General features: G+C 39.0%; 1 protein-coding gene and 1 long non-coding RNA gene across 3 annotated transcripts; one reads left to right on the forward strand and one right to left on the reverse strand.

Moving 5' to 3' along the window:
- Positions 1-15,076: 15,076 nt before the first annotated feature.
- On the reverse strand, positions 15,077-159,984 carry rspo4 (R-spondin 4). The gene is made up of 5 exons (XM_039735840.1): positions 159,768-159,984; positions 87,990-88,178; positions 74,615-74,752; positions 73,894-74,079; positions 15,077-16,857 (listed from the first exon to the last, which is right to left on the reverse strand). The coding sequence occupies exons 1-5, from the start codon at positions 159,886-159,888 to the stop codon at positions 16,757-16,759; spliced, it is 735 nt and encodes a 244-aa protein (XP_039591774.1). The 5' UTR covers positions 159,889-159,984; the 3' UTR covers positions 15,077-16,756.
- LOC120515110 lies at positions 159,981-230,604 on the forward strand. 2 transcript variants are annotated; one of them, XR_005630589.1, is made up of 3 exons: positions 159,981-160,059; positions 162,090-162,186; positions 230,458-230,604. It is a non-coding gene; the product is annotated as an uncharacterized LOC120515110 (long non-coding RNA). The 2 variants fall into 2 exon arrangements; XR_005630590.1 differs by lacking the exon at positions 230,458-230,604 and adding an exon at positions 223,679-223,745.
- Positions 230,605-288,358: the final 57,754 nt, after the last annotated feature.

The following is a 288,358-nucleotide window of genomic DNA, read 5'->3' on the forward strand; positions in this document are numbered from 1 at the left end:
AGAAAGCTCTGCAGTGAGTTGTATCGAGAGTGCAGAGGATTGTTGGGGTGCTGTTTCCTTTAGGGGGCGATATAGCTCCCTAATTGGAATAAGTTCTTTTATAACTGCAGTGTTTTAAGTAACCGAAAAATATATAGATATGATATTAAAAGGCGATATCCCTCCCATAGTGATACGGCGGTAAAAATTACATAAGGCAAAATAACTTAGCTTTCTTTACTGACGATTCACGTGGCATTACAGATGGGAAGCCATAATAACAAGACAATACCAAGGTGGGATCTTGGTCTATACAGTCTGTCATTTTTTCGTCGCTGCCCTGGAAGGTTTTTCGGGATGAATGACGATATCACCCAACTGTCCGTCCACTGGCTTTGAAGTGTTTGGCTGCTGTCCAAGTATTAATACTGTCTTCTCCACGTGTAGGCCCTTCTTTGGTTTCCAAACAAGGAAAGGAAAGGATTCAATTTCATTTCTAACATACAGGAATAGTACAATGCCTATTTTCGCAGTTGTCCCCTTTACTCTCCAAATGCTAGCCGTTTCTAAATGCTGACAGCCCCTGTGTGCTAACTTTGGCCTGCACATGTGAGTGAATTTATAAAATAATTTCTTGTACGTCCTGCGGTGGGTTAGCACCCTGCCCAGGATTGGTTCCTGCCTTGTGCTCTGTGTTGGCTGGGATTGGCTCCAGCAGACCCCCGTGACCCTGTGTTCGGATTCAGCGGGTTGGAAAATAGATAGATGGATTTCTTGTACAGAGCACAGTGACATTAAACTTACATTCTTGTTACAGGTGCATCCTGTAGGATATTTATAGCACTCACTGCCTCAAGAAAGCCACCAGCATCTGCATGGATTCCACTCACCCATGCTACAGTCTATTTGAACTTCTCCCATGTGGCAAACACTTCAGAGCCTTTCATGCAAGGACCTCAAGGTTTAGAGACAGTTTCAACCCAAGAGCTATAAACACACTCCCAGTAGAGCACTTTGCATAATATGTATATGTGCATTGTAACCTGTGTTTTTCATATTGTTTATTTGCATTATTTTATTCTACTATTTTTACTTTCTCGTATGCATAGTATAGAGAAAGTATAGGAATCGTGAAAAAACTCAGCCTCAAGATTTTGATGAACTGCGGTGGGCTGGCGCCTTGTCTGGGGTTTGTTTTCTACCTTGTGCCCTGTGTTGGCTGGGATTGGCTCCAGCAGACCCCGTGACCATGTAGTTAGGATATAGTGGGTTGGATAATGGATGGATTTTGATGAATTTTGATGTTTTAGACCTTCCCGGGTCCGAAAATACCAATTTTGAAATGATGTGTGTCTGTGTGTCAACACGATAACTCAAACACGCTTTGACCTCGGTCAATGAGATTTTCTACACCTGCTTTATATCAAAAATAAGGAATCCTATCAACTTTTGGGCCACTTCCAGAAACCAGAAGTGGTACTTTAACTGTATACTTTCACAAATTTTCAAGTAAACTGTGGTTATAATTACAGAAAGATGGTTCCAATTTTATATAGATATTCATAATGATAAAAAGCAAACCAATATGAAATTTGGGAAAAATTACTTAACCGGAAGTAGTATTTTATTTAAATAACCATCCAGTTGCATAAATTAGGAAAATCTTAAAATGCTTTAACTTCTACTGCTAAGAGCAGGACCACATTTGTGGCACTCTAACATTTTTGAAGAGGACCATTTTCCTACTCTGAGACGCTTGATATATTCGGGCACTGAGCTTGCTTTCAGGATTCTTTGTTTGCCTTTTATACAAATGCATATAGAAAGTCTTACTCGATCTGTTCAGTCAAGTCCATGCTGTACATAGTACAAGTCACCCATATGCAATACATGACACCCAACTGCAAGGCAATACAAATACAGTTCAGAACACTCACATGGTATGCTGATGGCTGAATGTGTGCTGTAGTGTCTAGCTGCTGATTCTCACTGTGGCACATGTTATTGAGAAGGAGTGCTGAAGGGTAAAAACTGTTCTTGAACCAAGACGTGCCAGATAGAGGACAGACTGATGGCCATTGTGCCACCAGTAGCACTCATATTTCATGAATTACATCATTTATACAATTTTAGAGCAGTAAATCAGATGCTCTGAAGCTAAGGAGAAAGTGGTCCTTAAAAAGAGAGAAGACCCCACTTTGTTAGTGGGTGGGGAGTGTAGGACTGGAATTAATCGAGGGTCAGTGCGAGTATATGTAAAGACCCTGGAAGAGCAGCGAGGCTGGAGGATATTTTGCAATGTTCATACAGGACACTAGGTGGCAGGTGACATGAACGGTGTCTGCCTTTGGGTATGGATGGTTGGCAATTGGGCTGGAACACCTTATGGCCAATGGGCACAGCACACAGTGACAGGTCGAGAGACATCAAACCAGTCTGGTGCCATCAGGGTCTGTTAGCACCCCCTCCTAGACCACTGCACTCTCAGACTACAGGTATTCTGTCATTCTAATCAACTGTATGTGGCCACGTTTATTTTGTACCACCATAACCTCTTTGCATTTTGAATGAACTGTGTGGACTAACATCAGTGTGAAAGAGTGCCATGTCACCACAAGTTTGTTTTATGAGAGTAGCAGCGATTTGCTCAGGGCGGCTCAGACATTTTTGATGTTAGCCTGCTATTGGCCTGACTGCATATTGGAAAGCAGGTTGTGCCCATGATGGATAGGTTTGGTGTATCTAGACCTGCTGTGTGAAGAACAGAGCCCATGATTCTCTGGGCCTCCTTCACCACCTTTTGTGGAGATCTCTTCTGCTGGGTGGTGGTGCGATCGGTGCAATCTTAGACGTGCTGAGGTAGAAGCTCCCCATATACCACACACCACCACAAGCATTGTGGTTGTTTAAATGACGGAGCTGCTGTTTTGTGACCAGTTTAGGTTTCTCTGCGATGTGAAGACTGAGACATCTGGAGCTGCCTGATCAATGCAGACTGGTGAGCGGTTCATCTGTCCCCTCCTGAAGTCCAGAATCATTTCTTCAATTGTGTTTATGTTCAAGCTGAGGGTGCTGACATGACACCCATCAGCCATACTTTATACTTTTAAAAGCTCATTTTTCCATTTTCCACATAACTGATGTTTGTGGTATGCCATCCCACGTAAGCTGTTACTAAAAACAATGAGAGCCTTTTAAGAATAAAGCAAAGCAAGAAGATGGTGAGAAGCTGCTAGATGAAGCTGAGAGACAAGGAAAGGTTTTCAGAGAAACAATGGCGCCATCATGTGGCTGTGTTTGGGAAAAAGCATTAGAGCTGGCTTAAGGGACAACTGAAATCTTGCGCTAATAAAGAAGGTCCTACGTCATTACTGTTGGCATTACAATAAAATAAAAGATGGAATCCAAAATGTTTTTTTTAATGGCAGCATTTTAGATTGTGAATTGATTGTGCAGAAAGAACAAAGAAATGAAAATCGCATTATGTATGTGTTGACTAATGTTTTAGCCGTTTAGCCTGCTTCTTTCACTTGCTGGGATGCATGTTTCATCAGGTGCATGAATCCTAGACAGGACGTTTCATCTTATTTGCCATGGCATGACATTCCATTCCAGAGCTCTGAGCATATCCTGGCAGCGCTGGGCACAAATGCCAATCCATTGCAGGGTCCACAAAGCAGCCTCGCTGGCTAACCTGCAAGTGGTAGCAATACTGAAGAAAACCCACAAAGGCACGTGGAGAATGAGAAGATACCACTAGTGCCAGACAGAGTACAGGCTGATGGCCATTGTGCCACCAGTAGCATGCATATTTCTGGAATAACATCCATCCATCCATTATCCAACCCGCTATATTCTAACTACAGGGTCTTGGGGGTCTGCTGGAGCCAATCCCAACCAACACAGGGTGCAAGGCAGGAAACAAACCCCGGGCAGGGCGCCAGCCCACCGCAGGGCACACACACACACATTCACACCCACACAACAAGCACACACTAGGGACAATTTAGAATCGCCAGTGCACCTAACCTGCATGTCTTTGGACTGTGGGAGGAAATCGGAGCACCCAGAGGAATGCCACGCAGACACTGGGAGAACATTCAAACTCCACGCAGGGAGGACCTGGGAAGCGAACTGGAATAACATCATTTATAAAACTTTAGAGCACTAAAGCAGATGCTCTGAAGGTAAAATAGTTCTAGTGGGTGGAAAGTATAGGACTGGAATTATCGAGGGTCAGTTCATGTATATGTAAAGACCCTGGAAGAGCAGTGAGGCTGGACGATATCCTGCAATGTTCATACAGGACACTAGGAGGCAGGTGAGCTGAACAGTGTCTGTGCTTGGGCATGAATGGCTGGCAATTGGACTGGAACACCTCATGTCCAACGGGCACAGCACACGGTGGCAGGTCGGGAGACATCAGACCAGTCTGGTGCCGTCAGGGTCTGTTAGCGCCCCCTCCTAGGCCACTGCATGCTCTGACTGCAGGCATTCTGTCATTCCAATCAGCTGTAAGTGGCCATGTTTATTTTGTACCACCGTAACCTCTTTGCATTTTGAATGAACTGTGTGGACGTCACCCCAAGTTTGTGAGATGAGAGTAGCAGTGATTTGGTGAAGGCAGCTCAAACATTTTTGCTTACATAGTTGGCTCCCCAAGCTGACCACCTGACACCATTCAGATGAAACTCAAATTTCACACAATTTTTTTGACTTGTGTCATATAATATAAGATTATAGGCAGGCAATGGCACAGTGGTTAAGGCTTTGGAATTCAGACCCCTGAGGTTGTGGGTATGAATCCCACCACTGACACAGTGTGACCCTGAGCAAGTCACTTCATCTGTCTGGGCTCCAAGTGGGAAAAACAAAATTACACGCAAACACCATGCAATCACCTGGACTGGTCCCACCTGACCTATTGGTACGAGAAAATCCGCGCATATTGTTCAGCGTGTCATGATGTCTAGTCGTGCAGTATGTTTTGGGGCTCTCTCTTATTTTTGACCCTTTAGACCCCAAAAAGCCCTCATTTATAGGCCATTTTTCATACATATTATGTGCAGGAAATGACACTGTTACAAGAAAAAGTAAACTAACAGTGAACAAGCAGAAGGAGCAGAAGTTGTGCAGGCCACATCAACTGAACCCAGGGGTCCACCCCTAATGGGAGTCCATGGGTCAAAGTTACTCCTTTGCACAAAACTCCGAACAAATGGGGATCAGTAATACAACCGTGTGGAGTGCCATTTAATGCTATTGTAAGGTTGCTGGTCACAAATATGATGATATTGTTTGATATTTAATTCTTTACTGGTGGTCTTAGCCCACTAACAGCCTCTGCCAGAAAGTTAAAAGGACAGATTTCCAACACAAGCATGAGGAATATCATTTTAGAGTATTTCAAGGTCAGTGGTTATGAAAATGATATTAATATTATTTTTGATTTGTGATCCTTCATGGACCTCTATAAGATTGGGGAAAAAAGACAGATTTCTATTATAGTCAAGAATATTTATTTAATATTTAAATCTACTCTATCTATCTATCTATCTATCTATCTATCTATCTATCTATCTATCTATCTATCTATCTATCTATCTATCTATCTATCTATCTCTCATATAGTGACTTTCATATCTATCTATCTATCTATCTATCTATCTATCTATCTATCTATCTACCTATCTATCTATCTATCTATCTATCAGTCTTTCGTCTCTCATTGATCGATATCAGTATTTCAGTGCCTGGCTAATGGAAGGGCCGTGTCCAGGGAAACTGCAGTGTAATTCCAGTGACATGGAGCAGGATGAAAACAAGCCGTGGATGGGATGCCAGTCCATCACTGGGCCCATCTACAATTTAAAGTCACCAGTTCACCAAATTCGCTTTATGTTTTTGAAGAATGTACGATAACTGGAGGATCTGAAAAAGAAAACACAGAAGCACAATGAGCAGATGCCAGCCTCCCACAGACAGTGACTGAGCAATACCTGAACTCAGCTCCCAGAATTTATGGAGCAGCAGAATGACGACCACCTGGTGTAGCACAGAAATTTTAAATTACTTTCAGTTACAAACGAACACAACCTTATTTCTTTACCATACTAAAATATTTTTGGTTGTCAGCTCCTGTAATTTTTGACCTTAAGTATCAAATGAATAATGTGAACATCTAAGTAAGGGCTGCAGAGTGCTTACAGTTCTTTCTAGAGCTGTGCTGTAGTTTTAGCCTTGTGTGCTGATTTAAGCAGGACTCATGTTCAGGGAGTTCTTCTAATTTGTGTCTCTGGCCAGTAGAGGGCACTCACTCCCTTTCAGTGGGTTGGCTAGCTGTAAATTCAGCTTTCTCTAAGCCAGGTGGGTGACAAGCTCAATCTGCTGGTTCCTAAACAGCCTTCTATTCAGAGTGCAAAGGGAAGTCAGTGTTCAAGGGGCACTAAAGCGAAACTGGGCATGAGAGTAGAGAGGAATACCCACCGAGGAGTTGTGAATGCTAAAAAGTCAGTGTGGATAAACCAAGGTCAGCAGGTGGAAGGCATCTTGACTGAGAATTCTGGGGGAGATTGTCAAGAACCATATTGTGTCAAAGTAATGGGTATCTGCTTATCACAAAAGGGGGCAAATAGAGGATACAGATAAATAACCATCATCATCATCATTCAGTTAAATGGCCTCCAACAGCCTACCAGCCGCAACACGCGTTCTGTGTCCTGTTGTAACAGATTATATTGGCTTTTTTCACAAAATTCAGAAGTAGACCACCTTCTAGTTAACAGGAAGAGATGGCGTTGATTCCACCGCTCTCCTGATTTTAGCAACATTACTGGAATGCACTCCACAATGAAAGCATCTTAAGTGGACATCGGCTCCACAGCTTACAATGAGGAATTCCTTCATACTTTCCAGATAGTTTGTCAAATTTCGTTTCGGTTTCAGTCAGTACGTTTTTAATATCTCACATCACCCCACTCAGTTTTGACACCCGTCAGTATATTGTAATATTGAATACATAAGGTAAGTTAGCAGTTGCTTTACGAAGTAACTGTAGTTAATCTTCATGTATTCCATTTAGGAGTCTGGACCTCATTGCATCTTTGTCTGCTTTCTAAAAGGCATTGGAGGCTCCTTTGGAGATTCCAGTTTTTTGTTTTTTTTTTACAATTTGAGATTTATGGAAAATAACAGCAAGGTAGCGAGATCAATGTAAAGTCTGTGCTTGAAGCTTGCACTTGTTCTGCTTTGTCTTTTAAGAAACAACAACAAAAAACAACATAATATCAATACTCTTACAATTGATAATAATGATACTCCAACCAATAAAGTGCAAGAGACAAAAATGCAGCATAAATAAAATGACACGACAACAGCGACGGTGACAGCGCGCGCTGAACGCATGGCTAAAAACTGAAATAAATTAAAGTTATAATATAAAGGTCTCCCAAACGACTTACGTTGAAACTTGTCCAATATATCCTCCATTGTTCACCACCCTCTATGAACTGATTGATGAGCCTTCCTACATTTCATCCTGGCTCTCTCTATTCGTCTTCTCGATTGACAAACTCGCTGACATTGTGCGCTGAGCGGACGGTGATATTGTGATCTTTGCATGTGTTAGCGACAGCAGAGCAAACAGGCTCTCGTGTTTAATCAGTGGTTATACTCATTAGGCTGGACACTTTAAGTTCAAGTTTTAACTTTGTGGGGCTACTGTGGTATAATGATGATTGTTGCTGTCACCATTGACTACTGTCAGTCAGGGTGACGAGTCGACCACTGATCCGCCTTTATAAGTAGCCTGTTGCAGATGGCAGCTTTGGATGAATGTCAGCTGACGATAGGTGGAGCAGGTAGACGGAGTTTGAGATTTACATTTTGCTGTCCCAATCGCCATTTGTCTCCCTGATGAGTCAACTGCCGCTTTGTCTTTATAAGTTGGCAGTGGTAGTTTGTAGAATTTTCTCTAGCATCACCACGAGAGTGGTGGGGCGGTTGACTCAATACAGTAAAATATAATAATGGACAATGGACTACCCGTCGGGCAGACCGCAATGTGTGAGATTTCAGGACTCTTTCTGACACGGATGTGAGTAACAATGAATCATTCAAACTCAATCATACAAGGTACAGGCCTGACTCCTTTCCTCTTCACTCTGTACACCTCTGATTAGAGATATAACACCTGCAGAAATTCTCAGATGATTCTGCACTTATGGGGTGTGTTGGTAAAGGGGATGAGACAGAGGAGAGGACTCAGGGGAGAACTTTGTTTCTTGGTGCAAAGAGAATTATCTGCAACTTAACTTCAGTAAAACCAAGGAACTGGTTACTGGATTACGCTGCACGAAAGACCCTCCATATCCTATCACTACATGCTATGGATGTAGAGGGAGTCCACATCAATGACAGGTTGGACTGGTCTAATAACACAGATGAACTATATAAGATAGGGAAGAGCAGTCTCTTTATCCTTATGAGACTATTCTCCTTTAATATGTTTCTTCTATTACTCTGTGATGGTCAGTGCAATTGTTTATACTGTGGTGGCCTGGAATGGTAACATCATTTCAAGAGAGGTTCAACAGACTAATTTAAAGGGCAATTTCAGTTATGGGACACACGCTTGACACCCTGGAGGTCGTAGCAAAGAGAGAGAATTAAAACAAAACTGAGTGCCATTATGAACAATGCTCTCTCTGACACAACAACACTGAATCATTCAGCAGAAGTGCGTCAAGAAACACCACGGGAGCTCCTTTACACCAACAGCAATACGTCTGCATAGTGCCTCAGTGTGATCATGACAGCCAAGTCAGAACTTTACTTTCTTGTGAATATTCCTTCTGGTGTGTGATTATCTATCTATCTATCTATCTATCTATCTATCTATCTATCTATCTATCTATCTATCTATCTATCTATCTATCTATCTATCTATCTATCTATCTATCTATCCTAACAAGATGGCTGGCATGTCAAGCGTAGTGGGAGGCACAGGTGAGCCTTGGGGTGCTGGTGTTTTCTCCCACTTGAGGTTCCCCAGTAATCAGGCAGTTTGGGTGAAGTTGTGGTGGCATGAGATCCACTTGTAGGCTGCCTCATTGGATTCTTTCAGTCAGTGGCCTCTTTTCCTTTGTCCCTCTCTGCTGTTGTTATACTTAGAAATCATAACGCCCACTTTTAATCTCCTTCAGACCACCAGAGAGTGGACACTCCACATAAGCAAACTGGCTTTTATGTTTTTCAGTTACGTTTGTGGTTCACAGTGGGACATAAATGCAGAAGATTAAATACTTAATACTTAATTAAATACTTATGGGCCTAATATTGACCTAGCAGAGGTTTGCACGTCCATTTTCTGACCCCCACTTAATGAACGTTTTAAGGTTGTAGTGGGGTGGAGTGCAAACCAGGGTTCCAGCCCACCACACAAGTAAACTCATTCAAGCTCAATATTCTGGAGTCATCACAGGGATCTTGTCCATGGCTGGCCAGAGAAGTGCATCCAGGTTGCTGGAGGTTAACCACTGTGCCACCCATCAGCTGAACAGGGCTGTCTCAATTTCGACACTAACAGAGACCAGTATGAGCCGCAGCACTGTTTTTAGTTTATCAAACTTTGCCAGCCACCCCATGTCCACTCCTGCCTTTCCCTTCATCTCTTCTTCATCTTTATCTTCTGACTTTCCTTTCTCCCACCAGGTAACCATCAAACTCCCAAACCACTGACTCTGCAGACGGAATTTCAGGGTTAGGATATATCTGAAAATTGTATACTTGGTTGTTATCCCTCGTTCTGGACTCAGCTCAGCTGGCATTGCACCTAAAGCCCTTATCAATTTAAAAGGTCAGGATAGTCCTGGCATTGTCTCACTGCCCACTCAGTAAGATGACAGCAATTAACTCCTGGGAAGATAAGAAGGCCCTGTAAGACATGATGACAGTGCTGTCATTCCTGGGTCAACTGTTTAACTTTAAGGAACTGAAATGAAGAGGTTTGGGACAAACAACATTGAGCCACCTTGGATAAGACTGCTGTCACACACCTTCAAGAGTCCAGCTATCAATGACCAGCCTGGTTGCTGTTTATATGGAGGTTGCATAGTCTCTGAGTGTGGGCTTTCTACATGGACTCAAGCTTTCTTCTAAATCCTGGGTTGACTGGTGTCTATAAATCAAGGTGTGATAGAAAAAGTCCTGCAGTGAACTGATTATCCTTACAGAGTTCATTGTTGCCATTTGCTGCCCACTTAGGCACAGACTCCTTGCAGTGGAATATGGACACTCCCAAAATGACTGGCCTTGCTAGAAGACCATGATTAATTTGTGGCAGTGTGTGCTGAGTGGTGAACTGGAATCCCACTGTGAATTGTTTCCCTATTACTAATACTGTTGCCTAGGCTTTCTAAGGTGAATAGCCTCCTAAGTGTGGAGCCAACCTAAAACTGTCCACTTGTACTCCAGTGACAAGCCTGCCTGCTTCATACTCAGGGCCTGATAGCGAGTCAGAGGCGAGGACTGAACAAGCATCACTTGCAATTGACATCCTTAACCACTAAGCCACATGAATTATACAAGTTTTTAACATAAAGCTGTTGCTTCCCACTCCTCAGGTCTCATGCTGCATATATTCTTTCCAAGCCTGAGGTGCAAGATGCTTTGAGGAGGACCTGCTGTCCTGTGGTTTTCCAAGTTCCAGATCAGACACACTGGTTTCCCTTCTCTGGCTTGAAAGATCATGTTTCCCTAACCCTAACCTGCGCCACCTAGTGGCAGTGATCCAGTCACCAATATGTGTCTTGGTATATTTTTCTGTGTTCTCCAAGTTACTATGAGAAAGGTTAGAAGCACATGCTGATACAGCGCATTACCGCACTAACCACATAATGAACCAACTCAGGATCCCAGATTGGGACCTGAGTGTGACCATGCAACAGATGACACCTCAGTACCACACAAGTTCAGATGGAATGGAACCAATGTGAGAATTGTTTTATGGTGGCCGAAGTGCCAATTCTGCTACCAACCCCCAGGTTTTTCCCTGCAGGTTGGAGGGCCTACATGCAGGGGTGGATGCAGATTAATGTCATACCCAGGACAGAGGTTAGGTTAGGTTAAGGGCCTTGCTCAAGGGCCCAACAAAGTAGAGTCACTTTTGGCGTTTACGGGATTTGAACCGGCAACCTTCCGATTACCAGTGCAAATCCCTAGCCTCAGAACCACTACACTGGAAGTTACTATGTATCCACTGTAAATGTCTGTCAAATTTTTAATTACCTCTTATCTATAACAAGCAACACTTCATATTGCTTATCCATTTTAAAACAGGCATTCACATTTATTACCAGATCAAGTTATTGCAATTTATGGTTGCAGCTGCTAGTCCACAGGGATACATTTAGGCAGATGTTGAGACTGGCTCAGTTTCTAGTCCTCAGTTAACCTAACCTAAGTGTCTGGAGAAAGCTGTACATAAGCACAGGAGAAGCCAGGACATGGTGCTCAAAGGCCGTGCAGCACTCTATTAATTAGCTCGTCATCTAATGAATTGCACTCTGAACAGAATAGAGATTTTGCAAATGTATATTAAATATAACTTTATTGGTATTAAATATAATATAGATATATGTTCAATAATGAAGGCACAGGTTACAAAATAATTTTAAATTCATACATTAAATGCAAAAAGCTATTTTTCACAATGAAATATATTCATAACAGTACAATAAGTTAGAGTAAAATGAATGTTAATTGTTTTGCAGTCATGAGTCAGAACGTGATCATCGACCGACATAATTCTGATCCTTATGTATTTCTTCATGCGTCACTCAGAAGGTACTGACAGACCAAACCCAGAACTGGCAACCTCCGTGTTTCAGTGGCTGTGTGGTACAGCAGGCTACTTTATTTGAGGGATGATCACCAGACCAAGACAATGGGATCAGCTAACCATATCTCACTACTCACCATGTAGATATCAAAAAAATGCTTCAGTCTACTTGACAATAAAGATAAGGGTGCCCACACCGTGGTAAGGACCATTCAGAGGTTGTCATAAGTGTGACAGTAAATGCGAGAGGAAAAGCCTTCAGATCGGTGCGCTTTTCATCTGCTGCCCTTATGTGATGGAGATTTGAGGATGGGTAGACTTCCATTTTAAACTGCTACAGTATTGCAAACACAGACACTTTGGGGGGGCCCTGATTAAAGGCACTTAATTGAAGAACATGTAGTCAGTCAGTAAGACGTGCACTTGTTATCAGTATAATCCCAAGATCACAGTCACAGATTCACATGCAATGCTGTACTTTAACAACCCCCCGCCCCCAAAACACACACCCGACCCTCATTCAAAAGACCTCACCATATGATTTAACATGATAAAACACACCATTTTGTGCACCTCATTTTAGTCCCAGTTGATGCTAAATATCAAGGAATGGTACCTTTGGTCTTCACATACTCTATGCAACAGAAAACAATATTAATTCTGAAAGAGTAAAACAAAAAAAAAAATTAAAAATTCAATGGCTTGTTCCATTAATACTTTATCAGTGCAAATCGGAAAATGGTGTATTTTAAGAGGACAAGACTTCTACTTTGTGTCTACTTATGTACACCATCAGAGAGCTGGGGTTATTCCTACTAACAGTGAAATATATTGTCCTATACAGAGCAAATGTACATGTTCATAAATAAATTTCAAATGGACCACCATCCTTAGGCAAGTCAGAGACAGCATACAAATATTAAAAAATAACAATAATAATAATAGTAATACAAAGTTTTGTATTCATTGTGCAGTATCTTATCCACTATGCATCAACAGAACAATTCTGTCACTTGACTCTTATAATGTATACATAAAGCTTCATTCAAATGTGCAAAAAAAAAAAAAAATATCCAATTTGAAGAGAGAGGGGCTCAGTTTTCCACGAAGTCAACCCAGTTTCGAGATATCAACTATGATATCTACTACATTTTGCAGGCTATTGTCTCATTTGAAATCACAAATCAACTCAAACAACACTATATGCTGGAGACTTTTGTGTTTAATGATCCTCTGCTTGCGGTGTTGTTTTTGTGATAATTTTAACAAGTAAATATGCATTTAAATAGACTGAAACATTCAGGCTTTAGCTTCACTCAATCAGTTTAGGAATGTTGACAGCCTAAAATCAGACACTGAAGGGCTTGTAGGGTCCATCGTTCTACATGAACAATGTCAGTCAGTCAGTCATTTTCTTAACACACTCCTGGGTTGGTTTTATAGATCACTTGACCCATGGAAGAAAGACACTGAATGGAACCCTCACTGTGACATCAAACAATAAGAAGCATTTTTTAAGCACACCTTGACCATCAAACCAAGTAACAGAAAACAAAACTACCATTAACAAGCAAAAGTAACAAAAGCAGCATGCCTACTGTTGAGTGTATATACTGTATGTCATGGCCATGAAAGAATGGAATTATTTCAGAACATTACAGCTCAGTACAAGGGTGCGGGAAGCTGTTTTAAAGTGTGTGTGTTTGTGGGGTCCAACACAAAAAAGTAAATGAACGATGTCATTAGGAGATTAAACCAATATCGCATATGTTTGTAAGAAATATACTAAGTCATCTTTGTAGCATATCGTGACCATTAGAAATACAGTAGAAATGAAAATCGCAGAACCTCAACTCAGTAAACTTGAAGATTAGTTTACTGCTTCAAATTTACCTTGACAGTGGTCACTTCAGCTTGAATGTTTTCCTCTTTACTAGTCTGACAACTAGTCCTCGAGGTAAATTAGTCCAATGTGAGGAGAGGCCCATGCATGCACTTCTCTAGAAATGCCTTTAAGAAGAAAGAAATTACGGCAAGCATCGCTCTAGAAGAATAAAGTGAATAATACATACTCAATATTTACATCACACTAAAAATGACCTCATGACTGCCTTATCTGCGCATTATAATGATTCGATATTTTTCTACCACTACAATTTTCAACAAAGCTCCAGACCTGCTCTCCCTCAAGGTTCAGAGAAGCTAACAATTTTACTTTGATACTTCAACAAAGTTTAACTTTCCATCTGTTATTTATTTCCAAAATTGTTATGTTTAAGATATTTAAAGTACAATTACTCACAGGCCCTCCACAACCAACCAACAATAGGACTTTAATTAATGCCATTTTGACATCACTTGAATTGGAATCTGCTGTGTATGAAAGCTATTCAGCCACCGCAAAACTATTTGGGCTATGTTTTTAACTACATGACATTGCAAAGGGCTGTTAAAAAGAATTATTCAGTGTAGTCTACTAACATATGTAATAGCATTAAACTGTACACTGCTACTGTGAGTGCTGTGCAGAGTGGAGGAAGGACCTCTGTGTTTTTCCCAGTTGATTCTGGGGTTCGTCAGAGGTGTGTTCTGCTCCTACTCTGTTCAATGCTTGTATGGACTGGATGTTGGGTAAGGTTGTGGGGTCCAGCGGCTGTGGGGCATCTGCTGGTGAAGAAAGATTCACGGATGCTGTGATCTTCACGGAGTCAATGGAGGCTCTGATCAAGGCCCTTGAGAGACTGTGTCTGGGCTTGCGAGTGTCCTGCATAAAAACCAAGATCCAGGCCTTTAATGACCTCTTGGGCATGGCCATCAGCAGTGTATCTGTTTGCGGAGAGAGTGTCGATCTTTTTGAGAGGCTTACTTACCTTAGCAGTGACATTCATGTCTCTGGTGACTCTTCCTATAAAGTCAGTAGACAGACTGAGCAAGCATGGGGGGTCATGAGGTCAATAGAAAGGGATGTGTTGCACACCCGATATCTATGCAAAAGGACAAAGGTCCAAGTCTTTAGAGTCCTGGTGCTTCCTGTCTAGCTATATGGTTGTGAGACATGGATGCTATCCAGTGATCTGAGACGAAGACTGGACTCCTTTGATACTGTATCTCTTCCGGAAAATCCCTGGGTACCGTTGGTTTGACTTTGTGTCCCGAATGAGGCACATTACCTGCACTGTGAGGGAGCGTCAGTTACGGCACTACGGCTATAAGGCATGATTCCCAGCTCGTAAGATCCTCATTGTTGAGGACCCGAGTAGCTGGACCAGGCCAAGGGGTTGTCCATGTAACACCTGGCTGCAGCAGATAGAGGGTCATTTCCGGAGGGTGGGACGGGGCCGCGTGTGTGTCTGGGGATTTGCCAACCAGGATCCTAAGTTGTTTCGTCATGTAGCGGGTGCGGAAATTCACTGTACCAGTGCATGCTCCCCAACTTGACTTGACTTCACTGTTGTTTTTGCATATGATTCAACGCTATAAAAATATTTAATAAATAACGCTACAAACAAAATGGATTTTTTGATGAAGTAACTAAAAAAGATTTAAATAGTCCAACTTGCAAATCAGTTAATTAAGTCCTGAATGTTATTTCAGTCGTATATTTCTAAGTTGTTGCTGTGCTCTGTAGTCGCCTCTTCCTACATTTAGCTCCTCGCACACCTACTAAATAAAACACTGTCATTTTTCATCCAGAAATGAAAATCTTTTATTTGTACTCAAGAACTGTAGACAGAATTGGCAGCTTTGTTACAATATGCTGCATATTTTTGGCACGCATCCCAGGAATATCTAGCGTTATTAAATTTCATAATGTGGAGATATGTGAAAAATGTCAGTGCTTGAAAAATATGTATCCTAAACCACCTATGTCATTGCACTAGAGATCGTAATGTCAAATATGACTAGCATGACATGGAAAAAAACAAAATTTCAATTTAATGCCTGCCAAACTACAAATCATAGCATGCAAAATCAAGAAAACATGCCATTTGTTCCCATTAGTCTCATTTAATTTCTTTTTGTCTTTACCAAGCTGTTAAATGGTTCTATTCTTTTATAGACATTTTAAAAATATGGCCACAACCTGCATGGCTATTAAGTGCTATCAGAGAAGCCTAGCGAGTGCCAGAGTAGAGAGGATATTGTGGGTTACACTCTCATTGCATCCAATAGTCTCAGATTAGAGAAGGAGGCCTGACAGAAGAAGTGATGGGAATAGAGAGAGGAAGGTTAACTAAGAGCCAAACCACCTTAATGGGGATGAGAATCCAAGAACCTACCACTGGAAAGAGCAGCATTAAAATATGTTAGGTAACTCAATGCAGTATAAGGCAAGAGGCTGTTATCCAGATGACCGATAAGTCTGGTGATATGAGCTGAAGAGAACATAATCAGGCCAAAAAAGTAAATGGCTGGGAAGTGCTGAGAGAGTTTTTGATTGAGAGTGAAGCCACTCAGATCTGATAAAATGGAGAGGATACACCAACAGAAGAGTAGCCTAGCTTATTCAGCTTGGCGGTGGGTGCTACTTAAGCAGCCTATTTGAAATGCATCACATCTTCTGGGGTCCACAGGTGACGGCAGTCCACTATTATTTACAGTAGTATACGTTACTTACAGTATACAGGATCTTCCTTTGTTCTAACTGGTTTGTCCCTAGCAGTATTGTATTGTGAAGCTACATTTAGATAAATAACTTGTCTAATATAAAGTTAGCCAAGCACAAATTGCAAGTCTAAAGTTAGTTTGAAATGAATTAAATTTTGAGTTCATGGAATACTGAGTCTCTTGCATCACAATGTCTTTAAAAACAAACAAAAAAAAGATCATTTTAACCAAGGAGTAAAACAAAAACATAAGAAAAACACATTTCAAGTACATTTCTCTGTCTGCAGCCCAGCGGTGCATCTCTGTGTCCATCCGCCATAGCAGAGAGCTTTAAGATCCTCCGGGTGGTTCGGTGGCCGTTGAGTTCCTTGGCAACTTCTTTGGTTGCTTTCCTTTCTTGCCTTTATTTTTATTCTCTGTCTTAACTTTATCTAAAAAGTGATAACAAACATACATTTATTTCACTAATAAGCAGTATGATATATTCAAACAAATGTGCTTAACTAAAATGACTTTTAGAAACTGTTATAAAGTACAATACGTGACAAAAGTATTTCCGTGTTTTTTTATGAATGGCTGTTATACTCTAAAATTCTTGCTAAAAAGCCTATAATTTTTTTGATTATTAAAAGACCCCTAAGTTGAGGTACCAGCAGGATGTAATTTTAATGAAGGCCATGAGTCATCTTAAAACAACTTTTTTTTTTTTCCATCTCCATGATTTTTATTTATGCAAACAGGAGCAGTAAAAATGTGCTTGAGATAGTTAGACTGTAGCTGGGTGATTAACAGGGCCCCAGATGATCATTAAATATAAGTTATACAATTCAAATACCGTTTATTAAAAGTTGTGAGTCAAACTTTGAAGGCATTCTTCTTTGGTGTTCACCATCCCTGGGGACCATAATGAGGTTATCATAAAACAAACTCATTAGACTCACAGGAGAAGTTTAGGGGCACATCTGAATGTAGTTTGTCCCATGGGGGCTTTGAGGCTCTCCTCTCTTTTGTGTGGCTCCAAAAGGGTCTCCTGCTTAATCCCAGAAATGGACCTCAGAACACTCTGTCTTGTTTCAAGATGATTTGTTTAACAGATATGCTGCCACAGTTCTTTAGTGATCTTTGCAGCACAGTCCACATGCTTGTAAATGAACCTCTCATGAGGAAAAGATGCCTTCATGCTTTTACAAAACAAACCCTTTTGCTTTGCTTTAGTTGGATGGAATATTCTAAAGTACAGTGCAGGAACCTACTGAAGTCTGCCATTCATGCCATGCTTTATTATTATTTATTTATTGATTTTATTAGAGGGGCAAGCCCCCCTGGCGTGTTCAGTGCCCAACCTCCCCTGGCACCTTCGGTGCTCCACCCCAGTTGCGCCCAGAATATTAGTAAAATCTGTAAATGTACAAAAGAAAAATTATTATTTATCGTAGTCAAAATCACGAAATTCTATAAATATGTGAAAGAAAAATTAGTTATTATTTAACGGAATAAAAATCACGAAATGAGAATAAAATATTTACTCTCTTTACCGATTGGAGTATTCCTGTTAAACTGATGTCCACTATGCTCGATGAGTATTTTTAAGAGACTAAATAAATGATCCATTAATTTTAACTGACAAAAAACACTTTCTTGATATTTTAGTTTAGAATTTAAAAACGTAATAAGAATCTGAAAATCTAACAACATCACATTAAAGTTCGATAAATTCTGAAAAGAATGATACCAAACATATACTTTATATAAGTTGCTGCAGATGTTCTATCAGACGGTTGTGGTAAGCGCTCTCTTCTACACTGTGGTGTGCTGGGGAGGAAGCAAAAAGAAGATTGACGACTTGCGCCTGGACAAACTGGTGAGGAAGGCAGGCTCATTTGTAGGCACGGAGCTGGACAGTCTGACATCTGTAGCAGAGAGATGGGCGCTGAGCAGACTCCTGTCAATCATGGAGAATCCACTGCATCCACTGAACAGGATCATCTCCAGACAGAGGAGCAGCTTCAGCGACAGACTGCTGTCACCGTCCTGCTCCACTGACAGACTGAGGAGACCCCACACTATGCGACTCTTCAATTCCACCCGGGGGGTAAACGTTAACATTATACAAAGTTATTGTCTATTTGTTATACCTTCATTGATATCACTCTTTAATTTAATATTGTTCTTTATCAGTATGATGCTGCTGGAGTATGTGAATTTCCCCTTGGGATTAATAAAGTATCTATCTATCTATCTATCTATCTATCTATCTATCTATCTATCTATCTATCTATCTATCTATCTATCTATCTATCTATCTATCTATCTATCTATCTATCTATCTATCTAAGGTTGCTGGTCACAAATATGATGATATTGTTTGATATTTAATTCTTTACTGGTGGTCTTAGCCCACTAAAAGCCTCTGCCAGAAAGTTAAAAGGACAGATTTCCAACACAAGCATGAGGAATATCATTTTAGAGTATTTCAAGGTCAGTGGTTATGAAAATGATATTAATATTATTTTTGATTTGTGATCCTTCATGGACCTCTATAAGATTGGGGAAAAATGACAGATTTCTATTATAGTCAAGAATATTTATTTAATATTTAAATCTACTCTATCTATCTATCTATCTATCTATCTATCTATCTATCTATCTATCTATCTATCTATCTATCTATCTATCTATCTATCTATCATATAGTGTCTTTCATATCTATATGTGACAAAAAACGTTACACAAAATCGTTTCACTTTTGGGCTTAGGATTTTATATATGTATATAGAGAGAGTAAATTAAAATCAAATAACATTCCATACACATAACTCAAGTTTTACAAAAAAAAAAAACAAAGAAAAAGGTTCAAAACAAATCAACCCCCACCCCTGAGAAAGACAGCTAGGCCAGCAGGTAAAACTTTATGCTAGTAAAGATAAGTAAATAGATAATATTAGATAATTAATAAAAATAAATGGAATAAAAGAGGGGTGAGAACCTGCTTCCTCAATTTAAATGCTTATTCTAAAATGTTATTTATCAGATCCTGCCAGATTTTGAAAAAGATTTGTGCAGATTCTCTAAGTACGAATTTGATTTTTTCCAGTTGTACAGCAGTATATAACATCAGTTACCCACTGACTTAGAATAGGAGAGTTAGGATTTTTCCAATTGAGCAGATAAGTCTTGTTTTATGCTTTATTTTTGCTTATTCATGCTTTATTTTTCATGACCAGCCGATAAACTCCATGCACTCCATGAACTACTGCCCTCCTAGAAGGGGAGAGACCTGCACCACCGTCACAAACTAAAACATGACTTACACATGCTTTTTAATGTCACAGTTTTGCACATTTGTGTAAGCGTTGTCAGAAGGGTCAACATCTAGCCGTTTTTACAAGCGATGGATTCAAGGAGTGCATTGGCGATCCTAAATTGTCCCTAGTGTGTGTGCTTGGTGTGTGCGTGTATGTGCGCCCTGCGGTGAGCTGGTGCCCTGTCCAGGGATTTGTTCCTGCCTTGTGCCCTGTGTTGGCTGGGATTGGCCCCAGCAGACCCCCGTTACCCTATAGATAGGATATAGCGGGTTGGATAATGGATGGATGATTCAAGGAGACACAACAACTGGCATAATCAGACAGCCAAAAAGTGAAAAGGTTTCTGTCTATTTTATTCATAATGCTGAACTAGCCTGGTGCCTGGGTGGTCTAGTGGCTTGTCTGAAAAAACTGGCAGAAAATAATATTAGACTACCATCTGAGAGAGAAAGAGCGAGAGAGGCAAACTGAAATTAGTCTGGCTTCCGACATGTCAAAAAACAACCAGGCATCTAATACACCAAATCTTTTTGCTTTGTCTATTAGAGGTTCTCACAGAATATAAAATATCTCTGCAGATGTCAGCTAAACTTCTTTGTGATAGCTATGAGAAACGTAGAATTTATACAATCTTTATATATAATGCGCTACCATGGCTGGCCGTTTGCCTGTCCAGGATTTTAAATCACCTTTTTGACATATTGACCTGACATTTGGTACACATATACTACGTGACGTCTACTATCTGCTTTCAGCGTGATGATTGACCTCCAAGGTTTTTTATATTATTTTATTTTATTGTAGAATCAACTCTCAGTAGCGGCCAGCAGGGCAGTCGTGCGGTGCATGCGTATGGCCGCCGTTCTCATCCCTGCCACCTTCGCCGTTACTTCCCATACCTCTTCATATCTTAAATCATTCTTGAGACAGATTTCAGATTTAAGTGAAAAATTAAGGAAAATGTACTAAGTAATTGTAACACAAACACTGACTTAATCAGTTTTAACACGGAAAGATGCCAACAAAAAAAAGAACAAGCGGGCCGCTAGGGTGGAGAAATAAAGAGCTGCTCAGGAAGCAGCAAGCGGATCAACCTCTGAGCAAACGAATGCTAAACGTACAGAGAAAGAGGATGAAAACTAGGAATGCTCAAGTCAAGTATAACGTGCAGTGTGCTGTTACTGGTTTTAAATAATGCTCATACAGTATGTACATTTCTTTATCTGCTTTTTCCTTAGTGGGTCATGTGAAGTCCTGAGAAGGGTAAAACTGAAAACGTTCAAAGCTGCAGTCCTACACTCGGTAGTTTAGGCTAAATTAATAGTTCAACTGAAATGGTGAAAGATGAAGAGATTGCTGTTTGATGTTGAGGATTTCAAAAACTGAAAGAAATGTGGGAAATGTTCAAAACAAACAAACAATCAGCAACCAAAGAAAAAAAACCAACAGGAGGTGTGAAAATACAGGCATAAAGTCAAAGTAGAGACTGGTTAAGAGAAATATCAAAAGGGGCTTAATATGTAAAGCTAAAGCTCCAACAACAAAGATCATAAACACAAGAGACATAAATAAAAGACGTTTCAGGACATTGCAAAAATAATCATAAGTGGTGAACAAGAGGAGAACAGACATGCTCAAGGGTGTGGTCCAGCAGTTTTTACAAATATCTGATATCTGAATAGGAAGCATGATGATTAGTGGTCAGCTCCGCAAGTGCAGATTTTAATCTTAGCAAGATCAGCATATGTGTGAGGGTAAGACATTCTCTCTGTAGCCACATCAATTTGTTCCAGGTATTCATATTATGTTCACTCCCATATCTCATAGACTGAAGGGAAGAAACAAGTTGATTGTTACAGTTCTTCTTCCGCATCAGCATTATAAATAAAACTGACAAACCCATTAGCTTTTTGGCTTGAGGTTCAGCTCATTTCTTTGCCCCCCTGTAATTTCCTCCTGAGTAAATGTAGTCCAAAGATGCACTTCCAACAACTCTTACCTATATTGTCAGCTCCTTTGATATATAAAGAAGTCCTGCAATGAACTTCCATATCATTAAAGTATGGATTCTTCCTTGCACCCAGTTCCATTAGAATATGCTCAGTCTTCTTGTTCCAACATTAACAATAAGTGGGTTTGGATTATTCTTTTACTGATTAATTACAGTGCTAAATATTTAGATTTCGGTACATGCTTTGCATCATATTTGCTTTGCCAATCAATCGCAATGCCCCTATACACAGTGTCAAGATAAGTCATTTTCAAACACTTTCTTATATTACAGTTATGTTTACTTATTGTAAATTGGGAATGCGCCCTAAAAAATTAAGGAATGGGAACAGATATATGGATGACCTGTAAGTGAAGCACTTGATAATTTAATTAGTAAAGTTTTCGTTAAATAATTCTTTCTGTGTTATGTTCAACTGTATTGAAATCATATATGATAGAACCCAAAGAACATGACACACGCTAGTTAGTCAGTATGTTAAAATACATTTAGAATAAATTAATTGAAAACGTTTACCGTGACTGTATTTCAGGTCCAATATATTTTGTGTGATTCTGTTGTTAAAGTCAATGTAGACTGGGGATCTAACTTAAATCCAATTACTTGGCCTATTGCTCTATTCTAAACCTAAACAACCTGTGAATTACAAAAATTGCTGACAAACCATAGAACCTGAATTTGCAGCAAACCATTCACTGTAACTAATCTGTCTTTTGCCATCTATTTGCAAGTTTTTGCCAAGTCAGAATGTAAAAGTGCACATCAAATTCAACAGTTGTCCCATTGCCAGCTACGATGGGTGGCAATAACCCTTTCTGGCACAAATATAAGTTGATACAAGGCATTAGAGTTTAAATGTTTATCCCGATTAAGTATCGATCACAGTTTGAAATATATCTCAAAGCTTCAGGGTTCAAGTAATTCTGACAGGTTCACACTGACGTACAATACTAATGGAATAAATCTGAAATCAAAAACTCTTTTATTCATTAGTGGCCTGCAATGGGGGTCCAGAGATATTACATCAAATTAGAAACACTTAATCCCCCTGCAGAGGACCTTGCTAAATCTGTCTTTTTAAATATTTATGACAATTAGGATTTGGGCGCCTTTTAGAGAAATGGAGTTGGAATCAAAAGCAAAATTACAATGTATACCATTTCAGATTCTTCCTAGAAATGTGCCAACACATGGATTACATAATAAGAAATAAAACATAATGCTGAAATGTGTGATGTAGAAAGAAAAATGTGGGGCTTTTGGTGCATTTCCATGTACTGACACACAACCAGGATAAGCACCCATTCCCACATCCATGAACTTGATAATAGAGTTCGAAAACGAATGGATGTTACTTCTGATGATTACATAAACACTGGTAAATGAGAGAAGTGAATTATGAATCATACAATATCCATGGCTATGACTTTTTTTAAACTGGGTAATAATATACTCAGTAGTAGTGTTTTATTGACCTGTGCACTCAAAGAATTCTATTCTCCAATGACCTTCATTGAGACATTCTTTTAATATCTCTCTATTATAATAAAAAAATCTTGGGACGAGACGTGACTTTTGGAAGAGACTTTTTGGAAGGAAGTTAAGCGAGATGGAGACTTTTAACATGAGATTCTTTTAAGTCACGCCCTACTTACAACTATTTTCAAACATGACCACAGTCATCAGGTGCATTCCGCCACTTAACCTGGACAGGCACCAATACATTAAAGGGCTTACTTATGAACACACACACTTACGAAGATCCAGTTTAGAATCACCCATTCATCTAAATATGGCGGCGAGAAACGATTAAGTCAAACGAATTAATGAGAAAATTCTTGATCGGTTTACACAGCAAATTGATTAAATGCGTATCAATAGACTATGCTGAAGCAGTTGGTGGTGATTGTGTGGAAGATGAAAACATCAGCTTACAATATCCCAAAGAATAACTACAACCGGTAACACCATCTGGTCTTCCACCGCCGAATTACTTTTGAAAGTAGGTATAATATATTTCGTAATGTTATCGCGTAATTTATGTATGAGTGATGGACTATGCAATGGAACAAGATTAGCTGTATTAAAAATTAGTCGAAGAATTCTAACATGTAAAATTTTAACAGGTGACAAGAAAGGTAATGTAGTACATCTTCCACAAATAACATTAGACACCAAAGGAGGTCTTAATATGCCATTTGTATTAAAACATTTACAGTTTCTCGTGAGAATAGCTTTTGCTATGACAATTAACAAATCACAGGTACAAACATTCGAAAATAGTCGGTTTATTTATTAGAGAGGAAGAAACGATATTCACGCACAGGCAGTTATACGCTGTGTTGTCATAATGTAAATCCAAATACAGAATCAAAATTCAATGCGATTTTGAAGAAAAGTTAATTGCAAATATTGTTTTAACTGATGTTTTAAAGTAAAAGTGAAAATAATGCATATGTAACAATTCCCATGAAAATAACAATCTCTTTAAATTGAAAATTGCGAGTGAAGCGAGCAGGGGGAAGAGCCCCCTAGTACAGTATATAGTACTTTTGAAAAAATGAACGATGAGTATGCGCTATGAACGACTGGCACTCCATTCTGGTTTGGTTTGTGTTGTGCAAAGAGGCTTTAGAGCTACGCTCAAAGAAAAAGAATCAATTAATAGATGGATGGACACCTTTACTTTTTTGTATTTTTTAATACTTTAGCAACAGGAATACCATTTTGCTCTGTGATTAGCACTATAGCCTCACAGACCCACCATCCTGAGTCAGTGGGTCTGTCCCAACAGTTTGCTGTCTGTGTGGAGACTACATATTTGCCATGAGTGAGCTTATTGTAATATGTGCTGTTTTGTGTGAGACTGCATGTGTTTTTTGTAGATAAGTGTGTTGGTTTCTTGCAGGGATAGACTCTGTCCTCTCATGACCCTAAATTCGACTAAACGGGTATGATAATGTAACGTTATGCTTTCGTAAACGTGGCATAGTCTTGTACTACCAACACTTCTTGATCTTCTTCTTCTTCTTCTTTTGGCTGCTCCCGTCATAAATCTGGAAATTATTTTTATCACTCTCATTATGTATGAATGCTGCAGCAGTGTCTGAAGCCTTCCCGAGATCTGTCCCTCAACACTATCCTGTCTCTAAGCTCTTCTGGCAATTCCTTTAACCTCATGGTTTGGTATTTGCTTTGATACGCATTGTCAGCTGCCTTTCTTAATCAGGCCCAGTCAATTGAATTGACCTCTCCAAACAAGTAGAAGACACATGTCATGTGTGATGATCATAAATAAAATGATATATGCCTGTGCCAAATTTCAAGTATCATAGCAAAGGGTCTGAATGTTTGTGTCAATGTGATATTTCAGGTTTTTTTTTTTTTCTTCATTTTTTTAATAAATTTGCAGAAATTCCTAACATTTGGTATATTGTTAATTTGCAGAAATTCTTCATCAATTGAAAAAATATCACTGCTGTACAGCTGTACAAAAAAGAGTATTGAAATGCAAAGACAATGCATAATAATCTGGATGCTTTTCAACCCATAATATTCTTTAGAACATAATTACAGTTGGACAGCAGATGCGTTAGCATTTGTATTACTTTAAGGTTTGGGATGAGTTTTTAAGTAGACAGGAATTTAGGAATGGTCCAAACCTCATCTACAAAGTAAAACCAATCTTCAAAAAATGAAAAAGATTACTGTAAAATTAGCTGTCAAATTTTCTGTGAAATTTTAAACAAATGGCCTATCCAAGAAGAATTCCTACACTTCTATATTTATTGCTCTGTGATATTTTATTTCTTTGATTTCTCACCAGCTCTGAACAGAAACAGACAGCATTCCTTTACCTATCCTGCAAGACATGTTAGAAGATTTTAAGTTATCAACAAATTACAACATTTGTGGCTCATCATAAGAAAATGGATGGTTGATGAAAATGTACTGTATCCACCTTTTAAGATAGCATGAAAAAAATATCTTTTGGAAAAGTTCTTATAAATAGATTTTCATGAGCTATACTCCTATCATTCTGATGGCAGAGTCTCCGGCTGCTTACCTCCAATGTTTGTTCTCTAAATCCACCTTGACCTATCTGTGCTCTCAGCCTCTGGCCTTTTTCTTCTAGACTCTATGTTTTATCTCAATAAATGTAAAATATTACACGTAAGAAGTAAAAATGTTAGGTTTGAATACACAATGGTAGGTCTGAAAATCAAAAGTACACGTTATGAGAAGGATTTAGGTGTCGTAGTGAACTTGGCACTATCAACTTCCAGACAGTGTTCAGAAGCCATTAAGAAGGCTAACAGAATGTTAGGTTATATAGCGTCTTGATGTGTGGAGTACAAGTCCAAGGAGGTTCTGCTCAACCTTTATAATGTGCTGGTGAGGCCTCATCTTGAGTATTGTGTGCAGTTTTGGTCTCCAGGACATAGAAGCGCTAGAAAAGGTCCAGAGAAGAGCGACTAGGCTGATTCCAGGGCTACAGGGGGTGAGTTAGGGAGAAAGATTAAAAGAGCTGAGCCTTTACAGTTTAAGCAAAAGAAGATTAAGAGGTGAAATGATTGAAGTGTTTAAAATTATGAAGGGAATTAGTACAGTGGATTGAGACTTGTATTTTAAAATGAGCTCATCAAGAACACGGGGACACAGTTGGAAACTTGTTAAGGGGAAATTTCACACAAACATTAGGAAGTTTTTCTTTACACAAAGAATGATAGACACTTGGAATAAGCTTACCAAGTAGTGTGGTAGACAGTAAGACGTTAGGGACTTTCAAAACTCAACTTATTATTTTAGAAGAATTAAATGGATAGGTCGGGCGAGCTTTGTTGGCCTGAATGGCTTGTTCTCGTCTTATTCTGTTCTAATGTTGTAATTATACTTTGTGTCTGTCTACGAGTGGACAGTCAAATTTCATTTTCAACAAAACACACTTTGAGAAAATCTAAAAAGAATTAGTATTTTGATTAATTTATTAAAATGTCTCATAAAATTAGCTGTGAAATAGCTGTGTTAAATAAACTGCCAGAACAAACAGAAAATAAAAGCACAAGCATTTTTTAAATCTGATTGTCATTAAGGAAAATGTAATTACATTCCTATATTGCAGCTTTGTGAAGACCAAATACATAGTGCATATGCACATGTGTCCCTTGAGTAGTATGGCAAATAATTCAGCATAGACTTCTATAAAAACCACATCATTAAGATTCATTTTTTAAAACCAGTATCAGAAAGTTCAGGATAAAAAGATGATAAGCACTCTTATGGGTACTTAATATTTTTCACAATTCCTCAAAAGTCATTAAAAGCAACTTTTCTTGGAAATCTGCAACATTAAACGTGTCCAGGCTATCTCTGTACAGATGACTGCTTATGCAAGAAACAGCCCTTGTGAATTCAATTTGTATTGTCATTAGGTATACCAAGATAATTAATTAAGAAGTAGCTTTATATGTCTTACTTTGTTAAAAGAATCAATTCAACAATAATACAAAAAACACACTGTGGTTTGTAAAAGTTTGAAATTTTCTGAAAAGAAACTGTAATAAGGATATTCATACCAAGAGCAGAACAATGAGTTGGTTTTCTTGCACTCAGCAGTATCTTTTGTGGAACACCTGGGAATTCCGATTACAAGACTATTCATGTAAATACCTTATTTTTAAAATCATATTAAGAAGCATGTGAATCTAATAAACTGAAAATAGGATACTTATACAGTAAATACCTTAATCAGTTTCAATAAATGCAGTGCATCTCCACGGTGCTACCAATAATAAAAATGGTGTACTTATTTTTTAAACATATAAGGAAGAAATTAAGAATGAAAAAAAAAAAACACAAAGTACTAAGGAAAAAAAATATCTAAGCACAAAACCCTTCTGTAACTCTGACAGTTGCCCTGCCCTTGAGGTGAGATGGCCTGCCTACTTTATCATCAGGCACTCATGTTTCACATACCATCTCTCTCTCACACAACCTTAGGCTTCCAGTGAACCCCAAACTCTTGCCGAATGAATGGGTGCTCTGACCTGTGCCTGTGGTGAATAATGCATACATTTGCATAAGGAGTTGGCAGGAGGAGGAGTACAGGAAGCTAATCAAAGACTTTGTTAAATGGTGCGACTCAAACAACCTACAAGTGAACACCAGCAAAACCAAGGAGCTGGTGATGAATTTTAGGAGGCCCAGGACCCTCATGGACCCCGTGATCATCAGAGGTGACTGTGTGCAGAGGGTACAGACCTATAAATACCTGGGAGTGCAGCTGGATGATAAATTGGACTGGACTGCCAATACTGATGCTCTGTGTAAGAAAGGACAGAGGCGACTATACTTCCTTAGAAGGCTGGCGTCTTTCAACATCTGCAATAAGATGCTGCAGATGTTCTATCAGACGGTTGTGGTGAGCGCCCTCTTCTATGCGATGGTGTGCTGGGGAGGCAGCATAAAGAAGAGGGACGCCTCACGCCTGGACAAACTGGTGAGGAAGGCAGGCTCTATTGTAGGCATGGAGCTGGACAGTCTGACATCTGTGGCAGAGAGACGGGCACTGAGCAGGTTCCTGCCAATCATGAAGAATCCACTGCATCCACTGAACAGGATCATCTCCAAACAGAGGAGCAGCTTCGTAAACATTAATATTATACAAAATTATTGTCTGTCTGTTATACCTTCATTGTTATCACTCTTTAATTTAATATTGTTCTTCATTAGTATGTTGCTGCTGGAGTATGTGAATTTCCCCTTGGGATTAAAAAAGTATCTATCTATCTATCTATCTATCTATCTATCTATCTATCTATCTATCTATCTATCTATCTATCTATCTATCTATCTATCTATCTATCTGTCTAATCTCCTGGGGTTTGGAGTGGCCTTTTTTGGGCCAATTCCATCCTTATCTGCTTAATATTATGCCCTCTATTGTCAGAGATGAATTTTAGAAGGTAAAGTTATTGTGCTGGTCTGATTTTTATTTCTGCCAAAGCCTGTTACTTCACCTACTCACACACCGCTGTATTATTATCAGCATTTAAACTGATTTCATCTCTCATATTGGTGCATCCCAACATTTTTTTATCTTTGTGCTCCTGATTTCAAGCATATACCTCACATCATGTTTCACCCACTAGTATTGTGACTTTGATCTGTATTGATTACAGTTTTACCTTCTCCTGATCTGTACCTCTTCTGCCAAATGGATCTAGTTTAAATAACAACAAAACTAAACTATTAAATAGCATCTTCCCTGCCATACAGTTTAAGTCTGTATATGAGCAAAAGAAACCAGAGGGCCATCTGAAAGTGATAATATATCTACTCTATATATATAAAATCCTAAGCCTAAAAGTGCAATGATTTTCTGCAACAATTTTATGTCATGTTTTTATGTCACTTTTTTGTCATGCTTTAATTTGGGCTTATTTTAAAACCTACATATGGTATCATTCTTTTCAGAACTTATTGAACTTTAATATGATGTTGTTAGATTTTCAGATTCTTATTCCATTTTTAAATTATAAACTAAAAAATATTAAGAACTCATGTCTCGCGAGACAAGATTTTGTGCCAAAAGATTTAACCAGGCCCAGGGCCGGAAATAAAACAAACAAAGAGTAGGACAGCTGCTGTGCAGGCTTTTAAATGTTCGAAGTGCCATGCAAGAGGCAGATCACCCGGCACGGCGGCAGCAGCAAGCCAGGAGGTGATCGAGCAAAGAGAAGGTTAAAAAAACCTGTATTTGTTTCCCATTGTATCACCGTTTAAAAGAGGTTTTCAGAGGCGCGACCGCATCTCTGTAGCATGTATTCAGCCCCCATCTTCACAACATGAGCGGCAGAGACAAGAAGTGGTTGGCGCATAACGCAGACTGGGGGGGTTGGCAAGCGAAGCGAGCAGGGGGTAATCCCTTTGTATATATATATATATATATATATATATATATATATATATATATATATATATATATATATATATATATATATATATATATATATATATATATATTTTAGTCAAGATTACAAATAATTTTCAAAGGCCAAAGTTAGGTCTGCAGCAACATGATTAACACCTCAAAATCAGGATCCAATGGAATAAATACTGTGATGGAAAACTTGCTTTTAACCTTCATACTCTCTAACCTTTTTCATTCAGAAATTACCCATTAGCTTAAATTACTTCTTCATGTTGTGCTTTAGCAGTTGTAAAGCTGCAGGAGTATAATGGGCAGGTGGGCTGCTTAAACTCAAACAATGTCGACAACTTGAGAATTTTGTCAGGAAAGAAAAAATAATCATTTCAACTTGTATAGGCGTGTGTGTGTGTATGTACAGGGGTGTGCAAATCTAGGATTCCAGTTTTTCATATGGATAAAGACATACAGGTTATGATTATTACAATAGCTTTATTAACTCTACATGTATATGTACAGTATATATCTGTGAAGAAAAATATAGAGCGAGAACCCTGTGAAGACATAACAGAGCAGCATTGAGACAAAATTACATAGGAAAAAGCTTAAATATATGGGAAGAATGATTTTTAATTGTATTTATTTATTTTAATTTGTGTTGCTGTTGTGTTTAAATTGATATTATTTCATTCTACCCAGGATTCTACCCAGTGCTTGTGGGATTTTCAGTTTCTTTTGTTCTTGTTGAAACAGCTTGTAATATTTGTACACACATCCGTTCCCTATTTGCATCCATTTTCTTAAGAAACAAGATAAAACAACAACAGAAAATAATGTGTGACATGTTTTAAGTCAAGATGCAAACTGCTTCTCTGACCTTCTGCTTTTTTTATTAATTTAATTAATCTGGGTTTATTGTATCTGATGCTGCCTTCATAGACTCATTCCATGTAAACCCTAAAGTCTGCTTGGACTAAGCATGTCAGAAAATGGAGGGATGATGAGTTTGATCTTTATTCCCAATTGCTTTAAGGAGTGCTGTAGGTCACACTATAACATTTTTATAGGGCGAGAGATACCTATCTCATGTTTCCATTAATATGCTGCTTTAATACATTAATAGATAAAGATATCCCAATGCCTTGTTTTCACTTTTTAAAAGCTTAAATGATCTTAGACTTGGTCAGTCATTTCTTAAAAGTGCAGGTACGTTGTCTGTGGGCCCTTGTTTTTCTGTCTCATATCTCTTGGACATTGACAATTAGGCGGGGAGCTTAGACACCAGTTGATGTCCAGTTTGCATGTACAGTAACTTTGTGAACGGAAGCATAAAGGGCTGACTGTGAACTGGCATAAAACTGGTTTGCATATCCTTATTGTCACCATGCTCAGTTTGCTGGGATTACTTGTACTGCAGTCTGCATACTAAGCACAGTGCTTGTTTTAATGGCGGCTCTTTGGTCATTCCAGCAATAAGAGTGTATGCTATTGCTCTGTTTCCCCTTTAAATGTATGAGATGTAGAGTGATTGGAAATTGAAATGTTCTCTGTAACTAAATGAAGTGGCCCTAATAATTGTGTAGCCATTACTTAGGATACAGTATGGGTCATTAAAGTGATGTTAGTTGACTTGACTGTCAGTATTGTTAGCTGATTTACTTCATACTCATAAAGTCGTGTTCAATGTGTGCAGAAGTGTGAAGACTGCCCTTCCTCATTTCTGTCTGCAACTAGGCATCATGTTTCTTAGGTAGTGGTGCAGGAGCCAGTTCTCTTTTCTCTGTATAGGCTGCCATTAGAAGATGTAATTTAGAAACACTTTATTGGTATGCTGATGATCAGCCTCACTTCTGCATTAAGGGTTGGTGGGCATGGTCACCTGATGCTGCTGTTGTGCAAAATAAATAAAAAGCTTCATTCAGTAACTCATTATTAAAGGGAAAACTTCATTGTTTTTACACTTTTCCATCATATGTAACTTCCTATCTAAAAAAATATTGCTTTCTGCAGTAAGTGAAATTGTCTTTACATCTGGTGCTACAAGCCTGTTTCTGGCTACCGGGGACAATGTATACCTGCTGTAAGGCGAGTTCACGAACAGGTAAAACGCGCGGCAAACAAAATCTCTCGGTCCAACAGCTTGTTTGAAAATATTTAATGAAAATTCAAACCAAATAATCCACACAAGAATAAAGAACAAAGTTGTTATGTAGAACAAAATGCAAAAAGAAGAAAAAATGTATTTTCTCCAAACTTATCTTTTCTTGTAAAACTTTAGTTGTTTCTATACTTAAAGATTCTTAACTTCTTCCTTACGCTTTAAACATACGGTGCAGCACTTTTATATTAAGTGCTTTGTCTTACATGTTTCTTAGCACACAAAACACGCACACGAGGTTAAAAACCACGTGCCCTCTACACCTTACACATGGCAAGGCTGATCACAAACTGAGAATGTTTAGTCAGAGCAGTTAGAAATACAGTGGTGTGAAAAACTATTTGCCCCCTTCCTGATTTCTTATTCTTTTGCATGTTTGTCACACAAAATGTTTCTGATCATCAAACACATTTAACCATTAGTCAAATATAACACAAATAAACACAAATTGCAGTTTTTAAATGATGGTTTTTATTATTTAGGGAAAAAAAATCCAAACCTACATGGCCCTGTGTGAAAAAGTAATTGCCCCCTTGTTAAAAATAACCTAACTGTGGTGTATCACACCTGAGTTCAATTTCCGTAGCCACCCCCAGGCCTGATTACTGCCACACCTGTTTCAATCAAGAAATCACTTAAATAGGAGCTGCCTGACACAGAGAAGTAGACCAAAAGCACCTCAAAAGCTAGACATCATGCCAAGATCCAAAGAAATTCAGGAACAAATGAGAACAGAAGTAATTGAGATCTATCAGTCTGGTAAAAGTTATAAAGCCATTTCTAAAGCTTTGGGACTCCAGCGAACCACAGTGAGAGCCATTATCCACAAATGGCAAAAACATGGAACAGTGGTGAACCTTCCCAGGAGTGGCCGGCCGACCAAAATTACCCCAAGAGCGCAGAGACGACTCATCTGAGAGGTCACAAAAGACCCCAGGACAATGTCTAAAGAACTGCAGGCCTCACTTGCCTCAATTAAGGTCAGTGTTCACGACTCCACCATAAGAAAGAGACTGAGCAAAAACGGCCTGCATGGCAGATTTCCAAGACGCAAACCACTGTTAAGCAAAAGAACATTAGGGCTTGTCTCAATTTTGCTAAGAAACATCTCAATGATTGCCAAGACTTTTGGGAAAATACCTTGTGGACTGATGAGACAAAAGTTGAACTTTTGGAAGGCAAATGTCCCGTTACATCTGGCGTAAAAGGAACACAGCATTTCAGAAAAAGAACATCATACCAACAGTAAAATATGGTGGTGGTAGTGTGATGGTCTGGGGTTGTTTTGCTGCTTCAGGACCTCGAAGGCTTTCTGTGATAGATGGAACCATAAATTCTAATGTCTACCAAAAAATCCTGAAGGAGAATGTCCGGCCATCTGTTCGTCAACTCAAGCTGAAGCGATCTTGGGTGCTGCAACAGGACAATGACCCAAAACACACCAGCAAATCCACCTCTGAATGGCTGAAGAAAAACAAAATGAAGACTTTGGAGTGGCCTAGTCAAAGTCCTAACCTGAATCCAATTGAGATGCTATGGCATGACCTTAAAAAGGCGGTTCATGCTAGAAAACCCTCAAATAAAGCTGAATTACAACAATTCTGCAAAGATGATTGGGTCAAAATTCCTCCAGAGCGCTGTAAAAGACTCATTGCAAGTTATCGCAAACGCTTGATTGCAGTTATTGCTGCTAAGGGTGGCCCAACCAGTTATTAGGTTCAGGGGGCAATTACTTTTTCACACAGGGCCATGTAGGTTTGGATTTTTTCTCCCTAAATAATAAAACCATCATTTAAAAACTGCATTTTGTGTTTACTTGTGTTATATTTGACTAATGGTTAAATGTGTTTGATGATCAGAAACATTTTGTGTGACAAACATGCAAAAGAATAAGAAATCAGGAAGGGGGCAAATAGTTTTTCATACCACTGTAGCTAGAATATACCAATTCAATTCTACTTATGGGGGTTATAGGATCCTCCCATAAATTATGCACTATCATTTAGTGAAACATTTATGATTCTTATGCAACTACGAAATGGCTCTTACACCTGCAGTGTTCGAGTCTCACCCCTAGGTGTGTGTGTCCATGTGCCACCTGAGCTTTCAGTATGACAACCAAGTGAGTCTTTTTAATTTAAATCACTAGTTTGTACTTCCAGTTCCAGCTTTTCACAATTTATACTGCACAAGCCAGTAAAGAGCTATCCTTCAAATGCCCAGTACTATTTGTTCCAATAAAAGTATTAGCTAGTATTAACTTACAAAGAAAAGCAAATCAAAATCAGGAATCAGGGTTGCGGCACTAGAAAGGCTGAGAACCGCTGATCTAGTTGGTGATAATCTGTAAATAGGCAATGCTAAAACCTCAGACTTTAAGTTAGCTGAATCCATCTAAAATGTCTGTGTGTTCTTAGTAAGGATTTAACCTTCAGTCATCACAAAGTGTAACATTTGCTTTGAAAATCTGCAAAACTGTGGCAGCTTTTAAAACGTGTTCATTTATATACCTCAAGTGGACTGTTTACATCAATCAGGAATGCTACAAGGATAAGATATTACATGGATCAAGCATCGTTTGATTCTTATTCAACTCTGAGGTAGAGAAGAGTCAGCAATATATATGAATATAGTGTGAATATTGTGTGTGGCTCTACCAGAATTTGCATAACAAAAATGCCGCTGCTGATGACACCTGCATATTTAACAATTAAACCAAATACTGTACTGTTTTTTTATTTATATTAATGATTGCATTATTGATGTAAACAGTGGATGAATTCTTTGTATTTTCATAGTTGATCTGCAGCAGCGGTTCTCAACCTGTGGGTCGCGACCCCGTTGGGGGTCGAATGACGATTTGCCAGGGTTCACCTAAGACCATTGGAAATATGGGTTTTGTCTATTCTAATGTGTAAATTTTTTCCATTGGTAGTTATTAGTTTTTTACTATAATTGTCATTCAAGGATAGATGTTGCAGACAATTGAATCAGAATAATTTCAAACATTTTAATTGTCGTAACTTTATTATTTTTAACTGTTTACATTATTGTACATCGAACGGCGTGACGTTACGTAACGCCACACCATTGCGGGGATTTATGCACTTCTTCTTCCATTTCCAACAACATATCTTTGTGAAACAGGGTTTTCCAGCTTGTTGGTTATCAAGTCTAAATACAGAAATAGACTTGTTGCAGAAGATGATCTTCGTTGTGCTCTTGCAAAGACTGCCCTGAGAATTTCTGATCTGGTGAGAAAGAAGCAGCCTCAACCTTCTCACTGACGTTGGCTTTTTACACGTACTGTCACAACAATTTTGTAGCTTACTGTTGTTATATTGACTGTTACCCATGCTACGCCATGCTTTTCACATTTTCACATAAGTATACAACATGAATACGGTGAATACAGTCCAATACACAATGAAGAAAAACAAATAAATGTAAGTCATAAGGACAAAATTTCATTTATTTGTAATTAGAAATACATATTTCACAATATATAATTACATATTATTTTTGTTATTAATCACTACGCTTTAATTATGTTCAATTTGTAACAATGAAAATACATCCTGCATATCAGATATTTACATTACGATTCATAACAGTAGCAAAATTGCAGTTATGAAGTAGAAACAAAAATAACTTTACGGTTGGGGTCGCCACAGCATGGGAAATTGTATTTAAGGGTCGCGGCACTAGAAAGGTTGAGAACCGCTGATCTAGAAGGTGATAATCTGTAAATAGGCAATGCTAAAACCTCAGACTTTAAGTTAGCTGAATCCATCTAAAATGTCTGTGTTTTCTTAGTAAGGATTTAACCTTCAGTCATCACAAAGTGTAACATTTGCTTTGAAAATTTGCAAAACTGAGGCAGCTTTTAAAACGTGTTCATTTATATACCTCAAGTGGACTGTTTATATCAATCACATACTACTTATTGTATAGTTAATTCAAAATAAAGAAACAAGGATACTGCGGAGGGCTGGCGCCATGCCCGGGATTTGTTTCCTGCCTTGCGCCCTGTGTTGGCTGGGATTGGCTCAGGCAGACCCCCGTGACCCTGCGTTAGGATATTAGCGGGTTGGATAATGGATGGATGAAACAAAGATAATTATCCAACTAGGAGGGATGACCATGTAACTCCAGTCCTTGAATCACTTCAATGGGTTCCAGTTAGAGTCAAACCAATTTTAGAATCCTCCTTCTCACCTTTAAAGAAATGGTTCAGAAATGGCTTACTTCCCATTGTGCCAGTGCCTGTATTCCACTCTCAAGAAACAAGCCTGCCTAAAGTTTCAAGAATAAATAATAGAGTTGGAGGCTAAATCATTAGTTATAGGGAACCCAACTCAAGAATGATTTACTTTACCAATGTGTGTTAGAGGAACCCCATCAACCTCTGCTTTTACATAAGAAATGTTAGCAGAGCACATGACTGCTAGAGCTGTTGCTGAGGTTGCATCATATTGTACTACTCTATTGCATTTTCATGCATTGTATTAATAGTTTAGTTTTACTATTCCTAATTTTCTTGAATTGTCTTTCTCTTCCCAGTGTCTGTGGTGGCACTTGCATTGCCTCAGAGTGGAAGCATCATCACATATGAAGGGCCCATTTTCAGAGCTTTCCTATAAATGATGGTTAATATTGGAATATGGATATTAAACCAAGCTGTAGATACTGTATTGGTGTTTGTGTGTGTAATGCATAAAGTTTCTCTATTTACATTATGTTTTGCAATTTTGTTGAACTTATTTTTCCCCCACAGTGAATTGTATAGCACAGGACACTCTAGAGTGGAAGTCGCTCAGTCATTTCCCAACCCAATATATCCTAACTACAGGGTCACAAGGGTCTGCTGGAGCCAAAACAAATCTCGGGCAGGGCGCCAGCCCATTGCAGGGCATACACACACACAAACACCAAGCACACACTAGGGACAATTTAGGATCACCAATGCACCTAACCTGCATGTCTTTGGACTGCGGGAGGAAACCCACGCAGACACGGGGACAACATGCAAACTCCACACAGGGAGGACCCGGGAAGCAAACCCAGGTCTCCTTACTGCGAGGCAGCAGCACTACCACTGTGCCACCCTGCTGCTCAGAGTGGAAGTTTTCTCAATAAAAACAACAGAATTAAATTTGAAAGGTAGAGTACAGGCTCTCCTTTGACTGAGCAGATTTTTGTAACCTTTACTGCTACTTCTCCACCGTCTAGTTCGTATTACTAAAAAAAGTCATTAACAGTAATGTCCAATTGTACAATTTTAATTATAGTGGTATATTGGTAAATGACTATATAGTGACTTGAACAGATGTTCCTTAATTTACATGGCTTTTGTAGCATACTGTAACTTGAGTTCGATTTCTCCTTGATTTAATAAAAATCGAATGTCTTCCACATGGTGGTCTAAGAGCACATCTCTGCTATTTCATCTGGTCTATATTACAAATATTGCCCATGTCTAATTTGGTAGTTTTGATGTGCCGAGTGCAATTTGATTGCATGCCGTGTGCAGATGATTATGAAGTAATTCAGCCTAGCAGGGATGTGATGGCCCCTCTTTAGGCAGGCTGAGGAGGATGCAAGCCAGTTCTCATCAAGCTGACTTGGACCAGCTGCACATGTTATTCTGTCAGGAAGATACTGATGTTCAATTACCTGTGCCATGTTTTGCTTAGAGTAAGAGTGCCAATGTATGACAACAGGTGTTCAGAGTGCAGTCAGGATGGCTTCAGCTCCCCAAATCCAACTGTAAGCTTCTGATGGTCTAGCAAAATACAATTGTGAGTAAGTCAGAATTGTGATATTTTTTAAAACACCATCTTCCAGATGTGTGTCTTGTGGGCTCTGAAAATGTGTAAGTTATTCATATTTAGAGCTCCATCTTTCAAAGTACTGTGATTTGAAAAATGTGGATGGTGCTGTCTGTTTGCTATATGAAACCTTCGCAAAATGTGTTAGCTAAGCCTCGTTTGAGAAATAAAATGAATTAATAACAAAAAAAGCAAACCTAATTCCTTAATTTAGTTTCTCCCTTGTTTTGCAAAAAGGTTTATTACCATTTAATTGTATTCTGAAGCTTTGAGAAAGGAAAAAATATGTATATTGAACTACAGAAAAATGTTGAGTTACAATTTGTGGGATATCTAAGGTGCTGGAAAAAATTCATAAGCTATGATCTTTATCCAATTCATTATCCATTTTCTCAGTCTGCTTTTTCCATTTAGTGGTGATGTATTGCTGTCTTTTATTGACTGTAAAATCTTAAATTTCTTTTCTTTGTGTAGTTTGGAGGTTCGCCCTGTATTAATAACTTAATTTTTAATAGACTCAGCATTTCTTATGAAATTCAGCAATTCATTAGTGAAGCTACATACTGGCACTGGTGTCAGTTCACCAAGATATTATTGAACAACTTTAAGTTCATCACTTTTAAATATAAATACGAAATATTAAAAAGATCATTGGAAGCAAAGAAAACTTTCCAAAATCTTCAGTTATGCAACTACAATGTCTCAACTCTGAACTCAGACTTAACTTTGTTCATAGTTGTATACTTTAACAATACGTTTTCCACCTCAGAACCTTTGACTCTGCTCCTAGTTACATTCTTACATTCGTTATTCTTCCATTCGATGTACTTTGTATCACCTGAACCCTTGAAAATAAAGCAAGTCTGAAAATGAAAAACTTCCTGTGAAAAGAAGCAGCTCAATAAATGTCTCAGAAGAGCAAGTCTTACACTATGCTTATTTTCAATTCTTCTGTACTACTAATGGCAGAATTTGAAAGAAAATGGACAGAATAAAGCTTTAATGTTGCCAGTTTGTCTCTTCGGATTTATAATAAGCAAGAAAACATGAAAGTAAATCCTAAATATGTATCCATTTTCTGAACCTACCTGTTTCATTACATGGTGCAGGGAGCTGGACACCATCCTGGACAAAATTCAGTTCAGAAACCAGACCTGGAATGGATGTCTGTCCACTGCATTGCATATTCAAACACACACTCGAAATCAGTCACAAATATGAAAAATCAACACAGAGCGTGTTTACATGGCGTGTGGGAGGAAACCAAACTATCCAGAGAAAATCCAGTTAGAAATGACAAAAAAGTATCACGTCAGCTGAAAAAACGAAAAAAATATAATGAGCTTGAAAATGAAGACAAAATTAAAAATAAAATATGGGCCTAAAAATAAATGAAACCAAACAATACCCCGCTAACAGGAGAATATGTTCAGTCGCAAAGCCACTGGCTATAGAAACCTGAACATTTTTGAATTGGCCCCTAAACTGGCTAATTACCACTTTGCATATTAATGTCGAATAGTTTTACTATACTAGCCATCACCATTATAAAGAAGTTGCTTAAAATTCCGCTTATATAACCGATCATTTGGAAACTGAGGGTGACAGAACTGAAGACAATGCTCACTGGCTGGGAGTTCATATCATCAGATCATCAGAACCATGTGGCCAGAAAATAATATTGTGCAGGGCACACAGCCTGACTTTATGATGGTCAATTGGAGAGCAAGCCCACATGACAAAATGGAGAACATGTAGACCTGAAGATTTATAACAGCTTCCTGCTGTTTTAACTTAATTAATAACAACAAATAATAACAACAAAGCAAATCTAATTCCTTAATTTAGTTTTTCCCCTTGTTTTGCAAAAAGGTTTATTACCATTTAAGTGTATTCTGAAGCTTTGAGAAACGATTAATTAATTAATCATTTGCAACTAGTGCAGAATGCAGCTGCTACAATCCTAACTAGGAAAAGAAAATCTGAGGACATCTCTCCAGTTTTGATGTCACTACACTGGTTACCTGTGTCATTCAGAATTGACTTTAAAATACTGCTTATGGTTTACAAAGCCTTAAATAATCTTACTCCATCTTATACACTCACCTAAAGGATTATTAGGAACACCTGTTCAATTTCTCATTAATGCAATTATCTAATCAACCAATCACATGGCAGTTGCTTCAATGCATTTAGGGGTGTGGTCCTGGTCAAGACAATCTCCTGAACTCCAAACTGAATGTCAGAATGGGAAAGAAAGGTGATTTTAGCAATTTTGAGCATGGCATGGGTGTTGGTGCCAGACGGGCCGGTCTGAGTATTTCACAATCTGCTCAGTTACTGGGATTTTCACGCACAACCATTTCTAGGGTTTACAAAGAATGGTGTGAAAAGGGAAAAACATCCAGTATGCGGCAGTCCTGTGGGCGAAAATGCCTTGTTGATGCTAGAGGTCAGAGGAGAATGGGCCGACTGATTCAAGCTGATAGAAGAGCTACTTTGACTGAAATAACCACTCGTTACAACCAAGGTATGCAGCAAAGCATTTGTGAAGCCACAACACGCACAACCTTGAGGCGGATGGGCTACAACAGCAGAAGACCCCACCGGGTACCACTCATCTCCACTACAAATAGGAAAAAGAGGCTACAATTTGCACAAGCTCACCAAAATTGGACAGTTGAAGACTGGAAAAATGTTGCCTGGTCTGATGAGTCTCAATTTCTGTTGAGACATTCAAATGGTAGAGTCAGAATTTGGCGTAAACAGAATGAGAACATGGATCCATCATGCCTTGTTACCACTGTGCTGGCTGCTGGTGGTGGTGTAATGGTGTGGGGGATGTTTTCTTGGCACACTTTAGGCCCCTTAGTGCCAATTGGGCATCGTTTAAATGCCACGGGCTACCTGAGCATTGTTTCTGACCATGTCCATCCGTTCATGACCACCATGTACCCATCCTCTGATAGCTACTTCCAGTAGGATAATGCACCATGTCACAAAGCTCGAATCATTTCAAATTGGTTTCTTGAACATGACAATGAGTTCACTGTACTAAAATGGCCCCCACAGTCACCAGATCTCAACCCAATAGAGCATCTTTGGGATGAGGTGGAACGGGAGAGTCATGCATCCCACAAATCTCTATCAACTGCAAGATGCTATCCTATCAATATGGGCCAACATTTCTAAAGAATGCTTTCAGCACCTTGTTGAATCAATGCCACGTAGAATTAAGGCAGTTCTGAAGGCGAAAGGGGGTCAAACACCGTATTAGTATGGTGGTCCTAATAATCCTTTAGGTGAGTGTATATTGGAATGTCTGACATCTTGTATTCCAAATCATAACCTTAGATCTTCAAATGAGTGTCTGCTTAGAATTCAAAGAGTTAAATTTAGAAGAAGTGGTGAGGCGGCCTTCTGCTGTTATGCACCTAAAATCTGGAATAGCTGACCGATAGAAATTCGCCAGGCTAACACAGTGGATCACCTTAAAAAACTGCTAAAAACACATTGCTTTAACATGGCTTTCTCATAATTTCATTTCAGTTTAATTCTCATACTCTGTATATTCAATTAATTATCATTACTATTCATGGTGGCTCCAAAATTCGTACTAACTAACCCCTACTCTCTCTTCTGTTCTCTTCCCAGTTTTCTGTGGTGGCGATCTGCACCACCCCTGCCTGATCAAAGCACCATGATGTTCTTACATTGATGGATTAAAGGCCAGAAGTCCACATGACTGTCATCATCAAGTTCTTCCATGAGAACCCTAAATACAATGAGGACTGATCATTTATGTTGGGTAGAATGCCCAGGGAGGGCTGGGCGATCTCATGGTCTGGAACCCCTGCAGATTTTATTTTTTCTTCAGCCGTCTGTTTTTTTTCTTTTTTTTTGTTTTTTCTGTCCTCCCTGGCCATCGGACCTTACTTTTATTCTATGTTAATAAGTTTTGTCTTATATTTCTTATTTTTTTTGTCTTTTTTTTTCTCTTTCTTCATCATGTAAAGCACTTTGAGCTGCATTATTTGTATGAAAATGTGCTATATAAATAAATGTTGTTGTTGTTGCTGTAAGTACTCACATTTATCAAACTTGTTTTAAAATTGAACAAACAATACTGTTCCTTCATAAACCACACACACTGTACATGAAATGACACAAGTACACATACCAAAACACTCATCTCCAACAGAAAGTGGTAAGACAGAAATACTGTTGCTGAAAAGTAGACATTTTTTCCTGTGTGTGTGTGTGTTTGTCAAACCACGTTTTGATGCTACATAGATACCATACAAAAATTGATCCATAGGCCTTTTTCTTACCCTTAATGTATATGTTTGTGTAGTATTCGTATGATGTTCTAAACTTTTAGTAACATTTGACACATATCCATTAGAGATACTCATCCTGGAAATCAGTCTTTGAATGAAGAAGTTAACAACAAAAGAACATCTGCACAAACGCCACATTCATGTTAACCCAGCTAAAAATTGAACTGACATTTAAATACTCCAACTTACAAAATTCCACGGATACCACAATGCAATCTAATCCTAAGCCTAAAAGTGCAACCGTGACATTTTTATGTCACATTTTAAATCGGGCTTATTTTAAAACCTACATATATATGTTTGGTATCATTCTTTTCAGAATTTATCGAACTTTAATGTGATGTTGTTAGATTTTCAGATTCTTATTCCATTTTTAAATTATAAATCAAAAAATATCAAGAACTCACATCCCGTGAGACGAGACTTTGTGCCAAAAGATGTAACCACACCCAGGGCCGGAAATAAAACACAAAGAGTAGGACAGCTGCTGTACAGGCTTTAAAATGTTCGAACCGCAGTGAAAGATACAGATCACGCGGCACTGCAGCAGCAGCAAGCCAGCAGCTGATCAAGCAAAGAGGAGGTAAAAAAAACTGTATTTGTTTCCCATTGTATCACCGTTTAAGAGGGGGTTTCAGAGGAGCGACAGAATCTCCTTGGGGTGTGTTCAGCCCCCCTCTTCATATTGTAAACGTCAGAGACACAAAGTGGCTGGCGCGTAGTGCAGGCCATGGGTTTGGCGAGCAAAGTGAGCAGGGGGGAACCCCCTAATATTATAATAATACTTTAGTCATGACATGATAATATTTTCAACTTCTAATAAATTTTACAATACAGTACATTAAGTACTAAGATTTAGTTTTGCATTTTATTGTGTAATTTTGTATTTGACTAAAGTTACAGTTAACAACATGCAGTGGCGTAGCTAGGGGCGGGTGGAGGGGCACGGCCTGCTACCGGGCGGCACATTTTTGGGGGTTGCATTATTTGCCAAAAGGTTCAGTACAATTCATGTTTAAGCAACAGTTTAAGAAAATATCACTCATGAATGTAAAAAGTCACATTCTCTGCTTCAAAAATAATTTACAGGCTGTCCTTCTGTGACGGCATCAGACACAGCAGTTGAAATGTATTCATCCATCCATTATCCAACCCGATATATCCTAACCACAGGGTCACGGGGGTCTGCTGGAGCCAATCCCAGCCAACACAGGGCACAAGGCAGGAAACAAACCCCGGGCAGGGCGGCAGCAGCCCACCGTAGGTTGAAATTCTTGAGAGGCAATAACAAAAATAAACATAAACATTACACCGATTATAATTTCTAGGAAGATAAACAACTAATTTACAATTTATAATTTCATTTCAATCCCAATGCGTTGTTGCTCTGCGCAGAAAACATCTCCACCTATCACTTGAACGCTACACTGGTTCTGGTTTTTGCAGTAATTATATTAAACTAATAATTAGAACACAGCTTATTAGTGCGTCTATACTCTATTCTTGTCTAGTTGATGCTTATAAATAATTATATGTGAAAAATTATTTCTGTTTCTCTATATATAAATAAGTGTATGCAAAATTTATCTTAATTTTTATCTACACGTCATTTTAATTTTCTGTTTAAATAGGCTAACATATTCAGATACAGTATGTTGGAGGGCAGCAAATTGAAGCAGCGCACTGCCCCGAGCTGTACAAACTCGAGTTACGCCACTGACAACATGTAAGAAACAGGAAAAACACTTGAGCCGGATCGTTCTATATAAATCTCTCATTTTATGAGACTTCAAGTATCTCCACTCTCAACTGGGAATGCTCAGTTATGATATATTAAACACACATTTCCACAGCATCCATACCTCTCTTATGCCTTGTCAGACAAGCCCTCATAAATGCAGTAGGGCTGTCAACAAGTACTTTAGGTTAAAATGATTTACATTTAAATGATATCATTTGAAAATATATGAATGTTGTGTATAGAATTCTGGATATAACATGCATGTTTAACCACTCGTGTGGAACATGTCATTAGGCCTTTAAACTGTGTTTTTCATGATAAGCTATTCATTGAAGTTTCATACTCATGTCATGTAAGATATGTTAAATAATATTTAAACATATGGTAAAGCAACATGGGTATTTGACAAGGTTTTTTTCTTTTTGTCCATTGCTGGAGGGGTTTTATTGCATGTTAGGCCAAATGTACACCTCAGAGACATTAGCCAGTCAGGACAAATGCAAACAAAGATTCTGCAGGGCACAAATGAGAGTTTCTTCTGCACAAACTTCTCATTGTCTTCTTTGTATAACAGCAAGAAGGACACTTATTTTGCAAATAGCTTTCTTGTTCTTCTTTGCTTTCACATTATTTGCATCAGGTGTGTGCGTATTGAAGTTCTAAATTGAATGTAAATCAGCCTTCAAGCACTCCTGTCAACTGAAGGAGAGAGGCAGTTCTAGATTGTATGGCTGCCAATATTACTTCATTCCATTCAGCTATACTTCCAAAGTACATGCTTCCCTCTAATACTGTGAAAAGCAGATCAATTTAAATGTTCAAATTAAATGTGTTCAGAGCAATTATAACTGTACTGTCTGCAACCCTGCTTATGGTAGTGGTATACCTTGCAGTGAAGTGTGGAAGATGGCGCTAAAAACGAACAAACTAACTAAATAAATAAAATCCTGCACTTCTTTACTACATGACTGTATTGATCACATTCTTCTATAAGGCTCCCCAACATCCCCCCTGTCCCTCACCTCTGTGCCTCCAAACAACCCTTAGATGCAATACAAGTCCATTGCAGGGCATACGTTTGCACTCACCTACGCGGCCTCAAATTTTGCTAATCTGAAAAACGAAATGGTTAAAAAGAAAAAAAAAATCTAATCCTTGCATGCATTTTCATAATTACAACATTGCATTTGGCTTATTATTTTTATTAGACCTAAAAATGGTCACTGTGTATTTTATTTGGTTTCCACCACTCTGCTCCACACCTTCCTTCTGAAGGATTTAACTTGAGCAGCACATTGACCAGTAGGGAGTACTGCAGACTTAAAGCAGTCAGACCCTCATGCTGGCGAGCAATGGTCCAGGGCATTTAGATAGATAGATACTTTATTAATCCCAAGGGGAAATTCACATAATCCAGCAGCAGTATACTGATACAAAAGACAATATTAAATTAAATAGTAATAAAAATGAAAAGAATTAAAATAAAATTAATGTTCGCATTTACTCCCCCGGGTGGAATTGAAGAGTCGCATAGTGTGGGGGAGGAACGATCTCCTCAGTCTGTCAGTGGAGCAGGACAGTGACAAAAGTCTGTCAGTGAAGCTACTCCTCTGTCTGGAGATGATCCTGTTAAGTGGATGCAGTGGATTCTTCATGATTGACAGGAGTTTGCTTAGTGCCCGTCGCTCTGCCACAGATGTTAAACTGTCCAACTTTAATCCTACAATGGAGTCTGCCTTCTTAACAAGTTTGTCCAGGCGTGAGGCGTCTTTCATCTTTATGCTGCCACCCCAGCACACCACCGCGTAGAAGAGGGCACTCGCCACAACCGTCTGGTAGAACATCTGCAGCATCTTACTGCAGATGTTGAAGGATGCCAACCTTCTCAGAAAGCATATTCTGCTCTGAGCTTTCTTACATAGAGCATCAGTATTGGCAGTCCAGTCCAATTTGTCATCCAGCTGCACTCCCAGATATTTATAGGTCTGCACCCTCTGCACACAGTCACCTCTGATGATCACAGGGTCCATGAGGGGCCTGGGCCTCCTAAAATCCACCACCAGCTCCTTGGTCTTGCTGGTGTTAAGGTGTAAGTGGTTTGAGTCGCACCATTTAACAAAGTCTTTGATTAACTTTCTGTACTCCTCCTCCTGTCCACACCTGATGCAGCCCACAATAGCAGTGTCATCAGCGAACGTGGCAGGACTCCGAGTCCTATTGGAAGTCTGATGTATATAGACTGAACAGGACCGGAGAAAGTACAGTCCCCTGCGGCGCCCTTGTATTGCTGCACACGATGTCAGACCTGCAGTTCCCAAGACGCACATATTGAGGTCTGTCTGTAAGATAGTCCACAATCCATGCCACAGGGTGTGAATCTACTCCCATCTCAGTCAGCTTATCCCTAAGGAGCAGAGGTTGGATGGTGTTGAAGGCGCTAGAGAAGTCACATATATACTATATATATATATACTACAGTATATACAGCACTTTAGCATCTTCATGGGGTTAATGAAGCCATCACGACGCTGGCCTTAAGTAGGGGAATTAGGGAAGTTAGGGACTCTGGTGTTGGCCCTGTGATAGAGCGGTGTCAAATCCAGCACTGGTTCTTGCATCTATGTACTTGAGACTTTCAGTGGCAAAGAAAAAAACGAGTCTATTGGAAGCACATGGCTTACATTAAGCTGAAATGTTTTTGTTACCCTTACAGGTTTGTTTATTTAGTTTTACTGCTTTAATCTTATTATTACTAAAATATGGCTCACAACCCTCTGCTGAGCATATTTAAGAAGATTACTGTGAACCCAGTTTGTATGTGCATTAACCAGACGGTAATCCTGATTGTCAGATTTTGAAATCCCTGCTCATAACCCGTCAAAAGAAAAAAAAAATGTTATTTCCTGTATTAATTATGTATGTAATAAGCATGCTGTCTTGGGACACTGCCAACAAAATGCTAGCCCATGACACTGGTTAACCTGTGTTGTAGTTCGGCTTCAAAGGCTTTAGAAACAACCCACATTCTGTGCTAGCAATTTATAAGAGAGAATTCTAAATACCTAGTGGGTATGCAATTACCTGCACTGCGTCAATCAATCCTCACTGCCTGTCTTTGGACTTTTAAACACAGGCAGAACACATAAAGTGCATGCAGAGTGCAGCCCAGCCATGGATTATACTGGGACTAAGTGTTGCCAGGCCCTACAAGGAATTGTCAGAATTGGCAATGATGATTACATTGCTGTGAAAATATTTTGGAGCTTTATAAAAAGTGTTTTATCTTTTTTTGGAAACACTTGACCAGCTTTCATTAGTAAGTCAATAATATGCAATGCTTAAAAGGTGTATACATCATGTGCACTTAAACTGTTACAATTCATATAATTGTTCATGTGTTTTAACAATTAAAAACAAGTCAACAACTGGCTACTTATTTTTCCATTCAGTAACACATTATCCATGTTGTGAAATAGTTCATCAATTTCTAGCCGCTTAGTACACCTGTTTTATTTATCATTTACGTATCTTTCCCACAAAAATAAATTGGAAACCAAGAAGGCATCAGAGCTAATCAACAAAATTACTAGAATAGATCAAGAACATGCCAGGTGCCAAAGCGAGACGCTTCATAGGAAAAGACAGGCTCTGCATTCAGAGCTCAACCTCTTGACAACTAAAGGAAATGAACAACTTATACTTAAATCAAGAAATCATTATTATGAACATGGAGAGAAAGCTAATACGCTCTTAGCTCAACAAATCCACAAGCAAGAAGTTTGCAATGCAATCCCAGCAATCACCAGCACAGAGACAAAATCATTGACCTTAAAAATGCAATGCCCGCATTTAGAGACTGTGGGCAGCACGGTGGCGCAGTGATAGCACTGAAGCCTCGCAGTAAGGAGACCTGGGTTCGCTTACCGGGTCCTCCCTGTGTGGAGTTTGCATGTTCTCTCCGTGTTTGCGTGAGTTTCCTCCCACAGTCCAAAGACAGGCAGGTTAGGTGCATTGGCAATCCTAAATTGTCCTGTGGATGTGTGTGTGCGCCCGGCAGTGGGCTGGCGCCCTGCCCAGGGTTTGTTTCCTGCCTTGCTTGCTGGGATTGGCTCCAGCCGACCCCTGTGTTAGGATATAGCGGGTTGGAAGATGACTGACTGACATTTAGAGACTACTATAAATCCTTATACTCTACTGAGATTAAAGAAGACAAACACCCCGGAGATATTATTATCATTGGATGCAGAAAAACCATTTGACATGGTTGTATTTATCATTTACAAATTTGTTGTTTCTGCCATTGTACAGTTTGTATACCTGGCTCTTTCGTGCTTCTGTCTACTGTCTAACGCTGAAATTCTTTGACAGGGTCTTGCACTTTACATGTTTACAAATCATTTATTCATTAGATTTAGACCTTTTGCAGTACCTTGCCTGAAGTTGAAAATATTCATTCATTGCAAAGATTTGTCAATGTTAATTAATAACAATTACTATACAGTCTTACTGTTTTTTTATTTTTATTCTCACAAAGCATACATAATATGTCCATCCATCCATTTTCTAACCTGCTGAATCTGAATACAGGGTCACGGGGGTCTGCTGGAGCCAATCCCAGCCAACACAGGGCACAAGGCAGGAACCAATCCAGGGCAGGGTGCCAACCCACCGCAGGACACACACAAACACACCCACACACCAAGCACACACTAGGGCCAATTTAGAATCGCCAATCCACCTAACTTGCATGTCTTTGGATTGTGGGAGGAAACCCACGCAGACACGGGGAGAACATGCAAACTCCACGCAGGGAGGACCCGGGGAGCGAACCCGGGTCTCCTAACTGCGAGGCAGCAGCGCTACCACTGCGCCACCATGCCGCCCCTACATAATATGTATTTTGGCTAAAATATTGTTAAATAACCATTTCTGGAAAAGGAATAACTGGGGAGCATGCTCAAATGGGGTCATGCTTTCAAATAAAAAACCCACCTCTGCTCTGCACCGTTCACTCAGGCATGCATACATTCAAACTCACTTACAACAGGCCAGCTTTCTTTAAAGCCAGATATTTTCTTAAGAGGCACATTGTTGGCAGGTGAAAGAAACCTGGGGAAAATCTGGATGAGCAGCAGGAATATGTATTAAAGGCATGCAGACTTTGACTGAGCTCGGATACAAAGACAGGTCTCCAGACTGGTTAAAAGACAGTGCTCCATCCTCCTGGCCCACTACAAACCTTATAATGTTTTGATAATGACAGAGGCCTCCACGTAAAACGTAATCTTTTGATTATACGAGAACATTAGATTTGCTATTGTATTGAGTAACACTCTTCCAGCATGTAGGAATTGTGTCAAGTACCAATGCAAACAAACAATAGTACAGTTGACCCCCGCAAAGTTGGGGTTCAGAGTTTGCGGCCTCAGCTGTTCGCAGATTGTTCCTTAAAACCAAACTAATAATTGTTCGTGGAAACTTCAAATATCCTCCTCAATGTTTTTATGGCTTTTTTCATGTCAATACTGAACTGTAAAAGAGAACACAAAGCAACCGCTCAGGAAAACGCGGCTTGGGATGCTACTCAGAGGCGGGAGGTTTGAAAGTAGCCAATCCAAGAACGTTATTCATTTCTCCTTGCTGCTGATTGGCTGCTGCCCAGTGACACATCTCAGGGCACATGCAGTCCATCATTCCCGTATCATAACAGTTTACCCGCATGTAGCTATCTCGAGTGTTTCGCTGAGTATTCTTGTGTTTCTCGTTTTGTTCTTCTTAAAGCCCTAAGATGCCACCCAAGCAACTGAGAAAGAGGCGCCACCCGAGGAGCTGTAAATCCTCTGCTTTGCTATGCAGTCATTATCTTCATTACATACCTTCATCGTACTACACAGCTAATTCATCATCATCATCTTCAGTCAATATCATTCATTATTGGTGAGTACCCGTACATTTTACTGTATTTTTATTAAATTAAATTATTACTGTATTTACCTTACTTATACCAAAGAAGACATGCTTGGATGAATTACAGTACATAAAGTGGTAACATCGGTATTTTACATTCTAACACTGCGGGAGACATAGCTGTACAGTACTGTACAGTACACGGGTTTACCTTTACGTTCTTTTTTTTTAGGATAATGTATTAAGCTGAGCTTGAATTGAAATTAAAGTCCTTTGGGGGCATATTTAGGGTTTAAACTATAAAAATAGGCATTTTTTTTACAACATCCAAAATTTGTGGTTTTTCACGATTCACAGGTGCTCTAGTAACGTAATCCCCTGTGAATTTTGGGGGTGTACTGTAATAATTTTTGCATCCATCCAATTAAACTAATTGATGAAATAACTACTTCAATTGAATTAGATGAAGTTAAATATACATTTGAAAGAGAACATTATTGACCTCTTGGTCATGAACTAAAATTTATTTTTCACAAAGTTAGTTTACTGAAAAACATGCTAAAAACAGAATCAGGTCTTGAATTAGTCAAAAAGTATACTAAACAATATGTCAATGTAAACAAATTTGGAGTGGCACCAAGGAGCAAATCACAAAAACAAAAAAACTGTACATAAAGTAACCCGAAAAATGAAAAATCAGCATTTGAAATTGAAACTCAGTGTGTAAAATTTAAAAACAGTGCAAGAAAACAGCATGAAAAGATGAGTGACTGAGTTAAATATTAAAAAATGATTGTGGAAATAAACATCTACAATAAAAAGGTGAACTAAATATCGTAGAATGGGTACATAAATATCAAAACATGAAGGCACAAAAGTCAAGACAACTGGATCATGAAATACTCCCCCAAAAATAGAAAACAGGAACACTTCACAACGGAAACATCATCTTAAAAATAAAAATCAAGTTCATTTTACAAAAACCTAGCAGCTCTTTTCATATAGTTTTTTTAAAAAAATATTTTTGTTTTCACATTCATCATTCACCAAAAAGACTCTATGCCCTGTTACTGTTAAAGGAGTGGATGTAGAGGTGGTCCACTCCTACAAGTACTTGGGGGTCCACATTAATGACAGGCTGGACTATAGAGGAACTATATAAGAAAGGGGAGAGCAGGCTCTTCTTCCTTAGGAGACTGCATTCCTTTAATATGGGAAGTGACATTCTTCATATCTTCTATAACTCTCTGCTGGCCAGTGTCATTTTATAAGCTGTGGTGTGCTGGGCTGGTAGCATCACTTCAAGAGAGGCCCACCTTATGGAGTACACTCTGGGCCCCCTGGAGGTCATAGCAAAGGAGAGAATTAAAACAAAACTGAGTGCCATGAAAAATGCTGCACACCCTCTCTCTGACACACTAACACTTTTTCATTTTCATCTTTGTTCAGATCAAAGTGTGTCTGTATATTTATATATTTATGGAATGTCTGTAAAAAGCCAAATTTCTCCCAAGAGACAAATAAAGTTTCTTTCTTTCTTTCTTTCTTTCTTTCTTTCTTTCTTTCTTTCTTTCTTTCTTTCTTTCTTTCTTTCTTTCTATCTATTCTTTGAGGCCACCTTACAAAGTATATGAGTAACAAGTTAGTGTAATGTGAACTTCTGTTTAAATATAATATAATATAATAATATAATATAATATAATATAATATAATATAATATAATATAATATAATATAATATAATATAATATAATATAAAAGTCTACGCATGGAAGTGTGTGTGTCTGTCTGGAAGTGAGAGGTGGAGTCGGGGTAAAGGCTTCACCCCCGAGGATACACAAGCGAGGCCAGCACGTTGGCAAATTGATACCTCCGAAGAGTCACGCGCTTAGCAGCTAATACAGAAGCGAGGCGAGCACATCGGCAAAACAGTTTCCCTTTTACTTTTCCTCCCACCGCTAATGCACAAATGATCCGTGCACGTCGGCCAAATGAAACCTCCTAGGAGAGAAATGCTCACAGTAGTTCCTTCCAATTACCAGACATCTCTACATTTCCATTTTTATTCTGATTATTTCAATACTATCTAGGACTAGTGCTTTTTTTACAGCACGGGTTTACACAGCTAGTATTATATAATATAATAAAATATAATATAATAGTAGCTATGTTTGTTAAGGGTTTCCAAATAGCTAAAAACTTTCCAAATAAAGCTACCAGACTCACCGTACATAAAACACTCCATAGCCAAAGTGTTTGCTTTTTAAACATTTTAGGGAAATTCAAAGCAAACAGTTTACACAAAAAAATAAGGGAAAAACTGAAATGGGCGAAAAAGGGAGGCTTGTGATATTGTCCTTGAGGATTACGTATGTAGGTTACATTTCTTAAGGTTTCTATGTTATCTCATTCAATGAAGCAACGTACATAACATACATACAAACATAACAGAAAACACTGTGTCCATAATGCCTGTCTGTCTAACAATTCATGTTTCTTTCTAGCTGTCTTACTTCAATCCTGTTCTACAGTCACACAGAGTTAAGATTAGGAAGATTACATTTTCTTTAACTTATAGTGGGTTCATCTGAATTATATTACTTTACATTATATTATTATAATATGTTATCTTCAAGTTCAAAACTAAGCAAAGTTACCATTATCATTAACTTAAACTTCGGCTCTTACAATAATATCTCTATCTCTATATATAATCTTCATTTGGATCTTGATCTTTGTTTGTCTGTGAATGAATTAGAAGAAGAAGCACTAGATGGCAGTAGAGAGACAGCTAAAACATAGGCATTGCATTAAGAATCTCCTCCAGGCTTATACTACTGAAGACTGTAGTACTCCAGTCACACCTCAAAACACAGACATTCAAACTTAACAAACTGTTGTGCTTTAAATTAACTAAAGAGATCTTCATTTAGATCTTGATCTTTGTTTGTCCGCGAATTCCACGCATGCGTAGACCACCTTCCAGTTTAGTACGTTGTTGTTACTCACGGATGTCAACAATGTGCCGGAATAACGAAAGGGGTGGTGGACAGTGTTACGCTGGTTAGCTCCTGAGGCCTGGTTAGAGAATGAGATTGCCGAAGATAAAAGGTACGTGCCTACGTAACATATGAATGAAAGAAAGACAGTGGGTAAAATGAGTGACAACGTAACAGCACGTTCCGGAAATTATTATTGTTACGTTGTAGCCGGCGAGTGCTGCACGTCTCACAGTTGTACTGTGGCTTGCTCACATGTCAGTGAAGTGATCCCTATTTATGCTTTAAAGAGCCTGGATACCTATGTGTCCCCCTTTAATAACCATTGCTCCGTATATATTGCCTTACTCTTTGGATTGCCACAAAGCAACCTGCGAGATTGCAGAAAGGTTGAGAAGACATCGTGAGAGGAAACGACAGCGTCCTGAAAACGAGACAGACTGTGAACGGACAGAAACAGAAATGCTCCTACACTACCACATAATTATGATTCGGACAGTGATTCTGAGTAGGCCGTTCCTATCGAATCAATATCCAAGGGTTTTCTTTTGTAATTTTGTTTCCCTTATAAAAAATCATAATGCTGTGCGACGAAGGGCCCAGTTCACGACTGTCAGCCGCGTTTAAACAGGGAGCCCTTCACAGACAACTTTAACACGCAAGCGTAGTTGGCGCACATAATAGTAATATAATATAATATAATATAATATAATATAATATAATATAATATAATATAATATAATATAATGTAATATAATATAATATAATATAATATCCATCCATCCATTATCCAACCCACTATATTCTAACTACAGGGTCTCGGGGGTCTGTTGGAGCCAATTCCAGCCAACACAAGGTGCAAGGCAGGAAACAAACCCTGGGCAGGGTGCCGGCCCACTGCAGATAATATAATATAATATAATATAATATAATATAATATAATTTAATAGTGCCATCTTGAGTCTTGGCTCAAGATTTCCCTCAACCAAAAACGTGAGCTAAGCAAGTTCTGAAAATCTGTGGGTGAAGTAATAGTATGGGTGATGTGCACCTTATTCTGTCAGGCAGCCACATTATACAGCTCATCAGAGTCTGCTTTACTTAAATGGCGCTGCAGAAGGTTGAAGGAAGCACCATTGTGAATTAGGCTAGTCTCTGTGGGCGTAAAAATGAAACCAGACACATAAGGAAACATAAATGTAACAAACCATTATCACAAACATCAAGCCCTCTTCTAGATCAGAAAATAATGACAGCATACACCCGTCTGCTTTGTGGTATTTATTGTACCCCTTATCCAAAAGGAAGGTGAATTTACCACTACCTTCCATGCAGAAGCATGAGTCAGATATGAGATGAAGAAGATTCTACCACCCAAACCCGTCTTTACTAAAAATTCAACTACAAATCTGTAGATGCCATTATACCTTTCATCATTTCAGGTTCCAAACAGACCTAACCAAAAACTAGTAATATTGCAGTGTTGATTGTCATTAGGATATGATACAGTATCAGTACTAGGAGCACAGAAGAGTCTTTTAGATAATAACCACTTCATGGTTAAGAGGCCATTGTCAGATCTCAGGTGTACGGCAAGTTCATGTTGAGCAAGTGATGTCAACAAGTATTCTGTGATGCTCCAATTTATATCCTTATTAATGTCAGTAGCTAATTTTTAAGATAACCTATGGAGGAGCTGACAGGAACACGGGTTAATGAAGAGAGATAAGAAATAATGTGTAGACTTATTTAGTTTGCTCTAGGATTTGGGATATGCTATATATAATCTGTTAATGAAGATAAAAATACTGAAAAGCAGATTAGTAAACCACCAGTTATTGCTCAGCTATACATGCATGATCATATCCTTAAGAAAAATGTAGGTAATGTTGAGAAGGGTTCAGATATAAAGTTACAATATACATTTTTGATCAATCAGTCAGTCATTGTCCAACCCGCTATATCCTAACACAGGGTCATGGGGGCCTGCTGGAACCAATCCCAGCCAGCACAGGGCGTAACGCAGGAAACAAACCCCTGGGCAGGGCGTCAGCCCCCCGCAGAATATAAATTTTGCTTCTGTTTATTATTTTTATTATGGTTATATTGTTTGCTCTGCTTTACTATATATTCTTGTTTTTTGTTTCAGAAACTCTAAGGAAGTTTTTTGCCCCTGTGATTTATAGCATCAACGCATCTAGTTAAACTCTGATTGGTTTACTGTACCAAAACAGTCATATAAAAGTTACTAGAAATAAAACAGAAAAAAGGAATCCCACAACCACTAAACCCTAGACATGCAAGAGCACTTACACAAGACAACAACCGCCACACCAGGTGCAACTCACATGACAAATGGAGAAAGGGAGAGCAAAAGAAAGAGAGAGACAGAGAGAGCATCCTGACCCCTACTCCAACATTCACCATGCCGATATTCATTTGGGGTCTTCTGGCAGAGATATTTTTATAAAAGCTAAGTATTAAATTATTATTGTTTCATGACAGTTGTGAGCATAACAACCTTTTCCACAACGCATATTCCTACACTGAACCTGGTCCATCTGTGTAGCTAATGCTACCTGCTGGACACAATGTACTTTCACTTATAATGATCAACAATAATGCAAATGGGCCGTTCAAAACAGCAGACAGATGTGTTAAGAAATGTCAAAGACAGAAAAGACAGGATCTGTAAATAAATAAGTGGAAAATACATAAAGACCACATCAGAACCAAAGTAGCACAAGAGGTATGCTTCTAAAGCCAAAAAAACCCAAAATAATATTCAGAAACTTGATCTGTCCCATGGGGGACTGAAGCCTATGCTGGCAGAACTGGGTGCAAGGCAGGAACGAGCCATGGATAGTTTCCAGACACACTCACACACTCCCACACTCTGACTCAGCTAACTTAAAATCACCAAGTAAATAAGCCTGCAAAGAAAAAAAACCAAAAAGAATACATTTGATGGCTGAGAAGTCGCAAAAGGCCTCAGCAGTGAGCAGTGAAAGGATGAGGAAATCAGCAATAATTAATGCTCTAAATTACTATGGAGGTCAGTTGAATATGCCACATTATTATTTGTTGTACAGCATTCAAGCAAGTCATTAAGTGAAATCAAGCTTTTTAGCAACTCAACCTTGGTGTATAAAAGACAAACTGCTTATCAAGTAGACAAGTTAATGAAGGAACAATGAAGCAGTTTGGCAATCTATATAATCAGGTTGCTGCTCTTTTGTCAACTTTACATGGAGCAGTGCAGCCTTTTTATGAATTCTTAATAAACGTCAAGCAAAGCTCGCACTTCTAAAATAGTGAAGGCACTTAATGAAAACTTTGCATTGGTAGTCCCACTCATGTTTTACTCAGTCAGATTATGCTATAGTGAATTGAAAGATTTAGCGTCATTTCCAGTAACCTTGAACTTAGCCATACCTTTTCCAGTTCTTGAGAATAAGCAAATTGAGAATTGGCAAATGGATAAATATTGGCTAGCTGATGGTTCAATGAAAATGTAATCATTTCATAATTTCAAGTAACCTGAAACAATACTAAAATCTTATATTTTTGCCAAAATGAAGAAAGGGTTTGATACTGTTTAATATTAAGCACATATTTTGTAAGTGAACGCAACAAAGCCGGTCCTTGACTTGGAATGGTTTAATTATGCAGTAATGTGAAAGAAACCCCCACCATAAATTTACAGGAAGGTCAGAGCCAGGGGCTGTTCCCATAGTAGACGTGTTTATTTCCTTCGTCATAAAAGACAAGATTGTGAATTTTGCTTTTGGGTTCTTCAGTTAAACCCCTTCCATTTCCCATTGCTAAGAGTGTCCGTTTGATTTGCGCTTCTAAACTGGTCTGACATGGGTGTGGGCAAGAGCCTGTAATGAGTTGGTGCCTGTCCAGGATTGTTTCCTGCCCAGTGCACAGCATGAACTTTCACAGCCCATGACCATGAACTGGATAAACAAGTTGGAAAAATAATGAATCTACTCCATATATATAAAATCCTACTCCTAAAAGTGCATCGATTTTATGTGACTTTTTATGTCACGCTTTAAATCTGGCTTATTTTAAAACCTACATATATATATGTTTGGTATCATTCTTTTCAGGATTTATCGAACTTTAATGTGATGTTGTTAGATTTTCAGATTCTTATTCCGTTTTGAAATTATAAACTAAAAAATATCAAGACCTCAGGTCCCACGAGACGAGACTTTGTGCCAAGGGATTTAACCACGCTCGGGGCCGGAAATAAAAGACACAGAGTAGAACAGCTACTGTACAGGCTTTTAGACGTTCGAAGAGTCATGTGAGATGCAGATCACTTGGCATGGCAGCAGCAAGAAGCCAGCAGCTGATCGAGTAAAGAGGAGATAAAAAAAAAACAAAACTGTATTTGTTTCCCATTGTATCACCGTGTAAGAGGGGGTTTCGGAGGAGTGATTGCGTCTCCTTGGCATGCGTTTAGCCCCCTTCTTCACAATGCGAGTGTCAGAGAGGCAAAGTGGCTGGCACGTAGTGCAGAAAAGGGGGGTTGGCAAGCGAAGCAAGCAGGGGGCAAACACCCCAGTACATCAATAAAAACCTATCCCTCAGCCTATTTACTAGGTGATTTTTTGCTAAGCTCACCTATAAAATATAAATTTTTGAGTACTGCGGACAGGAAAATGATTTTAACCATAGAGGAGACAGTTATTATTACCAAATTTAGGTTATTCTTATTTTAGAATGGTCCTGTGTTATTGACTGTAAGACCCAATCTTAGAAAGTTAAAGTTTTGAGTTAAATTCTCATTAATGTTTGCTTAATTTGAATAGAATATCATTTTTTTTCATAGTCGTAGCTAACATTATAGTCTTTCCCCCCTATAAGTCAGTAAAAGATGTAACTTTCTTGCTAAAACTGACATACAGTGTTGTGTCTAGAACAGGTCCCAGTAAGCAGGGACTTGAAATACCCATTTTCAACTTAGAAATGGAAAAAGCATGCAGTTTTCTGACCGTTTTGAAATGGTTCAGAAATGTTAAGTAAATAGTAACGATTTGAGATGTAACAAGATTTAAACTTTGAACAGAACTTTTCTTAATAAGAATTTTTTCTTTTTTCTGCTCTTTTAATTTTCTTTTTTATGTGAACAGTTTTACTTTGAATTTTAAGTAAACTTTTAAAAACGAAGATATTTTGTCTGTGGAATCATTTCTGTGCGTCAGGCTTTTGTTGAATCCCATATTTGAGTTAGAGCTGCTTGACTAAGGTAATTTTCGAAAAAAGCAGCTACACTGACAGTGGTGTGGATGCAGAAGAAAGTATTTTTCTTGTGTGCCATATCACCTCTATAAGTCATCAATAAGCATTCATTGAGGAACTGAACAAACCGTCAGGGTTTTGTGCTACAAGTTAGTCAAGAGAATTTGCTCATAATGTAGGTGAAAGCTGCTTTGTGGCTCATCCAGCACCATTAAAAAAAAAAAGAAAACCTTTGCAGATTGGCCACTCTAATGTCCTCACAGGAAGCGTCATACGTGTGTTAAAAACCAGAGAGGCGTACCTGAATGACTTCTGCCAGGTTATTCATCTATCTTTGCAATGTTACATTTATAACGGATAGCAAAAGTTTGCCTTACTGTCATCATTCTAGGCTCAGAGGTTCTAGTTCAAGTTTATTGTCAAGTGTATCTAGTATATTTAAACCCATACTTGATTATCTCCTCAGAACAGTGTCAACATACTGTACATATACATAGCATGCAACATAGTATACATGTTTAGTGTTTTTATTAGTGTTATATTAAAATACTTAATGATATCATTGGCTGTTCAGTAATTTTATGATCTGTGAACAGAAGCCGTCCCTGCATCTACTGGTGCAAGTATCAATGCTCCTCTATTGTTTGCCAGAAGGAAGAAGTGAGAAAGGTGACTGTGTAGAATGGCTGAGGTCCTAATTAATACCGTTTGCTTTCAATTAGCAGTAAGTGTTGTATATGCCCTATGCCAAAAGTAGCTCAGTGCCAGTAATATTCTGTACTGCCTTCACCATCCTCTTCAGGACAGTATGATCTTGAGCTCAGAAAATGCCATATTAGGATGTTATGTAACCATTAAGGATGGACTCCACTAGATCTACTTCAGTTTACATATAGAATTAACAGGTGTGACAACGGCTTGTGCTGTGACCTAACCTGAAATCGACTCTCTATATATAAAATCCTAAGCCTAAAAGTGCAACGGTTTTCTGTGACGTTTTTATGTCAGGTTTTTTGTCACGCTTTAAATCAGGCTTATTTTACAACCTACATATATTCTTTTTCAGAATGTATTGAAATTTAATGCGATGTTGTTAGATTTTCAGATTCTAATTCCATTTTAAAATTATAAACTAATAAATATCAAGAACTCACGTCCCATGAAACGAGAGTTTGTGCCAAGAGATTTAGCCACGCCTGGGGCCAGAAATAAAAGACAAAGAGTAGGACAGCTGCTGTACAGGTTTTTAAATTTTCGAAGCGACGCGCGAGATGCAGATCACGTGGCACTACAACAGCAGCAATCCAGCAGCAGGAGGTAAAACAAAACTGTACTTGTTTCCTATTGTATCACCGTTTAAGAGGGGGTTTCGGAGGAGCGACCGTGTCTCCTTGGGGTGCGTTCAGCCCCCTTCTTCACAACGCGAGCTGCAGACTGGCCACAACTGGGGGTTGGGTGCTGAAGGCGCCAGGGGGTCTTGCCCCCCTAGTAGATAATAAAGAGATCCAAGTAATAAAATCATGGCACTCTATTTACGAAATTATGACACATGCAAGAGATAAACACAGAGACAATTTAAAGTACACAATAAAGGAACAGAAGACCAAATTATAGCTACTCCAGTTGGCTTATTTAACATAAGATTCAACCCCCTTCCTAATGCATTCACCCACCACTTTAGCAACACAGAACTCTGTCTTCTCTTAGCATTTACTTGACTGGCTCCTCTTCCTACTTCCATTCAAGCCTTGCAAATAACAATTTTTCCAAATTCACACCCTCCTCTACAGTGGTCAGAAGGTGCTTTAAACTAGAAACTACTTATGGCATGACACGAGTATAATTTCCAGGGTCAGGAATAGACTTGGGAACTTCTGGTGCCATCCTTCTAGAACTCATCCATGTGGCTCTAATTCCCCCTGCAATCCTGAAACCAACCAATGTATTAAAGGGTCAGGCTAATGCTAGCCCACCTATTTATTCCAGCAACAGGGAGATACCCACAGCGTACACAGCCAGCCTGTTATCTGTCATGGGACTAAGGAAACTAGCATTAACAGAAGAAATACATCGCAACTGGCATGGTCAGAGACAATGCCAATGCCAATCAGCGTTATCCAAGGGAATCTTATGGCAGGACATTGTAGCTTAATGAAATTAACCAGTTCGCAGTCCACCTCTCACAGGTCAGGGGATGATGTTGACCCTTGGGGCCAATATAATGACCTTACCTTACCTTACAAATACCTACTGATTATACTTCAGCCTTTATTATACTTAGTTCTTCTCTACCTGTCAATACTGATCATGGTCACCGTCTAAAAAAAGAGGCCTTGAAAACTACATTGATTTTCAATCCTTAGCAACTTCACCATTTTCTCCTGCTTTCTCTTTTCTGACTTTTCTCTGAAGGCAAAAGTACAAGAAAGTAATCCAATATTGGCTGACTGCTCAGAATTTAAGGAAAACCATACCATTACCTGAATTAAGACATAGCTTAGGAAAGGAACAAATCATTTAGAGTGAAGACAGGAATCAAAGATATTTTTTGGCCCGAAGCTTAACTCTGCTTCAAAGAACCTGAACTGGTAGTCAGAGTGCTACTTTTCTCCCTCTGGTAAGAAAAAGAGAAACAAGAAGTTTTGAAGAGCAGTTTTGAGAGATCAGCTATGGGTTTAATTCAAACCACACGGGCACACCGGTATCTTCAAAGCTGTATAAACTAGAACTCAGCCAATATCTTTAAAGAGTCTCATTCCATGTGTGTACCAACAGTAGTCTGTTTCTGATAAACACAAACATCACACACACATAGTCACGCGCGCTGTCGGCAGTATCTGTGTGGCATCATTTACAGCTGTTTACCAAGCCGTCCCCTTAATGAGAGTTTCTAATGAATGCTCACTCCAACCTGTGAATAAGGAGCATATAAATGGCCTGAAACAGACAGCAATGTAAGTACTGTGTCAAAATGAAGTTAATGCCTGATTAATCAATGTCTTTCAGGCTCTGGTTTTCTATCTAGCATACAACTTTGGATGTCTTTCTATAACGAAAGCATTCAGATTGTGATCCAAGTGCTCTGAGGTGAGCTCTGCATTTTGCATATAATGGGTTCAGACTCCTTTGGTCTGCTTTTCTTGAGATTTTTGATAGTATTATAGAAATTTACAATACATAATAATGTACCGACCTCTCCTTAATGTCATCCAAGTATTAGAAACACCCAGCCTTTATTTATTATGGTCTCGTTCTATAGTGAACACCACATCAAAGCATAGTAAAAAATACTTATTGCAACTACTTACATTTATTTTTGCACTTTTTTACTGTTTGCGGATTAAGTGATTTACTCAGGATTAATCAGGCAGTCATGTTAACGACCTTGTGGTTTAGAGTCCAGTACTCCATAATGTAGGCTACACAGACTGCAAGAAAGCTAGAAATTCATATTTATGTGTCATTTGAAATCAAATGTCAGGGGCTCGTTTGTATGTGTACTATAGATTATGGTATTGTCACAGGAAAAAAGGCACCTGCTGAACATCCAAAGGTGGTGGATGAAACATCTTTTCAAAACCTAACATTGGAGCCGGGGGAATTAGAGATTGTAAGGTTACATCAGAATAAGCCAAGGCATCAATATGGCCATACATCCTGGGTATGATGTTAAACTGCATCCAGCAATCATGGGGGTTGGTGTCAGGATTGGTACTCCGGCCACCATAAAAAAAAAACTCTTGCAGCTCTGAGACGACGGACAGGACTCCTTTCTGCTCTCCATGGGAGTAGTGGGCGGCTTGCTCTCATTATGAAGGGGATGGGGGGAAAGCCCCTGGAAGAGTGAAAACTGTTGGAGAGTCAATAGGGTCAGGCCTGTTGAATATCAAAACTGATGTGGTGCTGAGGCATCGCCTGCTGCATAGTAGCACTCGGATCGCAATTTGAGGTAACCCATCTGGATAGGTGTTTGGAACGTCTTTTCTCCTCTGCTGTCGGAAGAGCTTCATAAACTCAGCATTTCAGTGGTGGCACTCTTTGAGGTGTGCAGACCTGGGACTGGCCAGATCTCTGTATGTGGGTTCACCTTTTATTTGTCTGGTCACTCTGATGGCTCAAGGAGTAGCTGTTGCTGTGGCAGATCGGCTCCTTCCAATGATGTCTGATGTCACTCCTTGCAACAAATGTATCATGAAACTCAGATTGTGGCACTCCCTGGGTGCCTTGTCTATTGTCTCAGTGTATGCTTCGACCGCAGTCAGTGATGCCTCGGTGAGAGAAACATTTTTCTTGGTTGATGGGTGTCTGCAAAGTGACTCTCCTCTGGTAATGGGTGACGTCAATGCAACCACCGGCACTGACATTGTTGGCTATGAGGATTGTGTCGATCCCCATTGGTCTGGTGACCGTGGTGAAAGTGGCTCCATGTTCCTTGACTTTTCAAAAGGTCAGGGGCTGCGAATCGCTGGAACCTGGTACCAGCGGCTGAGCCGCATCATTGGACTTGGTCTTCCAATACTAATGGTGCGGTGAAGGAGATTGATCACATCCTTGTGGGCAGACACTGGAGGCTCTTACAAAACAGCAGGGTCTACAGAAGTGTCCAGTTTGTGAATTCTGACCACAGACTTGTTGTTGCTACTCTGAAGATCCAGCTTAGGTCTAGTAGGCTACCATCTACTAAGAAAATGAGGCTGGACCTGGCCTGTTTCCAAGATCAGGCTGTTTCTGATGACTTTGCATGCAATGTGCATGAGGAACTTACAGACTTGGGTGTGACTGCCAATCCTAATGTTATGTGGGAGACCTTCCGTGACAAGACCCTGAAGGTTGCTGTGGGTTTGTATTCGTGTTCTCAGTGTTCCCAGAAGGAGGTGTTTCATCGCAGAGGGCACTCTGGATATCATCAAGAGGAGTTGCAGCGCACAGCTTGATGGCAACTCTGGTCTGTACCAGGAACAAAGAAGGATGGCTGCAAGGGCTCTGAGGGCAGATAAGGAGGCGTTTGTTAGAAGAATCTGTGAGTAAGTGACATACCATCTATGGTCGAGTGACCCATTCCTGCTTACAGAGGAATAGAAGCATTACGAACATCCGAATCTGTTCCTCAGAGAGTCGCAGTCAGCGTGGCTGACGGAGCGTTCCTTATGGATGACACTGCAGTTGTGACCCACTTGGCTGGCGACTTTGAGCAACTATTTAAATCTGATCCTCCGGCTAGGACGTTGGATGTCTCTGGGTCCATGGTTCTTGAGGCTGGTCCTCCAATTAGCTGTGAACCACCCAATCTCACTAAGATTGCACAGGTGGTGAACCAGCTCAGGGCAGGGAAGGCTGAGGGGATCTGTGGTATCCTGGGTGAACTTCTCCATGCTGCTAGTAAGACTGTCCTGCTAGCACTGCAAAAGCAATCTTTGCTTCCATTTGTGACACGGGTGTCATCCCAACCGACTAGAAAACAGGACTTGTTGTCCCTAACTGGAAAGGGAAGGGTGATCGCCTGGATTGCGGCAACTACAGGGTGAAAACATTGCTCTCAGTGTCGGGTAAGGTCCTGTCTCAATAGGATCCATGATCATTTGCTCACCTACCAGTGACCAGAGCAGTCTGGTTTAATGCCTAAGAAGTCTACCATCAAGCGCATCCTAGCACTGAGGGTTCTCATAGAGAACAAACGCGAATATTTGTAGAGTTTCTTTGCAGCCTTTGTTGTTAGTTTCGTAAAGTGTTTGACTCAGTTGATTGAGCTGCCCTGTGGAATATCGTGAGACTTCGCAGGATCCCCTGTACACTGCTACTGTAAGTACTGTGCAGAGCTGAAGCAGAACCTCTGCGTTTTTCTCAGTTGATTCTGGGGTTCGTCAAGGGTGTGCTCTTGCTCCTACTCTGTTCAGTGCTTACACGGACTGGGTGTTGGTCATGGTTGTGGGGCATTTGTGGGTGAAGAAAGATTCACTGATCTTGACTTTGTTGATGATGCTGTGAGTTTTGGAGTCAATGGTGTCTCTGATTGGGGCTGTTGAGAGACTGAGTGAGGAGTCTGAGTGCCTGGATAAAAACCAAGATCCAGGCCTTTAGTGACCTCTTAGGCACAGCCATCAGTAGTGTGTCTGTCTGCAGAGAGGTTTACTTACCTCGGCAGTGACATTCATGTCTCTGGTGACTCTTCCTATGAAGTCAGTAGACGGATTGGGAGGGAATGGGCGGTCATGAGGTCTCTGAAAAGGGGTGTGTGACTCTTTAGAGTCCTGGTGCTTCCTGTCTTGCTATATGGTTGTGGGACATGGACGCTATTCAGTGACCTGAGACGAAGAATGTACTCTTTTGATACTGTGTCTCTCAGACAATCCTTTAGGTACCGCTGGTTTGACTTTGTGCCGAATGAGTGGATGCTTACAGAGTCCCAAATGAGGCACATTACCTGCATTGTGAGGAAGCGTCAGTTACGGCACTACAGCCATGTGGCGCAATTCCCCAAGGCTGATCCGGCTCACAGGATTCTCATTGTTGAGGACCCAAGAGGCTAGACCAGGCCAAGGGGAGGAACTACATAACACCTGGCTGTGGCAGATGAATGGTCATTTCTGGAGGGTGGGACTGGACCGCGTGTCTGCCTGGGGGGGTACCAACCAGGATCCTGAGCAGTTTCGTCATGTGGTGGGTGGGGCAATGCACTGTACCGATGCATGCTCCCCAATCTGAATGACCTGTAGTAAACATTATTCTCTTTGTAGAGAAATTCACTATGGGATATGAATAACAGTTAAATACCACAAAATATGCATTAATAATTTATGTTCCCATAAAGAAAAATTCCCACATGAACTTAAGGGTGATCAACAGATACAGTATGGATGATTCCAGCCAGCAAAACATTCAGCTTGTCCCTTCAAGTGTCTACAAGAAGTCAAAAAGTAAACATTTATACATATATTAGATGTTCTGCTGCGGTGCATCATTAGAAGTTCAGTTCACATATTTGCTTCATCATATGCCTGTACACCTTTGGTGTAATACTCTGACTTGAAGTTGATTGTTCCCTTGTTTGAACTGCTTTTGAGTTATTAAGTTCTTGCTTTTCAGATTGGTCTGTGGGCCAGTGTAATGTACATCCATCCATCCATCCACTATCCAACATTAACTACAGGGTCACGGGGGTCTGCTGGAGCCAATCCCAGCCAACACAGAGCAGGGCGCCAGCCCACCGCAGTGTAATGTACAATCTCACAAAAATTTCCTTTACAGGGAATGATAATTCACAATTTGGGTTCTGTGTGTTTCAAACAAGCTCACTTATACAGTTTCACTAAGTTGAAAAAATGAAAATTCCATGCCACGGCTACTGAAATGTGTTCTTCACCAAGAGCAGCACACTAACAGTATCCATCCCCAAGTGCAGCAAGATTTTCAAACATAACTACTGGGAAAGTTCACCATTAACCTCCAGCACTTACAATAAAAAATACATTCAGATCTTGAAAATGGGCAGGAGTGTTTCTTTCACAAACTGTGGTCCCAGTCCACAGTATATACAGTACCAATGGCTATAGACTTGTATTCTAACCAATTTATTAACTAGAAATTACTCATTGTGGTTAAGGAAAAGGCCTATTTAATGAGAGGTTCTCCTCATTTCTGCTGTAAGTATTTCCCAGCAGTTGTTGAACCTAGGGGGCTCCACTGAGCTCCAAATCCCTGACATAAAAACGGTCACGGGTTCAAATATTTTTATTATCCACAATACCTTCTTCCACAAAGCAATCTCAAATAACCAGGAGTTCTCTTCCTTCTCTGTTCTTCTTTAGACTCTTCTCCAGACTCCTCTTCCTTCTGACTCCAACTTAAACGAAGTGAGGCAGTGGACTCCTTTTATGTTGGACCTAGGAATGCTTCTTGTATCACGCTGTGTCCTTGCGGAAGCACTTCTATGTCATAGAAAAAGCAGAAAGCAGTGCCCTCTGTTGATCCCCAGGGACCCTGATGTGGCTACATGCCTGTACTCCAAGTCCCAAGCACCCCTGTGGGTATTCCAATTGGGTTACTGTATGAGGACCACTGCTACCTATTGTATAGGGGATGGAATCAACCCTGATTCTCGCTTCTCCTCTGTCCGTTGATAAAAAACATACTGGCTGGTTACAGATTTATTTTGATGCACTGTCCTCACATCTGAGTAATGGAACCTTCTCCGATCTGGCTGGGATACACGTTCTCCTCCTGCACAATGTATATTGAACTTTTCTGAGAGAAATCAACTTTTACTCATTGTCACACAGTGTCAGTAGTGGAATCTGAACCCCCAACCTCAGGGTTTAAAGTCCAAAGCCTTAAGCACTACACCGCACTGCCTGCCTAAAATCATGTAGACACCATGGCCATTCAGGATCAGGCTGGACATCCTATCCCAAACAGTGTCAGTACCTAACAAAACTCTTCTTTTAGCCACCTTTGATTCCTTTCTCATAATTTCAGGTACAAAGTTAGTAATATTTTACCATGACTGAAATCTCATAAGTCTAGTTGGTTTAATTACTGTAATTTTAAATATGGTTGTCTTTGAAAAGCAGATAACTAGCAACATTGGTTTTGTGAACAAAAACACGGGAATGGCAGTTGAATAAAAAGATGTACTATAGTGTGGGACATGTGAATTTAAGACACAACTTTCATGCTGCTTCTCCATCTTCTACGATTGTATCAATGAGTGTTCATTTTTCAAAATCCACCTTCTTTTCCAACAGGACTAATTTCTAATACAGTGGCAACATCTTACGGGCTGGCATGAACCAGTGAATCATGTCTGGGTGTGTTTCCATCAGGCAAGACAACAGATCTATATGGCTTAGGATTCAGCATGGTCATAGGCCCTAAACCTGAGCATATCAATAATATCAAACCCGTTGGGGTTTTCAGGTGTAATAAGAAGACAAAATAGTCATGAAGTGATGGGGAGCCATCCGGGAAAAACACATTTTGCAAAATTCTTTTTAAAGTAGGGTTATGTGGTCTCAGAATAAAAAAAAAAAAAGTGGTGGTGGTGTCAGATGGTATTCTATGCTACCCTTGACGAAAAAACAGTGACTTCTTGGTAATGTCTTCTATTATGTCATCTGGGACTTCTTCTGCTCTAAGAATGGTAATGGAAGGAACCATTATAGATGATGTAACCGCTGCTCCAGTCTACTTGGTGCACAATTAAAGCAGTCCTCACAAGGCACTCAAGAAGACTGAATTTTAGAAACATGGAAATAAATATCATGGGTTTATGGAGACCGCCACCATAAACACATTTACCCAGCAGTGGTCCTGAAGTCAGAAGAATGCAGTTGTTAACTTAACTAAAATAGGCTTATTAAATAACAGTAGAGTAATACATGTTTTGTAGCGAGTCATCTACCAACTGTGCCATCAAGAGTGTCGAATTAGAATTCACAAAAGATCAAACCTGACAGTCAAGAAGAGCTTTTCCTGGAATGACAAATGATCTGTTCCTCCAAATTCACACAAAAGGAGAAACTAAAAGCACAGAAAAGACCCCATAAATTCATGAATCCATCCTGTTGGATGTCAGCAAAACTGGTACATGAAAATTGTGTATTGATGCAGTGTGTTTTTGTTGATACGGTTTTGGTTTCTTCATATGACTATGACACAGTATGAATACGGAACAAAATCTGATAGCACTAATGGACACATAATATATGAGGGAGCTATCTCCATATCAAAATGGTAGGAAAGTCCCAGAATGGTTAAGAATTCATCTTAATTCACTGACATCTCTAATCATTTGTCTAACATCTGTGGGATGTGCCCTTTGGAATCAACAATGACCAACACATCTGTGCCGTACTTTTGACATCTTGTTTACCTAATAATGTGGCCATCTGATGTTTGTGGTAGGACTGTAGCAGCCTAACCATGTAAGCATTCATTTTAAACAACAGGAGTCCTTGGAATGACAAACTGACACAGTAAAATGAGCCCACACACTGGCATAATAGGCAACACCTTACAAGTGGGAGTGGTAAAAGGGCACAAGACTTTACCATCCTGGTGTCCAACTGCTGAGCACATCTCTATATGGACTCTGCTTTGCCTAAACATTATCTTCTTAGGATATTCAGTGGGTCAAGTGAGGCCATTGTGTATGTCGCGTTGCCTCCACTCCCTGGGGCCCAGGCTGAGTAAATTTGAGACTTTTCGTGCCATGCTCTTTTTATGAGTGACTGACGCAACAGTAAAAAGCAAAAAATATGTCCTGGAAACATGAGGAACAAAAAAAAAATGCTAATAAAAGTCTTGGCTAATAGGCTTGCGCTGGTTGAATTATCTCTGAAAGCCTCTTCTAGATCATGTTTCCGCTTTGAAACCTGCAGCAATGAGTTAGGACTGTCTGTTCACTTTGTTCATTTCGTCTCAGTTACAAACGCATGCAGTATCACAAATTAAAATAATGCAGTGGATGCCGACTAGGCAAACAAGTTAAATGTGCCCCAGGCATTGTGGAGTGGGCCCCTCTCCTGCTTAAGGGGCTCATTTTATCTGCCCCCCGCACATAACAGATTTGGAGTTAAGTTGGATCCTATTTTAAGAAGTTCACAGGGATCTGAAATCAGGGGTTGTGCTACATAGAAACAATCCTAATGGCTGGGGAGGTGGTCTGCACAAGGGAGAATGAGAGACAAGAAACCAGAGCAAGTGGGAGTGCAACCATTGATGGCTGGGGAGTGGAGAGATAAACTTGTCATCTCCCTTTAACTACCAAAAACGTTTGGAGTTTTACATAGTCTAATGACAATTTGACAATTTACAAATGCATTAAAATTGTCCAATATTTTAGTTTTCCTCTGCATGGCTGTTTAGTTTACAGTCCTCCTACTGTCATTTGCAGCACTAATAGACTAAAATCAATTTTTGCCCTCAAGTGAAAACAACACATTTTTTCCAAGTCTTCTTTTTCTTCTTCTTTCCTGTAAAACACTCCCCCTTTTTATTTAATATGATTATTCAAATTGGACCGCTAAAGATATGGCAAGTGAAAAAAGGAAAAAAAAAGAACAAAGGATCTCTCAGATTGTCTTTTCTAATCCCCCACAAGTTCAACTAATGGCAGATAAAATGTCACAGGGTGCTATTATCTGCCTTGTTCTTTTAATCATAAACGTGTATCGTTAAATCATCGTTCCAAAACAAAGCAAGATCTTGTTTCATCTTTTTCATAATAGCACAAAAATTCTGATCTGCCAATGATAATCTTAATGGTGATGAATAAAAATTTCCACTGTGAATGTGGCATTAAGACATTCAGGGCTTACAAACTGGACAGAGTCCTTTTATTTTAACCAAAGAGTCTCCTGCGATGAATGATCACCTAAGCTGTTCTTGAAGGCTTTCGTTTGAGTTAACTTGATTGAACTTTATGGAAGGCTGATATTAAATGTATGAAAAGGAGCAGAAAACACTGGGAGGGACACCAGTCCATTACAGGTTAGATTAGGAAATATAACGTATGTACTGTGATGGACAGCCAGCAGCTCAACCCGGCCGGGACACTCCTAGACTAGAAGGATGGGGGGAAGGCAGCCACTTGCCGACACTGCTTCCCCCAAAACACTAGATGATAGCTTCCCTGGAGTGCAGTGGTACTCCGGATTCCCGTAGGGCACTATGGGACATGGGGTTGGGACATACAGCCCTGTTGGGTGCTGTGGGTGCCGCCAGGAGGAGCCGTCAAAGGACATTTATTTTCATTGTGGCCCGGAAGTATGAGGTATTCACGAGGACGGAAGCCCCGAAGTACTTCTGGGCTGAAGAGAATCCCTGTTCTTTATTAGACCCGGATGTGCCAGCCAGTCATGTGGTCGGAACAACAGAAGCACTTCTGGGTCAAGGACTATATAAAGGACTGGTGGAGACCCAGCAAGGGAGCCAGAGTTGGGCGGTGGTATGACAAAGCTTGCTGGGAGGTGTAGAGGAGAAATAATTTATTAGTTGTGCTGACATATTGCTGTTTATTGTGGTTGTGGTGCTTTGGAGGAAATATAAAAGAAGTTAAAATAGTCTTAGTGCTTAAAACCTGTGTCCAGTATGTTTGTCTGTTGGGGGAAAAGGTGAGCAACAGTGCCACCAAGCGTCCACTTTGTGACAGTACATACTGAACAAATTGTTTTTCATGTTTACAAATCCGCATTTTTGCACCGGATATTGCACAAAATAAGTAAAATGTTTATAACAATCATCAATTTTGCCATCTTAACCTTTTTTTAAATTTTCCATCATATGTTTAATTCAGTTTCCTGTCTTAGAAAAATGCTGCCTTTTGTAGTAGCTACTTTCTGGCTAAAGGAGCTAGCTCTATAGACCCTAGGTTTAGCTTTCACTATGTGCACATGGGCAATAAAAACTTTCTGCATTAGTAACGACACATGAAGTCTAGAGGCCCTGATTTTCAATATTAAAACGAGGTCCATCTTTTTTTTTATTACACATATTTGCACTTCCAGTTCGGGTTTTTCACACTCAAGGCTAAGCAGAACAAGTCCGTGGCAATATATGAAAAATCCAGTGTCTTTTGCTCATTTAATTTGCTCAGAATGGAGCTAATCAACACCTTGATGTTTAACCATTGAAGAAGAGGTCTGATGGTGTCAAATTTGAAAAAGCCACTGTGCCAGCTTTACATGTGTAAAGAAGAAGCCAGAAGTATGATGACCCTGATGCAAAAAGAACAGATAAGGATTAAATGGTTTTTTTTTTCAGTTATTTTGCCGGTTGGGTCCTTTTCAACAAAAACCTGAATGCATGGTGGTTAGCACTGTGCTTAGTTTGATTGTTCTTTCTGTGTTATTGTGGTTTGTCCTTTTTCACCTAAAAGTGATTTGATTCTAAACTTGATGTGTTGCTCATTCAATTTAGGAAGTGCATAACCAATATATTATCCTGGGCAGCAGGTGGCTATATAACATTTATAATGTTCTTATAGTATTTTATCAGATCCTGATGATTTTATAAGGTGCGATAATAATCTGATGCCAACTGAGACAGAGTGGGCACAGTATTTCATTATTTGGTTTGAGGATTTGTGGTGCAGACAGAGCATAAACTTGCACCCGTGATAATCATTAGCAAGACACATATTACCAGTTAGGTAAGTTAACAATAGACAAGTCTGCAGACATAAAGGGAAATTGTGGTATAGCCCACCAAACATTTCATACCAAAAGAGCAAACTATTACAGACACACACACACACATACGACTGTTAAATTGGCAGCAGCCTATCCAACAAGAAAGGCAAAAATGCAAAAAATACGTTACACACACACACACTACCACACTTACTCACACTGGGCCTAGAATTGGCAATCCATCCATCCATCCATTTTCCAACCCGCTATATCCTAACTACAGGGTCACGGGGGTCTGCTGGAGCCAGTCCCAGCCAACACAGGGTGCAAGGCAGTAAAAACAAATCCTGGGCAGGGCGCCAGCCCACCACAGATTGGCAATCCACCTAAAAATATATTTCTTTCGGTATATCGAACAAACCCAGAGCTCCCAATTAAAAAAAGAAAAACTGATGCAGACATTTGTGAGACACAGACCTGGAATGAAATTCAAAACAAGGACGCTGACATCATGAGCCAAGAGTGCTAATCATTGAGCCACTTTTTTGCCCTGCAGAGATCCACAACAATTTTAATAAGTATATTTTATTTACAAATTAAAATAAATAAATTATCTGATTAGTATAAGTAAATGGAAAAGTGTTAAAGTGAAGGGCATCAAAGAACAGGGAAACAAAGCTTCAATGTATACTTGAGGCAATAAAACTCGAGCCATTAGGAACGGCAAGTCTGAGGTCAAAGGACCCCTTAAGACCTCTGTGTGCATTCTGCAACATACTGTGTGTCCTAGTATCCGTGATTTTGATGGAATATGACACAGGTCTGGCACTGCGTCTGTTATTAGTGATGGTGATTTTGAAATCCTATCGTATTCAAGGTCAAGAAGAGTAACTTGATTAAAATATTAGCAATGCTGAGAGCCTGAGAAGAGAAAGTCAAGCAATCATAATAATTGTTATGTACCCCATTGAAATGACCCAGAACATGAGTCATCATCCAGTTTTCCCTTGTGTTTCTAAAAGAGTATTGTTATCTGATCAATTAAACATTTCACAACAGATTTGGTGTTTAAATCTTTCCCAAGGTTTGGTTTAGAAAAAAAAATCCATGTTGCACTATTATCAAATCAGATTGCTGACCCCCACCCCACACCCCATCTTTCTGACCTTTTCGACTATTTGTAGGTTTTCCTATCTTGTACTGAGAAACAAAGGTTACACGATCAACAAGTTCCTTTTAGTGAGATCTGTGTTGCTAAATCAGTTGACACTACTGTGCAACACTCCATCTTTTTGTGGTACCAAGACCAACAGGACCCACACTCCATTGTACTCCTATGCCAGTAACTCCACAAGATAACTCTTACTTAACCCTACTCCAGAACTTTGCAAAAACAATTGCTTTTTTATATTACTGAAATAATATATTATTTATATATTATTAAATATATATATATATATATATTGTGATAAATGGCGGTCATTTATCCCGCCAATACCCCAAGCCGCCAGGTGGAGCCCTCCTTGCAGCGTGGAGGTCCCCCGAAGACCAGCAGGGCATCATGGACATTGGAGTTTTTATGCAAAGCCCTGCTGGATGCCGTGGGGGCCACAGGAGGGAGCTGCAGGGAGGACCGAGGGCTTCTTTGTGCCCTGTGACCCAGAGGTTCGTCACAGGAAGAGCGACGGACTTCCGTGTTGAAGAAAAGGACTATTTACCCTGACCAGGAAAGAATAAGGACTTGTGGACTATTGGGCAGAAACACTTCCCGGTCAGGAGGTATAAAAGGACTATGGGAACTCACAGACAATGAGCTGAGCTGGGTGGAAGGGTGGCAACGCGTCTGGAAGCTGGAGGATTGGTTATTTGTGTATTTGGTTTATAGTATTAGTGATTTATATGAGTATTGTGGAGGAGAGTGTGCTTTATACACTGTGGAAGAAAAATAAAGTCGATTTGAGGACTTTTACCTGGTGTCTGGAGTCGTGGACAGGGGTTCAAGGGAGCGAGGGCGCCCCCTATCGTTCACAATATATATATATATATATATATATATTATTCTGCTCAGTTTTAAGTATAATTCAACAGCTTATTAAAAAACAAAGAATAATCTTTCTTCAAAAAAGTTACATAAATATAAAGTATGTTTTAGGTCTATTATGCCTGCTTTCACTATATTTAATACTAGTCGTGCCCCGCAGCTCCGTCCGTATAGTAGTGAAACAGGACAGAGAGGAGGACCCTGCCCGGCTCCATACTCCTGACATCACGCTTCCCCCTCCGCTTGGCCCGCAGCCTCTGTCTCGGATTAGCGTGAATATATCGGTCCTGCAAGCGAACTATGATTCTTAGCGCAATGAGAGAAGTCGTAAAATCAACCAGAATGATCAAGCAAGTTATAGAAAAAAACCTGAACTAAATCTGTTAAGTAGTTCTCTCGTCTGCTAGTTAAGCGGAGGTAAGGAACGCCCCGAGGCTGGCGTGTGAGTAGGGAGGGCCCCGTCCCACTCCCCTTGGTTCGCTGCATGTCTCTCGAATTTGTGCAAATATATTGGTACCGCAAGCAAATTATGGTACATGGTGCAATGGGAGAAGTCGCAAAACTCCACTGGAATGTTCAAGCAAATTAAGGAAAAAAAACCCGTCAAGTAGTTCTCCTCGTGAAAACGGACAGACAGACAAACATTGAACTTTTTAAATAGAGAGATTACGTTGTTCGTATTTTGTTGTTAGATTGTTAAAAAAGCATAGGAAATGCAGATGACGACTTCCTGCTTCACTAGTTCATAACAAGGACAAATTCCTTAAATGTGCTGTACGTACATCTTACAAATGCTTGGGCTTATGGGTGAAAACTGCTTACCTCCAGGACAACGTTTCTTCATCCTGCAGCGCCTGCTCTCTGAGACATGGGTGCATATAGGTGATTCTTCTCCCAGCCCCTCTTGAGTGCTTTTAGTCCGCTCTTGCATTCCCCATCGGAAGCCACATGTCTGTCCATTTTTTGTGCAAGTACCCCATTCGCTCCACTTACCCACCTGGCAACCTTCTAGAGAAAGGATATCAATAAAAAGCAATTGTAAGTGATGGCCCACACAGCCTGAATTAACCTGCTTTCTTGTTCTGAAATTAAATAAATATGCCTTCATAGCATTGCATAAAAATGATATAGGTCGATAGGTCTCAATTAAAATACATGCTAAATTTACAATTCCAAGCTTTCTAAAGTGCCGTATCTCCATGAAAATCAATGTATTATACAGTATGACCATCAGTTATTCTTAACCTGTTAATTCTATTTAAAGATCATAGAGTGAAATGAGCATAATGAAGCAGCATCCAGAACAAGACAGGAACAGGGCAACCTCACTCATCCATTACCATTCATTTGTCCAGGAACAATTTAGAATCATTAAGCAAACTAAGATGCACACTCTTAGGGGGTCTGTACCAACCAAACACTGTGTTAACCGCATATATTGTGAGTTTGTGCTTTTATCATTCGATCTTACGTGCACTCCAGGAAACACTAAACACAACAGATATGGCAATATAACAAGCAGCAGGGTGATGATTCCACTTACCAACACATTCAGACAAATGTGGTGAAGTACCTTCTGGACACGTTACCAGACATTTCCCCTTAAACAGATGAAATCCCCCTTTACATTTCATGCAGAAATCTTTACTGAAGCAGCTCTCACAGTTGGAGGTCTTGCAGCCTAGAAGTAAATGAAAAAACAGTGATTTGATTAACAATATATCATTGTTTCTGTGTGATAGATTGAATAATAATAATGCATTTTATTTAGATAGCACCTTCATGTTGCTTAGCACCAGCAGCCCATGTTTTAAGAAGAACACACACTAACACAAGGAATACACATTTTTAAACAGTTCTCATATAGTGCCTTTTCAATGAAAACACCAGAAAAAAAGCAATGAAGCTCCGTATAGCATAGTTAATGTCAGAGTACACTTTTTAAGCTGTCTCTTTATGGAAAAGAAAGCAGTCTTTCATCACAGAGCACCTTCATCACTGGCCATCGACCACATGTGACACAAGATTTTATGAAACTGACTTCTTTTTGATAGCAAATGATTTGTTATCCTGACACTGGCATAAACAATTTTAATCTGTGACTTGATGGACTGACTTAGACTGGATTTCATTTAAAACTTGAAAAATATCACAAAGTAGGCTGAAGGAAATTTGTCTAAAATGTCTTGTTCTTCTGTCTGTACATCGTAAACAGGCAGGGAAAATGGCAAGTCAATAACCTCACAGTTTAATTTAGGGGCTTGCACAGTATGCTAGCACAGTAAACAATATGTAATGTAATGCAATGGCTATTCATTAAGTTAATAAGCAAATAATAAAAAGGTGGCAGGGTGACACAATGGTTAGTGCTGCTGTCTCACAAAATCAGAGTTATGAGTTAAAACTCACAGCACAGGCACTATCTGTGTGGTTTGTATGTTTTCCCAATGCACCTATGGGTTTTTCTCTTGGTCCCCCTATTTTTGCTGTTATATCCTAAAGATATAAATTTTAAGATAGCTCCCAAATATAAAATCTAAATTGGGCTACCTTTGATTCAAGTTTGAAGTCTTGGTACTATACATACGATTAAATAAGAAAATTATTAAAACTGCTAATATGACGTGTATCTTTATATTGTAAATACTTCTACAGCAGCTTATTTTGCTGAAACTTGGAAATCAATTAAAAAAGCGTATTCACAAAATCACTCTAATAGGAAAATGTAAATGTCAACCACTAAAACCCTGGGTATGTCAAAGTTTCATTGTATCATTTGAGCTCATAATCTGGGATAAAGGACTTCCAAGGAGGAGAATACACTTATTCCTTTGAATAAACTACCCTGCCGTCTTGTTTAAACTAAATGTAAGGCTGTAAACTGATGAAACGCCAAACTCCCCTGTGATGCTACAATCTATATAATGGCAAGTGTAGACTAGGTGACATATCTAAAACTCACTGTGCAGGATCACATTCAGGAATATAAATGAAATCAGTAAGATACAAGTTGCTATAATAAAAATAGCTTTCAGATTTGCTGGGATTTTATACAGGAAGAGTAAAGACCGCCAACCAGACGTCTCTTTTCCCCAGTGTGTCTATTCCACTCACCCTCCATGACAAACACCAGCAGGAGAATCAGTTATTAAATACTGCAATTGTTTTTGAAAGACTGCATCGTTTCTCTTTTTTCAGATGAAGGCATCATTTTTCCTTTGCTGTGTATGCATTAAGAATATGCAAACATCAAGTTATTTATTTAATTATTTTTCCAAAGTAAAAAAAACGGCACTTAATTCACGTTTCATTGCCTGAATGACTTCAATGTTTACTTTAATCGCTTTTCATTTGTTGTTATTTTTTCCTTAACTAAAACCTAAACCACAGCGCCATTAAAGGGAAATTTGTACTTGCTTTGGTCGGAAAAAATTCATCCTTTACTCATGAGCTGTTAAAAAAGACACCATTTCTCATGATGCTTACTATGCTGGACTTTGGTCATCCATCAGAATTTTTTCAACTGTAGTATACATCACACACTGAACGAAACCAGTGGGAATCATGGGTAAGTGTATTTAACATTCAGGCCAGGAAACATTGCTTCACATAAATGGTGATGTAGTCAGTGGCATAGCTAGGGGCGGAGGGGGCGATCATACAATTTGTGTGTAAGCAGCAGGGTTTGGAAAAATATCACTTATGAATGAAAAAAAGTCGGATTTTTATCCACAAATGCTTCAAAAATAATTTTCAGACTGTCCTTCTGTGACGGCATCAGACACAGCAATTGAAATTTATGAGGCAATAACACAAATAAACATAAACATTACACCGATGATAATTTCTAGGAAGATAAACAACTAATTTATAATTTTGTTTCATTATCAATTCCTAATGCGTTCTTGCTCTGCGCAGAAAACATCCCCACCTATCACTTGTACGCTACACTGGTTCTGGTTTTTGCAGTGTAATTATATTAAACTAATAATTAGAACACGGCTTATTAGGCCGGATTTATACTTCACGTGACGCATGCTGCAGCGGACGCTCCTGCTACGCAAGCGTTGTAGTGTTTATACTTGCGCGCGTACTTTATGTAAATCTGGAGGAATCCACCAGGTGGCAGTGCAAGATATTATCGCGGTGAGAACATGTTCGGCTTCTCTGTGTTGTGAATTGCCTAGAACACCTATTAAATTCCGATAACACCTTACCGCAATATCTCTGAAAAGGATGTTTATTGATTAAATCCATAAATCTAGGGATGTATGTGTCCATTCCAGGAAGCATTGGGCCCGAGTGAGAAACAGTCCCTTGACGAGGCCTCAGCTCATCGCAAGGTGAACACAAGCACACACAAGCACACACATACACTAGTGTCATTTTAGAGGCACCAAATCCCCAAATCTGCATATCTTTGGAAGGAAACCGGAGCACAGTGTGGAATACCAGCAACATAACTCCCTGCGAGACAGCAGTGCTATCGCTCCGCCACCGTGACACCCCCATGTGTGTAATTATTCCCCCATGTGTGTATTTATTAACAGTCTTCATTATTTAAACGAAATTATATGTAAAATGTAACATACACATTTTAATGCATTTCATCATGAAAGTGATATCAAGTATAAATCTAAAGATTCTAAATGTGCAGAGAGTTGGAATATCATACATTTAATTTGTTCAGTTTGGCGATCTATTGCTGCTTTCCGCTGCTGAAGCAAAATGCCGACATACAGATGCATTCATGGTTCTTTTATGGCGCTTTTCCACTGCATAGTACGGCACGACACGGTTCAGTTCAGCTCACTTTTGGGGCGTTTTCCACTGGGAACAGTACCTGGTACCTGGTCCTTTTTTTAGTACCACCTCAGCCGAGGTTTCAAGCGCGCCGAACCGTTACCAAAACGTGACGTGTAAACTCTGCTGGTCACTGATTGGACGGAGAAAATCGTCATTACTGCGTCACTGGTTATTCTTTTCTTTAAAGGTACACACACGCGGAAGTTTGTGACCCGTCTCTCCATTGCTGGACGCAGTTTGTTGCATAAGTGGATGAATGTTTCTTCAGACATTCGAAAGTTCTCCAGCCACTGAGTGTTTGTAAAACCGGGAACAATCACATCCCACCACTCTGACACACGGTTAAATGTCCAAACAGATGGTCTGTTGCGGTGACTTTTTTGCAAAATGTGGAAGATCTGTAATATACAGAATCAGCATTTTTAATGTTACACTGGCAGTTAAGTTCATTTTATGCTTTGCAACAGTGATAAAAGTTAGCTAGTGACGTGCTTTTTTTAGATGCTTACCCTTTCGCGTCGTCGAGCTAAAGTGTTGTCGTTGTCTGCGTGTTGTTGTAAAAGTTCCACGGTGTCACGGCAGTAGAGGTGGCGCAACTATAACGACACGTGAATAATCCCGCCCACTCTAAAGCGGTACTAAACTGCAGTCGAAACTCAAACCGAGCCGAACTGAGCCGAACCAAGGTGAGCTGTACTGAACCGTGCTGTGCCGTACTATGCAGTAGAAAAGTGCCTTTATATTCAAGCGTCGCATATTCCCGATCGTAATGACACGATACATTTTAAAAGTCTCACATACCATCTTTTGTGCCATCTATTTTTTATTGTTTTACTTTACCTGCTGTCAGGTCCAAGAAGCTCGTAGAGATTAAAAACTGAGATGACGTTTACGACGGTCTGCTTTAATAATAAAGTAAACTACGAGGTTAAAGTGGACATTTCGAGATTAAAGCCGAAATTTCCACTTTAATCACAAAATACACGTTTTCACCGTGTCCTTTATTTTTTTCTCAGTGGCTCAAATATAACGCTATACATTATGTTGCTGTTGTTAAGTTGCAAAATTTAAAAATAAAAAAGACATATATAAACGACACGATACATTTTAAAAGTCTCACATACCATCTTTTGTGCCGTCTATTTTTTTTTTGCAACTTCACATCGGCTACATAATGTATAGCGCTGTATTTGAACCATTCATCAAACAGCAAAGTGCGCACATCGATCCCCGAAGGATCTCCATAGAGGCTTGCTGTCACATGTAGATAGTAAACAGAGACTCTGACGTCACGTTCCGACTTTTAGCACAATGCGCCCCCCGACTTTTTGCTGGTACTGCAACTCGCGCACGCATCGCGTTAATTTCTGAGGACCTGCTCAGAGGACGCGTGAAATGAACGCTGGGAATGCGTGGCAGCCATGATGCGGGCGCATACGCGTTCTGAGCGTGAAGTATAAATGAGCCCTTAGTGTGCCTATACTATATTCTTCTCTAGTTGATGCTTATAAATAATTATATGTGAAAAACTATTGCTGTTTCTCTATATATGAATAAATCTATGCAAAATGTATCTTCATTTTTCTCTAAACATCATTTTAATTTTCTATTTAAATAGATTAACATATTTAGATATACTGGAGGGTGGTAAATTGAAGCACCATCCCACCCCAAGCGGCATGAACTCGAGCTACGTCACTGGATGTAGTTGAAGTGAAAACCGTGATAACTTGCAAAAAATATTTGAATGAAATTTAGTGGCAAATTTTCTATTAGCTACCTAAATTAGTTTTATGGACTTAGCTGTACCAAACAACTGAAACTTTCAATGAACACAATTCCCAGAAAAAAATATTCATTATATTTTCATCTAAAATGTTTACTTTGGCTCCAAGGAAATAAAAACAAAAACTAACTGTACAAGGGTGCCAGGGGATTTCTGGTATACCAGGTGATGTTACCACAAAAGCAATTCAAGGACAATCAGAAGTACTGTAACTACAGTACCTGTTAAAGACAACTGGGGCAAATGCCCAAAATAAATGACATTGTTCCTTAACCAATGGGTCAGACAGCGTCATCAGAAAACTGCAAGAGTGATTGTGGCTTTGCAATTTTACTTCTCAATGGGTGTTAAAATGATGGCATTGGAAGAATTCGATCAAGTGACAAATTTTGATTAATAAATTATAGTGAAAAGAAACCAGAATTTCTAGAAAGAGAAGTGGGGTTTGCGATGCCATAATAAATGTGCAATATGTTTAGATTGACCCGTGACAATTTCACACCTTGTTTATTACAGCTGGTCTCTTGTTACCTATGCACATTCCTTCTCTACAAGTGTTATATAGACCTTAAATTAGATATTTTATGTGTAAATTAATGGAATCAAGAGCTGCAGTTTAACAAGACATCTCAAACCAGTTACTGTTTCTTAAAAAAAATGACATAAACTTGAAATTAACTGGGCTGGAAGGCTAAAATGACTACCATATGGCAGCATGAAATTTCATTTTTTTGTACTATATTAATATAACCAACACAGTGTCACTTCACTAAAGTGTTTCCAGGATGCATGAAATAAAAGATACCAGTATATCACTGGGCAAACACACATATAAATCAGACTTTGCCCACCAACCAGATGTAATGGCTTGGGATTGCATAAATGGTCCTACATTAACTCTTTCAGGGCTGATGTTGACTTTTGTCAAAATTCAGGAGTGGAGGATGGTAATCAGCTGTAAACTGCAACGAAACTCACCCTTACATTTTAGTTTGACTCTCTTTGCTAGAAGGAAAATTACATAGCTTTGTTGATTGAACCTCGATTCCCTACACATGCCTGAGTAGTGAAGAGCAAACAACCTCTAAAATGGCGCTGACATCTGGTGAGAGACCAAAACGAATGTGCAAAGCAAAATACTCCATGGATGTTTTACGTAATTTCAGCGAACAGGACTTCGAGTTTGATGCAAGTGATCTGGAGATGGATATCAAAAACAATAGTGAGGTACCAGCATCATGTGATCCGTCCCCAGCTGATCGTGGTGCTGAACACTTTTGTGCAGCTGATGCGCCTACAACAGCGTTTGCCTGGGAGGACCACCACTTATGATGACAGGAGGTACAAACCATATTGCGCCACACTGAGACCACTACCACCACCCACCTGCTGTGTGAAGACAGCCAGGCAGCTGGCTCACCGTGCATTCCTGCTGACCATCGAGGTGCCCCCACGCAGCCACTGCCACCAGAAATGCCGAACATGCGCCCACAGCACATAGCAACAGACGGTTTATGTTTACTTATGTGTGAAACCATCGCTTTGTGTGCTTTTCAGTTTTTTGGAAAAAATATTTAGCCCCTTTAGAGTTAACACATGAGAATGGCATGAAGAACTAATCTAAGCCAGCATCAAAGAATCCTGAAAATGCTATGTTTCTTCATGCACTGAAATGCTGCCAGGATTAGAATACAATTTGAAATAATCAACTATATATTACAGTTACACTGACTACCAGTTCAGAGATCACAGAAAATGTATGCTGTAACCATGACAGATGCCATGGTTCTGATGGAAACAGAGGTAATGTTTAGGCTTCTTCCAGTCTGATTAGCTTTCAATGCCAAACAACTAATAACTAACTTTATCTGGGGTCTGAACTATTTTGTAACAAATTGTTCATTTTATTCTATTTACTTTTAGATCTGGTTTTAATATGACTGCATGTTTTAGAAATGCAGGTCCTTTTAACAATGGAGTAACGTGCAGTGAATCCACTTCACTTGAGCATTCCTAGTTTTCATCCTCTTTCTCTGTACGTTTAGCATTTGTTTGCTCAGCGATTAATGCGCTTGCTGCTTCCTGAGCAGCTCTTCTTTTCTCCACCCTAGCGGCCCGCTTCTTCTCTTCTTTCGTCGGCATCTTTTCACGATAAAACTGATTAAGTCAGTGTTTATGTTGCAATTACTTAGTATGTTTTCTTTAATTTTTCACTTAAACTGGCACTTAAGTCTTCCATCTACCTCAAGACATGATGTAAGATATGAAGAAGTAATTGAAGTGACGGCGAAGTGGTAGGGTTGAGAACGGCGCCCATAAACATGCACCGCTGTTGGCCGCTGCCGAGAGTTGATTCTACAATAAAATAAAATAAAAAGAGGAATAACCTTGGAGGTCAATCATCACCCCAAAAGTGGATGGTAGATGTCAATTGGTCAAACGTTTTGCGAGCTACAGGTGATTTAAAATCCTAGACAGAAAAACGGACAGCGATGGTACCGTATTATATATAAAGATTGTATAAATTCTGTTTCTCATAGCTATCACAAAGAGGTATAGTTGACATCTGCCAAGATATTTTATACTCTGTCAGAACCTCTAATAGACAAAGCAAAAAGATTTGGGGTATTAGTTAGATGCCTGTTTGTTTTTTTGACATGTCAGGAGCCAGACTGATTTCAGTTTGTCTCTCTCGTTCTTTCTCTTTCAGATGGTAGTCTATTCTTATTTTCTGCCAGTTTTTTCAGACAAGCCACTAGACCACCCAGGCACCAAACTGGTCCAGCATTATGAATAAAATAACCAGAAACCTTTTAACTTTTTGGCTGTCCGATTATGCCACTTGTTGTGTCTCCTTGAATCCATCGCCTGTAAACATGGCTAGATGTTGACCCTTCTGACAACGCTTACACAAATGTGCAAAACTGTGACATTAAAAAGCATGTGTAAGTCATATTTTAACAACAACAACAACATTTATTTATATAGCACATTTTCATACAAACAGTAGCTCAAAGTGCTTTACATAATAAAGAATAGAAAAATAAGAGACACAATAAGACACAATTTTAGTTTGTGACGGTGGTGCAGGTCTCTCTCCTTCTATTAGGGCTGTAGTTCATGGAGTGCATAGAGTCTGCTGGCTGGTCATGAAAAATAAAGCATGGCATGAATGGCAGACTGCAATAGGAATAACCTTGGAGGTCAATCGTCACTCCGAAAGCGGATAGTATATGTGTACCAAATTTCAGGTCAATAGTTCAAATGGTTTGCTACAGGTCATTTAAAACCATGGACCTACAAACGGGCACCACGGTAGCATATTATATAAGAAGATATTCCTTCAAGGTCTGGAGAGACCTTCTTTTACTCATTTCAGTCCTTCCAGATTTCTTCAGAATTTTGCCAGTCTATATTATTGTTGGAGTCTCCCCAGAGGAAAAGATGCTATAGCAGCAAAACATTGTTATATATAAAACCACACTACTGCTCACTTGCAGTAATGCAGAAAGATTCAAAGCAGAGATTTGCACGTCCTCTGCGACTTGGCCATTCTAAAATGAACCCAAGCTTAAAAAAAAAAGTGGTAGGATTTTTACAAATTAACTCATACTGATGGGACAAAACCTGTTAATTATTTAACATCAAAGAGTGCTAATTGAAAAGAATATTAAATGCGTATTGCGCATACCTTACTAGATCTTAAAATGAAGTTGTAATAGGAAATCTTAATTTATTTATTTATTTATATGTTTATTATGTATATGCTTAAAACAATTAATATCTCTATTTTCTGGCAATTTCTAGTAGGGAGGGGTGTCAATGACTTATTGGCAGGGTTTATGTGAGAATGATCATGTGGGACCCTGAAAGCCAATGAGCAGCGAGCAACCTTTAAGTTCATATCTAAGCCCAGGGAAGACCTAGGATTTGCTATACATAAGTTCAGCAAAATGAATTTAAACAGGACTGATATTAGCAAAGGTTACTTGTTCATTTTTGTCCTCTTTGAGACATGCTCTTAATATATGGAAATTAACTTTTGGGGTATATGCATGATAGACAAGAAAATTTACACAACATTCAGAAACTGCATCAGCATGCCGATACCAAAGCACAAGATGCCTGGGTTTCTCATTCCCTTGAACTCTTATCACCTCTGACAATGAACTGAACCATTCGGATACAATATTATAGTGAATATACAGTACATGTGCTTCATATAAATGAATCCATGGGAAAAATGCAAGAGTCGATACATAACCTGAAAAGTTACGTTGCTATAAAGACAGCTCTTCTACAAGACAATCTGAACGAAGAAAAAAAAAAGATTGTTTACTAGAGGTGTATCTATATGTGTATCTAATTCCTATCAAGTAGATGGTTCAATGCTTTCTAGCTTAAGATCAGTGTGACTGCAACCAGATGCAATTGTTGTTGGGGAATATCCAGTGAAAAACATATAAGCTAATGCGATTCTTTATAATTCTGATCCTTGCATATATCTCTTCAGGTTCTTACTCATGTAATCCAGTTTAGTTCATTGCACCAGCAAAGGATGCAAATCTGGCAACCAGTCCTAGATGGGCCACTACTACAGTCATATGAAAACATTTTCAGCCTGCATAGTAATTTACTCTACTTTGAACAAAAAAATAACAGTGGTATGTCTTCATTTCCTAGGAATTTCTGAGTACTGGGGTGTTTTCCGAACAAAGATTTTTAGTCAAGCAATATTTAGTTGTATGAAATTAAATCAAATGTGAAAAACTGGCTGTGCAAAAATTTGGGTCCCCTTGTCATTTAGCTGATTTGAATAGATGTAACTGCTCAAAACTGATTACTTGCAACACCAAATTGGTTGGATGAGCTTGTTAAGCCTTGAACTTCATAGACAAGTGTGTCCAATCATAAGAAAAGGTATTTAAGGTGGTCAATTGCAAGTTGTGCTTCCCTTTGACTCTCCTTTGAAGAGTGACAGACAGCATGGGATCCTCAAAGCAACTTAGAGATCTGAAAACAAAGATTGTTCAGTATCATGGTTTAGGGGAAGGCTAAAAAAAAACTATCTCAGAGGTTTAAACTGTCAGTTTCAACTGTAAGGAATGTAATCAGGAAATGGAAGGCCACAGGCACAATTGCTGTTAAACCCAGGTCGGGCAGGCCAAGAAAAATACAGGAGCGGCATATGTGCAGGATTGTGAGAATGCTTACAGACAACCCACAGATCACCTCCAAAGACCTCAAGAACATCTTTCTGCAGATGGTGTATCTGTACATCGTTCTACAATTCAGCGCAATTTGCACAAAGAACATCTGTATGGAAGGGTGATGAGAAAGAAGCCCCTTTCTGCACTCGCGCCACAAACAGAGTCGCTCATTGTATGCAAATGCTCATTTAGACAGATTCATTTTGGAACAAAGTGCTTTGGACTAATGAGACAAAAACTGAGTTATTTGGTCGTAACAAAAAACGCTTTGCATAGAGGAAGAAGAACACCACATTCCAAGAAAAACACCTGCTACCTACTGTCAAATTTGGTGGAGGTCCCATCATGCTGTGGGGCTGTGTGGCTAGTTCAGAGACTGAGGTCCTTGTTAAAGTCCAGGGTCGGATGAATTCAACTCAATATCAACAAATTCATCAGGATAATGTTCAAGCATCAGTCACAAAGTTGAAGTTACACAGGGGTTGAATATTCCAACAAAACAATGACCCAAAACACAGTTTGGGTTTCATGCAGAGGGAGAAGTACAATGTTCTGGAATGGCCATCACTGTCCCCTGACTTGAATATCATCGAAAATCTATGGGATGATTTGCAGCAGGCTGTCCATGCTCTGCAGCCATCAAATTTAACTGGACAGATTTTGTATGGAAGTAAAAAATTCCTCCATCCGGAATCCAGACACTCATCAAAGGTTATAGGTGGCGTCTAGAGGCTCAGCTAAGTATTGATGTCATATCTCTGTTGGGGTGCCTACATTTATGCACCTGTCTAATTTTGTTATGATGCATATTGCATATTTTCTGTTAATCCAATAAATTTAATGTCACTGCTGAAATACTACTGTTTCCATAAGGTATGTCCTATATTAAAAGGAAGTTGCTACTTTGAAAGCTCAGCCAATGATAAAAAAAAATCCAAAGAATTAAGAGGGGTTCCCAAACTTTTTCATATGACTGTACATAGTAATGAAAAATGGTAACAGAATCAAAAACAAAGTCATAACCCAGATAAATGAAAATTGGAACACAATAGAATACTAAAATAACGAAACAGTTGTAATAAAAACACAGTAGATTATACCAAACATGCCCATACACATGATCTCCAACCCTCAGATCCTCCAAGAATGGTTAATTTGTGCACAAAACTTCATGTTGCACCCCAGAACTTTGATTAGTGCATGCACCCATGTCTAAGCAAACAGAAGGAAAGTCTACTTAACTCTTTCAGAGGGGATGCTGACTTTTGTCAGCAAAAGGGGTTTGAGAGCAGCAAACAATGGCAAAAATGGCACTGACATCTGCTGAGAGATTGAAGCGAATGCATAAAACAAAGTACTCTGTGGATGGTGTTTTATATATTATCGCTGAATCAGATGCTGACCTGTCGGACACCGATTCTGATGCGAGAATCGTGCCAAACACGAGGTACAAAACAGATCGTGCTGTGCTACGCATTTCTACCAGCCGTCATGCTGCCCGTGAGCGTCTTGAGCCACAAGAGACTGTAAACTGGTGGGCCACAGCACACAGCAACTGATATTTTAGGTTGATTTATGTGTGAGACCCTTGCTTTGGGTGCTTTTCAGAAAACTGCATGTTGTGGAAAAAATATTCAGCCCTGAAAGAGTTTTAAGAGGTCCTTTCAGATTCACAGCCATCCAGTTGTGTTGTATGCAGTGGGGAATAAAATAAAAGCTGGGTTTTCGGGTCATCCTTCTCTACATTGATAGCATAGTACAATTCTGTCAGTTTCGTGGTAATTTACTAAAGGTTTATGTGATAAAAGTCAGCCATGAGTTATGGAAATATAGAAAAATCTACCTATTTATGTAGATAAATCAGAATGTCTGAACAATTATAAAACTCTTAAAAAGCAACTGGACAAAATATTGACTATTAGAAAACTTTCTATTAGATGACTCAACAAATTATGAATTTAATGGCCATCTTTTATTTCTCGAACATCGATAATAGGTCGCTAAAATCTCAATCGACATCTCTCTCTAATGCGCTCTTTCTTTGCTGCTTCTGTGCTTACCTCATTACTGCCTGGATATAAATATTTAGTACTTCAGAAGACGAGATTTTCATGTTTCTCTCATTTACAGCCCAGACATCCACATGGCAGGCAAACCTTTTGGTAGATCCACTCACGCGCCTTTATAATTTGCAGCTTCTTAGGTTTTGCTTGGTTCAACTCTTGCATTTTGTGGTTAGATGGATTGTACACAAAAGCTAATTTGCTTATTTTCAGTCACATATTTTGCAATCAGATCTCTCATCTCTAACCGCTGTTCCTGTGTCGTGCCAAACCCTGCAACTGTTTTTTGTATTTTTTTTTTACAACAGGCACCGTTACCACCATGCTGCTTGGGCCCAGTTTTGGGGGACGCAGCAGGCTGGACTGGGAAGTGATGTGCTGTCTGCTGTCTACAGATCAGTGTTTCAGTTTCTTCTTACTTCAATTTCCATAATGCCAGTGGCCTCAATACTGCTTTGCAAGTCAAAAGTCTGGCCAGACGGTATTTAATGCTTGCAAATTTATTGCAAGAGGAATACCAAAAATAAAACCTGTTCACAAATATGCAGGCGCTGTGCTCATAATTAGTCGATGAAACGCAATGGTTTGCATGCCATTTTGTGTGTGTAATCCAGTTAAAAGTAAACGCAATGCTATACCTATTGGCATGTGTTGAAAACGCAAACAAGAAAAAACGGTCCTAGGAAAAGCCATGAAATCAGCTACTTCTGGCCTCATTGTACAAAAAAAAAAAGTTTCCTCTTTGATGGGGCTGAAAAGAGGAGGAGGAGGCAAACCCAGGTTTGCTATATAGGCATGTTAAGATCAAACAGCACATCTGACTGATTTATGGTCCAGATGCAGCTGCAGACCCTGGAAAATACACTTCATTCTGTTCAGAACTCTGTCATGAAAGTAACAAGATGCTTGTAGGCTAAAAACCAAAGCCTCATTAAAGAGGGTGCAAGAGCAGCTTTCAAGCAGAGCAGCATTGTTAGTAAGGAAGCATGCAGGGGACCAGAGAAAGGAGTGAAGATGCACTGAGTGGGAGGGCTCTGCAGTTCAGTCACTTACGTATGCATCTATTCACATCTTGACCTCTGACCCCAAAGTGGCCTGGTGGACAGGCGTGCACGCAGGATCCATGCTGACGCATCCCCTCTCTTTGAATGTATAAGAAGAGCTTCTCTGGGCATTTCAGGCAGCCATTATCTCCAGAACACTCGAGACAGCCCTTACAGTCGTCTGGTAAATCGGAACTGGCTGAAACAAATAAGAGCATCATGAAACATTTCGGCACTAGGCGAACCCCACCTCCTGATTGTAAGCAAAGGTATATGGGATGATGAATGACTGTCAATGAACTACACATTGTGTCCTACCACTGGTTTTCTGTCTGAGTTGCTAAAAAATACACCCAACGGTATCCTAAATGACTAAATTGCTAGTGCAGACAGTAAATTTATCCTAATGTATCGCTAACCTGGAAATCTGTATCCTATGATCAAAGGAGATTTATGTTTATGTTAATAGTCTCCTATGTAAATTTGCTTTACACATTACTTTTCCCTTTAATTACTATTATGTAGTATTACAATACTGTACTTTGGTAATTTGCATTTAAAGTTGGAAAATCAACACAGAAACCCAATGCCTGTGTCTTAAATTAGGCAGGTTTCATCGGATGATAATAATGGCTCATACTCGTCTTTTGTGTAAAGTTACCATTAGCCAGTGCTGTCCCCTGGATGGAATTATTGGCCGGTGTTAACTCCACATTGTAGAACATCACCATTACAAATTTAATCTTGCTTCGATTCCCTGACATATCTGGGTCAAGCCAATTCAAAACTAAACTTACACTGACTGTCTATTGTCTAAATTTACCACTAGATAAACAGTTAAAAAAAAATAAAAAGTCTACATTTTAGCACTAAACACCTACTGTTTAAATTTAGTACTACATGCTGAATACCCCGTCCAAGCACTGATCCCACATTCTGAGAATAATTAAAGGAACGACTCTGCCTGTGTTAACAATCTGACACATAACTAAGAGACCCTACGAGACAAAACTGCATAAATGCAGACAAGGCAACAATACAGAACTGTGAAAATAGCTTAGAAAAGTAAGTTTTCTAAAAAGGTAAGTTTTCTATAGTGTGTGTGATGGATTGCGAATACAGTACTATTTTAGTTGCTGTACAAGTTTAAAAAATATGTTTCAAATTACTCTGGTGTAGTGTTTATACCCTTTCTTCTTGTCTGTATGGCTTCACTTCAAGTGTTTTATGTATCCCCAAAATGTATCTGTTAGGATGAGTGTCAGCTCTAAACTGGCTAAGTGTGAATGACTGTGGGTGTGAGAGAGTCTTCTGAAGTTAATGAGTATTTCATCTAGGGTTGATTCCTGCCTTGTGCATGATGCATTTGGGACAGGCTGTGATTCCAAATGGCCTTGTACTGGAAAATGTTCAAAAAATTAACAGATGGGTAAAGAAGTGAGTTATATAATGTAAACGTTGTCACTATTTGCTTCACATTCCCTCCTCTCATTCTGTAGAGAGCAGCAGGTTGAGCAGTGAAAAGTAGATGTCTATTTCTTTATTAAGCCTTTCCTGAACTTCTTGGGAAATTCAGATGTGCTTCCATGTCACGTAAGGATATTGACAATCCTTCCAACCAGCATGTCATGGGCCTCATTCTAGTATAGCAAAAATTTCACAGGAAATATTCTCATTACTTTCCCACAAAAGCTCATCTGGCATTTTTGATTTGGTACAGAAAATGCTTCTGAGGATCTCTAAAATGCTGAGATTTTCATCCTAACAGGAACAACTGCACAAGAACATGATTTCAGGCAAGCAATATTTTCAGTCTTATTCATCTATTATGATCCAAGTCTATAGTATAATTGAGAATAGAGACATTTATTGACTTGTAAACTAAGTGTTCCATCAGAGAACTTAACCTTCCATCAATGTGTGGTCCTATCTAACTGGCAGTGCTGACCTCATCCATGGGCAATCTCACTAAGCTCTCTAAGCCTCCATATACTTTAAGTCAGTGACTTACTAGGGGGCTCTGCCCCTGCTCGCTTTGCTCGCCAACCCCCGAGTGGGCGCTATGCACTAGCCACTTCGCGGCTCTGCCGCTTGCGTATCAGGAAGCGAATCTACAATTAAAACCGATTGTTATTTTCATGGGAATAGTTACATATGCATAATAGAACTAACTTTTTTACATTACAGCGAGTAATTAACCATAGTAAAAAATAGTAAAATGTAATAAATTGAAAGAAAATTATGTCTCATGTTGCGTTAGAAATATTAGTTGCATTATACATTTTCATTCTGTTTAGCTTTGAAATTTACACACAAATACTTTTTAAATTTACACTTTTACTGTAAAACTTCAGTAAAAACAATATTTGGAATTAACTTTTTGTCAATATCGCATTGAATTTTGATTCCGTGTTTGGACATACATTGTGACAATGCAACATATAACTGCCCGTGAATGAATATCGTTTCTTTCTTTAATAACATAAATCGACTTATTTGAATGTTTGTCCCTGTGATTTGATAATTGTCAATAGCTACTCTAATGGGAAACTGTAAACATTGTAATACGAATGGCATATCAAGATCTTCTTTGGGGTCTAATGTTATCCGAGAGAAGATGTACTACATTACCTTTCTTGTCACCTGTTAAAATTTTACATGTTAGTATTGTTCAACCAATCTTAAATACAACTACTCTTGTCCTATTACATAGCCCATCACTCATACATAAATTACGCAATAACATTACGATACATCCTTCTTTCAACAGCAATTCAGCTGGTGGAAGACCGGACGATGGCAATGGTTATATATATTTTATGGGACATTGTAATTGATGTTTTCATCTTCCGCATCATCACCACCAACTGTTTCAGCATAGTCTATTGATACGCATTTAACCAATTTGTTAGTTGGTTTGACTTCATTGTTTCTCGGTGCTAGGGTTGCCCATGTACTCATTTCTTCTGTTGATAACCATTCAGGATGAAATTCTTCAATAAGATTTGGACAATAAAAGTCTGCTTTTATTGGGAAATTAAAATAAGGAAAAGGTAAAAATTTATAAGAGCTGAGAGTGCAGGACCTGTATCTGACAAAAGCATTGACACGAATGAGAGGTGAGAGGACCATGGGCGTGGGCCGTTAACCGGAAATGGTTGAGAGGAAGGTGAGACCCCTTAACAAACTTTCTGCCCAATTTATTGTATTGTATTGTATTGTATTAAGTGTTGTACAATTAATTTTAAACAGATAAACTTGCAATTTTTAACATCAATGACCCATAATGATAAAGAACATATTTTCAGAAAAGTTTTCAAATTTACTAAAAATCAAAACCTGAACTCTCTGGATAGGTATTGAGACCCTGAATAAGTATTAACACTCTTAATTCGGTACATTGTTGAATCCTCTTTGGCACTAATTAGAGCTGCCATCACTGTGCTTCACCATAGAGATGATATTAGGCATATGATAAGCAAGGCCTTGTCTTTGCCAGGCATATGGCTTGAAGTACTGTCCAGAAATGTTTCATTTTTGCTTCATCAGACCAGAAAATCCTTTTCCTCATGCTCTCAGTGTCCTTTAAATGCCTTTTGAGAAGCCCCAGTGAGCTACTGTACAAAAAACAATAGGTTAGGGGAATGCTGCTAAGATTGTTCACCTTCCAACAGGTTCTCCTATCTCAGGCAAGAACTTCTGAAGCTCTGTTAGAGAGAATATTGAGTTCTTAGTCACCTCCCTGATCAAGGCCCTTCTTACCCAGTTTTGTTTTGGTTACAAGTTTTGTTGGTTACAAACGTCTTCTATTTTACAGGTATTGAGGCCACTGTTCTCCTGGAAACACAAAGCTTTAGAAATGGTTTCACACTCTTGTCCTGTCCTATGCCCCCCCTAGTTTGATAGCAGATGTCTACAGAAAGTTCTTTGCACTTCATGTCTTGGTTGTTGTCCTGAAGTGCAGGGTGAACTGTGAAGCATTATACCATATGTGTGTGCCCTTCTAAACAATGTCCAATCAATTCAGTTTGTTACAAATGGACTCCAATCAAGTTCTAGACACATCTCAAGGATAACTAAAGTGCACAGGATGCACCTAACCACAATGCAGAATACCACCATAAAGGGTCTGAACACTTCTATAAATGAGAGATTTCAGTTTTTGATCTTTAACAAATGTTTAATCCATTCTGAAAACATGTTTTCACTTTGTCATTATGGGATGTTGAGTGTTGATTGATGGGCAAACATAGCAAATTTATCAATTTAAAATTAAACCTACATCACAATAAAGTGTACAGAAAGCTAAGGGGTCAGAAGACTTTCTGAATCCATTGTATGATTAAAAACTTTTTGAATACTAATCATGAGATGGAACCCCAAATTAATGAAGAGGAGGTATGAGGAAAACTCAACTATTAACAAAATGAGTTTAATGGACTAGACGGTCTTCTCTTTTTCTTAAGTCTAATTACAATGGTAGAATCATAGAATTATATCTAGTTAGTACAGATTTAACATCAAGAGGACTAAGTGGCACAAAGCAGTGGTATGGAAATTAATGTTCTTACATAGTCACCTTTGAATCAAAGCTGCTAATGACATATTAAACACAGTATGAACTCATTTCTCAAAAATTCACTGAGACTCTGAACAAACACAAGAATTGCTTTAAACACAGTGTTCCCATAAAACCATCAAAGCTTATCCTGGTTCTATGTGGCCTATCCTGGTGATGCTTCAGCTGACAGAGCTAGTCGATCACTTATCTTTAAACAAAGGTACATAAAATATTTCTTTATATCAAATTAGATGACATGACTACAAAGTCTGAATAAATGCTCTGGAAGCAGCCTTATTATGTTTAAATATGATGTTTGCCACAGACAGTCAATGATGAGAAAAGAACATTCACTAGCTTGATTCTGATCAGACAATCCATTCTTTCCATTCACTCTGTTCTAAGTGTTTACATCATTTCCTACATGAAATTTGAAGTCTAAATATTTTTTAGATTCATAAGCATATTGAATGTCTTCAAAGAGTTCATAAGGACTTGGGAGTGTAAATTAGGCGGCCCCTACATGCTAGTCGTCCAACTGGCATGACACTCAACTCCCATTCTGTGCTTTGTGGGCGGTGAGCCAACATGGTTTGCTTCACATGAATGCTCCAAAGTGAGCTTGACCAAGGGAAGGGAAACTCCTACATACTTTTCACTTGCCAGAGAAAACTGTCCTTTGACCTGTGTTCTAGAATTGATCTCTTTAGTCTCCTTTAAACCAGTAGGGAAAGAGTCTATTTTTTTTAGATTCCCCATTTAGGCCTACCAAGAGTTTTAGGTTACCAACAGCATTGATTCTAAGAATTTATGAAATACAAACTCCTCAACCAATTCAAGTCTCAGTCCTATCGGGAACATGGTTACATTTTTTTAGTCCACAACTTGTATGCCCATGAACAAGTCACTTAACTGATTTATGCTCCACATGTGAGACAGACACTGCAGGGTATTGGTTAAGGTATTGAATTTTAAACAATGTTTTACAGCTCATTTCCCACCACAAACTCTCTATGTGGCCCTGAGGAAGTCATTTATCCCCAGTGTGCTTCAACTTCCAAATATATATATATATATATATCTCTGTATGTCTGTCCGCTTTTCATGAGAGAACTACTTAGCAGACAGGGCTCTAGACTAACTTTTTGTACTGGTTGCACAGGTGCGCCTAACTTTTTTTTCTTAGGTGCACTAGCACAAAAGTTAGGTGCACCCAAATTTTCAACCGCATCACATTTAACACCACAGTTTTACACGTTCACTTTATTTATTTATTTTTTTTTTTTTGAAACGCTGTCCATATAGGCAATATTGACTTGTAAATGATTAACTAACAATCTGGTCAATATAAAGTTCTTTATTTGAAGGCAAGCACAAGTTTACAAGAAAGGTAACTTACTGAAAAAGTGTTGGTGCTTAAAGTGCTTTACTGAGCTGAAATTTAAACTTAAAAAATCTCAAGATAAATTAACTAAAAAGAAAATCTAAATTAAGTGTTTTAAGGGCTTCAAACTGAACATCTCATGGCTCAATGTCTTATGGACTATCCTCCATTGCAATCACATTCCCCTCGGATGGCCAACTTCTGTAGTTTGGCCTTCTTGATCTTTGGTCTTGACTAAACCAGCTGGCCACACTCTCTCTAGCATCAAAATCTTCCAGACTTGGGCATGAGCATGCTTGACCTCAATGTGTCCAATAAGTATATTCACCGGTCTTCCTCTCCACAAGATACGACCGTACACAATGACGCATTCCTTTGTGGCGATATCTGTGTCTCCGTCGATCAGGAATGCCATGTACGCACTGTTCGCAATTTGCACAGATGTCTTTTTTTTCAATGTATCTGCGATGACTCCTATAAATTGGCGCGCGACATCATTGCTGTACGTCGGGTTTACGTTCAAGCCATTTTTCTTCATAAGAATTATTTCGGACTTGAATTTAGTGAAGGGAAGTTCTTCTTTTGCAATATTGTAGGCAACGTTAAACTTAATTATCATCTCGGCCTCGTCTGATGATCTGTTTGCTGCTGCCTGCCGCTGAAAGGCAGCGGGGAGAGGGGACACTTGAGCAGTGCATTTATCGCGCCATGTAATGTGTTTTATAGATGCATTGTGCTTTTTCAGCGTTTCAATTCTAAATGTATTAGAACCAGTCACAAATGCACTACTGCCGGCCATGGTCTTCCCACACTCTTTACAGTAAATACAGTGCATTATATTATCGGCTTTACTGTATCTTAGCCAGGAAACTGGTCAAGCCACTCTTTTCGAAATGTATACACTTTACCCCTTTTAATTTCAGTGGGCTCGGACTCGATCGTATGTGGCTCATTATCTAATGCCGTCTCTGGACCAGGGCTTGCTATAACTTGGGAGGTTGATGGCTCCATGTCAGAGCATTGGTTATGATTTTCGGACGGATCAGGCCCTAACTTAACATTCTTAACGAAAAAGCTGTCACTCGTTCTTTTCATCTTCTCTCATAATCCGCGGCTACATCCACTGTTTACCTGATGGGCTACTCACCTCTCTCTGTCTGACTGCATCACATGCATTTTCAAACGTACACACACATACAGGAATATCTGGACCACGGCCAATCAGGGGGGGGGCGGGATCCGCCCTTCACTATATCTGATTGGTTTAGACCACGATATGGGCCTAATGTGTGTCTGTTGTTGAACAACAGGGAGACTTTAAGAGTCATGGGGTTTCGTTTTTTTTCCCCCTCGAACGGCTGGTCGCACCGGTGCAACCTTTGATTTTTTTTAGTCGCACCATTGAGAAATTAGGTCGCACTCTAGAGCCCTGGCAGATTTAGATCGGGTTTTTTCTATAATTTGCTTGAACATTTTGATTTTGCAACTTCTCACATTGTGCTATGGATCATAGTTTGCTTGCGGTACCGATTTATTTGCACGAATCAGAGAGACACGCAGCGGGTCATGGGGAGAGGGACGGGTTAAGTACGTACCTTACCTCCGCTTAGTTAGCGCACGAGAGAATCTATTTAACAGATTTAGATTGGGTTTTTTTCTATAATTTGCTTAAACATTAAGAAAACAGTAAACTGTTAACCTAAGGGATTGTTCAATATGTTATTTAAATTTCACCAAGTTGTTTTGTATGGTACGTATCTCTCTATTATATAAAAAAAATCATGGGATGAGGACAGACTTTTTAGCCTGGGATGGGATATGACTTTTTCAGGGAGATACTTTCAAGTCCCGTAATATTTAATCACACCCAAGGCTGGAATTAAAAGACAAAGAGTAGATGACAAAGTAGAACATCGTAAAGAGGTTCAAAAATGTTGGTGCGATAAACATCCAAAGCAGGGTAGAGATAATGAAAGTATAGTGGAACCTCTAGATATGATCACCTCTGTATACGAGAAATTCAAGATAAAAGGAAAGTATGAGCGAAAAACTCGGATCTAAATACGAGCATTGGCTCGTAACAAGCCACGAGCCAGGCTGTGGTTATGTGTGACGCGTTTCCCAATCCATCTCGACTCGGGGATTCACCCAAGCTGATGCTACCAGCCCCTCAGCTCACTCAGTGTTCCTTGTTCTCCCGTAGCGTGAGGATCTACGTGTTTGTGCGCTTGTGATTTCATTGTTTCACTGTAGCAATTCGCCATATAAGCGTATCCAAAAATATTGCGGACATGCAGACGGAGAATAGGAGACGATTGCCCTCAAGAGGAGTACTAGGGTGTTGTACCGTGTTAGCCATTATGAATGTAGAAAAAAGCCAAGCAAAATGACACCTTTTATTGGCTAACTAAAAAGATTACAATATGTAAGCTTTGATTACATCTTGCCTGAAGAAGGGGCCTGAGTTGCCTCAAAAGCTTGCATATTGTAATCTTTTTAGTTAGCCAATAAAAGGTGTCATTTTGCTTGGCTTTTCTCTACCCTCAAGAGGAGAGAGAGAGAGGCGCGCGAGTGAGCGAGAGAGCAAGAGAGATAAGAAGAGGGAGACGCGCACGAGAGAGATGAATCATCAGCTCAGTTATGATCACATGACGCTCAGCAGACAAAGTGTATCCACACTTATTTATCAGTGTTATTTGCTAGGAAAATTGATTTTTATGTTGATATTTTTGGGGGTGAGGAACGGATTAACTCGATTTCCATTATTTTCAATGGGGAAGTTTTGTTCTAGATACAAGAAATTTGCTATACAAGCTCAGTGCTGGAACGAATTAAACTCGTATCTAGGGGTTCCACTGTACTAAAATTTGAAAGTCTCAAAAAAATCATAGGAAAGATTGCATTAGTGCAAACAAACGGAAATTTTTACTTGGTGAAATAATGGAACAGCGAAAAGAGATTAAATAAATTGTTCAGTTTTCAACTTTAAGTTGTAGACTTGTAGATCGTCTAATTCGTGTTGCTATCAGGGAAAAGTAGTGTTTCTTTCCAATGAAGAGGCATATTCGCGAGAATTAAAAGTTTTGTTGTTTGGTGAAAGTGAAATCCACATACGCAAGCGGCAGAGATGAGAAGTGGCTGATGCAGAGCGCCGGGGTTTTGGCAAGCACAATGAGCAGGAGGCAAAGCCCCCTAGTTTTACAAAAATTACAAAACAGAAGATGCTAAAAATTAGTGGAAGGATTATTTTGTGTTTTTGAAACTGAGCTTTTCTTTAGCCTCTTGATATAGTTTAATTAAGATATTTAAACATTCAACCTATATCTGACAGTGGCACTTCTTGAATTCAGACATACTCATAAAAAAAACCTTGCTAAAAATAACAAATACAAGGGTACCCTTACTTAATATAAATAATGAGAGACACAGATGCTTGGTGATTAGTCAAGTCAACGTAAGCTAAGTATGTAGGACAGAAAAGGTATGTAGACCCTGTCACACACGTGCACATGGAAGGCAGCTAAAGGGTCTCAATGAGAGTAATTCCACGCCAGACCAGGGGGTGGCGGAGTGCACTGACCTTTTTTCTCACTTTCCTGCAAACCGTTCATGGGAAATTCCACCTGCCCTGATGACGTCACTTTTCATTCCCGACCTTGATGTGATCACTTCTGGTTCCGGGCCCTCGGATGACGTCACTTCCGGTGAAGAAACCATGACCAAAGAGACTTCTGGTTTCTGGCCCTTTTGATGATGCCACGTCTGGGTCTGAGCCTATGGAAGAGGTCCCTTCCGCTTCTGCCCTCGATGTCTTCACTTTCTTTTCTGGCCTTTAAAGCCGCCATATTTGACTAACATAATCAGTTCTGTTTTGGACTCCGTTCTGAGCACACTAGTGCTCTAATCAGTTTTTTGTTTCCAGTCTAGAAAATACTGCAGTGGTTAGCTGAATGATATATAAGAATGTGATAAGAAGAAGTGTACACTTACTGTGATCAGTTACAATGGGCAGTCATTAAAGTTCACATTGGGTTCTTTTTAAGTGCCAACCCAAATTTTGTATTGTAGCAGTTAGTATTCAGAAGGATCTTCAAGTTTCCAAATGATTGATCTAATTAGAAATATCCAGCCATCAAATCTGCATAGTTCATTTTACAACTCTATGGGAAGTGACAGCCTATTCAGGCTGGGACAATGCAGGACCAGACTCTTCCCACCCTGTCATGTTATGCCAATCTGGAGTTATTAACTAACTAAACATGAGTGTCAGAGGCAACCAGAAAACTGGAAGGACTTTGGCACACACAGACAGTGTGTGCTAGTAACTGAACCCAGGTCCCTGGAGCTGTGAGGCAGCAACACTAATAAATGTGCTTCCCTAATCATAGTTGTAAAATCCATTTACGTAAATTGGTATGGCAAAAGCTCAAAATAATATGAAACATTTCAGTGAATGAAAAAAAGTCCAGAAATTCTGAAAAACATTAACAATACATACATATGATACTTCCTCAAACATACTGCTTTGATTCAAGGCAAGAGTGGCATCGATCTTACAGCACACATATGAGCTCTGGCAGGATCATATGGGGGCCTTATTAGCCAAAGTCATTATAGGATAAAACAGGTCCTGTTACTTCTTAAAGTATTCCTGTCAGGCTTTAATGTTATTTTAACAGTTCTTGCATGCTGAAATACCTTGCCATTTTAAGATGCCTAGAGCTGGGTGTTGCACAATCAGAAACATGTTGTGCTGAATCCTGCTTGATCTGTACAAAACTATGATGAAGAATGTTGGTGTGCAGTTTATTTCACATTTTCCGTTAACAGATTTATAAATATTCATTTTCAGTTATATTTTTTCAAACATGAAATGCAACATATGTTCTATATGAACCTGTCAGTATTAGTAGATTTGTTTTAGCCTAGTAGTTGAAATCAAACTTGGGTTTAGACCCCTTGTTATTCTGTACAGCAGCAAGCACTGAAGCTCAACACAGATTCCAGACATGCAGATTTAATTTCTAACATACAATTCTGATATCCATTTACATGGACTGATATGACAATTCTCCATAACAATTGAAACGTCAAACTGATTTGCAGATGCTATTCACCAAGTGTGTTGATTAAATGAATAAGGCTGTCTCATGCTATTCATGTAAAGTACTGTGCAGACTATAAAAGGCACAAAATAAAATTGATACAATATATGGGTGTCACAACGGTACAGTGGGTTTTGCTGATGCCTGATGCCTCCAGGGTTCTTAGTTCAGATCTTGGCCAGGATACTGGCTTTCTGTACTTTTTACGTTTTAGTTGTATTAATGTGAATTTTTCTCCTGGTGGTCCAGTTTACTCCCAAATACCTGAATGCTAGGTTAACTGGCCACATGGTAGTAAGTAAGGGTGTGTGTAAATGTGCCCCTAAACTGGATTAAGTGACTTGGATGCTGAATGGATCATTATACAATACATATATTATATACCAATAATGGCGCACTGCCCGATAATGTGCAGTGAATACACTTGACTTGAGCATTCATAGCTTTCATACTGTTTATCTGTACTTTTACGATTCATTTTCTCAGAGGTTGATGCGCTTGCTACATTTCTTTTCTCCACCCTAGCGGCCTGCTTCTTCTCTTCTTTCGTTGGCATTTTTTTGCGTTAGAACTGATTAAGTCAGTGTTTGTATTGTAATTACTTGTTACGTTTTCTTTAATTTTCCACTTAAGCTGGCACTTAAGTCTTCAATCTGCCTCAAGAATGATTTAAGTTATGAAGATTTAGGGGAAGTAATGGCGAAGGTGGTAGGGAATGGGAACGTCACCTGTATGCATACACCGCAAGTCCGTCCTGCTGGCCGCTGCCGAGAGTTGATTCTACAATAAAATAAAATTAAAATAAAAACAGAAATAACCTTGGAGGTCAATCGTCACCCCGAAAGTGGATAGTAGACGTCATGTAGTATATGTGCACCAAATTTGAGATCAATAGTTCAAATGCTTTGCAAGCTACAGGTGATTTAAAATCCTGGACAGACAAACGAACAGCCACGGTAGCATATTATATATAAAGAAGATACACTGGTGGAAGCTTCATGTAGAATAGTGACTTACAAAACACAAATCCATGAAACAAGCACAAGGGAACTACATCCAGTGAAAAGATTGGAATCCAAATGACGACTACCTAAACAAAAATGATGTTGATTGGATTTTAATAATGATGGGAGCTTTGACTGACTTAAAATGAACTGACATGCACATTATTATTATTTACGCCCACTTATTATGTAATGACTCCATTAGATAAAGTGCTTCAATAGAGTGCCAACACAACTTTATGATTTTTTCTTACTTTTGTCACAATCTTTTTAAGTAAAAAACAGAAAATGCCTTTAGGTGTCAGCAACAAGTACATATTAGCATTATGTGTATTGAAGCTGCTAATTTGATCATGGCTGCTATAACAATACACACATTAACAGCACAGGTTGGTCATTTTATCTATAATATTTTCTTTATATCTAAAAATGACGCCTTCATTTGGAAAATTTTTGCCAACAAAATATACAAGGAGCTTACCACTAATTAGATTTATCTTGACTATAAGACATTTGCAAATCTACAAAGCAACCACATAGCACCACACAGTGAACATTCACCCATTCTGTACACACATGGATTGAGACAGTATGAGCTCTCACACATGGTTCTGTAGAATACATCCATAACACACAAGCAACAGTACGTGCTTGTGCATAATAGTTTATTAAGAGACTTAACCCAGAAATGTATTCAACAAAAACAAAAATACTTTTCCTTCTACTGGCAGCTATTGAAAACTTCAAAAATATGCAGTCTGTTTCAATTATGTCTACTTTGAAACAATAACTAGGGAATGCTACATTAATTAGAACTTCAAGTATTAAAACATGACCCGCAAGCTGTAAATTGCATATTACATATCTTGTGTAAAAACAAATCAAATGTGGGCGTTTGCATATATGGGCATATGGTACAGGCTATTTAATTAAAAATAACACACACATAGAAGTCAATTTTAATTAGAATCACCTGTGCCGTTTGCCCATGTAGATACGTAGGCATACAATTTATATTTCTACACAAGATATGTGATATGCAGTTTACAGCTTGTGGGTCACATCTGTGGTGCAGGGGGTAGCACTGTCACTTATGGATGCAAACACCGGGGTTTCAATCCCACACCTAATCAGCATGCATATGGAGTCTGCACATTCACTTTCTGAGTGCACGGGTATTTTGGTTTTCGCTACCAAATTAATAAGTATATGCTGGTTGGGTTAACTGGTGACTCTAAAATGTTATAAGGGTGGGTGTGTGGACTGATCCTATTTTCTGTCTTGCAGCCAGTCCTGCACGGATAATCTCTAACCTTTGGCAACTGTAAATTGTATCAAGCAGGTTTGAAAATTTGATGTCATGTTATGCACACATTGCGGCGCGATTCCCCAAGGGTGATCCAGCTCGTAAGATCCTCATTGTTGGGGACCCAAGTGGCTGGACCAGGCCAAGGGGTCGCCCACATAACACCTGGCAGTGGAAGATAGAGGGTCATTTCCGGAGGGTGGGACTGGACTGCATGTCTACCTGGGGGGTTGCCAACCAGGATCCGAGTTATTTCATCGTGTGGTGGGTGCAGCAACTCAGGATCATTTAAGAAATTCCAAATGACTGTCTTACTGCATCCCACCTCAGCAGCAATGGCACGCTGTGAGAGACCCTGCTTATGCAGTTCAACAACCCGACCACGTTCAAAAAGGGACAGTTTTTTTGCCTTTGCCATCAGAACGTGTGACTACCTGACAGAAAATGACAATGAATCCACATCTTTGCACAGATTTGGCCTTTTAAAGGCATGTGGTCCTAAAATCTTGATCAGCTGTAAAACAGCCTGTTTCAATTTAATCGTTATTTTCAATTAATTGAATGCTCAAAAAATGTTTTGTCTCACTCCCATTTCTTCTTGTTGCATGTTGAAGCTCTACTTGGAACCTTGTTAAGATCCAACCATGCAAAATATGATTTTTTGCCATTTTTCAAGTGGTCTTAAACTTTTGATCAGGACTGTATGTCACTGAGGACCATAAAAATCAAAGAAGCCTAAGTGGAAATGCACAACAAATGGAAGTAGCGTCTGGAATGCCTTAGTGAATTTATATCGTGCTTCAACTTTCGCTTTCGCTTTGCTTTAGTTTTCATTTTATTTAATACCTGATTATTTACACTACACATTTTCAACAGATTAGGGTTAGGGTTAAAGGATAAATTTGGCATTTTTCAAGTTGAAGTAATTTCTTCGCAATCATGTTCAATAAACATTTGTCACATGAAATTTGTATATTAAAGTGAAGGATATTGTATAAATTTAGAAAATAAAATAACTATACCTAGGCTTATTTCATTATTTTGCAAAGATATTCCCTGCTGCTGCTGGATTGATAATGCATGAGTGTGCTTCAGTGAGAAGGAATATTGTAATGACCTGAGGGTTGCAAGAGATGGAGGAATGGAATTAGCCACTTTACGCTGACTGAAACAGAAATGGTGGTGACACATGCTCTCAGAATCTACATTCTTTTGCTCACTTATGTGCGCCACCTGGCTCCACCAGGGACAGGGGTAAGCCATATACCACTCTTTCCCCCAACTCCACACCAGTGGCTACGCATCAGCGCTGATGGATTCTGGCAAATGGGGAGACTCCTCTAAAATATTCTATAAGTGCTATGATGCCTGTGCACACCCCAGTTCTTTTATGCTGTCTTCTCCAGGTAATGCAGAGTTGTCATTACTCTCTCACAGCATCAGGATCTGCATACATTTTACATGTTCTCCCTGTGTATTTATTGGTTTGAGTGAGTGTCACTGAATCTACTCGCTCAAAAATTCTCAGTATGAGTGATTAAAAAGTCAATAAGTGGTTTGTGTCACTTCAATCTGCTCTATCATATATTCTGCCTTTTTTTATTTATTTTTTTTATCATACACACGGTGAACACACCATAGAAATCCCATCTACAGGTTGGTTGGCCCTTTCTAAGGCTTTTATTATAAATACAATGCAGCATAATCAGTTCACTTCAGATTTTTTGTTTTCTGTACAAAGTTCAGTACAGCTGATATCTGTTCTTTTTACTACGCTTTTCTCAGCTTGAATCTTGCTCTGTAAACTATGTAAAATAACAGCACAGAATGTAATGGGCAAAAAATACAAGCCTTTTAGGAAGAAATAATCATTTGGTTTGAGCACACATCTGTCTGTTATTTCAAAACATGGCAGAACATAAATGTTGAAAAAACAGAATTGCAGAAGGAAAAGTAGGATCATTAGCAGAAAATAGCTTGGGAGCTTTTTTGGGTTGTCAGAAATCCACCCATGATGGTGCCTGTGAGCTTACAAGGAAATGTATTCTCTCCTCAAGAAAAACAGTTAAAGAATCTTTGATAAAATAATTATTTTGAGTTTCCTTTCCATTTCACAAAGAAGCCTCATAAACGCTGAAGTGGTGTTTTTTTAAACTAAACACTTGTGTTTCAAAGTGGACACATTTATAGCGTTTTAAAGCTTTTTCATTTACCTATGGAGGAGTTTACCCTTCTTCCTCATTGTAAGGTGGAAAAACAGACAAGACACTTTTAAAATGTATTTAAAAATGCTTTACTTTAAACACCCAATTTTATACGACAAATTAGTATATACAATGACTAGGTGGTTCACCCCCTGCTCACTTTGCTTGCCAACCCCCCCCCTGGCCTGCGCTACGTGCCAGCCACTTCACATCTCTGCTGCTTGTGTTGGGAAGGGGGGGCTGAATGCACCCCAAGGAGACGTGGTCGCTCCTCTGAAACCCCCTCTTAAATGGTGATACAATGGGAAACAAGTACAGTTCCCTCCTCTTTGCTCGATCAGCTGCTGCGTGATCTGCATCTTGCACGGTGCTTCGAACATTTAAAAGCCTGTACAGCAGCTGTCTTTGTCATCTACTCTTTGTCTTTAATTTCCGGTGGTTAAATCACTTGGCACAAAGTCTCGTCTCGTGGGACATGAGTTCTTGATATTTTAGTTTATAATTTAAAAACGGAATAGGAATCTGAAAATATAACAACATCACATTAAAGTTTGATAAATTCTGAAAAGAATGATACCAAACATATATACTGTATGTAGATTTTAAAATAAGCCAGATTTAAAGCGTGACAAAAAATATGCACAAAATCTTTGCACTTTTAGGGTAAGAATTTCATAAATTGAGAGTAGATTATGAAGAAATAGTTTTGACTTGAAAAATACCGAACATGTTGTTTTAACTGACATAATTTCTGAGGATACCCAGAACATAACCATTCTTATAAAATCTGTATATGAAATCCAGTTGTTCTTGTGTAATGAATAAAGGAGTGGTAAGAAGATACCACCCAACAGAGCACCCATACTTAGTAGAGGAGACTTAGAGATCCTGTACTTCTACTCGCATACCTGATTTCCTTCAGAAAAAATAAATAAATTCTGTAGTTTATAGCAAAAACCCTGGAAAGCATTGATTAATATCAATTTCTACTACGTTGTTAAAAAGTTTAAAAGAGATTTTTGGTATAAAAAGCAGAGCTGTAGTCAAAACAAGAAGATATGGACTTATTGTATGTGTTTAGTGATTCTAGATACTTAAGAATGTCATGAAGTTCCAGGCAAACAATAAAACGGCTATGAATCACTCATATAATTGGATTGTGGCAGATATGTGTCACGTGTTAGTCACTGATGCAGTGTAATGATTCCAGGAATGAATTTAGTGTTAAAAGTATTTTGGTTAATTTCACCATTTTATCATTGACATCACGATTGCAGCAATTTTCTGCAGTAGTTGCTATGATACTACATACTACTCGAAACGCAAGCTGCACACCATGTTATTTTTGATGCCACGGTGGCCGACTATTTGAGATTCAGCCATGTGTTAAAGGGTGTGCAAACTCTTTATAATAAACAAAAGACTTCAATTAAGAAATCAGTGCTGAAAGCAAAAAACATCATAAGAAATTATATCAGCTCTTGACCTAGGTACCATCTTTAACTTGATAGAACAACAACCTTAGAACAAGGTTGTCAATCTCAGATATATTCAGTGTTTCAATCGGTGCTTCAGTGTGAACACTTTTTTGCTGTTTGATCTTAAACATGTGCCGCTAAGATTTTAATTCCATATTGACTATTCATCTTTAGATTAAATGGGCATGACCAGCAGCACACAGATGACGTTGTTGAAAGAGTGTTTTTATTTTCTCCTCCTCCATTGCCAGCTGGTCTCAGTTCACAATTATAATGTTAATGAACTTTTTATTGTTAAGATTTTTTACGTTGATCACTGAAATGGTGTCTTTATGTATGTAAATACTACATGACTTACTGTTAATTCATTATAGCTGTAAATATGTGAAAAAGCTATGAGCCTGTACTCGGTGAAGGATACTATACAGAAATAAATGTAACAAAATAACCCATGTATTATTACCTTCCAAATAAAACTTTATTAAATACCCACTGTGACATCTGCATCCTTGAATCAAGAAAGCTTACAATCATAAACTACCCCAACCACAAATCCAGCTTTATGAGTAGTAAAACTCTGTAATAAACTTAGTGGGCAGACTATTACATTCATGTTTTCTATCAAAGAGCTTCAGAGGAAATCCAGGTGAGTGAGAAGTAAAACAGGAGAATAAAGAGTGCAAAACCAACACTGTTACTGTTTAACAAGAGGAGATTTAAGTCCACCACGGGCTAAAAAGTGAACTTGAATGTATATTAGAAACCCACCTCTGTCTAATATGTGGGAACAACTTCTATGTGCACACTGATGTACACAATAACAGTTCATCTGTCAATATTGCCTCTGATACACAGGGCTGTATGCTGATGTTACAGAAAATGGTATGAGTAACAAATACAGAATAAAGGCCAAGCTAGAGGCTGAAAATCAGTAGGACCTTATGATGTTACAGTATTCTTAAAACCTGCATAGTTTTTCAGACTGTCAGGGCCACTCTGGGTTGTGCCAGTGAGCTGTAAGTGAGGTAGAATAATATTACTTTGTCTTAATGATTATTGTGGGTGCAGGAAATATAACAATAATTACATTCTAATAAAGTATAGTAACCTCTGAACTTAGTGCGATGCCTGTGCACATACAATTTGACAACTTTAAGCATGTTTAAAATTTAACTGATGTTCAATTCAGGGTAAAATTACTGGATATCTCAGTTCAACATTCAACAAATTATCGCTACATTTTGGAAAATAGCTGCAAAAAACAACTCTTGATAGTATATCTCCCCTTTCACAGAGTAAAAGATTAAGCATTATTGAATTCCAGCAAATTGACATATATGAACACTAATATGTTGATCGGCAAAATTCACCAAAGACTTTTTTGCAGAGAACATGCTATGTTCACCAGTGACCTTGTTCGTTGAATATTTTCCTGGAAATGCACCATGTGGGTGACTTGTGTAAGCATTTCTTGATGCTTTGCAAGGCCAATCTGACATCACAGAGCTATAAGCAGCCATGCTGAGAACTTTCAACCATGCATACAGTAAGATCATTGCTGACTTGGTCATCTCTGTGTGACAAGCATACAAGGTACAAAAAATCCTGTTGCAGCTACTGAGATGTGCTGAAACCACCTCCATGCACCCTGTCCACCAAACACTGCTATGCATTATTTTTCCCAGCCTCTACCTGCACTTGCTCCTTTAAATGGTGGTCATTTCATCTCCCAAAGCACCAGTGACATGCGATGAGGTTCATGGCTGGTGAGGCACTGACTCCTTCAGAGTCCGAGTTACAAATATATGAACCCAAAAGAGTGGCTTATTCACTGTTCAACTGGCAGCATGCACATTGACTACTGGTTATGTTTCATATCCCATTCGCCATTCTTTACATACACATAGGTGAGGTGCATATTGGGATAAGAAAGAACAATAAATTTATAGTGGCGAGAGAGAGCGGAGAGAGCGCATTTGCTCTGCACTCTCCATATGTTCTAAATTTGCTGTTGCAATTCCAAAATTCATACTCAATAACTACAAATGAAAGCATTGAGTAGTGTACAAAAAAAACCCAGATTTTTAAATTTGACCTTAATTGAAATATTTATTTATTTATTTAGTTTTGAAGTTTTTTATTCTGCTGCTTTAAGCAATTGTAATAGAGACTGTTCAACAAAAAGATAACAAGAAAACAAAAGAATATTTCATTTAAGGACATAATTTAGTTTTTAAATATTGGATTTTTTTCTTAGTATGATCCCATTTTTGTTATAAAATTGAAAACTGTTTATGGTCTTACCCATTATTTGTAAATGAAGTCCATGCGCCTATCCTTCTCCACAAAAATCTCTGTCAGTTTCTTCTAAAAGTCCCTCCTTATTTTCCTTTAGTTTTCAAAATTTCATTCATCCATTTTGGCAGTCAGTCAGATCAAAAAATAAAAATAAATGGACTGTTGCAGTGCACTTAACGTTTTGATATCACTAACATTTTGGCGCTTCTGCGTAGAAGAACAGCAGCAACGAGCACCTGTTAGGCTCACATGTGCTTTCTTCAGCGCGGCACGGCATTGTCTGCCTCACCTTGTGCCTTTTCACTGCGTTCAGCAAGACTAAATATGTCACATTCATTAAAGATATCAGCCAGACTGTGGAAAGTCAGGGTGTATAATAAACGTGTCTGCAAACATTATATTGGTGACATACAGAGAGACAGCAAAGGCACGCGCCAGCTGCAGGCATCAATGCTGTGTGTGAGGGAGAGTGCAGTCCGAGGTGAGGTGAGGCTCATCGCTGGAGCACCTCACGTTTCTCTCCTCTATTTGAACCGGAAATGCGCAAATTCAGAGATTTTCACTATAAGAATGATCACAATTATTGGAATCATACAGTAAACAAATTTATAGCACAGACCAGTGGACAAATTTATTTTATGTTATCATTATTAGTTTTTTTACTTTTCATGATGACCCTGCCTACCCTGACCGCACGTCCCTGCAAGGCACATCAATTTCCAAATGTGGGTCATCAGTGAGCTTAAAAAGGTAAAATTGTTTCCCGAAACCACAAAATTTTGAGAAACACTGCTAGATTTCCATTCTATATGCATTTAAAAAAAAAAATAGCTGCATCACTAGTACTGTCAATAGATATACAGTATAACACTAATAACTGTGGGCTGGCAACACAGCACTGTATGGGTAATTGTTAATGCAAATTAGCTATGTGGTCAACAACATTTCTTCTATTCTTGATGGAATAAGAAATTGCAAAGCATCAGATACTTCGGAAACAAAAAAGTTGTTTCTGCTGTGCCTGGAGCCATGACTTCATTTAATGGAAAGAGCCACTCCCACACCGCTGTTTGGTACATGGCTGATGTGTGCCCTAAGATTGGCAAAGTCTCAGTGCAATGATCTATATTTTACTTCTTTCTAATTTGTGGCTGCTCTTTGTGTTTCATTTGTGGTTTTTCTTCCATTTACATTTTACACAGTTGCCAAGGTTTATGAATATTTCCAGTATTTTGCTGAACTCGAGATAAACTGGTGCAAAAAAATGGTGCGACTCAAACCACTTACATCTCTACACCAGCAAAACCAATGAGCTGGTGGTGGATTTTAGGAGGCCCAGGCCCCTCACAGACCCCATGATCATCAGAGGTGACTGTGTGTAGAGGGTGCAGACCTATAACTACCTGGGAGTGAAGCTGGATGATAAATTGGACTGGACTGCCAATACCGATACTCTGTGCAAGAGAGGATAGAGCCGACCATACTTCCTTAGAAGGCTGGCATCCTTCAACATCTGCAATAAGATGCTGCAGAGGTTCTATCAGACGGTTGTGGTGAGTGCCCTCTTCCACGCGGTGGTGTGCTGGGGAGGCAGCATAAAGAAGAGGGACGCCTCACGCCTGGACAAACTGGTGGGGAAGGCAGGCACTATTGTAGGTATGGAACTGGACAGTTTGACATCTGTGGCAGAGCGACGGGCGCTGAGCAGGCTCCTGTCAATCATGGAGAATCCATTTCATCCACTGTACAGGATCATCTCCAGACAGAGGAGCAGCTTCAGCAACAGACTGCTGTCACCATCTGGCTCCACTGACAGACTGAGGAGACCCCACACTATGCGACTCTTCAATTCCACCCAGGGGGGCAAACGTTAACATTATACAAAGTTACTGTCTGTTATACCTGCATTTTTATCACTCTTTAATTTAATATTGTTTATTTTTATCAGTATGCTGCTGGAGTACGAGAGTTTCCCCTTGGGATTAATAAAGTATCTATCTATCTATCTATCTATCTATCTATCTATCTATCTATCTATCTATCTATCTATCTATCTATCTATCTATCCAAACCAAATTCACTCAATCATAACAAACACACGTAAAAGTACACTCACCGATACCTACACTTATGCAGGGTCACTTTATAGTTGGCAATTAATTTAACAAACTACTTGAGGATACGGGGTAGTGGAGCAAGAAAAAAGACCCATGAGCATAAAGAAAACGTGTAAACTCCACACAGCATGGATTTAAGCTCATGTCCCTGAAAGTGCGAGACTGCTGTGCTAAACAAAATACCATTGTTATATTGTTACATTACATGACAAGTGGACTAGCCTTTACGTATTTAAAATGTCATTATATCTACTCAAACACATCTCACACGTATAAGGATCTTCATCAAAACGTAAGAAAGTTTTATCCTGCATTGGCAGTCTCATTCCTGTTAACCACAATTGCATCAAGAAAGATTCAAAGGAAGCTTGGTAGAAGATTTGGACCCCACCATCCTCAACTCTCAGCCATGTGAAGAGGACCTTACAACTCTGAAGTTGCAACACACAGACTTCCTTGAAAATGTCTTTCTTGACAAACTGAGAAATGTGAATCGGCCTCACAATGTATACCACAGTTAAACTAATACTGTACATGTCCAATTCTATTTTTTTTCCTCTTAAACCATGTTTAAAAATCACTAACGCAAATCTGTATAATTTGCTCTTGGTTGAATACCATTAAATGTTAATGAATACAACACTCTATATTAAATACTTCAGCAGATGGTATACAAGAAAGATACATCAGGTACACTCATACAGTTAAAAGTACAATTTCATTACTGTAATACATGATTTCAGTACACTGATTTATCTCCAAAGATTTTTCCTAAATAGCTTGTTTCATCTTTAGCATATTGTCATCACCTCAGGCAACAAAATGCCGCTGAAAAATGATAGGGTGCTATGTTAGAAATCTTTTACATGCTGGCAGTTTAACCTCATGTTGCTCAGGCATTAGGATATTTGACAGTTTAAAGTTCACATCTGGACCAGTGTTAGCTTCAGAAGTTGTTGCCGGAGTACTTAGCATAGGAAATAAAGTGACCAATGAGAAAGAGATTTTTTGTACTATTTAAAAAAAAAAAAAACAGATCTGCAAAAACATCTGTTACAAAGACCCAACCTTTTTGCCCGTAAGCACAAAGGAGTAGAATTGATCCACGGGAGATACTGTACTTCACAAGTAGAATCTTTTTTTTTTTTTTTAATAAATAACGAAAATTTACTTTAAGATAAAATAGCATAAAAATAAATAAGAGATAACAAAAAATGAGGACATGCTGAGAGTACATAAAATCAATTCGGAAAACAGATGAATTTAAGCAACTCAGTATATTAATACTTAATGGACAATGACCTGCAGATGCCAAAATGCCCAGAGAAATGATGCTAAACGATTGGGCAAAGAGCTTGCTGAAACTGAAAAAGCCACCCTGTTTCACTTTACTTTGTTTTTGGGTTGAAATGTACATTTTTTACATTGAAAGTTAAAGTTATTCATTATACAGTACATATATATATATATATATATATATATATATATATATATATATTTAAATGCCCCAGAGGACCGATGGGCGTCCCACCCAGGATGGAAGTGGATGCCTTACCTGGCCAGGATACCATAGCAGAAGGATGGACTAAATGGGGGCTATACCCGGCCAAGATGCCTTATGATTCCCGTCCTGATTGGGATGCACAAACACTACGGGAGATAGCAAGTGAGGAGAGCAGGGAACAGTTCACCCCGACTATATTAGGTGGCAGTGTCTCTCATATAGATTCTCATTCTGGACACTTGCAGGGCTGAATGGGACATGGAGTCCAGAAGTGCAGCCCTGAAGGAATCACTGGGGTACGACAGAGGGTGTTGCAGGGATGGGACCTCCCTAGTTTTCTTATACCCCAGAAGTATTTTCAATTGGTCACATCAGCTCACTCGACGTGCTACTGTACCCACCTTAAAAGGAGCCAAAGTCAGAGTCGGGAGGCAGCAGGCGACACTCAGTTGGAGGAGAGAAAGAGACAAGAGAAGGCATTGTTTTTGTGATTAATTGGGCTGTGATCTTTGTATTAACTGAGCTGTGTGGATTAAAAATTCATTTTATTGAACCTGGAGTTGAACTGAATCGTCTGTGCCTGGGGGTTTGAAAGAAATTAGAATGAGATGTGCAGAAATGGACACATTGATATCTCAAGTTATATCAATTTACCATGAAAAATGATAACAATCAGCTATCAATCATATATGACATACAGTTAAAATTGTATTTTCACTATAGGAATACAGTATATACACATATATGTATGCATTTGTATTGTGGATGTCAGGGGTCACCAAAGCTCCACAAACACCAACACACAGGCAAGGACACAAGTGTATAAAATAAACAGAAGGATTTATTGTGTTAAACCCTTCTCCAGGAAGTATTTCCCACAGTAATCTTTGCCATTATCTTTCTCTCTCTCTCTCTCTGCCTTCCCTGCTCCTCCTGGCAAGCTTTGTCTTCCTTCCTTCCACCTCTGGCTTGGCCATGTGCGGAAGGCAGCTCCTTTCATCCAATCCCTGGATTGCTTCCAGGTATATGAAGCAGCAGCTTTGAAGCACTTCTGGGTGATGTTGGAGCCCTATGGAGTAGGGAGACTCAAATCCCGCAGCTCCCCCTGGTGGACTCCACGGGACATAACAGGGCTGTCCCCCCAGGACTGCAATACCTGGCATGCCTTGTGGGCAACCATGCAGCAATCTGAACTTGGGTTTGCTGTCATCTAGCATCCTGGATGAGACAAGCCCTGTGTAAACTATCTTCCACCTCAGGGGCATCCTGGCTGGGTAAGGATGCTGGGCCTCTCACACAATATATATACTGTATATAATCAGAACTAAGCAGTGACTGATTTTCAGACATATCTAGCAGCAAGTCAACACTTTTTTTCACAAAACTCCAACTAGAAATTCATATCTGTAGGACAATGTTGGCAGGTGTGATGTTGACAAATGACCCCATATCAAGAGAACACAAGAGAAGTTCAGTTTGGATGAACTATGTATCTATCTCTGGGCTTGTTCTTTTCATAACACAAATCTCACTCTGAATCAAGCTGTATCTTCACCTCGTTTTGGGTATTTTTCAGTTAGTAATAAAGAGTTAACTGAGCATAGAAAAAAAGTCGATGGACATTAACTAGCAAAATGTGGTAGCAGCATTGTGCAAATACAATACAAGCAGGGTGACTAGGAGACACAGTTGACTACTAAAGTGTCAGTATACAGTACGTAAAGGGCAAAAAGCAACCATGAGGAAGAGAGAAGCCTGTAGTTAGGCCATAGAAAGACTTCAAATCTCATGGAAAACAAAAAAGTAACAAAAGGGCAAGACAAACATTATGGTCAAACATAAAACAAATATCAAGAAAGCATGATTACAGACTCATGAAATTAAAGAGAAATGACTTAACAAATGAGAAGTTACCAGGTGTAAGGAGTCGGTTGGAAATAAAATTTTAAAATAGGCAAAACAAGACAATTATCGAGACCACGGAAAACCACGTGGGGTACAAAACACAAAACCAGCAAACTGCACAAAATATGAAACAGAATTGCAAATGAATATGCATACTCATCATACACCACTGGAGCACTTTGTAACTTCTTGTAACATCCATGTCCTGTGGTCATTTTTAGGTTGAAAGGTTGAGCTATTTAGCATTATCTAGGTGAACTACACAAAATAGTGGCTTGTATATGAATATCATCCCTAATTATAGAGGTTAATCAAAGCATCAGATTCTGCATCTTTAATTACTATCTAGTAATAGTGATGACAATATGCTAAAGATGAAACAAGCTATTTAGAAAAAATCTTAGGAGATAAATCAGTGTACTGAAATCATGTATTACAGTAATGAAATTGCACTTTTAACTGTATGAGTGTACCTGATGTATCTTTCTTGTATACCATCTGCTGAAGTATTTAATATAGAGTGTTGTATTCATTGACATTTAATGGTATTCAACCAAGAGCAAATTATACAGATTTGCGTTAGTGATTTTTAAACATGGTTTAAGAGGAAAAAAAATAGAACTGGACATGTACAGTATTAGTTTAACTGTGGTATACATTGTGAGGCCGATTCACATTTCTCAGTTTGTCAAGAAAGACATTTTCAAGGAAGTCTGTGTGTTGCATCATTTCAAATGCTAATATTGGATATTACATTCAGCAAGATTTGCTTTGTTTCTACTTTCTACTTTGGGAATGAGTTCAATTGTGGATGTACCGTATAACTAAACAATCTGTGATGCAAATTCTTCAAATGAATGCAAGTATGTCTGATCTTTTGTTATGCTGCTAGCTATTTTAATCTCACGGTATGATCGATGTATTTATTATTTATTCAGAGCAGTCTATAAGTCACAGGTACAGTACAAAATAGGATTACTTCCATACTTCAACGGGGTCACACTATTAGTTAGTGTGTAAGTTTGCGTACTTACAATTTACACAATGGAAGTTCCTTTTTGTTCTGCTAATGTGCAGATGGAGGTTAACTGAATTCTTCAAAATCTAATCTGACATTAACAAATGTACGTACAGTATACTTCTGTGTCCTATAAAAGAATCTGTGAGTTATTTCATGGCTGTCACTAGCTGCCCTTTAAATATCACACCAGTAATAAAAATAAAGAACAAGTGGTGGGTTTATTTTCTATTAACTGAGTAGAAACATAAAAATACAAAATAACTAAATAAAATCCACATTTTCTCACCTTCATTAACCCAGCTGGATATGTTAGTTTGAAGGTACTGCCAACTGCAGTCATTATTATAGAGTTTCAGGCTGACATTACTAAAGAATGTTTCTTATGGAAAAATGTGAAATCCTTCATTTTTGAATACATGCCACCCAGACAGCCCTGCATACACAAAGCACGAGTCCACCCTAAGTGCTTACTGGAAGTCATAGTTTTATTTTATTCCAAATTTTGTTTTCGGAGGCATGTGCTTAACGTTTTTTTTTTTTTTTTTTAGATTCACAGATTTCTAAATGACAGAAATGAAGCTGTTTTGCCTTGTTTTGAATGCCTACTGTGTGGATTTTGCATGTTCTGTGTTTTTTGTGAAGTCTTTCTACCACAGTGCAAACATATGCAGTCAGGTTAACTGATCACGCTAATGTGACCCAGAACAGCTGAGAGAGAGTATGTACAGTATGATTACAGCTGATTGTGTACAGTAATGGACTCACATCACAATAAAGGCTGGCCCCTAATATGTACTAATTGTTTCAAGTAACATTGAGATAGTCAAGCAGATGAAAGGCATAGAATGAATGGAAGATCACATAATGCAATGGTCTAAGCTACAGTGCAACACAGGTACTATGTAATACCGTTCTAGGAATACGGAACTACAGTTTATTTGTGTTTCATATACAAATACAGCATGCAGTTCTATCTTCTGAAGAGGTTTACATTAACATTTTAAATTTTTGTTTGCATGGTACACAGGTGTAACAAACCTGGGTTTACTGCGGGACTGAGCACAGCTACCCCAGCATGGATTGTTTCTTCCGATATATTTCGCTTTTTGCAGAAGTTTCTGTCAAACTTGCCTTTTCATGGAGAGGACCTGTGTGTTGCATTGCTCTTTCTGCATACACTAAGAAAAAAAAAAAACTTGATTTCCCAGTTGCAATAAGCATATACAGTATATGTGTGTATGTTCAATTTCCTCATAATAACTATTCATGGTGGCTCTAAAATCGGTACTGACCCCTACTCTCTTTTCTGTTTCTTTTTCCGGTTTCTTTGTGGTGGTGGCCTGCGCCACCACCACCTACTCAAAGCTTCATGATGCTCCAACAATGATGGACGGATTAAAAGGCAGAAGTCTACGTGACCATCATCATCATCAAGCCCTTCCGTGAGAACCCTAAATCCAAAGAGGACTGTTTCATTTATGTTAGGTAGAATGCCCAGAGGGGACTGGGCGGTCTCATGGTCTGGAATCCCTACAGATTTTATTTTTTCTCCAGCTGTCTGGAGTTTTTTTGTTTTTTCTGCCCCCCCTGGCCATTGAACCTTACTCTTATTCGATGTCAATTAATGTTGATTTATTTTGTTTTATAATTGTGTCTTTCATTTTTCTATTCTTTAATATGTAAAGCACTTTGAGCTACTGTTTGTATGAAAATGTGCTATATAAATAAATGTTGTTGTTGTTGTTGTTGTTGTCACATACGTGAGACGAGGAGTGAACTGAGTGGACCAAGTGGAGGTAATTCCACGCCAGGCCAGGGGGTAGCAGGGTGCTCTAAACCTACTTCTGTTATCTCTGCAGACCAAATACGGGAAAACCTGCCTGATTTAAAGTCACCTCTGGCGCCCAGACTGACGTCACTTTCTGTTCCGGTCAGATGACATCACTTCCACTTCACGGCATATAAAACCTCCATCCTCCCAAACCAGATCAGTTCAAACCTGGAACTCAAGCTGACAACAGTTTGTTTTCTTTAAACCTTTTGCAGCCAGGGACAATATACGGGTGGCTGCTCCAAAGCTTTCCAGTGTGTTGAGACTCATTCTTTTACAGTGTGTATTGGTATAGTATATAAAAAAATGAAATTGAAGGAAAACATATTTTCAGAGCAATGAAGAATGCCTCTGCCATCTATGCTGTTTTTTGGAGTATAAATCATATATATTATGATATGTTTCTATAAAATAGTACAAGTAATCAGTAAACTATGAGTAGCAAAACTCAGAGCCTGAGATTAAAATGGTATCTTTCATGTGCTTCCAGAGCCTGCTTGGATAAACCCAAACACTAGTGCCATTGTGGTTGTGTATTGTCATGTGAGTAAACTATAATGAGGTTGTAAATATAAAAAAAAATAATAATTTAAGTGTTGTACTTTTGAACGGGCGTATAAATTGGGCTCTGATTTTATGATCGATTTTTCGGGTTTCAACAACAACATTTATTTATATAGTACATTTTCATACAAATAATGTAGCTCAAAGTGCCTAATTTTTTTTAACACCACAGGATTTGTGTTTATTTGGGCTTCAAGAGTAAAAATACAGACAGGCAAACAATTCCGTATAACAAATCTGAAAACTAGAAATATTTACAGAAAAAATATCTACAAGCAAGGGATAGAGAGCCCTCAAAAGAGGGAAATAGAAAAAGGGAAAGCCATTCATTTCAAGACCCGACTTTATAGGCGAGTAGATACAGTAAGTTAAAGGTTCTCTTTCTTTTATGTTTTCTTTAATTTTTGCCATTATGATATATATTTTAATGGAGGATTGTTGTTTGTCATAATACTATAACACTTGTTATTTACTGGCATTGTGTAAAAAGCTAGGTTTCCACATGCAGACAAATTAAGTGCTATCTCGTAATCTATAATCTAGCACTTTGCATATCTATCTATCTGTCTATCATGGCAGATTCTGGCAACATGCCACGTCTGTAACCATAAAATGGTGGCATTATAATTTTAACTGCACAAAATACTGATGCCATAGAGAAACATGGACACAATATGATAATACTGGAGAACAGTAAAAATAGAAGCAATTATAAACTTAAATTAATAACATGATCGAACAAAATGTTAAAAGAATTATCTTTGCTTTCCTGACACCAGATGCCAATGCAATTTAATAAACCAGGAAAATCTGTAAAGCTTGAAATTATTAGTTAAAAGGGGTTTTAAACATGGAGCATCACTATATCATCCAGTTTTCAAGTAAAAGGGCAGCGCATATGTTTGTATAAACACTGTCTATAGAAATATTCATAAGTCAATAAAACTTATGAGTCACTTTTAACTTGTTTATGTAGAATTGTGGAGGAAAGACTCCATAGAACAATTACACTCTTCCTGCTGAAATAAAATCGGTCAAATTAGCAATGGGGGGTTATTTAACAGCATTGTGAATAAACACATGCTCATGTTCATTTTTATATTGTTTCTGACCCAAATTGAGAGTAATTATTGTATATTTTGGCAGACTTTATGTTTATTGCAAAGAAAAAAAAGACTCCCTTCATGTCTAAGAGACAGTCACAGTTGCCAAACTCCTAACATTTTCCCATTCCCTTGGAAGAGATGTCTGCGGGTGCGCCTGGGAGCACCTCTGTTACGCCTTAGAGAAGCAAGAAATGTTCAGGGCACTTGTCGGAAGTAGTCAGGATACAGTTCACTAGAGTCCATCCCCTGGCTCCAGATACTGAAATCTCTCAATTGTGGTTTGAAGCCTCATATTTTAGTGTGGAAATGAATAAACAAACTGTAGACAAAAAACTGACATCTATTAGAACTTGTCGTTACTCTCTAAAAGAATAAAAGAGAATGCGGCTGCTGAATAAGATGCCCTTGGGTTGTAAAAACAGCAGCGTGTGGCAAAGCCGAGATTTTTGACGTAATCTTACATTTCCAGCTTGCTACACAGGCAGCAAGGAGCTGAGAAAATCCTTACAATTGACTGCCTTGGGATTCATTTCCTGCTTAATCAGTGGAGAAAGCTTCATAATCGAGCCCAAGTCACCTGACACAAAAAAGAAGAATTAAGTGGCAAAAAACAGACTGAAACAAATGTCACCAACTCAGAAGTATAAATGGACAAAAATAATATCAATATAAAAAGGAAAGCAAAAGGTGAAAGATCATTCAGTCTTTACTACATTTATCGCCTTACTTATGAACAAAATATTGTTTGGATCCATTTAATATAACAGCCTTCTTTTTTGAAGACAACATGGCTGCAATATTGATCATTTTTAGGGAAAACATTTCTATCAAGGAGTTACAGAGTTTCAGAATTTATATAATGTGTTTCATTTACATTCTGGCTCTAATTACATGCTTCTTTGCATTTACCAAAAACAATTTCTCTGCTAACTTATTATAAGATCCATGGAGACACAGATCTCACCCCAAAACAAATAGAAAATTAGGTTTGATTATGTGGCCTGGTCATTGCCTAGCCACTAACATCCACAGATTAAGCCTGTCATTCCACGAATATCATTCAAAACTGCTGATGACTACACTCTCAAGCATTATGTACAATAAATAAAATAACATTCTTACCTGCTTAGTCCGATTCAGAGTCACAGGGGCCTAACCCCAAAAGCAATGGGTACCGAATGTTCAGGACCCCGATCCATTAATAGGCCCACTCCCCTCTTTTCTAATCACCAATCAAACTAAAGCACATATTTTTGGAATGAGAATTGAAATCAGGAAAATCTGGTAAAGAAACCTTGCACAGACACAGACCGTGTTCACAAAGGCAGTGCCCGGGCACTTCCCTCAAACCTACGACACTAGTTTATGAGCCACCGTTCTACTCTGGCTACAAATTCTGAAGCGCAAACCCTGCAGTGACGTCGAGGCTGCACCCATCTGCCCTACTGAGACACTCAAGGCCATGTCACGCATCTCTTTTACGGGCACACTAGAGTTCCAATTTCTTCTTGGCACCCCCCCTGCCCTCTAGCCGCTTTCGTGACTCTTGCTAATGATACACGTTTGGCTTCAGTGGGAGCTTTTTTTTTTGGGGGGCCTATATATTTTTGCTTAGTTTCTACTGTACTGTAAATCTCTTCTACATGAGAGAGGAAATTTATCCTCCCCTGTGAAATGTGTTATTAATAAAAGCGAATTAATGCCCTTTTTTGAATTGAAAATGAAAACAGAAATAGTGTATCGTGCGTTTTAATCTAGCAAGTGAACGGTTCTCGGTCCCTGCTGAGCTGCAAATGGTTTTCATCTACTGCGAAAAGTCTGCCTATGAAGCGGCGTATTGGAGACTTCAGTCCACGGGGGCCTTTCTTCCGAGAGTGGCTTCGACAGCCGCTGTTCCTACTTAATCGGTTTTAATTGGTTCTTAGGGCGAGAGCTACAAATTACAGTTTAATAAATGGACTCCAGATTCTTTTCATGTTGTGAAATTGTTCTGCTCTTTTTTAAAGACTCTGAATAAAGCATTTAATAAATGATCCCAAATGTTAGTTCTGCTGTAGTGTATAAATCTGACCTATCAACAGCCCCTTGCCTTAATAAGAGGTTAGAGGGGTTACTGTTTAAAAGTAAAAAATAAAATTAACTGGTCTGAGCTTTGCAGTAATGCCTTTTTATAAGCTGTGAGGAGGAAATGAGTGACAGACAGAGAGCAAGTCCGCTTAGTGGATTAGCAGAAGCTGCATAATCGTGTTTTCCATATGAAGGAAACTGAAGGAAGAAGGGGAATTCTGCACATGTTGCACCAGAACACTTCAGTGAAAGTGTTAAAGGAGTCTGCCATTTATTTAAACAAAATGAGTTCCTGACTAGTTAGTAGGACTGATTGCTTCATAATGCAAAGAGTAAACACGCAATCCATGACCCATCCATTTTCAATTACAGGATCACAGGGTGGCAGAGATTACCCTGGAGGGGAAGCCAGTCCCTGAAAGATCCACAAACCCATAATCACTCACAAACTCTGGGCTAATTAACTTAACATGCACCTCTTTGGGATCTGGGAGTGTACCTGGAGAAAGTTTCACGGAGTGTACCCCCAAAGGCATCGTACAAAGTAATAAAATTAAAACGGCTAACGAGGCAAATTAAAAGGTGATTAAAACATACTATATGAATAGGAACATCCCTTTTAGCGAGAATGAAGTGCCACAACACACCAAAATGATCAGAATGTGTCCTTTAATAGATAAGAATAAGAGAGATAATCACTAGGGGAATGCAAAGTAGTAATAGTAAAGATAATGGAAAACAAAGGTAGGCTGTCTTAATGCTGTGTCACATTACGTGACTTTTCCAGTCGTAGCCTTCATTTATCTAATATTTATAGAGTCGGAGTGACATACCCAGTTACTCCCGCCAATCTAGTCTGCTGGTTTGAGTTTGTCTTTAGTCTTAGGAGCAGGCTCTGTGTGGATAAGTGCTGACAACCAATGAATGGTCACCTGGAAGTAAAATTCATATAATCCAGCAATGAGGAATAATTAACACATGTTTTTTGGACCTTAGAGACAGAAGAAAAGCTTTACTATATAATGTCTAGTGTTTAACATACTATAACAGAATGGACAAAAGAAAGAAAGGGCCAAGATTGTGGCTAAACGTTCTGTAGTTGTTACCTCTTAATACAGAGTCTGCTCTGTCAGTTTGTGATAAAAAAGGGCAAGACAGACCTTACTGGAAGGTCAGCACTCAGTCAGCAAATGTGACACAGGAAGCGATTTTTGGCCTTTTAAATTGACAAGTCTGATGTATCTCATGACTATAAGTTGGGTAATGTGACATCAGCTTTAGTGAGTCAGTCTATATACAATTTCCCACGTTTCATTGACTGGCTGTGTTATTTTCTCACAAAAGGGCCAGTCTTAATCTAGTATACCTGAAGTCACTTTGAAAATGGTCCTGAGGGACAGATCTGGACCAACCTTAGAACAATTTCCAAACTGAGAACTTAGAATGGAATAACTCAAAGCTGTTAGCAAAGCATTCAGGCCGATTCACCTCCGAGTCCTGACCTGTCCTAAAAAGGAAAGGTCCATCATTCTTACCTACATGTAGCAGTATGCCACCAATCTCTGCTGCCTGCTTGTGTCTTGGAGGAGAGCTACTGAGGGCAACAAGAAGTCTTTCTCACAAGAGTGTGCCCACTGTTCAGCCAAGACTTAACACTCACTCACAACCTCTGACTGTAAACTCTCTCTGCCATACTGAGGTTCTCTAAAAATGTCAGTCTGCCACTCTCCATACAGAATGAAGTAATCTGTTTCCCATGTCACTCTGGTATGTTCTCTACCCTTGGGAGTCACTAGGTAAGCTTATCCTGCATAGCCACTGGTACAGGGCCATTAGCACTTATGCCACCAGATTTAGGGACAATATTCAGTTTATTCAGTTAAATGGGCTTTATCTGTCAACTGCATGAGTCTACCTGATGTATGTTTCTTAAAATATATATATTCTACTCTCTATATATAAAATCCTAAGCCTAGAAGTGCATCTTTTTATGTTACATTTTAAATCGAGCTTATTTTAAAACCTACATATAAATGATTGGGTTCGTTCTTTTCAGAATGTATCAAACTTTAATGTGATGTTGTTAGATTTTCAGATTCTTACTCCATTTTTAAATTATAAACTAAAAAATATCAAGAACTCACGTCCCACGAGATGAGACTTTGTGCCAAGAGATTTAACCACGCCCGGGGCTGGAAATAAAAGACAAAGAGTAGGACAGCGCTGTACAGGCTTTTAAATGCTCGAATCACCGCTTGAGATGCAGATCACTTGGCACGGCAGCAGCAGCAATCTAGCAGCTCATCGAGCTGATCGTTTTTAAATTATAAACTAAAATATCAAGAAAGTCGTGGATTTTTTTTTTGATTGAGTAAATTTTCTTTCACAGGAACCAACTATTAAAAAAAAAGTATCTATTCATAACACCAATGTTTGTATTTAGGTGATTTAGTTAGCTGAAGGTCGAGTTACGCCACAACTGGGGGCTGGGTGCCGAAGGAGCCAGGAGGGGTTGGGCGCCGAAGGAACCAGGGGGACTTGCCCCCCTAGTGTATATATATATGTCCCAAAGAAAACACACCTCAAAACTGAGACATGTCAAAGTTTAATGTAGTATATCTGAATCCTCCTCTTCCCTTACACACACAGCCAACAGAGGGCATCATTCCTTATTTGGATTATCTCAGAAAATGAACATTTGAAGCATGAAGCAGAAGAGAGAGTTGAGAAGGAAATGATGTAGTTGAGAAGGAAATGATATGGCGAATCAGGATAGCAGACCTCATGAAAGCTACAGAAACTGGGTATAAGGCCCAAGTGCCATTGTTTTCCCTTTGTGCTATTGTTCCCTCTTTAAATCTACAATTTTCTTTTCGAAATAAGATCTCTTGTTTTGTATATTACAGTCAGTCACAATTTTTGCCTGAGCCTCACACAGTGCCAGTGGTTGGCTCCATTACAAAACATTTAAGTCCCCAGGAGATATTTTATGAAGAATCCAAGCATATGGAATTTCTAAACAGGGCAGAAATTTTAAAATGTTTAGTTCTGTATGCCACATTTTGGTAATCTAAACTGTAGTGAATTTATAAAGGTGAGCTTCTGCCTGAAACAAAAGCAAAAAAAAAACATTTAACTTTTAGGCAAGAATACAACTGCAATCTTATTTACTTCAGAGACAAGGTCATTGTTTAACGTGAAAGATTCAGGAGAAAGTAACCTTTATTTTTAACGTTTAAGGACAAGGAAAGAGAACTGCTTTCTCCTTTGCGTCTTATGTTAAATTATATCCTTTATGAGTAAGAGCAGCATTTTCACTTCTTTCCTTTTAAAATGTTACTGTTACTCGTACAAGATATATTACACTTAAGGCAAACGTGACCAAGTTATCTCATTATTTATTCACTTAAGAGATGGGTCCCTATTACAGTATTTCCTGGGGCCTGACGCTTACTTCCACATAATAGAGAAAGAGAGTTTCTACTGTCTTGTTAATGTGTTTATTGAATTCTAAAGTGTCCTTGAGTGTATGAATAGGTGCTACATAAATAAAGCATTAAACATAAAATAAAACGCAAAGCATACAATTATACAACTCAAAATTATATATCGAGCACACCTGTCTCGACTAAAACTCTCCAAAATGTTTCCAGGGCATGATCCAACCTGCGAACGTTGCAACCAAGTCCCAGCCTCACTAGGTCACATGTTCTGGGCCTGCTCCAAATTAACATTATTCTGGACAAAAATTTTTAATTACCTCTCAGACAGTCTTGGACTCACAATCCCTCCTAACCCATTAACAGCTGTGTTTGGGGTTCTTCCAGAGGGTCTTAAAGTGGAGAAAGACAAACAAACTGTGATTGCATTCACTACACTGTTGGCACGCAGACTTATTCTGATAAACTGGAAGAACCCAAACTCTCCTCTTTTAAGTCAGTGGGAAACTGATGTGTTATATTATTTAAAATTGGAAAAAATCAAATACTCAGTTAGAGGATCTGTGCAGACTTTTTTCAAAACATGGCAGGATCTAATCAGTAATATTTTGAAATGATTTTATAAAGCACAGAGAATTTGTTGATTTAGGTATTTTTAAAAGCCTTAAATTTTACACCGTTTTGCTCTCTCTCTCAAGGGTGGGGATCGATCTGTTCTTAGCATAATTTTTTTTTTTTTTTGTAAAAACTTGATTGCTATGTATTGATTGTAATAAAATTAATAAATAAATAAATAAATAACAAAATAAAAAAAAAAATAAAAAGAGAAAGAGAGTTTCCTTCTTTCATCAGTTTGGAAGGCTGTCACTAGAGATGGGAGTATCTTCGAGGAGCCAACTGAGACAAAGGCTGATATTCTATAGGCACCCTTAAATAATGTGCAATCAGCAGCCAAAGGCAAAGGTCCTAATGGTAGAAGGACACTGGTTATTATTGGTTACAAGTCTTGTATCTGATTTTTAGTTAAGGGCTGCTTTATAAGGAATAAAACAACTTAATGGGGAGATTGGAGGGTGACTACATAGTCTGTTATGAGGCCTGAACCAAACATTTCCTAGGGCTCTTGAAAGACTTTTATATGATAGATAGAGAATGGCCTTTTCTAATAATTGCTATTATTATTATTATTATTATTATTATTATTATTATTATTATTATTATTATTATTACAATAGAGGGAAGTATCAATTTTGAGTAAGTTTAAGATAGTACACACAGGTCCAGTCTGGTCAGATTTGGGAGCATGCACTGATACAGCATATTGCAGTGCCCACTACACAACGAAACAGCTTGGGATCCTGGGTGGCATTCCCCCCAGGTAGACACGCGGTCCAGTCCCACCCACTGGAAATGACAATTTATCTGCCACAGCCAGGTGTTATGTTAGCATCCCCTTCGCCTGGTCCAGCTCTTGTGAGTCGGATCACCATTGGGGAATGACACCCCCTCACAATGCAGGTAATGTGCCTCAACTGCTCGTTCAACACAAAGTTAAACCAGCGGTACCCAAGGATTCTCCGAAGAGACACAGTACCAAAGGAGTCCAATCTTTGTCTCAGGTCACTGGATAGCGTCCATGTCTCGCAATCATATAGCAAGACAGGAAGGACATCCTTTTGCACAGATATCGGGAGCGCCACACACCCCTTTCCAGCGACCTCATGATCCCCCATGCTCTCCCCATGTTGCTGCCAAAGTAAGCAAATCTTTCAACGAGGTTGACATTCTCTCTGCAGACAGACACACTGCTGATGGCTGTGCCCAAGAGGTCATTAAAGGCCTGGATCTTGGTTTTTATCCAGGACAATCGCAAGCCCAGACACTCAGACTCCTCACTCAGTCTCTTGAGAGCCCCAATCAGAGCCTCCATTGACTCTGCGAAAATCACAGCATCGTCAGCAAAGTCAAGATCAGTGAATCCTTCTTCACGAACAGATGCCCCACAGCTGCTGGAACACACAACCGTGCCCAACATCCAGTCCATGCAAGCATTGAACAGAGCAGGACTAAAAGCAAGCCTCTGATAGAAAATGCAGTGGTTCTGTTTCCACTCTGCACAGCACTCACAGTACCAATGTACAGGCTGGCCATGATATCCAGCATCTTCAGGGGGATCCCGTGAAGTCTTTGGATGTTCCAAAGGGCAGCTCAATCAACACAGTCAATATAATACATACATTAAAAAATGCAGTAGCTATTTTGCAAAAATTGAAAAAGGTACATTAATAAGTAGGCATCACAGAAACGAGGAGTTTGCACATTCTCCCCTAATGTGTTCTCTGACATCCAGAAAATCATGCAGATTATTTAATAATTTCAGACTTGCCTTGTGTGAGTGGGCCTTTCCAGTTTTTGCTTTAGCAATGTACAGAAGTTGTCTCTCTTTTTGGCATCTGCCTGATCCTCTTCAAGATACATAGTCTTCCCGCCATGTCTGATGTTACTTCTTTCTTAGTTTATATGTCTTTGTCCTTACAAAAGAGTGAAGCAGTAGTGTTGCTGCATTGTCACATCTTCTTGGCTTTGAATCCCAGTCTGCTATTGTTTGTGTGAAATTTGCATATTCTACCCATGTTAATGTTGGATTGATATAAAAATTTTGACTTAGTACCTTTGCACCTCAGTACAAGTACCAAAACAATACCAAAGCAAATAATGGATTATATTGATGGTGGTGGCTCTCTGGCTTACTCTTGGACTTTCAAGTCCACTGATAAATGCGTATCATTTGCAAGAGAACCACCTCTTTCAACCTTCGCAAACATATACAGTTTTTAATATCTGGAAAAAATTTGGAATTAACTTGCTTAGAGGTCTTTATATAGACAACGTCTTTGCATCCTATGAACAATTACATTCCAAATTTAACATTCCAGCTACACATTTCTTTCACTATCTTCAAATCAGAAACTTTGTTAAACAGAACCTTTCAGATTTTCCTCATCTTGCACCCTCATCCATGCTGGAAAAAATATTGCTCAATCTCAAGAACTTAGACGCCATCTCTACAATATATAAAATCATTTTACAGTCCCTCTCTTTCAAAGTGCCAAGAGGACAATAGGAAAAAGATCTCTCAATTAATATATCAGAAAAGGAGTGGAAAGTAGCAATGCAGAGAATTCACTCGAACTCCATATGCGCAAAGCATACAATTATACAACTTAAAATTATATATCGAGCACATCTGTCTCGACTAAAACTCTCCAAAATGTTTCCAGGGCATGATCCAACCTGCGAACACTGCAAACTAGTTCCAGCCTCACTGGGTCACATGTTCTGGGCCTGCACCAAATTAACATCACTCTGGACGAAAATCTTTAATTACCTTTTAGACAGCCCTAGTGTCACAATCCCTCCTAACCCATTAACAGCTGTGGTTGGGGTTCTTCCAGATGGGTTTAACTCTTTCAAGGCTAATGTTGACTTTTGTAGAAATTCAGGGGTAGATGATGGCAATCGGCTGTAAACTACAAAACTCACCCTTACTTTTTAGTTTGACTCTCATTGCTTGAAGGAAAGTTCCGTAGATTTGTTGATTTGACCTCGATTCCCTGCATGTGCATAAGTAGCGAAGAGCAGACAGCCTCTAAAATGGCATCAACATCTGGCAAAACTATAGCAAATGTGCAAAGCAAAATACTCCATGGACATTTTACATATTATCGTTGAATCGGACTATGACTTTTCGGACTCTGAGTTTGATGCAAGTGATCTGGAGATGGATATTGAAAATGAAAGTGAGGTATCAACATCAACCTATTGGTCCCCAGCTGATTAAGGTGCTGAACACATTCTTGTAGATGATATGCTTACAGCAGCGTTCGCTGAGGCAGAACACCACTTACGATGACAAGAAGTACAAACCATATTGTGTCACAATGCAACTGCCACCGTCGCATACCTCCTGTGTGAAGACAGAGAGGTAGCCAGCCCGCCATGCATTCCTGCTGACCATTAAGCCGCCCCCGTGCAACCACTGCCACCAGAGATGCCGAACATGCGGCAACAGCAGCCACAGCGCGTAGCAACAGACATTTTATGTTGATTTATATGTGAAACCAGTGAACCATGTGCTTTTCAGAAAACTGAGTTTTTTGGAAAAAATATTCAGCCCTCAAAGAGTTAAGGTGGAGAAAGACAAACAAATTGTGATTGCATTCACTACACTGTTGGCACGCAGACTTCTTCTGATAAACTGGAAGAACCCAAACTCTCCTCTTTTAAGTCAGTGGGAAACCGATGTGTTATACTATTTGAAATTGGAAAAAATCAAATACTCAGTTAGAGGATCCGTACAGTCTTTATTCAAAACATGGCAGGATCTAATCAGTAATATTTTAAAATCAGCTCATAAAGAATTTATTAATTTAGGTATGTTTACAGGTCTTAAATTTCACGCTGTTCGGCTTGCTCTCTCTCTCAGGGGTGGGGATCGATCTGTTCTTAACTTAATTTTTCTTTTTGTAAAAACTTGATTGATTTGTATGGATTGTAATAAAATTAATAAAAAGGAACAAAAAAAAAACCAAAATAAATGCATATCTTAGCAGTTGTCCCCCTTTGGAGTTTTATGCATGCAAATATATCATAATTGCATTCAACAATGGGAGGAAAGGGTTTGGCAGGGGTCACAGTGCAAGGGGTGCGGAAGCAAAAAAATTCCTGTATGGTCCACTTCAAGCTCTGGTAGTAAAAAGAGTTTTGCATAATGCTGGTATAATTCAGTTTGAAAAATTGAGTTGTTCAGTACTTTCAAAGTACCACACAACAATAACGCATGTCTGTGTAGTACTCCAATTTTTCTTCCCCACCTGTAAATACAATCAGGTTAGGTTAATTGGCAAAATTAAAAGGCCCCAGTGTGGACGTGTGTACGTGTGCGTAATGCAATAGACAGACAACCTAGTCTGGGGGGGGGTTTCTTGTTTTGCCGATGATGGTACCAGGATAGGTGCTGGTTTTTTGTAGCCATGAGCTGGATTAAGTAGGTTTGAGGATGTTATGTTAAAACTTATTATCAGAGTAAATTGATACGTCGCCTTTAAGGGAAGCAAAACAGATATGCGACTGATGGAGGATTTAAATGATTTTCTTTTTCAGTATGAAGTTCAGTTCTGTAATAACTTTCAAAAAATCTCAAAAGTTAATTTATACCTGAATAGGCAATTAGAGGATCTCCAAATAAACGATATGCATGACCTCTGGGACACCCATTTTCACTATCTGTTGTCACACACGTGTGCATGGGAGGCAGCTAAAGGGCTTGAGTAAGGGCAGTTCCGAAGCATGCCGGGATGTGGCAGAGTGCACTGACTCTTTTTCACTCTTTCCTGTAGACCATTCACGAGAGATCCCACCTGGCTCGCTTGACGTCACTTCCGGGACCGAGCCAAAGGAAGAAGACCTTGCCGGCCTCGGCCCCTGTGATGTCACGTCCGGACTCGAACCAATGGCTGAAGACCATGAGCCCGTTCCCTATGATCTCATTTCCTGTCTTCCCCTTTAAAGACCTACACCTTTTCCCTAGTCCCTCAGTTCTGTTTTGGACTCGGTTTTGTGCACAGCAGTGCTATATTCATTTGGTCGACTCTGCAGCCAGGAACTCAATTATATGGGTGGCTGCCCCAAACCTTTTTCATGACTCATATGTCTCGTTATTGTGGCACTGTACAAGTATACCGAAGGCTGTCAGTCCTCTGTAAATGTTTTAAAAATGGTGTGGCCAAAACAGTGCTTGTTTTAAGTAGTAAGTAATAAATAATTATTATGTTGCTTTAATTTTTGCTTTAAATGGCCATGTAGATACAAAAATAGATATTTACACACATTGTGGCAGACATCCAGGGCCCTTACCTGACGGAGATACCTCCACAATGGAAAGATAGGGAGAGCGGATATACACTGGGCATTATGTCCCCCAAAGCACTTGATGGCAGTCCCCCCTGGGTTGTAGCGTTACCTCAGATTCCTTTAGGCCACCATGGGAGTTGAAGTTCGGCACAGACTGTTAGGTTCTATGGGTGCCGACAGGGGGTGCTGCTGGGACTGCAAAGCCCTACTTTGTTAGGTTTCACCTAGAAGTGCTTCTGGAACACACTAACAGAGTGCAGGATAAAAGAAGCCAACGTCTGTGTCGGTTTTAGGAAGTTGTGCGCCCCCTATAGGCCACAATATGTACAGAAGCCTTTAGGTTGTAGTAATAAAAGCATTTTGAATAATGTCAGATCTTACATGATTGTAACTACGATGTTTTACTTGAAAGACAAGATACTTTTTCAAGTGCAAATATCAAAATAAGTAAAACTGAATTGCAGGTAGAAAATTCTTTTGAATTTTATTATCCAGAATGCTCCAGAATGGTTTGGCTTAGCCACAGAAAAAAACTGTGACAAAAATGGGAATTTAGAGTCATTGTATTGTTTATTCCACTCATTTTCTTTCAAACGATATTTCAATATGATGATAAAAGAAAAACCTTTACACCAGGTCATTGGCTGTCAGTCCATAACAATAGTTATCATCGGAGTGCTGTCTCCGTTGGCTGTGTTCTTTCAAAACAAGTTACCAGGAAACAGTTAAAAAACAGGAATTTAGGAACAGACAAAAACCAGCCATGTTGGTTTAGAATGTGCTGCCTTTATTTTTCCTTAACGATCTTTTGTTTCAAAAAGTTAAAGTAGCATAAAATGATGAGCTAGGTGCTATTTACCTCGATTGTGTGAGGATCATATCTTCCCATTGCCCATCTTTGTTGCACTGTATTTTAGTTAATCTGTAAATTGACTGTGAAAGAACCATTGCTCCATGCTAACCTGAAGCAATACAATCTGAATGAACAGATTGGGCCCACAGTACGACACATAACTGCAGCCTTAAATAACTTGGCAAAGAGCACACGTTGTATTGCAAAGATATTCTTGTACTTCATCTCATACGGGGATGTACTGAAGTAGTAAACTCCCAGTCCTCTTTAAAGATAAAATCGAATATATGCAAAGATGTACAGTATCAATATATATAAAACATTAGCACTTAAAAGTCTTTTATGACTTATGAGGTTAGCATTCCATTATTTTGAAGTATCAAGCTATTAAAAACATTGTAATTATTGGAAGAAGACCTTGAAGTTATAAAATGTATTATCAATCTGATATTAATATCTCATTAATACCAAAAAATTATTCTTAACGGAAATAGTATTAAAAGAAAGAAGAGAAACATTTCATCACAAAATGATTATATCATAACTAGGAGGCTCTGCCCATGCCCACTGCTCGCTTCGCTTGCCAAATCCGGGGGTGGGTGCTGGGCCCCCATCTATACTGCAGCTGAACTGCTCCGTTAGAGAAAGCGATTGTATTTAAAGATATGGTACAAGCCCCCCTGGCGCCTTTGGCATCCAACCCCCTTTTGCGGCCTAGTAGGCTGCTCCACGACTTTCTTGATATTTTAGTTTATAATTTAAAAACAGAATAAGAATCTGAAAATCTAACATCATCACATTAAAGTTCTATAAATTCTGAGAAGAATGATACCAAACATATACATGTAGGTTTTAAGATAAGTTTGATTTAAAGTGTGACAAAAAACGTGACATAAAAAGTCACATAAAATCGTTGCACTTTTAGGCTGAGGATTTCATATATAGAGTAGATAAGACATTATTGTATTGTACAGACTTCACTGCAAGTGGTATTACAATACTGTATTCCTTTTTTTCTTTGTGTTTACATATATGTCTAATTTTTTAATGATTACCATTGATTATTACAGTGATCCTTAGTTGTGTGAGCAAAATTGTTAAGGTAGCAGCCAACCTAATGTCACTGGTGATTCAATGAGGAATTACAAAAAACTTATGTAGAAAAATCATACAAATCTGCTCCTGTAAAAGGTACTGCCCATGTCAATAACGAGTCCCAAATCATTGTGAACAAGTCTATATAATGGGAAACAGCTCAGTCAGATCAGAAATTGTAATGATTAAAGAATTTGACCAGGTACGTGTTTCAGTTCAGGAATATGTGAACTATGTCTAGTGCAATAAAGGCGCTATATAGCGCCTTCTCCGGCACAGATTCGGACTGGGGTACGTATAAAACACAAGAGGACTTTTATTTTTCTTCAGCTGGAGGCAGCATCATCAACTAGGGAGGCTCCCACCAAACGTCCCGGGGGAGGTACTGAGGAGCCCATGGCTGTTCCCCTGGAATATATGAAGCAGGGGCGTCACGGCCGGACATGGGACCCAGCCGTCCGTCACACTGCCCCTCTCTCAGATGAGCACCATGGGGCTCATCGGCACGTCCCGCGAGGGCCGGTCCTCTCCAGGATAGGGAGTTGGCGTCCTTGGATCCACAGCTCCGCCCTGTGGAAATATAATTAACATGTCTGGGGGTGCTACTCCGATGTCTCTGCCACTCAGACGTCCTCTCCGGACAACAACCCCAAACATGGCCACAGCGGCCGCAGTTGTAGCATGGCCGACCTCTTCCAGCTCGACCCTTGCGGGAGTGGAAGCAGGCAGGAAACTCCTGCCCCTGCCACGTGTGAGCGCTTCAGTGCGCTGTGCTGCACGTGCTTGCCTGCGACCCCTGTCGCATGTGCGTGCTTCGGTGCCTGCAGCCTTCACACAGTTTTTAACACAGGTCCCGGTCCAAATAGATGGACTGTAATCCTGCTGGCTACGCCAGTGTAATGAAGGCACTGTATAGCGCCCGACCCAGCACAGACTCAGACTGAGGCAAGGGTAAAACACAAAAGGACTTTTATTTTTCTTCAGCTGGAGGGCACGTCTTCCCCGTGAACCCCCCAGCCACAACACAGTCCCAAAGCACTTAAGACTTAAGACCCACAACACAACACAATTCAATCCTTCCTGTGGCACCACCACTCCTCCCAGGCAACCTTATCCTCTTCCTCCCGATTCTGGCTCCTGAGTGGTGGATGCTGACCCTTTTTATAGCCCACCTGCTTGATCACCTGTTGCTAATTGCAGTTCCGGGTGGGGCTGTACAGGTGTCCAGGTTGGTTCTGGGATCCATGCAGCACCCACTGGAGGCCACCCCAGATCCCCACAGGGTTGTGGAGAACTCCTTCTCCCATTGAACCCTGCAGGAAACCATCTTCAACCAGGGAGGCTGCCACCAAGCATCCCGGGGGAGGTACTGAGGAGCCCATGGCTGTTGCCCCGGAACATATGCAGCACGGGGCAAGGCCGCCCGTCACAAAGGATATGATATACAATATAGGTTTAATCAATGCACATATGACCTTAACAGCAAAAAAAAAAAAAACCTGAACAAAAAGTAGATGAAAAAGAAAATTTAACCATATTTGGCCTAATTTCCAATTCCCAAACAGAACTAACAAGAAAGTCTTATTAAACAAATGCTTATACAGTAGCTGGTAGTTCAATTCTGCAAAGTGGTCACCAGATGACATTGAAAGCCTATTAGGGATTTTTTTGAAAACTGGCAATAAAGTGACCCAAATAGTTTGTCTTATGCCCACCCATCACAAAAGTCATTTCTATAGAGTTTTGTGTTTATTCACTGCAAAGTATAACACCTTTGTGAAATGAACTTGATGTACAAGAATTTCAACAAATAACGCTATTTTGAAGAAGTGAGTATTAATGCATAAGAGATGGTGGTTTACATTGAAACAGATCTGCCATCAAGCTGACAATATTTATAACATTTAGAACAGTGCTTCCCAAACTCAGACCCCCATATACAGTAAGCCTAAACATTTTGTTATCCTTGCTCTCTGCTACAACATTTTGAAGGTAGCCAAATACTTTCTCCCCCCTTGTTTTCTTGTATTGTCTATGCCATTTCTGAAGACTAACTTTTTAAATTTCAACTTAGCTTGACCACGTCAGGTCAGTCTCTAGTGGAGTGGGCAGATTTGATAAGGAATGAATGGATGGAAGGAAAAAGCTAAAAAAAAGAAATATGTTTCCAGCCAACTGTAACCTTTGCAAGTACATGATGTGACTTTGCCTTTAGACTCTCATGAAAATACAGAATTGTGATAGTACCAATTTTAAATCAAATGTGAATGATTTTTAATAATCTAGATGTATGTGCTATCATTATTAAAAAGGTGCATGTTTAAAGGATCTGTGGGTCTGTTTTAAATTCCAGTCATGGGCAACGTTTGCTCTGCTTGACAAATGAATAGTAATAGTGTGGGCACTGCTATTTATTGAATTTCTAGGAGTCTGTGTGAATTACATCAGGTACTGTGAAGTGTTTGATCCAAAGTTTAAAATGGCCAGTGCTGCCAAAGTAAACAGCCTCTTCCTTCAACAGATGTACACAACAACAACATGAATTACACACCTTCTAAAAGGCATTCAGAAAATAAATATGGGTATAGAAATGTAATGGCGCTGACAAGTTACATCACCCAGGAATGAATCACCCAAATGAGAGCTGGCATTACATCATCTATAGCAAGAGGGCGTATAAAAGTGGCAACTCCACACAGTTGCATGCTTTTCCAACTAGTGTAGCAAAGAGCAAGTAGTCCTTTTAAGGTAGAGAGCCACCTCAATGAGCCAAGTGAAGAGCAGAGATAAGCAAACCAAACAATATGCAGTATACATTCATCAAGTTTTCCATTTTTTTTTTGCTGAAAATTAGACACACACAGACATTCTGCTTGAGACCATCATTTATTCATCTTACATCCCTAGTAAACTCCTGACAACAGGGTACGGAGACACTGCATCATCACTATGCTACAGATTTGTACTGGTGGCATAGCTGGCTTAAGAGTTTACTGTAAAATCACTATGAATGGGCTACTCTGCATAAATGATCATCCACTGAAATGTTCATTTTATGCTATTCAGAACTCACTGATTGTGAAAAAGAAAATAAACAATCTGAAGATACAACTCAACTATAATTTACAAATGTTACTCTCCAGACTATCCACCAGAGGAACTGCTCTTGATTTTTAACTTATCCAGATAACTAGGGCCTAGCAATTCCGATGAATTATAAATTAAAAAAATGTGCAAAATTACTAAGTATTAGTCAGGAACAGATAAGGGCTCTTTTTGTTTTGTTGCCCTAGTCAGTATTTTATTTGAGAGAATGGTCCAAGTTATTACCTATTGATCCCAACATAAACTTAAACCACTCTTAATAGCAGGGTCCTTTTTATTATCCACTTTGATGGCCAACTTAGAAGAGAATTTGCTTTGTTATTAGCTTTATCTCAGACAGGTGTTAGTAACACGTTAGACTTTTGCCTTATTTGTTGGGTTTCATTTTCACACAAGATGACTTTTGTTTCCATTTTTTATTTGCTGCTGTTGTAATGTGATTGCGGCTCCGCTTCATCCAACATTGTAACTGCTGCTATTTTTACGTGTGGTTTTCCATGCGCATCGCCATGCTGTTTACAGCAATGGCACCCATTGCTAGCCATGTGTTCAGCATGCCACCACAACCATAAAAGATGGTGGCTTGCTTGGGAATACATCTGAACTTTAGGACCAAACTGAACAAAATTTGTGATAAAATTAACTTTGACTAAAGAGCTACTGGCTTAGCATTTTGTTTACGGTTTTACACTTCATTTTCTTGTTGGTATTTTAACTTGTTGAAAAAGTTCGCTTTCCCAGGCCTCAGTTAGGTTCTTGTCTATTTTTTTTTTCCTATTTTCTTAAAAGGACTGCTAATCTGTGCTGCTCTAAATATATATTTCTCCATCACAACATATATATAATATATATATATATTGTGGAGCCGACCCGGACACAGATAGGCGGACATGTTGTTTCTCAACCACCACACGTTTATTCACAATATTTACACACAGACCCAAATACTGGTCACTCAGACCCAGAATAGTCCAAATAGTGCACAAACCCCAAACACACACAGTCCTGGCCACTCAAATGCATTTCTTCGGGCCGCCTCCACTCTCCTCTCTTGCCTCGTCCTCCTTCCACCCGACTCTAGCCTCGAATGAAGGGAGACGGCCCCTTTTATACATGAGCTCCAGGTGCTTCCGACACTCCCCCGTTGGCCACGCTCCAGCGTGGCGGAAGTGCCGGCTGTTCTCCCGGCAGCTCTCCGAGTGTCGTCTAAAGTTTTCCCCCCAGCACTTCCTGGTGTGGCGGAAGTGCTGGGGCAACAGGTCCCCAAGGCATTGGGGCGCCTCCTGGTGGTGACCACGGGCCCCTACAGGGTAGGGCTTCCATACCCTCAACCTGTGGCCACCAGAGCAACCAGGAAGGCGGCCCCCACGTGATCCAGGGTGGGCTTTGACCCTCTTCCGGTCCTTCATGGCGTCCCGGCTGGGTCGTTGCCCCTGGCATCCCTGACAATATATATATATATATATATATATATATATATATATATATATATAAATGTAAGCACCATGAGCATGGGAAAGGTGCTATAGAAATAAAATGTATTATTTATTGTTATTATTATTATATATACAGTATATAGTGATGGACACCAGGGCATCAGCCTGCCCAAACCCCAACACAATTACAGAAGCACAGTTCCAAACCCAAATAAATGAAGGTTTTATTTAAAATACCTCCAAAAGTATTAGAAATAAGCACAAAGCACTGGTCTCTTCATAATATATTCTCTCGCCACCGCGCTGCCCTCCTCCAGTCAAGTGTTGCCTCTCTACCACCCAGATCCGACTCGTCTTATTACAGACCTGGGAGTACTTCCGGTGCCAGGGTGACTGCCCTATGGAAGTACATCCGGGTCACACGGAAGTCCATTATTCAAATAGGGTGCTTGTTTCCCTGCAACGCCCTCCTGTGGCACCCTGTGACCCCAGCAGGGCTGCCCTGCCAGACTACCTTTCCCGGCATGCCTTGCTGGTCTCCCACTGGGTGTAGATAACCAGGACTACTGCCATCTAGCGTGCTGGGGGAATACCAACTCCCTAGTTATAGGGGCGGTCCGTCCATCTCTTCCTTCCGGGTCTGCTTCCTTTCCTGGCTGGGATGTCCATCCAGCCCGTGTGGCATCTATAATATATATATATATATATATATATATATATATATATATATATATATATACACTAGGGGGCTTTGCCCCCTGCTTGCTTCACTCACCCAACCCCCCAAAGCGTGCTACACTCCAGCCACTGCGTTTCTCTGGGGGGAGGGGAGAGGGCTGAACGCACGCTGAGGAGATGCTGTCTGATCAGCTGCTGTCTTTCTGCTGCTGCTGCCTTGCTGCGTGTTCTGCTTGTCATGCATCGATCATTTAAAAGCCTGTACAGCAGCTTTCCTTTTGTCTCACTGCCTTGTCTTGCGGGATGTCAAATTGTCTTCCGAGAAGATCTTGATTGTCTCCTTCCAAGCCTTCCAAGATTTTTTATAATATATATATATATATATATATATATATACTCAAATAGGGTTCACAGGTTCAAACATAAGAACATGTATCAATTTTTCAACTGTGTGTAAGGCTCTTTTTTCATGTATGCAGGAGAACTGGAGCCAGAATTAAACTTCTATGTGACCTAGGTTTTAGTCAGCTATTCATTTAGTCAGAAATTCACTTTAATTCCACCTACTTTTACATCGCACATCACTACTTACTAATCTATGCACAAAATTACATACATACTGTATACTGGCAAATAAACACATTGTGAAAGGTAACAATAAATTACTAAAAACACAATGATATGTGAGTATAAGTACTTACATTTTTGTTGGTTATTTCTTTATGCATTTATTTAATAATAATTTCATTGATTTATTTCAGTGACAGCACATGAATTATGAAATACGGTTTGAAATAAGAAACTGTCATTTCATTCTTCAAAGTGTAGAGGGTTGGCTCTAGCGAGTACTGCTTTCTGATTGGTGAATCATCAGTAGACGAGGCTCTCACAGCTGCAGCTCTGCACATGTCTAAGAATCACAGGATAACTAAGGAAAGCAAAGCACATACTCAAAGTTATGACTGTGTGTGTCTGTGGTGGACACATGTGCAAAACAACTGACTCAGAATTACTATATAGACCAGCTTCTTTAATTCAAGATGCCCTCAACTCATCATCCTCTCAGAAGTCTGCATCTAATGCATGGTGTCTGCCTATAAATGTAGTACTTGATGGCCAAAGATCGATGAGGGTTCACCAATCAAAGCACACTACTCACAAGAGCCCACCCTCTCAACTTTGACAGGTGAATACGACCAAATTCATTTCAAGCCATGTTTCATGTTGTGTGTTGTGACACTGAAAGAAATAAACGAAAAAATAATGTTAAAAGTACATAAAGAAATAAGCAACAAAAAGCATTATTTCATGACATAGTTATTTATGCTTACATATCATTGTTTTTTCATTTATGGTCCACAAAACATTTGTTTATTTGCATATTTATTGATTTGATTTTGTCAAAATATTCCTCCACTTAAATTCAGACTCTCTGCAATATTTTCTGAAATCGTACACCAGAAGGAGAATTATGTATCCTAGAGCCCAAATTCAAAATTCAAGATCAGAGAAGGATTACAGGCATTCTTTACTTTAGTGTAAAAGTCAGACCTCGAAATGATCATGTATTAGTGCTATTATTCTTTCGTTTGTGATTAATTACATGTGTTTTATTTCCTAAGAAACTGTGAAAGTCTCACCAAAAATCTTCCTGATATGGTGTACATTACTTGCAAATGTGACTTATCGTCTTTGTACTGTGATGCTGAAATGGCTGTCATTTGCCACACATATGTTACTTGGCATCTGACATATTGCAGTCTTGGCCACTTTGAAATTTATTTCCTCACAGACCATTTATCAGGGGAGTAGGCTTATTCAAATATATAGCAGCGGCAAAATGAAGAGAACTGGATTAATGCTGAAGTACAGGGTATAATCAAAAAGGGAAGAGCAACAAGAAAGTAGGAAGACAGCAGTATGTAGACAATGAATAGCTGGACGTTTTTTAGTATTCAATGAAAGCAAGGATATGCAGATAATCATGGGTTTGTGTGAGTTTGTTACTTGCATTCAACCTCTATTCTCCATAAAGATTTTTTTTTTATATATAAACACTTTACAGTTCCCCATGCAAATTAAAAAATAAATAAATAAAATAAAACCCAGGACCACCCCAAAAGGTTACAGCCTTTGTTTGACAGCCATTGATGTGCCTAAAGGCCTGATCCTGAAGATATGGCTCTCCCAAAAAGAGTCACTTGGAGAGTCCTGGCAAGATAAAAGGGCTAGGAGTGGTAGAGGGATCCCATGACTAAAAATTTACATCCAGCTCTTTGAAACTATTAAAAACCCATATCAGCTTCACATTTTATTTAGAGGAAGGAAATATAATTGTTAACCAGAAAGGTCAGATTTCTATCATTTGCCAAACCATTATTTTCTTCTTCCTGAACTTAGTTCTCTATAAAATAATTCATTTATCCTACCATATTTTCTACTGCTAAGAACCGCTAAATGTCTGGAATAATTTTGTTTAGTCAATTACTGCAGCTGCAGCAAATTATACTACATTCTGCTGTAATAACTCAATTGTTACTAGTGCTAAAGTTGCATGCCAGAAACAGAACATAATTATGTGACCAAATAATTGAAACAACGTTTAGGGAAATAGAACTCTTTTTGAAAGCTGTTCCCTGTGTTTCAGTCATCCCTGGCACTTTTTGCAGATCCTACTCCTCTTGACATGATGCTTTCAATTAGATTTTTCCCAAATGCAAAAGTCAACCAACCAAACAAACGTGCGAATGGCAAAAGACATACTACCTGTAAACCCCAATATCAAACAATATTACTGAACCTATTAAATGGTACAGATTAAACAGCAAAGCAACTGAAAACAGTCTAGTTTTGCAATTATAAAAACAACTAATTCGACTCCTACAAGTGAATGGCTTTGCTTTAAAACAAGGGTGACCATGTGAAGAAAACTCAGACCATTCTTAAATCCATCCGAGGTAGACCTGGGGTAACCCACATACAAAAGTGCTAAGAGTCTACGTACAGAATGGTCTTTAGAACTTCTAAGAGGTTATGTAAGAGTAGAGTAGTCCCTCATAAGCAACACCAAAAACCAAAAGGTAGGCAGCTGCCTAAAAGTGTGGCCCAGCTTGCCTGAAAGCTGACATGGTTTTAATTCACTTTGCATGTCTGTTATGCTCACATCTGCCACTAGTAGGGCATGACTGTGCTACCTCTTAAAAGCAATAACTAGACTAGTTCATAGCAGACTGAGAATTTCTCAATGATATATCGGTTAGTCTTATGAAAAATGATGTCAGCTTGGCTGGGGCAAAAACAACGACCCTCTGAAGAATGCTGGTCAGCTCAACCTGTTCTTGCACACGTTGACAGCAGGGATGTAAAAGTGGAATGATTCTGGTGGTAATCATTTTAGGAAGGTTGGATGCTCACTGGGAAGTGTCTCTGAGACTCAGGGAACTTGTGAGAAAAGAGAATCGTGTTGCAAGACATTAAAACAACTATGTCAATTCTTTCTGTCATATACAGAGATATAATGCTCTTCACAGATATCCAGTTCCATCCATCCATTTTCTAACCCGCTGAATCCAAATACAGGGTCACGGAGGTCTGCTGGAGCCAATCCCAGCCAACACAGGGCACAAGGCAGGAACCAATCCTGGGCAGGGTGCCAACCCACCGCAGGACACACACAAACACACCCACACACCAAGCCCAATTTAGAATCGCCAATCCACCTAACCTGCATGTCTTTGGATTGTGGGAGGAAACCGGAGCGCCCGGAGGAAACCCACGGGGAGAACATGCAAACTCCACACAGGGAGGACCCGGGAAGCAAACCTGGGTCTCCTAACTGCGAGGCAGCAGCACTACCACTGCGCCACCGTGCCGCACGATATCCAGTTTATGCCCTAAATCACATGCTGACAACTCACAGCACCAATGGCTGCCACTAACTACTCACTACTGATGACTTACCCTGGAGAGATATTAGCAGCAAATAGCCTGGACTGAAAATGGTTCATTCCTAAATATTTAACAATCAATCCCACTTCTCCTTTAGAGCTACCTCCTAATTACTTAAAGGGAAATAGGGTCGGCAGTGGTTCATTGTAGATAATATTCTCAGACAGTACACTGCTATAAGTGGTAGAGGAACACCATTACCTATGACAGCTGCTTGTCTGGAGCATTATGAGTGCATAGCGAAATGTTCAAGAGAACCTGTGAAACAAGGTAGGCATGTCTAATACCAACTTCCACCAAGATATTGCCAACCACACTCAGCTCCAGGGAGGCTTATGTGAAACTAGAACCATTCCCTGCAGGCTCTGTTTCTGTTCCCTTTTTCTGGAATGTTCAAGTGTAGGACATTTTGGGACTGTAGTTACACTGACTTCTACAGCCTCAAGATATCATGGCCTCCCTGGAGAAGAAGTCACATACTGTTTCAGAGAATAGGTGAGATGAAACTTTTGTATGACACTTCTGTGGTTATCCATTCCTCAACATATACATGTATTTAACAGATACTTACTGTCATGTTTAGACTTTGTGTAAATTCATTTGGTACTTTCTACATCTTGAATTTTGATGTCTTTCTATCGCCGCCATTTTAGGGGTGTGGGCTCAAGAGTCATGACCTGCGGGTAATTAGCACGACCAGATAAAAGGTCAGATTGGCGATCCTTTCATTATCTGATCTGTGTATGCAAACTTCCTAAATAAAGGAAAAATACTTAAAAGGAACCAATTGTTATTTTCCTTCTCTCAAGTTTACTTTGATTTGACCTCTTTGAAAGTTTTAACCACTTTGATTTTTCTCTCTTATTAGGATTTCATAGCTAGGTTTATCTGGTTTCATTTTTTATGAGCTTCTCCCATTTTAGCTCAGTAAATAAATCACCTGTCCATTTCTCGGCAGGATACTTACAACCCCATAGTTTTACCCTAATCTGGGTCAAGAAAATTTTGGTTACAAAATAGTTTCCTACTCAAATGCCACCTGTTCTGGGTATCATTTTATGCAAAGTGAACCACTGCTTCCACATGATTTCCCCTCACTAAGTACAAGTTTTCAAATCATACATATGACAGTTATAACAATGTTTAATTTCTGGGAAAAGTACAATATGTATGGCTAACCTTCCTTGGATGTCTTTTTTGTAGATGTAACTATCACATCAACTGGAATGGCTAGTGACAAGTCCAACTCTGACCATCAGTGTGGACTGTCCATAACTGAAGACCAAGTAAACAGACAAATGAGGAAGCTACACACAGGAAAAGCTGTAGGACCAGATGGAGTAAGTCCTGGAGTTCTTAAGGTCTGTGCTGACTAACTTTGTGGTGTCCACTGTCACCGGTTCAATTTGTCCCTAACGATTCAGTGGAAAACATCCTGCGTTGTTCCTGTGACAAAGAAGGCAGGCGCCTCTTCCTCTAATGACTTCAGACCAGTGGCATTTACGTCTCACATCATGAAGATCTTTGAGAGACTAGTCTTGGACTATATGAGTCCTCTTGTGGCAGACCACCTGGACCCACTGCAATTTTCCTATGAGACAGATTGAAGTGGAGGATACAATTAATGATCTGTGATCCACAAGGCTGTTTTTTGATTTCTCTAGAGCGCCTTCAGTACCATCCAGCAATCCCTGTTAAGGGGTAAACTCAGAGATATGTAGGTGGACAAGCCTATGGTGTCCTGGATAATGGACTATCTGTCAGGCAGACCACAGTTTGTGAAACTCAAATGCGTTGTCTCTGATGTTGATGTGAGGAACACTGGAGCACCAAAAGGACCAGGCCTGTTTCCTTTTCTCTTCACTCTTTACACCTCTGAATACAAATATAACACCAGGTCATGTCACTTGCAGACATTCTCAAATGATAATGCACTTATGGGGTGTGCTGATAAAGGGGATGAGAGTTGTCTGCAACTTAACATTAGCAAAACCAAGGAAGTGGTTATTAGGTTTTGCAGCAACAAAAAGAGCAAAAAATTAAAACAAATTAAAAAATAACAAAAAGCAAATTAAATCTTTGAAAGAAGAAGCAAAAGCAGTCAAGATGTGAAGCCCTCATTGGAAGGTGTGCACAGACAAGTGTAGTATATCACAAAAGGAGAATAGTGAGCATGAAAGAACGCTGGCCAAACTTTGTTATAAAATGCAGAGATAAGCCAAACCAACAAACCCTCACGGTGCATCTGGCTACTTCAAACAATACTAGGCGCTCTAAATAATACCCTAATTGGGTGGCCTTTACTAGTCTGGTTCCACAATGGCACAATTCCACAGGGGGACTGGGTTCAAATCCCAGCCTGGATACTTTTTGCAACCCAAATTGGTTCCTCCAGCTACTTCACATGCTCATCCCAGGCTTTGGTCTCAGAGGTTTGCAGGTTAGGTTGAGTGACCTCTACAAAGTGTTCATTGAGAGTAAAACCAATTTGATTGTGACTGACTGCACCAAGTCCCAGAATTCCTTGCAACGTCAGAAGTGTACTATAGCAGTCCAAAGCTGCCAGGTCATAGTGGAGCATACGTATCTATGTCAGAAATCACTAGATTACTGTATCTCGATGGCAGTTTCTCTACCTGTTTACTCTTGGTACTGGGCAATAGGGTACATCTGTTAGCATCTGTCTATCAGGCCTTGCTCTGGACTACTACCATTGCCCTACCCCTTATCTCTTTGCTGTTTCAGCAAGACAGTTTTCAGGAGACAACCTCTAGTGACCATCACTTTAAGGTCCTGCCTACCCACGATGGAACAAAGTGGTGCTTTGTGTTTGAAATGCAGGAAACGTCTTTTGTTCCCTCTGCACCCTGCACAGCACAAACCATGTCTCATGCCACCTTTCCCCTTGTCCTTGTCAACTGGTAAATATCTTTCATGTATAAGAACATAATGTTAGCTATTAATGAGATATGAAAAGTGAAATGGGAAAAGTTGTTGTAGGGATAAAGCTTGGAGAAAACTGAACAGAATGGCAAACGTTTGCTCTGCAGGTGATGGTGTACCTCAGACTTCTAGCAACATTGTTAGACGCATATAGCTTACCAATATATTACACAGTATGCACACACTCTATGGCCCTTTTTTGGCAGGATGTAAAGTTTACTAAAAGAAGCTTTAAAAGTCTAGTAATTAAAGACAAAGAAAAGTAACATTTGAGAAGAGTCTGGAAAATTAAGCCTTGTAATAAAGACCAGAACTTTCATAATGCTGAGGCTGAAAGCATGCCAAAAGACTGTTATGACATTCTTGTTTTTAAGAATAATGTTATTTTTCCTACTTAATGCCTATTGGAGACCATGTGACTTACATTTTTCTTTTAAACATTCATTAAAGGCAACATAAGGTAGAGCTGAATTTGAAACCTCAATGCAAACCCGTGAATACTGTAAATTAGCCTGCTCTTGCACTAAAGATAAGCTGTGCTCTACTGGTGGTGGTGGTGTCCACCACAAAGGCATCATATATAATAAGAGACTAAGCAAACAACTGCCTCAAATTTTCTTTTTCGTTGCTCTTACTGCTTTAACTTATGACAACAGTTACCATTATGAAACATGGCATACTCTAATGTGCTTAACTCAGTTCTGAGTCACAGGAAGTCTATCTGAACAGCATTTAGCAACGGAATACCAGTCAGTCTGTTGTGTTGCAAGTGACAGGTGCCAATATGGAGTGACCAGTTAAGCTAACACACACATACACATCAGGGAGAAAAGAAGATTCACTTTTTCTGTAACAGTTTTAATTTGTATTGTAAAATGAATGTATTGATACTGTGTCACACATCAAGGCAAGAGGCAGAGCAGTAGGGCACGAAACCCAAAAGAGTTCACAGCTTAAATTGCTTCCTTGAAGCACTGTGTGACCATTAGCCACTTTTAATACCAGACAGGGCTGAGATTGAATGGAAATTCACATTTGCAGATTTTACTGTTAATGTAATGATCATTTATTTAATAGGAACTATATGCAGAAACATTAGGACTGATTGATTTGCACAGGTAGATTTGCAACAGGGTAAGAAACTATACAAGCTAAAATGTACTGGCGTTTGCCGTTTCAATTCATATTTCTTCCTAACTGTGTGATCCTGAGCAGGACACTTATCCTGTTGGTGCATTAAATGTAAATGCCACCTGTGAACAGCCATTGCATATCCTGATCTCAAAAATGTATTTGAAGAAAGTCATCATTCAAAATATCACTATAATAACAGAACATTATAATAAAGGAATAACAGAGTGAGACGTTCAGGGACACCAAAATCTGCTAGAGAGCACTTGGATTTGGTAAGGAAGAAGTTTTAAAAAAAATGTTCCCCTTTAGCATTCTTATTTTATCACCTATTTTATTGTTCCATTGACATGTGACACAGTTTTGGTTGATATTTTTTGTGTCTGGATACATGTATGAAGTGCTCTCACTGTTATAATAAAATACATTTCATTTTACGGGAACTACATATGTCTGAGCCAATTTTTTTTTTTTTTCCTTTTAAAAGTGATTTGCCTTACTCCTCGGAAAAAAATCTTATCAGTTTGAAAAGCACTGTTTTGATCAAATCAGTGTTCCATGAGCGCCCCTAAATCACCACCCACCAAGACAGAGCATCAGCACTGAAAGCAGTGATGAACGTGAGTCTGATGGCCACTTTGTGCCCCAGCCATTCACTGCTTTTATTATTTGTAATACTGAGCCATGTATTTCCTTGTCTGGACAATTTAAAGCTGCTGCACTTCGGTCTCATAGCTGTGCAGATCTGTATCTCATATTGCTTGGATGAAGATCAGTTAAAAGGGACATTTTTGCACAAAGTGCTTGAAACTTTCATTTTTAAATACATTTCTCTCTGTTTCTTTCTCGTTGTCTTACTGGTATAAATATAGAAATACTTCCCTCTTTGACCATTTGCTTAAATCATGTTTTTCTTTCATAGAAAAATATTTTACTTCCCAAATACGTGTGTTAGGGCAATTGGTCATTCTAAATAAGAGGATGTCAACTCTGCCCAGGGTTGTCCCCGCACTTTCCTGTGACACTAAATTACATTAGATAGAATGTTATGTGTAATATTTATTTCTTTCATTACAAGAGTAATGCTTTCTATCCAGCTGGTTGGAATAAGTTCTTTTGTAATTGTGGCATTTGAAGTAATCCGAAACTATATAAATATAATGTAAAAAGGTGATATCCCTCCCATAGTGATACGGCGGTAAGAAATCACATAAGAGAAAATAACTTTGCTTTCTTTAATGACGATTTACGCTGCATTACAGATGAGAGGAAGCCGACGGATGGATGGAAGATTACTTCATCCTTCCAGTGCAGCAACAAAAATGGCGGACTGTATACATCGAACTCCCACTACGGTAATCGTTTTGCCATTGGCTTCCTTTTGTCTGTTATGCCGCGTAAATCGTCATTAAAGAAAGCTGTTATTTTCTCTTATGTGATTTCTTACCGCTGTATCACTATGGGAGGGATATCGCCTTTTTTACATTATATCCTTATAGTTTCATGTTACTTAAAATGGCGCAATTACAAAAAGAACTTATTCCAACTAGGGAGCTAGTGCCCCCTGCTGGATACACGCTTGCCTTTCTTATGACTACCAGAACTACATTTGCATTAGTCTATGTATTGAACACTGGCTGCTATTTAACTTATAGTCACAACAATATTGCAGTCCTTTGCAAGCCTTTTCACGTTAAGATTGTTAAAATAGTCTTTGGACAAATTAAAAATCTAAAACAAGATTGGCCCACATTTCAAAAAATGATCTTTCATGGTGGTTTTCTACATGTGGCTCCTTTATTGACTATTTTTATTTTGTATCCATTTAATCTAGCACAAGGTCACAGGAAGAAGGAACATAGTATCATAACAAGACGAGAAACAAACTCTGGGCAGGATGCACACTAATATCCACTCCCAGCGGTCAGCTATTATTGTAGGTTGCAACATCAGAACACATGGCAAATGTTCACAGATATTCTTTACACAGACACTTACAGTCTGAAGTAAACCAGCAACCTTGTCATTTAAGGTCCAGTATATTAGTCAGTATGATATACTGTACTGCTAATTCTATTCAAAATTAACATAACACACACCTTTAGGATGTGGGAAGAACTTGCACACTATACAAAGGAAATTAACAGATTGGAAGTTTAAGTACCTACAGCTGAAAAATAGGCGTACTACTGACCACACCACCCTAGTATTGCCTACCCTCACTTAATCATACCCAGGAATGTCAGGCCTCTCACCATCACTGTCCTCATTTTCGTGCTCTCATTATTAAATAATTATCGATAAAACCACACTTGCACAAAGCAGAACATGTGGCATTTTTACAAGCACAATGACAGTTTAAATGGATGTTTTGGCCAACCATACATAATTTTGTTAGGCATGTCAACAGCAAAAAAAAAAAATCCAATAAACTGGTAATAAAGATTTGATGTCCCATTTAAACAACGCTTAGCCTTGAAAACAGCTGTTTGGATCAGAACAGAAGATCCTTGCTATGGGCAGGACTGTCCCCCCAACTCTATTGCTGACCTCAATTTGCATTATGGGAGGTGTTTTGCTGGATATGGGGTTTGGACTAAAGAGTGTAACCAATATAACAGAGCAATAGTATAGGGATTCAGTGGGCATCAACTATGGACCCACTCCATCAGGCACTTAGACTGGGGGAGAGCCATGTTGATTTGCCCCTTCCTGGTTAAGGCAGGTATATTCATTAGTGCATTAACCAGTTTAGCTTGCTTTGGAGAAAAACAAAAGGTAAACCTGTTAGTCATTTCAGGCCTTATGACATAAATCCATCTATTATCATAAGTGCATAATCCAGTACGGTATAATGTGTGTGCTAAATTATGCTTACCAGAAAAACTACTATGCATGAATTGAGAATGGATGTCTAATTTTGTTCAGCGGTAAAAGCAGACATTTTTGCTTGTAGTTTATATGGCCTAAACTCTTGGGGCTTTGAGGCCAAATCTATAAATCATTCACATAACAACAAATGGAACAGAATTGAACTGTAGGAATGTACCATTTCATACGTTAAAGTATGGCTGTGGTGTAAGTTAACCCTTGTGAATGGAATAAGATGTCGTTGACAATTTACTATACAAGAACACACTTCCGAACATTGTTATGAAGTAAAATAACAAGCTGTAATATGCAGAAGACCTAGCACAACGCTACTGAAAAGCATGACGTGAATATAAATTCTGCATCTGGACAGTTACTCTAAAACATAAAATTAACTGTACTAAACTTCTAGTGGTGCATTAAATTTACAAGGGGAACATTCTAATTATCCAGGAAAATATGTGTTTAAGCAAGGAATGAGACTGACAAAGACAGCTGCCTGTGCGGACACCTTAGTCAACAGATCAGATTTTTTAAGATACCGAGGTTTACGTCTGAGCCATCACAGAAAGGCCACCAAACACTGCAAAGATAAATTCCATTTTAATAAACATATTTGTGTATTGGGAACTCATTATTTAATCAGCATTTCATTAACTTTAAGGCCATTATAAGTAACAGACTGTATATAAGAGTGATTACAAAGGTAATTTACAATTAATGATAACTTTTTTCTTCTAAAAATACATCAAAGAAAAAAAATTAACAGTATTTCTGAAAAGACTGTGAGGATCAAGCCAGCTGTGGCAAGTAGGTAGTGTTACATTGTACTGAAGACCCTGCTATATACTACAGATCAGGGATCTCTAACCTTTTTTCCCCTGAGAGCTACTTTTACAAAATGAAAATGGCAGAGAGCTCCTCGTTTTCTAACGTTTATTCTCATCGCTTATTTCAACCCAAACAAACTGAATAAGCTTTTTTTTTCCTGAACATTTACAAAATGTTGGTGTCCACAACTCACGTTTTGCATTAAAACATCACAAAAAATATTTAGTTCACCTGCAAGTGCATTTTGTATGTCTGTGTGCATTTTCTAGTGTATCTCACACTATTGAATTAAAACACAAATGCTGTCAAAACAAAACAATGCGATTCCAAATACACAGATTTGACTTATTCATTTGTCATTTTGTTCCATGTCACTGTGTCCCTTTATTCACATGTCCAGTTGCATGTGTGATGTGTTTTTTAGTTAGTCAGGTGACTGGCACTGCATGGAGTCAACAAGAGAGGCAGGTGTCTGGTGGAGTGGAGCCACTTAGGTTTACTCTTATCGAGTCCTTTAAATGTTTGTCTGTCAGTCTTGTTCTGAACTTTGATTTCATGACATTCATGTCAGACTCAGAGGTATGGAGACCCAAACAAAGCAGACATTTTCAGAGCTGCTTGGTGAAGATTCTTATAGTTATCTGGCTCTGCTAAGCTCCAGAAATGCTGAGAATGCTGTTGAGACTTTAACTGCACATTATTTTGAAGGTTTACTAATATATAATAAATAAAATCCAATGTCTGTCTGTCAGTCTGTCCGCTTTTTCACAAGAGAACTACTTAACGAATTTAGATCGGGTTTTTTTTTTAGAATTTGCTTGAACATTCTGGTTGATATTGCGACTTCTCTCATTTCGCAATGTATCAGAGTTCGCTTGCGGTACAATTTACTGGATCCTAACCAAGAAGCACGCAGCCGGCCGAGGGTTGGGGGAGGTTTGGGGGGGACCCTTCCTCACTCACTCTCCAGCTTCGGGGCGTGTTCCTTAACTCTGCTTAGCTAGCAACAATTGAATTCAACTTTGTTTGATATTTAAAATAAAGTGTTACTTGGGTCTTGATGAGTTTGAGTCCGGATATTCTCTTAAGCGTATGCCACATTGAAAAGATAACTTTGAAATTCAGATTGTGGATCTTTATTTTGTGTTAAAAGGATCGTGATATGATTTTTTGGAAAGATCGCTCACCCCTAATTTGACTAATCAGGTTTTCAAATTTATGTAGGATTCATTAACCCTTTGGCAAGGTACTTGGAAAGGGGTTGCAATCTACTGGTAGCTCGCGAGCAACGTGTTGGAGACGCCTGGTATAGACTAACTGCTGTGGGCTTGCAGGAAAAGCAGATTCCACATGAGAGAGCAATGACCTGGTGTCTCTCATTCATAGGCAAGACTGTATATTTCTGAGAGGACCCCAAAACTACTTTATAGGCTGGGGCTTAGACAGGGCACTCAGCAGGAGGCCACTGAGCTTGTAGTCGGGAGAAGAGTAGCCAGGTACTTCTCAGAGAAGCTATTCAGGGTCAGAAAAAAAAGTACGTTGCCGTTCGGTTGAGTTGGACAACTGCTATAGACACAACATCACCTATTCAAGGACTTGCATCTGTTAATCAGAGCCTGGGAAGTCAGAAGATTTATTAATTTGGTTATTTTGATATTTATGCTTTCATGGCATTATTCCAGTCTGAACTCGTTTACTTACTTATTCTTTTGCAGTTGTAACAGGTACAAAGGAGAACTAGCCCTAAATAGGATTGCAGCAATATATTAGATGTGACAATGTGTTGAACAGGTTGAACAAACAGAGAAAATACAAACAACCAACTAGATGACACCCCACTCAAGAAACAAATAAGGGTTTAAACAAAAAATTGACAGCCAATATTTCTTGGCCTATCGGTATGAAAGCAAGGGGAACAATCAATAAAATACTAATATGTTTGGACTTTTGAAACTCATTTAGCAAACTAATTTAATAAATTATTCATTGTATTTGTATAGCAACTTTCAGAGCACACACAGTTATGAGGTATTTTAATAAATACAAACTTGAACTTACACATGATAATTCAGTGAATGTGGCACAATAATGCAGTTAACGCAACACATCTTCTCATATAACACATTACAAAAAGATTAAAAAGAATTTGAGGCAACCTGCCCATGACAGGTCAGTAATGCTGTTTGCCCCATTGCTCTGAGGAATGCCAACACGTGCCTGGCAGTCCTTCACTTGTACGAATTTGCTTCTGCTGCAAATGTGGTTTCCTCCTGCGTGTCAGGACCCACTTGGCCTCCTGGTGCTTTGACTTCAGTACAAACATCTCAAAAGTTACCCACAGCTGAGAGGAAACAGAGCCAATCTCCTTTTAGCAATTCACCCATTAGACATTCAAAACAAATGAATGAAATAAGGCCAATATAACATCACTGGCACAAACGAGCCTACAATTATAAAAACAATTAAAAGAAAACAGTCTGGCATTTAACAAAACATATTTAGGGTTTGCAGCTAATAGATTTATGTTTAAGATAATTTAAGTGAAGTAAAGTGAAATATTTGACTGATGGCTTACAAGGCTCCCCTTGCCTAGTCTCTTTCTCTTTGCATAACCAAAAGGGTGCCACCCTGTCACCGTCTCACAGTAGAAATAATTCAGTCCAGTTGGTGAATAAAACTAAAGGAATCCATTTTAAGTTCATTTAGTAGATGTTACAGCTCACACACACAAAACAAACACAATCATAATAAGACCTTCCAATAGGTTTGCGATACCCTAACAGCTAAAGGGGTGTCAGCATTCACCTCACTTGCAGCCCAAACCACACGTCATCACACCAGTAACCTCCCAATGAAGACTTGAATCAATTCCCAATGACTTTCTTTTTAATTTTCCATATGTCTTCAAACAAACGTTTTCATGAGGCACATCAATGAAGAAATTCACCCTATGGCCATCCCAAACTGGAACGAGACAGTTGGCACACATGGATGTCCTAGTACAATGGTGTTCTTTTTCTAATTGGCTTTTCTATATTAGGGTTAGGGTTAGGGTTGATTGAATTTTCTTTTTTATAAACGTACGGGTCATTTCAGATGCTAAAGGATCAGTCTTTTTTGTGTACTGTAGCATTAATGGCACGCAGCACCATAAGACACTTTACTGAATCGAAAACTGCATATCTCTTTATTATCATAAAAAAATCTTGGGTCAAGACGTGATCTTCTCAGATAGACACTTTGACGTCCCATAAGAGACTCTAACGTCCCGCAAGAGACTCTTTAACGGCGAGACAAGGCAGTGAGACAAAAGGACAGCTGCTGTACAGGCTTTTAAATGATTGCCACGCACCGCGACAGGCAGAACACATAGCTTGGCAGCAGCAGCAGCAACACAGCAGCTGATCCGACCGCATCTCCTTAGTGTGCGTTCAGGGTGGGGAGGGGGTGTATAAGCGAAGCGAGTATTCAATAGAATAGAATAGTATTCAATAGAACAAAAGTAAAAAACATCAAATGTGTTGCCATCATCTATTCATTTTCTGAATAAACTTCCTACATCATCTGGTGTTGGAGGAACAGGTGTTCAGGCAGTCTACCTCTGATCAGAAACCAGAATAATTTTCACACACACGCAAAATCACTTATAACAGGCAAATCACTAGTTAGCCTAAAGTGCATGATTGTGGGATGAGGGAGGCAATGGGAGTACCTGGCGAGTACCTGGTGAGAAACCTAAGAGCATTGTGTGCAGTCTTTACTGACCAGTCTAGGAATCAAACCCATAACCTTGACATTATGATGCAACAGCACAAAACAAAGTGTATCTTAAGCCAATTGCTTAATTAACAAAAATAAGCACCTCATACATATATAGTCATACATCCATTATTGAAATATAAGCAAATGCTGCTATGAAATGCCCATCTGCGTACAAGCAGGCACTGGGAAAGCAAATGGCCTCAATTCACCATAAAAAAAAAAAAAGAACAGGGTCGACACAAATGGCCCTGGGCTTTGTCTTATATGCCAAACGTCCTGAAATAACCATGAAGAATGATTTACTTTTAACATTACTAACATGCCCTGTTCCCTGCTCCATCAGTGTTTATCATGGTAGCTCCCGAAGCGTAAGAAAACACTGCGGCTCCACTGTCAAACAGAAGGATTTCACTTGCACGGTCTCTTGGAAAAATGTTCAGATTTAGTTGAAACATATCCGCTACCAGGCCGCCACTCTCAAGCTTTCTTTCAGCTGCAAAACAAAATGCTGTGTCTGACAGTTAGACGAGTGAATCACCAGAAGGTTGCTACTGTGTGTACTTAGTCCTGGAGTGCAGGACAAATTTGAGACCAGATCTGTTGGTAACTGACTTTAAAATGATTTTAGGCGACACAAGCAAAATATTTTACTTGTGGTACATATACTCTTAAGAGAGAAACAAGACAGGCATCATGTTTGGAATGAATTTGACAGTGGCGTCAATTGAACAGTTTATCAGGAATATTTTTTGTGATGACATCAAATACTTGTTCATCTAGTAATTTACTGTGCTGAATTTGTGCTGAGAAATATAAATATTCCGTGTCCACCCCACTTTTTAGACAATATATTATGCAATAGGTACTTCTTTCAGCTCAGTTAAATACCCTTTGTTTTCCCTTATGTAACCTTTCAGCTTGTACTTCAAACACACATCTCTAACTATTGGAAAGGAAAAATAAGTTTTTTTCATTTGTCAAGAGAATTGTGAAAATTGCGCTAGCTTACAGTACTTGGCCAAACACTTAATCAGATTGAACTCGGTGTGGAGTTTGCATGTTTTTCCTAAACTGAGCTGAACTTCATGCAAAAAAATGACTGGGTATATATGATGGATTGGCATCCTGGAAGATGGAATTTCAAGGAACTTTGGCGGGCTGTACGACAGGCTCTGAATTTTTATTTTTTCGATGAAGTAGTAGATGCCGTTAAAAACCCTGAAGTCAAGTTTCAAAACAGCATTCCTCACGAAAGATCAGAAAACATTTGTTGGTAAGCCTTTTTATTCTCCTGTTTCTGTGGAGAGGAGACATCGCCAAAAATGTTTCTGCCCCTGCCGCACAAATGAGAGACGCCATGTATTGGCGTGTGAAGCATCTAAAGAAATCTGCAAATGATCTAGTAACTGAACGACTATCCAAACAGAAAATGAAGGCGGTCCACTGAAGCTACATACAGTTTAATTCCTTGTTTGCCCAAAGGTTTGACAAAACTTCTACCACATTTTATCCAATAACTAGTCAATTTACATACATCGTGGGCACAAAAAAAACCTCTGAGTCTAATTAATAGAAGAAATTTGACAGTATCAAAACAGCCAGTCATGCTACAAACTCCACAACCACACTGGGCTAAACTTCCACAGCATTTTGTATTTATCTATCCAGAGGAGTGGCTTCCCCACATACTCACCTCCAAAAACACAAAATCAGTTTCTCCCTTATCTATTTTTCAATGTTTTTAGATCAGACAACAGATGTTGTGTTTCATCCCTAGCTATGGTTCAAACGCTGTTTTTATGTTAATTTTGTCCAAATTTTATGTTAACGGTGTTGATTTAGTTTCTATTTCTCACTGTGTATTCTGTTGTGTTCCTTCTGTGTTGTGGGTAGTCCCCCAAGAATTTGGGCCACCTGCCCATCAGGTCAGGTTACTGCCAATAGCTCGATAAAGGCTAAGGAAAACCCACAATTCCTTGCTGTTAATTGAATGCACTCATGGTTAAGTTCTTTGTGTCTATTGCTTTGTTTTTTTAATTTATCTTCTGAATATTTGTGACCATTTTGCTTTTTTACTTTGTCTCTAGGAATTCATATTATGACCAGGGCTGTAGAGTCGGTAGATAAATCCTTCGACTTCGACTCCTTAGTTTCTGGTACTTCTGTCTCTGACTTCGACTCCCCGACTCTGACTCCTCTGTATTTAATATGCTAATGTATTTTCTATGTTGATTGAAGGAAGGCAACATACACATCATTTAACCACAGAAGTACTGGCTAGGAAGCTGACTCTCTACCGTATTGGCCAGTTTAAACAAAAGACAAGAAAACACATCAGGCCATGGCACACACCTCCACCTACATCATTATACTTTTTTACACTTAAATGAACTTGTTAAACACGTCATATCTGAAATAAAATAAAAACACTTTTTGTAATGTACCATAATCCAGATTACAATATGTGAATGTCAGGTTGTATAATAGCTCATCTGAACTTCACACTAGTAGTAACACAACTAGGCACTGGGTTTTATTCTTACATCAGAGAAGTACTTAATTATAACTATTATTTGTGAAAAGGGACATTTGAACTTGCTGTATTTTTTCATTACAAATTAAATTTATTAGGAGTCGGAGTCTGTACATTTTTGTTGACCCCGATCCCGACTCCAGGTACCCAAAATTGTCTCCGACTCCTTGACTCCAAATCCGAGTCCGACTCCACAGCCCTGATTATGACTGTGATTTTTTGGGGATCGCCTATTGTGAAGGCATTGCCTTCTGTGGTTTTGTTCTCTTTGGAGTATCTTGTTAAACTTTTATTATTTAAAAAATATCTATATTTGTATTAATGAAGATCCTTTGTTTTCATTTGAGTGACTAGCTGGGTTCTAATGGTTATACCCCCTCTAGTGGACATAGTGAATATTTTTGGAATTCTACTGTGCTTTGTGACTCTCCAGTTCATAATAAGAGAGTCTATCCTTTGGTGATGAGCAAACACTGATGGAACTTCACCATTGGTCACTCCTTTACTGAAAGAAACACTAAGTGTTCAAAGTAACTTTTTAGTTTTTTGTCATTTTGAGGGTAACTTGCATGCTTTCTTCCAGTCCATCTTGGCCTATCCATAATGCAGGCACTTTAATTCTGATCTAACCTTAGCAGTTGTTTCATTAATCATCTTCCTACGACTCCTGTCAACTAACACTGAGTAACTTGGCTGTTTCCCTCTCCCTCTCTCTCTGCATGATGCCATCTCCTCTATCCTAAAAAACTGAAGCCAATACCAACCCCATCAAACAATACCCATTCAAAATATATCTATACAAATCCAAATTGAGAGTTTATAGAGTTTGTGCTACAGAACAAGTGCAACATGCTAGAAAGCATTACATGAACACTGCCATCGTGTTACTCTTTCACTTGATATTATAGACACAAAATGAGAAAGAAAAGTGAGCCCGGCAGCACGCTACTTTTAGTTGAGAACATCGCCTCGGGCTGGTCTGCATTCTTACTGCAATTCCCTTTCAGATGCATCTGTCTATTTTATTTACAGCAAGTCTCCCAGCAACATCGTAAAATGAAGATTTTACTGTCAATTGTTCGAAAATTTCCCAGCAGCAGGATATCAAATGAAGTCATTGGAAATGATGCTTGTTGATGAGGTGGAGCAATTTAAAATTTCTCAGGCACATGCACACGAAAAACACAAAGGCTCTCACAGCAATGTATTCTCACGCAAGTTCTAAAACACACATCAAGAATTAACCTCACAAATATACAAAGCTGGGAATTTTAAAATGTCAGTCTACCCATTCTTTTACCTGCTCAAGGTTATGGGATGCCTGGGTCTATGTCGGCAACAGTAAACACAGAATGGGCGATAATTTTAGGTGGCCCACCCATTTATCAAATATACTATTGCATTATGACCTATTTAATAAAGTATTATCTGTCTATCTGAGAGGGGTTTTGGGAAGGACAAGCAGCCATCACACAAAAGGAATCCGAGACTGGAAAGGAATGAGGGGAAGAGTCGTATGTGGCGCCATCTCTGTAGGCTGCGGTCAGTATGCTACGCACATAAGTCTACTCTCTCACGCAATTCATGAAAAGTTTTGCGAGTATGGCATCACATGGACAACACAGTGGTGCAATGGTTAGAGATGCAACCTCTGAGTTTTAACTTTTCCAGCAGCCGGAGTCTATATGGAGTTTGCTGCTTTTTTCGATGTTGCCGTGAGATTTACCACACATCACAAAGACATTTATGTTGCATGAACTGTTGATTTTAAAGTAGGTGAGTGTTTAGTATCCCAGCCAGGATGGGTTACTACATTGAGCTCTGTTCTACCAACAGAAGCTCTGACTCCCCATTCTAGGAGAGGACAAGCGACGCCTCTCCTTACAAATTCAAAATGAAAATACTAAATGAACCTGCTGGCAATGTCTAGTGAGCAGAGTGTCAGTGTGAGGATGAAATGAGCCGTCTTTGTTAGAAGTTCATTGAGAATAATTTAACCACCTGTTTCTCAAAACTAAACTAGCAAAATGTCAGCTATCTCTCCAGTGTCCCTCAACAGAGCCTGAAAGTAGGTTTCTTAACTGGCAGTAAAAGGTTAATCCATGCCTTAAAACACAGTTTGAACATTAATCATGCATCTATTTACGCATCGCATTTAATGCAATTTTAAGGTTGCTGGAAATTAGAGTCCACTACTAATTACCACGCAGTTATAAACTAAAGTACTCTTGTACCAACCAGGGAACTATTGATTTTAGTGTAAAATTGGTAAATAAAATCAAATTATCATCAGGTATAGTGAATATAATAAAAATAGTTACAAATCCATAGTCTGCTGAGGGGGCCACTTTTACTTGTGACATGGCAAAACAGTAACTCTTTCTCATTATAAGAATTTACTGTAGCAACACACTAACATTTTGAGATCTTACTCCTGCAAGATCTTATTTAACACAGATGTAATGTAAAGCAAGAGGTCGCACTCATGCTAAATATTCTCTTCGATTAAGAGTGACCCAGGCATTATTTCTGTCTTTGGACAAAATCAAATAAACAGCTACAAAACAAAATGAACATCCAGAGACAGACTGCTGCAATCCAAAAAAGCTCCCAACTGCAGCTGCTTACAACTTAACCCAGTTAAGGCTCATCAGGACCCAAAAGACCACTTAGCATTTTAAATTAGGCTCAGTTAAAATTTCAATCAGGTTCTGTCCTGCCTTGCGCCTGTTACTGCTGGGATAGACTCTGCCTTTCATGCAAAATGAATTGGATTCAACAGGCATTAGAGTTTATGAAATACATTCACAAGAATTACTTCTGAACGCTTTAATATCAATTCTGACTCACTGCGTACGCGCAAAAACCCCTACATGATATACTGTTTGACTCGCTCGATATCTACTTATAAAACGTCAAGTTTTATTTAGTTCTCCAATTACTGCTGGCCCTCTAGACCTGAAAAATCCTCCTTTTTATGTTATTTTTCGGCTGTATTTTGTGGAAAAAATTACACCCTGATGACAAAAAGGTAAATCAATATGTGTCTTCTGCAAAAATGATCCGAAACTTGAAGTTGGGCATTCCACCTTAACTGACCCCAGAAGTTCACCCCGAATGAAATATCAACGTCAACATTACTCCGTCTTACAAAAAATTGAAAAAATGGGGATCAGTAATATAGGTATGTGGAGTGTTGTTTTATGCTATTTTGAGGTTGCTGGTCACAGATATGATATTTTTGATATGGAATTTTTACCGGTGGTCCAAGCCCTCTAACAGCCACTCCCAGAAGGTTACAAATGTTAGATTTTAAACATAAACATGTGGGCTATCATTTAGGATATTTCAAGATCAGTGATTACAAATATGTTATTTTTGATCCTTTACTAGGGATCAAGCCCTTCTACGGACTTTCTATCACAGGGTCCAAATTGACAAATTTCTATTACAATCGACACTATGTAGACTTTAAATGTTTAAACTGAAGCACACATTTGAAAATTTCAAATATCTAATGCAACTATTCTTGTTTATTATGTAAACTTTTACCTCATGAATTAAATTATTACATTTCTTACGAACACCCTCGATTAGGTCAACGTACGTTTATTCGGACTCATATATGAATTTTTGAAGGCAGCTTGGTGGCGAAATAATCACTAATGCTGTCACATGCACCCATTACCCAAGATTCCGATCCCAAACTATGCCACGTGGAGCTGGCACTTGCATAACCAAGTCTCAGTAGGTTTTTCTCCTGGTGATCTGATTTTCTACCTACACCCCAAAGACATGCATGCTGAGTTTATTGGCAGTCATGTGCAGACGTGTGCAAACATCTTGCTCTCCCTCTCTAGGACTGGTTTTTGCCTTGCATCCATTGCTGTCTGCATAGGTTCTAACAGCTCTGAGCTGGTCCGAAAGTGTTATGCTGTGCTATGTTATGAATTTCAGCACCTCGTCATCTTGGCACTTTGTTTTACTCATTCAAAACTCTGCAAATGAACAATTAATGGTACAATAATAATCATAAAATACATTGAGGTCGTAATACATTCAGAGGCCATTCAAAAGCACTGAACTCCAAAGTGTCCTCAACCTCTGCCCATCTAACATAATGCCTTGCATTTCACTCAAAAGGTTCCTTTACAGATTATAAAATTCTTGATGAGCTTAAATATTGTTGAAAACTCAATGTTTAAGGTTTTGCTATCTTTTAATTTACAGAACCTGTAAACCACCTGTTCCTCAATTTCCTTTGCATGCTAACAAAAACAACACTTGGCACAAATCTTGAGTCAACCATGGATAGGATGCCAGTCCGTCACACAGCAAACTTGCACAGTACATTAAGCCAAGTTACAGATGCCAAGTCACCCAACAAGCGTCTAGGATGTGGGACAAATGCATAAAAGGCTGATAAAATACACAAGGAGAACATGAGGACCCCATACTGGCAGTGTGACACTGAGTAACTCACTTAAACTGTCTGTCCTCAAATTGTAAAAAAAAAAAAAAAAAACTACCAAACAAATATTTACAACATACCAGGTGTCTCTAAATTGTATATTTGAGTTAGAAAATGTAATAAAACTCTGTATGTGAAAAACACCTTACAAGTCTGTTGATTACAGAAAGGTTCAATATTCAACAAATGATTGCTATTAGGACGCTCATTCAATTTACATAATAGTCTTCCTTTACAATGAACATTTTATTAAGAAATCAAAATTCAAAAAAGCAAATATACCATTACCAAATAAAAAGAGTGTTAAGACACAGTTCAATAAATATCAATCCAGTTCAATCAATGGGCACCTTCACACACCCCCACACTCTCTCATACTAGGCAGTTTAGAGTTGCCAGTTAAACTAACAGGAGAGGTCTTTGGGATGTTGGGGGGAAACCAAGAGAACAACACATGCAGAAGCAGGGAGAATGGGCCTGAAAATTAATCCTGCTGGCACCACCAGCAGCTCAAAAATAAGAAATATTACAGTCAAGATCTAGTACATGCTGCATTTAAGATATCATCCTGAAAAGCAGCACTTGGTTCCAGTGCAAACATTGAACATCACCAATGATGTCTCTGTTGTGTCTATTTGCCTTTATGATTTCTTAATAGGATATATCTTATGATAAATCTTATGATATAATGTATTGCGCACGTACCCAAACGTCAGCGAAGAACGTTACACAAAGGCATTCACTGCAAAAAAAAAAAAATCCCAATTTCTCTGATTTCTCGAATGTCTGCATAAAATGAAATCTAGTTAAATATTCTTCGCGCTATTTAACTTCTATCCAACGCAGAGATCTTTTAACCTTAATTATGTCCGTTATTATTCGTTCATGTTATTTTATTAGGATATGCTCTTCTTTTCCACTTTATTCATATTCTTATCTTCTGTTTAAGGTACGTCAAACACTACACTAAACACTTAAGCTGGGAGCGAAGACCTCCGCACTGCAGTTCGGCCAGGGATCGAACATTCGCATCCCTGAAATATTTGCTTCTTAAGATCGCACTTTGCAGTCAACAAACCAGATGTTAAATAACTGTCTGTATGAAATAAAGATTAGCATTGATTCAAACATTATGTACAAAAAAGAGGTACATTTTAATATAAATCAGTGTTAACTATCCAAAAAGACAGTAACCGAGAGTCTGTGCTATGAATGACATGTCCAGGTGAGGAAACAGTTCGAAGCTTTCATCCTCCCATCTCATTCCTCCATTCCCCAAAGAAGGTAGGCAGACCAGTATCCCACCTCCGTAGATGTACTCACCGTTCAGCTTTCGAGTAGTCGGAATCGCTGGGTAGACGCAGTTCCTAAGGAGCAGAAGTGCAAAGAGCCTCCAATGCATCTGTGCGAAGGGCGAGTCGGCACAAGACACAGGAGAGCACATGAGAACCAGAGTGGGGCTTGGGTCCTGGAGTGCAGCCCCCTGTGCTCTTTGATGCGGAGGAAGGGGTCGCTGGGCAGCGGCGCAGCCCAGGTCTTATAACAGGCGCGCTGACATCACAGAGTTCTTAACCCCGTCCTATCCGGCGAGACACGGAGCGGCCCGATTCGTCCCGTGAGTATTGGCACATCGACGTGAAGCTCTGGTTTGCCCGCGTATCCTACATTCTTACACGTAAGGGTTGCAATTACATCCTAAGAGGGGAACTTAATTTTATTACTAAAGTTATGGGCTGGGGCTGACTTTTGTATCGACAGGGCTGAAAAGAGCATAATGAACTGATGAACTAATTATGACAGAAGCTCGTCTTCCAACAATCACACAGAAAGCCTGCACAATTTAAAAACTGCATTTTCAAAGCGATATCTGTGTTACGGACGACAGATGTTCAAGGCTGGATTTGATATATAGCAATTTCAAACGTGAATAATTACTTCAAGAAGAATGTATATGCTACAGTAGTAATGCTATGGGCAATAATATATATATATATATCCATGACGGCTCCAACTTTGCCCGCGACTTATTGACGTCTTTCATGCTGGTGCTGTGTATAGATGGGGCCTTCCTTCTAAATACCCTACGTTTGTGTGAACAATTCATACAGCGGAGATACGGATAGTATCACTTTCTTAAAATTCGCGTATATTCGCAAATTGATGCTAGGAAGCAATTCTGATTTTTTGGCAGCAATGGTGTTGTGCTCCGCGAATGTTAAAATGAGAAAGAGCGATGATCCAGGCAGAGAAAGAGAACTGGAGCACAGGACCGAGTCCACACAACAAAAGTCTAGGAGACCCGTGAGATTACAGCAAAGAGACGAGAGAGTGTACCTGTTTGGGGTGAACTGCAGATTGTAAGGAATCGGAAAAACTGAGTTGTGTTTGGGAGACAAACATTTTTAATGCAAAATCTGCGGCTATGGGACTGAGAGAGCCTGTAGGTTATTGTGAAATCTGTAAAGTAGCAGAACCTTATATTATATATATATATATATATATATATATATATATATATATATATATATATATATATATATATATATATATGTGTGTGTGTGTGTGTGTGTGTGTACAGGAGCGTTCTGTCAACTGCCCAGGTTTTCCTTTATTACACCAAATATATTCTATACGGGATCAACAAAAATATATATACATACCTCTCACAGACGGATGGTAACATAACTCGATATTATAACAATCTAAATGAAACTTTTAAGATTTTTCCAAAAGCCAAAGTATTTTTTTTCTATTACTTAAAAAAAAAGTTATAAGAATAATAATATTAAAAAATTAAAGCAGTGTTTTAATATATAATATATTAAATGTTACGGTCGGCCTCATGTGGCTTTCATTGAATTTTGTTATCACTTTCACCTCCTTTTGGGAAGAATAGTAAAAAAAAAAAGTATAGAAAAATAAATGTGAACATATTAAGATTTAAGTCTGCCGATATACTATGAAAGGAGTAATAACTAAAATACACTGTTACCTACTTTATTAATATGTACACATTAAGTGTTATCATATTTAATAACACAGAAACAAACTATGCAAATATACTTTTAATAAAGTATTGTCATCATCTGCATTGATTAGCTAGTAAGTTTTGGGTCCTGCCTTGAGTCCAACGGCGCCGGAACTGGCTCCAGCTCTGCGAAAGTCTCGTACGGGACTAGATGTATATGTTCTAATTAAGGTGAAAAGAATTAATGCGTAAATGGCGAGGAAATCTACATGTTGTATTTGATATTTAAATAATACATAATTAGATTGCATAGAAAATATCCGCTATAAAAAATACTTTTCATAATTTAAAATATACAACATATAAATGCGGTCAGCACCGCTTCATTTACTAAACTATGATTTAATTTTCATCCGCATTAAAATGTACAAATAGTAATACAAAATCAAATCTACTTACAACATGTAAGTTGTGAGAATAAAGTTTCAGCTGAAAAAATCGGAATTTTACAAAAATATGGTTAATTGAGACTGGAACTTAAATATCTGTACATATGAAACAGACAAATTAATCACGTTTATATAAAACGGCATTGTTAAATGCCTATTAAATAATATGCAGGTCTTTTTTCGGAACAAATACTTTTGCTAAGTAGTGTTTTCTCGTTTTTGCCATAGAAATATCAAGGAAAAGTTCAAACATTGACTTCTGCGTAAAGGCTGAAGAGTTAAACTCGACAGTGGCTATCATCAAACGAAACGGTGGCTTGATGTGGTAAGACGGAATTTACTTTAGACAATTTTAATTCTTATTATTGATGACAACAAGTCTGTATTCTGTTTGCTCCTTTTTTCTACTATCGGAGATTGCGGAGGTACATACAATTCAGAACATGATTCAGGAGTTGATCATCATTTAACTTTTAATGATACCGATACCGATACTGATACTGCGTTTCTCTCAGATGATCTTTTTATATCAGGTTTGTGCACACAAAGATCTGCACGTGTTTTTCACTTACAGCATAAAATTTAAATTCAAGTAATATTTCAACCTTCAAATGCCATTGTTTAACACAACAGCCTGACGGTAGAAGGAAAAAAAAAATATCCTGTAATCCTGTATGTCATTTTTTCCCTTGCATCTCTGACGATTTGACCAAGTTTGATTTTAACTAAATTACGTCTGCTGTTCACAAGGATTCCCTACTAATTGTATCTATGTGTATTCTGTATTCCCATTCACTTTATGTTACTACCAACATACAGAACAATTCCCAGTAAACATGTAAACATTTTCTGTCCTCGTGGTGAGCCTCATGCACTCAGCGAGAATGCAGATTGTCTCCTGTCAATTGTAATATACTGTATTTTTAAATATCTACATCGAGTTTACATCGCTTGTATTTCGTTTAAAAACAATAAGCACCTTTCATTTGCATTTTCAATAGTTAATTTATTAAAACAAAAATCACTTTACAATGATAGATTTTGTCTTAAAAGTACATGTAAACATTCCACCTTTATCCCCTACAGAGTCTTGCATACGTTTTCTCCCATCAATTATAAATTTATTGATGGAGACAACACAATTGCAAGCTTGTAAATGCATAAAAGAAAAGTATCACATTACCCCATCCTGTAATATGAACGGTAAGTTAAATAAGACAATGAGAAACAGATCGCAGAACTAGTAAAGAGTTTTTAAAAGCCCTCAACATGGATGGGGTGATCAAACAAATAAAGACTTTGCTGGCGTGATGTTCCCCGAAGCCTACAAGTTGATCATCGACCTCGCCTGATCGAGTGGCGTGCACCTTAAAGGGCTTGTCCGTGTTCATTTTGCAACATACTGCATGCTTGCATGTAGACCTCATCTGCTCAACCTCTTTCTGTAAGCTATCCATACGGCAAACCTGCCAGGAGCTTATTCTAAATACTGCAGTTTCATTCCAGCGGTTCTGGCTGCTGGGGCGCGAATGTGGCTCACATTTACCGCTCCCTTTCTAAGTGAATTTTAAGTTGGGGGGTCCGGCAGCCAACCAAGCGACAGTAATTGCACCATCAAGCTTTAACGGTATGCGTTCAAGGTGGAAGGAAACTACAGTAGAAAGCGCCGCAGGACTTAACGCAAAAGAGAGGCGTGAAATCAAAAAAAGGCTTGAGAAGCAAATTCTTGCACATTTCAAAAGTAAACTAGAAGGGCTATTTTCACTCCCCTGTTTATGCACAGTAATAGAAACAATGTCTAGGATTTAAACCTTAGTCCCGAGGCAGAATCTGACATTTTCTGTCCAGACTTTTCTCCAGAGATATGCAGACAACAGATCCGTTCAGAGCTGAGATGAGGTGAAAAAGGTGACAATTCGAGGCGCAGTTAGCACATTTCGTGCTCCTGGCATTTCTCCATCTAGCACCGTTTAACCGACCGCAAAGCTGAGCTCCTAATACCCATGGAACTGAAAAAAGGTCAGCTCGGGTGAGTTTTCAGTGGACACTTTTTAATCGTCAAGACATCAAAGGATTTAAATCCTCTATAGCGCCTGTCAGCGTTCACGGAGCCTAAATTACATATGTGTTTTGTTAAAACGTTAATCCTATTTACTGATTTGCTCATCGATCGGACATTTTTTTTTTAAATTGCAGGCAACTGTTTTATTAAATTTTGATCATTTATACTGTAATTCGTGATTTCCATGCCTAGGCCTAGTTTCGTGATGTCTCTTTTTCCGCCGCTTTAATTTGTCTTTCAGTCCCACGGGGTGCAACCACTGACGACTTGCATGGGACTGCACTAACATGCACCACTAGTGTAAGGAACTGCAGATCACGAGGGCATGCGAATGGACCGCTCCCTTTATGCGTATGTCTGGGGAAGTAAATACGGTCACGCATTTAGGCCTAACACCGTCTCCGTCAAATCACTTGAAATATTACAAATGCGCTTTGATCGATTTAATAAGACGACGGCGAAACTTTAGAGTTTAGATGGGACCGCATCATTTGTCGATGTTTTAAATTTTCATTTAGATGCCGATAGTTTCAGAATACCACAAAACTCACAAGTCAGGAGGTTTTGAATTTCTAATATACAAAATGTTGTAAACATGGTTCACAAATTAAGTCGTGTGTGTGTGTAATGTAAAATTATTCAAGCGTTTTTTCATGCTCAAAGTGTATTTGAAGTTATTTAACTTAGGCTGTATGCTATAATAATTGAGTTTATTAAAGTAATACTTCTGAAGCAAAGCAACACTCTTGGCTTAGATATTGAAAAATTTAAAGAGAAGATGGGAAAAAGTTTCTGAATGCTAAACATTATAGGCAAATCTGTAACAGAATCAGTGACTATTCATAATATAATAAAATTCATGAGTTAAGATTGAACCTTCTTTTTTATTTGCAGCTTGATTCATTATGTTTTGATTTTATAGCCTATTTTATGTGCTAACAATATAAGTGTGAGATCATTTTCAGGTCCACACCTTCATCTTTCATCATTTAGGGAAGAACATCTGATTTATTAACATTTAGAATAAATTCAAGACATCAGACTTTTTATTGTGAGTGTAAAAAAAATAATGGGCAGTTTTCAGGAGGGCACATATTTTCCATGTCAATGGTTTTGGACAGAATTACACAAAACCAGATGTAATTCATAAAGAAACAAAAATGTTTCACTGCAATTACTTTTCTGCTCTTCATAAAGCCCGTTTAACACTTCTGGAAAGATTTTTTACTGCCAATATTTCTTGAAGTGATATCTCATTTTTTATCTTGATTTTTGTAAATGATGACAATTAGGAGCTTTTTTTTTCCCCCGTTCTTTTCTTCACTCCGGGGGTTGAAAAGAATTTTCTTGTCAAACCAGAACTCAGAATTATGTTTGGAAAAAGGACGTTTTTTTTTTTTTTTGTGTTGGCGACTCCATGCTGAACTCGGACAGGCTGTTTGGCGAGATTTGAGCGTTTGTCTCGCTGCAAGGAGAAGAGTGATGGAGTGGGTGTTATTTAATAATGTGCCGTTAAACTGAATAAAATACAGTCGTGTTTAGTACTTTTAATGGTAATAGCTTATATGTGTTAAACTCTTGAAAAGCATTATGCTATTCCACTGGATCATTCACAACCAAAATTTCTGACTCGCTCCTCTAAATGGACCTTTGAGCAGTGGATTAGTTAAAGAGACAAACATGATTATATTTTAATAGGCAGTATACATATTTGAATAATTGATTGTAAGATTGTACCATAAAAATGAAAACTTGTGTATATATATATATATATATATATATATATATATATATATATATATATATATATATATATATATATATATATATATATATAATTTAACAAAGCACAGAACAGCTTGTAATGGAGTGCTAACTGATTTGTGAAAAGTACATGTAGTAAAAGTTAAAAACTTGTTGGAAGAGATATCCAGTTGTTCCAGTTGTAAAATGGTAATTGTTTCATTTAGTAACATTACAGCTAAAGTTAGTAAACAAATTCTGCTGGGCATATTTTGAAATCAGATACTAATGAAGTTCATTATGTGCGTTTAATGCTTGTACATTAATACATCTGTGCAATTCTAAGGCATCCATGATAAAACCTTGTTGACGGAAACAACTGTAGGTATTCCTTTTGTATTTATTCTGTCATTGTAATGAATCTGTGGGAATGCTACACTGAAAGACAGCATTAATATTAAATGTGATACTAATAAATTTATATCCCACATAACTTTGCCAAAATTCCCAAGGGTAAGATAAAGTAGCAGGCATTAAATCGTTTGCAAACATTGACACCAAGACAAATGTGGACTGAGGTGCAGAGCGCACATGTAAATGCTTTCAGATAACACTTTGCATTTGATAAAGATTTTTTTTTTCATGTTACAGAGCAGTGGCATTCTTCTGGTGTAGATCAGAAGGCCAAGATTAAAGCAGGTTTACAAAGCAATATGGGAAAAGGAGTTCTGGAAACTGGGTTGTAAAAGCACAAATTAAACTGTACCTAATACAACAGAAGCAAACCTTTAGAAGGGCAGACAAGGTCGGTTTCAGCAGTAACACATAAGTCGCGGAGAATGGTAAAGTGATATAGGCATTTATTTTGACAGCTTTATTGGGCAGGTAATTGGGTCGTGAAGGTCCTCCTGTACGTGGTAGAAAACCACTGTAAAGAAGCCAGCATGCTCTCAGATCGCAACTAGTTGGCATGTCAAGAGTCTCAAAAAATATTTCCTGTCATACTAAGTTAATGACAGACCAAACAGAATGTAAAATGAAACTGGAACAATTTAACGTAATGAAATCTGGAGGTTGCAGGGGTTCATGCTGCTCTCCAATAGCTTTATAAGACTGGCTTTAAATCCCATCCTGTTTTCTCTCAATATGGAGGCTGCAGGACCTTCCGACGTTTGCATGGGATTTTTACTGAATATTTTAATGTTAACTCCAAAAATGTGAATAACCTATTGTTTAGCTAATATTAAGTGGCTTGGTACAAGTTAGTAAAAGTCTATGCATACGTTGCCCAGTAATAACCTGGGGCCTCATGTATAAACGGTGCGTACGCACAAAAATGTTGCGTAAGAACTTTTCCATGTTCAAATCGCGATGTATAAAACCTACACTTGGCGTAAAGCCACGCACTTTTCCACGGTACCTCATGCCTTGTCGTACGCAAGTTCTCTGCTCGGTTTTGCAAACTGGCGGCACCCAGCGTCAAAGCAATGGTACAGTTCTTGTGTGATTACTCATTATTTTCATGACGCGGCTTTATAAATACACAGAAACTAACCGCATATTGTTTATTAGTGTAATGCATCTGATTGTAATTAACTCGTAACAATATAATGGTCCAGGGAACAGCCATAGTATTCCAAATACCATAACTGCTTTAGCGTTGTTACTCTCACTTCTCCTTTTTCTCCTTCTTCTTCTTCTTCTTCTTCTTCTTTCAGCTCCTCCCATTAGGAGTTGCCACAGCGGATCATCTTTTTCCATATTTCTCTCACTGCACCACTCGGGGTATTTATATCACTGTATCTGAGTGTGAATCACAGCAGCAGCTGATCGGAAAGAGAAATATCGGTATACGGCATTAAGCACACGCTGTCTCTGCTACGGCAAAACGTTTCAAAGCCTTTCCTGTACGGACCTCGCGGTTCAGAAACAGTTTAATCCCAAGAACTTTAAATGCACTCAATCAATTGCTCCTTGTAGAACGGTTTGTACTTATAAGTACAATCACCTCACTGTAAACTTGCACTACAGTTATAATATCTCACAACCTGAGCCACTTTATAAAGCGAGTATTTACATATGATGACAATATCATTTTAAGGTGAAATGCAGCAAAATATGTTTGTTAAATTATACAGATAAAACTTTAACTTCATTTAAATAATCTATATTCTTCACTGGGAGTGTCGTTAAGGATAGAATAATTAAACATGTACTACGAAGATATTTCAATGTTCTTTAAACGTTTTGAAGAATCGGCGCTAAGCTTACAGATGGCTTAACTTCTATTACAGAGCTGATTGTATGGCGATCGGTTACTTGGGGAAAGAAAAGCACTGACTGCAGTGACGGCTATGCCAATATATATTGAATATAAAACAGAAAGATAAAATAACAACACAGCTAAAAACGCAGCGACAAATTTCGGCAAAAGTTAAATGCTTGTGTCATGAGCACGAGGCGGCTAGTGTCTGCAACGGACGTGGCCATCCACCGTGCATGACATTGGCGGGCGAAGGAGCCACCGATTCTTCCTCTGCCCAGTGCCACCACAAGCTTAGAGCCGCCCCTGAGTACTGCTGCAATAAATTATTTCATCGAAGTGAAACACATGTTTAATAACGTGCTTTAACTCCTATCATCATGAAAATGACATCACGTATACATCTCAGTATTTTAGTTATTCAGAGAGCTGTAATATCACGAATGTAATTGATTCTGTGTCCAGTTGGAGGAAGAGAGCCGGTTTAAAAAGCAAGTAGGGATTCACACACATAGAGCACATAGAAGATCAAATACAAAACAAAGCATTTAATGTGCTACTTTAATTACGATGTGATTTTAGAAACTGATTAATTAAACAATTTTAAGATGAATTTTATGATGTTCTACTTTAATGACAAAATAAACTACGTGATTAAAGTGGAAATGTCGAGATTGAAGTGGACATTTCGTGCTTTTTCCCCACTGTGCGATTTTGTGGATGTGAGCTTTCATGTTTCTCCAACACGCTATGCCACTCGATCATCTTCCTTTCGTTGATTATACCACGGCTTATTTGAACAAATAGTATGTTTTTCCTTTGCCTTCACTTGGTATTCGCTGAAATTCTTATATTTTCCCCGTGCTTTTCCCATTGTCTTTTCACAGAAGGCTGTGCTTAAGGGCGATTTATATTGATTTGCATATTCAAAGAGGCGTAATTCTGGGAGGATTTGGGGCGTTACATAATGCGCGTGCACGAGCGTTAGTTTTCACGCTGATCGGGATTTATGTAGCGGAAGAACGTGGAAGTTGGAGTACGCACAGATTCCTGCATCTGGATTTTTCTGTGCGTAAGCACATTTCAGCTTTTGTGCTTACGCCATGTTATAGTGCGAGTTCTACGCACGGCGTTTTACATGAGGCCCCTGGGGTCCCATCCAGTGTTCCTACCATGAACTCATAATTTCTGAGATGGACTGCATTAACCAGAGTTAAATAAATTGATGAATGGACAGTAAGAAGTGTTTCAGGACAAATGCCGATGCTAGAAAAAGTCCATATGAATCTACAGTGTATGAAGAGTTTAATGATTCATTAACTTACTGCTTTAACATTCAGACCACTCTCAAATAAAACACTAGTGCAGGAGAGAGAAGAATGTATTTGACAGACCCTGAAACCCCATGGTGAAATACTGAGAAATTAATAAGACAGTATAAAATATGGGCATTTTAAACTGCATTAGAGACATCACAATCTTTGTGTCTGCGTTAACTAGTTTCTGTCATATTCAATGGTAATTTCTCTCAATGTGGAATAATCTTCCAGGCTGTTTCAAATGTATTATTTCAATTTTTTGGTGCTTGGGGAAAGAGTTGTTGCTTGAGGGGAGTTTATAGCCAGGGACATTTGTCTGGGAAAATGAACAAGAAACTCTATTGGGGAGAGCCTGCTTTTACTCTTGTTCTTCAGTATCACAGTAAAGTAACCAAACTTTTCCATTTACTTACTTAGTTGACACCTTACAACATTTATGATACAGCCAGTAATGGCGCAGTGAATACACTTGACTTGATCATTCCTACTCTCATACTGTTTCTCTGTACATTTATCATTTGTTTGCTCAGAGGTTGATGTGCTTGCAACGTCCTGAGCAGCTCTTCTTTTCTCCACCCTAATGACCCACTTCATCTCTTCTTTCATCAGCATCTTTTCGCATTAAAACTGATTAAGTCAGTGTTTGTGTTTCTATTACTTAGTACATTTTCTTTAATTTTTCACTTAAGCTGGCACTGAAGCCGTGGAAGTGACGGCGAATGTGATAGGGATGAGAACAGCGCCCATAAACGTGCACCGCACGGCCACCCTGCTAGCCATTGCCAAGAGTTGATTCGACAATAAAATAAAAATATAAAGTGTAATAACCTTGGAGGTCAATCATCACCAGAAAAGCAGATAGTAGACATCACGTAGTATATGAGTACTAAATTTCAGGTCAATAGGTCAAACGGTTTGCCAACTACAGGTGATTTAAAATCATGGACAGACAAATGAACAGCCACGGTAGCGTATTATATAAGAAGATTGGTTATATTAGTTTTGGTTTTCCAATTGTACAACAGGCAGGTCAAGTGACTTGCTTATGGTCACACGGTGTCAGTAACAAGATTTGAACCCACAACCTCAGGGTTTGAAGATGAAATCCTTAACCATTACACCACACTGCCTGCTTTTCCCTAGACTTTATATAGTTCTACTATTGAGATCCAAACCTCCCCTTGAGAATTTTCTTTTCTAGAGGTTACATAAATCAGTCTTAAGTCAGGCTTAACTAGAGTAGCTGCCTAAAGCAGTAGCCTCTGTGAAAGAGCATATAAATTTATTTTCCATGTAGATGAGCAACTTCAGATTTATTTGTCATTGCGGGTTGCAAGGAATGTTTTTAAACTATATCAGTCTTGGGACTTCTTTTTCTTCTTTGAGGACAGAAACTTAGGAGACATTTGCAATCATTGCTTACCCACTTTCCTACTTTGTCCTTGAACCCACAGCCTCTGGGTTTACAGATGAAAGCCTTAGCCACTACACCACACTGTCTGTTTTTCCCTAGCCTCTTATGAAAACAAGAACAATTCTGTCCAAAATCTACGTAAAAACCATAAGATGTATGTACACCAGTCAAGCTGAACCAATTTTCACAAAATTTTGAATGTGCTTTGGCATTTGTCTATCATCAAGTTTCAGCTAATATGGTAAAGCGAGGAGAGGAGTTGTAATGGTGGTGGGGTAACTAAAACACAAGAACTGATACAGGGACTACAATTCTCATCAGGCAGCAGGCGAGCTCTGGAGCTGATGGGGGGACACAGTTAAAGGTACAGTGTTTTCTTCTAAACTAATCTAGATAACAGGATTATTTTCTCAATAGATTACAGCTTTAGTCTATGAGCATATCATTTTATTTAATCATGAGTTTTGTTTGTCACATTGAATTTCCAAAAGTTTTTCTCTGTTTACTTTCACCTGTACTAATTTCTGAAAAAATATACGGATCCAAAAGGGGTGTACGGTGTTGCCAAACCATTAATGAGAAGTGTTCCTTTCTTTCAACATCCCAAAAAAGACTTTTAAATCTCCAAAAGACCCCTTTTAGTCTATTTAGCTCAGGCAAAATCGCATGTGAAATGAAGTTTAGCATCAATATTGAGAAACTGCATGCAAAAGGAAACTTGGCCCTATTGCTCACCGCTACCTGTTATTTTGTGATGTTATATATACATAACCAAATGAAGCAACGTTTGGATGGCCAGTCAAGGGCAGTGGTAGCTTGCCCCATAAATGGTTTAGAATTGTTGATAGGAACATCATTACGCTGCATGCACGTAACAATAACTCTGAAGTTAAGTGATGACACTACATTTTTTATGAAAGCAAAGCCATACATTTTTAGAACGGTCAATGTTATTGTACACCTGCATATCATTACTAAGTGTGATAGATATAAGCCACAGTAAAACAGAATGAAATACAAATTTTTAGCATGTGCCATGTTACTATTAAGAGTATGGTAGAAAGAGAACGACTGAGGACAGCGTTAGTAACTTTTACTGTTTCTTGATGGTTGATATTTATTTAAGCCCATTTTATGATTAAGCACTTGTAATTTTAGACTTTTATGTTAATACAATGCCCTGATTTATAACAACATTGTTAAATCCACATTAAATTAATCAACTTTATAACATAATCAAATACTGCCATTGGTGCACCCTTCTGTAATAATACAGAAACCAGCAGGGATGTCTGTGAACCCCAAATCCCCCCACTACAATAGATGGTTTTCATCTAGTTTAATTATTATTAACTAGACATTAAGCCCGTTACAATAATGGGCGCTAGAACAGTAGTGCATAAACATTAGTAGGAACAGTCTGTATTAAATGGCAAGAGACCCTGTATGTGGCTGTAATATGCGTCACTGTATTGTGTGCCTTTAATTTTCTCTCTCAATAATACTGGTTTGTATTTCCTTAAAATGCCTGTAATTTTGTCTGACAGTAATACAGTGGAACCCCGGTTCATGACCATAAATTTGTTCCAAAACTCTGGTTGTAACCCGATTTGGTCGTAAACTGAAGTAATTTCCCCCATAGGATTGTATGTAAATACAATTAATCCGTTCCAGACCATATGAACTGTATGTAAATATGTATTTTTTTCACTTTTTAAGCACAAATATAGTTAATTATACCATTGAATGCACAGCGTAATAGTAAACTAAATGTAAAAACACTGAATAACACTAAGAAAACCTTGAACAACAGAGAAAACTAACACTGAAAGAGTTTGCGCTATAGCCTTATGACTTAATAAACAACCAAGAAAAGTAACATTGCAACAGTGCACGCTCACGCCTGTGTGTGTGTGTCTCTCTCGCAGGCCTGCGTGTGTGTGTCTCCCTTAAGCGCACGCCTCTGTGTCTGTGTGTGTATGTCTCGCACCTGTGTGTCTGTTTGTCTCGCACGCACCTGTGTGTGTGTCTGTCTGTCTGTCTGTCTCGCGCGCCTGTGTGTGTGTCTGTCTCTCGCGCGCCTGTGTGTGTGTGTCTGACTGTCTTGCACGCACCTGTGTGTGTGTGTCTGTCTGTCTCGCACGAGCCTGTGTGTGTGTGTGTGTCTGTCTCGCGTGTGTGTGTGTGTGTCCGTCTCATGTGGTAAGATTTCTTCTCAGAAGATGAAACATCTTTACCATAAGGAAATTGAGAAGTCCAGTCCATGGCAGGAAGACCTTTTTGAATGGAAGCGCTGCACACACAGCAAACATCTGGTAGGTGAAGGAGAATCTTTAGTAACTGGCTTAAAGGGGAATCTGCTGGGATGCACCATGCAAGAATGCAACATGCAATAAGAAACACATTGAAGTTCCTGGAGGGAGCAAATTATGCATCTGCTGATGGTACCAAGGTACCCAGAATTGTGTAAAAAGACCTGCTTTTTTATGACAAAAGCAGACAGTCGAGGATCATTCACTGGATTATTCAGTGCCCAGCATTTTATGCAAATATCAAAAATGATAAGACAACTGAGGCCATCAGATGGCACATAGACTTGGATACCTCCATTTAGGTCTGCAAACTTAAAAACAGAGTATTAAACCTTAATCCTTGTGTCCTCTGTGTGCCTTAGCAATGCAGTGTACTTCAGATCATCCAGTTGATGATGGAAGATACTATTAGGGCAAGCACAACAGCTCTATAGTTTGTTTATATCCCGCAGTCATCTTCAACTACTCAGAGTCTTGCTCATTTAGTTCAGGGGCCTCCTGGTTACCTCTCATGGGAGGTCGACAAAGCAAAAACCTTGGTGAAGACCCTGACAAATCTAGGACTATTTATGAGTTTATATGCTCTAGCTCAGCTCAGCTATCTTGGGGGAATCTCTGAATTCTCCAGAAGATGTTGGAAGAAGTTGTTTAGAACAGAGTGGCCTGGTCTGCAAACTTAAAGACAGAGTATTAAACCTTCATCCATCTGTACTTTGTCTGCCTTAGCAATGCAGTGTACTTCAAATCATCCAGTTGATGATGGAAGATACTATTAGCGCAAGCAAAAGAGTTCTAAAGTGTGTTTATATCCTGCAGTCATCTTCAACTACTCAGATTCTTCATGAATGTGTCCTACTCTTGCTCATTTAGTTCAGGTGCCTCCTGGTTACCTCTCATAGGAGGTCGACAAAGCAAAAACCTCAGAGAAGACCCTGACAAATCTAGGACTACGTATGAGATTATATGCTGTAGCTCAGCTCAGTTGTCTTGGGAGAATCTCTGAATTCTCCAGAAGATGTTGGAAGAAGTTGTTTAGAACAGAGTGGCCTGGTCTGCATTGCTAAGCATGATGTATCATATCATCATCATCATCCACATAATCAGAGTGATTAATGATGAAGTTCTTGATGGTCTGTTTATTTAATTTCTACATTCAAGAACTTCAGATTTGCCATTCAGCACTTGGACATTAAGGTGTGTCTTGTCACATCAATGTTCCAACCATTTTTGTCAATGACATCTGCATCTCTCATAAGGAGCCTGTCAACTTGTGTCCATTCCAGATTTGGCTTCAGGTTCTCACCTGCATGCAGCAAAGAACATGGCAATAACCTTTAACACTGGAAGCACAAACTAAATTCTTGTTTATCTCTCTATTATAAAAAAAAAATCTTGGAAAGTTAGAGGGAGATGAGACATGATTTTCTCACAGAGATACTTTCACGTCCCGCGAGACGAGTCTTTGAGCCAAGAGGTTTAACCACGCCTGGGGCCAGAAATAAAACAAAGAGTAGATGACAAAGTAGAACGTCGTAAAGAATTCAAAAACATTGGAGTGGTACACATGCAGAGTAGGTTAGAGATAATGGAAGTACTAAAATTCGAAAGTCTCAGAAAAATGATAGTAAAGATCGCATTAGGGCAAACAAACGGAAATTATTACTCAGTGAAATAACGTAACAGCGAAAAGAGATTGAATATATTGTTCAGATTTAAACTTTAAGCCGGAGACTGGTAGATCGTCTAATTCGTGTTGTCATCAGGGGAAAAAAAAAGTAGCATTTCTTCCCAATGAAGAGGCGTATCTGCAAGAATTAAAAGATTAGTTGTTTGGTAAGAGTGAAATCCCACAAGAGAAATCATTTCTCATTTGTGTGAATGCTATTGTCAGACACATTTCTTGTAGAGAGAAAGAAACAATATTCACTCACGGGCAGTTATATGTTGCGTTAGCACGATTTAATTTCAAACACGGAATCAAAATTCAATGTGATATTGATGAAAATGTAAAAGCGAAAAGAGATCAAACATATGGACATAGGTGATATGACAAAAGTGTGCCACGCAAAATGCAGATCACACAGAACGGCAGCAGCAGCAAGCCAGCAGCTGATCGAGCAAAGAGGAGGTAAAAAAAAAAAACTATATTTGTTTCCCATTGTATCACCGTTTAAGATGGGGTTTCGGAAGAGTGACCGCATCTCCTTGGGGTGCGTTTAGCCTCCCTCTTCGCAACACGAGCGGCAGAGACGGAGGGGTTGGCAAGCAAAGCGAGCAGAGGGCAAGGCACCCTAGTTGTTATAGAAAAAAACACCACATTCAGATGTAGAGAAGAATTTGATGACCACTGATTATTATACAATATCGCTTGGCAACGATGATCTCTGTAGCCATTTTGACAGGTACTATCATACAGTTCACAAATAACATATACCTGTTTGCTTATGGTTGCTCTACTCATTTTGACTTTCCTCTTATCATTAGCCAAGTCAGAAGTTTTTCTTCTTTATTGTAATTCTTTTGGGTGTTTGGGATGTTATTATTATTGTATTTTATATTATTTCTATATTACTATATTAAAAGCCAAATTGTCTCTTGGGACAAATAAAGTACTATCTATCTATCTAAATACTCTAATCCTAACCCTAACCCTAAAAAAAATCTGTCTAAAAAAGATACAGATAGTCATTCATCCTAGGTGCCTATTTGTCATTAGCCATATTAACTAGCAGTACATCAGTAATATTTTGGTGTGCAGTGATTGTAGACTACCATTGCTGTAAAACATTGCTCACAAAATTATCCACTTCAGATAAAAAAGAACTTTTTGGTGGTGTACTGTGTAAAAAAATGCCCTTTAAATATGTTATTTTGCCTATAATGTCAGATACAATACAATAATATTTTCTTAGGCAGCTAATTCAATTAATTTACATTATAAGTAAGAGTGCTTAATAAAATGGTAACACATCTTAAAAAATACACAAACAGGGAAAGGTGTGGATATAGGATGATGCTATAGAGCAAAACACATCAACGGAATATTACTGGTGACAGTGCAGCCAAAAGCAAACAGAAACTCCACAGACCTATAACAACATACTGTAAGCATCAGAGTATAAAGTGTAAATTCTGTTCTATAAAGAGGAAATGAATACAGAAGATACAGTATGGTCAGTTTCCAGGCATAGGCCTCATTTCTATCCCTCTTATTTCATTAATACCACCTGTGGTCAGTGGGAAAGCTGCAACAGCCTGAGCTACTAATGATTCTATATCTTCCTAACTTACAGAATACTGTAGCTTTCAGTAATGTTAATTTAAAAAAAAATGTAAACATGAGCTTGAATCCCACAGAAGGCGCCAAGTCCAGTTCTGCCGCCAGATTGACAGTAAAATAGGAAAGAAATTATCATTACTGAGCAAAATGAAAGTCTCTGTGATCTAGCATGCTACCCTTTATTAATGATGACAACATAATCCTTCTGCTTGTGTCTCTTATGCAATTGAACCCTAAACCCTGAAACTAATTTTTTTTGTTTTTCTTTTCCTCTAACCTTTCGAGTTTTGTTTTCTTGTCAGACCAAAAGCATTAGTCTGCCGTTAAGTGCTCCACAAGACAATGAAGATACAGACAATTGAGCACAGCGGCACTCTAGCTGCCATGCATAGCAGACGGCAAATGCTAATCCGTTGTCGGCTCAACACATGTTTCAAAGAGTAACTAAACCCAGAGAAAAGAAAGTCTCGGGGAAATCAAATAAACAAGGCTTCAAATGAGCTCCCACTATGTGAATCTAATGATACAGTTGGAGCCATTTTCATAAAATCAATTAAGACTTTTATTTATCCATCTGATGCCAAGGCACTCAGCTCCCTGCAGAGTTCAAGATGTGACTTTTATTTGTTTCACGCATTAAAGATGATTTGATCTGCAAATGCCTTTTTTTCTAATATGTCTTTGCAGAAACAGTGATTACAAAGCAGCTGGTCTCAACCACACCTTCAAGGCAGTTGAGTACAGAAACCTGGAAGAGAACCGCAGAGGCTTGAATTGGCAGGGTTTAAAATTGTGATTTCTTGAAAATGGTGGTATCCACAAATGGTGAAAATCTCTGACATCATACGCTCCCAGGATGTTCCCTATCCCAGTTGATACAGTCCCATGAGTTTCTGTATCCTCACAGCACCCTTTCCTGAAAAGTATGCCAACAGGGAAAGTTCTATATATTTAAAATGGGTTTAATCCCAAATGCATGGGGCGTAAGTGTTAAACAACAAGAAATCTTTTGTGTCCATAAATGCAGTAGGTAGCATGACTACCACAGGAGTCGGCTCGCCTATTTGTCCATTACAGCTTTCAAAAATAAACCTAAACCTTAACTCCCAAACTTAGACTGTGTTGTTAACCTGCCAGCAATCTTGTGCTCTCTACCTTTCAAATGTAAGTTTATATCTTCCTTCTATGTGCCCTTTTGTGATTGCATTATCATGCCAAGGAAACTTTCAGAGTCTGTGACACTACACACAGTTAAGCTAACCTCAGCACTGGTATGTGGAGCTTATTTATTTTATTTTATACTGTGAATAATATACACTTTCATACTGCAAATTACAATTCAAAGAAGTAGTTTAATGTTTTGGTTGTATTCATGTAAGTAGTGGAGGTAGTGTGTTTTTGACCACCAGATTGCTTTAGGCATTTTAAACAAATTAGATGACTATATTTAATATTTTACTCAAAAATGTTTTATCACATTACATTAAACTGATATATTTTAATGTATATGTAAAATTATCTAGTAAATTGTTTGTTTTGATGATTATCTTATTTCTATATATAAAATCCTAAGCCTAAAAGTGCAACTATTTTGTATAACAATTTTATTTGACTTTTTTGTCACACTTTAAATCAGGCTCATTTTAAAACCTACATACTGTATATATACTGCTCAAAATAATTAAAGGAACACTTTTTAATCAGAGTATAGCATAAAGTCAATGAAACTTATGGGATATTAATCTGGTCAGTTAAGTAGCAGAGGGGGTTGTTAATCAGTTTCAGCTGATGTGGTGTTAATGAAATTAACAACAAATGCACTAGAGGGGCAACAATGAGATGACCCCCAAAACAGGAATGGTTGAACAGGTGGAGGCCACTGACATTTTTTCCTCCTCATCTTTTCTGACTGTTTCTTCACTAGTTTTGCATTTGGCTACAGTCAGTGTCACTACTGGTAGCATGAGGCGATACCTGGACCCTACAGAGGTTGCACAGGTAGTCCAACTTCTCCAGGATGGCACATCAATACGTGTCATTGCCAGAAGGTTTGCTATGTCTCCCTGCACAGTCTCAAGGGCATGGAGGAGATTCTAGGAGACAAGCAGTTACTCTAGGAGAGCTGGAGAGGGCCATAGAAGGTCCATAACCCATCAGCAGGACCAGTATCTGCTCCTTTGGGCAAGGAGGAACAGGATGAGCACTGCCAGAGACCTACAAAATGACCTCCAGCAGGCCACTGGTGTGAATGTCTCTGACCAAACAACCAGAAAGACTTCATGAGGGTGACCCAAGGGCCTCATGTCCTCTAATGGGCCCTGAGCTCACTGCCCAGCAGCATGCAGCTTGATTGGCATTCGCCATAGAATACCAGAATTGGCAGATGCACCACTGGTGCCCTGTGCTTTTTACAGATGAGAGCAGGTTCACCCTGAGCACGTGACAGAAGTGAAAAGGTCTGGAGAAGCCATGGAGAACGTTATGCTGCCTGTAACATCATTCAGCATGAGCAGTTTGGTGGTGGGTTAATGATTGTCTGGGGAGGCATATCCATGGAGGTCACACAGACCACTACAGGCTTTACAAAGGCACATTGGCTGCCATTAGGTATCAGGATGAAATCCTTGGACCCACTGTCAGACCCTATGCTGGTACAGTGGCTCCTGGTGCACGACAATTTCTGGCCTCATGTGGTGAGAGTATGCAGGCAGTTCCTGGAGGATGAAGGAATTGATACCATTGACTGGCCACCACACTTTCCTGACCTAAATCCAATAGAACACCTCTGGGACATTATGTTTTGGTCCATCCAATGCCACCAGGTTGCACCTCAGACTGTCCAGGAGCTCAGTGATGCCCTGGTCCAGATCTGGGAGAAGATCCCCCACAACACCATCTGTCATCTCATTAGAAGCATGCACCGATGTTGTCAGGCATGTATACAAGAACACAGGGGCCATACAAAGTGCTGCGTACAATTTTGAGTTGCTGCAATTAAATTTTGGCAAAATGGACTAGCCTGCCACATAATTTTTTCACTCTGATTTTTGGGGCGTCTTTGAATTCAGAACTCTGTAGGTTGATCATTTTCATTTCCATCAAATGATGTGGCATCCTTTCGTTCCTAACACATTACCCAGTCTATATCAGTATAGATATCCAGGAGGATTTCTTTTTCCCATTGAGATCTGATGTGTTTTCAAAGTGTTCCTTTAATTTTTTTGAGTAGTTTATGTGTTTGGTATCATTCTTTTCAGAATTTATCTAACTTTAATGTGATGTTGTTAGATTTTCAGATTCTTATTTCATTTTTAAATTATTAACTAAAAAATATCAAGAACTCACGTCCCATGAGATGAGACTTTGTGCCAAGAGATTTAACCACGCCCAGGGCTGAAAATAAAAGACAAAGAGTAGGACAGCTGCTGTGCAGGCTTTTAAATGTTCGAAGCGCTGCGTGAGACGCAGATCACACGGCACCGCAGCAGCAGCAAGCCAGTAGCTGATTGAGCAAAGAGGAGGTAAGAAAAAAAACAAGTTATTTGTTTCCAATTGTATCACTGTTTAAGAGGGAGTTTCGAAGGAGTGACCGCGTCTCCTTGGGGTGCGTTCAGCCCCCCCACTTCACAACTCAATCAGCGGAGGCGCAAAATGGCTGGCGCGTATAGCGCAGGCAAGGGGGGTTGGCAAGCGAAACGAGCAGGGGGAAACCCCCTTGTATAGTATAAAATTCTAAAAGCAGTGAACTACGTAATTTTATCTAGGGTGCTGTGTACTAATGAGATTTCCGCAGGTAGTCCAAGTAACTACTAGGAAGTGTTACTTGTACACCAGACAGTGCAACATTTATCTCCTACAAGTAATAATTTCGCACTAATTAAAGCATTACTTAAGAACACTTTGAAATCCCTTTGGTTTTTTTCAGTCCAGTGCCTTCTGATTCACTGTTACAAGAAAATCCTCCCATAATGACATACTGTTCAACTTGCCTTGATGTATAGTTGTGGACGTTATTAACAATGCATAAAAACACACACACACACACCTTTAAACTCAAAAAAGGCCATTTTGGGCCATATTTTGTGCAGGAAAGTACATCCTTATGATAAAGAGTAAAGCAATAGATGTCTTTAGCAACAATAATCAAAAGAACCTAGCTGTTCATGTAATAAAACAACCCCAGGGGTTCACCCCCCAATGGAATAACAGGGGTACAAGTTGCTGCTTTCCACAAACCTTTGAAAAACTGAGACCAGTAATATAGGCAAATGGAGTATCATTTTATGCTCTTTTGAGATTGCTGGTCAGAATTATGATTTTTTTTTATATTTACCAGTGGTCCTACCCCACTAAGAACCACTCCCAGAAAGTTATAAATGACAAATTTCAAATGTAAGCATGTGGGGTATCATTCTAGAGTATTTCAAGGTCAGTGATTATGAATATTATGTTATTTTTGATCTTTTACTACGGATCTAGCCCTCTATGGGCCTCTGTTTGAGGGTGAAAACTGACAAATTAGAATATTTAGACTTTAAACACTTAAATGGAAGCACACATTTTAATTTTTCAAAATTTACCACATTCATTCTTGTTCATTATATGCTTCCATCTCATGAAGTAAATCTTTGCATTTTTATAAACAGCACAAATTAGGAAGGCTTATACTAATTCAGACATTTTACATTTAATATGACACTCTTATTTCTGTGGCAGGGCAGCACAGTGCCCCCTTATGTATTCATTGTCCTAGGTTTGAAGGTCACACTAGGTTGTTGCATGGCCATTGATCATTTTCTGCTTAAACTGCACACAAAAAATGAGTCAAGATTTGCTTTTTTCATAAAATAAAAAAATAAAGAAAATACACAAACTGGGTATTGCATCGATTCAAATATAATTTAAATGAAAAAAGGCTGATTTTTATACTATTAGGGGGCCTTGCTCACTTCGCTCGGCAACCCATGGGCCTGCGCTACACACTAGCCTCTTTGCGGTTCTGCTACTCGCGTATGGGGATGCAGATGTATTACAGCGAGTAATTAACCATATTAAAAAATAGTAAAAAGTAATAATTTGAAAGTAGAGTAGAGTTATTCGTTGCGTAATACAATTTTGTTCTGTTTAGCTTTGAAATTGACACGCAAATACTTTTTAAAGTTACGCTTTTACTGTAAAGCTTCAGTAAAAACAATTTTTTAAATTAAATTTACGTCAATGTTACATTGAATTAGGGTTTTGTGTTTGGACTTTCATTGTGACAACACAACATATAACTGCCTGTGATTGAATTTCGTTTCATTTAGTTTCTTTCTCTCTATTAAATAAAATTACTTTTTCGAATTCTAATGTTATCCACAGAAGATGTACTACATTACCTTTTTTGGATACATTCTTCTTTCAACAGTAATTCGGCCGGTGGAATACTGGACGGTGTTAACGGCTGTAGATATTCTTCGGCATATTGTAAGTTGATGTTTTCATCTTCTGCACGATCACCATCAACTGTTTCAGCATAATCTATTGATACACATTTAACCAATCGTCATTTTTGAAGTTAACTCGTTTGACTTCTTCGTTTTAAGGTGCTTGTGTACTCATTTTTTCTGTTAAACTTCGTGATGAAATTCTTCAATAAGATTTGGACATAATAAGTCTTCTTTAATTAGGAACTTAAAGTAAGGAAAACGTTAAAATTTCTAAGAGCGCCAGAAGTGTGTCTGTCAAAAGCATTCACGTGAATGAGAGGTGAGAGGACTGTGTGCATGGTTGAATATGATTGAAAGGAGGGCGTGTCTTGAAAAAATCTCATGGCAAAAGTCTTGTCTCGCGGGATTTGAAAAAATCTCTTCAAAAAAGTCTTGCCTTATTGCAGGATTCTTTTTATATTAGAGAGATAATTTTATACAATGAAATTAACTGAAAGGTCATGGCTATGCAAAACTCATTGAATTTTGTGTGACAATATTGTCTCTGAATTCTCCCACTTATAGTTATCACCTGAAAGAGAGCTGAAACATTTGCCAACAAAAGGTAGTGGTGTTTTTGGCGCAGATATTTTAGTGACGGCCATGTGGAGCTGAGAAAGAGATGGTACAATGGTGACTGCAGACTGTTAGAAGGGGAATAGCTATCCGGAGGAGTCCGTCATAAAAGGACTCCATGCAAAGGGTGTGTGTGTGAGAGAGAGAGAGGGGGGATCAAGCACTTAAAGAGCATCACTTTTGAGACTTGCTCCTCTGCTTAAATCCACTGGCCCATATACGTCGGTACCACTGAGTTTTGAGAAGGATTCCAGCTTGGATCAATTCACAGTCGGAGTCAGAGAAAGTGAGTTATATAACGCAGAGTCAGTTGTGTAATTGTTCAGGCAGTGGACACTGCAAAGAAAATATTGTTGAAGCAAGTAGGGAAGAAATTGTGTAAGATCAGAACAGCAGCAGGAATAAAGAATGTTAAGGAAGAAGATGGCCTCCAGTAAACCTTACATGAGTAAGACACTGTATTTCACAATGTATTATGCTGCCATCACCAGTGATGATAAAATGTCAACCAAATAATTGAATTAATGTGATTAATGATAATGATGATGACTACTCAAAAATAGTGAAATGCACAAGTTCACTGAACCTTTGAAGAAAAAAAAAATGAAATCATTCTATCAAGGTCCAAGGGAGAAATGAAAATTTCTGGCTACATATGCACATGTATTAGAAAAGGTGCGTCTTGGGTCCCGGAAACAGACTAAAATGATATAGAATACATACAATATGTATTGAAATGCCTAGTTGCTAAACTCCAAGGCTGTGTGTTAGAAAAAGAATATAACAAGACAATAAACAATAAATGCATAACTCTAAATGTCAACAAATAACAATGTGTGCAATGTCGGCTGCACTTTTGAGTGTTAAATTAACACTGGCGATTTTAATGTTAATTTGCAATTTGTTTACTCTAGATCAGGGTTGGGCAAAGTCGTTCTTGGAGGGCTGCAGTGGCTACAGGTTTTTCTTCCAACCCAATTGCTTAATAAGAAGCACGTATTGATCAAGTAACACTTCTGCTTCACTTTAGTTGACTCGCTCGTTAAGATTTTGAACCCTTATTGCTTATTTTAGTCTTAAACAGCTGTAGTTTCGGTTTTTAATTGCTCATTATTAGCAATAAGATGCAAATGACAAAAGAAAACAGAAGTTCTCCATTTAGCTTGTTTCCATTTACACCTGTGAGTATTTATCATGCACTATTGGGTTTAATTAAACACATGGAAGGAAAGTGAAGAGAAAAAAGTGAAGGACTGAGAATTACTCATCCGGTTTTAGACTTCAAATTATTTTGATGGTATCCTTAGAAAGGAAACAAAATCTAGGATATGAGAATGACCTGACATTGCAGAGTTAAAGCACTAACAAGCCATGAAATTAAATTATGGCAACAATCGTTTTCTAATTAAGCAATTGGGTTGGAACAAGAACTTGCAGCCATTGTGGCCCTCCAGGACTGACTTTGCCCACCCCTGCTCTAGATACATGAACCTCTAATTTATCCACTAAATTTTACAAATGATCAAAAACATAATTTAATGTTAAATAAAATATTCTTTAACTTACACTAGAAAAAAAGACTTTACATTCTGGTGTAAATAATAGTTTGATGCCTTGATCTCTTGAAATAAGCTATTAAATACAACATAAAAGACATTTTGGAAACATAAATTGTATTAAGTTGCTTTGGGATAGTATCCAACATGAAAGATAGTTTATTATGGAATGATAGTTTACCATTTTCAAAGATGCTTTACAACTGATGCCCCTATAAAATGGTGTAACCAAAAGGAGATGCTTTGTGACAATTTGATTTTAAGTGTTGGAGAAAAGCCATCCTTGTGTGTTTTGTTTTTTTTTTTTTTGGTAATTTAAGTGATAAGCATAAAATTGCAGTATCTCAAATGCTAAGCACAGAAGACTTCTTAAGACTTCTTTGTTGGTTGATTTTTATTGCTTGGCCTTCTTCTAACACTTTGAATTCATTTCCTAATGCAACGTCCCAGACAAACAATAACCGCTCCGTGAGTGAGTAAATGCAAAACAAGTCGCGTGATATGTACTGCCAGGAACAATCACTGCTATTCAAAAACATTGCCTTTTTATGCATCCCAATATTTGCTGTCTTTCACCTTTTGAGTTAGGTATAATATGAAGCCAAGAAAGTCTTGACTTAATTTAACAGTCTTTGATTTCATAATGAAATAGAACATTTTCTGCTCTGCGTAACATGAAAAGTATTCCTCAGCAGCAAGCATGAAACAGCTGTGTTGAAAAAGAGTACTTTAATATCAGTGATATATTTATTCTTTTTTTAATCCTCCATGCTCTTATTAATGATTTACCTTAACTATATAATTATTTACAGCAGCTAGTGTTTGACCTATCAGAACATTTTGAAAATGTAAATATGACAGTAAATGCACCAGAAGCGGGAAAACCTTACCTATTCAGTTTGCTCATTGGCTGACTGCAGTATACAAGGCATATTGAACAACTTTATGGAACATATCCAAAATTTCACAAAACCTTTGTAAAATAAATAGGGTTTATGAATAATGTAATGCCTGTAAGTAGAAAAATTAGAACCAACTTCTTCATTTCTTAAGGAAAAATAGGTCAAGGCAAAGTAATGATGGCTTACATAAACACTTTTTCATTGTATACTGTGTCTCATTTTAGATCTTCGGTTTCAGTGGTTAAACGCAATATTTTCAAAACCATTTAAATTCCATTTATGGTCACAGGGGTCCAGGGCCTGTCTTGAAAGCACTGAGAGCAAAGCAGGAAACAGCCCTAAAGAGGATGGCAGTTCATCAGATGGTCTACTCATGCAGAGACCTCCACTCATACTCACTAAGCAAATCTAGGTTCAGCAGTGTCAACTTCACCAGACCATCTTGTGGGATGAGAGAGGTAGAACCAGAACTACCTGGAGAGGGAGAAAAAAATCAAACAGATACAAGGAGAGCCTGCATATGCTATAAAAACTACCACTGGGCATGGGATTTTAAGATTGAATGCTGGATCTATGAGGTGGGAGTGCCAGCCCCTGCTACATGCTGGCCTTTCAGACAATATGTACTGCAGTTTTCAAATGATCGAGTAGAAGACAGATGTAAAAAAGTAATAGATGTCAATTGGCCTAATTCTGATGGAAACATTAGCTACTTCACCAGCAGCATCTTCTGGCTCAGAGTGGAGCTGCAGATTACAACCAAATAACACAGAGCCTCTAAGAAGAAGTAAAGGCCACATAGTGTGATTTAGACAGCATTTACATCACAGAGACTGACAAAAAGTGAAATGTCTTGCCATATTTAAGTAGTTAGTGTTTGTCCGTTTGGTTGGAGGTCTATTTTCAGGATAACGGAAGAAAAATAAAAAGAGAAGTAGACAACGCTTTTAATGCAGTTGTGTGCCTGACCCTTAAACAGTACTATTTGATTAATGCATTTGTAAAGAAATGGGTAAGGGATTAATATTTGTTTTATCATTAACTACTTGGCCATTTGTTTTACAAGAATTATTTTAAAAAGTTCAATTAATCGCTTCAGTAGCCAACAGCCCGCATTAACTTCTATGCCTGTTATCCTTAATATACCGAGCAGACTTAATCTGAAGAAGAGCTTATTTTATCTGGCTTGAGCAAAGGTTTCATTAGCAGATGCTACTAAACATCACCTCTTAACTTTCACCATGTAAAGTCTAGGGATGAAACAGAAGAGTGTGGTGGCTTGAAAGTTTGGGAAATATCCATATTGTAGCGACCCGGCAGCAGCGCTGGTGACGTGTTGCATTATGGGTAATTTATGTAAATAGCATTGTGGGTAATTTATGTAAAAGCTAATTGTTGCGTTAAATTAACTAAGTAATCTAATTGTGTTTCCTGTTGTAATTATTGTATGTGTTTGTGCTCAACTGGTGGGGTGGGTGGGTTGTTGCCGTCCGGGGGTTATTTGAATGTAAATAGTTACCATCGATGAGAAAGATGGCTTCATTAAGCTTTGTTTTTGCTGACTATCTGCTCTAATAAAGAGATACAACAGGACAGAGCTGTGATTTCTATCGAAGCAATTATTACCGAGACACTCGGAGTCGTGCGGTGTATGGGACACGAGTGCTCGCTACCTAAAGAGCTGGGTGCAGCTGGGTGCATAACGCTGGCAGTCCGCTAGCCTACAGCTTGGGAGAGGTGCACGGCAGAGTACGGCTCTAAAAACTTTAAGACTCAACCACGGGTTGCTACAATATTATGAGGAACTCAAACTTTGAACTTCCAGCTTTTTATTGCATCCAAAGCTGCATTCTTATCTATACTATGACTTAAATTAATTTGGTATGTTTAGTAGAAAATGTGAAATATTAGAAACTTTTTTCATTAAGAAGTCAAGAAATAATAACATTTCCCATTTAAAATTTTGTCTTTCATTTACATCATTCTTTTTGGTGAGATGGAAATGAAAAAAAAAACATTTACAATAGTAATAAAAACAGGTTATAAAAGGTGTGTTCTGTTAAGTTAAAATGGATAACCAGGAAAATTCTTGAAGTAAATAGTAGCTTTTAGTAATGTCCATCCATCCATCAATTATCCAACCCGCTATATCCTAACTACAGGGTCACGGGGGTCTGCTGGAGCCAATCCCAGCCAACACAGGGCCCAAGGCAGGAAACAAACCCTGGGCAGGGCACCAGCCCACCGCAGGCTTTTAGTAATGTACAAGAAGAAAATGCAACAAAGACCTTTTAGGATCAACTATGGTGTGCTACTCTAAAATCTAAGCGGCACGTCACACACTATAGGGCTTTTACAGAATATCACCATCACAAATAATGCTTAGGAATACTAAACAGATTGGATTGCACAGCTCAATAATTATTTGCATACAACGTCTTTATTATTCTATAGTATTATTCTTTTAAATTTCCATATTGTTCTCTTTTTCACTAGTATGATAGAACAAGGGAAAAATGCCAGTAAAATAAAAATATTCCTCATAAAAATTGGCAGTAATAATAGTAGTACTCATTTTGATGAATGCATAAAGATATTTGTGGTTAAATCCAATACATAAAAAGTTTGTTTGCTCTCGATGACCCTTTAGTATCAGGCATAGCGTGTCCACTCCCTTAAAATCCAGTGGATGAGATGTTGTGCTTTCACACAGCCAATACCAAGACTGCTAAAAACACCAGGAAATCAACTTGGCATTTCCTGGCAACTCTATGAAAAAATAATTTTGCAAAAGATCATATTATATGCAATTAGTTGAAGACATACACTACATTGCCAAGTCAACTCACTGCTGCAAATGCTTTATAATTTTGCCAACAGTTTGCACTTCTTTGCATCAAAAGACATCTGTATGCTGAGAGGTTTCCAGAGTATCCCTTGCACTAAAGCAACATCCTTAATATTTTTGTGGTGTTTTCTGTCTATCAAGATAATTTGTACAAGCAAGGAGGCTTTTTTTATTTGAAATTATGCAACATGCATTTATCCTTAAGCAAAAATATGATGCAAGATAATGCACTAGATGATGGTTTTGTAGGGTTGCCAAATGTTATATTATGCCATCAGTCATTCTGAACAGGGCAAACATCTCAGCAGGAGTGAGGGTTGAAGTTGAAGACGCTCTTGTCCTTGCCACAAAAGCATAATATATGTTTGAGCATAAATATGCATTCTAGTCATTCTGAAGTAAGTTCTTGCACTTAATTTTCACTTGCTGCCAAGTGCGATTCACACCACTTAGCAACATTTCCTAGTTGTATAAACAACTAGTTGTATGAATTTGTTTTCAATTTATTGGCTCATTTTTTTCGCCTGTCTTACCTTGTGGTAATGTAACTGAGTCCCATCTGCAGCTTTTCCATGGTTAGCAGAATCACAGCTGATGATTTTCTTAGGACATACTAGTCTAAACTGTTAAACTTTCAAAAACTGGAAAATAAATTGTGACTCTTTGTATGTGATGTGTATGCTATAATGGTGCGCCCCGAATGTGCCCTAATTTTAGTGATTCCATTTGTGATTGTCATTCTCTTTTGATTTCAGGAACGACACTTTGTAGGCAGTTGAGTAACTGCAACTTCCTTAAGGCTGGTTAGGTGAAGCAAACTTGTATGAGTTCAACTATAGAATTAGATATTTGTTCCTTTTTTTTTGCAGAAATAAAATTGGAGTCTGCAAGGATGTGATACCACTATTTTTCTTGAGTACTAATTGATTGAGAGGTTTCCCTTCCTCTCTCCAGAACAATCCCACTGCCTTTGTTAGCACAGTCATTGCCAGGCCATGATAGCTACTCAGTAGTCATCTGTGTGTCCAGGGTCTCCTTCCAGTAGGCCACCTCCCATGAAACGGAGGTAATTAAGGGCAAGAGTCACAAGATGCTATTGTTCCAATATCAAACATTAAGAAAAAGAACAAAATATTTCATGGATCTTAAATGTCTTGGTTTTATAACAGGAGTAAAATTAGCAACAACAACATTTATTTATATAGCACATTTTCATACAAATAATGTAGCTTAAAGTGCTTTACATGATGAAGAAAAGAGAAAACAAAGACAAAGTAAGAATTACAATAAGACAACACTAATTAACATAGAATAAGAGTAAGTAAAGTGTGATTGCCAGGGAGGACAGAAAAAACTCAAAAAAAAAAAAAATCCTCCAGACGGCTGGAGAAAAAAAAAATAAAATCTGCTTGGGTTCGAGACCATGAGACCGCCCAGCCCCCTCTGGGCATTCTAGATAGATAGATAGATAGATAGATAGATAGATAGATAGATAGATAGATACTTTATTAATCCCAAGGGGAAATTCACATAATCCAGCAGCAGTATACTGATACAAAGAAACAATATTAAATTAAATAGTAATAAAAATTAAAAAAATTAAAATAAAATTAATGTTAGCATTTACTCCCCCGGGTGGAATTGAAGAGTCGCATAGTGTGGGGGAGGAACGATCTCCTCAGTCTGTCAATGGAGCAGGACGGTGACAGCAGTCCATTGCTGAAGCTGCTCCTCTGTCTGGAAATGATCCTGTTCAGTGGATTCTCCATGATTGACAGGAGCCTGCACAGCGCTCATCGCTCTGCCATGGATGTCAAACTGTCCAGCCCCGTGCATACAATAGTGCCTGCCTTCCTCACCAGTTTGTCCAGGTGTGAGGCATCCCTCTTCTTTATGCTGCCTCCCCAGCACACCACCGCATAGAAGAGGGTGCTCACCACAACCGTCTGGTAGAACATCTGCAGCATCTTACTGCAGATGTTGAAGGATGCCAACCTTCTCAGAAAGTATAGTCTGCTCTGACCTTTCTTACATAGAGCATCAGTATTGGCAGTCCAGTCCAATTTGTCATCCAGCTGCACTCCTAGGTATTTAAAGGTCTGCACCCTCTATCTTCTACCTAACATAAATGAAAACAGTCCTCTTTGTATTTAGGGTTCTCATGGAAGGACTTGATGATGATGGTCATGTAGCAGTACTGAGTTTGACTGTACTTATAGCTGTGTTTAATGTAGTATCATAGTAGCACCTATGGGCTTGAAACATACAATTTTTCACAGAGAAACAGCAACAAAACTCTAAAACCTTCTCTCTTGCAAATAATTGGTAATGTTTGTTTCACACGGTGTATATATTCAAGTTTAGTTTCTTCTGAAAGATGCAGTTTACATCAATGATGTGCGGTGAGGTTCATGGCTGGTGAGGCACTGACTCCTTCAGAGTCAGCTTTACAAATATATGAATGCAAAAGAGTAGCTTATTCACTATTTAGTTGGCAGCATGCACATTGACTACTGGTTATGTTTCATATCTCATCAGTATTCTTTACACACACATACTGTAGGTAAGGTACATCTTTGGCTAAGAAAGAACAATAAATTTATAGTGGCGAGAGAGAGCGCATTTGCTCTTCACCCTCCAAGTGTTCTAAATTTACTGTTGCAAGTTCACAATTCATAACGAAAGTGAGAGGTGTACAAAAAAAAAAAAAATCAATGTTGACCTTAATTGAAATATTTGATTGTTTTTAAAAGTGTTTAATTCTGATGCTTTAATCAATTTTAATACAGACTGTTCAACAAAAGAATAACAAGAAAAATGAAAGAATATTTTTTTAAGGTCAAAACTTAAATGTTGGATTGTTTTTTTCTTAGTCTGAACCCATTTTTTCTAAAATTGAAAACCGTTTATGGTCTTACCTTTAATTGTAAATGAAGTCCATGCGCCTATCCTTCTCCATGAAAATCTCCATTACTTTCTTGTAAAAGTTCTCTCTATTTTCATTTAGTTTTAAAAGTGGTAATCTTCCATTTTGGCAGTCAGTTGGAACAAAAAATAAATAAACGGACAGCTGCAGTGCACTTGACTTTCTGATATCGCTAACTTATTGGCGCCTCTGCGTAAAAGAACAGCAGCAACAAACACCAATTGGACTCACATGCGCCCCCTTCAGTGCAGCACAGTACTGTCTGCCTCACCTTGTGCCATTTCACTGCAGTTTTATGTCTGATCAGCAAGACTAAATATGTCACACACATTTATTAAAAATATTAGCACAGTCAGGGTGTATTATAAACGTGTCTGCAAACCTTATATTGGCGACATATAGAGAGACAGCAACAGGCATGAGCCAACTGCATGCATCAACCCAGTGTCTGAGGTGAGGTTAGGCCCATCGCTACCGTACCTCACGTTTCTCCGCAGTATTTGAACAGGAAATGTGGCAGATCAGCAATTTTGAGCATAAAAACTATCAAAGTGATTGGAATCATACAGAAAATAAATTTATAGTACAGTGGACAAACTTATTTTATGTTTTCATTATTAGTTATTTTACTTTTCATGCCTCACCTGCCTCCCTGTCTGCACGTCCCTTGTTTATGATGATTTTGTCCCATTCTGAGATCAAATGAATATCAGCACATTCCCCCTTTATGCAAGAGTTTTTCCTCTGGGTGTCTTGGTTTTCCACCCACATCTCAAAGACATATAAGTTTACCTGGTGACTTTAAATGGGTTATTTATATCAAAGTTTGTATATGTCTGTATGTCTGCATTTGAGTAGAATTAACTGTTTAATACCCTTAGCTAGTACTTGCAACAGATATACCAAAGGTTTAAACTTTAGTTAGATAGATAGATAGATAGATAGATAGATAGATAGATAGATAGATAGATAGATAGATAGATAGATAGATAGATAGATAGATAGATAGATAGATAGATAGATAGATAGATAGATAGATAGATAGATAGATAGATAGATTGATGACAGGGGTGAATTTGCTTTTTATATTTTGTAATGAGATGACTTCTATAAGCATCCTTTTATTTTTCAGTTTGTTCACAGCACTGTTGAACAAGTCAGTCATGCCTTTTCTCATCCATAAGTATTATTTCTTTCATAAACATGGATTGCCTTTATGGATTCAGATGCTTAAACAATTTTAATAAAGAATAGAAACCATTTGAACTGTGGTATCAAAGGAAACGTGTAGTCCCTGGATAGCACAGTTACAAGAAAAATTCCTTGAACATGAAATGTTCCTTTTTTCCCAAAGAGTAGGCATGATAAATGCCAACAAATGTCCTTCAACACTCCTGCCATCCATAGTATTTTTAAAGATTGATTTTGTGGATGCTGCACTACATTATCTTGTTATGTATTGAATAATGTTAAATAGTTTTCCACTGGTGCCCAACATGTGCTAAGACTGTCTTTAGCTGCCACTGTCATGGGACCAGGAAAAACTAAGCTTTGCAACCTTTGGAATCATGAGACAGCTTTAGCCAAAAGTTTCAAATTGTAAGATCAAGACACTTTTACATAATGTTAACTGATGTAATCACTAATTGTTGCAAATGGTAGAGTGCAACATTTTTCAGCAGACTATGTCTGTATGAATAAATACTCCAACTTTTTCTGCTTTTGAGGCTTTTTTACCAAGAACTAAATAGCACATGTTCCTTAAATTAGGGGTAGTGTATTATATCCCAGATTACATAATGGTATAGCGATCTCTTCTTTAAAAGCTTTAAGATTTGGGAATGGTTTGGATGCAGACACCCACCTTGAGGCCATATCCACTGTCAGGCCAGAATGCCACTGTACTTTGCTTGTATCATAACCAGATTCCAATTTTAGGTAATACGCAGAAGGAAAATGTGTTTTAATGTGTCTTAAAGTCAAATTCTGCTCTTTCTGTACTAAATATGAATTAGCTGTTTTAACTTACTGGCACTTTGGCCTAGTGGTTAGTGCTGCTGCGTAATATCTCCAGTGTCTGGAGTGTAAATTCTAGCTTTTCCTAACATATCAAAAAGATGTAAATCTTTACTTAACTGGCAACTTCAAATTGGTCTCCTATGGATGAGTGTGGATTTGTGCATTGAGTGTACCCTTTAGTTGACTATGTGCTCAGTCCCAGGTTGTTTAAGTATTTTATTTATTTCTGCTGGGATAGGCTTCAAGTTATGAACTCTAGACTGGATTAAGAAGATTCATGGAAAGATTGTGATGATCAAATTCTTTAGCCTCTATTTACTTACAAATAGATAGACTAACCATCAAGGCTGGCTTTCTTTTTCTAAAAAATAGAAAAAATGATCAGAGACTATTTTCTCTAAGAATTTCCAATACCTGTAGATGAGACTTACTTATTTATCCTCCAGAAAGCATTAAGACACAGTGATGAGTACTGGTGCCCACTGCCAATGTAATATGAAGACGCAATGAAAGGAGTTCCTTTCGTTTTTAATGAACTATAATTGTGTCCTTCAGTAGTTCTATCTCTACATTGCTTGAATCTCGGCTCCAATTTAAATATCAGGATAATTAACAACAGAAGGGAGAAAGATAAACATGTTAATGGAAGTTTCTGTGCATAACAAGCATCAGCTGTGCTCCGAAAGACAAGCCAACTTGGGGAGAGACTGCAAAGAGCATTCAGCCTGCCGCGGGTTAGCTTGACTCTTTGAAAAAAAATTTAAAAATGTAAGATATGTCATTGGCCATAAGCCACAGGCTCATTTTTAGGCCGAGCAAAGTAAATAACAAGCCTCTGCTGCCCAGCCTCATGACATGAGTATATCTTTGAGCTGTCTTATACCTGTCTATCTACACGCAGTCTCTCCTCCAAGACTGCTTACACTAAACAAGCTTCAAAGAGATAGAACCATATTCCAATACTCAGTTTATTACTCTAGTGAAATTTTATAAGTCACAATATAAATCCTGTGATACCGGGTGAAGGTAGGGATATTAGTTAAGCAGTTTTCCACACATAATTCTCTTGACTACCTATGTCTTTACTCATAAACAAGACCTGAAGGTGAATAAAATCTCCATTTCATGCAGCTGCTGCCCTCTCATCTTTACAGAGCAAGATACTCTTTTTTTCTTGGACACCACAACTTCAGACACGGAGGTGCTGATGCTCTTGTGAATAATGTTACACTGGTGTCGAGAAATGCTCGAGTGCATGATAGAAATTACAATCATGAGGCCAACGGTATAAAATTATTCACAATAAACTGATACAACCATCTAATTTTCTAAATGGATACTTTCAAGGCCAAGCTTCTGCCCATGTTAATTACCTGCTGGATAGAAAACAAAATAAAAACATAGTGGATTCCTATGCAAACCTTAAATGTATTCTGCACCAAAGATGCACCTCTCTTTTATACAGGTATAGCAGAAAATCCAAAATATCAACATTCCAGCAGTATTTCCAAACAAGTAACCATATAATTATCAGACCCAAACTTCCTCCAGACCATAAAACATGTTAAGACAAGAATGAGAATCTTGAGGTATCCATGCAAGATCAAAGACGTGGCCCACTGCTTAATGCTTAGGATGGACTCCACATTCGTTCAGGATCTGAGATCAAGATGCTGGGAACCATCATCAATCAAACTCCCTGCCATATGTTTTTTGGTGATGCTGAGAACTGAGTGTTGACCACCTCAGTTTGCAACTTTTGAGAAATTGTTCTCATCTTCAATACAATATCAAAGTGGCATTCTAACCAAGACTGCCAAACACACCAGTGGTTGCTGAGAACATAATTTGTTTAACTTGTATCTCAGATATTTGGTATGTTTTAAATTTATTATTTAAATTTATTATGGAGCTTACTTGTATCCGCATTATTCTTCTTTTACGGTAATCATATATTTGGGAACTATTAAGTAGGACATTTGAAATAATGTATTTCACTAGCTCTGATCTGCCTGTCAGATTTAACAAAATTGTGCATTTTCCCTATTTCTGGTGTACTTCTTGTATTAATATTCACAAAGTTGGTTAGATTAAAAACAAATAACTGTTTGTTACCTTGAAGTATGGTTTTGATTATGTTTCTAAAAGTGTTGTATATTTGCTTGACTATCTTTATCTTCTGTTGTATATTGGTAAAGCAACATGCTCTGTTTGTAGAAGGATGTCTGAGCACAAGTGTAACATTATATCCATCCATCCATTATCCAACCCGCTGAATCCGAACACAGGGTGACGGGGGTCTGCTGGAGCCAATCCCAGCCAACACAGGGCAGGAACCAATCCTGGGCAGGGTGCCAACCCACCAAAGGACACACACAAACACACCAAGCCCAATTTAGAATCACCAATCCACCTAACCTGCATGTCTTTGGACTGTGGGAGGAAACCGGAGCGCCCGGAGGAAACCCACGCAGACAACATGCAAACTCCACACAGGGAGGACCCGGGAAGCGAACCCAGGTCTCCTAACTGCGAGGCAGCAGCGCTACCACTGCACCACCGTGCCGCCAACATTATATCTAAATCTGCAAATCATTCAGTTGGCAAACATTTTTCAGAACAACTTAATTCTGTATGTAGTCTGAAAGTACCATCCAGCCCTGAAACACATAGGAATTTGATTTTCCCTGGTTGAGACTATGGTGTTGCACCCGAAGCCTACAACCTTTGAGTGAGTAGGTTTGGTGTAGTGCTGGGTGGTATGACCTAAATTCTATATCACGGTATTTTTCAAAATGATACCGTTTTCGTGGTATTCAACGGTATTTTTTTCCCAAGCATGAGTGGATGTTTACTACATTTTCCACTGCAATTACTGCAGTAGACTGGCTAAGAATAACCTATTCTACTGTCATGAGAATTGTATATTGTACAAAAAAACATTTTAATGTGCACTCAAGTAGTAATACAGGTTTGCATGGCCCCATAAAGTGATACTTTTCAGGGGGTGGCACTAATGAAGAGAAGGAATCACATTGCATGACAGTTGCAGTCAAAATATAGAACCTTTTTTGATTAAACAAATTTTGCAAACATATTTTCAACCATCCAAAGAGGCATTTTGACTTAGTAAAATATCCAGATGTGTTTGTCAAAAGTTGTATCGTACTGAACATGTCTTAGAAAAGGAATAAATAGTAAATATTTTTTGTAAACCAACTACACTTTCTGTTAATGTTAACAATCTCAGTCCACTGACACGTTAGCTATATGGATTGTAATGGTGTTAGTTATCTTGATCCACCGCTTGCTTTTTTTGCCGTAGGGAGTACCTCTAGCAAACGTGTCTACAAGTGGCATCTGACTCGAGTGTCCTCTAGATTTTTCAGTTTTCCCTGAGGATGTGGAGGGTGCCAATCTTAGTTCCATATATTCAAAGCATGTTTGCGGCTTAGGCAGCGCAGCAAATTGCTTGTGTTGCTGCCTCCGGCAACAACTTTAGCACTACAGCATTTGCAGTAAATATTTGTTTGGTCCACATCCAACCTTTTAAAACCAAAGTATCTCCAGACAACAGACACAGCTCCTTTTTTCGGCAAACATTCTTCTGTGTCATCATGTTCTGCTACAGCTTCAGTTTCAGAATGTTCTCTGTCCATTTTCACCGCTCAATACCTCCACTAACGCATGTACTCCGTTGCATGCAGGTTTAGAGGTGTAGCAGTGAAAAAGGTCCCCCCTTAAACAGTTTCCCACTGCGCCTCATTCCGAACGTTGCTTAGGCTATTTAAACCAGTGTTGCGGTATAATAAAAATCCATATCATAACAAAAATAAAAATCGGTTTTCGGTATGAACCAGTATACCTCCCAGCACTATTTTGTAAACATGTGGATGGTTATGAAGAGGTCAGACTATGTATTTTTTGGCCTTGTAAAACTGAATATAATTCCAGATTAAATTTTATCTTTTAGCTCTTCTCCAAAGTTTCTCTGGATTTTGGATAAGCATCTACTGTAATTGACCTATTAATAGTTGATGTTTTCTGGCATTTTCTTGATTTTTGGAATTTATTCTTCAGATGGCTATTAGAACACCTTTGTTATGGCTTTTATGATGCATTAAGATAATTGGGAGGAGGCCATTGTTTATTTTTACATTTACATTTTTACAGTATAACTAGGGGGCCCAAGCCCCAATTGCGGCCAGAATCTTAGTAAAATCTGTAAATGTACAAAAGAAAAATTATTATTTGTTCGAGTCAAAATCATGAAATTCTATAAATATGCAAAAGAAAAATTAATTATTATTTAACAGAGTAAAAATCATGAAATGAGAATAAAATATTTACTCTCTTACCGATTGGAGTATTCCTGTTAAACTGTGCTTGATGAGTATTTATAAGAGGCTAAATAAACAATCCATTTGTTTTAACTGACAAAAAGCACGTCTTTCTTGATATTTTAGTTTACAATTTAAAAACGGAATAAGAATCTGAAAATCTAACAACATTACATTAAAGTTCAATAAATTCTGAAAGGAGTGATGCCAAACGTATACAGTACATACATACTACATAAAGTATAACCAGTTTGAAGTTAAATAATGGGGACCCTCTTATCTACTTACACAAATGCAGTTCAATTGTGTGTCAAACAGCCTGATTATGTGTATCTATACACCTGCTCACTCAGTTGAGAGACCATCCCCAAACCAGAAACCTGGTTCCAGAGTCATAGTGCTAATACTCTATATTGTAATTGAACCTCCGTTTCAACATACAATGGATACAATTGCCAAGAGGAGGGACAAGGGGAAAAAAAGCCAATAGAGTATACATCTTGGCTATAACATATTACTAACATCATAAGACCGATCACTGAAGATTCTGGAAGCTAAAAAACTCTAAAGGTGTTTGCACACATAGTTCATTGAATTTTGGTGTGATTTTTCCCAAAAGTCCAGTTTGTGTAGGTAGATATGAACATGACAATCACAGTCTTGCAAACCAAAGCAACCGTATTAAGACCCTTTGGAAAAAGATGCAATTCCAGGTGAATCCAGGAGGTATGAATGTGATCCCGCAGGGAGCCAATCTAACTGCAGGAAACAATGTGCATTAAGGGTGGTAGTCACACTAAGTGTCTGCTTTCAGTAATTAGGGAATCTAAATCTTAGCATAATATGTTGGGGGTTAACATGGAGCATTAAAAACAATAACAACGTAAATATAGATACACACATAGGGACAAATGTAATCCAAGTCACATAAAACAACTCACACAATTACCAGTCAATCAGAGTAAGCCTACTGCATCGGGGAGAAGGGGTGCAAATTGATTTGTGATTCGGTCAATCAAAACAGCTACAGAGATGGAGAGAAGTGAACCTCAATGCCTTCTGAAATGGGCGCTCAAACCCCCTAATCTTACACCATGAACGTGAAGTGTGCAGCTGGGACATCCTCTCAATGCTATCGCTTTTCAGGTACAATGCAGAAATTAAGGTAAACCAAGGTTGACATAAATGGTAATTTTAATCAAACATTCCAAAGCTAACATTATTAACAAATAAAAGTATTTACAATCGTTAAAACAGTAAACATGATTTCAGATAAACTAAATTTAGTACACACTGATATGGTGGCTGCTATAAATATACAATAAAGTAAGTATGCAGCACCCTACAGTTATGTGAAACTCACTTGATACTTCTACTGTCATACAACTGAAGCACATCAATGGATTCCCTCAGCAGCACTTGCCTTCTGTCGTACACTTTCAAATGTGTCTTTTTCATGCGGTGTGTAGTAGTGCATAATTTTCAAGTAGTCTTCCAGTTGTTCGATAATACGTGTTTTGTTCATAGATATGTGTTTGGTAAATAAACCAAATAAGTTTAGAAAAATGATGAAATGCATAAACACAACTGTTCTCAATCCTCAAGGATATTTTTCCAGGAAAAAAATGTTTCTGCCCAATGAAAGAAATCCACGACATGCCCATTGGGCATTCATTGTTTAGTTTGCTTGAAAATGTGCAGAGTGAAATGCTTCCAAAGTAACTAGAAACTGAAACAAAGTAACAAATCAAAAGGACTACGAGCGTGAAAACACCTCAGATCTGTAATTGTCTTATTTATTCTGGCATTTTGTGTGTGTGTAGTATAGTAAAAGCATTAATGATTTTAATAATGTAAAGGAAGACAAATGTGTTTGACATATTAATATATCATAACTGAGAATTTTGATTTGGATCAAAATTAAATTGGAACCATTGAACCATTATATGATCCAACTTACTACTGGTTTTAATGTTTGTTGTAGCATGTGGAATCAATGACCGTTCAGAAAGAGAAACAGCTGAACAATGTGAAAGCTTTATAAGTATCTGTCAGTTCTTTTTCTAATCCACTTACCTAGTTCTGAGTCCTGGAGAGCTGGGGTCCACCCTGATATCATCCAGTGCAAACCAGGAACTCATCCAAATTAAAGCGCCAGTCTAGCACTAGGCACGCTCATGAATACATACCCACTGGGTCAATTAAAAGATGCTAATTAACCAAGTAGCTTGGTAATTGGAGAAGGTTGTTTTCTTATTCCTACAGTTCAACTATGGATTTACCATAAATGTCCTTCATGATTTTGACTTTTATGGCACAGTTCAAATTGACACAAGTTAACTATAATATATTTTGTTTGCAAAATAAGATAAGTTTTTAAGATATTAAAAACTATAAAACAAAAAATTAACCTCTATAAAACTGATTTTATCATCTAGTTTCATCAATTACAGGAAAAAGGGGGAATGGAACACTCATTAGAAGTAGTAGAAACTGAAGCAGAGTTCCTCCAATTAGTTGGACTTTGGTAAACAAGCCTCCATATCCCTCATTCCCCCAACCTTCTTTCCCTTTGCACCAAGCTGAACTGCGAATTTCGTCTCTTGCACCAGAGCCCCATGTAATCCTGAATTGGATTAAGTAGGTTTAATATAGGCATGTCATGGGAGAATCTGAAAGTCTGACAATGAATGAAGACAACTATTTTAGAAAGAATGCCATTAGACTCATTGCTAGCTTTGTGAATTACCTCAAACAAAACAGCACATCATTGTGTCTCCATAGGCTTCCTTCAGTTATACTTATTATAGATCATACATCTTCAGCATTAAAACAAGGTACAGTGGGTACGGAAAGTATTCAGACCCCCTTCAATTTTTCACTCTTTGTTATATTGCAGCCATTTTCTAAAATCATTTAAATTAATTTTTTCCCTCATTAATGTACACACAGCACCTCATATTGACAGACAAAAAAAAAAGAATTTTTGAAATTGTTGCAGATTTATTAAAAAAGAAAAACTGAAATAAGTATTCAGACCCTTTGCTCAGTATTTAGTAGAAGCACCCTTTTGAGCTAATACAGCCATGAGTCTTCTTGGGAAAGATGCAACAAGTTTTTCACACCTGGATTTGGGGATCCTCTGCCATTCCTCCTTGCAGATTCTCTCCAGTTCTGTCAGGTTCGATAGTAAACGTTGGTGAACAACCATTTTTAGGTCTCTCCAGAGATGCTCAATTGGGTTTAAGTCATGGCTCTGGCTGGGCCATTCAAGAACAGTCACAGAGTTGTTGTGAACCACTCCTTCGTTATTTTAGCTGTGTGCTTAGGGTCATTGTCTTGTTGGAAGGTAAACCTTCGGCCCAGTCTGAGTTCCTTAGCACTCTGGAGAAGGATATCCCTGTACTTGGCCGCATTCATCTTCCCTCGATTGCAACCAGTCGTCCTGTCCCTGCAGCTGAAAAACACCCCCACAGCATGATGCTGCCACCGCCATGCTTCACTGTGGGGACTGTATTGGACAAGTGATGAGCAGTGCATATTTAGTGTGTGCGATACAACAACTAACTCTGAATTGAGCTTTTTCAACTTATACTGTCATTCACACCAGGAAATTGATAGGCATGTCTTTGTACTTGTGGGAAGAAGATAGAGCAGTGGGGAAAATGAAGTCAATAGGAGTGTGATTATCAAGACATGGTCATTAGTATTTAGTTTAATCGTCCACACATTGAGAAGACAGAATTGAAGTGGAAAATGAAAGTAGTGCAGGTGCAGGAGTCCAAAGTAACTAAAATGACTTATAATACCATCAAATAGCTGGTATTTTTTATTTTTATAACGTAATTTGTTTTATTTTCTTTTTCCTCTGTTTAAAGTTTTCCATCAGTTCAACCCACCCAGTCCTATAAATGATCTTTGCATAATATATGTTCATCTCTGCCAATTGATTTTTCTTTTTATGGTGCCTTTTATGTTGACCATCATTGCAAAGTGCTGTACATAATGAAACTAATAAGAACAGAACACATTTTATTGCATAAATATAAATCAAAAGTCCACAGTGAGGGATGAAAGTGAGCAATAAACACTGCACCACAGAAAATAGAAATGTATCAGGCTTGCGATACCTCATTTTAGAGCTTTATTTCTTTACAAGGTAACAATGACTGTGGCATCTTTGAGGGACTAGTATGATATACTTCACCCAATTGTTATTAAAGACTACATATTGTTGTTATGTTACTAAGGTACATTTTGATACTAGTGGCACAATGGAATCCTGTCAGTTATTGAAATAAGCAAGTTTTAGATTCTAAAGCTAAGTGAAAAATTGTTACAGTCTGAAAGAAAGAAGAGGATCCGTTATTGTCAAGGTACAGCACTGCATAGCAATAACTGTCACATTTGTGAAAGTATATCTTCAGTGTTTTTCATAACTCATTATGTTTCCTCAATAAATGACGAAGTATGAACATTGATGAGGATGGCAGAAGAATGCTGTGAAAGTTCTGAGGTGAAGGGTGGGGCCGCATCAGCGATTCTTTCCAAGTGGTGATGTAGGTCACCATAGAAATGCATGGATTATTGTCATGGGGGAATTTGTATGTCTATGATCTTGTTTTGAGGGTGAAAGTGGAACAGAATTGAAAGAGAAGATGCTGAAATAGAAAAGCTGATTTGGAAGCAAAAGACCTCAACATAAATGAACAAAAAACAAGGTAACGATTGGGGTTGAAGATGTGAGAGGAGTGGTAGAGGTGTGGGTACGACTGTGAAATATGTATGTGGTAAAGGTGTTGGCACAAACTCAATCCAGTGCCTGGTCTGTTGGAAATTTATACATAAAAGTCATAGTGAAGTGTAGAGAGCTAGAAGCAAGAAAGTGTATGAGGGGGTGGAATGCAGATGTATTAAGTTTATATTTAGATATCAGCAATGGAGTTGTTTTGGAGAAAGTAGGCATGTTCTGCGTCTTGGGTGACATGTTGAAAGCAGACGAGGAGCAGGCAGAGCGGTTATAGCTAGGGTGAGAGGTGCATGGAAGCAACTTCAGGAACTGTACATCATTTTGACTTCTAAAATGAGTCTTTATGGTACTGAAGGATAAAATTTATGAGAGCTGTTTGAAAATTTGTATGCTCTATGGTGACTGACTGGCTGACGAAGGCAGAACATGAAACAAAAATAGATAGAACAGAGATTAGAATGATCAGGTGAGTATGTGAAGTGTAAAGGAGTGAGGTGAATGCATTGTAATAACTGGAGACCAGAGGCGTGGAAAGGTTTGGGGCAGCCACCCGTTTAATGCGGTTTCCCGGCTGCAATAGAAATTGAGGCATTTTCAAAACAGTTGTTTACACAACAGAGTCCAAGACAGAACTGCCTGCCTAAGCAAAGGCAGTGAGCTTTATAGCTCAGAGGGCGGAAATGATGTCGTCCTCTGGGCCCGAACTGGAAGTGACATCACCCTTGGGGCCGGAACCGGAAGTGACCTCATTCTTGGGGCTGGAACCGAGGTGGTGTGTCCTTCCTGGAAATGGCGGCTCCTGGTGGGATTTCCGGTAAGACCTGCAGAGAACTCAGAAAGAGCGCCAGCGCACCCGCCCCTGGGCAGATGTATAAACAGTATTGTCTAAGCCCTTCAGCTGCTTCCCATGCACACGCAGGTGACAAGACTCCCCTCAGCCCAGACCCGCCGGGTCGGGCGACCTGCACCGAGAGGTCGTGGGCCCGGAGAGGGCATCGGCGCTGGGCATGAAGGGACCCCTGTCGATGAACGAGCGTATATTTGTACTGCTGCAGGTCAAGAAACCACCTCGTGACCCGCGGATTCGACTCCCTGTGAAGGGCCATCCACTTTAAAGGCGCATGATCCGTCACCAGAGTGAACACGCGACCCAAGAGGTAGTACCGCAGCTGCGTCACCGCCCATTTGATCGCCAGAGCCTCCTTCTCCACCGCCGCGCACCTGGTCTCCCGTCCAACAGTTTCCGCTCAGGTACATAACGGGTGTTCAACACCGCCGACGCTTTGGCTCAACACGGCTCCCAAGCCTGTGTCCGCGTCCGCCTGGAGGACAAAAGGGAGAGAGAAGTTAGGGGAGATTAAGATAGGTGCTGAAGTCAGAGCCCTTTTTAAGTCACTGAATGCAGCCCCCGCTTTATCAGACCATACCACCGTATTAGGAGCTCTTTTCTTTGTCAAGTCGGTCAAGGGCGCCGCTTCTCGAGAAACGAGGCACAAACCGGCGGTAGTACCCGCCAAACCGAAAGGATTGGACTTGCCGCTTGGTTTGGGACGGGCCAGGCCATTATGGCTTGCAACTTGGAACACTGTGGCCTCACAGTACCCCGCCCACTAGGTAGCCCAAATATTTGGCTTCTCTCAACCCAAGTAACATTTCTTGGGGTTGATGCGAGCCCGCCTCTCCCAATGTCCGTAATACTGCTGTGACCTGCTGTATGTGCTCCTTCCAGGTGCTGGAATAGATGACAACGCCATCCAGATAGGCAGCACAGAACGAAGTTATGGGGCCGGAGCACTTTGTCCACCAGACGCTGAAAAGTCGCAGGCCCCTGTAACCCAATGGAAGGACACGATACTGCCAGTGTCCGCTAGGAGTGCTAAACGCGTTTTTCCTTCAGGACTCGCTAAAGGAACCTGCCAGTACCCCTTTGTCATGTCAAGTGTAGTCAAGAATTTGGCTGGTCCCAGTCTCGAGGAGGTCGCCCACGCGAGGCATGGGATAAGCATCAAATCGGAAACTTGGTTGAGCCGACGGAAGTCATTGCAAAACCTCCAACTGCCGTCAGGCTTAGCAATCAAGACGATGGGGCTGGACCAGGGACTACTACTTTCCTCGATCACTCCTAGTGCCAGCATTCGCTTGATTTCCAGTTCCACTTCTACTTTCTTTGCCTCCGGGAGTCTGTAGGGTCGCCACGGACGATCACCCCGGTCAGTCAATATGTCGCGCAATCAGAGAGGTCCGACCTGGCTGTTCACTTCCCACCTCTGGGACCGAGCGGATAGCTGCTTCGAGCTCCTGTCTCTGTCTGGGAGATAGCTGTTCACAAATTAAGGGCACTTACTTCGCAAAGAGAGCAGGGCTGTCCGGAGGAGGGATCGATCCCTCTCCTTCCACGGTTTCAGCAGGTTTACATGATATATTCGCCAGCTGGTCGGCGATTGGGCTGTTTCACCAAATAGTCGACCAATCCCTTCCTCTCCTTAATTTCAGAGGGGCCTAGCCAATGTGCGAGCAGTTTAGAGTGTGAAGTAGGAACCAATACCATGACGCGATCCCCGTTGGAACTCCGGAGAGTCGCCACGGTCATACAGGCGGCCTGTGCTGATTGTGCCTCCTCGATATGACTTTTAGTATAGGTCTTATTGCATCAAATCTATCGCGCAATTGGGCGATATACTCCAAAATGTTAGTGGAGGGCTGTGCCTCCCCTTCCCAGCCCTCTTTAAAATATCTAATAAGCCCCGGGGCTGTCTTCCGTATAGTAATTCAAAGGGAGAGAACCCCGTAGAGGCTTTAGGGACTTCCGTAGGCAAAGAGGACAAGGGGGAGGAGTTGGTCCCAATTCCTCCCATCCTTGCTGACTACCTTACGTAGCATTTGCTTGAGAGTTTGATTGAATCTCTCCACTAGCCCATCGGTTTGAGGATGATACACCGAGGTTTTAAATGCTTTATTTTCAGTAACTTGGCAGTCTCCTTGAACGCTTCCGAGGTGAAAGGCGCTCCTTGGTCCGTCAGGACTTCTAGGAATGCCCACCGTGAAAAGACTCCTACTAGTTCCCGCAATATTTTTAGTGGTAGCCGAGCAATGGAACGGCTTCAGGGAATCGGGTTGCATAATCCACGAGGACGAGTATATATTTATATCCTCGGCTGAGGGCTCCAGGGTCCTACTATATCCACCCCAATCCTGTCAAAGGAACGCCAATAAGGGGAAGGGGAATCAGAGGAGCACGGTCCTTCCTAGGAATTTGCCGCAGTTGACACTCCGGCAGGAAATGCAAAAGCGCTAACCTCCTCATTAATCCCCGGCCAAAAAAAACGGAGCTTAATGCGCTCTAATGTTTTATCGGAGCCGAGATGGCCTCCAAGAAGGTGAGAGTGGGCTAACTCGCAAACCTGCCGCCGTAGGTCCGCTGGACTAGCAACAACTTCCGGACCTTCCCTCATGTTCAGCAACCCGATACAATAATTCATTATCCATGACAAAGTGAGGTCCCTGTGGCATGGGCAAATGCGCGTTGGCGCTAACGAGAACCACTGCATTCTTTATGTGCTTCAGAGAGTCGTCATTCCACTGTTCTCTTGAAAGAAGCCGGAGTCGCTCTAAACTGAAAGTGCAACTCAGAGAGCGGGTCCGTCTGACCTCAAGGGGCGGAGAATCCTCCCTCGCTGCCGGGCGCTAGTGGATGACGTAGTAGCCCGCGACGGTCCGGGAGTATCGTCACTCTCTTGGCCTACCGCCCCACTCCCTGTCGGCTGATTACACGGTGTGGAAGCAGCTTGAGATGAGTCTTTATCATCTATAACGAGGCCAAAAGCTTTTCGGGAATGCTTTCTAAACTACCGCGTTACTGTCAGACCAGTCCCCCGAGGATTACGGAAACGGAGGATCCGGTGTACCGCACGTAAGCGCGAAGGGTTCCTCCGAGACATACGTAACACCGGGCGGTATTGTACGAGCGGATATCTCCGTATACATTTTAGACTGGTCTTTTCTTAATCCATTGTTGCGGTAGAACAAAACGGCGAGCAACGACAGACACGCTACTGCCGGAATCAAACAGCGCTGTTACCATATGTCCATTAATAATAAGCTCTCCCGTATGTTTATCCGCCAGGGATTGCTAAGGGCACACAAACAACCCCGCCATTGTCCCCTACGGTCCGCCTTGTTCCTCGACAGGTCGCAGCCAGACGGCCCGGCGACTTCGAACAGGCTCTGGATTGCGTGGAAGGGACTGCTTTGTAGGACATAACTCCCGGTAGTCCACAGAGCGGCTGGTCTGCCCTCCCGGTTTCACAGCCGCCTCTGGGTTGCAAGAGCTGTAGCAGCTCGTCCAGAATGGAATTCTCCCAGGCCGGCTGGGCAAATTCCTGGGGTATTCGCTGTAGCAGCAAAAACAGGCCACTTGCTGCACTATTTGCAAGGGGTCAAATCAAATGGCCGTAGCCACTCACCCACCTGTTGCCAGAGAGCCATAGCCTGCTCTGACAGCCCTTTGTTGGGTTAAACTCCCAGTCTATTATATTCTTTACCTGCCGGCCTGGGGACAGCCCATCGTTAACAGGGACCTTGGTCCCGATGGGCTGCTCGGCTTTCCTACCCAGAAGAGCATACTGAGCCACTCGTGTGTTTTCCCCAGAAGCCAGCCCACGCCTGTGGGTCCCCTCTACCTTCTCCACGAGATGGGTTGGTAGCCCCGGGTTATGCTCGTGGAGCAGAGCCTGCACCGCCCTTCCTGACCCTCCGCGCACTCCCTGCCCCAAACTCGCCCCGTACTCACCCACCTGGTTCCTTGAAGGTCCGTGTCCCGGTTCTTCGGGACACCATCCTGCCGACTACGCCACTGTAATAACTGGAGACCAGAGGCGTGGAAAGGTTTGGGGCAGCCACCCGTTTAATGCGGTTTCCCGGCTGCAATAGAAATTGAGGCATTTTCAAAACAGTTGTTTACACAACAGAGTCCAAGACAGAACTGCCTGCCTAAGCAAAGGCAGTGAGCTTTATAGCTCAGAGGGCGGAAATGATGTCGTCCTCTGGGCCCGAACTGGAAGTGACATCACCCTTGGGGCCGGAACCGGAAGTGACCTCATTCTTGGGGCTGGAACCGGAGGTGGTGTGTCCTTCCTGGAAATGGCGGCTCCTGGTGGGATTTCCCGGGTAAGACCTGCAGAGAACTCAGAAAGAGCGTCAGCGTACCCCGCCCCCCCCTGGGCAGATGTATAAACAGTATTGTCTAAGCCCTTCAGCTGCTTCCCATGCACACGTGTGTGACAGCATATTCCAAGTGAAGATAAAGACTTGGAGTGAAGGTGACAGGTGTTACACTAAGAAGAAACAGACTAAGGTGGCTTAGGCAGACACGGGCAAAGGCAGGGGATGATTGGATAAACAGGTGCACCAAGATGGAGGTGGAAGTGATGAGTGGATGGAGAAGGCGTCAGATGATATGAAAAGTAATAAGACTTTTCCTTAAGAATTAGAACTGTGGAAAATGTAAGAATAAATATTTGGGGGCAATAAGAAAACCTTGATAAACAAAGAAAATGTTATTTATACAAACAAACAAAATAATTTAATTATGTAGCATTAGTATCTGTATTTATTGTTTGAGTCAGTCAGTCATTGTCCAACCCGCTATATCCTAACATGGTCACGGGGGTCTGCTAATAACATTATAATATTTTTTTTTCTTATTTATTTGCAGCTTACAGAATTTTGTACTGTCTAATCCTGTAATTGTATGATTTATCTTTGGAACACTACTTATCAGGTCTGAAAAAAAAAATAAGGTGCAATAAATGTATAGATAGACATCATAAAAGATAGTTTTCTGGTATCTTCCCATGAAAGATATGCTTTAAGAGATATATTTTAACTCAATGGATACCTCACACACCTCAACAGAGGGCCACAGCAGCTTTACTCTTGCGTTTTCTAAGAACATTAAAGCTCCTTGCGCTAATCTGGAGGCAAAGTCCTTGAAATCACTTTATTTCAACAACCTGTACCCATAATCTGACATATCAGTTCACTAAACTCAGCTAATGACTGCTATGAATAGATATGTAGACTGAAATGTCTTCTGAGAAATCACCTCTCATTTCATTGCCACATGACTCCAGCGCTAAAACAACTACCCCTGTCTGGTGGTCAGTCTCATGACTTCCTCTACTTCTTTCCAGGCCGATTCCTAAGAACAAATAACTAACCACAAACACAGATTTGTAAATGTTGATTGTCACACTAACACCGAATGCTTACAGCCACAAATTTATTCAGCAGAAGTGTGTCAAGAAATACTGCGTGGGCTCCTTTATACCAACAGCAGTATGTCTGTATAATGCCTCACTGGGGTTGTGACTGCCAAGTCACAAGTTTTCGTTCTTTTTAATTTTCTTGCTTTATACTCATTCTAGTGTGTGTTCAGACCAAAGTGTGGGTGTATTTATTTATTCATTTATTTACTTACTTTTCTACCTATTTATGTATTTATTTATTTAAACAACTTCAGTCATCCCAGCCACACTTGATGTCAGACTATTTCAGGACGTGTAGGGGATCACAGTGAGGTGAGGTTAAACCTTGACAACACTTTGCTATCCTGTTTTTGAATAAAGACATACTCTTGACATTTGCCCTATGCATATTGTATACAGAATTACCTTAATAACAACAATGCAAATACACTATAAATACAGTATAGCCCTTAAGAACCCACAATCTTGCATCTCAATACTCATGTTATAAATGGATAAACATTCTCAAGGTCCACTAAACAAATGTAGAGATGACTGACAACTTCCCACAGCACCTCAAAATTTATAGAAAGACATACAGCTCACCCACCATTCCTCTGTTTAAAGGGACTATAGGCTAATCTGCCTGAATCTGAATATTATAACATAGCTGGTACTAAACATAAAAAATGATATGTCAGGGGGCTAAACTGGGCTGCTTGACTTTAATAGCAACAGGGACAGTCAATAAATAAAATATCTGACAGGATTTACTGATTTCCCTAAAAATTAAACTAGAATAGAGGCTTTGTAGTGGAGCCTTCAATGGCTTGCTTCACTCACCTGATCTAATGTGAACAGGTTTAAGTGTCTGCCTAAACAAGCTCCTTCCCACAGAGTACACTTAAGTGCTTAATAACAAAACAGTTGTAAAGGGAACACACTTAAAGTGTCCAAAAAGCAACAACTAAGAGAAGCAACTGGAAGAATGAGGAAGCAAACACAAGTCAAAATGAGGAAGTCCTACTTTCTAATGAAGATTAGAAGATGTGATGTTTTATCTCAAATTGTCCTTTTCTTCTTCTTCTACTTTCAGCTGCTCCCGTTAGGGGTTGCCACAGCGGATCATCTTCCATATCTTTCTGTCCTCTGCATCTTGTTCTGTTACACCCATCACCTGCATGTCCTCCCTCACCACATCCATAAACCTTCTCTTAGGCCTTCCTCTTTTCCTCTTACCTGGCAGCTCTGTCCTTAACATCCTTCTCCCAATATACCCAACATCTCTCCTCTGCACATGTCCAAACCAACACAATCTCACCTCTCTGACTTTGTCTCCCAACAGTCCAACTTGAGCTGACCCTCTAATGTACTCATTTCTAATCCTATCCATCCTTGTCACACTCAATACAAATCTTAGCATCTTTAGCTCTGTCATCTCCAGCTCCGTCTCCTGCTTTCTGGTCAGTGCCACCATCTCTAACCCATATGACATAGCTGGTCTCACTACCATCCTGTAGACCTTCCCTTTCACTCTTGCTGATACCCATCTGTCACAAATTACTCCTGACACTCTTCTCCACCCATTCCACCCTGCCTGCACTCTCTTTTTCACCTCTCTTCCACAATCCCCATTACTCTGTACTGTTGATCCCAAGTATTTAAACTCATCCACCATTGCCAACTCTACTTCTTGCATCCTCACCATTCCACTGACCTTCCTCTCATTTACACACATGTATTCTTGTTCTACTGACCTTCATTCCTCTCCTCTCTAGAGCAGATCTCCACGTCTGCAGGGTCTCCTCGACCTGCTCCCTACTATCGCTATAGATCACAATGTCATCAGCAAACATCATAGTCCATGGGGACTCCTGTTTAATCTCGTCTGTCAACCTGTCCATCACCATTGCAAATAAGAAAGGGCTCAGAGCCGATCCCTGATGTAATCCCACATCCACCTTGAATTCATCCGTCACTCCTATTGCAGACCTCACCACTGTCACACTTCCCTTGTATATAACCTGTACTACTCTTATGTACTTCTCTGCCACTCCCGGCTTCCTCATACAATACCACAGTATTACTTTACTTTCTCCAGGTCCACAAAGACGCAATGCAACTCCTTCTGGCCTTCTCTGTACTTCTCCATCAACATCCTCATAGTAAACATCCTCTCACTTTCCAAAATTCCATTAAACAATCTGGTTAAAAACTCCACTGCCATCTCTCCAAAACACCTCCATGCTTCCACAAGTATGTCATCTGGACCAACGGCCTTTCCATTTTTCATCCTCTTCATAGCTGTCCTTACTTCCTCCTTGCTAATCCATTGCACTTCCATATTCACTATTTCCACATCATCCAACTTCTTCTCTCTCTCATTCTCTGCATTCATCAGCCTCTCAAAGTACTCTTTCCATCTTCTCAACACACTCTCCTCACTTGTGAATATGTTTCCATCTTTATCTCCTTTTATAGTGGGAAAACTGCCACCCAGGTATCAAACACCCAAGCTATGATGCCCTATGCCTTTGAAACCACTGCATGGTCTTGTAGTTCATTATTGACCGTAAACCAGTAGTGAGTTTGAAAAACAGACAAGAGACAAGCTGATGTTCTTTTTTTGCAGAATGTGCCAAAACAAATATGATAATCCAGTGTGGAGCAGTTCTTCCAGTCACAATCAATAAGCAATGACACACAAAAAGAAAAATGCTAAAATGAAAAATTAATGATTGTCTGTACTACTTCAGCTGCACTCCAAGATGCTACACTGCGGTAAGGTGAAAAATTAAAATAAACTTACTGAATACATCTCAATCAGTGATGTCACCTGGAATCCTTGGGTGTTTCAGGTCTTGCGACTTCAGATACTCCCATCTAGGCATCCCAGCTGATCAATCCCTGGCTTTTGTCCCAGTATCAGTTGACAATGAGGCCTCCCTCTTTATCATGTTTGGTCTGTAAGCATAACTAATCGATGACACTGGAAACTGAAAGCTCAGCACTTTTGCTTTGTGCTATATGGGAGACAAGAAACTGGGGACATCTATCCACGTAACAGAAAGGAACAACACTTCAACAGGGAAACCCAGTGAGGAAGGAGTATGCCAAGTCTGGACATTTTGTACTATTGTATTAGTTGTGAAGAGGTATTCGTCTAGTACAAAGGAATAACAAGGCATACAATGAAAAGAATCAACTCTGTTACATAATAATGCAACTGTCACAGAAAGACTATATAGACATCAACTTATTTAAAACATTACATATTCAAAGAATTAACACATCTAACCAAACCCTTAAAAATAAAACCAAGTGGGATTTTTGACTCCTAGAAATTTGTGTGATTGATGACCAAACTTTCCTTTTGTGCAAATACAAAAAGAACAGCCATTAAAGGGAAAAAATATCTTTGAGGCAGCAGAAAGAGGATTAATATTACGGCATCTACAGGCCCCAAAGTACAGCATGTGTCTCAGAACTTAAGAAGTGGAAAAACAAATAAAAGAACTCATTAAAAGAGGTACAGGTTTCAATGGTCTGGATAGAAAAATGATTGTTTATGAAGGGACAGCTGAATGTTGCCTTCCCACATTCCTGCTGCCACCCTTAGCGCAGCGGATAATGCAACTGGAGCTCTTCCTAAAGAGACTCAATTTAAAAAGATGGTGAAATGTGCTTAGTTACTCCATTTTTTACAATGCCAAGAAAGTCAACATAATTGTCAGTACTGCTTACGTAATCAAAGCCAAACTACTTTAAACCACCAGGAATTGTAATTACGGAATATGACTGTAATGGTACAGAAGATAGCCTTTTGGGATGAATAAATTAAGAACTATGTTGGATAAAAATCTTGCAGTATCTTCAGTTACAATCACTCCCTGCCTAATAGTCCTAAGTATATGGGTTCAAATTCAGGCACAGTAACAGCAGGCAACTGCTATTATGGATGGAAAATTGCAGGGAACTGCCCAGATTGATGTTTATGAGATCACTGAAAATTGTGCTTAGAAGTGGGATTAAGTGGATGAGGTTAAAGTGCTTAAGATAACTAGATTTACTATCTCATTTGATAGTGGTAGAGGCTGTTCCCCAGGAAACACAGTTGGAGGAAGAAGATACATTTGTTGTGATGAGATTATAGATTAAAGAGTTTACTAATCCAGACATTAAATCCCCAAGTTTACCTTGTCAGGATGTGTTATGAAAAACGTTTGATTTGTTTATTTTGTGGGGATGCAGCCAATATTCTGACCTTCCTCACCTTACCTAAGAAGCTAGGAGCACTGTGACATACTTATAAAGGTGTTGATTCAGTAAAGATCAGATACTTGCGCAGCCCCTGCGATTTTCTTAAGCAAGAGAAATAGTTGGAGATTCGAAGTGGACTTGTTAAAAAGAATGTTGTGACCCATGAATGTGTATCTCATCTCATGGACTTGGTCTTTGCTGACTTCATTAATGTAAACCCATTTGTTTTCTACACTTGACCTTGCTACTTACTATTGGGAGGTGAAAGAAGACCATTGGAAGAGGATGAAGACAGTATTCACGTTGGGCTTTATAAGGCTGCTTGCTACTTGTCAAAGCCTGATGTGATGGTGCTTAAGTGATCAAGTATATACATCCTTACTCATCTAATTGTATATGATAGCTTACTACTGAATTTTGATTCTTATTTGCAGCATGTTAAAAATGTTTAATGGCTTTAGCAGAAAATTGATTACCTAAACCATATAAACAGAGCTATAATGTACTGGTGCATTTCTGAAATGGTATGGAATATAAGGTAATTTCTAGGACTCTAGGATTTCTAAAAAAGGAAAAGCACCTTAATTGTGCCAAAAAACATTGATGGCACTTAAATATGCTCAAACCTCCTTCCATTGTTGGCATCTAAAGATTTTTTTTTCCTTTGCATACCAATTCTAGGTAAAATGAACTGGGGCAGTCCTTACCCAAATACATTAAACATAAGAACAGACTACTGCTATGCTAATCGAAATCTGCTCTTTTTAAAAATTATTTTAAATACAGGCAGTCCCCGGGTTACGTACGAGATAGGGACTGTAGGTTTGTACTTAAGTTGAATTTGTATGTAAGCTGGAACAGGTACATAAATTTAATAAATGCTATTGTTGACTGACTGTAACCAAGTGCTATGCCAATGAATGATGGAGTTTCACCTCCCTATGACTTTTTTATTTCTAGTTTATTTTCAGTGGTGATGGTTTTTCTCTTCTTTACTGTATCACCAGCACTTGCATCAGATTTGTGTTTCAGAGACATTCTTGAAGGGTGAAGACAAAAGGTTAAAATGAGCACTTCTGCACAGCACTATACAGTACACGCTATCACACCAGGAAGGCACCCGTCGTCAACACGTCTGATGTACTGACAAGAGACAACTTCCTGCTATGTACGTAACAGTACAAGCAGGCTTGCTATTGAGAATGAATGGGGGCATCGAGAGGTGGTTCATCACCAGCCCACCTCACAGTCACCTCCACTACAGTATGTTGCCTGCAGCATCGAAAGAACGATGTGTGGCCAAAGGCGAGTAGTGAATTGCCGCCATTCAATAGGCAGCCATCTGATGCACACTATAATGCTACCCCCCGCCGCCCCATTCACCCTCATTGGCCTCCGTTCAGCCACAACAGGGTCACCGCTTGCAACATTACCAGCCGCACAAGGGACACTACATTGCGTGAGCAGCGAAATCACCCCCCTCCAGCCACCGCTTGCAGCATCCCCAGGCCGAAGATGACGGACTGCCAGTTACTGAGGTGCATGCATCGCAGCTGTGACCCTGTTTGTAAATCGTTGGTTGGATGTCCGTAACCTTGGGACTACCTGTACATGTAAAATTCTATTACAACGAATATCTTTAAAATGAAATTATCATTACAACAAAGTATATTTATGGTCCCGGCAGTTTCCCCATATGACACGAGTCTTTAGAAATCTCGTTATTACGAAGTACATTCAGCAGATACTTTCATTACAATGAAGTGCCCAAAAGACCTTGAAATGCATGAATGAATCATCCGCAGAGCAGGTAGTTCTGTGGTCGCAGCTCAGTTGTGCAAAATGATCCCCAAACAGAAACAAGAAACATTGTAAAAAAAAAATTCTTTCTTTGGACTATTCTCGTACTGTTTTTTTGCTGTTTTTGTTTTCGGTGGTTTTCAGTGATACCTTTTACTTCTTGCTCGTCAACATTTGAAAAACATCCATTGGAATTAAACTCATTGTCACCCTTCTATAGAAACGGCACACATGAAAAAATGCTAACAGTTCATATGAGAAAAAAAAAAGTTACATTTTTGCAGCTCTCAATTGCGGCAAAAAGAAAAAAGACATTGCCATCGACACTGTCAACTTTCTTGAATGACCGAGCAAGAAAAGAAGAAAAATCTCGGGTTGCAATTGTATGCAAACTGCTTTGAAGACGCCGAAAAAGCCATTTTTATGTGGTTCAGTGATGCTTATTCAAGAAACATTCCTATTAATGCGGCACTCATTCAAAAAAATATGAGGTTTCTAAACTCTTTTGAGGCCTCCCCCAAGTGGACAACATGCCAAAGAGCTTCCCGAATTGTGATCACCACGTCTGTGGAAGACTTTTTATCTATTGCCAGGGCAACAGCAGGCTCACAGCTATGATGCGGCTCGGCAGTGAAGCAAACAGAAAAGATCTCGATGGGTGATGCAAGGAATATTGTAAATGCAGGGCACAGTATAACTTGGCCACTAACCTGGCCACGACCCTGCCTGACTGCTGTGTTTGTTTATAGCAGAGTGGCAGATCCCACTACAATAAATAACCCTGCTGTTCCTGTTTCAAGCTGAATAAAGAACTGAGACTCAGCCTTGTGTTTTAATGTGTAAGACAGGGATTTATAGCGCAACCACGATCTTTTAGGATTCGCTTCTGTGGTGCTTCACTGAATCCGGCAACAGACAAACAGTCTTCCACAGATGCGGCAATCGCGCTTTGGGATGTACTTCAGCGTGACGTTTCCATTGGGTAGGGGGATGAGGATCCCAAAAGAGTTCAGAACCCTCACAATATGAAGAAGAAGAAAAGGATGATTCGGCTTCTGATTGATAACTGTGCTGCCCACAACATGCTTCCACATTTAGACAATGTTCGCCTTGAATTCCTCCCATCCAATTGCACAGCAGTGCTTCAGCCACTGGGTTTGGTCATCATTCACACCCTGAAAATGTATTATCGCAAGGAAATGCTGAGAAAAATTCTTGTCAGCATAACTTGTAGACAGGAGAAGATTAAAATTATTGTGAAATAAGCTATTGAATCTGTGTGTGTGTGTACATATATACAGTACATATATATATATATATATATATATATATATATATATATATATATATACTCTATATATATATAAACGATTTTATGTGACTTTTTATGTCACGTTTTTTGTTGTGGGCTTATTTTAAAACCTACACATATATGTTTGGTATCATATTCAGACCTTATTCAGAATTTATCGAACTTTAATGTGATGTTGTTAGATTTTCAGATTCTTATTCTGTTTTTACATTGTAAACTAAAAAATATCAAGAACTCACGTCCCGCGAGACAAGACTTTGTGCGAAAACATTTAACCACACCCGGGGCCGGAAATAAAAGACAAAGAGTAGGACAGCTGCTGTACAGGCTTTTAAATGTTCGAAGCACCATGCGAGATTGATATCACACGACACGGCATCAGCAGCAAGCCAGCAGCTGATAGAGCAAAGAGGAGGTAAAAAAAAACTGTATTTGTTTCCCATTATATTACCATTTATTTACCACCCCATCTCCTTGGGGTGCGTTCAGTCCCCCTCTTCACAACATGAGCGGCAGAGATGCAAAGTGGCTGCTGCATAGCGCAGGCCGGGGATGTTGGCGAGCGAAGAGAGCAGGGGGCAAACTCCCTAGTGTATATAAATATATATATATATACATAAATATATATTCACATATATATTTTTACACATACATACAGTATATATACAGCAACACACACATACTATCATTAAAAAGTTTCGGATTACTCAAGTTTCATGTTTTTGGTAGAAATTGACATCTTTTATTAGCAAGATACAATTAACTCACTTTAAAAGTATAGCCAATGCATTACTAGTGTTACTAAAGGCTAGTGGTATCTCTGGTGCTGCTCTTTATTGGTTCACATCATACCTCAGTGATCGCTAGTATTATGTCATCTTTAGGCAACACAAATCTGCCACTACTTCACTCACACAAGTTATTCCTCAAGGGTCAGTTCTAGGTCCAGTTCTCTTTAACATCTATATGCTCCCATTAGGTGAGATTATTCGTCGGTATGGTCTAAGCTTCCACTGCTATGCCGATGACACACAACTTTATATAAGTGTTGATGAATGTGGAACATCTTCACCTGTTGCACTGACTGATTGCATTTGGGAAATCAATCATTGGATGACAGATCATTTTTTACGACTTAATCCTGATTAAACAGAAATCTTATTAGTTGGTACCAAATCTGTCCTCTCTACCCTTTGTGGGCTAACAATTGACATTGATGGGATCCTGGTTGAACCCTCAGCATCAGTCTGTAATGGCTATCATCTTTGATCAGCTCCTTACTTTTCAACCACACGTTAACTCAATAGTACAGACATCTTTTCCTCATCTTCGCAACATTGCTCACCTGCATTCTTTCCTCAGTGTGAAGGATACTGAAACACTCATTCCTGTTTTCATCACTACCCATCTGGACTATTGCAGTGCATTGTTTTATGGCCTCCCGACTAAATATACCAATTGTGGACACGGCCTGGGCACAGACAGGCAGACATGTTGTTGAACACCACCACACGTTTATTTACAATATTCTCTACAAGTTTCAAAAGTGCACACACGAACCCCCACACAGTCCTGGCCACACAATGCCTTCCTCTTCGGGCCGCTTCCACTCTCTCTCCTGCTTTGTCCTGCTTCACCCGACTCCAGCCTCGAATGAAGGGAGACGGCCCCTTTTATTTCACCCCGGATGTGCTCCAGGTGTTTCCCGGTACTCCTCCCTGGACACACCCCAGTGTGGCGGAAGTGCCGGTTGTTCTCCCGGAAGCTCTCTGGGTGTCCCTGCTCCTCTTCCCCCCAAGCACTTCCTGGTGTGGCGGAAGTGCTGAGGTCCAGGGTCTGCAAGGCATTGGGGCGCCCCCTGGCGGTGACCATGGGTCCCTACAGGGTTGGGCTTCCATGCCCTCTACCCGTGGCCCCCAAAGCAACCAGGATGGCGGCCCCCACGTGATCCAGGGTGGGCATCGACCCTCTTCTGGTCCCTCAAGGCATCCCGGCTGGGTCATTGCCCCTGGCATCCCTGACACAATAGATTACAATATGTTCAGAATTCTGCTGCTCATTTACTTACACACACTAAAAAATCTGCTCACATCACTCCTGTCCTTTATGATTTGCATTGGTTACCAGTCTTTTCAAGAATCAAATATAAAATTATTCTTCTCACCTTTAAAACCCTTCATGGTTTACCCCCTCATTATCTGTCTGAGTTGCTGCTTCCTTACACTCCACCTTGTTCATTAAGATCATCGGATGCTAATTTACTAACTGTACCTGAATACAGGTTAGTAACTATGGGTGGCAGAGCTGTGATAGCCACTAAAATTGGGAATTTCTCAGCCTCTCAAACATTGCGAGGAAAAATCTATTATCCATTTCAAACTCCTGTTAAAAATACATCTCTTCAATGAGTATTATTCATTTTCTTGTGTGTAATTTCTATTGTCATGTTAATGTGTTTATTGAATTGTAAAGTGTCCTTGAGTGTATGAAAGGTGCTACATAAATAAAACTTATTATTATTATTATTACTGCTTAAAATGACTGATTTTTAATTTAATATTTACATATCGTATGGCTACATTTTCAGCAGCAATTCCTTCAGTGTCATTATGGTAAACTCACTTAGTTTATCCATAGTTAGCCATTTTTAGAAGTTAATTGGTTATTAGAGAAACCTTTGTACTTTCATTAGCGCCAGTGAAACCTGTTATTTTGTCCACTTGGGCTTCAAGGTACTGGCATCACTAAAGTTCAGTTCTGTAAACCTCAGAATTCATTGTGCCTCTGCCATCAGCAGTTCCATCATTAATGAAGATAAATGTGCCAGTACCTGTGGTAGCCATACATGCCCAAGCCCGACCCACCCCCCGCCCCCACCATGTTTAACATATGAGGTGGTATGCTAAGTTGCTGTCCATGGCCTACTCATTCAGGCCCCCATACTAACCATTTACTGTCTCTAATTGGCTCACTCTCTCACCACTTCACCACCTAATAGCTCATGTGTGGTGAGTGGACTTGCGCAAAAATGGCTGCCATCACATCATCCAGATGGATCCTGCATATTAGTGGATATTGAAGTGGCTCCCCACTCATTGAAGAGCTTTGAGTAGTGAGAAAAACACTATATGAATGTAAAGAATTATTATTATTATCATCATCGTCGTCTGATCTGTCTGCAAGATGTTTTTTCTTTTAAGTACTTTTTTGCAAACTGTAGTCAGTCCGTCCTGTTTTTGTGGCAGACTAGCAGTTTGGATCTTGCAGTGTGGCCTCTGTGTTTCTGTTCATGAAGTCTTTTGTGGATAGTCGTCTCTGACCCATCCATATCTGCCTCCTGAACACTATCTGACCTGTCTGACAGGCTTTTGGGGCTTTTTCTTTATTACAGTGAGAATTCTTTTGTCATCAGCAGTGGAGGTCTTCCTTGGCCTACCAGTTCCTTTACTATTACAGAGCTCACCTATGCGTTCTTTCTTCTTAATGATATTAATATCATTGACACTAATGCAATTAATGTGTCTCACAGGAGGAGAACACCATTTTATTTAAACCGTTTATGAAAAAAATAAAGAAATGAAGGGATGAAATGCAAAATGACTCATTTTGAATGTTTTGATATCTGGGTAATTTTAATCAGTGAAAATAATTTCAGTTATAACATGGTCAAGTAGACTCTAACTTATTGTTTGATATGCTTAGAAAACCATTTTCAAAAATGATTTCTTTTAGATTTTCAAATTGATTATACAACACTAAATCATGCATAGGAATCACTTACACTACTGGATGGACGAATCCAAAGCTAAGAAAATCAATTTTGTTTATGTAATGTTCTTCCAAGTAATGAATGGATGGTTATAGCTTTTAGTTAGTGTTTTTAGGACAATTGTCCCTGGGGGAGGATAGGCACTGCCTAATTAGTACATTTACGTAAGAATTATTAAATGGAGTGACATTTAAGATGGATATTGCTTTAAAAATTTTCACAATCATTGTATATATAAGTTCACTGGAAAATTGTGTTATTTAAAATGGGATCTACTGTGATTTGTGTGTAAAGGGGAAAAAAAGCCTTATAAACTTACTGAATATGTTCATTTCTAAGCCAAAAAACTTCTCAAGCATATCATTTTTGAAAATAAATATGCATATATTATTATATATTATATTAATATTATATATTAGTAAAACTCTGTTATTTTAACAGAGATCAGCTATGTTGTTCACCTCATTACCTGTCTCTCTTCATGACCACCTTTCTCTCAGCTGGGATATGATGATTTGTTTAAGCGGACATGGAGAGTCACCCACATACACACACACACACACATACTTAAAAATAACATTATATGCGTTTAAATTATTAATGCAATGTTTAAATCATAATGTGACTGTTATGCTAGACAGCAGTGGACAGTCCCGAAATATTTACACATTACTTGGTATCAGTGATTGTCAGTGAGTTTTCACTCAAAAACCAAAGCAGATATCAATGGCCTTTATTAAAAATACAACGCAGTGTTATCAGTTCAGTTCAGATTTATTGTTATGTGTACAAAGTACAGAAAAACCTACAGTATATGTGCCCTTCTTGGTATGCATCACGCTATAGAGGAGTATGGGGGATTGCCGGTGTTCTAACAAAACATCCTACCCATCGAAATGATCTACTCACTGATACTACGCATGCGCAGACCAAAATTACGCAACTTAGCCTTACTACATTAATGCATTTATTACAGTTTACTGCATAGGTATTTACTGTCAACATTTTATAAGTTGTATATTTTGCACGTGTGACTTTTAATCTTGTACAGACCATTGTATCCATGCACGAGTAATGACCGTCTTGTAAAATCTTTGCATCAGGCTGTGTCTCTTTCAGGCATTAAATGATGCATATAGAATAAATTGAGAAATGTTAACATTTCCATAAATTTGATAGACGACTTCTAAATACAACATGTTAAATGATGACATGGTATAACGTTATAAGTTTAATGTTACGACTTACAATAAACTACGGTAGGATACTTCGACAAAGTAGGACAAATCGTCAGAACACCGTAACTCCAACCGAGACAGCTGCTGCAAGCAGAGAAGCAAACAAGAAACGCATCATTACATTGAGAAAATATTACAACAACAACATTTATTTATATAGCACATTTTCATACAAAAAAATGTAGCTCAAAGTGCTTTACATAATGAAGAATAGAAGAATAAAAGACACAGTTAGAAAATAAAATAAGTGTAAGGTCCGATGGCCAGGGTGGACAGAAAAAACAAAAAAAAAAACTCCAGACGGCTGGAGAAAAAAAAATGAAATCTGTAGGGGTTCCAGACCATGAGACCGGCCAGTCCCCTCTGGGCATTCTACTTAACATAAATGAAACAGTCCTCTTTGGATTTAGGGTTCTCATGGAAAGACTTGATGATGATGGTCACGTAGACTTCTGGCTTTCAGTCCATCAATGTTGGAGCATCATGATGCTTTGAGTAGGTGGAGGTGGCGCAGGCCACCACCACAAAGAAACCAGAAAAAGAAACAGAAGAGAGAGTAGGGGTCAGTACGGATTTTAGAGCCACCATGAATAGTTATTATGATGAATTGAACATGCAGAGTATCAGGATTAAGTTAAAGTGAAGTTATAGAAAGGCCATGTTAAAGTAATGTGTTTTCAGCAGTGTTTTAAAGTGCTCTACTGTATCAGCCTGGCGAATTCCTATTGGCAGGCTATTCCAGATTTTAGGTGCATAACAGCAGAAGGCCGCCTCACCACTTCTTTTAAGTTTTGTTCTTGGAATTCTAAGGAAACGCTCATTTGAGGATCTGAGGTTACGATTTGGGATGTAAGGTGTCAGACATTCGATATACGAGATGGAGCGAGATTATTTAAGGCTTTATAAACCATAAGCAGTATTTTAAAGTCAGTTCTGAAAGACACAGGTAGCCAGTGTAGTGACATTAAAACTGGAGAAATGTGTTCGGATTTTCTTTTCCTAGTTAGAATTCTAGCAGCTGCATTCTGCACTAGTTGCAAATGATTTATGTCTTTTTTTTACCAAGAATCTGTGGCAAAATCTATTTTTCCAGTTTACTTTTGATGTCAGAAGCATGCCTCAGAAACATGGAAGTCATAATTTCTTAGATCAAACCCTTCAAAGTGGTCTTATTTGGTAAATTTATAGGCTTTTGTTCTCAATGGTACCGAAGGTCCCATTAGCTCCATTATAAAATGCAAGAGAAGGCTTTTTTTTTCAAAATTATGTTTCACGTTAAAACAAAGTTTCATGTGGCAAATTAATAAATATAATGACTGTGTAGAAGCAACTTAAAAAAGCAGAACTTATCATTTAAAAACACAATTTCTCATAGCATATAAATAAATATCAGGATTGTGAAAAAAAAAAAATATGAAAAATACCAAATATATTTTAAATAATCATATTGAAGCCTTTTATTTGTTATGTTTAAATAAAAAATGTTCTGTTTACCTTACACTTCTGCATATTCTATTGACTACTTGAAGCAGAGAAGTGATTTGCACTGTTTAAATAAAAAATAGTACTGTTTGTTTAAATAAAAATGCATTTAAACTGACTATTTAAATGGAAAAAATTTGCACGTGAGTGTCAGTAGGCTTTGTGCCGTAGGAATCCAAGTTATCCGACAACATTTCAGTAATTATGCACAGCTCTGATGCTAACCTAAAATAGGTCATTGTGATAGCAATTGATGAAAAGAATTCCTAATTAATTGTAGAATTATGGCGTTTGAGGTTTCCTATAGATTGCCTCTTTCTCTTGCACGATTTGGCTGAAAAACTAATCAGCACATCATTATCTCATAACAGGCTTAAGTTTGGTATTTTTCTGTCAGCTCTAGACTGTCCTCAAGAAACTGTGACACACAGACACAAACCCATCATCAAAATATCGACGTTTTCACTACCAGGGGACCCTAAAATGTCGACATGCGTTGAAACCTGAGATCAAAATTTTTGATGAATCTAAACCTAAACAGAAAATAACAAAAATGCAAGCACACCAATGGCATGAATGCAGTGAAATAAATGAAAATAATAGGCAGTCAAAATCAATCTTCGAATCTTTTTCTTTCTTTACATCAGGTCAGTCATGCAGGAGCTCTGTCCTGTGTCATGCTATGTTCACAGAATGACGTCTCTTTTTGTATACTCATGACTTATAGTTGGGAGACCAGGGTTCAGGTGCCCTCTCTGAGTGTGTGTTCTCGATGCTGTGGGAGAAATAAGAGAGGAACTGATTAGTGACAGTGTCCCCTCTTGACATACCTATGAGGAGCCCAGAGGGTGTTCCACATACAGTATGTGACACCATCTACTGTCAGTATTTATTTTTGATAGTTTCTTGAAAAATATAAACGCTCTATTATTTTTACATGCAGATTGGTGAAAATTTTTATGGGCACCAAGATGATGATTAAGAAATGAGAATTTGTGGTTAAAAGGGTGAGAATTCCGGAGAAGCAGAAATAAGAATGATGTTACTAGAAGCCAAAGGTAAGCCAAAAAGGGAAATTCGGAATCAGAACAAGGAATCCTAAATATAGAGCCTGCTCAGAAATAAAGCTATCAGTATGAAAGTCAAATATTTTTGAATCTTCACAATTAACAACAAAAACAGACAAAATAAATTTGTAAAGAAATAGTTACAAACAAATGCAAATTACAATTATATAAGAATAATAATCTACTATATAATAAAATGTCAAGGTCTGTGTGTGTGTCCAGTTCCTGTGAGCAATTGGATTGGTCTGTTTGACTTTGGTGACAAGATCGAAACAGGAAGTGCAAGTGTGAGGCGTTCAAGAAGAAGTAAAGGCATAGGAGGCACGTGTCACTATCACATAGCACAAATTGGGTAGTGACAGGCACGCTGAGAGTTTCCATCAAAGAGTGAAAATATAAAAGCTGACAGGAGGCAAGCAAACTGCCTTGAAATGACAGAGTCAGAGAAGCAGGCTTAACAGGGATGCGTTGACAGAGGGAGCGCCAATCTAAAGATGTTCAGATATGCAGAAGGAGAAGGCAGGCACTGAAGGTAAATGTAGGGCAAGAGATAGAATACATATAAAAATATTTCATATTACCAGTATGGCTAGTGAGTAAATAACATACAGGAAAATAATACCCACATTGGATACTGTAGAGATATACAGTATAATCAATAGAGAAGTAGAGTATATATTGAATTGTTTTTTAAGTGTCTAAAGATGAGTCTGATGATAAGGACAGATGACTGAGAGTTCAGAAGAAAAATTTCTGTTTAAGCTGAAGAAAAAAAAAAAATCTGCAAGGGTGCTAAGGCCAAAGACCGCCCAGCCCCAAATGGGTATTCTACCAAACTTAAGTAGTTCCTATCATTTTTTTTTCAGGCTTCTTCTTAGAGGATTCAGTACAGTGGATCTTGTGGGAAGTTGGGGTATCCACTTTCATTCAAACATCACACAGTGCTTTCATCAGCTGGTAAAAACAAAAGTCAATTTTTTGAAGATTACAAATCCTTTTGAAGAATATGATCATTCTGTGCCTATTTAGAGGAACTAAAAAAGTGAGTTTGTAGGAGATTTTTTTTTTAAATGACCAACAGTGTTACCTTGTTGCATCTCAATTGGAAAAGTATTACAGATTTTTGGGGCAGAACAGGAAAAAGCCACCACACCAATTATTTATGCTTGGTTCTTGGAATAATAAGCAGACCACCATTCGAAGATCGAAGGTTATGACTTGGAATGTTGAGGGACAGACACTCCAAAAAAATGAAGGAACAAATTTATTTAAGGCTTCAAGTCAATTTTAAAGGACACAGGTAACCAAAGTAATGAAGCTTTAACTGGTGAGGTGTGCTCAGATTTTCTTTTTCTGGTTCCGATTCTTCCTACTGCATTCTGAACTAACTGCAGCTTATTAATGTTTTTCATAGGTACGGTACACCAGTTAGGAGCTCATTGCAGTAAACTAATCAAATTTTATTTCTCGGTATCTTACAGTCAATATGATCAAAATGCAGTCCTATTAATCTGGTTAATGTGCAATTTAAAATTTAGGTCAAAGTCCATGATTACACCAAAATTCTTTACTTCCACTTTGACTTTTAATGCTAATGTTTCAAGTTTATTTCCAATACTCTCATTGTTTCCACTTTTACCAACTACTAAGATTGAGGAAATTACATCCATTTAGAACTATAAGTAAGAAATTGAATCAAAAGGACCAGAGCATCAAGGTAAACAGGTGGTACAGAAAGGTAATGCTGCATGTCATCTGCATAACTGTGGCAGCTCGACTGGGGCCTCACGTAAATGCCTTGCATAGAATTCACACTAAAATATGGCGTGCAGACAAAAACAGATATGTGAGTATGCACAAGAAAATTCAGATGAATAAAACTTTGCATAAGTAAAGTTCCATGCACTTCCCCTTTATAAATCCCAATCAATGTGAATTTTAATGCACATACATGCACCTACAGCTCCATCCCAACTCCTCCCAGAATTTTACATATCTGAATATACTAACTAATATAACTAGCCGGTTCTATTCAGTGTTTTGTTTAAAGATAATAGTAAAAGTATGTGTAAAAAAAGAATACTTTCACCAAATGTGATGTGGAGGTCATACTCAGTGAATTGAGGGTAAGGAAAAACTTATTATTCGGTGGTTTAAGCTGGGGTAAAAACAGCAAGAGTGGTACTAAAAAGTTCAAGTTCACAAAGTCACACAGTGCCTGAAATAAAAAAAAGAAGTGGTCATATGTCAAAGCTGACCTGAAAAGATTAGTGTCTAAGTATCGTATGGAAGGGTATTAGAGCCACAGAGAAGAAAAAAAAAAGGTTTATGTTGAGATTAAAGTTAAAATATCAACTATAATATCCCAGTTTATTTTGTCATTAAAGTAGAAAGTCTTAAACTTAACTTTAAAATCAAAGTTTAATTTCCAAAGTTCCTCAAACTCCATCATAACTAAAGTAGCACGTTAAATGCTTTGCATTCTAAGTGTTCACTGTCCCAGCACACAGCAAGTGATCGCCACACAGAATACATTACATTCATGATATTACACCTATCTGAACATTTTAGAATACAAAGATGAATACTCAATATCATTGTCATGATGAAATGCATTATATATGTATTAAATATGTGGGGGCACAGTGGCACAGCAGTAATGAAGAGCTGGCGCTCCATCCAGAGATTGTTCCTATCTCCAGCAAGATGCCTCTTGGGACGTGCACAACCCTGAATGAAAAAAAATATTCCAGCAGTGTTGTCTCTGTTAATTGTACCAACCCCTTGTCCTTCCATTTTCTTTCTCCACATAACCAATCACAACAAAATAAGCATCTGTAATAAATATAAAACCAGCTGTAAGGTTAGAATGCCGATGCTTCAAAACTTATAAGTAACACTGAAAAATCTTCATTCTTCTAATTCTTCTTTTGGCTGCTGCCATCGGGGGTTGCCACAGCGGATCATCTTCTTCCATATTTTTCTGTCCTCTGCATCTTGTTCTCTTACACCCATCAACTTCATGTCCTCTCTCACCACATTCCTAAACCTTCACTTAGGCCTTCCTCTTTTCCTCTTCCCTGGCAATTCTATCCCTAGCATCCTTCTCCCAATATACCCAGCATCTCTCCTCTGCACATGTCCAAACCAACGCAATCTCGCCTCTCTGACTTTGTCTCCAAACTGTCCAACTTGAGCTGACCCTCTAATGTCCTCATTTCTTATCTTATTCATCCTCGTCACACCCAATGCAAATCTTAGCATCTTTAACTATGCCACCTCCAGCTCTGTCTCCTGCTTTCTGGTCAGTGCCACCATCTCTAACCCATGTAATACAGCTGGTCTCACTATCGTCCTCTAGACCTTTCCTTTCACTCTTGCTGATACCCGTCTGTCACAAATCACTCCTGACACTCTTCTCCACCCATTCTACCATGCTTGCACTCTCTTTTTCACCTCTCTTCCACAATCCCCATTACTCTGTACTGTTGATCCGAAGTATTTAAACTCATCCACCTTTGCCAACTCTACTCCTTGCATCCTCACCATTCCACTGACCTCCCTCTCATTCACACACATGTATTCTGTCTTGTTCCTACTGACCTTCATTCCTCTCCTCTCTAGACCATATCTCCACCTCTCCAGGGTCTCCTCAACCTGATCCCTACTATCACTACAGATCACAGTGTCATCAGCAAACATTATATTCCACGGGGACTCCTGTCTAACCTCGTCTGTCAACCTGTCCATCTCCTTTGTAAATAAGAAAGGGCTCAGAGCCGATCCCTGATGTCCCTCCTCCAACTTGAATGCATCCGTCACTCCTACCGCAGACGTTACCACTGTCGTAATTCCCTCGTACATATCCGGTACAACTCTTACGTACTTTTCTGCCACTCTCGACTTCCTCATACAATACCACAGCTCGTCTCGGGGCACCCTGTCATATGCTTTCTCCAGGTCCACAAAGACGCAATGCATCTCCTTCTGGCCTTCTCTAAACTTCTCCATCAACATCCTCAGAGCAAACATTGCATCTGTGGTGATCTTTCTTGGCATGAAACCACACTGCTGCTCACTAATCATCAACTCACTTCTTAGCCTAGCTTCCACTACTCTTTCCCATAACTCCATGCTGTGGCTCATCAATTTTATTCCCCTTTATTTACTGCAGTCTTGCACATCCCCCTTATTCTTAAATATCTATACCAGTACATTTTTTCTCCACTCCTCAGGCATCCTCTCACTTTCCAAGATTCCATTAAACAATCTGGTTAAAAACTCCAATGCCATCCTCTCCTAAACACTTCCATGCTTCCACAGGTATGTCATCTGGGCCATCGGCCTTTCCATTTTTCATCCTCTTCATAGCTGTCCTTACTTCCTCCTTGCTAATCTGTTGCACTTCCTGATTCACTATCTCCACATCATCCAACCTCTTCTCTCTCTCGTTCTTGTAATTTATCAGCCTCTCAAAGTATTCCTTCCATCTGCTCAACACACTCTCCTCGCTTGCGAGTACGTTTCCATCTTTATCCTTTATCACCCTAACCTGCTGCATATCTTTCCCAGCTCCGTCCCTCTGTCTAGCCAATCGGTACAGGTCCTTTTCTCCCTACTTAGTGTCCAACCTCTCATACAACTCATCATACGCCTTTTCTTTAGCCTTCACCACCTCTCTCTTCACCTTGCGCCTTATCTCCTTGTACTCTTGTCTACTTTCTGCATCTCTCCGACTATCCCACTTCTTCTTTGCCATCCTCTTACTCTGTACACTCTCCTGTATTTCCTCATTCCACGACCAAGTTTCCTTTTCCTCCTTCCTCTTTCCAGAAGTCACGCCAAGCACCCTTCTTGCTGTCACCCTTACTACATCTGCTGTAGTTTCCCAGCTGTCTGGTAACTCTTCACTGCCACCCAGTGCCTGTCTCTCCTCCTCCCTAAACTCAACCTTGCAGTCTTCCTTTTTCAAATTCCACCATTTGATCCTTGGTTATGCCCTCACTGTCTTCCTCTTCTCGATCTCCAATGTCATCCTACAGACCACCATCCTATTGAAAAGTCTTCATTAAACATTTTATTTATTCGATCTCTACAGAGTTGCACCAGTCCCAGCAAGCACAGCACGTAAGGCAGGAACAATCCTAGAACGGAGTATCAAATGATTGCTACCACTGCGCCACTGTGTCCCCAACATGTTTAATTATTAACAGTATACATTATTTAAATAAAGTTAACAATTAATCTGTAAAATGTAATATACATATTTTAAATCATAATCTAATCATAAAAATGATGTCAGGTATACATCCTAGCTCTTGGAAATGTAAATCATCACAGAAGCTAGTCATAATCATCTGTAAATAAATGCTATCTTTTATTGAAATTGAATTCCTTTATTGTCATTGTATGGTATAATGAGATTCAATATGTAACTCCTCTATAAATTAATTTTCCTATAAAATGATAAAAAAATACAATTAAATAACAATGAAAAATATACAATATCAAAGTATATGTACAATACACATGTGCATATAATGCAAATGGTTAATAAAGTGACTCAGGTTGTGCAATATTACTTCACTGTAGACTTAGAATTACAATTACAGTTGCAGTCGAAGTACAAAATGTTCTGTGGGGAGCACTTGATGGACTGATTGAGTGTGTTTATAGCTCTTGGGATGAAACTGTCTCTGAGCCTCGAGGTCCAAGCATGAAAGGCTCTGAAGCTTTTGCCAGAAGGGAGAAGTTCAAATAGACTGTGGTATAGGAGAGTGGAATCCATGCAGATACTGGTTTCTTTCCTGAGGCAGCATGTCTTATAAATATCCAGGCCTGAAAGCTGTATCCTGATAATCCTCTGCGCTCTCAACACAATCTGCTGTAGAGCTTTCCGATCAGTTGCCGTGCAGCTGCAATAAGACACACAGACACAATCAGTGAAAATACTCTCAGTGGTGCACTGACAGCAACAACGCTAAAGCAGCTATGGTATTTGTAATAGTTTGGCAATTGCATGCACCATTATATTGTTACAGAACGATTAAGTCAAGTGCCTTACATTTGTAAACAATATGCAATTCATTTCAGTGTATTTGATAAAGCCTGCATGGTGGATGTGAATATAAAAGAAAGAGAAACCACACAGATACAGTAGTACTGCTTTGGTGCTGGGTGCCGCCAGTTTGCAAAACTGAGCACAAATGTGCATACGTATGTGTGTGGCTTTACATCAAGATTATTTTTTATATATCTCAAAATGACCATGGTAATGGGCTTACACAACATTTTTGTGCACATGCATGGTTTATACATGAGGCCCCTGGTGTTTTGATATTATCTGGCCTAACATAACCCAAAGTAGGTTGCACAAGAATGCCAGACTTTGATCGGAATCCCTTCCAGATATTTGAGACAAATTAAGACCTGTTATCTGGTGTAAGGAACTTGGATAAGTCATGTAGTTTAAAGCAAAGATACCTGTAAATACTTGGATGGCTAAGTAGAGGAACGGGTTATAACAAACCTAACCAAAAACCTTACTGAGGTCAAGTTTCATTTATTCATTGAGCAACTATAGGTCTTAAAAGCCTTCATCTGTAGTCATATTCACCCACTGTAATGGCTCCTGATGCAGCCCACAATAGCAGTGTCATCAGCGAACTTTTGCACATGGCAGGACTTCCAATACGACTGGGAGTCCTGCCACGTGCAAAAGTTCACTGATGACACTGCTATTGTGGGCTGCATCAGGAGTGGGCAGGAGGAGGAGTATAGGAACCTAACCAAAGACTTTGTTAAATGGTGTGATTCAAACCACTTACACCTGAACACCAGCAAGACCAAGGAACTGGTGGTGGATTTTAGGTGGCCCAGGCCCCTCATGGACCCCGTGATCATCAGAGGTGACTGTGTGCAGAGGGTAGAAACCTATAAATACCTGGGAGTGCAGCTGGATGATAAATTGGACTGGACTTCCAATACTGATGTACTGGGTAAGAAGGGTCAGAGCTGACTATACTTTCTTAGAAGTTTGGCATCCTTCAGCATCTGCAATAAGATGCTGCAGATGTTCTACCAGATGGTTGTGGAGAGCACCCTCTTCTACGCGGTGGTGTGCTGAGGAGGCAGCATAAAGAAGAAGGATGTCTCACGCCTGGATAAACTTGTTAAGAAGGCAGGCTCTATTGTAGGAATAAAGTTGGACAGTTTAACATCTGTGGCAGAGCAACGGGCACTAAGTAAACTCCTGTCAATCATGAAGAATCCACTGCATCCACTTAACAGTGTCATCTCCAGTCACCGTCCTGCTCCACTGACAGACTAAGGAGATCGTTCTTCCCCCACACTATGCGACTCTTAAATTCCACCCGGGGAAGTAAATGCTAACATTAGTCAAAGTTATTGTCTGCTTTCACATGCATTTTTATTACTATTTAATTTAATATTGTTTTTTGTATCAGTATACTGCTGCTGGATTATGTGAATTTCCCCTTGGGATTAATAAAGTATCTATCTATCTATCTATCTATCTATCTATCTAAATTAAAAAAAAAACAAACTTCTCAGATTTGGAAATACCACTGTGTCCAAGAAAAGTAGAGTGACCCCACTCCAACATCCTTCCTACCTCTTTGTTTAGGACATAGATACTTTTAGGGGAAAAGGAGAAGATCCATTCCTGATACTTGATGGATTCACCCCGCTTGGAAGGGCAGTGGAGAACAGGCGCTAAGGTAAACATTTCTTTTAGTACATCAACAGAAGTTTGTGCCTCAGGACTTCAGATAATTTTTTCCAACTATCCTTTGTGAGACTTGATAGGAGCTATTAATAAACTAAAGTTTCTAATAAAGCATCAGTAATATTTCGCAAAACCTACAAAACCCTGAACTTACTTAAGAGAGTCATGTTGTTTCTAGTCTAAAATGGTAGAAACCTTCACAGGGTTTATTTGAAAGCCAGTGCAATCAATATAATATCCCAAAAATAACGAGGCATGTTTGATGGAAGGTACACTTTTCTAAATTTACAAAGAACTTATTTATCCTAGAGCGAGAAACAATCTGTTATACTTGGGCAATATGAAAATTCATATCCTGAGAATAAATTAATATATCATTAATGTAAACTAACACCGTAAGTTCTAATAAATCTGAAAAGTATCTTAATGAAAGACTGAAATACAGAAGGAGCATAAGCCAAACCATATGGTATTACTAGGTATTCATAATGGCCAGATGTCATATTGAATGCAATTTTCCACTAGTAGTTTTGTCCAATACAGTAGGGTAGGCACTACTGAGGTCAAGCGTTGTGAATATTGTGGATCCAATCATTGACTGAAAAGAGCTACAGTATAATCATACAGAAGAAACAGTTCTTTCTTTATAGGTAATTTATTTATCTCTGAAAAAGGTATGCAAGGATGTAAAACACCACCTTTTTTGAGACAAAAACACAGCTCCAAATTTTGGAATTAATTCCAAAGCTTTTCATGGATATATTCATTCTCAGCATTAGTTCAGCTCAAGAAAGAAGATAAATCCTTGCCTTAGGTGGGGCACCCGGTAAAAGATCAATGGCACAGTCATAGGAACAGTGGAAAGGAAGTATAACAAAACTGCTGTTTATATAATAGATCCTTGAACTTAGAATAAATAGATGGTAAAGTTACCACTTCAGGACAACAGAGACGCTGCTGTACAGGAATTAAAATGTTACATGAAAAACAATTTTGACTCCAAGCAAGGAATTTACAAATCTCATAGTCAACAACTGGAGAATGCTTTTTGAACCAAAGAATTACACGACGCCAGCATCAAAAATAGAAATTTCCTCCCATTGCAGACAACCTACTGAGAACTTAGTTGGTGGTGTGACGAAGTTTATTTGGCCTTCCCCAATGCTTCAATCACCAGTACAGGCAATATAAAACAGTAGTTTTAACAGTTTGACATTGACACCACAGCAAAATTGGAACTAATAAAGTTTTCAGCTGAACCGGAAACTATAAATACTATTCTTTCATTATTAATTTTTATTGCTGTTAAAAATAAATGTGTTTTTAATTAGGTTTGATTACACCAATACTTTTCAGAAACAGGTGGGCTTTAGTTTCCCTGTAGTTTGGGACATTTTGCATTCTTCACAATAGAAACAAAGGTCATATGTCATTCTGCACTGCCATGTTTGTGGGCTAATTCAAGCTTTCCCAATTTCTATAGATTCTTGTTCATCTCCTTAAGAGAGAGGGCTTTTTACAAATGAAAATGTGAAAGATCTTGCACTTCTTTCTAACCCCATCTCCTCCCATCAATAGATTGCAATATGTTCAGAATTCTGCTGCTTGTTTGCTTACACTGCTGCTATGCACCTAAAATCTGGAATAGCCTGCCAATAGGAATTCGCCAGACTAATACAGTAGAGCACTTTAAAACACTGCTGAAAACACATTACTTTAACATGGCCTTTTTATAACTTCAATTTAACTTAATCCTGATACTCTGTATGTTTAATTCATCATAATAACTATTCAAGGTGGCTCTAAAATCTGTACTGACCCCAACTCTCTCTTCTGTTTCTTTTTCCGGTTTCTTTGTGGTGGCGGCCTGAGCCACCACCACCTACTCAAAGCATCATGATGCTCCAACATTGATGGACTAAAAGCCAGAAGTCCACGTGACCATCATCATCAAGTCCTTCTGTGAGAACCCTAAATCCAAAGAGGACTGTTTCATTTATGTTAGGTAGAATGCCCAGAGGGGACTGGCCGGTCTCATGGTCTGGAATCCCTAGATTTTATTTTTTTCTCCGGCCGTCTGGAGTTTTTTTTTTTGTTTTGTTTTTTCTGTCCACCCTGGCCGTCGGACCTTACACTTATTCTATGTTGATTAGAACATTAGAACACTCTAGACGAGAACAGGCCATTCAGCCCAACAAAGCTCGCCAGTCCTATCCACTTGTTTCCTCCAAGAAAACATCAAGTTGAGTTTTGAAAGTCCCTAATGTCTTACTGTCTACCACACTACTTGGTATCTTATTCCAAGTGTCTATCGTTCTTTGTGTAAAGAAAAACTTCCTAATGTTTGTGTGAAATTTACCCTTAACAAGTTTCCAACTGTGACCCCGTGTTCTTGATGAACTCATTTTAAAATACAAGTCTCGATCCACTGGACTAATTCCCTTCATAATTTTAAACACTTCAATCATGTCACCTCTTAATCTTCTTTTGTTTATACTGTATCGGCTCAGCTCTTTTAATCTGTCCTTTAATTAATGTTGACTTTTCTTTTCTTACTGTGTCTTTTATTTTTCTATTCTTCATTATGCAAAGCACTTTGAGCTTCTGTGTGTATGAAAATGTGCTATATAAATAAATGTTGTTGTTGTTGTTACACACACTAAAAAAACAGCTCACATCATTCCTGTCCTTTATGATTTGCATTGGTTACCAGTTTCTTCAAGAATCAAAATCTAAAAATATTCTTCCCACCTTTAAAGCCCTTCATGGTTTAACCCCTCATGATCTGTCTGAGTTGCTGCTTCCTTACACTCCTGCCGTGCATTAAGATCATCGGATGGTAACTTACTCACTGTACATACTGTAAATACGGGTTAGTAACTATGGGTGGCGGAGTCTTCAGTGTGATAGCCCCTAAAATTTGGAATGCTCTTCCTCTCAGCCTTCGCAAGGAAAAATTTATTATTCATTTCAAACTGTTAAAACACGTCTTTTCAATGAGTATTATTCATTTTCTTGTATGTAATTTCTACTGTCTTGTTAATGTGTTTATTGAATTCTAAAGTGTCCTTGAGTGTATGAATAGGTGCTACATAAATAAAGCATTAAACATAAAATAAAACACAAAGCATACAATTATACAACTCAAAATTATATATCGAGCACACCTGTCTCGACTAAAACTCTCCAAAATGTTTCCAGGGCATGATCCAACCTGCGAACGTTGCAACCAAGCCCCAGCCTCACTGGGTTACATGTTCTGGGCCTGCACCAAATTAACATTATTCTGGACAAAAATTTTTAATTACCTCTCAGACAGTCTTGGACTCACAATCCCTCCTAACCCATTAACAGCTGTGTTTGGGGTTCTTCCAGAGGGTCTTAAAGTGGAGAAAGACAAACAAATTGTGATTGCATTCACTACACTGTTGGCACGCAGACTTATTCTGATAAACTGGAAGAACCCAAACTCTCCTCTTTTAAGTCAGTGGGAAACCGACGTGTTATATTATTTGAAATTGGAAAAAATCAAATACTCAGTTAGAGGATCCGTACAGACTTTTTTCAAAACATGGCAGGATCTAATCAGTAATATTTTAAAATAAGTTTATAAAGCACAGAGAATTTATTAATTTAGGTATGTTTACAAGCCTTAAATTTTACGCTGTTTGGCTTGCTCGCTCTCTCAGGGGTGGGGATCGATCTGTTCTTAACTCAATTCTTCTTTTTATAAAAACTTGATTGCTTTGTATGGATTGTAATAAAATTAATAAAAAATAAAAATATTATTATAAAAAAACATTATTATTATTATTATTATTATGTTCCAGTTATTTCTGCTAAGTCAAGCACTTTGTTAAAAGTTTCCTATAAGTCATATTTGAGTAGTTTACCACAGTGAGACAAAGCAACTAAAGAAGCATTATCCTTAAATCATTTCTTCAGTCGATGTCTTCAAAGTAATTATCAGATCACGTATTTACTATAGGAAGTGTGCATTCTGTCAGGTTGATCAAATATTCTGGCAGAATCTTTGGTTTTCATAACACAGAGGACCTAAATAAGAAAGGGTAGAGCAGATTCTTTGTATGAGGCTGTGCTGCTTTAACATGGGAAGTGACATCCTTTACATGTCCTACAACTCTGTTATGGCCAATGCAATGTTCTCGGCTACATTACTTCAAGGAAGGCCCAGCTAATCAAGAAGTTAATTCAAAATGCAGGCTTAGTTATTTGACACACTCGGGACATAGAAGCTAAGGAAATAATGAAAACAAAACTGAGCACCACTATGAATAATGCCGCACATTGTCTCTGACACACTAGCATTGAGTACTTGCAGCCAATGAATTGTTCAGTAAAAGTGTGTGAAGAAACACTACTGGGGCTCCTTTATACCAACAGCAATACAATGTCTCACTGGGACTTCACCTTTAGCTAACTTGGAAACTTTTTTTTAGTTTTTACTCCTCCCAGTCTTAAAGTTGTGTATTTGAGAAAGAGGTTGTTTCATTTATAATGTTAGTTTTCATTGAAGAGTTATTTAGGTTCTTGTGGGCATCATGAAGAAGTTGTGCTTAGTGGTATGGTGCAAAATGCAGAATTGCTCTCCTTTAAAAAAAAAAACACACTACTTACCCCCGGAGTGCAGACATCCTTCTATTTTTTTCTCTCATGTCTTCTGCTAACAAGACTGTACCACATTTTGTTGGGTATTCATGTTGACATCTAACTAAAATTTTAGCCATGCTCTTCTATTTATCCACAATATCACTTTGCAGTTTGAGCTCAATTAGCTGACTTAGTTGTCTTTTTTTTGTTTCATTTATGATATAATGCAGTATTAGAATTAGAATTAGAACAATCTAGACGAGAACAGGCCATTCAGCCCAACAAAGCTCGCCAGTCCTATCCACTTGCTTCCTCCAAGAAAACATCAAGTCGAGTTTTGAAAGTCCCTAACGTCTTACTGTCTACCACACTACTTGGTAACTTATTCCAAGTGTCTATCGTTCTTTGTGTAAAGAAAAACTTCCTAATGTTTGTGTGAAATTTACCCTTAACAAGTTTCCAACTGTGTCCCCGTGTTCTTGATGAGCTCATTTTAAAATACAAGTCTCGATCCACTGTACTAATTCCCTTCATAATTTTAAACACTTCAATCATGTCACCTCTTAATCTTCTTTTGCTTAAACTGTAAAGGCTCAGCTCTTTTAATCTTTCCTCATAATTCAACCCCTGTAGACCTGGAATCAGCCTAGTCGCTCTTCTCTGGACCTTTTTTAGTGCTGCTATGTCCTTTTTGTAGCCTGGAGACCAAAACTGCACACAGTACTCAAGATGAGGCCTCACCAGTGCATTATAAAGGTTGAGCATAACCTCCTTGGACTTGTACTCCACAGATCGTGCTATATAACCTAACATTCTGTTAGCCTTCTTAATGGCTTCTGAACACTGTTTGGAAGTTGATAGCTTGGAGTCCACTATGACTCCTAAATCCTTCTCATAAGGTGTACTCTCGATTTTCCGACCGCCCATTGTGTATTCAAACCTAATATTTTTACTTCCTATGTGTAATACTTTACATTTCCTGACATTAAATTTCATCTGCCACAAATCTAATCCAAGTCCTTCTGTAATGATATAACGGATTCCAAATTATCTGCTAATACACCTATCTTGGTATCATCTGCAAACTTAACCAGCTTGTTACTTATATTCCTATCTAAATCATTTATATATATTAAAAATAGCAGCGGCCCTAGCACTGACCCCTGTGGAACACCACTCTTAACATCAGCCAGTTCTGATGAGGTTCCTCGCACCATCACCCTCTGCTTCCTGTGTCTGAGCCAATTCTGCACCCATCTAAAAACATCACCCTGAATTCCCACTTCTTTTAACTTGATGCCCAACCTCTCATGTGGCACCTTATCAAATGCTTTCTGAAAGTCCAGATAAATAATATCATAAGCTCCACTTTGATCGTATCCTTTTGTTGCCTCCTCATAGAATTCCAACATGTTAGTAAAACACGACCTCCCTCTTCTGAACCCATGCTGACTGTTCAGAATAACTCCTGTCCTTGTCATGTGTTGCTCAATCTTATCCTTAATAATTCCTTCCATTAATTTTCCTGTGATGCTTGTTAAGCTTACTGGCCTATAGTTGCTTGGATCTGCCCTGTCACCCTTTTTATATAATGGGATGATATTTGCCATTTTCCAGTCCTTTGGAATCTCTCCAGTGCACAGTGACTTCCTAAAAATATGTGTCAAGGGTTTATATATGTACTCACTAGCCTCCTTAAGAACACGAGGATAAATATTATCTGGGCCTGGTGATTTGTTTGATTTCATCTTATTTAATCTGAGCAGCACTTCTCCCTCTACAATTTCCAAATCCCTCAGTACCTCCTTAGTAGTTGTTTACCTCTGGCAGGTTATCCACTTGCTCACTTGTAAACACCTCAGAAAAATGTAAGTTTAGGGCATCTGCTATTTCATTGTCTGTATCTTTTAATTCCCTTTACTATTCCTGATGAACTTGACCTCCTCCTTAACTGTTCTTTTACTACTAAAATACTGAAAGAATCTCTTGGGGTCTTCTTTCGCCTTATCTGCTATATTCCTCTCCAACTGTCTTTTAGCCTCTCTGATATCCTTCTTAATGGTTGCCCTCATTTTCTCATACGCTACGGTTCTCTTTGCAGTCATTAGTCTTATATGCCTTATACAGCAGTTTTTCCTTTGCAACTTCTTTTTTAAATCTTTATTAATCCATCGTGGAGTTCTTTTTAGTTTCCTATTACTTCCACATTTAGGTATGTATCTGTCCTGCATTACATGTAAAACATTTTAAACCTGTTCCACTGCTCCTCGACTGTCTCCACATTTAAAAGCTTATCCCAGTCTATCCTACTTAGACTTTGTGCATCTGCTCAAAATTAGCCCTACTAAAGTTCAACTTAACAATTTTAGTCTTTGCATCTGTACTCTTACAAAATACTGAGAATTGTATTACATTATGGTCACTTGACCCTAGTGGTTCAATCACCTCTACACCCTCAATTCTATCCTGATTATTACAGAATACTAAATCCAGATAGGCTTCACCCCTTGTTGGTGCTTTAACATGCTGTGTTAAAAAACAGTCGCCGATTACTTCTAAAAACTCCTGCTCTTGTGCTCCTCCATCTGTAAGGTTATCCCAGTTAATATTTGGATAATTAAAGTCCCCATGACTATAATATCCCCTGTAAACTTGCCTTTTGATATTACTAAAAGATGTGTGTTGAAATTACTGTCTGAATTGGGTGGTCTATAACACACTCCTAAAATGAGACCTTTTCCCTAATATTTTCCAGGCGAAGCCACATGTCCTCACTAAGATGGGGCTCATCATCCAACTGAAGATGACTTACATTTAATTCCTGTTTGGCATAAACAGCAACCCCACCTCCTTTTCTGTTCTGTCTATCCTTCCTAAAAAATGTGTATCCCTCTATGTTACACTCATCCCCATCTTTGTTATTTAGCCAGGTTTCCGTTATTGCTATAATATCATAATTGTGCTCTGCTACATACAACTCCAACTCACTTACCTTATTTTTGATACTTCTAGCATTAAGGCAAGCTATTTTTAATGTGTTAATCCTTCTATCTTTACGTGTTTGCTTAAAATTTACATTACTATGCATTTTTATTTCTACACCATTGTTTGTTCTTCCATGTATAGATCTAAATCTGGCCTGTCCTAAACTCCCTGCCCCCCATTCCCTAGTTTAAACAATCCTCGACTAGCCTACACATACGCCTCCCCAATACATTGGTGCCCCTCCGGTTCAGATGTAACCCGTCACGGCGGAACAGGTCCCATCTGTTCCAAAAGGAGTCCCAATGCCCCATAAACCTATACCCTTCTACCCTGCACCAAGATTTGAGCCACGCGTTAAGCCTTCTAATCTCCTCAATCTTACCTGGACTGGCGTGGCACAGGCAGAACTTCGGAGAAGACTACCTTGTCAGTTCTGCTCCTCAGCTTGGTACCTAACTCTTTGAATTTGGATCGCAGAACTGACAGACTACCCTTATGTATGTCATTTGTTCCAACGTGGACAATGACAACTGGATCCACCCGCTCTGGCCAAGAGCCTATCCACCCTTCCAGGAGGTCTCCCACCTGTGCTCCCGGAAGGCAACACACCGCTGAGACTCTCTCTCTCTGGAGCACACCTGCGCTTCAATCCCCCTAATGATTGAGTCCCCAACTATCACTACCTCTCTCTTTTTGGGAACTGGTTTTGAGGTGGCCCGTTGGGGCTCCTCAACCCTGCCTACCACCTCAGAATTATCAGAGTCACCGTCCAGCTCCGCCAGGACATGATAACGGTTAGACACTTCTAATTCTGGGGTTGATGCCCCCGGACAGTGTGCACCCTTTACCTTACGCCTTGCGACCGTGACCCACCTATTCCTACCTGTCTGGTCTGGAATCTCCTCCGCGCCACCTTAGGGGTGCACACTATCTCTAAAGGACACCTGGGCCAAGTCCGCCAATTCTCTATTACAACGCAGGTCAGCCAACTCCTCCTCCAGTTCAGCGACCCTGAGCTCGAGGTGCTGGATCAGCTGGCATCTCTTGCAGATGTAGCCCTCATAGACAACTGGCTCTTCCAAACCATCATCTAAAAGTCCAACATCCAACAGGACTTGCATTGCACTGGCCTCATTATTAAAATTTGATTTGGGATTACTAAGCTGCCTTAACTATATATTTTTTTTTTTCTTAAAATTAAATTTCTTCTTCTTTCAGCTGCTCCTTAACTTAAATGGTAACACTAAGATCTGCTACAGATATTTTACACCTTTTCCCCTTAAGCTCCTGTACTGTTCTCCCTCTCAGCTGCCTGCTGTTTGCCTTTCTATGAGGTTAACTTTACTTTTCTCTGTCTCTTCTAGCTTTGCGCTCTTCTTACTTATAAGCTCTTCACTCGCACTGTTTGTATTCCCCCGTATTAATGAACCAATACGCTGTCGCCCACTTAACTGTTCTGCCTCTGGACGGCTAAGGACTGTTTAATCTAAAATAAACAAATAAATAAAACTTTACTACCTTATTTGCTCCTACTGCTCCTTGTGCCTGATCGGTGTCTTAACGCAGGCCGCTTACCTGCGCACTACTGAGTTTCCACCTTTTACTGCTTTGAAGTCAGCCGCGGCCTTTTTTTCTTTTCCTTTAAACTAAGGAATCGCTGTTACGACGACGCGGTTATTTATTTACAAATGCCGATATCAGTTACTGCTGCTTTCTACCCTGCCGCCTCGATGCTAATTCAAATACAGATAACAAGAAAAAGAACAAGTACAAATAACTTTTCCAAGCGCACTTCCAAACACCCAGCTACTTTTGCTCTTGTGCGGGCGAAAAAAAAAGCAAAAAAAACCCTTCTAAAGGGAAAAAAGCTTTAAAAATTCCCACACGGTTCCTTAGAGGCAACCAAAACCCAAGTTTTTAAGAGCAAAATGTATTTTTTAATGTAAATCTCACACCACAGAACAAACCAACAACTCTCAACAGACTCTAGCGTTTGCAAAGCACACGTCAGCACAAAGCACACGTGACTCTCAGCTCTGAGCACCAACCAGGATCACCACACCAAGGTACTTGCTAATGTGTGCTGTCTTCAAAACAACACATTCACAGATGTGCTTCACTGTTTTGAGTAAGCATGTCAGAGCTAGGACGGCACGGTGGCACAGTGGGTAGTGCTGTTGCCTCACAGTTAGGAGACTTGGTCCTCCCTGTGTGGAGTTTGCATGTTCTCCCCGTGTCTGTGTGGGTTTCCTCCCACAGTCCAAAGACATGCAGGTTAGGTGCATTGGCGATCGTAAATTGTCTCTAGTGTGTGCACAGTGTGTGTGCCCTGCAGTGAGCTGGCGCCCTGCCCGAGGTTTGTTTCCTGCCTTGCACCCTGTGTTGGCCAGGATTGGCCCCAGCAGACCCCTGTGTCCCTGTAGTTAGCATATAGCGGGTTGGATAATGGATGGATGGATGGATGTCAGAGCTAGGTGTTTTATTGCGTACTGTGTGGTAAGTGTAAAGTGTGTGCAGAGCATTTGATGTCATGAAAATTCACCATCTGTGGAGCAGTGTTCTTGTTAGAGACATTGTGTGTGCCAATGGTCAAGGAATGACCACAAATATTCCTTTTGTCAGCTACATTTTATTTAGTAAGTCCTTTCCCAGGATAAAGAAACACCTACAAGAAGAAATGCATCCTTCGGGCATGAGCAGCAAAAACGTAGAGAAAACTGTGCAACGGCTCATTTGAAACACAAACAGAATGACTATTTTGAATGAAAACATCGAAACTTCTAAATAAACAAATTTTGTGATCCTCCCTGGGGTCATTCATAAACTATTAGGCAAGTGACAGAGACTATAATAAAACAGGAGAGCACCAATATGTCTGTACACTATTAGCAGCTGTTGATGACAGATTATTCTTTACATTATTCACGCTATAATATTTACAATTTGCATATCTTCATAAAACAAACCACCAAGCGGTCAACTTTGGTGACATACCGTTATGTGAAAACCTACGGCCATTGTGCAATAAAAATCAAACTAGAAACAGGGCAGATGAATCCTTATTCTTTTGAGAGAGAATGTGAGGCCTCCTCTTGTATTAATTTATGGGTGACTTTATGAATGCTGTGGTTTCAGCAGAGCCATTTAACCCGTGAAGACACAGTAAGAGTGGGAGACCAAGTACAACTTTCCCTTTGCGACAGGTTTCCCTTCTTAGCAGTCCTTTCAATGGCTAAGCACTGTGGGGCAGTAAAGCCAGACCGATAATCAGTACAGCTGCCTGGATGACAGGAAGTGTCCTGTGTACAATAACCAGATACCTGCAAGCTGGCGTGCCACAAATAAGCACATAATTCTGATTTCAGAAAGTCGCATCTGTTGTAAATTTAATGTGTTGTGTCCACACATGGTGTTTACTTGAATGGAGTCATTCTCGCTCTTCATCAAACACAGACCTTATAATTTTAAAATTGCGTCAGAAATTTGGTTTCCAGAGTTTTAGTTTCAATGTACTTTACAATTATTTCACACTGCATGTTTGGAAAGGTACTGCTGGAGGCCAAATAGAAAAAAAAAAGGAAAAAAGCATGGCAGCTGTGACATTTCAACAGTTTTATGGAGATAATATACTGTAGGTTGGCTTCCTAGAGAAATAATATAAAAAAAAAAATAAAAACAGATGAAGCCAGCACACTGTGCTAAGACAATAAAGATAACAATCATTTAATGATTATACTGATCTAACTGAAAAAAGTGAAAATAACAAGTAGTTCTAAATAGAGGAAAATTAGAACATTATACCTATTAAGTAGTAATGAATGTGTCTGTCCATATGAATTTATTATTGTTGTGTCCTTAAGATATTACAGCAGATTTATTGTGTTTCTTAAACTGCCCTTAACAATTATTAGTACTTTGCACAGGGCTGGCATTGCAGTCATGGCATCAGCTCCTGTTGTGCCTACATGGGTCGACTCCAGCTCATTGTAGAAAAGATTACAGATAACAAATGGATTTAATAATATGTTTAGCAGCAATTGTGTTCCTAAAAGGTTGGCTTTGGAGACCCAGAAAAGAAAAGACTTGATTTATCACTCCTGCCTCATTTTAGTCAAGAAAAGGGAAGAGGTAAGCCATATCAGTTACTGGACATGGGACCACAGAAGGGTGCCAATACTCATTTATGGATTTATGGAGCAAAATTCAATATGTATCCTGGTGCAATATTTGCCATTATCTTGTAATCTCTGTTCTGCTACAGGCAGTGTATTGTCTGTTCAAAGTATATGTATAGACCTGGGAGATAGCGGAGTAACAACTACAGGAGATCTACCAGAAGAACATCTGAGTGAGTTCTAGCAGGCGTTTCAATTAACAGGATTGCATTTGGGTGGAATGGTAGTGTACTAGCTTAAAAAAAAAAACTTTTGATTTTGACTGATTTCAGTGACTGTCTTTGTCTAATTTGTACCACTCGTGATTCAAATACCCTCTGCTAATTACAAAACAGCAAGCAGCAATTCTGCCTGTCACAATCCATGTCCATTATCACAAAATATGTTCTTGTAGCCTTCCATGTTATAGGCACTGATGCATACCTTAATAAAATGAGCATTTCTGTTGCTTACAGTCTAGAGCTCGATTAATCTAGGTGGGTATGTGCTTTCCATTAAAACATAAGGCTATATTGTCGATGCAATATATTTTACATGCATTAGTGGCTAAAACCATTTAGCAATTATCATATAATGCTAAATAAATTGCCTATGTTTAATGAAGAAAATGCTTCTATTGAACTATCAGTTATTATGCCTGTTAAATCTAGCTCAAGGTTATAGTTGTTGGTGCCTGTCCCGGCAGCAGTGGGTGTAAGGCATAAATCATCGTTGAACTATGTGTGCCTGACCGTTTCTGGACATACAGTGGAACCTCGGTTCACGACCATAATTCGTTCTAAAACTTTGGTCGTAAACCGATTTGGTCATGAACCGAAGCAGTTTCCGCCATAGGATTGTATGTAAATACAATTAATCCGTTCCAGACCGTATGAACTGTATGTAAATATATATAGTTTTTTAGTTTTTAAGCACAAATATAGTTAATTATACCATAGAATGCACAACATAATAGTAAACTAAATGTAAAACATTGAATAACACTGAGAAAACCTTGAACAACAGAGAAGACTAACTAGTGCTAGGAACCGCTCGCTAAAAACACTTTTTTTTAAATGAGTTTTAAGCACAGGGAAAAAAATGAAATTTTGAAAAATCCGTAATTTAATAAACCACCAAGAAAAGTAACATTGCCACTATGCACGCTATGAACTGATCGCTGTAAACAGAACTGAAAACAAAAACAAGCTTTTTCTGCCTTATGCGTCCAGTCCTCCCTCTCTGGCTCGCTCTTTCGTGTGTGCGTCTCTCTCGCGCGCCTATGTGTGTCTCTCTTTCGCGAGCCTGGAGCACCAGTGTGTGTCTCTCTCTAGCGTGCTCCTGTGTGTGTGTGCCTCTCTCTCGCGTGCCTCTCTCTCTTGCTCCTGTGTGTCTCTCTCTCCCGTGCCTGTGTGTGTGTATCTCTCTCGTGCGTCTGTGTGTGTGTCGCGCTCTCTCTCTCTTGCTCGCTGCACAGGGAGAGACTGAACATGCACATACCGAAAGAGAAACTGGCTTGTTCGTATACCGAGTGTGTGGTTGTGAAACCGAGGCAAAAGTTTGGCGAACTTTTTGGTCGTAAACCGATTTGTACGTGTACCGAGACATTCGTGAACCGAGGTTCAACTGTACTTAAATGATTTGACACTAGGCTTTTCTGGAGTCGCTAGTTGTTGACCAATCAATAGAGTTTAATCTAAATCTATATATATGAAAGCCAAATACCACTGACTCACTCATCACGAAATCTCCCGAACCATGAGGACTTGGGACTTAAAATTTGGAATGTAGGTTACCCTTGGCCCATAGGTACTCACTAAGAAACGGTTTTAAAAATTTCATGGTCCAGGCACATTCTGTCTGTATGTTTGTCCGCTTTTCATGAGAGAATTACTTAATGGATTTAGGTCTGGTTGTTTTCTATAGTTTGCTTGAACTTTCCGGTTGATTTTGCGACTCCTCTCATCGCGCTATGTACCATAGTTCGCTTGCGGTAAAGATTTATTTATGCAAATCCAACAGAGTGGCTGTGGGCCGAGAGTAGGGGGGCGGGGCCTTATCAATTCACTCGCCAGCGTCTCACCATGTGTTGCAGTGCACCTTTCCTCTGCTTAGCTAGCGATACCTGTTAGTTCAACAGACATCATCATCTACAGATTGTTAAGGAGTAACGTTTGACGTTTTTGAGAGAGAGATCAGAGCTCCATGTGTTTTAGAGGGTAGCTGCTGATTGCTAGAGATATCACGGCCATGTGCTTTTCTCCCCATGCGGGGAACGCTCTCCCGTCAGAGTTGAACATGATCAGATATAGTGCCAACGTCTATTGATTTTTAAAGTTTGTCCTGTTTCATTATTATATGTGCGCAGCCACAGGGTACAGCTAGTATACAATAAATGTTCTAAATAATCCCATGATCATAACAAACATACTCTTCCAATATGTTCTTCGTCCAGATAACTGATGTTTAAGTTCACTTTTATAAGGCCACAAATGCTTTGTTTTCAATTTCTTGTGATCATTTTCATTAGATTTAGGTTGATTTGCAGGTGAACTTCAAAAAAAAGAGCTTCAAAAAGGAAGCAGCAAACTATTTGTGCAGTATGGCACAATAGTGAACAAAGACATCTCAGGCAGTCTCAAGATCAGATTTAGCATCACAATCAAACAATCCATCTGTTCTTCACAAAAAAGGGTCATAGAAAAGTGGGCTGTCAGCTCTGTCTTTCAGACATCTTAAATTAGATTAGACATTTAAAGCCACCTCTTTCTTTCCAGGAGCATTTGTTAAGAAAACTAATCACCAATTTAAAATGCTCTTCATCATCTGACCAAATGGCCCACCATCCATATGTGAGCACAATATTGTGAAAGGCTGCCTCGGAGCGCTAATAATACCACAAAGACCTTATTCTTTTTAGCTTGTGTGTTAGGCTCCTTATTGGTTTTCCTTTACACCTACTGAAAGAAGCAAGCATTACATGCAAGTTTTTATTAACTATAAATAACAGTATTAAAATAAAGTAAAATCACTTTACTAGTTTATTCTGTCTGCAGGGCTAGCAGCTGCCGTGTTTTGTAATATGGATTTCAGTGTTTCGTTCTTGCTAGTCTGTTACCAGAATAAGCTTATTTGATAATGTATTTAAACTAAGTACTCAATTAACCCAGTTCCCATGAGATGCTATTTACTGTTATTTCAGAGATATTTAAATTAAATTAAACCATAATTTGTAATGACCCTAGGGTTAATTGGGGTGTTTAAGGTAAAAACAGTAACTGACTGCAACATTTCCTAATTTTAATTCATTTTTAACTCCACAGTAAACCTAAAAGTTTCTGCTTGTTTCTTTTTCTTTTTTTGTACTGCTAAAACTGTAGCAAATTTCCATCAGAAATTAAAAACCTGCAAATGGGCCAAACTAAAGCCTAAAAACACATAATTACAAAAAGTCTTTCAGTTGAAAACTGCAGTAGCCTCTTCTCATGGCCCAAAATATCTACAGCTTTGATGTGAAAAAGAAAAGTACCTGGCTTATTTTAAACAGTAAATATGTTTTAAAAGCACTGTATTAGTACTGTGGCATCACAACTTTGGAGACATAGGTTTATTTTTTAGACTCACCCCATATTCTGAAATGGTTTGTACCTTCTTATCATCCCTATGTGTTTTCTCCCAAGGACTTGCATTTTAGAATAGATAGTTACTCCAGACCCATCAGATATGAGTGAGCATACTGTAGGTACTGTATGCTAGAATTGTATCCGGGTCCATCCAGGGTTGAATTTTTGGAGATTCTGCATTAGATTGATTAGTAATGAAAGGAGTTCTGATTGCCCATCAACCTTCAATATAATAATAGTATAACAACTAAATGTACGTGCCACCTAGTAAAGGATATACATATAAACATTTGTACACTCAAGCCCTGAGATGTTTACAACCCAAATGGCCTTTCATAATAATAGCATCCTCTTAAGTACTGGCCTGAGTGGCCTAAGACTAACCCCCCAAATAACAACATTCCCTGCCTCAGGTCAGTTATTGGGGTGGCTTCTTTCCTGGCATGAAATATTTTGTTCTATACTGAATCAGCTCCTCATTTTTGTTTCTTATTTGAGATATTGTAATAAATTATGATTACACAGATGAGTAGCAACATTGTTGACTTTGATCACAATTTTTGATTGTGTGTTACTGTGTCAGTAAATCTGCATCTACTTTAGTTCTTTAAAAAAAAGTCAGAAAAATACAACATTCCTGAAAAATTCCAACTTGATCAGAGAAGTCAATTAAAATTGCAAACCATCTGAACCACTGGCAATACATTGTCAAAATACTGATCAGATAAAGGGGATTAGCAGAGAAGGACTGGAACAGAAAATCTCATTATATGCAGATGACATGGTACTGTATATATCATACCCACAAAATTCTGTGCCTGCAGTCTTAGCAACACTCACAGAATTTCAAAAGCTCTCTGGTCTCAGAATTAATCTGAATAAAAGTGTACTCTTTCCAGTGAATTCTCAAGCATATAATATTAGATTAGACACCCTTCCTTTTATCATTGCAGAACAGTTTAAATACCTCGGGGTAAACATCACAAGTAAACATAAAGCTCTTTATCAACAAAATTTCGCTGTCTGCATGGAAAGAATTAAACAAGACTTGCATAGATGGTCAACCCTTCATCTCACACTAGCTGGAAGAATTAACACTGTTAATATGCATATTCTTCCTAAGCTCCTTTTTTATTTCAAAACATCCCAATATACATTAATAAATCATTCTTTAAGCAATTAGATTCAACAATAACCTCATTTATTTGGAATTCAAAACATCCACGCATCCAAAGAGCGACCCTACAAAGACAAAAGGCAGAAGGCGGCATGGCTCTACCTAACTTCCAGTTTTATTACTGGGCGGCAAATATACAGGTGATAAGAACCTGGACACAAATAGAAGAACATACACAGGCCTGGACCACAATAGAAGTAAAATCCTGCAGTACTTCTTTGTATTCCGTGCTCTGCGCTCCAATAAACACACGTTATCGGCAATACACTAATAACCCAATTGTGCTCCACTCACTTAGAATCTGGAACCAATGTAGAAAGCATTTTAAGACGGAGAAGCTTCTATCTGTGGCACCTCTGCAAGAGAACCACCTCTTTCAACTTTTGAAAACATATGCAGTTTTTAATATCTGGAAAAAAATTGGAATTAACTTGCTTAGAGATCTTTATATAGACAACGTCTTTGCATCCTATGAACAATTACATTCCAAATTTAACATTCTAGCTACACATTTCTTTCACTATCTTCAAATCAGAAACTTTGTTAAACAGAACCTTCCAGATTTTCCTCATCTTGCACCCTCATCCACGCTGGAAAAAATATTGCTCAATCTCAAGGAATTAGACTCCATCTCTACAATATATAAAATTATTTTACAATCCCTCCCTTTCAAAGATCCAAGAGGACACTGGGAAAATGACCTCTCAATTAATATATCAGAAAAGGAGTGGAAAGTAGCAATGCAGAGAATTCACTCAAGCTCCATATGCGCAAAGCATACAATTATACAACTCAAAATTATATATCGAGCACATCTGTCTCGACTAAAACTCTCCAAAATGTTTCCAGGGCATGATCCAACCTGCGAACGTTGCAACCAAGTTCCAGCCTCACTAGGTCACATGTTCTGGGCCTGCACCGAATTAACATTATTCTGGGAAAAAAATTTGAATTACCTTTCAGACAGTCTTGGACTCACAATCCCTCCTAACCTATTAACAGCTGTGTTTGGGGTTCTTCCAGAGGGGCTTAAAGTGGAGAAAGACAAACAAATTGTGATTGCATTCACTACACTGTTGGCACGCAGACTTATTCTGATAAACTGGAAGAACCCAAACTCTCCTCTTTTAAGTCCGTGAGAAACCGATGTGTTATATTATTTGAAATTGGAAAAAATCAAATACTCAGTTAGAGGATCCGTACAGACTTTTTTCAAAACATGGCAGGATCTAATCAGTAATATTTTAAAATAAGTTTATAAAGCACAGAGAATTTATTAATTTAGGTATGTTTACAAGCCTTAAATTTTATACCGTTTGACTTGCTCTCTCTCTCTCAGGGGTGGGGATCGATCTGTTCTTAACATAATTTTTTTTTTTTTGTAAAAACTTGATTGCTATGTATGGATTGTAATAAAATTAATAAATAAAAAAAAAAAAAGAAAATTGCAAACCATCCAGATACATATTAACAACAACATTTATTTATATAGCACATTTTCATACAAAAAAAATGTAGCTCAAAGTGCTTTACAAAATGGAGAATAGAAAAATAGAAGACACAGTAAAAAATAAAAATAAGTCAACATTAATTAACATAGAATAAGTAAGGTCCGATGGCCAGGGTGGACAGGAAAAACAAAAAAAAAAAACTCCAGACTGCTGGAAAAAAAAAAAATCTGTAGGGATTCCAGACCATGTAACCGGCCAGTCCCCTCTGGGCATTCTACCTAACATAAGTCAAACAGTCCTCTTTGTATTTAGGGTTCTCATGGAAGGACTTGATGATGATGGTCACGTAGACTTCTGGCTTTCAGTCCATCAATGATGGAGCATCATGATGCTGTGAGTAGGTGGTGGTGGCGCAGGCCGCCACCACAAAGAAACCGGAAAAAGAAACAGAAGAGAGAGTTGGGGTCAGTACAGATTTTAGAGCCACCATGAATAGTTATTATGATGAATTGAACATACAGAGTATCAGGATTAAGTTAAAGTGAAGTTATGAAAAGGCCATGTTAAAGTAATGTGTTTTCAGCAGTGTTTTAAAGTGCTCTACTGTATTTGCCTGGCGAATTCCTATTGGCAGGCTATTCCAGATTTTAGGTGCATAACAGCAGAAGGCCGCCTCACCACTTCTTTTAAGTTTTGTTCTTGGAATTCTAAGGAGATACTCATTTGAGGATCTGAGGTTACGATTTGGGATGTAAGGTGTCAGACATTCCGATATATAAGATGGAGTGAGATTATTTAAGGCTTTATAAACCATAAACAGAATTTTAAAGTCAATCCTGAATGACACAGGTAACCAGTGTAGTGACATCAAAACTGGAGAAATGTGCTCGGATTTTCTTTTCCTAGTTGGGATTCTAGCAGCTGCATTCTGCACTCGTTGCAAATGATTTATGTCTTTTTGGGTAGTCCTGAGAGGAGTGCGTTACAGTAATCTAGTCGACTGAAAACAAAAGCATGAATTAATTTCTCAGCATCTTTCAATGATATAAGAGGTCTACGTTTTGCTATGTTTCTAAAGTGAAAAAATGCTGTCCTAGTGGTCTGATTAATATGCGATTTAAAATTCAGATTACAGTCAACAGTTACCACTAAGATTTTTACTTCCGTCTTAACTTTTAATCCTAATGTATCCAGTTTATTTCTGATAACCTCATTGAATCCATTAGTGCCAATTACTAAAATATCAGTTTTCTCTTTATTTAGTTTGAGAAAATTACTATTCATCCATTCAGAAATACCAGTAAGACATTGTGTTAGTGAATCAAGAGAGTCGGGGTCATCAGGTGCTATTGATAAGTACAGCTGTGTGTCATCAGCATAGCTGTGGTAGCTCACGTTGTGCTCTGAGATAATCTGACCTAACGGAAGCATGTAGATCGAAAAGAGCAGCGGACGCAGGATAGAGCCTTGTGGAACACCATATTGTATATCATGTGTCTTTGAGATGTGATTACCACAACTTACAAAGAATTTTCTCCCTGTCAGGTAGGATTTAAACCAATTTAAGACCCTGCCAGAGAGGCCCACCCATTGACTAAGGAGACTTCTAAGAATATTGTGATCAATGGTGTCATCTAAGAGGATGAGAACAGATAAATGGCCTCTGTCTGCATTTACCCGCAAGTCATTTACTACTTTAACGAGTGCAGTTTCTGTGCTGTGATTTGTTCTAAAACCTGACTGAAATTTATCAAGAACAGCATGTTTATTTAGGTGGTCATTTAACTGCATAATGACTGCATTCTCTAGAATTTTACTTAAGAAGGGCAGGTTAGAGATGGGTCTACAACATTTTATATTCCTTAGCTTTGACTTCAAGATGTATAACAGATAAAATAACTTAGGACAGTCTACCATGGGGCAGGTATAATGACAAGAAAACAGCTTAAGTTCTTTTACTTTAACTAATAGACAAAAATTATAAAAAGAAAGAATCCACAGTATTATATTGTTATACTTTAGATTGGGGTACTCCAGTTAGGCCCTGGAAGGCTACAATTTCTATATATGTTTGTTCCAAACCAGTTTTGCAATGAATTAATCCTTACAGACAATGTAAGTTTTACTTTTGTGGAGTTTAGAATGTAATAACAGGTTATTTTTGTAAAGCATAATTACCGAAATTATTTATGGATCTCAGCAGATTTGTAAATTATGCTCCTTCCCTTTTTTCTAATTCTTTCCAAATATTTTTATGAATACAGATGAATATATACAGTTTTAAATGGAACCAAGTAAAAGATTATAAATAAAACTATAAATATAACAGGTCATGTCACTTTCAAAAATTCTTAGATGATTCTGCATTTATGGAGTGTATTGATAAAGGGGATGAGACAGGGTATAGGAGTGAGGTGGAAAAGTTTGTTTTTTGGTGCAAAGAGAATTGTCTGCACCTTCTTCTTTCGGATGCTCCTGTTAGGGGTTGTCACAGTGGATCATCTTCTTCCATATCTTTCTGTCCTCTACATCTTGTTCTGTTACACCCATCACCTGCATGTCCTCTCTCACTACATCCATAAACCTTCTCTTAGGCCTTCCTCATTTCCTCTTCCCTGGCAGTTCTATCCTTAACATCCTTTTCCCAATATACTCATCATCTCTCCTCTGCACATGTCTAAACCAACGCAATCTCGCCTCTCTGACTTTGTCTCCCAACCGTCCAATTTGAGCTGACCATCTAATGCACTAATTTCTAATCCTATTCCTCCTTGTCACACACAATGCAAATCTTAGCATCTTTAACTCTGCATCTTTAACATCTGTAACACCTTAACATCAACAAAACCAAGGAACGGGTTATTGACTTTCACCGCACCAAACAACCGGTCACTATTAATGGTGCGGATGTAGATTGTGGTTCACTCCTACAATTACTTGGGGTCCACATCAATGACAGGTTGGGCTGGTCTGTTTAGCTGCCAGTTCACATAAACCATATTGTTTATGTGCAGCTGGTCAAGAAAAGCAGAAGCAATTAAAAGCAGGTCTTTAAGACTAATGATGCTATTAATGGTTCAAATCTTAAGAAGCAAGTTAAGTAAAATGAAGCATTACTTGCATCAGTTGAAATAATTGGCTTCTAAATAACATATTTGGTTAGAAGAATAATCTGTAACCACTGTGGTCAGAATTTGTGAACCTTGGTCAAGATTAAAAATCCTTAGCTCTGAATTATAATTTAGCACCTATCAATAAAGAAGAGCTTAACTATTTTAGGTTCCATCCAAGGTCTTGATTCACCTGGAAGATGTCCATACATACTAGCACCGTTATGCTTTTATCCTGTTGTTGCTGATATGATACTAGATTAAACAGTTTAGGTGTATTTACTCAGGGATGGAAGGATGTTCTAAGGGCAAGGAAATGTTAAGAGTTGATGCTCCAAAGTGAAAGTTTCTAATTGTCATCAAATGTTACATAAATAGAAAAATCATGTGCTTTGGAATGGAGCCCAAGTTGGGGTGAAAATGAGTCATTACAGACTTTAGATGAAGTTATTGATTGAACATGTTTTAAAGAGAGACCCTTGCTATTTTCATGGGATGTAATGAGGAGTACCACATATTAAAAGTATGTTCGGGTAGTGAGAAAATTGTCCACTAGCTGAGACTGACAACTTTATTTTAAACTTTCTTCTGAATTATCTTTCAGTAAATTCCTAACTGTCCCTCAATAATTTTAATTCCTGTGTAATAGATCCAGTCTCACTGGGGAGCAAGCCTCCTTGTAAGACCCCGCTCCACTTCCCCCAATGGCTGCATTTAAGAACGTTTTGTAATTTGTAAATATGGTGCAGTCCCCAGGCCATGGGGTTAGCCCTACTGATCTTCAGCTCATTAAATGATCAACTTCACGTTTTGAGATGTTAGTTGCTGACATATTTTTTCCACAAAAATGAATGCCTCCGTCCTGGGCATGATTTATACTACATTAAAAACAGATAATGAACTATGAATGTTCAAATAGCCACTCAGTTTTCCTATTGAACATCAATACCATGCTGCTGGTGAAACTACTGTTTCAGTGTCTGGAGACATCCTTCCACAAGAATGTCCTCAAGACTGATCAATATTTTTTCTGGAATAGAGGTAGGTGGGAGGCGAGGAAAATCGGGCAGATTTTGTTTAACAAAGTTTCTAATTTGGAGGTAGTGAAAGAAATGTGATTCTGGAAAGTTAAATTTGGAGTGTAATTGTTTTTTGGATGTGAAGATGTTGTCTATGTACAGATCTCTAAGTCAGTGGTTCTCAACCTGTGGGGCAGGCCCCCCTAGGGGAGAGTATCTTCACATCATTATTCAGAAGTGAGATTGGTCTGTATGATGCACATTGTAATAATCTTTAATTTGCTTAGGAAAGATGGTAATTAATGCTAAAGTTTGAGGTAGAATTTTATTGTCTCTAGCTATACATGTTACTAATAAGAGGGGAGCTAATTTAATTGAGAATTTTTTATAAAATTCGACAGGGTAACCATCAGGGCCGGCCGCTTTCCCACTCTGAAGTGAGTTTATAGAATCTAGTAATTCTGATAGTGCCAGATGTTTATCCAATTCTTCTGCACTGAGAGTATCTAATTGTGGTATCTGTAATGCATCCAGAAACACATTAGATTGTGTCTTGTCTTCTTTTGACTAAGTAGAATATAAGGACTTGTAGTAGTCTCTAAATGTGCGTGTTATATTTTATGGTCAATGATTTTGTCGCCGTCTGATATTTTGATTTAAAAATGAGTTGTTTTGTTTCTTTAATTGACAAGAGGCTAAGTTCTGAATGCAGAGCCTGCTTTTTCCTATGAAGTGTCTTATTTGGACACCTGACATGTTCTTGATCTATTCTGGTAATTTTACTGATTAGCTCTGATACCTTCTTGTGTATTTTTGTGGGAAAGATACGAGATAATCTGCTTCCTTAAGAAATCCTTCAGTGTTTCCTAGTGTATTCCTGCAAAGACCTCTGAGGCTGTATTTGTCTCTAAAAAAATTGATTTGTTTGGATATAAATTCAGTACAGTTCTCATGTGCTAATTAAAGTGCCAGATACAAGATGAGTATATGGGGCATAATGATTTGAGCTCCATTATCAAAGGGGAGTGGCCAGGGATTACAATACCCTCGAAGATTTAATTGTAGGAAAAAATTGTAATCTATAAAGAAATAATTAATTCTTCAGTAGCCTTGATGCATTAGAAGGAATGTGCTCTTGAGTTTCGGTTTAGCAATCTCCAGGGGTCTGATAAGTTGTGATCAATTAAAAAATGTGTAATTGTTTATTCAGTGTTAGATTTCATTGCCCCTGTGGCAGGTGGCCTATCTAAGTCTGGATTTAAAATACAATTAAAGATCCCAGGTATTATAATTTTATGAATGTTTGCATTGGGAATGGATGCAAATACGTTTTGGATGAAGTCCCTATCATCCACATTGAGTGCGTAGATATTTATCAAAATCACTTCACAGTTAAATAAATTGCCCATGACAATCATATATCACCCTTCAGGATAAGATACTATATCTGACACTACAAATGAGATAGCTCTATGTATAAGAATTCCCACACTTCTATTTTTCTTTGTAATGCTGGAATGGAATATTTGGCCTGGCCAATCCAGTCTCTGTGCAGCCAAAACTGATCCTTGCTTAATAAGTGGGTTTCCTGTAAAAATACTATTTTAGCATTTAGACGTTTTAGGTGAGATAATACTTTCTTTCTCTTTATTTCATGATTGAGACCTTTAACATTCTAACTCACAGTTAACTGTTTGGTCATGGAGACATTGCTTCTGAACTTTTCTTGTCATTTTGTAGTCTTGATTTAAGATAAGTCAGCTTTGACCATAATTTCCAGTTTTCCCAGGAGTTATTGCCATGAAGCCTATTGGCACTTATAATTATAAGGATTAAAAGCATAGATTAGAAATAGCTTGCTCCCTTTCTCTCCCTCCTAATTCCCCAGCCCCCACATTTTGCCTCCCGACATGAGGCTAGACCACATTTCACATAGTCCCAGTCCTCTGACATACAGTTGTGCTTGAAAGTTTGTGGACCCTTTAGAATCTATATATATATATAATTCACTAAGGCAAAACAACCATGGAAAGCACGCCAGAAGGGGCATAGATTCACTGAGCCGCCAACAAGTAAGACACCTATGGCCATGCCCACCAACTCCTTGCACCTCCGAGCCACCTTGACTGTTCATAGAGGCAAGTTTCTCGCGGAGGTGAATCACCATATGCAGCGTGTAAAATGGTTTGCGAGGGGTATCCCATGGGATCCTTAAAACAATCCTTTACAACTGAGGTTAAAACACAATGAAGTAAGCAGTCTTTAAAAAACAAGTTTTCGGTTACGACGCACGACCGCATGCACCATAGCAAACTGTTTTACACGCTACATACAGCAATTCGCATCTGTGACAAACATGCGTCTTCTTCACTCACGGACAATTATATGTTGCTCTCTCCAGAGTTCCATCTTTTCATTCACTTTCTGTTGTATCCTCAAACCCTCCCTTTTGTAGACAACTGTGTCTTTCCAGAAGTGTTCAACCATCAATAAGTAATTATTCGGCGTTTGTTATGCCGCGGCTTCACTATTGTCTTGTATTTTGCTCTCTCCAGAGTTCCATCTTTTCATTCACTTACTGTTGTATTCTCACACCAACCCGTTTTAGACAACCGTGTCTTTCCAGAAGTGTTTAACATTCAATTAATAATTATGCATGAGATTGAGCGTGTGTCTACCTGGCGCAGAGAGTGGAATTCCCACTAAGTGCGACTCATACACTCCCACTGGTTGCGTCCTTACCCTTTGTACACACCCCCCTCCCACCTCGCGACTACCGTGGTCGGGTGTCTTGGTGGATTATACAGTATATAGAAAAGCAGCCAAAACTGCACAGAGCAATGAAACGTCTACGTGAGTCACAGATGCATTTGGACTGTTTAAAGACGACAGTGACTCCAGTGACGAGTTGGAGGTGGGCACATGAGCAGGCAGTGCATACTGAACGAGAAATCAGCAGACTAGCATGGCGGAGGGAGCTGAGTGGACGTCCTTCTCCTCTCCTGCCGTTCAACACTCTGCGCCTGAGCGCAGTGCATTTGCATCCCTCCGTCTGGCAGGAGAAGACGTGATGAGGGTCCACCAGTTTTCAGTCACGGACGATTGTGTGTTGGTTCGTTCCGTGCATTGTTACAATGTTGCTTTTCTTGCTGATTTATTACATTACCGATTTTTCAAATGTTAATTTTCTCCCTGTGCTTGAAAATCATTAAAAAATCGGCCTGATTATGCGGTGTATGGTACGCCGCGGGTTGGCTAATTTTCTATATTTCTGCATAAATATGAACTAAAACATCATCAGATTTTCACTGAAGTCCTAAAAGTAGATAAAGAGAAACCATTTAAACAGATGAGACAAAAATATACTTGGTCATTTATTTATTAAGGAAAATAATCGAATATTACATATTTGTGAGTGACAAAAGTATGTGAACCTCTAGGATTAGCAGTTAGTTTGAAGGTGAAATTTGAGTCAGGTGCTTTCAATCAATAGGATGACAATCAAGTGTGAGTGGGCACCCTGTGTTATTTAAAGAACAGGATCTATCAAAGTCTGCTCTTCACAACTCATGCTTCTGAAAAAGAGTTGTTGATGCTCATCAGGCTGGAAAAGGTTACAAAACCCAACTCTAAAGAATTTGGACTCCACCAATCCACAGTCAGACAGATTGTGTACAAATGGAGAAATTCAAGACCATTGTTACCCTCCCCAGGAGTGGTCGGCCAACAAAGATCACTCCAAGAGCAAGGCGTGTAATAGTCGACGAGGTCACAAAGGACCTCAGGGTAACTTCTAAGTAACTGAAGGCCTCTGATCAAAGTACCATGCAGTCCTTACATTGATGAATTGAAGGCCAAATGTCCACATGATGATCATCATCTAATTCTTCCACGTGAATCCTGAAAACCATGAGGACTGATTGAGGCCATTTATGTTAGGTAGAATGCCCAGTGGGGGCTGGGTGGTCTCGTGGCCTCGGAACCCCTGCAGATTTGATTTTTTCTGTCCTCCATGGCCATTGGACCTTACTTTATTCTTTGTTACTTAGCATTACCTAATCTTATTTTTATATTTTTCTTTTCTCTTTCTTCATCTTGTAAAGCACTTTGAGCTTCATCATTTGTATGAAAATGTGTTATAGAAATAAATGTTGTTGTTCAGCATTCTGTTTCATGTCATTACTAATTGATAAGTTTCAATAATAGGTACATTGGCCAGTTTAATAGTTTTGAACTTTGAATGGGTGGTGTTTTTGTTGTCCATGTTTACAGAAGGTGTCAGAGTAGCCAGTCATACAACAAAGCTGTCTATTTAGGGAAAAATGGCTTGCAAAGACAGGAGCAGGAGGAGCGGTTAAAGAATTGTTTTAGACTACCTGGAAGTCACTTTAAATAGTAAGCAAAAAAAGGAAAGAGCCTCAGTCTCATATTCCTTTCTACTTAAAGGCCTAAACCAGACTAATGTGCCAGCTGACATACACTCTGGCACTGCAAAGACATATACAGGTGAATGGTAAATACTAAACAAAGGGGTATTAAGCTCTTATATCAGCTCTCACTTTACACAAAAGCAAGAATTCTGTTGCTGTTCTTTGAAGGGAACTTGAGTTTTTCTGATTTTGTTGACAGCTCTTTGCCACATAAATACTCATTAGCAGTGAACCCCTGAAAAACTCTGACTAGTTACTTTAAATGAATTAAAGATATAATGCAAATTTAGCTGGGATGTTTTTTCAAGAAAAACTGGAAGTGGGATTCAAACTGTGAGTTACTCATGGCCCTAATAAATATTTATTCAGAACTATCAAGTGATATATGATGAGGGAACTTCATTTTTAACACATGTTTAGCAGCTGAAAATATCAAGGGAATCTATCAGCAATCGTAACACTCAGATTGTTATCTGTGTAATTTTTCTCTCAGGAATTGAAACCAGAATGCAGATCTGTGCTAAAGAAACATCCCATCTGAAACCTATTTTTAGGCCAAAATTGGTTTGCGGTGTCAGGTATTCTGGTTTTCAGAGGATTCAGTCTGGATTTGTGTTGTGGCATTATTTAAATGTGAACTTTGGGGGCTGGGGACAATAAAGCCCCTAATTATCCCCAGGAAATGGATTGGAGGAGAGTGTAAAACAAATTGATTCTGAACACAAGGTAGCTTTTTCCCAAAATTAATCAGTAAATACTGAAGATGGCAGCACCTTTGTAGAGAAAGATAAATACTTGTCATTCCTAAAGACCAAAGCTATAGATTTTACTGCCTGTCACCCTTGAAACTTTGACATCTTACATTTACACGTTCTAAATCCTGCTAAACAGTACTAGTTAAAATATCTAGGAAAACAAATTCAAATAGTTGCTTTATGCTGAGGTCTTCACACATTGTTGACAAATACCAATTAACTTTGGCATTTCCTGATGTTAATTACACAGCCATCTACTGTACGAATCTTTGAAGGTAGGAATATAACACATAAGTTGTGAATAATAACATAAGAACTTTTAAGTTTAGGGCTGCCACTAACAACTATATTGTAAACAATTAACCTATTGACTATTTTACCAACTAATTTTGTTCAAATAATTCAAGCAGGCATATGAATGTTTACTATATTTTAGTTTTTATTGAATAATTTCATAGTGATAAGTTTATAGTAATAATAATAATATTATTATTAAAAATAATAATCCACCTTAACAAAAGGATAACTGTCTGCGTGTCCATTTAGGTTCTATGTCTCTGTCATTCCAAAAGATGGTGCATCACAAACATTTTTCAGTAATAAACTGCTTTGTCATTGTCATTAAATAATTGTCATTCCAGAAGATGTTGACTCATAAATAGCTCTTCTGAGAACCCCATACCAAACGGCATATAACAGAGACATACACATTGCATGGTGTACTGCAAATGTTAACACTGAGGTCTACTTTGTGTACTTAGATTGCAGCCCAACTTAGACTTTTCACACAGATAGTTTTATAATAAAACCATTATTCTAAAAATAATTTCAATTTTATTGAACAGTTAAAATGGGTTTAACTAGCATGAAGGATTTTCCGCATATAGAGCATAATAGACACATCAAACAAAATGACTAAGTAGTGTGGTAGTGATGTGGACATTAGGGACCATCAAAACTCAAGTTGATCTTGCTTTGAAGAAGTTAGGTAAATAGGATTGGGGAGCTTTATTTGTCTGAATGGCCTGATCTCACAAAAATTCTTCCAATATTATTAAGTTTTTTTTTTTTTTGCATTTGATTTTCTTAATCAATTAAATGAAAAGAAAAACACAAATTAGTGGTCTGTCAAAACTGAACAGAAATATACAGGTACAGTAAACATATGAGAGATTTATTAAGTGATTTTTAAAGTACTTTCTCAAACCTTCTCCAGGCAGTTCTATCCACATGTTGCCTCTGGCATGCTAGGACAATAAGGCTATTTATTTTTTATATGTAAAATAATTCATTTACTTACTGTTGTACCTCTCGAACATTAAGATTTTACCATCAAAAGCAGTATTCAGTGTTTTTCTAACTCTTCATTGTTTTCACAGTTTTCTAAATTGACTTCTTCATAGATGGCTCCAACCCTGTAATTTCTCTATAATGCAGCAATTGCTTGATAGGGCACTTTTATTTTCAATATTTTCAGGTCACTCAAAGCTTGTCACATATTTGGCAGAAAGTTTTGTAATCAAAGTTACACTCAAGGTATTGGTCACGCAGTTTTATCACACCCCGCATCCTATCAGCTTTCACAAGAGCCCTCACTTGTCATTCTGGAGCTAGTCAATTATACACTATGGAAATGAATTGCCCCTGAAGAGCATTGCCTACCTGTTACTAAGTCACTTTCACTACAAGGGTGTGTTTTTTAACAGATTATATATCATTATAAAAAACAAATGTTGTACGGTACTTTTATAGATTTTAGTATCAAACATATATGCAGTCATATGAAAAAGATTGGGAACCCCTCTCAGCCTGCATAATAATTTACGTCCAACAAAAAAGAGAACAGTGGTATGTCTTTCATTTCCTAGGAACATCTGAGTACTGGAGTGTTTTCCAAATAAAGATTTTTAGTGAAGCAGTATTTAGTTGTATGAAATTAAATCAAATGTGAAAAACTGGCTGTGCAAAAATGTGGGTCCCCTTGTCATTTTGCTGATTTGAATGCCTGTAACTGCTCAATGCTGATAACTTGCAACACCAAATTGGTTGGATGAGCTCGTTAAGCCTTGAACTTCATAGACAGGAGTGTCCAATCATGAGTGCTAAAAGGTATTTAAGGTGGTCAGTTGCAAGTTGTGCTTCCCTTCGACTCTCCTCTGAAGAGTGACAGCATGGGATCCTCAAAGCAACTCTCAAAAGATCTGAAAACAAAGACTTTTCAGTCTCATGGTTTAGAGAAAGGCTACAAAAAGCTATCTCAGAGGTTTAAACTGTCAGTTTCAACTGTAAGGAATGGAATCAGGAAATGAAAGGCCACAGGCACAGTTGCTGTTAAACCCAGCAGGTCTGGCAGGCCAAGAAAAATACAGGAGCGGCATATGAACAGGATTACGAGAATGGTTACAGACAATCCACAGATCACTTCCAAAGACCTGCAAGAACATCTTGCTGCAGGTGGTGTATCTGTACATCGTTCTACAATTCAGCGCAATTTTCACAAAGAACATCTGTATGGCAGGGTGATGAGAAAGAAGCCCTTTCTGCACTCACGCCACAAACAGAGTCACTTGTTGTATGCCAATGCTCGTTTAGATAAGCCAGATTCATTTTGGAACAAAGTGCTTTGGACTGATGATACAAAAATTGAGTTATTTGGTCAGAACAAAAAGTGCTTTGCATGCTGGAAGAAGAACACCACATTCCAAGAAAAACACCTGCTACCTCCTGTCAAATTTGGTGGAGGTTCCATCATGCTGTGGGGCTGTGTGGTTAGTTCAGAGACTGGGGCCCTTTTTAAAGTCGAGGGTCGCATGAATTCAACCCAATATCAAGAAATTCTTCAGGATAATGTTCAAGCGTCAGCCACAAAGTTGAAGTAACGCAGGAGTTGGATATTCCAACAAGACAATGACCAAAAACACAGTTTGAAATCTACAAAGGCATTCATGCAGAGGGAGAAGTACAATGTTCTGGAATGGCCGTCACAGTCCCTTGACTTCAATATCACAGAAAATCAATGGGATGATTTGCAGCAGGCTGTCCATGCTCGGCAGCCATCAAATTTAACCGAACTGGAGAGATTTTGTATGGAAGAATGGACAGAAATACCTCCATCCAGAATCCAGACACTCATCAAAGGCTATAGGAGGCATCTAGAGGCTGTTATATTTGCAAAAGGAGGCTCAGCTAAGTATTGATGTCATATCTCTGTTGGGGTCCCCAAATTTATGCACCTGTCTAATTTTGTTATGATGCATATTGCATATGTTCTGTTAATCCAATATACTTAATGTCACTGCTGAAATACTACTGTTTCCATAAGGCTTGTCATATATTAAAAGGAAGTTGCTAGTTTGAAAGCTCAGCCAATGATAAACACAAATCCAAAGAATTAAGAGGGGTTCTCAAACATTTTCATATGACTGTATTATATCTGTGCCCATCTATCTTATTCATTCCCCACTCTACCCCTTATGTAAGGAAACCAAATGGACAGATTTGGACTTACTGTCCAGCATTTGTTGAGGTCATAGAATATGAAACAAAGCTAAAAAGCTGGAATAAGGAAGACCTGTTGCTCACACTTACCTTTCGTTAAAAAACTTACTAATCTTTTGTTTAAAACATTTTTGTCATCTTTCATATGCATCTTTACCTTTTTTTAATTTCTGCTGTTCTTCAGTTTATTCCATTAAAATGTCAATATCTATCCTCTTCTACGCGGTGGTGTGCTGGGGTGGCAGCATAAAGATGAAAGACGCCTCACGCCTGGACAAACTTGTTAAGAAGGCAGGCTCTATTGTAGGAGTAAAGTTGGACAGTTTAACATCTGTGGCAGAGCGACGGGCACTAAGCAAACTCCTGTCAATCATGAAGAATCCACTGAACAGTGTCATCTCCAGACAGAGGAGTAGCTTCAGTGACAGACTTTTGTCACCGTCCTGCTCCACTGACAGACTGAGGAGATCGTTCCTCCCCCACACTATGCGACTCTTCAATTCCACCCGGGGGAGTAAATGCGAACATTAATTTTATTTAAATTTTTATTACTATTCAATTTAATATTGTTTCTTTGTATCAGTATACTGCTGCTGGATTATGTGAATTTCCCCTTAGGATTAATAAAGTATCTATCTATCTATCTATCTATCTATCTATCTATCTAAACCTTCTTATTATAAGTATATCTGCTGTTAGTGTATCATAAAAAAGCAGAACAAACAGCAGATGAATTACACATTTTACTATTCAATAAAAACACTTGAAACTTTCATATGAGATGAAATGTTACATTACACAATGTCTATCCTGAGGCAGTGTAGAACATGACAACAGTTTTCATTCTTTCAAAATACCTAAGATATCTTTCACCAATCCATATGGAAGGAACAAATAAATGCAAAGAATCTGATGACATTTTAGTTACCTAATATTTAAAAAGGAATAAAAGTAACTGTATTCAACCATAAGGCTGTTATGAACTGATAACAATGTAGCAAAATTCAGGAGTATACAAATAAATGACACAAAACTCATAGACCTAAGCTTTCACTAGAATTGTTAGTGGTACTTTAATTCACTCTCAGTAAGACATCCAGTTCAGCTAATTGGGATGTACAGGTGCACAATCAGGCAAAAGATTTTGGTGACCAACCTCTCAAATGAAAGTCACATTTATTGTGGACTAAAATGATCTACAAAACTGCTGAGAAACCATTGAATGTGTCAAACCATCTCAAGTATGTCTATTGCCCAAAGGTACAGAGGCTTTCCCAGTTTATGTTTGCAATCTGTGGTAAGCATACTGAGAACCTACTACAATATTAAGTACACAGTATATATTTTCTTCCTTTATTCTACTGTGATAATATTGTATTTTCTGATCTGAGCAAACGATAAGTGTCACTTCAATGAGGTTTGTCAGGAATGTCATACTTATGTCAAAGGGGCAGCACAAGATGACAGAAGTCAGAAAACCCCTCAATAGGTAAACTGCTGCCTAGTGTATAAACGGTGCATATGCACAAAAGTGTTGAGTAAGCCCATTTCCAAGGTAACATAGCGATGTATAAAAACTAAACTTGGTGTAAAGCCACGCTGTTCTCATGCCAGCTCAATCCATTGCATATGCAAGATTTTGGCTTGTTTTTGGAAACTGGTGGCACCCAGCGTCAAAGCAGTGCTACTGTTCTTGTGTGGGTTTTCTTTATTTTTTAGATTCACATCCTTTTTTTTGAAATTTTATTAATTTTATAGCAATCATTCCATACAAATCAATCAATTTTTACAAAAAGTAGGATTGAGAACAAGTCGACCCCCACCCCTGAGAGGGATAGCATGGCCAACAGAGTAAAACTTAAGCCTTGTAAACATACCTAAATTGTTGAGTTTGATAAGCCAATAAAGATGAATGGAAAAGAAATACAGAAATAATTGCTTCCTCTGTGCTTTAAGAGCTTATTCTAAAACATTACTGATTAGATCCTGCTATGTTTTGAAAAAAATCTGTGCAGATTTGATTTTTTCCAGTTTCAAATAGTATAAAACATCGGTTTCCCACTGACTTAAAAGAGGTGAGTTAGGATTCTTCCAGTTTAGCAAAATAAGTCTGCGTGCCAAAAGTGTAGTGAATGCAATCACAGTTTGTTTTTCCTTCCCCACTTTAAGCCCATCTGGAAGAACACCAAACACAGCTGTTAATGGGTTAGGAGGGATTGTGAGACCAAGACTGTCTGAAAAGTAATTAAAAACTTTGGTCCAGAATGATGTTAATTTGGTGCAGGCCCAGAACATGTGACCCAGTGAGGCTGGGACTTGATTGCAGGATTCGCTGGTTAAATCTTGCCCTGGAAACATTTTGGAGAGTTTTAGGCCAGACAGATGTGCTCGATATATAATTTATGTCACTCGATCAACTTTCTTTTGACGTTACCACTGCTTAAACTAACAAATACAGTAGTACCTCTGGTCACGACCGTAATTCGTTTCAAAATTCTGGACCTGATTTGGTTGCGACCCAAACGTAATTTCCCCTTAAGAGTGTATGCATATACAATTAATCCATTTCAGACCATACGAACTGTATGTAAATATATATTTTTTTAAGCACAAAAATAGTTAATTATACCATAGAATGCACAGTGTAATAGTAAACTAAATGTAAAAACATTGAATAACACTGAGAAAACCTTGAACAACAGAGAAAACTAACATTAAGAGTTCACGCTACTGTATATCCTTATGAACTGCTCACTGTAAACACATTTTTTATGAGTTTTGAGGACAGGGAAAAAAATTAAATGCCAGTTCTCTTGTGAAAGCTTTTCAAACCATCCTCAACTGGCTTTAAATTCCTCACCTTCGCCACTCGAAGAAGGATTTTTTTCAGCAAATCGCCATGAATCTTCTTGGCTTTCTCGCATATGATCGCCTCGCATACGCTATCCCCTGCAAGTTGCTTCTCGTTCAGCCACACTAGCAACAGTTTTTTCACCTCTTCCAACACTTGAGGCCTCTGCTTGGTTAACATTGTAACTCCTTTTGCAATATCAGCTGCTTTGTTAGGCCCTGTATACGCAAACAAAAGAAAATGGGAAATGAAGAATGGGAAATCATTGGCACGTACAAACCAGATGGGAAAGTGGCCGCCAGTGTTTTTGTTCGCCACCAGAGCATGTAATCGTGAATAGATGCAAAGTTTTGGCAAAGTTTTTGATCGTAACCCGATTTGTACATTTTTGGAAACGTTCGTGACCAGAGGTTCTACTGTACAGTACTACGTTTTACCTTGCCTCCACCTGGTATTCGCTGAAATTCTTCTATTTTGCTATTTATATTGATTTGCATATTCAAAGAGGCATAATTCTGGGAGGAGTTAAGGTGGGGTCGAGCGGCAGGCATGTGCACGAGCTTTACTTTTCATGCTGACTGGGATTTACGTAGCAGAAAAACGTGGGAGTTGGCGTACTCACACATTTATGCATCTGGATTTTTTTGTGCGTACATACATTTCTGTTTTCATCCATATGCCATTTTTTTGTGTGAATTCTACACACGGCATTATGCATGAGGCCTCTGTTCTTTTGGCAAATGGATGTACTTCAGCTGAAATGTAAGCATCATCACAGTGAATTTTTTGTTAATGTTAAATTCATTGAAGAACTAACTATTCAGAGTCTCTTGCATTAACTTGTTTACAAAGAAAATCACTTTTATTTTATGTAACATGAGGAGTAATTTTGATTGTTAGACTACATATAAATGATGTTGGAATCTTTATGAATATTTTCAATTTAGCTTTCTCTTTAGTTACAAGCACAGCAACAGCGCAAATTTACTCTGTAAATAATGATTTAATCTATTTTGATGCACTCACCCTGTACATGATGATTTAATCCAGGGGTTGGCAACCTATGGCACTCTGAAAGAATAGAAATTTAGTAAAAAATGATATTTTAATTACATTGCACACATTCGAGTCCTCGCCTACAATTTGCACTTGCAATTCACATGTAAAGGGAAACCATGTGTTCAGTGCAGGCTGGGGTATATTAAAACAAACCTCTTGTTATTATATTTTAATTATAGAGCATGTGTTCGCACTCCGCGTCCCCACCAATGTTCTGTGTATGTGACTTACATGTAAATGGAAGCCATGTGTTCAGTGCAGGCCATGGAACGTTAAAATGTGTGCGTTATGCTGTGAAAGTGCCATGTGTCGTACGTCAAATGTACAAAGACATTTTCAAACTAAACATCAGTCCATGTTTAAAAACTCTGATAAGAAAAGTGAAGCTATAAAACGGACCGTTTCTTTCTTTAAGAAACAAACTATTTATTTTAGTCAAATAATTGGAACCAAAAATAAAGCTACCAAATGTAGTTAAAAAAAAAATTGACAAAACATTCATTTCACATATGATTCTATGTATTTAAAAATATTGAATGGCCAATAATATAAAATCTGGTTATAATGGACCTTTAAAGTATATAATATAACTAGCAAAATACCCACGCTTCGCAGCGGCGAAGTACTGCCTTAAAATATTTATTAAGAAGAAAATTAAACCTTTTTAAACGTAGGCAAAATATACCAATAATTATTTGTTAAGGATCTCCTTGTAAACCACATTGTCAGTTCGGCCCTCCGGTTATAATATGACCAAGCTGTGCGCTGAGCTTATGCTTGAGCATGCAACGTACAGTTGGCCATGTGAAAAGCAATCTTGTCTCAAATCTCACAGCTTGGATTGCTGCTGTCATAATCGGTTTGAGGTTTGTGGTTTGTTTCAATTACGACAGTATTTGCAGGACTTGTGTTGAAGTGACATTCGGCATCTGTCAAGCGTTGTAAGCATACAACCGGTTTCATCGATAACTTCACATCCAGCTTTTGAGAGTTTAAACATTCATAAACATCAAAGTGTCCACTACTGAAATCATCACCTGTCAATCTAAGATGTTTAAAAGGCATTGGTGGTTGTTGAAAGGTGTAAAATATTTGGCCATTTCGGTACACTTGAAAGCAACAACCGAACAATTCAGTGGCAGCCATCAACTTGCAGATGCATAGGTGAAGGGCTTAAGCATTTCACTCTTATAGTGCTCCTGTGTAGTATAATTATCTCGTGTACCGTCATCAGTCCTGCATTGAACCTGTCCCAGTCATTCAATACATAAGATACAATGTTCCTCCGGATATCAAGAGTGAGCCTGATATGGCCGTGCAATATGTAACACAGAGAATGGAAAAGGTAGGTGCCATCTCTGGGAATGGAAACCACTCGGTGAGTGACAGTTCTTTGATCGATGGTGATCACCTCGATAGACATGTTAATGCGGGTACGGTTGGAAAGATAAAGGAAATGGGTACCTGAACAATGTAAAGTAAGTCTAAAATACCTACACAATAATTATAATCGTAATAAATGAACAATAAAACAGCAGAGAAGCCGTGGATTAAATAAAAAGGCTGTAGTTATCAGCAGGGAGACATGAATCCCGCGGCGAAGCAAGGAAGGGAATGTAGAGACTGGAGCGACGGACAGCCTTATATAGGCAGGCAGCCAGCCAACAATGTGGGATGCATTGGGATGGGGGACCCAATGCCGCCTCACACGGTGACCAAGCTGCAGGCTTAGCGTTGGGAACCCACGTACCAAATTTCTTGAAGATGGGCCCATAAGTAACAAAGACCGTTGAAAACTTCAATATGGTGGCCGACAGTGGCATCATACTACCGAAATAAGTACCAAACTTCAGCCTTATACCTTCACGGGAAGTTGGAGAATTAGTGACATTGGAAAGTTAAATATGGCGGCTGACAGTGGCATCATACCACCGAAATAAGTACGTACATTGGTTTCGGTTAGCGCAGGGAAGCTCCTACCAATAAGATGGGGCCATGAATAAGAAAGTTCAACATGGCGGATGTTGTTGACCGTTATGACCATTACGCGTAGAATTTCGAAATGAAACCTGCTTAACTTTTGTAAATAAGCTGTAAGGAATGAGCCTGCCAAAGTTCAGCCTTCTACCTACACGGGAAGTTGTAGAATTATTGACATCGGAAACTTCAATATGGCGGCCGACAGTGGTGTCATACCACTGAAATAAGTACGTACATCGGTTTTGGTTAGCGCAGGGAAGCCACCTACCAAATTTCATGAAGATGGGGCCATAAATAAGAAAGTTCAACATGGCGGATGTTGTTGACCGTTATGCTTAGAATTTCGAAATGAAACCTGCTTAACTTTTGTAAGTAAGCTGTAAGGAATGAGCCTGCAAAATTTCAGCCTTCTACCTACACGGGAAGTTGGAGAATTAGTGACGTTTGGAAAATTCAATATGGCGGCCGACAGTGGCGTCATACCATCAAAATAAGTACGTACATCGGTTTCAGTTAGCGCAGGGAAGCCGCCTACCAAATTTCGTGAAGATGGGGCCATAAATAAGAAAGTTCAATATGGCGAACGTTGTCGACCATTATGGACCGTTATGACCGTTACGTGTAGAATTTCAAAATGAAACCTGCCCAACTTTTGTAAGTAAGCTGTAAGGAATGAGCCTGCCAAATTTCAGCCTTCTACCTACACGGGAAGTTGGAGAATTAGTGATGAGTGAGTGAGTCAGTCAATCAGTCAGTGAGTGAGTCAGTCAGTGAGGGCTTTGCCTTTTATTTGTATAGATAATATATACTTTTGAAGCCCATTATAACTGGACCAATTTTGATACTATATATAACAAAATTGGTAGAATTATGTTGGCACGGGGAATAACATTGTAACATAGGTTCAGCACGACACCGCTTATAGGTTGCCGCCCCCTTATTTAATCGATTCTGAAGCAGTATACACTATGTAACTATCATTATGTTTTTAGATTTAAGTGCAATTTTAGATACCATTACCTACTGCATATGTACACAAACATTAAAATTTTATTAAACCATCGTGCACTGTTTTTAGGCGGTCTATTTCTTATGTAATATTTTTATTCCATCCCATTAAAAAATAATATTTATGTGCATTTATAGCCTAATTTAGCAATGTATAGATCTGCATATTTGTGTGCATTTATTTAGGCATTTGTTTTATCTTGGTAGAGTAATATATATTGCTATACTTTCCCGTATTGTATTTTTAAAATGTAGCCTTAGAATGCCTAATCTCACAGACTTACCACAGTTTACAAGGTATTATTGTATATAACTTATCCCCACCTTCCCTTCTATATCTATAACCTCAGGCAATTAGATGTATTAAAAAGACAAGCAAGAGTTAAGTTACACATAAAATAATGTATTACTGATAATATTCATAAATAATAACAAAATGCAAAGTACATTTGAATATCGGCAACCATACAACCTGATTAAATGATGATGTGTAGCTCATGTGGCACACAGACTTGTAGTTACTTAAAATGTCTCTAGTTAAGGCATCACTGGTGCCAACTTTTCTGTTCAATATGTCTGCTGAGCTGTACTCTTCATTGTGTTGTCTTCTTCATCAGATGTTAGTAACAGAGATGCTTCTTTCAGAACATATAGGTTAGTAAGAGAGAGAGAGTGAGATAAAGCAAGTAAATTTTGGGTTTTCTGTCCAACCCCTACAGCCAATAGGACATCATGGTACTTAAAGGCCTCTGAGACAAGCCAATTCCAAACAGCCATACCTCAGACCATTGGGGGAAATAGAACATCTTAACATCTTGGTGTCCACTGTCTTCCTCTGCATTTGGGGTTAAAGATATTTTCTTTGTATTTTGCCTTACTCATCTTGGAATGCAAAAACTGAAGTGCATATGTCATTACCAAAGAATATTAAACATTAATTTTTGCCTGGTGTATTTAGTCAATTACTGATGGAGACTGTTTAGACTGATTTTTTCCCCCATTGTCGCAAGCTTGTTTTTAAGTTTAATTAGTATATTTCTCTGGACTTTTAAATGGCAGCATGTTATATAAGAACAACTTGATTTAAATTCAGTTTAAATAAAAAAAAACCTGGTAGCTTGTACTAGTAAAATATTCATAAACATCTTAAAGATTAACACCATTGTAGCGTATGAATAAAGTGAGCTATGCAGAAAAAGAAAGGTATTTATAGAACTACAACAATAAAAACCTACATCAGGCGGAAATAAAAAATAATTCCTGAAAAAAAATGTGCAAAAATGTATAAACCCATGAAAGCAAGCGGAGCAAGATGAAGAAAACAATTGAAAGCATTCAACTTTACATGTTCAGTTCTAGAAGTCAGAAGATCCTGAGTGAAAATGCAATTCTGAGAAAAATGTAATTTAAATATTGGGCATCTGGCACCAACTTCAACCTAAACTTACCGTTCAGTGCCGTTTTACTCTCATTATGTCAGAGGTTTACAGGTATAATTCTTTTCATTTAAGGATGAATATAAGCATGCATATTTTTCAGAAGCTTTACTAGTCAATCTATTGTGTTTCTTACATTGCTGATATAAGATGGAGCCTATCTTGGCAGCAAAGAAGTGAGGTCAGGACCAACCTTAAAAAAAGGGTGTCAGTTTACCACAGGGCCTTTTATCTTCATTGCTGGAGGAAAGCCGTGGTCCAGCAACCCTTACATCTTCTGCCCATTTTGCTAATCTAATACAATAAATCTGATTTTTTCTACTTAAACCCCTATCTAAAGCCTAGTGTATTTTCTTCCTGTGTTGGTTAGTTGGTCTGTTACTTTTGCTGGCAATTGGCCTAGCCTAACCATCCTTTTAAGCTAAAATCCAGACAAGCACGCCCCACTGATGGCCTTTTTCTTTAATAGTGAGTAACACGTCGTACTTTCCCTGTCTAATTTCACTTTACATTCATTAAATACAATGCAACAAAACAGATGCCATGCTCATAATAAATTGTTGCACAGGGAGCAAAGGAAATACCTCTCTTGCAAAATACTCTTCTTAAATTCCAGTAGCTTGCTAATAGTTTGTTTTATAATGTGCTACACTGGGAAATCACTTTTCTGCCTATAAGGTTCTGATTTGTCAAGCTACACTGGCTGCTGGCATGAGCAATTTCCTTTGCCACACTGATATGGCCAGCCTGTCTATGCAGTACAGAAATCAAGATACGCTTTGGTCTGGTCTCCTAAACATGCGGTCCTTATTAATTTATCATCTAATAAGTAAGGAGAGAAAGAGAGGTTGGGAGCCTGTGCTGATACAGTGTATTGCTGCACCCACCACATGACAAACCAACTCAGGATCCCAGATTAGGGCCCGAGTGCAGCCATGCAACGGGTGACACCTCAGCACCACACTAGATCAGATGGAATGGAACAGTGTGAGGTTTTTTATGGTGGCTGAAGTGCCAGTCCTGCCACCAACTACCAGGTTTTTCCCTGCAGGTCTTCATGCCTACATAAAGGGCTGGATGCAGATAGACGTCATACCCTGGATGGAGCAATTGCAGGTTAAGGGCCTTGCTCAATGGCCCAATGGAGTAGAGTCACTTTTGGTGTTTATGGGATTTGAACTGGCAACCTTCTGATTCCATCCATCCATCCATTATCCAACCCGCTATATCCTAACTACAGGGTCACGGAGGTCTGCTGGAGCCAATCCCAGCCAACACAGGGCGCAAAGCAGGAACAAACCCTGAGCAGGGTGCCAGCCCACCGCAGGGCACACACACCCACAAACCGAACACACACTAGGGACAATTTACGATCGCCAATGCATCTAACCTGAATGTCTTTGGACTCTGGGAGGAAACAAACACAGACACAGGGAGAACATGCAAACTCCACACAGGGAGGACCCAGGAAGCGAACCCAGGTGTCCTTACTGCGAGGCAGCAACACTTCTACTGCGCCACCGTGCCGCCCCAACCTTCCGAGTACCAGTGCAACTCTGCCCCGTTGAATAAGTAAGATGTGGTTTATTTATTTGTTTGTAATGTATTTTGTGCTCTGTCATCCCGCATCAAAGGATTTCCAACTAAATGTGACAAATCAGATTTGGGATGAAATGTGTTAAAGTAAGAACAAAAGAAAAGAGAAGACAGACTTTCACATCTTTTATCAGAGAGGGGGAAATGAGACAGAGAGAGAGAGACAGAGTCTAACATTCCTTGGGGTCACAACATCCAAATCTATTAAGCCGACTACAAGAAAAAATTATCAAAATAAAGCACACCTCCTATTCACCCACTGCCACAAAATATTTTACACCGTACCATTGTTAGCTTAGTTATTCATTACAAAATCTGTAATATATGTTTCCAACATTGTTTATACTTTCTTCGGTTTATTCAACAGAGGTGAGAGGTAAAACTAAAAATAAATAATTCAACAAATGAAGGTTTATGGATGTGGTGAGAGAGGACATGCAGGTGATGGGGATAACAGAACAAGATGCAGAGGACAGAAAGATAAGGAAGAAGATGATCCACTGTGGCGACCCCTAACGGGAGCAGCCGAAAGAAGAAGAAGAACAACAAAATGTAATATTACTACTATTAGCAATGTCAAAAAATCTTACTCCTACCATTAAAATGATCAGTTCTGAAAACTCTTTCTGCATGGTGTCTAGATGTTCTCCTTGCATTTGTATGTTTCTGGAGTCTAAGGATCCTTGAGATGGACTCCTGCCGCAACAGTGTGGATCTCCATTTTCTTTGACTGTAACAGTGATAAGCAATTTAATGTAGTTAAACATTTTTTTACTATAGTAATATTAACAATGTAACAATACAACTGGCCACTACAGCATCTCCTTAGCAAAAAGTGTGAATGCTCAGTTACTTTTTAACCTCATAAGCAATTTAGAAGCATCTGCTGAGTTTTACTTTCAAGTTACTGAGAATATTGTTTGTTACCATGTGTCTCTACTCTATATGTATAAAATCCTAAGCCTAAAAGTGCAACGATTTTATGTGACACTTTTATGTCACCGTTTTTGTCATGCTTTTAATCTGTCTTATTTTGAAACCTACATTTATATGTTTGGTATCATTCTTTTCAGAATTTATCGAACTTTAATGTGATGTCGTTAGATGTTCAGATTCTTATTCCGTTTTTAAATTATAAGCTAAAATATCAAGACCTCATGTTCTGTGTGACGAGATTTAACCATGCCTGGGGCTGGAAATAAAAGAAAAAGAATTTAAAATGTTCTAAGCGGTGCACGAGATACCGATCACATGGCACAGCTGCAGCAGCAAGCCAGCAGCTGATCGAGCAAAGAGGAGGTAAAAAAAAAAAAACGTATTTGTTTCCCATTGTATGACCATTTAAAAGGGGGTTTTGGAGGAGTGACTGTGTCTCCTTAGGGTGCGTTCAGCCCCCCTTTTCACAATGTGAGCAGCAGACTGGCCGCAACTGAGGATTGGGCGCCAAAGGCACCGGGGGGCTTGCCCCCCTAGTAGTAGATAAATGTCAAAACTTCTTGAATTTTAAAGATTACAATTTGATACTACACAATACCAGAGAATATGGTAATGTAAAAATTCATGGAAATTCATTATTATTATGTTCACATCATTAAAATGGTGCCACCAGTTTTAGTTTAACATTTTCTGATTTCGTTTTAGGGTGGCACGGTGGCGCAGTGGGTAGCGCTGCTGCCTTGTAGTTAGGTGACCCGGGTTCACTACACTGGTCCTCCCTGTGTGGAGTTCGTATGTTCTCCCCGTGTCTGTGTGGGTTTCCTCCCACAGTCCAAAGACATGAAGGTTAGGTGCATTGGCGATTCTAAATTGTGCTTGGTCTGTGGGTGTGCGCGCCCTGCTGTGGGCTGGCACCCTGCCCAGGGTTTGTTTCCTGCCTTGCACCCTGGGATTGGCTCCAGCAGAACCCTGTGACCCTGTAGTTAGAATATAGCGGGTTGGGTAATGGATGGACGATTTAGTTTTACATGTTGTTACTAAACACCTTTATTTTCCTTCTTTGCCAGCACTGATTGAACCTGTCAGTTGGTGAAAAAGGTAAGCTAAATGGATCAACAATGTATGCTTTATTTCCATGCTAAAAACTTAACACTAAAAAGAGACAGAGGCCTTCTCTGGCAGTTAAACAAAATGAATGACATGCCCAATAAAAAATAGATTTGGAAATGGCTAGATGACAGGATCAAAAGGGATCACCAGCACAAGAAGCATGAAAAGCCAGCAGGTGTTGTGGAAGACAGCTAACTGTAAATTACATAGGGCATGGCTAGGCCACAGTGGGCGCGGGGGGGGACTGGGGGTAAAGGGAAGACATAAAACTTTTTTTAAACTCCTGTTTGCTAAATTCGTGTGAATGTTATTGAGTAATGACAGTGTGGGTTGAATGGTGCATTTGGTAAAATCTTTGCTCTTTTGCACTTGACTTTCTTATTTCTACAAGAGAAACAACTGAACATGGCTGTAAGAAGTGCAACGTGTTTCCTGATTGGTATAAAGGCGACACAGCTCTTAGTGCCACTGCAATGATTGACGCAGCAGTACGTATCCAACTGGGTGCGCCAACAAAGACTGCAGGACAAAACAGAGCTGTGACAAATGCAAGAAAGCAAAATTTGTGTAACTGGTAAAGTGTAGTTGCATTGCGCATTTTCTAGGGTCATGAACAAAAATAGAAAAAATAAAACATTTAACACAAGGAGAGCGATCAAATATCATATAATGGGTAACCATTCTGCATAATTACTTGTGTGCATTCCCCTGCAAAAAAAAAATTCTGTAATATTAGCCTTTAGGTTTTGTGTCTTGTGATGACATGATTGCTACTTTTAAAGAGACTGTCGATGCTCTAGCAGCATACTGACAGGCTGAAGTCAGGTACCTGCAGGTAAGCAGCATATGCAGAAAGAGTGGAGCCAGCTACCTGATTGACAGCAAACTTTGTACTTTGAATTCTGCCCATTCCACAGACTTTCTGGGGAGCCTGTGCCGTAGCTGAACAAGCCATGGTGTTCATCTACTTTAAAAAGGAAGCTCTTTTTAATTTGACATTGTCAGCGGTTACATATTTTGTATTTTTTTTATTTCATCTTTTACTCATTCAACAGCCACTTGGATCCCCAGTTCAATGCCAGGAAAACACACAGTAGCACCCTTGTCCTGCTGCTTTAGGTAAGTTAGTCAGTCATTTTCCAACCCGTTATATCCTAACACAGGGGTCTTCTGGAGCCAATCCCAGCCAACACAGGGTGCCAGCCCACCGCAGGGCACTCCCACACACCAAGCACAATTTAGAATCGGCAATGCACCTAACCTGCATGTCTTTGGACTGTAGGAGGAAACCCACACAGACACGGGGAGAACATGCAAACTCCACGCACTCAGGAAGCGAACCCGGGTCTCCTAACTGCGAGGCAGCAGTGCTACCACTGCGCCACCCTTAGGTAAGTTAACCATAAAAATACAAAAAAGTCTCTCCTCAGATAATGAATGGAAAAGGAATTACCTGTAAGACTTTATTGACTGAACTGACATTATCTGCTGATTATTAATTTAAAGAATTGATTTGATCAACCTGCAGCTAAAAGGTGTGTACACTAATTATTTCACGAGAAATGTGCAGCTCTCCTAAGTGAAACAAACAAAGCATGGGTTTACAAATGAAACTGCAATTGATATGTGGGCAGAGTATCAGGCATACAGCAAGGACTGTGTCATGTTCTGCAGTTTCTAAAGTGCATGAAGAGGCTGATTGTGCCTCAGATACAGTAATAAGGATGGGGCAGGATTAGGGGTTGTGCCACACCAAAAAAGTCACTTAGCACTAAAATATACAACAGGCTGAGCTGGGTTAGAGTTGACCATTTCCTAAAGAGCTGCTTTTACTTCCATGTTTCTTGAGGCTGGAATTTAATTTTTTGGCTAACTGTCATCTTTGGTATTCCACTTAAACAATAAATTCCTTTCCAAGTTGTTACTTATATATAAAAAATGTTAATAAACTACTGTGCTTTAACTAATATTAATAACCAGATTGGGGTCTTATTTTTTTTTTTCTCCTTTTATAGCGTAGTGTTGATAGTGATTTTTTGTCACAGACCCTCCACCAGTAACACACATCACTCAGAGCGTGGAATGGTCAGCTGAACATGCCACTGGGTATGCACTCCCCATCTTCCAGGACACCTACACCCATTGATGTTGGACTGGGGCAAAGGAAATTATCTGTGACACCAGCCATCCTCACAACAGCCTTTTTTTCTGTGCTGCAGTCAGGTTAACACTACCATGGCCTGAAGCCCAGTTTAAAGTAACTGAGGAGAAGCCTTTTTTACACACTCCGTCCGCATGTTGAAGTGTTAAATTCATGTAAGCATCTGCTTTATTTCAATAGAATATTAGTCTTTTACCCCTGTACGTTAACCTGAAATAGAACATTCTTAGCTATACCTGTATAACAGAGTGATAATTAAGCCAGTTAGGAAATAGTCACTCTTCTAGATGCATGGACTGTTACGTTAATTTGCAAATATGATATTGGCATACAGTTTTCTGACCATTTTGATGTGAACATTTGAATTTACGACTGTATGACCAAAGATAGAGAGATATGAAACAAGAAATATTAAAAATACAAAACGTTTTGTATTTGAGGATCAATCAGTAAAATAGAAACACTCATTAATAAAATTGGCAAGAACAATTTTATACTCATACTGATGATTTCCACACAGATGTTTGTGGTACATTCAGTGTTTTAAAAAGTCAGTTTGCTTTCCGCAGCTCTATAGGATCATCCATGGTGTGGCTATTCCTTAAACATTTAATCGATGAGAGAGCTGATTGTACATTAGTGTCTTGAGAAGGACAGCACTGACCCCTTGGGACGAAAAGGCATCAGTATGTGGTTTCCTGGTTAACATTTGTTTTTTTTTTTTTTGTTCTTTTATTTCACCTTATACTATTTCTTGTATTAGGAATTTGTTAGTTTTCGCATACCCCTTGGGGTCAGAGCGCAGGGTCAGCCATTGTACACTGCCCCTGGAGCAATTACAAGTTAAGGGTCTTGCTCACGGGCCCAGCAGAGTAGGATCTTATTTGGCAGTGACAGGGATTCAAACCATTCGGGATACCAGCGCACATCCTTAGCCTCAGAGCCATCACTCCGCCCTATCAAGGATGCTTTTTCTTTTCTTAGTAAGGGAAAATCACTGGCGTAGCTAGGGGGTGGTCTGCCAGGGTGTAAGCAGCAGGGTCTGCCGAAAAAATATCACATGCTTCAAAAATAATTTTCAGACTGTCCTTCTGTGATGGCATCAGACACAGCAGTTGAAATTTATGAGGCAATAACAAAAATAAACATATACATTACACCAATAATAATTTTTAGGAAGATAAACAACTTATTTACAATTTCATTTCGTTATCAATTCGAATGCATTCTTGCTCTGCACAGAAAAACATCCCCACCTATCGCTTGTACACTACACTTGTTCTGGTTTTCGCAGCGTAATTATATTAAACTAATAATTCTTGTCTAGTTGATGCTTATAAATAATTTTTTGTGAAAAATTATTGCTGTTTCTCTATATATGAATAAATCTATGCAAAATGCATCTTAATTTTTCTCTATACGTCATTTTAATTTTCTATTTAAATAGGTTAACATATTCCGATATGTTGGAGGGCAGCAAATTGAAGCACCGCCCCGAGCAGCACGAACTTGAGCTACGCCACTGTGTAAAATGCATTTATCCAAGATTTTATCAGTCTAAGTAGTGTGAGACGGACAACATAGTTCCACCACACACTCGTGTATTTACAATATCTTACAATTAGAATGTGCACAAACCCCAGTGCCTCTTGCACCGATTCCCCAAAGTCAAGGCCACACTCTCAGTCACTGTGCCTCACTTGACCGCCTCCCGTCCTCTCGCCAGCTCTGTCCTCTTCCACCCGACATCCACTCTCGACTGAAGGGAGGCGGCCCCTTATATGGGAACCCGGATGGGCTCCAGCTGCTTCCTGGCACTCCCTCTTGGACACACCCCTGTGTGACGGAAGTGCCGGCTGTGCACCCGGAAGCCGTCCGGGTGTCTCCTGTCTTCTTCCCCCCAGCACTTCCTGGTGTGGCGGAAGTGCTGGGCTCCAGGGTTCCTCAGGCACCTAGGCGCCCACGGGCCCCTACAGGGTTGGGCTTCCAAGCCCTCTACCCGTGGCCCCCGATACAACCAGGACGATCGCCCCCTTGCGGTCTGGAGGAGACACAAGTCCTCCTACGGTCCTCCCTGGGCGTCCCAGCCGGGCTCCAGCCCCGACCGGGTCCCACACAGGATACTCCGGCATCGGGGCGCCACCTGGCGGTGGCCACGGATCCCTACAGGGCTGGGCTTCCAAGCACTTCACCCGAGGCCCCCTACATAACCAGGACGGACGCCCCCTCACGGTCTGGAGGAGGCACAAGTCCTCCTACGGTCCTCCTGGGCGTCCCGGCTGGGGACCACAGTAGATACATTTATAATTAAACTGAGCAATTCAAAGGACGTTTTTATTTGAATAATGCCATTAACATTTAACTGTGTAAAGCACAAGTTCACCGTTGTAATGTACCTTTCTGGTTTTCTTAATAGCAGACACATTCCCTTTTTTGTCAGTATTTATGAGGCACTACTTCTTGTTCAGCTAGTGAAAATATCACCGCTGTCTCTGGTATAAGTTCTTCTACTTGAAAACCATTAAATAAACATTTCCAGAATTTTCCCTAATATTCCGTGCACTCCTTTAGTTTCTCACTTATGGTATGTCACAGGTACTCAATCTGTGGATGTTGCACTCACCTCTGTGTCTTTGCGAGCCATTTTATATGTTTTTAGCGGCCATTTTGTTGGGGTTGCTTAAATAACGTGCGCTCATATAATTGTGGGTTAATGACAAACAAGTTGTGTTCATGGAAATGATTGAGACTCAATTGTGTGACAAGTTTCATTCAGGTGAGACTTATTCGACCAAGTCTTGATTTCATAAGCGTGATTCATGGAATACCACTAAGGTTACTAGAGCTGTGTATATTTTTACATTCTGTTCTTCTGTGAATGTTAATAAAACTCTTCGATTTTTAGCTAAACCTTGCATGACCAGCCTAACCACCATATTATTTATTGGTTATAATTATAATATTAATTGGTTTATGATGTCTTCATCCAGCATAATACTAGGCCAGTGATGTCAGTGGGACCACTCTTTTCTGGTGATTTGTACACAAATGGCTGCACCATTTCATGCTGTGATTTTTTAAAGCTCCTATATGAAAGAGTACTTTTTGTTATTAAAAGATAGAAAATCAGGAGTGTTTTGCTTTAATGGAGACCTGTGCCAACCTACTATACTGCCACTACCAAAATAGCATAAATCTATACCCAGATTCTGTCCCAAATAACAGGGCTCTAGCTGCATCCACGACCTGAAATTGTCCCTCTGCAGATGGACTCACAACTTCTGATAATCTCATAACAGATTGATAGCCTTTGGTCATCTGCATCATCGCTTTAACCATAACCAAATGGCGCACATTTTTGCCATCTGGTGAGCAGATCATTTTTTAAACGATTAAGTCAGATTTGTCAACTGAATTCTAGTGTGGAAAAATAAATGGCTGATATTAGAACAAATATCTTAGTTTACAAAGTGGGAAGCAGATATGCTTAATATTCAGTGATGAAATTGATTAACACACCAGCAAAATGACAAGCAGGGCAGCTGCAGCACAGCTGTAAAAAGACAACCAGTGCAGGCAAATGGAAAGCAGCTGAGATCTTGAGCCATTGTATGGACCACTGCTCCAGTGTGCTTCTACATTGCAACATGGAAAAAAGTCCTTTGTCAAAGGAGTTTCATACAAATGGTGAAAATAGTTAGTGCACAACTACCTGCCAAATAAAAGAAGTGCTTACCAAAGGGCAAAATAGCACCTAAGAACAATGATGTAAAGTGAAATTAGAAATGCCAAAGGGCAGTTTAGGACTTTTTTTAAGAGAATAAAGGCAAAGCCTAAAATATCTTTCATCGTTTAAGCAGTAGACGCATAGCCAAAGATGCAGTTAACTGTGTTATGAAGAGCAAAGAGGAAATACAATATACAGAAAAGGAAATACTCTGAAGTCATACATGAAGATACAGGCATCTTGTAAGGGTATTATGCAGGGTTTAGAAATTAAATCAAGTTATTGTATTTGTTTATAGCTTCTCAAAATTACTTTCAGATTTAGAGTTCTCAAAAAAATCAGCAATTACATACGAAAATCTTTTAAAATAAGTTTTGCAGAAAGCACAGACTGTAGAAGTTCTGCACGACAGAATAAAGTGCCCCATTATTCAAAAAATGCTATCAGGCTGAAGCTAACTATATGGACAAAAGTGGCCAAGATGTCACCTGTGTACATTCCTGGGACATTCCATTCCAAAGCCATGGGCATTCATTTGATGTTATCCACACCCCAGAGTTGTGGCTATAACAGCCTCCATTTTACTGGGAAGCCTATCCACTAGATGTTGAAGAATGTATGTGGGAATTTGTGCTCACCCTGCCAAAAGAGCATTTGTGAGGTAAAGCAATTGCCATCCCAGTTTATCCAGGAGGAATTAAGTAGGAATGAGGTCAGGGCTCTGTGCAGGCCACTTGTGTTTCTCCACACCAAATTTGTCAAACCACGCCGTTTGGACTTGGCTATGTGTACAGAGGTAGAGTCAGGCTGGAACACAACAGGGTCTTCCCTAAACTGTTGCCGCAAAGTTGGAAGTGCCCAATTGTCTTTGCATGCTGTCGCATTAACAATACACTTCATTGGAACCTACCTCACACAATGAAAAACAGATCCAGACCAATTTGCTCCCAATGCACGAATCTTGTGCTGATGTTGCTTCCTGAGGCAGTCTGGGAGTTTGTTGTGAGTAATGCAACAGAGGATAGACAGTTTTTACAGGCTAAGTGCTTCAGCACTCGGTGACCTCACTCTGTGAGTTTTTGTGGTCTACCACTTCATGGCTGCGCTGTTGTTGCCCCGAGATGCTTCCACTTCACAGTAATAGTTTTTACAGTTGACCGGGGAAGATCAACAGTGACAGAGCAAACATTTTACATACTCACTTGTTGCAAAGGTGGCATCCTATGAAAGGTCCACGTTTAAAGTCACTGAGTGCTTCACTACAACATTTTGTACTGCCACTGTTTGCCAAAGGAGATTCCATGGATTTTATGCACTGGTTAACAATGAAGAGGTGTCCCCGTACTTTTGACCATATATTGACTACCAGGGGGGCCAAGGACGCTGGTGCCTTCGGCGCCCAACCCCAAGTTGTGACAAGAATATTAGTAAAATTTGTAAATGTACAAAAGAAAAATTTGTATTTATTGGAGTCAAAATAATGAAATTCTATAAATATGTGAAAGAAAAATTAATTTTTATTTAATGGAGTAAAAATCATGAAATGAGAATAAAATATTTTCTCTCTTACCGATTGGAGTATTCCTGTTAAACTGAGGCCCCCTGTGCTCGATGAGTATTTATAATAGACTAACTAATTCATACATTTTAACTGACATTCTTATAGATAAATTTTTTTTTTAATAACTAAAGTGGTATGCCATGGGTCATCATAACTCAACCTTTAGCTAATTAAATCATCCATCCATTATCCTACCCACAATATCCTAACTATAGGGTCACGAGGGTACGCTGGAGCCAATCCCAGCCAACACAGGGCACAAGGCAGGAAACAAACACTGGGCAGGGCGCCAGTCCACCGCATTAACTAAATCACCTAAATACAAACATTGGCGTTATGAAGAGATTTGTTTTTTTTTATAATAGTTTGTTCCTGTGAAAGAAAGTTTACTCGATCAAAAATAAAAACCACGACTTTCTTGATATTAAAATCCACGACTTTCTTGATATTAAAAACCAAGACTTTCTTGATATTTTAGTTTATAATTTAAAAACGAAATAAGAATCTGAAAATCTAACAACATCAAATTAGCGTTCGATAAATTCTGTAAAGAATGATACCAAACATATATATTGTGACAAACTCCACAAAGAGCTGTAGCAAGGTTTGGGGCAGCCACCCGTATTTTATTTTCCTGGCTACAAATTGTAAATAAATGATAGCACTGATGTGCACAAACAGGAGTCCAAAACAGAACTGAGGGAATATGGAAAAGGTGGAGGCTTTTAATGGTCAGGATAGGAAGTGACATCAGAAGGGCCTTCAACCATAGGCTGAAGCCCTGATATGACATCAAGGGGGCCGGAAACCGGAAGTGACGTCAACAGGGCCAGGTGGAATCCGTGCACTCTGCCACATCCCGGTCAGATTCAGAATTGCCAACATTCAAGCCCTTTAGCTGCCTCCCATGCGCACGTGTGTGACAATATGTAGGTTTTAAAATAATCCCAGTTTAAAGCGTGACAAAAAATCGTTGCACAAAATTGTTGCACTTTTAGACTTAGGATTTTATATATAGAAAGTAGATTTGACTTCGATTGACTTGGCAAAGATCATAGCATCATCAACAAAGTCAAGATCAGTGAATCTCTTCATCAACAGATGCCCCACAGCCGCTGGACCCCATGACCCTGCCCAACATCCAATCCAATAAATCATGTTGATTAGCTGTTAGCCTTTAGTCAGTAAAATCTTTACAGACTGGCCAGCCTGCAATCAAGATATGGCCAAATATCCAGCAAATAACCTTACAAGTTAAAGGTAAAACATTTAAACAGAAACCATATAAGAAAGTATATTTGCGAGTCAGGAGATAAAACATGATTTATTGGAGGGTCTGGCTCATCCTAATAATCTCATCAAAATCCACAGAAGGAGAACAGTATGTTGCAAAATATAGGGACCATGCTGTGTAGCCCACAAGTCAAAACTGAATATGGTTACGCTATATTAGGTTTGTGTTATGTAACACCTGTCCTCATAATATAGACATTATTACAATGGGCACAGATGCAGTCGGTAACGGGTACATTATGCACAGATGTTAGTCTTTCTTTGCACAGATAACAATGCTAATAAATCTCATACTGCCTAACTACTTCCACGTCAGTTCACATAGACTGTTTCTTCTAATATAGTAAATATAATAATAATAATCTTATAATTTAACTTTTTATGTTGAATGATGATGATAATTATAATTGAATAAATAATTGAAATGATAATTACAATAGTGTCTAGTTAAATTCAACAGGAACAATAAGTAACAAACCTTTGCATACAGTAAAATCAATACCTTACAAGACTGAAGAAAAAACAATAGTAGATTGGTTTTTGTTTTGCACTGATTAAAGTGTAGTCATGTGCTGCTGAGCAGAATAGTAAATTTACATTATTCACAAAAACTGACAGTAACTAAAACATTTTCTGTACAAAGAGAGTTAAACTGGTGTAACAGATTGCCCATCTGGCTATGGGTTTTCAAGGGAAGAAGCAGCACAGTGCAGGCATACAAGGGAAACATTTACCCGGAGTAATAAAAATAAACAAAGCTAAGCCTTTATTATAGTGCTGCCAACAACCTCCATACGTATTTAACAATATAGTGGTGTGAAAAATGAAGTACAAATGATTGTAAGATTACTTTGGTACTGCATTATAATATAGATCATGACACTGACTGGACTAAGCCATGATTTTGCTTGAACAAACCCTAATACTATTTTTGTGTACCCCACTTTTGGAGCATTTTATCATTTATGGGTAGAGGTTAAGCATTACAAAAATGAATTGGTTCATAGATAGGTCAGCACAGTTGCAACCAATTTAGGCATATGTATTAGGTTAGAGCTCAGACACTCACAGCTTTATTTTATGCTGTAATTCATGAGTCTTGAGACCCTGAAGCTCAGAAGTATGTATGTCTTACCAGTGATGACAGGTCTTAAACCAATCAGAATTCAAAATAAGACGATAACACTATTCAATAACTGCTAACAAACTCAAGAATCAATGCAATTTCAGTAAGTATGTCCCCAAACATTTATGCCACAAGCATTGTTTCCTAATTAAAAGCTAACACATCTGCCTCTAGATGTTTATAAGCCAAATACCAGAACCTCTCAACACAGTTGCGATATAGCCCAGCTTCAGTTTTGGTTACAAATCTCCTTATTGTTTCATACCAAATGATAATTTAAAAATTCTGCTTGTTTACTAACTTAGGAAGGTATATGAAGAATTAAAAGAACAAAACTCACCGAGTAGTTTGGAATGACAGTAATCTGCCCTATTCACAATCTAAAGCTATTCCCATTCTCACACTAAAGCTGGCCATGGATGTCTACCGTTGTAAGAATGTTGCAAGACCTTCAGGGCATACACACCAAACATTAACTGGATTGAGCAGATAATGGATGGGCGTGTGAAAGGATTTACAAGTTCAGAAAGTCCAGTTTCAGCCAGTTACTGAACATCTTGCCCAAAACCAGATATTATTTAAAAGACAAGGTGGCATTTAGGCCTGGTATGGCTCAGTTCAGATACAGAAGGTCATGTTCAGAAATTTCACCTGATGATTCAATGGTAGAGGTCACTAAAATATATGAATCTGTGAGGTCAATTTTAAAATGGCACTACTGGAACACTTAAAACACTGCCGACCTTTTGTACTTAGTGCACATTTCATATACTGTATTTAAATGCAATGCATTGCATTTTAAAGATTGATAAAGATGACTCTGTCAAACTTCTTTTCAATTTATGTTGTTTAACATTGCATTCTTCAGCAGTGTCATATTGATTTCTGTAGAGATTTTATGTACAGAAGGATAGATTATTGCTTACTGGATAGAGACGAGAATGAATCAATTAAATACATATTGTAATTGCTATATATATTTAACTACATTTTCTTAAAACACTACTGACAATGTATTGGAGAATATATTTCTTTATTTTATGCTTACATTTTTTGTAGACAATTTTGGTATAATAAAATCTATTGCTACTAAAGTTCACTAGATTCTGCACAAGCAATGACAAACAGAACAGCCATTGTGATTCCACTAGAAAACTCTACATTCACATTGAAATCAAGCATTCAGATGTCATTTGTTTTTTTTTTTGTTTGTTTTTTTTCAGTGTTGCAAGGTAGAAAAGCTTGATATGACATTGGTTTGAAATTTAAAGTTTCATGTGAAAACAAAGTACAGTGATACCTTGAGATACAAGTTCGTTCCGTGACCGAGCTCGTAAGTCAAAATGCTCGTATCTCAAATCAGTTTTCCCCATTGAAATTAATTGAAATGAGATTAATTCGTGCCAGCCCCCCCAAAAAAACCCCAATTTTTCGTTAAAAGTTTTCAACATAAGAAAAATGTATTTATAATGAACAAATATTGTATACAAACAAAATAAAACCTAATACATAAATAAGAATCTAAAGAAATAAACAGAGGTTGGCAGAGCCGATTAGCGTATTGTAATGTTTTTTCCTTTCACTTCACTTTTGCTTAACTTAATTTTCTTCTTCACTAATTTTTTTCTTTTTTGCCATGCTTTTGTCACTTTCATTCACAGGGCATTTCAATAGAAACCTGTCCAAAGAGCTTTGTTTAGTCATCCCTTTTAGAATGTTTCAGAAATGAGTTAGGCAAGTGTCATTAAATAACGCCGCTGCACGATCAGTTGCCTTTCAATAAAGTCAAGCGTTAGGCAAGTGTCATTAAATAACGCCGCTGCACGATCAGTTGCCTTTCAATAAAGTCAAGCGTTAGGCAAGTGTCATTAAATAACGCCGCTGCACGATCAGTTGCTTTTCAATAAAGTCAAGCGTTAGGCAAGTGTCATTAAATAACGCCGCTGTACGATCAGTTGTAACTTTTTCAGGATGTTTCTTTTTTTTTAAAGTTCGAAACCTTGCAAACATTTCCTTTATCTCACTTTAAGAGATAACCTCCTCCACGATACCAATCTCCTGCAGAACCTCCGTATGTTGCTGCGTCTGTAGTTCCGTCAACTCCTCTGTCGTCAGTTCCTCGGAATGTGCGGCAACAAGCTCTTTGATGGCTCGTATTTCGAATTTTGACTCATAACTCAAGACAAAAAATCGACCTTGTGACGGCTCATATCTCAAAAAACTCATACGTTGGGACAGTCGTATCTCAAGGTACCGCTGTATTTGGTGTAGTGAGGGTTTGGTTATGTGACCGCAGATCAAAATCAGATATTCTTCGCTCCAATTGACTTGATCTTGATTATCCAAATTGGCTGATTTATTTTAAAGGCTATGCTTTTCTAAGGATTGCATTAATAAAGTTGTACTGCTCTTCTTGGACTTACGTAACTTGAGGAAGTGCTCATGAAGTTCTGCTGCAAGAAAATGGCCTGTCAAAGGAGAGGCAACATTTCAGGGACTGAAGATCAAAGTATTGGCTTTTATGATAAAGAATACAGAGTAATAATCTGAGAACAGTGAATGTGAGGAGTTGTCCAATACCTTGGAGAGGAAAGGCATATGAAAATGGGCTTCTTCACTTTTTTTTGTGTTGGATCGAGATTGTTCTTGAAACTTCTGCCCTTCACAAACTCAATGTTAACTGTTATTGTCTTGCATTTTGTCTATCTGGTCTTGTCCATGCTCGTTGAATGATAACGCTTTTAACCTTTATTTTTCTTTGCCCACAAATACATTAGGTCATACGCCAATAAGCGATGACTCTATAGGTGAATTTTGAGGTTTGGGGGGTTTTTACTCTTAACCTGTACAGCACAAAAAGTATACTGCTTCAAGTTGTATTCGAAAAACCTTCTGCACAAGGCTTTGTTGTTTTCTGCCACCAATGTTGGTCTCTAAAACCATCTCAGTCAGGGAAAGTTTATTAACAGAATTTTGCCAACCACATGACTGAAAAGTTCTGAAAAGAACAAAAAATAGATTCTATTGTGTTCTGGTGGATATGATCATGAAAACCAGGAAAGAGATTAGGGGGTATGAGACCCTTGGGCTTTAATTGTGCACTGGGGCCTATCTAGCAGTACTGGAATCATTTGTATCAGACAATCTTTTAATTTAACTATTGAGATACTGTGACGGACGGCCAGAGCCCATGCCCAGCCCAGGCACCCCTTCTGTATATGCAGCTTGGGCTGCACAGTTCGTCCCCTGGACCACTTGGTGGCAGCCCCCCTGGGTGACTGTGGTGCCTCTGATACCTGCAGGGCTCCATGGGAGATGGAGTTCTCCACAGCCCTGTTGGGGTACCAAGGGGTGCTGCAAGGGTTCCTGGGCCCATCTGGACCATAGTTCAGCCACACCAGGAAGTGCAATCAGAGGCAGGTGGTCAAGCACCTGAAGCATTTCCAGATAAACTATATAAGGGGCCATTAGCCACCACTTCAGGAGCCTGAATCGGGAGGAGGAGGACAACGCTTGCCGGAAGGAATGGTGGTGGTGCAAAGAAGAAGAGTGTGATGTTTTTGGTGCTTTTGGGACTGTGTTGTGCCTGTGGGATATGAGGAAGATGTTTTTTTGATACATTACAGATACCACAGTTAGATACTCTCAGTGCAGAGAAAATGGATAAACCACTGACACTCAGAATTACTACACACTATAAACTCACTTCAGAGTGGGAAAGCACCAGGGGCCTCATGTATAACGCCGTGCGTAGAACTTGCACTATAACATGCCGTAAGCACAAAAGCTGAAATGTGCTTACGCACAGAAAAATCCAGATGCAGGAATCTGTGCGCATCAACTTCCATGTTCTTCCGCTACATAAATCCCACCAGCGTGAAAACTAACGCCGGCACGCCGATTTTGTAACGCCCCAAATCCTCCCAGAATTACGCCTATTTGAATATGCAAATCAATATAAATCGCCCTTAAGCGCAGCCTTCTGTGAAAAGACAATGGGAAAAGCACGGGGAAAATATAAGAATTTCAGCGAATACCAAGTGGAGGCAAAGGAAAAACATACTATTTGTTCAAATAAACCGTGGTATAATCAACAAAAGGAAGTTGATCGAGTGACATAGCGTGTTGGAGAAACTTGAAAGCTCACATTCACAAATCGCACAGTGCCGGAAATAAAAAGAAGTCACATATCAAAGTCAGCGTGAAAAGCCGAAGTTGTAAGCCCACTGTCTGAGTGTCATATGAAAGCTTATTAGGGTACAGAGAAAAAAGGCACACAGTGAGGAAAAAGCACAAAATGTCAACTTCAATCTCGACATTTCCACTTTAATCACGTAGTTTATTTTGTCATTTAGTAGAACATCATAAACTTCATCTTAAAATCGTTTAATTAACCAGTTTCTCAAATCACATCGTAATTAAAGTAGCACGCTAAATGCTTTGTTTTGTATTTGATCTTCTATGTGCTCTATGTGTGTGAATCACTACTTGCTTTTTAAACCGGCTCTCTTCCTCCAACTGGACACAGAATCAATTACATTCGTAATATTACAGTTCTCTGAATAACTAAAATACTGAGATGTATACACGATATCATTTTCATGATGATAGGAGTTAAAGCACGTTATTAAACATGTGTTTCACTTCGATGAAATAATTTATTGCAGCAGTACAATCAGGGGCGGCTCTAGGCTTGTGGTGGCACTGGGCAGAGGAAGAATCGGTGACTCCTTCGCCCGCCTGTCAGTAAGGTAGCTTATGCACAGTGGATGGCTGCATAGCCGCCTCGTGCTCATGACACAAGCATTTAACTTTTGCCAAATTTGTCGCTGTGTTTTTAGCTGTGTTGTTATTTTCTTTCTGTTTTATATTTAATATATATTTATGTAGCCGTCACTGCAGTCAGTGCTTTTCTTTACCCAAGTAACCGATCGCCATACAATCAGCTCTGTAATAGACGTTAAGCCATCTGTAAGCTTAGCTCCGATTCTTCAAAACGTTTAAAGAACATTGAAATGTCTTCGTAGTACATGTTTAATTATTTTATCCTTAACGACACTCCCAGTGAAGAATATAGATTATTTAAATGAAGTTAAAGTTTTATCTGTATAATTTAATAAACATATTTTGCTGAATTTCACC

This window comes from Polypterus senegalus, chromosome 14 (genome assembly GCF_016835505.1).
Source record: "Polypterus senegalus isolate Bchr_013 chromosome 14, ASM1683550v1, whole genome shotgun sequence".
In the NCBI taxonomy this organism is placed as follows: domain Eukaryota; kingdom Metazoa; phylum Chordata; class Cladistia; order Polypteriformes; family Polypteridae; genus Polypterus; species Polypterus senegalus.

Coding starts and splice junctions, on each gene's coding strand:
- rspo4 (XM_039735840.1), bottom strand. CDS start 159,888: ATGTGCTCTCCTGTGTCTTGTGCCGACTCGCCCTTCGCACAGATGCAT. Junction 74,753..87,989: donor AGATGTGAATAGATGCATAC/GTAAGTGACTGA, acceptor ATTTACTTCTAG/GCTGCAAGACCTCCAACTGT. Junction 74,080..74,614: donor ACATTTGTCTGAATGTGTTG/GTAAGTGGAATC, acceptor TCCTTTCTCTAG/AAGGTTGCCAGGTGGGTAAG.